Source organism: Aegilops tauschii, chromosome 3, assembly GCF_002575655.3.
Source record: "Aegilops tauschii subsp. strangulata cultivar AL8/78 chromosome 3, Aet v6.0, whole genome shotgun sequence".
Classification (NCBI taxonomy): domain Eukaryota; kingdom Viridiplantae; phylum Streptophyta; class Magnoliopsida; order Poales; family Poaceae; genus Aegilops; species Aegilops tauschii.
In genome coordinates, this window is record NC_053037.3 from 282803360 (window position 1) to 283091717 (window position 288358).

A 288358-nucleotide genomic window follows, 5' to 3' on the forward strand; every position below is an offset into this window, starting at 1 on the left:
ATCACACACGGTTCGCTGTAGCAAATCATCGCCCCCAAAATTCTTCGTGGGACAGAAAACCCGCACCACCCAATTCAAAAAAGAAAAAAGAAAACCCTCACCATCCCCACGTCACAAAAACCCTCACCCCGCCCGCCACCCCCTCTGGTACGTTCCCCATTCACACCTGCACAAGATCCTCCGCGTCTATGCCATGGCACCGCCTATCGCGGCGGTAAACACTTAGCTCGATGCCTGCCGCCGCCGACAGGATGCCGGAAAAGCCCGCCGCATTTCGCCACTTCTGCTTGTCGCCGCCTATTGCCATCAACTTTCTTGACGCTGCTTACGGTCGGCCCAGCTCCACTCGGTTAGGGAATCTGCCGTACTGAGGGTTCTTTCTCATGGACGACAAGGTAACTAATTTAATGAGATATTATCTCATCTCTTATTCCAGTTCACCTGCCTCCTTTAATCACCCGGCGGAAATCATCGTGAATTCATTTTTATTCGAGCTAATTTGAGGGTTTTCTTTCATTCATAGAATGTACAGTGCACCGACACTTCAGGACTTTGCGACCTCCGCCAGAGATTCCATCTCACCGTACCAGATAACTTGAGGACGCACGCGGTATGTTCAATCTCACCCAAAATCGGTTGGCATGGCCTACTTTCCTGAACATATTCTAAATATTTCTACATTTGGATAAAAGGTGCCACATGCAGCATATACGTCAAAGGGGATTTTCCCCCTCTTCTTTCTATATTAGGCAAATTAATGATGTAGTGTTCTTTTGATTACTCTCATATTTCCATGACATCATGTTTACCCTATCTGTTTAACTATAGATTTTTGTCCTGATTTCAACTGTTGTACAGTTCTTTCAATTTGGGCCCATATTTGCATGTTACCATATTTCTTTAACAATCCTACCATTTTCTGCAGAACATCCCTTGCTATGCAACAGATTATGTAGTGCACAATTTTTCCCTTTACATAGATCAAGGCTCCACGGATGTCATACTACACACAAACCATGGATTTACAATCGTTGCTACTGTAAGACTTGATGAACGTGGTGACTCCTATTTTGGCACTGGCTTTTGGAAAGAAATTTCTAAGTTTTATGTACTGAAAGCTGGCACTAAAATTGCACTGCACATAAAAGGGCCTGGTCATGAGATGTATGCTAACTTCCCCGACAAAATCATCCGCTCAGACTTTGTTCGAAGTAAGTTTTCTTTTCAGCTATCTGCATGTTGACTTACCCAGCAATGTCAAATGAATTGTGTAGTATTTAAGCAACCAATTGTTATTCCCTTTTCTTACTATATTCCTACCTAATATTTCTAGTTACCAATACACTTTTCTATTGCCTTGTTTTAACTAAATATTCTCTGTCCTCCCATTTCTATCAGAAAGCGCCGCTGACAAGGAGACTCCGGAGGTGGAGAACGGGGCTGCCAACAAGCGGATTGTGACACCCAAGTTTTTATTTGGATTTTTCAAAAGATTTTATTTGACTTGAGAGAGGTGATTTAAATTTTCCTTCAAAAGAACTCTCCCTTTCAAAATATTTTCTTTATGGCAAGAGTTTTACTTGGATTCACCCAAGAATTGTTTTTAGTCTTGGAGGTCCTTGCTTTTTATTTGGACTCAAACCAAATTGCTTTTCACTTGAGAAAAATGACTTTGAAAATCTCTTTGAAAATGCACTATGGCTTTTGGAAAACTCCCTTACCACTTTCAAAAATTCCCCTTGCCATGGCCTTAGTACAAATCCACTCCCCTAAACCTTCCCTCATCTTTGGATCATGTTTTGCATCTAATCCAGCAAGTTGAACCTCTCCATATAACTCTTTTTCCATTTAATCTTATCAAATCAATTTCTGTCTTATATTCTAGCCCTTGGAGATTTACAAAGGAGCTACCTTTTCTGTCTTGATTTTTGCCCCCAAACCTTTTTCCCTTCCTAGTCCTTTGAACCCTCAACCAAGATCCATGAAGATCCACTGGTCTTCAGTTCAAATTTTTCAAACTACACTTGCTGCAAGTTTGGACCAGATCTGTCAAATTTGGTGAAATTCATTCAAACCTTTCTCCAAAAATTCTGAGAAAAATCAGGCAGCCCCTGGGTACATTGAGTGGTCACCTCACCAAGCCCCAGTTCCAGGAAAAAATTTCTCAATGCCAAATCATTCTGTCGAACACCTGCAGTGCATTGTCAAAATCAGGTTCAGTAAAGTTTAGAGAACATTTCAGTGCTACTGTCGTTTTCTTCAGAACTTGTTGTCGATCTCGACAGTGCCCCGATGTCGCCTTACTCCCCGTCCCCTCCCCCTTGTCCCTGCACCGCACGAGCGCCTGGAGCCTTGCGGACGTCGGCGACGAGCAAGAAGAGGTGCGCCGCCCCGTGACCGACGCCAGCGGCGGCTTTGCGGCCGCCAGAGAGAGGCGCGGCGCAGACGGTGCCACCCAGCGCTGCCCAAGCCACCGGAGCTCGCCGCGTGGCCTTCCACTGCCCAGAACACGCTGCCACTCCCGTCGTGAACCGCAGGGCGCGGAGCGCGCTCTCTGCCGCCGTCGTGCCCGTGCGGCCACCCCACCGTGGACCGGCGCCATTACGCCAAGACCAATCGAGATTTGCGAGGGAACGGCACCAGTAAACCTCACTGATGCTGCCAGGCCACTCAAACCCCCTGCTCAACCACTGCCTCGCCGTAATCACTCGCCGGAGCAACCCCGTTCACGGCCACCCCCTCGATCCGCCTACAAATAGAGGCCCCAAGCTTCAACTCGAACTCACACCACCTCTGCACTCCCCCAAGACCCTGCCTAGCCACTGATAGAGCCCCGAGGAGGTCTCCTTCCTCAACTCCGGCCGCCGCGACCCGCCACGGGATCCAGCTTGATTCGCTCCCGTGCGTGCACCTCTGCCTCCCATTTCTTGCCAGTAGCCCTCTAGTGCACCCCTCCTTCTGACCCGCGCTTCAATTCGAAGTTTGCAGCTCACCACCGGAGTTCCCCACCATCACCCGAACCGCCGTCCGCCGGAGAAAGTGTCGCCGTCGACGTGGTGCTCTCCGACGGTCGAGTCCACCACCCACCGACGTGGAAGGACACGCTGAAGCTCTTGGTACCCTCCGATCCCCCTAACTCGCCGTGGTTCGACGCCGGCGTCCACCGCAGTCTTCGGGCGCCGGCGAGCTTTTTAAACCTGACATGTGGACCCCCATGTCAGCCTCTGTTCTATTCTCCCTCGAACCATTTTCTGTTGGCGCCTTCGGGCAAAATACGTTTTCCCTTTTGAGCTGGCGCATTTCTTTCCGAAGCATTTTCTGTTTTCTCGGTTTAAACCCTGGAACTTTTCTGTTTCATTACAGATGAGTCCCTGGACAGAAACCTTTATAACTTTTTAATAAAAAGTGATTTTTGAGTGATTCTTTTTCTGACAGTCTTAAAATTTTGTCTAGTTTTTTATGGGATTTATTTGGAAAAATGTTGGAGAAGTTTTTATGCACGCGTTGGTTTTCACGTTAGTGCCCGTTTTCGTTATGCCCTAGGTTCCGGAAGAGGTGACGGAACCGCGAACTTCGCCGAGCTAGACTCCGACTTCTCCGAACCAGGCAAGCATGTTTGGACCTTTGATATGATAGGTGTTTGCATGTTTGCATATAAGTTTGTGCATGGCATATGAGTGTCGGTGAATACCTCGTTGCTTGTGAGGCAACTACCCGCATGTTCCGTAGTTGCGATGATCTCTGGTGAGAGATGGCCTAATCATGTGGTGACATGAAGGGCAGCAAGGTGGTACTGTTGTAGCATACCAGCCTTGCGTCATCCGACAAATTCCGACATTAACGTGGACGGAGTCACGTTGTCGTTCTTTTCCCTTCCGTGCTACCACATGTTTCTTTGCCAAGATGCGGTTTAGTAAGTTGGTAACCTCTTTCCGTGTACACACCAAACAGAGGGGCCGGGATGATGGTTCCATGGCCCTGGATTAAAGCCAGTCATCCGGTCAGGGGGCATGGGTGTTTCCGGTTGGGACCGAGAGGGGGGGCACCCCCTTAGAGCGCGCGTATAGAAATTTGATCCCATGCTACGCGAGGTTGTAGCCTCCCCGTCTCAAGGTTTTTCTTGAACGTTGCCGAGGGTGATCCCTGGCTTCGGAATGTTGAATGGGTGTGTACTGGTTAGACGTGTTTCTTCCAAAACACCGTGAACCGAACTAGTCCCCGTGACTACTGAAATCCGTTGGCTGTGGTTAAGTACAAACTCTGCAGAGTCAATTCCTTCCAAGTCATCGTATCCATGATCAAGTAGGGTGATCAGTATATCCATATCTATCCTCGTGGAAATTTACCCCCCCCCCTGAACAAGCTCAAGTGGTAACCCAGTTTAATTGTTATTCCTGCGGATGGACTAACCTCATTTGGTTTCGTACTTGTAATAATTTATGTTCTCGAGCTACTGAATTATTGAGCTACAATATAAGCCCTTTATGTGATGTCGCTCAGACGTCCGACTGTGGCATGTTTGTCTTTTATTTCTGTTACAAGCCCTTTATGTGGTGTCGCCCCGACGCCCGACTGCGGCATTATTATTCTTGCAGTTTCCTCTCGAGGAGTCATTTAGACCCTCGTTTGGCACCAGTATTATTATCCTTGCAGTTTCCTCTCGAGGAGTCATTCAGACCCTCGTTTGGCACCAGTATTATTATCCTTGAAGTTTCCTCTCGAGGAGTCATTCAGACCCTCGTTTGGCACCCAGTATTTAATATCTCTATGACTGAACGCACTGGTTAATTTGTTCATATGCTTCATGTTTACATTTGTTATATCTTATGTCCGAGCTGTCTTGCGAGTACTTTCATAGTACTCACCTGGCTTGTTGATTTGGCCAGATGTTGACGAAGGCGATCTCTTGGATGAAGAGTTTGATAGCGCGTCCGACGCCTAGAGGAGTCCCAGTCAGTCCTGTGCGATCCCGGATATTGGTCACTTGTATTATATACGCTTCCGCCACCCGCAATAAGTCTCCTCGAGCCTCACCCCGACGCTCGAAGAGCTGTAGTCTTCAGGAGTCATATCATCCGCTTCGCGGTGATATTTCCACCACCGTTATTATCGTGAGTTAGTAGTTATGCCACCCTATCCGCCGTCTTGTTTTATCGGCGTGCATGTAATAAATTGTTGAGCAGTCCCCGCTCAACCTTGTATTATATTCAGTACTCCTGGTATTTTTCTTCTGTGACCAAGATATTGTCTACCAGTGAGAAGGAATTCTTCTTTACTGGTCTGTAAAAGAGATCGGTCTCTCAATAATTATTTTATTGAAAAACCGGTCGTGACAAGCTTGGTATCAGAGCCAGGCTGACTGTAGGAAGCCACTAGGTGCGATCGCTAATCGGTTATTAGCGTCTTTTGTGCTTTTTCAGCATTTTGCAATGGTAGCTACTTTCTGTTGGTCATCATAAATTTATGACATGACTACTCAGAATTTTTGCCTACTTTTATAGATGGCTGGCAGCAGCTGTGAGAACCGAGTGTTCACGAACGTGCCCGAGGGGTTTGTCAAGCTCCTCGTCTCCATCACCAAGCTCGCGATCGGGCCAGCGACCCGCCCGGAGTTCACGCTTTACCAGCACAAGCTCAGCGACGACGTGTCTATGCACCAAGCTGTGGTGCAATTCAAGGGAGGACGCTCTGCAGCTCGCCACTTCCGTTTTGTGGGAAGGGACATGCCTACGGAGAGGCATGCCATGCAGATGGCTGCCCGTGAAGCGATAGCTCGCCTTCGGGACATCCTTCCTACGATGAAGACTCGTCGCTACCGCTACCTCCCATGCCATGTGCCATACACCAGTCACTATGCATTTGCCTGCCATCGGGGAGAGCAAGATGGAGCTATCGAGATGGTTGTGGAGTATCTCAAGGCTCTGGAGGAGTCTTTCGACAACCTCGTGGACGATCTTATGGCTGCCCGCATGGACTTAGTCCGGGGCGCTCCTGCCTGCAGGAAGGAGCTTCTTCACACAGCACCGCCTCTGACATTCGTCTCGTCCTCAGCATCTTATGCACCGGCCGTTTTGGCCACTGCTCTCCGTCTGCCTACCACTGAGGAGTTCGACCGAGTCATCGCTCCTACTCCAGTCAGAGCTGCACCGCCTGCCACTCCCACACTACCGCCTGTCGCCCCCGCACCATCACCGCAGCGCAGTGTTACGCGGCAGGAGCCAGCTAGAGAGGAGGTGGAGGTTGATTCTCCTGGACCGCTGAGTCTTGCCCTCGGCAAGGGGAAGGAAATCTTCACCATCTCCGACTGAGAGCGTCGAGTAGCCGCGCGTTATGTCTGCTTGTATGATGTGTTTTCTCTGTACGCTAGTTTGTATTGGTGTGTTTGCTGCTTTCCGGAGGAGTACGCTAGTCTAAATAACATGTCAGGAATGTGTACGCGCATCCTGAGTGCTGTATCGTGTGTTTGCTTTTCGCGTGTAAGATGTATGCTAAGCGGTTCTTCTCCGTGCAAAATCGTTTATGTTTTCTTAAAAACCATGAGGTCTTTTAAATTGTTGCCTTTGTAAGATTTTCCTTGTGTTACACCGTTCTTCTCATGAGTTTTTGCTAAATAATACCCCCAGACTGGAAAAATGTCTCGTCCGTGGACTCGCTCCATGCCCAATCAGCCAGAAGAGGTTTATGGGACACAGACCAGCAACAATTTCACTCAGGGTCATTCCAGTCAACAGGACAGCGAAGCAGCCCTGTCTCAAGTATGCCGTCTCTTCGAACAAAGCCAGCAACAGCACCAAGAGATGATGAATCATGTCATCAATATGGGAAACCACGGTGAACCCTATCAACCACATTCCAAGTTATCTGAGTTACAGAAGACTCGCCCTTCAACTTTTGCTCACACCGATAGGCCACTGGAAGCCGATGATTGGCTCCGTGACATTGAAAGGAAGCTGATCATTGCTCAGTGTTCAGATCATGAGAAGGTACTTTATGCACCACACTACCTTACTGGAGCAGCTGCAGCATGGTGGGAAAACTTCCTACACATGCATCCCAGTGAGCACAACATCACCTGGGAAGAGTTCAAGGAAGGCTTTCGTGGGGCACACATCCCCAGGAGCATCATAAAAATCAAGAAGAGAGAATTTGACGATCTCAAGCAAAGAGGCATGTCAGTGACAGAATACAACGGTCAGTTTACCCAGCTATCTCGTTATGCCTACGACAAGCACATGACAGAAAACAAGAAGATGGAAAAATTCCTGGACGGTCTGGCACCAGCACTAAGATGCCAACTGATTGTACACACCTTTCCGGATTTTAAGACTCTGGTGGACAAGGCCATTACCTTGGAGAATGAGCATCGTAGTCTGGAAGATATCCGTAAGCGAAAGAGGGACAAGACGACTCTTGCCCGCAGCAACCGAAGCAAGACTGAGGTCCCAAAGGACAGAAGCAAGGAGATCCACGACTACTGATCCAAGGCCCATCAGACAGTTTCATGCCAGAGACAAGGAGTACACGTACCGTCCAGGGGTCACCTGCTATGCTTGTGGTGAAGAAGGGCACTATGCTAAACAGTGCCCAAAACCAAGGAACTCGGCCCCCAAGCCGAACAATGGTGGAAACAATCCAGCCCCCAAGCGCAACAATTTCAATCCCAACAACAACCACAGGAAGGGTCACCTGAACCATGTGACCAGGGAAGAAGCGCAGAATGCCCCAGACATCGTGCTCGGTATGTTCCCTGTCAACACAGTACCTGCCACGATTTTGTTTGATTCTGGAGCTTCCCATTCGTTCGTTTCGAAGAGTTTTGTTTTGCAACATGGTTTTCCGATACTCCCCTTGGAAAAATCTATGATCATCAAGTCCCCCGGAAATAAGCAAATCGCTCAGAGCTACTGCCAAGGAGTAATCATTGAGTTCGAAGGACTACAGTTCCAAGCAAATCTCATCGTGTTAGAAAATAAAGGACTGGATGTCATTTTAGGGATGGACTGGTTAACCACCAACAAAGGATTCATTGACTGTTTCAATCGGACCGTGATTCTCACTCACCATCACGGCAAGACAATAAAGGTTACAGCTCAAGAAAGGCCACGGTCACGGCAACCAAAACTGAACAAAATGGACATTTCAGAACTGAGAAAAGTTCCAGTGGTATGCGAGTTTCTTGACGTATTTCCTGAAGAACTGCCAGGCATGCCACCAGACCGAGAGATAGAATTCAGCATCGAACTAGCACCTGGCACCGCTCCCATCTATAAGAAACCTTATAGAATGGCACCCTCAGAATTGGTGGAGTTGAAGAAGCAGATAAAGGAGTTATTGGACAAAGGATTTATTCGAGCCAGCTCCTCACCTTGGGGTTCGCCACTGTTGTTCGCCAAGAAAAAGGATGGGACACTGAGACTGTGTATAGACTATCGAGCCCTCAATATGGTCACCATCAAAAACAAATATCCGATGCCACGGATAAATGATTTGGTTGACCAGCTCGCACAAGCCAAGGTGTTCTCAAAGATTGATTTGAGGTCGGGATATCATCAACTGAAAGTACGGATAGAAGATATCCCCAAAACAGCATTCACTTCCAGAGACGGATTATATGAATTCACAGTGATGCCTTTTGGTCTAACAAACGCCCCCGCATATTTCGTCCACCTCATGAACAAAGTGTTCATGAAATTCATGGACAAATTTGTTGTGGTGTTCATCGACGATATTCTGGTATACTCAAGGACACCGGAAGAGCATGCTGAGCATCTCAGAATTGTTTTGGGAGAATTGAGGAAACATCAGTTGTATGCCAAATTTAGCAAGTGTGAATTTTGGCTAAGACAAGTTGGTTTCCTAGGCCATATATTGAACCAAGAAGGCGTGGCCGTAGACCCAGAGAAAGTCAAAGCCATACTTGACTGGAAGCCGCCCGCCAACGTTACAGATGTGCGGAGTTTCCTGGGAATGGCCGGATATTACAGAAGATTTATTGAAGGATTCTCCACTGTGGCAAAACCTATAACCCAGTTGCTCAAGAAGGACAAGAAATTTGTATGGACGGAAGCATGCGAGAAAAGCTTCCAAGAACTCAAGAAGAAGCTGACAACCGCACCGGTCTTAACTGTACCAGACATACACCAGAGTTTTGAAGTGTATTGTGACGCGTCCCGAAAAGGTCTCGGATGTGTGCTAATGCAGGATGGCAAAGTTGTCGCGTATGCCTCCAGGCAGCTGCGAAAACATGAGGAAAATTACCCAACACATGACTTGGAGCTAGCAGCCGTCATTCATGCACTCAAGGAGTGGAGGCACTTTCTGTTGGGAAATCGCTGTGAAATATATACGGACCATAAGAGCCTCAAATATATTTTCACACAGCCAGAGCTAAATTTACGCCAACGACGCTGGTTGGAATTGGTCAAGGACTATGATGTCGGCATTCACTACCATCCAGGGAAAGCAAATGTAGTGGCCGATGCCCTTAGTCGAAACCCCAGCCCGGACAACGGCAGTCTGCAAAACTTGAGGCCTGATTTTCAGCAAGAGTTCGCTAGGCTCAACATGATGTTAGTCTCTGAGGGCACCGTATCAAATCTGGAGATACAACCCACCCTAGTGGAACAAATTAAGAAGGCTCAACAGGGACATCCCAGCATCGAAGGTATAAAGAAGAAAATGAACCTTGGTAAGGCTTCAGAGTTCGTCACCGACAGTGAAGGAATATTATGGTACGGAGACAGACTTTGCGTACCTAACATTGAGGAACTCAAGCAACAAATCTTAACGGAAAGCCACACCGCTCCATACTCGATCCATCCTGGAGGTACCAAAATGTACAAGGACATTCAGGAAAGATTTTGGTGGCACGGTATGAAGAGGGATATAGCCGCTTTTATTGCTTGTTGCGATTCATGTCAACGCATCAAGGCCGAGCATCAAAAGCCAGCAGGGCTACTCCAACCAAAAAGGATACCGGATTGGAAATGGGATGAAATAGGAATGGATTTCATCGTCAGACTACCCCGATCACAACGCGGAAATGACGCCATATGGGTCATCACAGACCGACTAACCAAGGTTGCTCATTTCATTCCCGTGAAGACTACCTACTCCACACAAAGACTAGCCAAACTTTATCTCTCCTGTGTAGTTTGCTTGCATGGAGTCCCAAAGACTATAATATCCGACCGAGGCACACAATTTGTCTCCAAATTTTGGGATCACCAGCAACAAGCGTTGGGCACGCAACAAGCTTTCAGTACAGCGTACCACCCTCAGACTGATGGACAAACGGAACATGTGAACCAAATCCTAGAGGATATGCTGAGAGCCTGTGTGCTCACCTATGGATCCAGTTGGGAAGAGAGTTTGCCGTATGCCGAATTTGCTTACAACAACAGTTACCAAGCCAGCTTGCAAATGGCACCCTTTGAGGCATTGTACGGACGGAGGTGTCGTACCCTACTGAATTGGTCAGAAACAGGTGACAGCCGTATCTTCGGCCCAGACATGCTTAAAGAGGCCGAGGAGAAAGTTAAACAGATTAGGGACAGACTCAAGACAGCACAGAGCCGACAAAAGAGCTACTATGATCAGAAGCATCGTGAGGTCAGCTTTGAACCCGGTGATTCCGTATACCTCCGAGTATCTCCTATGAGGGGTCTGCAACGGTTCAAAATTAAGGGGAAGCTAGCCCCAAGATTTATTGGACCATTTTGTATAAAGGCACGAAGAGGCACGGTAGCCTACCAACTAGACCTACCCAAGGAACTGTCAGACGTCCATGACGTATTCCACGTCTCACAATTGAGAAAATGTGTGAGTAACCCGGAGAAGCATGTATCTCATGAGAGCATTGATGTACAACCAGATCTCACCTACAGAGAGCGGCCGGTAAATATATTGGAGGAGTCTGAACGGAGGACCCGACAGAAAACGACAAAAATTTTCAGAGTTCAGTGGAGGAACCACACCGAGGATGAAGCTACATGGGAAAGGGAAGATTTTCTCCAGGCAGAGTATCCATATCTATTTGAGGATCAGCAGAAATCTCGAGGACGAGATTTTTCCTAAGGGGGTAGGTGTTGTGACACCCAAGTTTTTATTTGGATTTTTCAAAAGATTTTATTTGACTTGAGAGAGGTGATTTAAATTTTTCTTCAAAAGAACTCTCCCTTTCAAAATATTTTCTTTATGGCAAGAGTTTTACTTGGATTCACCCAAGAATTGTTTTTAGTCTTGGAGGTCCTTGCTTTTTATTTGGACTCAAACCAAATTGCTTTTCACTTGAGAAAAATGACTTTGAAAATCTCTTTGAAAATGCACTATGGCTTTTGGAAAACTCCCTTACCACTTTCAAAAATTCCCCTTGCCATGGCCTTAGTACAAATCCACTCCCCTAAACCTTCCCTCATCTTTGGATCATGTTTTGCATATAATCCAGCAAGTTGAACCTCTCCATATAACTCTTTTTCCATTTAATCTTATCAAATCAATTTCTGTCTTATATTCTAGCCCTTGGAGATTTACAAAGGAGCTACCTTTTCTGTCTTGATTTTCGCCCCCAAACCTTTTTCCCTTCCTAGTCCTTTGAACCCTCAACCAAGATCCATGAAGATCCACTGGTCTTCAGTTCAAATTTTTCAAACTACACTTGCTGCAAGTTTGGACCAGATTTGTCAAATTTGGTGAAATTCATTCAAACCTTTCTCCAAAAATTCTGAGAAAAATCAGTCAGCCCCTGGGTACATTGAGTGGTCACCTCACCAAGCCCCAGCTCCAGGAAAAAATTTCTCATTGCCACATCATTCTGTTGAACACCTGCAGTGCATTGTCAAAATCAGGTTCAGTAAAGTTCAGAGAACATTTCAGTGCTACTGTCGTTTTCTTCAGAACTTGTTGTCGATCTCGACAGTGCCCCGATGTCGCCTTGCTCCCCGTTCCCTCCCCCTTGTCGGACGTCGGCGACGAGCAGGAAGAGGTGCGCCGCCCCGTGACCGATGCCAGCGGCGGCTTTGCGGCCGCCAGAGAGAGGCGCGGCGCAGACGGCGCCACTCAGCACCGCCGAAGCCACCGGAGCTCGCCGCATGGCCTTCCACTCCCCAGAACGCGCTGCCACTCCCGTCGTGAACCGCAGGGCGCGGAGCGCGCTCTCTGCCGCCGTCGTGCCCGTGCGGCCACCCCACCGTGGACCGGTGCCATTACGCCAAGACCAACCGAGATTTGCGAGGGAACGGCACCAGTAAACCTCACTGATGCTGCCAGGCCACTCAAACCCCCTGCTCAACCACTGCCTCGCCGTAATCGCTCGCCGGAGCAACCCCGTTCACGGCCACCTCCTCGATCCGCCTATAAATAGAGGCCCCGAGCTTCAACTCCAACTCACACCACCTCTACACTCCCCCAAGACCCTGCCTAGCCACTGATAGAGCCCCGAGGAGGTCTCCTTCCTCAACTCCGGCCGCCGCGACCCGCCACGGGATCCAGCTCGATTCGCTCCCGTGCGTGCACCTCTGCCTCCCATTTCTTGCCAGTAGCCCTCTAGTGCACCCCTCCTTCTGACCCGCGCTTCAATTCGAAGTTTGCAGCTCACCACCGGAGTTCCCTACCATCACCCGAACCGCCGTCCGCCAGAGAAAGTGTCGCCGTCGACGTGGTGCTCTCCGACGGTCGAGTCCACCACCCACAAACGCGGAAGGACACGCTGAAGCTCTTGGTACCCTCCGATCCCCCTAACTCGCCGTGGTTCGACGCCGGCGTCCACCGCAGTCTTCGGGCGCCGGCGAGCTTTTTAAACCTGACATGTGGACCCCCATGTCAGCCTCTGTTCTATTCTCCCTCGAACCGTTTTCTGTTGGCGCCTTCGGGCAAAATACGTTTTCCCTTTTGAGCTGGCGCATTTCTTTCCGAAGCGTTTTCTGTTTTCTCAGTTTAAACCCTGGAACTTTTCTGTTTCATTACAGATGAGTCCCTGGACAGAAACCTTTATAACTTTTTAATAAAAAAGTGATTTTTGAGTGATTCTTTTTCTGACAGTCTTAAAATTTTGTCTAGTTTTTTATGGGATTTATTTGGAAAAAATTTGGAGAAGTTTTTATGCACGCGTTGGTTTTCACGTTAGTGCCCGTTTTCGTTATGCCGTAGGTTCCGGAAGAGGTGACGGAGCCGCGAACTTCGCCGAGCTAGACTCCGACTTCTCCAAACCAGGCAAGCATGTTTGGACCTTTGATATGATAGGTGTTTGCATGTTTGCGTATAAGTTTGTGCATGGCATATGAGTGTCGGTGAATACCTCGTTGCTTGTGAGGTAACGACCCGCATGTTCCGTAGTTGCGATGATCTCTGGTGAGAGATGGCCTAATCATGTGGTGACATGAAGGGCAGCAAGGTGGTACTGTTGTAGCATACCAGCCTTGCGTCATCCGACAAATTCCGACATTAACGTGGACGGAGTCACGTTGTCGTTCTTTTCCCTTCCGTGCTACCACATGTTTCTTTGCCAAGATGCGGTTTAGTAAGTTGGTAACCTCTTTCCGTGTACACACCAAACAGAGGGGCCGGGATGATGGTTCCATGGCCCTGGATTAAAGCCAGTCATCCGGTCAGTGGGTGTTTCCGGTTGGGACCGAGAGGGGGGGCACCCCCTTAGAGCGCGCGTATAGAAATTTGATCCCATGCTACGCGAGGTTGTAGCCTCCCCGTCTCAAGGTTTTTATTGAACGTTGCCGAGGGTGATCCCTGGCTTCGGAATGTTGAATGGGTGTGTACTGGTTAGACGTGTTTCTTCCAAAACACCGTGAACCGAACTAGTCCCCGTGACTACTGAAATCCGTTGGCTGTGGTTAAGTACAAACTCTGCAGAGTCAATTCCTTCCAAGTCACCGTATCCATGATCAAGTAGGGTGATCAGTATATCCATATCTATCCTCGTGGAAAGTTACCCCCCCCCCCCCGGTGAACAAGCTCAAGTGGTAACCCAGTTTAATTGTTATTCCTGCGGATGGACTAACCTCATTTGGTTTCGTACTTGTAATAATTTATGTTCTCGAGCTACTGAATTATTGAGCTACAATATAAGCCCTTTATGTGATGTCGCTCAGACGTCCGACTGTGGCATGTTTGTCTTTTATTTCTGTTACAAGCCCTTTATGTGGTGTCGCCCCGACGCCCGACTGCGGCATTATTATTCTTGCAGTTTCCTCTCGAGGAGTCATTTAGACCCTCGTTTGGCACCAGTATTATTATCCTTGCAGTTTCCTCTCGAGGAGTCATTCAGACCCTCGTTTGGCACCAGTATTATTATCCTTGCAGTTTCCTCTCGAGGAGTCATTCAGACCCTCGTTTGGCACCCAGTATTTAATATCTCTATGACTGAACGCACTGGTTAATTTGTTCATATGCTTCATGTTTACATTTGTTATATCTTATGTCCGAGCTGTCTTGCGAGTACTTTCATAGTACTCACCTGGCTTGTTGATTTGGCCAGATGTTGACGAAGGCGATCTCTTGGATGAAGAGTTTGATAGCGCGTCCGACGCCTAGAGGAGTCCTAGTCAGTCCTGTGCGATCCCGGATATTGGTCACTTGTATTATATACGCTTCCGCCACCCGCAATAAGTCTCCTCGAGCCTCACCCCGACGCTCGAAGAGCTGTAGTCTTCAGGAGTCATATCATCCGCTTCGCGGTGATATTTCCACCACCGTTATTATCGTGAGTTAGTAGTTATGCCACCCTATCCGCCGTCTTGTTTTATCGGCGTGCATGTAATAAATTGTTGAGCAGTCCCCGCTCAACCTTGTATTATATTCAGTACTCCTGGTATTTTTCTTCTGTGACCAAGATATTGTCTACCAGTGAGAAGGAATTCTTCTTTACTGGTCCGTAAAAGAGATCGGTCTCTCAATAATTATTTTATTGAAAAACCGGTCGTGACACGGATGCGGGGAGAGCTAGAACCGCGAGCGACTCCAGCAGGCCTAGACTTCATCAGCAGCCTCCCCGATGATATGTTGAGAGTCATCATCTCCCTCCTCCCAATCAAATATGGGGCGCGGACAACCGTCCTTTCCCGGCGGTGGCGCCCCCTATGGAACTCCAGCCCTCTCGACCTCATCGACACCCACGAGCTCTGCCATGGCTATCGCAAAAGCTTGGATGCGTTCTCCAAGATCCTCGGCAGTCACCTTGGCCCAACCAAAGGCCTTAGAATGGGCAAGTTCCGTTCCAACAGCAAGGACCGAGCCAAGCTTGACGACTGGTTCCGATCCCCCGCCCTACATCAGCTCGAGGAGCTCATTTTTTATGATGGGCATATGCGGTCGCTGCCAATGTCCGCACTCCGCCTCGCGCCCACGCTGCGCGTCGCCAAGTTCAGGAACTGCCATTCCCCCTCCCCCTTAATGACGCATTCGCTCTTATTCTACCACAACTGAAGCACCTCGAGCTCATCGTCGTCTGCCTCTCAAATGGTGACATGGAGCGCCTACTCCGTGGATGTACTGCACTCGAGTACCTTCGTCTTCAGGCGATCAATGGGTTGAGTACCTTCCACATCACCTCCATGACTCTCCGGACTATTTATGTGTGTTGCTGGTGCGGCAGGAAGACATCACAAGATGTGTACCACGGTATGGTCATTGAGGACACACCTGCACTTGAGAGACTACTTGTAGTTGATCAAGAAGGTCCAACAAGAGTCAATGTCATTTCTGCGCCGAAATTGAGAGTGGTGGGCTACTCGTCTCACAAATACTCCGAACTTGTTATTGGATCCACACCCGTTCAGGTACAATAGCCGCCTTCTACCTCTCCTTCTACAAATTAACAGTATTTCTAATTTTGAAGATGTTTGTTCGTCTGTCATTCAGAAAATGATTCCGACAAGCTTGACCCTGAAACTGCGCACAGTGAAGGTCTTGGCACTAGAATCTATCGGCCCCAACCTGGAGCAAGTTGTCAGTTTCCTGAGATGCTTTCCGTGCCTGGAGAAGCTATATATTGAGGTGATGTTCCTTTCCTGTTAAATGTTAACCATAAGGGAGATCAATTTGTGACACCTTTTTCCAAGTTTACAACGACAATGTACTACGATTTCTGAAGGTTCTTTTGGAGGATTTCAGTACATACATGTCCCCCCCCTATTGGTTGCTTGATCCATATGGTTACAATCAATAAGCATTTCTCCTTTGGATTCATCTGTACTAGTTTTCTTAGGGAACTTTTCATCCACTCCAACCTCTTGTGAAGAAGGCTACATTTTTCTAGAATGTAATGAAATGCCCATGTTAATCATGTCAGATCGAAGATGGCATGTTAGTGCATTTTACAAATCTTGCAAACCAAATAGGCATGTAGTAATGTTCAAAACTGCATGTGGTGGATAAGATTAGGCCCAGTGGTGGATAATGTGATACAATATAACAATCATGTCGAATGCCTAGATCTGCATCTCTCAGAAATTACTTTGAACTCCTACCAAGGGACCTTACTAGAGATTATATTCGCCAGGTTCTTTGTTCTCAGAGCAAGGGTGCTGAAGGAAATGAGGTTCTACTCTGAATGGTTTGTTGATCAGCGCCTGCGGCAGAATGGAGTAAGCTCCAAAAATGGTGAATTTCATTTTGGAACTTTAGATGACAGAGTAATCGGAAGTCATCATGTCAACCCCATACATGACTTCTCAGTGGCTGGCCCCTTTGCAAAAATTGTGAGGATTCAAAACCAGACTTAGAAGCGGTGACATTAGTTTGAACCTCTCTGATATCCATGTTCAGCGGATCAGCGCGAGCGTTTGCAGCTGATGAGTTGAATTTCATTTCTAATATCAGTTTGAACCTTGTAATCTTCGAATTTGAGCCATATAACTCTGGAATTTGAACCTTGTAACATTTGGAGCTTTTGTGGTACAATCGTTGAAATGACATCGTATGAGACTCGTATATTGCTAGCACTATTTTGACCTTAATATGCAATGGTCTTAGATTTTATTAACCATTCTCGAATCAGTTTACCTTGTCGATCTCACAACACACGATCTGTATAGCTAACTCGACTGCGATCTTCGACATTATTGCACACAGTTGGTTTCTTCCACCGTGTGGACTATAGAGCGCAGAATTAATTATCGCACTTGAGTGTCCATCATCACCCTTCTGTGTAACTTTGACCTCATCACCCACGGGTAAACTTATGATCGAAGTCATTCCACAAACTTCGTTTTTACAAAGTTTTTTGCCAATAAACGCCCACGATTTGTCCCTCTTCTAGCCGATGCGTGGCCAAACTAGCCGGGTGGGAAGCTTGCGTGGTAAACAGCGTGGTAGCACAGGAATAGGCTCACCGACGATACATTTGGCGCCTCTTCGAGCCCACGTGTGCGGTGCAGTGTTGTCAAGCATGCACTGGAATCCTCCGCTATGAACGTCGTGACAAGACGTGACAATTATAGGCCGGCCGGCCCCCATTTATTACAGCGGCCATTTAACCCTTGTGTCTCTTCAACCTTTCGATCACGCCCCACCATTGCAAGAAGCAGACCCACCACGAGAAATTCTTAGAGGGTATCCTGCGCGGCTCCAATGGCGCTCCGAGCGGCTGCCGACGATGAGCAGTAGTTCACCATGCGTGCCGTGGTGGACACCCACAGAAGGTTCATGGACCTCTCGGTGGTGTACACCAATGACCCGGTCTGGGTGGAGCACTCCATCCACATCATGGAGCTGTTGCTTGCCACGGAGAAGTACAAGGTGGTCGGGTTCGACCTCGAGTACACCCGCGCTCGTGCCGGGTCTTCCCAAGGTCGCCGTCGCCCAGATGTGCGTGTGCCACCACGTCCTCGTCTACCACTACTGCCTGGCCACAAGGCCTTGCGAGAGTTTCACCAAGTTTGTCAACAGCCCCCACTACATGTTCGCTACGGTGGACATCACCAACGATGTAAAGGCGCTCGAGAATTTGGGCATCGCCTGCCAGAATCTTGTCGACATCCAGGGCCAATACAAGATCTGGGGCAGCAAGGAGCATGAGAAGGACTCATTGTTTCACCTCGCTGAGGCCATCATCGACCCCTACTACAGATACATGAAGGATTCGTGCAACAAGGACAAGCATGCCTGGCACTCGGCTTGGATGGAGAAACTCGACAAAGCTCATGTCGTGTACGCGGCCAAGGAGGCGTACACGAGCTACGGCAAGTACAGGCGGACCGTTGACATGAGGAAGTGCCTCCTTCCCCAAAACGGCCAGGGATCCAGCCGGAAGCAGAGCAATGTCAAGCGTCGTTGCAACAATAAGTAGATGATTAGATCCTCGTTTCTCCTACTTTAGTATGCATGTAATTGCTTACTTTGGTGTGTGGAAATGTTATGTGTGTAGTCACTTGTGTAATTGTATGATTAATTTGGTTATGCAATGCTGTCTTTTTAAGTATATATGTTGATGCTCTGTAGATAGAGCGTAGATGTTGTGCGGACAATGAAAACCACATCGCACACGGACTAAACAATGGAACCCATGGGTGATGTTTTCATCAATCACTCACAATTGTATACCAGCAATTGTTTGCTCACAACACACACGGCTTGTTAGCAGTAATCGTCTGTGTTGTTATTGTCTGTGTTGTTATCGTCTTCACACACGTTTCCGATTATAGGCCTGTTTGCCTCGTATCACACACATCTTGTTCATTTGAACCATTTCTGTTCTCATGTCTCAACGCAAACAGTTCATCCGAGTGAACCGCATGCCGTATATCGCACACACCATTGATCTGGCTGACCGTTTCTTTTGTGTTGCCTAATCACAAACAGTTCATCCGAGTGAACCATATGATGTACATCGCACACACCTGCCTCTGGCTGCCCGTTTCTTTTGTTCCTCCTCATCGCAAACAGTTAATTGAGCTGAACTGTATGCCCTGCATCGCACACTCAACTAAAATCTGAACCGTGTTTGATGCATCCTCCATCGCAAACGTTTTGCACCTTTTTGACGGTTTTTACACCACTGTTTGCGATTATGGCATTGCACACAGTTTCGTCGAAGGGTCTCTGATCGTAGTGTCGCGTTAGCAGCATCCTGCAGTAGTGGGTATCATGCATGCCAACTAGACTTTTTGGATGATGTAGTGGCACATAGTTAAATGAGGAAAGATATGGTGTGGTATCATATCATGATACCGTATCATATTAACTGGTGTACTACTTTGTGTCATGCATGGCAATTAATAAGGCAACCTAAGATACTAACTTATGATACTATGCGCGTATTACGGAGGTAGTATCATATACTATAGTATCATATGCATGATACTAGTATATGATAAGGCTGATTGTAAGGCCCCTCCCAATGCTCCACCATGTACAGGTGCTAAGGCTGCCATGTAGGTAAAAAACCTGATGTTGTAAGGTAATTAAGAGGAGAGAGATGAGTGTGGTGACCCCAGGAAGAAACAATGCCAAGCGCGAGAACCTAGGCAAAACACTTAAATGGAAGAATCCCACCAATGCATGAAGAACTTTAGTTGCAAAATCATTAAATGAAGGATACTTAGCACAAACAAGTTAAGCACCTATGCATTGGGGTCTTTAGTTGCTAAAGTATTTAATATGCTTAGCACCTCATGTAAGCACCAATGCATTGGAAGCAGCCTAATGGGGAGTATCATATACTAGTATCATGCATATGATACTAGTATATGATACTACCTCTGTCATGTGCGCATAGTATCATAAGTTAATATCATGTAGTATTTTATTTATTGTCATGCATGACACATGGTAGCATAGCATTTATTATGATACAGTATCATGATATGATACTTAACCCTCTCTTTCTTCATTTAATTCTATGACAGCTCATCAAAATTGCCTAGTTGGCATGCATGATACTAGCTATGATACTCCCATTACGATCAGCCTAGCAAAGAAGGTGTACAAATCATTTGTGCGTCGCTTTGTGAGTTTTCATCCGTTTGTTCGAGAAGCGGGGAGAAGTTTCAAACATTTCGACCGCGAGGTGCGGCCACTGGCGTAGGCCTAGTTGGTATTTTAATCACAGGAAATTTAGATGTAGTCCAAACATCATCAAAATCGATGTGTGCCCATGGCGTGCTCTCACGGCCCCGTGGAAAAAAATTGGTAAAGTTTGGCAGAAGTTTTGATGATCGCTCCTTCCAAACCGGAGCATCTCACATGAAGGATAATGGTTTCCAAAAGGAGACATGTCAATTCAAACTCTAATGGCCGGTGACTTCATCGTTTGGCCTCATAAAAATTTCCACGGTACGCAATCACCATTATACCAAAGGTTTGATTTTCTGGCGCATTTCAGGTATCATTAGCTACTTAAGACATTTTTTGAGTTTAACGTGCATTTTGTGCATAAAAATAAAATTACAACCGGAACTGCATGTGCTGTCGAAAGGGATGAGGATCGCCATTCGATCTGGGAGCATCAAACGCTGCAGACGTATGATCCATGGGGTTTGGGTTTTGGCCAATCAGAAAGCACAACTCAGATCGCGGGCGGGGTTTGGTTGGCACATGGCTTTCATCAATGAACCGTGAGCTATTCACAAACCAGATTGCATATTTTTGTTCACACATACTGTACTGATATCAATTGAGTGTGCTACCTCTATGATATAATAATAATAACAAAAAACAGTTCATATTCATTGCCTTAGCTGACAGCATATCAAGGTCAACATATTAACGGTTCTTAAATCAACATTCACACAAGTGTGTATCTGGGCAAACAATTGTCTTTGCTTCATTCGTGCTTCTGGGGAGCACATTATCTTCTGGAAGAATTTCTTTGAAAAGACCTAACATCTCTGTGAAGCCCTTGTTTGATAGACCGTTTGCTGCTTTAAATTTGAGAAGCACCAGGGTGGCACTCAACCTAGAATATTTCTTTTTGCAACCTGGATACAATTCTTTCTTGGAGTCTACACCAATGGTTGGCAGATCCTTGTACCCAATCATATCCTTTTTTGGTCCCTCGAAATCTGCAATCATAGCAGCAAAATTTGGCATATCAAGATCATCATCATCTGCGTCGACGTCTTGGTTTTGCAGTGGGCGTTTCGGCTTTCCGGTGTTCCATTGGTAGCTTGACGCCTCTGCCCTGATGTTAGATGCAACATCCATGTGACACTGATCAGGGTTTGGCATCTCGCGGCCCTGGGTATCTCCATGCATGACCTCCTCTTCACCATGTCTGGTCCAACGTGTATATCCATCCATGAATCCCCGAGAGACTAAGTGCCACTGGACATCTCCAACTTCATGTGACTCTGTATTGGCACAATCAATACATGGACACAGGATGTAATCCACATCACCAATTCCCCTCTTTGTATTTTCAGCCAACTTCATGAACTCTGTCACACCACTAATAAATTCTATAGTTTTCCGATTCTTCATCCATCGAGATCGTTCCATCTGCACCACACGAATGGTAATTAAAAACAAAACAACAACATTCATACATAGATTAACTGTTGCCCAAAGATGCATGCGTAAATCACAAGGTTTTATTTTCATAATTATGAGGGCGCTCCATATTGTTATCCAGACGTGCAATGACAAAAATTAATGGCCAGTCAATTTACATGCAGAGTACTAGTAGAACACTACCCTTAGGAATTCAATACCTTAATTAAGACTCTCACAAAAAGAATACCTTAACTAATTAGCCGCGCGGCGACCTCCACCCGGCAGACAGAGAAGCGCGATGCGGCGGCACGCCGAGACAGCAGGGTCGAGGAGCAAAGCTTAGTGCGGCTGCCGCCTGAAGTTCGACCTCCACTATCCCGCCATCGACCGCGATGGATGTGCTTGAATCACGCCGCCCGCCAACCTTGATGGTTGAGCTCCTCCTATCTCCTGCCGCAGACCGAGGATTGACCTCCTATGATGCCGCCACCGCCCACCGACCGAGGATTGACCTCTTCTCCGGTAGCCACTGCCTAGGCTGCCGCCGCCATCTCTATATGCAGAGTGGTTGTTTATACGGTACCACTATAACTCAACTATATACAGGGTAGTACATCGCATACGATTATGTAACGGCAACCGTGTCTCACCTACGTTGTCTTCTCACACGATTTGGTGCGGAAATCGTGTGTGACGTTGTAATACCTAACACAAACGGCATGTATAAACAGTGTGCCGTATACAACATATAGTGCCATAAGTAGTTCCCGACCGTTAGCTTATCCCCACAGTTTGCCCATTTCCCCCAAATCCGTAGATAGCCTCCAAATTTCCTCGCGTGGCACTGGCATTGGGGGAATGCGGACAAGTGGTGCTGATGGTTTCAATGCGGCTGCTCCTGCGCGTATCGCCGCCACGACGGCGGTCACCGCTGAGCACTTGCCTAAGGTCATCAGAAGGCAGGTGTACTATGGATCCGAATCGTGGTGTCAGGTTCCAATCTATCCAGATCTTTTTTAGCATGTCCAAAGTAGCTCCTTGTTGAATCCGTCCTGAATAACCCCCCCCCCCCAGGAAAGCGATCTGCCACCGGATCCGGAGCATGACTCCAGACTCCCGCAACACGAGTTCGACTCCGAGTTTTGCGCCACCAAGAAGTACCAAAAGCTGAGTTGCGTGCATGGGCACACTCCCGCTCGACGTGTGTGCATGGAGGGATTCAACATTGGCAGGCGGTTTCTCAGTTGCCCCTTAGAGGTTAGTGCTAAGTTCATCATTATACTTGAGTTAATGCCACCGCTCATCCTGAATACTATTTAACATTGGCAGGGATATGAGGCTTGTGCCTTTGTTAACTGGCTGGATGAAGAATGGCATGGCAGGGCTCGGAGTGTTATCACCAAGATCGTAGAAGATAACGTAAAGCTGAAGAAAAAACTGGCTGATCTGGAATGTACAATCAGTACGATGAGGCAAGAAAGAATCAATCACAGGCAATAGATGAAAGTAAGAGACAAGAAGGAACTAGCATGTGTAGTTGTGGTTGTTGCATTACCCATGTTCTATGCGTTGTTTGCAATGATGATTAAGGGTTTTGTTTGACAGTATTGCTAAAGCACATCTAGATGTGCTCTAAGTAATGCACATCTAGGTCCTATGCCATTGATGTTACGCGAAAATTCGTGCAGATATTTTCCTTTGTCTTTTTTCTTTTCCTCTGTAGCTTGATTATTACGGGATTTATCAATAAGAAGAGCTCAATGTATTGCTTGCCAATTGTCCTACTCCGTTCGTACCGGCACCGGTGCATAATCCCAAAACTCATTCCTTGTTTTTGTCCTGAAAAAAGAGACAAGCCAAATAGCAAATAGGAGTCATGCGCAACCCCGGGAATTTGGAGCGACTGGGTACAAATAATTGTGGTTGATTATATCAGAGGTTAGATAATACGTCAATCCCCGCTTTAATTGGCATTTCCTCTTCTCTGCATACCCCACTTAAGTGTCCACCATCTTCATCGTCCCCGGCAGGCTGCGCTACACACTGGCACACACGCTGCAGCCATGTCGAGCGATAGCGAGGACGACAGTTTGGCCAGCAGTCTGGCGCCCGATGATAGGTCAACATCGAAATCATCCCGCTCGTCTTCCATGAGTCCGGCGTTGAGCCCAGACCTTGATTATATCCGGATCGTGGAATGGATGCCGCCTCCGGAGTCCTCAGACGACAACCAGACGGACGAGGAGCCGTCAGAGGACGAAGAAGAGGACAACGATGATGAGGAGGAGGAATGGTCAAACGAGGAGGAGGACGACGACGACAGCAACGACGATGATGACAGCGGCGGCGATGAAAAGACAACAGTTAGAGGCAAGAAGCGTCCTCACCAAGACAATGTCGCATGCCATCCAACAACAACAAGAAAAAGGACTAAATTAAGCAGACTGTATATATCTCTGTTTCCGTTCGCTCATATTAATTTGTTATCTCTGTTTTTCCCGTCAATCTCATTGCTCACGGTTAGTAATACATATTCGAGAGAGATCTTCTACATTATCGCCCATAGGTTCGTTTGTTGAACTGTGTGCCCTGACGAGCACACAATTCACAAAAAAGACCGTGTGGGCTGTCTATAATGATCGCACACAATTATGATTACCGACCTGTTTGTCGGGTATCACACACATCTTGTTACGCCGAATCATTTGTGTTCACCTCGATCATCGCAAACGGTTCATCGGAGCGAACTGTATGCCGTATATCGCACACACCTTGATCTGGCTGCCTGTTTCTTTTGTTCTATCTCATCGCAAACGGTTCGTATGGATCAACCGTATGCCCAGCATCGCACACACAACTAAAATCTGAACCGTGTTTGATGTATCATTCGGTATGTGACTCCTCCAATGGTCCAATTAGTTTTTGTTCTAGTGCTTTATTCATTGCAATTTTTTGTTGCTTAGGTGACCCTGTTCTTGAGCTTTCATGTCAAATTTATTTGGTCCCAAGTAGTTCTAATGCATGATATAGTCTCTAGGCACATGTGGGAGCAGTTGCTATCAATTTTGTTGAGTTTGGTTCACTTTTATTTGAAGTTACTACAATTTTCAGAAATTTTTCAGAGGAAGAATTATGTTTAGGAAAATGTACCAAGGTGGTCCTTCAAGGAAGCAAGGACCCAGGCTCGCAATACGCGATGCGGACGATGAACCACCGAGGGAAGCTCAAGTGCGGGCTTGTGAATGGCCGTCAGAGGACTTTATGGTTCGAGCAGGCATCAAGGAGGAATTTGACGCATATGTGTGTAACACTGATCTTGGGAGCTTCGAGGCAGATAAGTGCCGCCAGTACCACTATCTCATTGATTCCTTTGTGAGAAGGTTTGAATTTTCATCATCACGCAATTCTCAAACTGTCCTATTTGATCTTTATGAAAATTCTTATACTATGGACTTAGAGGATTTTAATACTGCTTGCAAACTTCCACAATGGGGTAGCACTAGTGAGCCTCGCAAATCCGAGTTTAGAGATTTTCTTGCTAGTATAACTGTGGGGGATCTAGAGATATAACACAAGCTACCATAGGGAGCATTCATTTTCCTGCTATACATTACTTTGCTCTCTTCATAGGTAGGTGCATAAATGGTAAGGATGAAGCATGTCACATGTGTGTCCCTGACCTCAGTGTTCTCAGGAGTGCTGTATTAGGAGATAAACATTATAATTTGGGAGCCATTGTTGCACGTAGGTTGCATAATAATAGAATTAATGGAGATTTCTTTGGTGGAATTTATGCAACCCGTTTAGCTAATTTTCTTGACATACCCATACGTGAGTATGATATTGAGTTGCCTCCTGTTTATTTAGATTATGACGCTATGGTTCGTCATCAGTTCCTCCAGTACCGACTAATCTTTGACAGACGACGCACCTATCACGTCGCTCTCCCTGCTCCTACTTTCTTTGACTTTCAGGCAAAAGGGAGACATGTTATAACCAGGGAGGAGGCGAACGAGTACGAGAGGAGGACTGAGACAGCTCGCCTCCAAGCTGCAGCCCACGATGCGGTAGCCGCTGCATCTCAGTACGACCCCAACTACAACTTTGGATATCCGCCAGGCCAGCCGTGGCAATAGACCAACTTAGGCCAAAAGCCTAAGCTTGGGGGAGTACATATTTCTCACCGACATTAAATTCATGTTCACACACTCATGCTAGTTGTCGGTGCTCATACTTTTTCACTGTACTATCCATGCTAGTTTATTTCCCTTTTTATGGTTTCTTCTTGTGTGTTTGAAAAACCTTAAGAAAAACAAAAAAAATTAGTTGTAGCTTTTAGCTAGTTTACTTTCCATGCTTGTAGTAGTAATTAAAAAGAAAACCCAAAAAGATTTCCTATTCTTCTTTTGCTTGTTGGGAGTTTTCCCGTGTAAATAGTTTTATTTATTTTCTTTTCTTTGGGGGTCGAGAGGAGAAGACCATAATGAAAATGTTTAAGTGGCTCACATATGCATTATTGTTGATTTAACCAAGAGCCCATATTATCTTGTCTTCTCCTATATGCCAGACGCTTGCAGATTCCAGCTTAGTCCAATGCACGTGCACTACTATTATTATACACATCGTTCGGTCGTGCAAGTGAAAGGCAATAATGATCATATATGATGAACTGATTGAGATGAGAGAAGCTGGTATGAACTCGACCTCTCTTGTTTTTGTAAATATGATAGTTCATCGTTCCTGACTCAGCCTATTATGAATGAACATGTTTGCAACGACAATTAGAGATTATAGTTGCTTATGCCATGCTTAATTATCTAGGAGTTTATAATGGTTTACCTTGCGTGCCAACATGCTATTAAAATGGTTGTGATGTGGTATGATAGGGTGGTATCCTCCTTTGAACGATTCGAGTGACTTGACTTGGCACATGTTCACGCATGCAGTTGAAACAAAATCAACATAGCCTTCACGATACTTATGTTCATGGTGGATTATATCCTACTCATGCTTGCACTCAATGTTTATTAATTTTAATGCATGTTCATGATTGTTGTCGCTCTCTAGTTGGTCGCTTCCCAGTCTTTTTCTAGCCTTCACTTGTACTAAGCGGGAATACTGCTTGTGCATCCAATCCCTTAAACCCCAAAGTTATTCCATATGAGTCCACTATACCTTCCTATAGATGCGGTATCTACCTGCCGTTCCAAGTAAATTTGAACTCTAAACCTTCAAATGAAATTCTGTTTTGCATGCTCGAATAGCTCATGTATCAACTAGGGATGTCTGTATCTTCCATGCTAGGCGGGTTTTTCTCAAGAGAAGTGGACTCCGCTCCTCACTCACGAGAAAATGGCTGGTCACCGGGATGCCCAGTCCCATGCTTTATGCAAATCAAATCAAAATAATTGCAAACAAAACTCCCCCGGGACTCTTGTTAGTTGGAGGCACTCGTTGTTTCGAGCCAGCCATGGATTGATTCTTGTTGGTGGAGGGGGGATACAAACTTTACCATTCTGCTTGGGAACCGCCTATAATGTGTGTGGCATGGAAGATATCGAGATCTCTCGGTTGTTCTGTTGACAATGAAAGTATGCCGCTCAAACTATTATTTCTCTGCTTTAAAATCGAGCTCTGGCACCTCTACAAATCCCTGCTTCCCTCTGCGAAGGGCCTATCTATTTACTTTTATGTTGAGTCATCACCCTCTTATTAAAAAGCACCAGCTGGAGAGCACCGCTGTCATTTGCATCCATTACTATTAATTTATATTGGGTATGACTATGACTGGATCTCTTTTACCATGAATTACAATGTTTAGTCAGTCCTTGATCTTTAAAGGTGCTCTACATTTATGTTTTGCGGTCTCGGAAAGGGCTAGCGAGATACCATCTTGTTATATCATATTATGATTGTTTTGAGAAAGTGTTGTCATCCGAGATTTATTATTATAGCTCACTAGTTGATTATGCCATTGATATGAGTAAACATGATACCTAAATGTTACTGTGAATATGGTTAGTTCATAATCTTTGCTGAAAACTTGAATGTTGGCTTTACATATTTACAACAACAAGAGCAGACAGAGTTTGTAAAAGTTTTTCTTTATCACTTTCATTTTATCAACTAAATTGCTTGAGGACAAGCAAAGGTTTAAGCTTGGGGGAGTTGATACCTCTCCGTCGTATCTACTTTTCCAAACACTTTTGCCCTTGTTTTGGACTCTAATTTGCATGATTTGAATGGAACTAACCTGGACTGACGCTGTTTTCAGCAGAATTGCCATGGTGTTATTTTTGTGCAGAAATAGAAGTTCTCGGAATGACCTGAAAATCAACGAAGAATTATTTTGGAATTAATAAAAAAATACTGGCGAAAGAATCAAGGTCAGGGGGCCCACACCCTGTCCACGAGGGTGGGGGCGCGCCTACCCCCCTGGGCGCGCCTCCCTGCCTCGTGGGCCCCCTAAACCTCCACCGACCTCAACTCCAACTCTATATATTCACGTTCGGGGAGAAAAAATCAGAGAGAAGGATTCATCGCGTTTTACGATATGGAGCCGCCGCCAAGCCCTAATCTCTCTCGGGAGGGCTGATCTGGAGTCCGTTCGGGGCTCCGGAGAGGGGAATCCGTCGCCGTCATCATCATCAACCATCCTCCATCACCAATTTCATGATGCTCACCGCCGTGCGTGAGTAATTCCATCGTAGGCTTGCTGGACGGTGATGGGTTGGATGAGATTTATCATGTAATCGAGTTAGTTTTGTTAGGGTTTGATCCCTAGTATCCACTATGTTCTGAGATTGATGTTGCTATGACTTTGCTATGCTTAATGCTTGTCACTAGGGCCCGAGTGCCATGATTTCGAATCTGAACCTATTATGTTTTCATGAATATATGTGAGTTCTTGATCCTATCTTGCAAGTCTATAGTCACCTACTATGTGTTATGATCTGGCAACCCCGAAGTGACAATAATCGGGACCACTTCCGGTGATGACCGTAGTCTGAGGAGTTCATGTATTCACTATGTGTTAATGCTTTGGTCCGGTACTCTATTAAAAGGAGGCCTTAATATCCCTTAGTTTCCATTAGGACCCCACTGCCACGGGAGGGTAGGACAAAAGATGTCATGCAAGTTCTTTTCCATAAGCACGGATGACTATATTCGGAATACATGCCTACATTACATTGATGAATTGGAGCTAGTTCTGTGTCACCCTATGTTATAACTGTTGCATGAATAATCGCATCCGGCATAATTCTCCATCACCGATCCAATGCCTACGAGCTTTTCATATATTGTTCTTCGCTTATTTACTTTTCCGTTGCCACCGTTACCGTTACTTCCATATTACTTTGCTACTAAATACTTTGCTGCAGATACTAAGTTATCCAGGTGTGGTTGAATTGACAACTCAACTGCTAATACTTGAGAATATTTTGTGGCTCCCCTTGTGTCAAATCAATAAATTTGGGTTGAATACTCTACCCTCGAAAACTGTTGCGATCCCCTATATTTGTGGGTTATCAAGACTATTTTCTGGCGCCGTTGCCGGGGAGCATAGCTCGATTCTTTGAGTCACTTGGGATTTATATATGCTGGTCACTATGAAGAACTTGAAAGACGAAAAAACCAAGATTTATCCCTCAACTACGAGGTGAGGTAAGGAACTGCCATCTAGCTCTGCACTTGATTCACCTTCTGTTTTGAGTAAGCTTGCGACACCTAAACCTGCTTCTGCTACTAATTCTGATATGTCACATGTTATTGATGATGCCACTTCTGCTATGCATGATACTTATGATGAAACTACTTCTATGCTTGATACTACTGTGCCACTTGGTGAATTTCTTGATGAACAACTGGCTAGGGCTAGAGAGAATGAAATTATTGAAACTGATAATATTGATGAAAGTGATGATGAAGATTCTCCCCCTAGATATGAATTGCCTGTTGTGCCTGAGGGTTATGTTATGGATGAAGAAACTGCTAGAGATTTTCTTGCTTGCAATGATAGAAGTGATCTTAAGAAATTATTAGCTAAGCTGAAAGAAAAAACTCTAAATGCTAGAATGAAATATGATCCTGCTTATGGTACTTTACCTATCTTTATTACTGATAAGGATTATGATTTCTCTGTTGATACTGATATAATTACCTTGGTTGAGTCTGATCCTTTTTATGGCTATGAATCTGAAACTGTTGTGGCACATCTTACTAAATTAAATGATATAGCAACCCTGTTCACTAATGATGAGAAAACTCGCTACTATTATATCCTTCAATTATTTCTGTTCTCATTAAAGGGTGATGCTAAGATATGGTTTAATTCTCTTGATCCTGGTTGTGTGCGTAGTCCCCGGGATATGATTTATTACTTCTCTACTAAATATTTCCCCGCTCATAAGAAACAAGCTGCTTTGAGGGAAATATATAATTTTGTGCAAATTGAAGAAGAGAGTCTCCCACAAGCTTGGGGGATGCTTCTCCAATTACTTAATGCTTTGCCTGATCATCCTCTCAAGAAAAATGAAATACTTGATATCTTTTACAATGGACTAACCGATGCTTCCAGAGACCACATGGATAGTTGTGCTGGTTGTGTTTTCAGGGAAAGAACAGTTGATCAAGCTGAAATTCTATTGAATAATATGTTGACCAATGAAAATAATTGGAGACTTCCTGAACCAACTCCTAAGCCAACTCCGAAGAAAAGGGGTATTCTATTTCTCAGTCCTGAAGATATGGAAGAGGCAAAGAAATCTATGAAGGAAAAGGGTATTAAAGCTGAAGATGTTAAGAATTTACCTCCTATTGAAGAAATACATGGTCTTAATTCATCACCTATTGAAGAAACACATGGTCTTGATAACCCGACACAGGTAGTAAAGGTAAATTCTCTCTATAGATATGATAAAGCTGAAATCCCTCCTACTAAGTTTGTTAGCCAATGTTTGGATGATTTTGATAACTTTATGGTTAAGCAAGAAAAATTCAATGCTTATTTTGGCAGAGAATTAAAACGCAATGCTTATATGATTGAACACTTGGGTGATTATATGTCTAGAGTTAAGGGTGAACTTAAACTCATTAGTAAACATGCTTCTATGGTTACCACCCAAGTAGAACAAGTACTTAAAGCTTAGAATGATTTGCTCAGTGAATTGAATAGTAAGAATAATGACTTTGCTGTTAGAGTTGCAACTAGAGGGGGTAAAGTGACTCAGGAACCTTTGTATCCTGAAGGTCACCCTAAGAGAATTGAGAAGGATTCTCAGAGAACTAATGTAGATACACCTAGTCCTTCTAAGAGGAAGAGAAAGAAAAATGATAGGACTTTGCATGCTTCTAGGGAACCTGTTGTAGACACACCTGAGAATCCCAATGATATTTCTATCTCTGATGCTAAAACACAATCTGGAAATGAACATGAACCTAGTGATAATGTTAATGATGATGTTCATGTTGATGCTCAACCTAGTAATAACCATGATGTAGAAATTGAACCTGTTGTTGATCTTGATAACCCACAATCAAAGAATCAACGTTATGATAAGAGAGACTTTGTTGCTAGGAAGCACGGTAAAGAAAGAGAACCATGGGTTCAGAAACCCATGCCTTTTCCTCCCAAACCATGCAAGAAAAAGGATGATGAGGATTTTGAGCACTTTGCTGAAATTATTAGACCTATCTTTTTGTGTATGCGTTTAACTGATATGCTCAAAATGAATCCTTATGCTAAGTATATGAAAGATATTGTTACTAACAAGAGAAAGATACCGGAAGCTGAAATTTCCACCATGCTTGCTAATTACACTTTTAAGGGTGGAATACCTAAGAAACTTGGAGATCCAGGAGTACCAACTATACCATGCTCCATTAAAAGAAACTATGTTAGAACTGCATTATGTGATCTTGGAGCCGGTGTTCGTGTTATGTCTCTCTCTTTATATCATAGACTTCATTTGAATAAGTTGACACCTACTGAAATATCTTTGCAAATGGCCGATAAATCAACTGCTATACCTGTCGGTATTTGTGAGGATGTGCCTGTTGTAGTTGCAAACGTTACTATTTTAACGGACTTTGTTATTCTTGATATTCCCAAGGACGATAGTATGTCTATTATTCTTGGAAGACCCTTTTTGAATACTGCAGGGGCTGTTATTGATTGCAATAAAGGCAATGCCACTTTTCATGTTAATGGTAATGAGCATACGGCACACTTTCCGAGGAAACAACCGCAAGTCCACAGCATCAATTCTATTGGAAAAATTCCATCGATTACTATTGGAGGTTTTGAATTTCCTCTTCCTACTGTCAAAAAGAGATATGATATTCTTATTATTGGGGACGTGCATATCCCCGTTGAGGTAACCTAGTGCTATTCGAGAATTCTCTGGTTCCATGTTATTCAGAATGAGTTTGTTAACAAGACTTGATCAACCTTGTTAGTGGATTCCTTTTGATGAGCATGAGATGGATGAAGTTAGAAAGCACAACCTTCTGTACCCTCCTTTTACTTTCTGTTATTTAGATTAAATAAAGCAAAAATAGTATTTTCTGTCAGTTTTCTGAATTATCCGTGCAATAAAAAATACCCTGAAAATAAAAGTTCTCCAAATGCCCCGAAAATGAAATATGATTTTTTTCTAGAATATTTGAGAATATCTGGCACTGAGAACACAGCAGGGGGAGCAAGCACCTGGCCATGAGGGTCCACAGTGCGCCCACCCCCTGGGCGCGCCCCCTGCCTCGTGGGCCCATGGTGGCTCCCCTCCACTTATTCCAGCCACCACACACTCCTTCTTCCTCCCAAAAAAATCACCAACCAGCTCAAGCATGAGTTCTAGCTCATTTTGCTGCGATTTTCGATCTCCTTGCTCAAAGCTCCACTCACAAAACTGCTTTGGGGGATTGATCTTCGGTATGTCACTCCTCCAATGGTCCAATTAGTTTTTGTTCTAGTGCTTTATTCATTGCAATTTTTTGTTGCTTAGGTGACCCTGTTCTTGAGCTTTCATGTCAAATTTATTTGGTCCCAAGTAGTTCTAATGCATGATATAGTCTCTAGGCACATGTGGGAGCAGTTGCTATCAATTTTGTTGAGTTTGGTTCACTTTTATTTGAAGTTACTACAATTTTCAGAAATTTTTCAGAGGAAGAATTATGTTTAGGAAAATGTACCAAGGTGGTCCTTCATGGAAGCAAGGACCCAGGCTCGCAATACGCGATGCGGACGATGAACCACCGAGGGAAGCTCAAGTGCGGGCTTGTGAATGGCCGTTGAGGGAGTCCTGGACTAAGGGTCCTTGGGCGTCCGGTCTGTTATCCATGGGCCGGACCGATGGGCTGTGAAGATACGAAGGCCGAAGACAATACCCGTGTCCGGATTGGACTCTACTTGGCGTGGAAGGCAAGCTAGGCGACCTATTATGAAGATTTCCTCCTATGTAACCGACCTCATGTAACCCTAGATCTCTCCGGTGTCTATATAACCCGGAGAGCATAGTCCGGATAGGACAGATTCATTACCATATTCATATAGGCTAGACTTCTAGGGTTTAGCCATTACGATCTCGTGGTAGATCAACTCTTGTAACACTCATATTCATCAAGATCAATCAAGCAGGAAGTAGGGTATTACCTCCATAGAGAGGGCCTGAACCTGGGTAAACATTGTGTCCCCTGTCTCCTGTTACCATCGATCCTAGACGCACAGTTCGGGACCCCCTGCCCAAGATCCGCCGGTTTTGACACCGACATTGGTGCTTTCATTGAGAGTTCCACTGTGCCGTCGACATAAGGCTCGATGGCCCCTTTAATCGTCGGTGGTGGCGCTGTTCAGGGAGAAACCTTTCTCCCCGGATAAATCTTTGTGTTCGGCGGCTTCGTACTACGGGCCAACTCGCTCGGCCATTTGGAGCAGATCGATAGCTACGCCCCTGGCCATCAGGTCAGATTCGGAAGTTTGAACTACGTGAGGGACATCCGTGGGTACTTGATCTTTGACGGATTTGAGACCGCGGCAATCGCTCCCCTTCGCCCGTTGAACATGGTTTAAACATGTCATCGGGCCGCATCCAGGAGATAGCTCCTGTAACAACTCCGGCCTTAGATCCGGAGCAGATCAAGACGTCCGAAGATGGGAGACTCAACCCCATCACGGGGGCTACCGAGACTGCGGCGTTGGAGCCGCGCGCAGATCCCACTTCATATGATACCTGCATCAACGGAACCCCGGACTCGTCTCCGATATCGAGTTCCGAACCCTGCGAGCTCGTGGATACGGAACTCGATCATTTATCGATATTCAAGTTCAGCGCTGCAGATGTCTTTCAGCACTCGCCTATGGGCGATCTACTAAGCTCACTAAAAAACCTATCCCTGGCAGATGGCTCGTCGCCGAACTATGTCCGGTTCGACCTTACGGCGGATGACGGAGAATTTTGCTTTCCACCCGCCACCCACTTCATAGCCACTGTCGAAGACCCAACCAACATGCTTGACCTCTGCCCCGAAGACATCGACGGTATGGACGACGATGAGGGGCAAGGCCAGAGCTTACTATCCGCTAGACGCAGGACGACCACTTCCTGGTATGACGTGTGTATGGTAGACACACCCAAAAACGATATCGACGATGACAAGGAGGATCCAGTTGAGGATAAACCTCCTGCTACACAATCCGAACACCGGCGCCCCCGGCGCCGCTCTAGGTCACGTCGCCCAAGAGAAAACAATACTAGCAACGGAGGTGATACTACTCCGGACAACAAAGACCCTGTTGAGGCAGGATCCGAACAGGAGGACCAGGAAAGCGGGCAAGATAGACCCGATGAATAGGTCATGTACGGAGACTCGGAGGATAGCAATTATCTTCCCCTCTCTGAGGAAGAGGAGAGCCTCGACAACGAAGAATTCATCATGCCGGAGGAACCTCTCGAGCAGGAGCGCTTTAAACACCGGCTAATAGCCACAGCAAGAAATCTAAGAATAAAGCAGCTGCAGCTTCAAGCAAGCCAAGATCTGCTCAATGATAAATGGACCGAGGTCCTAGCCGCAATAGAATACGGCCCTAGTGGCCCGGACAAAAGCCACCCCAAATGCAGGTGGCTCCCTCCACATGATGGCAAGGCGCTGGAGCCCGTCCCACCATCGAATAATGCGGCAGGTCGACCACAGTTCTGTCCGGATAAGGCAGCAGCCCAAGCAGAATACCATACAAACCAATCCGGCCGTAAGAACAAGAAGGTTCGGGAAAACAATGGCGACATCCGCCAAAGTTTAGTGGGCGGAGCAGGACAGACAAGATCGACGTACAGATCGCGGGGATATGCCCCGACCGGTTATGATGGTCAATCAGCCGGACTCAACCAAGCCAACCACGCCCGAAGCCGCCAACGGCATCCAAAGGAGGTGCTTCACAGTGTGGCCCAACATAGAGGAGCCACGCACCCGCTTTGCTTCACCAACGAGGTAATGGAGCACGAATTTCCAGATGGGTTCAAACCCATCAACATCGAATCATACGATGGAACAACAGATCCCGCAGTATGGATTGAGGACTATCTCCTCCATATCCACCTGGCTCGCGGAGACGACCTTCATGCCATTAAATACCTGCCTCTCAAGCTTAAGAGGCTAGCACGGTACTGGCTAAACAGTTTGTCAGAAAATTCTATTGGCAGCTGGGAAGATTTGGAAGACGCCTTTCGTGACAACTTCCAAGGAATATATGTCCGGCCGCCAGATGCCGACGACTTAAGTCATATTGTCCAACAGCCCGGCGAGTCAGCCAGGGAGCTCTGGACCAGGTTCTTAGTAAAAAAGAACCAAATTGTCGACTGTCCGGATGCGGAAGCCCTCGCGGCCTTCAAACATAGCGTCCGGGATGAATGGCTAGCACGCCACCTCGGCCAGGAAGGACCTAAATCCATTACCGCCCTTACCGCTCTAATGACTCGCTTTTGTGCGGGAGAAGACAACTGGCTCGCTCGTAAAAGCAACAACGCTAGTGACCCGGGCACTTCCGAAATCCGAGACGGCAACGGCAAGCCACGACTAACCAAACACAACAGTCACAACAATAATGAAAGATTACGCGACATAGCGGTCAACGCCGGATTTCACAATCCGAAGCCCGGTCAATGGAAGAAGCCATTTAAGGCCAGCCAGGATGGACCATCCGCCCTCGACAGGATACTGAACCGACCTTGTCAGATTCACGGTCAACCTGATAAGCTAGCCAATCACACCCACAGAAACTGTTGGGTCTTTAAGCAGGCAGGCAAACTTAACGCCAAATACAAGGGGAGGAGGCCACCAAGCGATAAAGACGATGGAGCAGCTCGCCAACCGAACACCAGGGGCCAGAAACAGTTTCCCTCCGACGTTCGACCACTACCAGAGCAGAAATAGCAGTTCGGCTTCCGCCACCCACCCACTATGCTGGCAAGATCTACACCACGCGTACATCACTACGCGCTCAAGATACCATGGGCATCGGCGGCGGCACAATACGGGCACCCCTGCAAACATTCCCGTAATGTTTTTATCTGTTTTCTTCACTTTTCTTTATTATAAACAAGTGACCAACAGGACAGCACCTACAACGGACTCTATCGAAGTTCGGATCTGTACACTCACCTAAGGGGCTACTTCCGTTAAGAATTCCCCTCCCAGAGGACGGGCGGCACAGACGTGCGACAGGAGGTCCAAAATAGCTTTTTGTAGACCGCACTCGTTATTTTGAGCCTGTACTATGCCCTTTTTCCTCCGTTCCCGACCCCGAGCATGTCAAATAGCCGGGTTGTGGTTTTTCTTTTTTATATATGAATTTATCATTGGCATATTGCTCCACTCCCAGTAAACTTTATCCGAGCTAATCTTAAAATACTCTTGCTACAATGAGTACGGCCGCAATGGCTGTGTCACAAGACGCGTCTCGGCATAACATGCCAGAGGCCCGGTATGGGAGCAAATGAGTCGCCAATAAAAGTCTGAACAGCTCTATAGCATACTTCGGCGTTGCAAGTTTGGCCTTATATGCATCAGCTCCGAATCATTGTCTTTGGTCAATAGTTGGGTTGCTCGGCTCCTGTGCTTGCTACCCTACGTTCCGCTCTATCGGCTAGGGTAGTAAAGGGAGAACTACTGCGATTGTGCCCTGGCTTTGACCGGATGAGCACCTCAGTAGAGAAAGCCGAAAACTGACTGGCATGATGCGGCGAGAGCTGGTCAACCACTTGACAACTTATTCGAATCTTTAGTGATTCTCCGTGTTACACGAAGGATCTTTTTCAGATCAAAACATGTAAGGCACAATATTATGATACGCCGCATACATACTAGGGGCTATGTCGTAGCCCCACCATAAAACTCCTATGGCTAAGTGAAAGTGTTAACACCCTATAGTCTGATTGCCTGGTTCGTCGCATTATCACCTCCTTTATGGACCAAGACGTTGGATAAAGAGTGATTCAATGCTTTTCTGAACACCCCCGTATTTCCTACGAGGGGGCTGAAGCCGGCGACTGGAAAACTTTCAAATTACATTAAAACGACCGCACAGGAGGAATACAAGCTTTCGAGCAAAAAATAGATTAATTATAAAGTTGTCCGTTACAACCCTTGTACACATCACTCGAATATTATGTCTTTCGAGCATTGACCCTCTATCAAGCGGGCGGCCTCTAGGACGTCTCCAAAATGATGCTCCGGTTCCGGACAGTCCTTGCCTTTGGGTAGACTCTTCGTCGCAACATCGATGGCCTTCATCTTCCCCCAGAATGTCTTGACTCGGGCGAAGGCCATCCATGCACCTTCAATGCACGCCGACCGCTTCACAGTGTCGATACACGGCACCGCGTCAGCAAGCCGTTGCACCAGGCCGAAGTAACTACTCGGAACAGGTTCGGTCAGCCACAAACGGACTAAGACGTTCTTCATGGCAGCGCCGGATATCCTATGCAGCTCGGCCCACTGGGACATCTGTTCATTCAGCAACAGAGGGCGCTTCGACGCGCCAAATTGCGACCAGAAAAGCTTCTCCGTTGCATACCCCTCTTACGCCTGATAAAACTGCGCCGCATCAGAAGAACTCTTCGGCAAGTCTAAAAAATTGTCCGGAGAACTCCATACTTGGTTAAGCTGAGCATAGTTCGGGTCGCCGAACTTAGCCTGTAGCAAAAAGGGCTTGCCAGCCACAATCTCCCCAGCTTGCCGGATCTCCTCACGGGCTGCTTTGGATTCAGATCGCGCTTCCCTCGCCTCTCATAAGGCCTTGTCAAGTTCAGCCGTTTTGGCTTCATTTTCCTTCACAAGAAGTTTACAGCGGCCAGCCGCATTCTCTAACTCGCGCGCCATGGTGGACATTGCCTCCTTGTCCTGGCGCCGCGCGGCTTGTTCGGCCTTCAATTCAGCCGATGCCTTTTCGGCAGCCGCATTACTAAACCGGGCCTGCTCCTTGGCCCGGGCTAGCTCCGCCCGAAGGGCTTCCATGGCGGCAGCACCATCTGCATTGATGCACATTTCATATCAAACTCTCTTCAGAGTCAGGCTTACATTACAAGCATATTGGTGGAAGGAATGCTCGAAATATATACCTTGCGAGTCGTCAAGACGCCTGTTGATTAAAGCAATGTCATCCTCCGCAATATCCAGCTTTCGCTGCAGTTCGGTTACCTCCGAATTTCGGGCAGTGGCAGGAGGGGAGACAGCCTGCATTCCAAATTAAACCAAGGTTAGTACCTGAAAATATCTTTTCGATCCTCCGATCACTTCCCTTGGCGATCCGAGTCTCAGGGGCTACTGCATACACAACAGGTGCATTCTGTCAATATTATTCAATTGGCAACATTACATCACAAACCTCAAAACCTCTCAGAAGGCTCGTAAAGGCCTCGTTCAACCCGCTCTTCGCGGATACAACTTTTTCGACCATCGTAACTATTAAGGCATGGTGCTCCTCTGAAACGGACGCTCGTCGCAGCATGTCCGTCAGCGTCTCTGGCACTCCTGGGTCTTCGGACACCGCTGCCGGAGCATGACATTCCTTTGAAGGAATCCGCTTACCCGCCTCCAGCATTGTCTCCGGCTGTAAACCGGACAGTTCGGGGCCGTCATTCTTGGTCCCCGGACCCTGAGTGACAGAGGCACCACCTTCGGGTAGCTCCTTCCTCGTTTCCTGCGCTACTTGCCGGTTGGGAGGAGCCCTCCGGGACGACACCCCGAGATCATCCGCCCTGTTAGGCGAGGAGGCCGGAGAAGGCGTGTCACTCTCCATCATCTCCGGAAGAAGCTCTCCCGAGGAGGAGGATGATTGAGAAACACCAGGCGTTAACCTGCGAGGACGCACATATGTCGGAGGGTTATTTCGGTAATAAGAATGAGGTATGGTTAAAGTGCCCTGCTCCACTTACGGTCTGGCCGGAGGTTCGTCCTCATCATCAATCTCAATGACAACATCGCTTGCCCGGCCCAAGCCGCCCGACGATGGCATTTTCCCTTTCTTGGAAGGCTTCCCCTCCTGACCTCCAGAGGCGGCCCTCTTCTTGCCATAAAGTGCCCCCTCCACGCCTTTTCCCCTGGGCAAAAGGGTTTCGGTTTCCCCGAACACAGCGCCTAAATCGCCCGTAGGATGGACATCTCCTCTGGGCTCCCCGCTCTCGCCCCCCTCTGTAGACACCAGGTACGGTGTCGGGATCAACATCCGCGTCAGTAGGGCGGACGCAGGGTCTTCGGGAAGGGGCGCCGGACACCAGATTAACACCGCTTTCTTTATCCAGTCCTGTATAAGGGCAGGTTGTTTAGTGTCTTGTCAAGAGATGCTTGAATGAAAGGTGTGAGGAGATTGAATACTTACCGGAGTGTCCGGATGATTGCAGTCGAGGCCGACGTCTTCGGTGGTGTCCGGCCATTGCTCTTGCTCCCCGAAATATAACTTCCACGTTCCTTCGTCCGTAGTACCGAAGAAGTGCTGAAGAGTCCACCGCCCTTCTGGATTGAACTCCCACATACGGAGAGGCCGCCGTTGACACGGCAGGATCCGGCGGACCAGCATTACCTGAACGACGTTCACAAGATCGATGCCCTTCTCCATAAGGCTTCGGATGCGACCTTGCAGAGTCTGCACCTCATTAGCGGATCCCCAGTCCAACCCCTTGTTGATCCATGAAGCAAGCTGAGTCGGAGGGCCGGGTCGGAACGCAGGCGTAGCCACCCACTTGGAGCCCCACGGCTCGTTGACATAAAACCACCCCTGCTGCCATAGTTCGGAAGACTCGGTGAAGGATCCTTCAAACCAAACCGCGCTGGCAAGCTTGTTTATTACAACGCTGCCGCACTCTGCCTGCTCCCCCTCTATCACCCGCGGGCTCACATCAAAGGTCTTGAGCCACAAATCAAAGTGCGGAGGAGTCCGGAGGAAGGCCTCACACATGACGATGAATGCCGAGATGAGAAGAATAGAGTCCGGGGCCAGATCGTGAAAATCTAGCCCATAGTAGAACATGAGCCCCCGGACGAAGGGGTTAAGCGCGAACCCTAACCCATGGAGGAAGTGGGACACAAATACTACCCTGTCGCTGGATTTGGGGGTGCGAATAATCTGCTCCTCGGCAGGAAGCCGATGAAGGATTTCTGGGGTCAGGTACCTTGCTACGCGGAGCTTCGCAATATCCTCCTCTGTGACGGAAGAGGCCACCCACTGGCCTGAACGGCTGGACCCGGACATGATTGGGGCTGGTGGTGATTGGAACTCGAGGGCTAGAACTCGAGGTGGCTGGGGTTGAGGAAGAAGCAAGCACGGAAGAAGAAGACAAGTCTGGGTCCCTATATGAAGGCCCAGAATATCGAGCGTCCCCTCCTGGGTCTTGAAACTTACCTGTCCCCAAAGAGTTGTACCCAGGGGACGGTTGGGTTACCCATACCTGCATTGTTGAAAATCCCGCGATCTCTGCTTTGACAAGACATGCCAATAAAACCGCTTCCCGAGACGTGGGGCGACGGGCTAGCCAACGGTTGGAAATAATAACCGGGCAGGCGTGATACAATGTCATAAAAAGTTGTCCGCGGATTGGACTCGTGGAGTATTGTATTTTCTGCAAATTATATACACAGGTTCGGATACAATCGTCACATCCGAAGACTACCTTGGGGTTCGGAAGAAGGGGAACCCGCCTTGCAATGCCGAAGACAATCTGCGCGCCAGACTCCTCGTCATTGAAGCCAGGTTCAGGGGCTACCGAGGGAGTCCTGGACTAAGGGGTCCTCGGGCGTCCGGCCTGTTATCCATGGGCCGGACCGATGGGCTGTGAAGATACGAAGGCCGAAGACAATACCCGTGTCCGGATTGGACTCTGCTTGGCGTGGAAGGCAAGCTAGGCGACCTATTATGAAGATTTCCTCCTATGTAACCGACCTCATGTAACCCTAGATCTCTCCGGTGTCTATATAAACCGGAGAGCATAGTCCGGATAGGACAGATTCATTACCATATTCACATAGGCTGGACTTCTAGGGTTTAGCCATTACGATCTCGTGGTAGATCAACTCTTGTAACACTCATATTCATCAAGATCAATCAAGCAGGAAGTAGGGTATTACCTCCATAGAGAGGGCCTGAACCTGGGTAAACATTGTGTCCCCCGTCTCCTGTTACCATCGATCCTAGACGCACAGTTCGGGACCCCCTACCCGAGATCCGCCGGTTTTGACACAGACAGCCGTCAGAGGACTTTATGGTTCGAGCAGGAATCAAGGAGGAATTTGACGCATATGTGCGTAATGCTGATCTTGGGAGCTTCGAGGCAGATAAGTGCCGCCAGTACCACTATCTCACTGATTCCTTTGTGAGAAGGTTTGAATTTTCATCATCACGCAATTCTCAAACTGTCCTGTTTGTTCTTTATGAAAATTCTTATACTATGGACCTAGAGGATTTTAATACTGCTTGCAAACTTCCACAATGGGGTAGCACTAGTGAGCCTCGCAAATCTGAGTTTAGAGATTTTCTTGCTAGTATAACTGTGGGGGAGTCTAGAGATATAACACAAGCTACCATAGGGAGCATTCATTTTCCTGCTATACATTATTTTGCTCTCTTCATAGGTAGGTGCATAAATGGTAAGGATGAAGCATGTCACATGTGTGTCCCTGACCTCAGTGTTCTCAGGAGTGCTGTATTAGGAGATAAACATTATAATTTGGGAGCCATTGTTGCACGCAGGTTGCATAATAATAGAATTAATGGAGATTTCTTTGGTGGAATTTATGCAACCCGTTTAGCTAATTTTCTTGATATACCCATACGTGAGTATGATATTAAGTTGCCTCCTGTTTATTTAGATTATGAGGCTATGGTCCATCATCAGTTTATCTTGAGGAACGATCAGTTCCTCCAGTACCGACTAATCTTTGACAGACGACGCACCTATCACGTCGCTCTCCTTGCTCCTACTTTCTTTGACTTTCAGGCAAAAGGGAGACATGTTATAACCAGGGAGGAGGCAAACGAGTACGAGAGGAGGACTGAGACAGCTCGCCTCCAAGCTGCAGCCCATGATGCGATAGCCGCTGCATCTCAGTACGACCCCAACTACAACTTTGGATATCCGCCAGGCCTGCCGTGGCAATGGACCAACTTAGGCCACAAGCCTAAGCTTGGGGGAGTACATATTTCTCACCGACATTACATTCATGTTCACACACTCATGCTATTTGTCAGTGCTCATACTTTTTCATTGTACTATCCATGCTAGTTTATTTCCCTTTTTTATGCTTTCTTCTTGTGTGTTTGAAAAAACTTAAGAAAAACAAAAAAAATAGTTGTAGCTTTTAGCTAGTTTACTTTCCATGCTTGTAGTAGTAATTAAAAAGAAAACCCAAAAAGATTTCATGTTCTTATTTTGCTTGTTGGAGCTTTCCCGTGTAAATAGTTTTATTTCTTTTCTTTTTTGGGGGGGTCGAGAGGAGAAGACCATAATGAAAATGTTAAAGTGGCTCTCATATGCATAATTTTTGATTTAACCAAGAGCCCATATTATCTTGTCTTCTCCTATATGTCAGACGCTTGCAGATTCCAGCTTAGTCCAATGCACGTGCACTATTATTATTATTATACACATCGTTCGGTCGTGCAAGTGAAAGGCAATAATGACGATATATGATGAACTGATTGAGATGAGAGAAGCTGGTATGAACTCGACCTCTCTTGTTTTTGTAAATATGATTAGTTCATCGTTCCTGACTCAGCCTATTATGAATGAACATGTTTGCAACGACAATTAGAGATTATAGTTGCTTATGCCATGCTTAATTAGCTAGGAGTTTATAATGGTTTACCTTGCGTGCCAACATGCTATTAAAATGGTTGTGATGTGGTATGATAGGGTGGTATCCTCCTTTGAACGATTCGAGTGACTTGACTTGGCACATGTTCACGCATGTAGTTGAAACAAATCAACATAGCCTTCACGATATTTATGTTCATGGTGGATTATATCCTACTCATGCTTGCACTCCATGTTTATTAATTTTAATGCATGTTCATGACTGTTGTCGCTCTCTAGTTGGTCGCTTCCCAGTCTTTTTCTAGCCTTCACTTGTACTAAGCGGGAATACTGCTTGTGCATCCAATCCCTTAAACCCCAAAGTTATTCCATATGAGTCCACTATACATTCCTATATATGCGGTATCTACCTGCCGTTCCAAGTAAATTTGTATGTGCCAAACTCTAAACCTTCAAATGAAATTCTGTTTTGCATGCTCGAATAGCTCATGTATCAACTAGGGCTGTCTGTATCTTCCATGCTAGGCGGGTTATTCTCAAGAGGAGTGGACTCCGCTCCTCACTCACGAGAAAATGGCTGGTCACCGGGATGAAGGAAATATGCCCTAGAGGCAATAATAAAGTATTATATATTTCCTTATATCATGATAAATGTTTATTATTCATGCTAGAATTGTATTAACCAGAAACATAATACATGTGTGAATACATAGACAAACAGAGTGTCACTAGTATGCCTCTGCTTAACTAGCTCGTTAATCAAAGATGGTTATGTTTCCTAGCCATAGACATGAGTTGTCATTTGATTAACGGGATCACCTCATTAGGAGAATGACGTGATTGACATGACCCATTACGTTAGCTTAGCACCCGATCATTTAGTATGTTGCTATTGCTTTCTTCATGACTTATACATGTTCCTATGACTATGAGATTATGCAACTCCCGTTTACCGGAGGAACACTTTGTGTGCTACCAAACGTCACAACGTAACTGGGTGATTATAAAGGTACTCTACAGGTGTCTCCAAAGGTACTTGTTGGGTTGGCGTATTTCGAGACTAGGATTTGTCACTCCGATTGTCGGAGAGGTATCTCTGGGCCCACTCGGTAATGCACATCACTATAAGCCTTGCAAGCATTGTGACTAATGAGTTAGTTGCGGGATGATGTATTACGAAACGAGTAAAGAGACTTGCCGGTAACGAGATTGAACTAGGTATCGAGATACCGACGATCGAATCTCGGGCAAGTAACATACCGATGACAAAGGGAACAACGTATGTTGTTATGCGGTCTGACCGATAAAGATCTTCGTAGAATATGTGGGAGCCAATATGGGCATCCAGGTCCCGCTATTGGTTATTGACCAGAGAGGTGTCTCGGTCATGTCTACATAGTTCTCGAACCCAAAGGGTCCGCACGCTTAAAGTTACGATGACAGTTTTATTATGAGTTTATATGTATTGATGTACCGAAGGTTGTTCGGAGTCCCGGATGTGATCACGGACATGATGAGGAGTCTCGAAATGGTCGAGACGTAAAGATTGATATATTGGACGACTATATTCGGACACCGGAAATGTTCCGGAGAAGTTTCGGATTAAACCGGAGTGCCGGAGGGTTACCGGAACCCCCCGGGGGAAGTATTGGGCCTTAGTGGGCCTTGAGGGGAGAGAGAGGGCAGCAACCAGGAGGTGGTGCGCCCCCTCCCAGGAGGAGTCCTAGTTGGACTAGGAGAGGGGGGCGCAGCCCCCTTTCCCTCTCCCTCTCCCTCTCTTTCCTTCCCCCCTTCTTTTCCTAGTAGGACTAGGAAAGGGGAGTCCTACTCCTACTAGGAGGAGGACTCCCCCCCTCTCCTTGGCGCGCCCATAGGCAGCAGGCCTCCCCCTTGCTCCTTTATATACGGGGGCAGGGGGGCACCTCTAAACACACTTGATATACGATATTTTAGCCGTGTGCGGTGCCCCCCTCCACCAGATTACACCTCGATAATACCGTTGCGGAGCTTAGGCGAAGCCCTGCGTCGGTGGAACATCATCATCGTCACCACGCCGTCGCGCTGACCCAACTCTCCCTCAACACTCGGCTGGATCGGAGTTCGAGGGACGTCATCGAGCTGAACGTGTGTAGAACTTCGGAGGTGCCGTGCGTTCGGTACTTGATCGGTCGGATCGTGAAGACGTACGACTACATCAACCGCGTTGTGATAACGCTTCCGCTGTCGGTCTACGAGGGTACGTGGACAACACTCTCCCCTCCCGTTGCTATGCATCACCATGATCTTGCGTGTGCGTAGGAATTTTTTTTGAAATTACTACGTTCCCCAACAGTGGCATCCGAGCCTGGTTTTATGCGTTGATGCTATGCATGAGTAGAACACAAGTGAGTTGTGGGCGATATAAGTCATACTGCTTACCAGCATGTCATACTTTGGTTCAGCGGTATTGTGAGATGAAGCGGCCCGGACCGACATTACGCGTACGCTTACGCGAGACTGGTTTCACCGTTCGGAGCACTCGTTGCTTAAAGGTGACTGGCGGGTGTCTGTCTCTCTCACTTTAGTTGAACCGAGTGTGGCTACGCCCGGTCCTTGCGAAGGTTAAAACAGCACCAACTTGACAAACTATCGTTGTGGTTTTGATGCGTAGGTAAGAACGGTTCTTGCTAAGCCCGTAGCAGCCACGTAAAATATGCAACAACAAAGTAGAGGTCGTCTAACTTGTTTTTGCAGGGCATGTTGTGATGTGATATGGTCAAGACATGATGTGATATAATGTGTTGTATGAGATGATCATGTTTTGTAACTGAGTTATCGGCAACTGGCAGGAGCCATATGGTTGTCGCTTTATTGTATGAGATGCAATTGCCATGTAATAGTTTTACTTTATCACTAAGCGGTAGCGATAGTCGTAAAAGCAATAAGTTGGCGAGACGACAACGATACTACGATGGAGATCAAGGTGTCGAGCCAGTGACGATGGTGATCATGATGGTGCTTCGGAGATGGAGATCACAAGCACGGTGCTTCAGAGATGGAGATCACAAGCACAAGATGATGATGGCCATATCATATCACTTATATTGATTGCATGTGATGTTAATCCTTTATGCATCTTATCTTGCTTTGATTGACGGTAGCATTATAAGATGATCTCTCACAAAAATTTCAAGATAAAAGTGTTCTCCCTGAGTATGCACCGTTGCAAAAGTTCTTCGTGCTGAGACACCACGTGTTAATCGGGTGTGATAGGCTCTACGTTCAAATACAACAGGTGCAAAACAGTTGCACACGCGGAATACTCAGGTTAAACTAGACGAGCCTAGCATATGTACAGATATGGCCTCGGAACACAGAGACCGAAAGGTCGAGCGTGAATCATATAGTAGATATGATCAACATAGTGATGTTCACCATTGAAACTACTCCATCTCACGTGTTAATCGGACATGGTTTAGTTGCTTTGGATCACGTAATCACTTAGATGATTAGAGAGATGTCTATCTAAGTGGGAGTTCTTAAGTAATATGATTAATTGAACTTAAATTTATCATGAACTTAGTACCTGATAGTATCTTGCTTGTCTATGTTAATTGTAGATATATGGCCCGTGTTGTTGTTCCGTTGAATTTTAATGCGTTCCTTGAGAAAGCTAAGTTGAAAGATGATGGTAGCAATTACACGGACTGGGTCCATAACTTGAGGATTATCCTCATTGCTGCACAGAAGAATTACGTCCTGGAAGCACCACTAGGTGCCAGGCCTCCTGCAAGAGCTACGCCAGAAGTTATGAACGTCTGGCAAAGCAAAGCTGATGACTACTCAATAGTTCAGTGTGCCATGCTTTACGGCTTAGAACCGGGACTTCAACGACGTTTTGAACGTCATGGAGCATATGAGATGTTCCAGGAGTTGAAGTTAATATTTCAAGCAAATGCCCGGATTGAGAGATATGAAGTCTCCAATAAGTTCTATAGCTGCAAGATGGAAGAGAATAGTTCTGTCAGTGAGCATATACTCAGAATGTCTGGGTATAATAATCACTTAATTCAACTGGGAGTTCAACTTCCGGATGATTGCGTCATTGACAGAATTCTTCAATCACTGCCACCAAGCTACAAGAGCTTCGTGATGAACTATAACATGCAAGGGATGAATAAGACGATTCCCGAGCTCTTCGCAATGCTTAAGGCAGCGGAGGTAGAAATCAAAAAGGAGCATCAAGTGTTGATGGTCAGTAAAACCACTAGTTTCAAGAAAAAGGGCAAAGGGAAGAAGAAAGGGAACTTCAAGAAGAATAGCAAGCAAGTTGCTGTTCAGGAGAAGAAACCCAAGTCTGGACCTAAGCCTGAAACTGAGTGCTTCTACTGTAAGCAGACTGGCCACTGGAAGCGGAACTGCCCCAAGTATTTGGCGGATAAGAAGGATGGCAAGGTTAACAAAGGTATATGTGATATACATGTTATTGATGTGTACCTTACTAATACTCGCAGTAGCACCTGGGTAGTTGATACTGGTTCTGTTGCTAATATTTGCAACTCGAAACAGGGGCTACGGATTAAGCGAAGTTTGGCTAAGGACGAGGTGACGATGCGCGTGGGAAATGGTTCCAAACTCGATGTGATCGCCGTCGGCACGCTACCTCTACATCTACCTTCGGGATTAGTTTTAGACCTAAATAATTGTTATTTGGTGCCAGCGTTGAGCATGAACATTATATCTGGATCTTGTTTAATGCGAGACGGTTATTCATTTAAATCAGAGAATAATGGTTGTTCTATTTATATGAATAATATCTTTTATGGTCATGCACCCTTGAAGAGTGGTCTATTTTTAATGAATCTCGATAGTAGTGATACACATATTCATAATGTTGAAGCCAAAAGATGCAGAGTTAATAACGACAGTGCAACTTATTTGTGGCACTGCCGTTTGGGTCATATCGGTGTAAAGCGCATGAAGAAACTCCATACTGATGGAATTTTGGAATCACTTGATTTTGAATCACTTGGTACTTGCGAACCGTGCCTTATGGGCAAGATGACAAAAACACCGTTCTCCGGAACTATGGAGAGAGCAACAGATTTGTTGGAAATCATACATACAGATGTATGTGGCCCGATGAATATTGAAGCTCGTGGCGGATATCGTTATTTTCTCACCTTCACAGATGATTTGAGCAGATATGGGTATATCTACTTAATGAAACATAAATCTGAAACATTTGAAAAGTTCAAAGAATTTCAGAGTGAAGTTGAAAATCATCGTAACAACAAAATAAAATTCCTACGATCTGATCATGGAGGGGAATATTTGAGTTACGAGTTTGGTCTACATTTGAAACAATCCGGAATAGTTTCGCAACTCACGCCACCCGGAACACCACAGCGTAATGGTGTGTCTGAACGTCGTAATCGTACTTTATTAGATATGGTGCGAACTATGATGTCTCTTACTGAATTACCGCTATCATTTTGGGGTTATGCTTTAGAGACAGCTGCATTCACTCTAAATAGGACACCATCAAAATCCGTTGAGACAACGCCTTTTGAACTATGGTTTGGCAAGAAACCAAAGTTGTCGTATCTTAAAGTTTGGGGTTGCGATGCTTATGTGAAGAAACTTCAACCTGATAAGCTCGAGCCTAAATCGGAGAAATGTGTCTTCATAGGATACCCAAAGGAGACCGTTGGGTACACCTTCTATCACAGATCCGAAGGCAAGATATTTGTTGCTAGAAATGGATCCTTTCTAGAGAAGGAGTTTCTCTCAAAAGATGTGAGTGGGAGGAAAGTAGAACTTGATGAGGTAACCGTACCTGCTCCCTTATTGGAAAGTAGATCATCGCAGAGATCAGTTTCCGCGACATCTGCACCAAGTAGTGAGGAAGTTAATGATAATGATCATGAAACTTCAGATCAAGTTATTACTGAACTTCGTAGGTCAACTAGATCAAGATCCGCACCAGAGTGGTACGGTAATCCTGTTCTGGAGGTCATGTTACTAGACCATGGCGAACCTACGAACTATGAAGAAGCGATGGTGAGCCCAGATTCCGCAAAATGGCTTGAAGCCATGAAATCCGAGATGGGATCCATGTATGAGAACAAAGTATGGACTTTGGTTGACTTGCCCGATGGTCGGCAAGCCATTGAAAATAAATGGATCTTCAAGAAGAAGACTGACGCTGATGGTAATGTTACTGTCTATAAAGCTCGACTTGTTGCGAAAGGTTTTCGACAAGTTCAAGGAATTGACTACGATGAGACCTCACCCGTAGCGATGCTTAAGTCTGTCCGAATCATGTTAGCAATTGCCGCATTTTATGATTATGAAATTTGGCAAATGGATGTCAAAACTGCGTTCCTGAATGGATTTCTGGAAGAAGAGTTGTATATGATGCAACCGGAAGGTTTTGTCAATCCAAAGGGAGCTAACAAAGTGTGCAAGCTCCAGCGATCCATTTATGGACTGGTGCAAGCCTCTCGGAGTTGGAATAAATGCTTTGATAGTGTGATCAAAGCATTTGGTTTTATACAGACTTTTGGAGAAGCCTGTATTTACAAGAAAGTGAGTGGGAGCTCGATAGCATTTCTGATATTATATGTGGATGACATATTACTGATTGGAAATGATATAGAATTTCTGGATAGCATAAAGGGATACTTGAATAAGAGTTTTTCAATGAAAGACCTCGGTGAAGTTGCATATATATTAGGCATTAAGATCTATAGAGATAGATCAAAACGCTTAATTGGACTTTCACAAAGCACATACCTTGACAAAGTTTTGAAGAAGTTCAAAATGGATCAAGCAAAGAAAGGGTTCTTGCCTGTACTACAAGGTGTGAGATTGAGTAAGACTCAATGCCCGGCCACTGCAGAAGATAGAGAGAAAATGAAAGATGTTCCCTATGCTTCAGCCATAGGCTCTATCATGTATGCAATGCTGTGTACCAGACCTGATGTGTCCCTAGCTATAAGTTTAGCAGGGAGGTACCAAAGTAATCCAGGAGTGGATCACTGGACAGCGGTCAAGAACATCCTGAAATACCTGAAAAGGACTAAGGATATGTTTCTCGTATATGGAGGTGACAAAGAGCTCATCGTAAGGGGTTACGTTGATGCAAGCTTTGACACTGATCCGGACGATTCGAAATCGCAAACCGGATACGTATTTACATTGAACGGTGGAGCTGTTAGTTGGTGCAGTTCCAAGCAAAGTGTCGTGGCGAGATCTACGTGTGAAGCGGAATACATAGCTGCTTCGGAAGCAGCGGATGAAGGAGTCTGGATGAAGGAGTTCATATCCGATCTAGGTGTCATACCTAGTACATCGGGACCAATGAAAATCTTTTGTGATAATACTGGTGCAATTGCCTTAGCAAAGGAATCCAGATTTCACAAGAGAACCAAGCACATCAGAAGACGCTTCAATTCCATCCGGGATTTAGTCCAGGTGGGAGACATAGAAATTTGCAAGATACATACGATCTGAATGTAGCAGATCCGTTAACTAAGCCTCTTCCACGAGCAAAACATGATCAGCACCAAGACTCCATGGGTGTAAGAATCATTACTATGTAATCTAGATTATTGACTCTAGTGCAAGTGGGAGACTGAAGGAAATATGCCCAAGAGGCAATAATAAAGTATTATATATTTCCTTATATCATGATAAATGTTTATTATTCATGCTAGAATTGTATTAACCGGAAACATAATACATGTGTGAATACATAGACAAACAGAGTGTCACTAGTATGCCTCTGCTTAACTAGCTCGTTAATCAAAGATGGTTATGTTTCCTAGCCATAGACATGAGTTGTCATTTGATTAACGGGATCACCTCATTAGGAGAATGACGTGATTGACATGACCCATTACGTTAGCTTAGCACCCGATCATTTAGTATGTTGCTATTGCTTTCTTCATGACTTATACATGTTCCTATGACTATGAGATTATGCAACTCCCGTTTACCGGAGGAACACTTTGTGTGCTACCAAACGTCACAACGTAACTGGGTGATTATAAAGGTACTCTACAGGTGTCTCCAAAGGTACTTGTTGGGTTGGCGTATTTCGAGACTAGGATTTGTCACTCCGATTGTCGGAGAGGTATCTCTGGGCCCACTCGGTAATGCACATCACTATAAGCCTTGCAAGCATTGTGACTAATGAGTTAGTTGCGGGATGATGTATTACGAAACGAGTAAAGAGACTTGCCGGTAACGAGATTGAACTAGGTATCGAGATACCGACGATCGAATCTCGGGCAAGTAACATACCGATGACAAAGGGAACAACGTATGTTGTTATGCGGTCTGACCGATAAAGATCTTCGTAGAATATGTGGGAGCCAATATGGGCATCCAGGTCCCGCTATTGGTTATTGACCAGAGAGGTGTCTCGGTCATGTCTACATAGTTCTCGAACCCAAAGGGTCCGCACGCTTAAAGTTACGATGACAGTTTTATTATGAGTTTATATGTATTGATGTACCGAAGGTTGTTCGGAGTCCCGGATGTGATCACGGACATGATGAGGAGTCTCGAAATGGTCGAGACGTAAAGATTGATATATTGGACGACTATATTCGGACACCGGAAATGTTCCGGAGAAGTTTCGGATTAAACCGGAGTGCCGGAGGGTTACCGGAACCCCCCGGGGGAAGTATTGGGCCTTAGTGGGCCTTGAGGGGAGAGAGAGGGCAGCAACCAGGAGGTGGTGCGCCCCCTCCCAGGAGGAGTCCTAGTTGGACTAGGAGAGGGGGGCGCAGCCCCCTTTCCCTCTCCCTCTCCCTCTCTTTCCTTCCCCCCTTCTTTTCCTAGTAGGACTAGGAAAGGGGAGTCCTACTCCTACTAGGAGGAGGACTCCCCCCCTCTCCTTGGCGCGCCCATAGGCAGCAGGCCTCCCCCTTGCTCCTTTATATACGGGGGCAGGGGGGCACCTCTAAACACACTTGATATACGATATTTTAGCCGTGTGCGGTGCCCCCTCCACCAGATTACACCTCGATAATACCGTCGCGGAGCTTAGGCGAAGCCCTGCGTCGGTGGAACATCATCATCGTCACCACGCCGTCGCGCTGACGAAACTCTCCCTCAACACTCGGCTGGATCGGAGTTTGAGGGACGTCATCGAGCTGAACGTGTGTAGAACTTCGGAGGTGCCGTGCGTTCGGTACTTGATCGGTCGGAACGTGAAGACGTACGACTACATCAACCGCGTTGTGATAACGCTTCCGCTGTCGGTCTACGAGGGTACGTGGACAACACTCTCCCCTCCCGTTGCTATGCATCACCATGATCTTGCGTGTGCGTAGGATTTTTTTTTGAAATTACTACGTTCCCCAACACGGGATGCCTAGTTGTACCGACCCAACCTCAAACGGTCAAGTCTCTGTGCTTCAGTGTCATCCCTGGATCGGTAATGCTGACACACACAGTACTCGAAGGATTTATAACAGAGTAGCAATCACACACTTATTACATCGAATGTCTCAAAATAGAACTTATTACAATAAATATGGCTTAAGGCCATCTAACACGATAACAGCGGAAGGCTTGGAAGATAAAGTGAGTCCATCAACTCCAACGGCATAGCTGAGCTGCACGGCAATGACCTAACGAACCTTTCTCCTCGTCTGAAAAGTCTGCAACATAATACGTTGCCGCCCGAAAACGGGTCAGCACATGGAATATGCTGGCAATATAACACAGTAGAGCAAGAACAGAATAATGCTATCACTACATGCATATTTGGCTGGTGGAAAGCTCTATGGTTATAGTTTTGCGAAAAGCCAAATTTTCCCTACAACAAAGGAATAGATTTTATTTAACTATCATGGTAGTTGAAACATCATTGAGAAGGTTCCTCCAATTCAATCCCAATTAAAGTAATTATCAACCCAACAATATTAAATTAGAGTGATGAGATACATATGATAATCCAAGTACTAGATACTCAAGATGTCCATAACCGGGGACACGGCTAACCATGATTAGATTGTACACTCTGCAGAGGTTTGCGCACTTTTCCCCACAAGACTCGATCGCCTCCATTGGATTTCTCGCACTACATGGTGTTTGAGAAATGGATGACCGAGACACAGTCTTTCAGAAGCATTAACTCTAACCCCGGGTAGACAGTACCAACCTACATCCCTCTACATCTGCTAGCCTACCACTGGAGGAGGTCATGCAACTTACTCAACTATGCTAGAGCCCATAATAGCTTGTGGCTGCACATGGAAGTTTCTAGCATGAAATATCTCAGTTCCCTTTGAGCCTGGGTGGCGGACCTTAGCATTATCACACGGGTACTCCGGGATATCCTAGGACAACACTGGATTCTCCAGGTGCCCGACAAGCAATCCACCCAGATGTGTATTGAAGTTGCCACCTTAAGTTGAACCATTAATTAACAATCTCACATCTGTCATGGATTCACTCACCCAAACCACGTCTACGAGCATAGCATAGCAATATAAGCAATACGTAGAAGTAACTCCCAAGGGTTTGATAATAACAGGGCAATAGGTTCTACCTCATCAACTACTTCCCAATACCCACAAGTTAATCACATCCTAATCATGCAGTGCTTGAGGCTTGTAGCTAATGCATAAAAACTGGGTATGAAAAGAGTATGATCAAGGTGTTACTTGCCTTGCTGATGATCCGCAAAACCTAGAGACTCGTAGTAGCATGCTTCGCACTCCGGGAATTCTATCGCAAACAAACAATAGCATACATAAGCAATCAATCACGGATGCATGGGTAAAACTAAATAAGAAGATCTAACCAGAAAGTTCAACTTAAGAACTCCGGTTTGCAAAAAGAAACAAATCAAACGGAGCAACGAAACTCAAACTGCGAAAGAAACAAGATCCAATTACTAATCTGAACTAAAGTCAAATTTTACAATAAAAAAATCTTGTTCAAGTTGGCTAAACAGAAAGAGGGTTTCTAGACGAAGATCTAGGCGCTTGAATCGCCTGATTCCGATAAACGAGCGAAAAGAAAAACTAAAACGAAAATCGGATCAGAATCACGATCGAAAATAATCGCGAAAAACCCGAGAAAAAGAAAAACTAACGAACAGGCTAACGAACGAACGTTCGTTGTCTGTGACTAACGGGCGAAAACCGTTCGTTAAAATGAACGTACGGATGAACATCCGCTAAATAAACTAAACCGAGTAAACCGGTGAACCGAAGAAAAAACGTAACTAGGGTTTTAAAAAAAACGACGAATTTTACCTAAACCGAAAAAAAACGAATGGCTCCGGATCGGATCGGATCGGCGGCGGCGGCTCCGGCGGCTTCCGCGGCGGCGCGGCGAGGCGGGGGCAGCACGGGGCGGCGGAGGGCAGCGCGGGGCGGCTTGGCAGCGACGCAGCGGCAGGCGGCGGCGGCAGCAGCGGCGCAAGGCCGTGGGGCGGGCGGCTTGCGGGCGGCGGCGGCTGTGGCTTGGGGCTCCAGGGGGAGGGGAGGTGGCTTGCGGGAGGGGGCGGGGAGGCGTGGCCGACTCGGCCACGGCGAGCGGCGACGTGGCGGTCGCGGTCTCCGCGAGGGAGGCGGCGGCGCGAGGAGGCTGGGCCAACTGGGCCTCGGCCCAGTTCGGTCCAGCGTGCTTTTTTTAAAAAGATTCCGCCGAAAAGAAATCCTAGAAAAATAAACAAAAATCTAAAAATGCCAAAATAAATTTTCGCCGTCTAAATGAAACATTTAGAACACGATGAACATTTTCTTGGCCCTAAAATGCAATTTTGAAAACGTGCAATTTTTCTAGTGCAAATAAAATAGCAATAAAATCCGAATAAAATCAAATACTTGATTTTAATATTTTTCTCCAATATTTCATTTATTTTGGAGAAGTCATATTATCCCCTCTCATATATTTTAATATGAAATATTTTCAGAGAGAAAAATAGTAAAACAAATAATCCTCGTTTCAATATTTGATAAAATTCAAATATGAAAACAGTGAAATCCCCAACTCTCTCCGAGGGTCCTTGAGTTTCTTAGAATTTCGAGGATCGCGAAATGAATATGCAATAAAAATATGATATGCATGAAAGATCTATGTATAACATTCAGTGTCATCCCTGGATCGGTAATGCTGACACACACAGTACTCGAAGGATTTATAACAGAGTAGCAATCACACACTTATTACATCGAATGTCTCAAAAGAGAATTTATTACAAAAAATATGGCTTAAGGCCATCTAACACGATAACAGAGGAAGGCTTGGAAGATAAAGTGAGTCCATCAACTCCAACGGCATAGCTGAGCTGCACGGCAACGACCTAACGAACCTTACTCCTCGTCTGAAAAGTCTGCAACATAATACGTTGCAGCCCGAAAATGGGTCAGCACATGGAATATGCTGGCAATATAACACAGTAGAGCAAGAACAGAATAATGCTATCACTACATGCATATTTGGCTGGTGGAAAGCTCTATGGTTATAGTTTTGCGAAAAGCCAATTTTTTCCTACAACAAAGGAATATATTTTATTTAACTATCATGGTAGTTGAAACATCATTGAGAAGGTTCCTCCAACTCAATCCCAATTAAAGTAATTATCAACCCAACAATATTAAATTAGAGTGATGAGATACATATGATAATCCAGGTACTAGATACTCAAGATGTCCATAACCGGGGACACGGCTAACCATGATTAGATTGTACACTCTGCAGAGGTTTGCGCACTTTTCCCCACAAGACTCGACCGCCTCCGTTGGATTTCTCGCACTACATGGTGTTTGAGAACTGGATGACCGAGACACAGTCTTTCAGAAGCATTAACTCTAACCCCGGGTAGACAGTACCAACCTACATCCCTCTACATCTGCTAGCCTACCATTGGAAGAGGTCATGCAACTTACTCAACTATGCTAGAGCCCATAATAGCTTGTGGCTGCACACGGAAGTTTCTAGCATGAAATATCTTAGTTCCGTTTGAGCCTGGGTGGCGGACTTTAGGATTATCACACGGGTACTCCGGGATATCCTAGGACAACACTGGATTCTCCAGGTGCCCGACAAGCAATCCACCCAGATGTATTAAAGTTGCCACCTTAAGTTGAACCATTAATTAACAACCTCACATCTGTCATGGATTCACTCACCCAAACCACGTCTATGAGCATTGCATAGCAATATAAGCAATACGTAGAAGTAACTCCCAAGGGTTTGATAATAACAGGGCAATAGGTTCTACCTCATCAACTACTTCCCAATACCCACAAGTTAATCACATCCTAATCATGCAGTGTTTGAGGCTTGGAGCTAATGCATAAAAACTGGGTATGAAAAGAGTATGATCAATGTGTTACTTGCCTTGCTGATGATCCGCAAAACCTAGAGACTCGTAGTAGCACGCTTCGCACTCCGAGAATTCTATCGCAAACAAACAATAGCATACATAAGCAATCAATCACGGATGCACGGGTAAAACTCAAATAAGAAGATCTAACCAGAAAGTTCAACTTAAGAACTCCGGTTTGCAAAAAGAATCAAATCAAACGGAGCAACGAAACTCAAACTGCGAAAGAAACAAGATCCGATTACTAATCTAAACTAAAGTCAAATTTTATAGTACAAAAATTGGCTAAACAGAAAGAGGGTTTCGAGACGAAGATCTAGGCGCTTGAATCGCCTGATTCTGATAAACGAGCGAAAAGAAACACTAAAAAAAAAATCGGATCAGAAATCACGATCGAAAATAATCGCGAAAACCCGAGAAAAAGAAAAACTGACGAACAGGCTAACGAACGAACGTTCGTTGTCTGTGACTAACGGGCGAAAACCGTTCGTTAAAACGAACATACGGACGAACGTCCGCTAAATAAACTAAACCGAGTAAACCGGTGAACCGAAGAAAAAACGTAACTAGGGTTTTTAAAAAACCGACGATTTTTACCTAAACCGAAAAAAACCGAACGGCTTCGGATTGAATCGGACCGGCGGCGGCTTCCGCGGCGGCGCGGCGAGGCGGCGCAGCGCGGGGCGGCAGAGGGCGGCGCGGCGCGGCTTGGTGGCGATGGTAGCAGCGGCGCAAGGCGGCGGGGCGGGCGGCGGCTGCGGCTTGGGGCTCCAGGGGGCCCCGGGTCGGATTTTAAGGAGGGAGGGAGGTGGCTTGCGGGAGGGGGCGGGGAGGCGTGGCCGACTCGGCCACGGAGAGCGGCGGCGTGGCGGTCGCGGTATCCGCGAGGGAGACGGCGGCGCGGGGAGGCTGGGCCAACTAAGCCTCGGCCCAGTTCGGTCCGGCGGGCTTTAAAAAAAACAGATTCCGCCGAAAAGAAATCCTAGAAAAATAAATAAAAAACTAAAAATGCCAAAACAAATTTTCACCGTCTAAATGAAATATTTAGAACAAGATGAACATTTTCTTGGCCCTAAAATGCAATTTTGAAAACGTGCAATTTTCTAGTGCAAATAAAATAGCAATAAAATCCGAATAAAATCAAATATTTGATTTTAATATTTTTTTCCTCCAATATTTCATTTATTTTGGAGAAGTCATATTATCCCCTCTCATATATTTTAATATGAAATATTTTCGGAGAGAAAAATAGTAAAACAAATAATCCTCGTTTCAATATTTGGTAAAATTCAAATATGAAAGCAGTGAAATCCCCAACTCTCTCCGAGGGTCCTTGAGTTGCTTAGAATTTCGAGGATCGCGAAACGAATATGCAATAAAAATATGATATGCATGAATGATCTATGTATAACATTCCAAATTGAAAATTTGGGATGTTACACCAGTCCCATGCTTTATGCAAATCAAATCAAAATAATTGCAAACAAAACTCCCCCGGGACTCTTGTTAGTTGGAGGCACTTGTTGTTTCGAGCCAGCCATGGATTGATGCTTGTTGGTGGAGGGGGAGTATAAACTTTACCATTCTGTTTGGGAACCTCCTATAATGTGTGTAGCATGGTAGATATCGAGATCTCTCGGTTGTATGTTGACAATGAAAGTATGCCGCTCAAAATATTATTTATCTCTGCTTTAAAATCAAGCTCTGGCACCTCTACAAATCCCTGCTCCCCTCTGCGAAGGGCCTATCTATTTACTTTTATGTTGAGTCATCACTGAGGGAGTCCTGGACTAAGGGGTCCTCGGGCGTCCCGCCTGTTATCCATGGGCCGGACTAATGGGCTGTGAAGATACGAAGGCCGAAGACAATACCTGTGTCCGGATTGGACTCTACTTGGCGTGGAAGGCCAGCTAGGCGACCTATTGTGAAGATTTCCTCCTATGTAACCGACCTCATGTAACCCTAGATCTCTCCGGTATCTATATAAACCGGAGAGCATAGTCCGGAGAGGACAGATTCATTACCATGTTCACATAGGCTAGACTTCTAGGGTTTAGCCATTACGATCTCGTGGTAGATCAACTCTTGTAACACTCATATTCATCAAGATCAATCAAGCAGGAAGTAGGGTATTACCTCCATAGAGAGGGCCCGAACCTGGCTAAACATCGTCCCCCGTCTCCTGTTACCATCGATCCTAGACGCATAGTTCGGGACCCCCTACCCGAGATCCGCCGGTTTTGACACCGACATTGGTGCTTTCATTGAGAGTTCCACTATGCCGTCAACATAAGGCTCGATGCCCCTTCAATCGTCGGTGGTAGCATTGTTCAGGGAGAAACCTTTCTCCCCGGACAAATCTTTGTTTTTGGCGGCTTCGTACTGCGGGCCAACTCGCTTGGCCTCCTGGAGCAGGTCGGTAGCTATGCCCCTGGCCATCAGGTCAGATTCAGAAGCTTGAATTACGTCGCGGATATCCGTGGAGACTTGATCTTCGATGGATTTGAGACTGCGGCGATCACTCCCCCTCTCTCCGACAAGCTTGACTTAAATCTGTCGTCGGATCACATCCAGGAGATGGATCATGTTGCTACAACGGCCTTAGAGCCAAAGCAGATCGCGCCCTCCGAGGCCATAAAGTCCGCGGTGTTGGAGCCGCACACGAACTCGACATCCTGCAATGCTTGCGTCAACGGAACCCCGGACTCGTCTCTGGCTGCATGTTCCGGACCGAATACACCTGCGGACACCGAGCTGGATCGGTTGTCGATTTTCGAATTTAGCGCCGCAGACATCTTCCAACATTCGCCTTTAGGTGACGTACTAAATTCTTTGAAGAACTTGACCCTGGAGGAAGACTCACAGCCGAACTATATTCGGTTTGAGCTAGAGGCGGACGACGAGAAATTTTGCTTCCCACCCGCCACCCACTTCATAGCCACCGTCGACGACTTAACCGACGTGCTTGACTACGGCTCCGAAGACATCACCTGTATGGATGATGATGCCGACAATGAGCAAGGCCAAGAACCGCCATTCACTGGACGTTGGACGGCCACCTCCTCGTACAACGTGTACATGGTCGATACACCCAAAGGATCTGGCGACGACAAAGAAGAGCCGGATAAGAACAAACCCTCTGAGACGCAGTCCAAGCGTCGACGCCCCAAACGCCGTTCTAAGCCTCGTCGCTCAAAGGATGGCAACACCGGTACCGGAGAAAATAGCACTCCGAGTGACGCCGAAAACAATGAAGACCCCGTCGGTGCGGCATCCGAACAGGAGGAACATGACAACAGGCAAGACAACCCTGATGAACAGGCCACAGAAGATAACTCGGAGGACGATAGTTACCATCCACCCTCCGAGGAAGAGACAAGCCTCGGCAATGAAGACTTCATCATGCCGGAGGACCCTGTGGAGCAGGAGCGCTTTAAGCTTAAGCTCATAGCCACGGCAAGGAGCCTGAAAAAGAAACAGCAGCAGCTTCAAGCCGAACAAGATCTGCTCGTAGACAGATGGACTGATGTCCTGACTGCCGAAGAATACGGCCTCAAGCGCCCAGCTAAGAGCTACCTGAAACGCAGACTGCTACCTCAACTCGATGAGGAAGCACCGGAGCACACATCTCCCTCGCGTAATGTGGAACGACCACCGCGTGGTCGAGACAGGGTGGCCGACCGGCCACCCCGCGGTCGGGATAAAGCGGCAACTCAGGCCGAACAGCAGACTGCCCCACCACCCCGAAAAAATAAAGACGAAAGAGTTCGGGGTCACACATACGACCTTCGGCAGACCCTGGACAATAAAGCAGGACATACAAGATCGATCTATGGATCGCGCGGACGTGCCTCAAGGCACGACGATGGCTACCTATTTGGACGTGACAAACCTAACCACGCCCGGGCCGAATGCCGCAGACGGACTCCATCAGAGCTACGCCGCGATGCGGCCCGATACAGAGGTGCCGCACACCCTCTCTGCTTCACGGACGAGGTACTAGATCACGAATTCCCCGAGGGATTCAAGCCCGTCAATATCGAATCATATGACGACACAACCGATCCCGCAGTATGGATCGAGGATTTCATCCTCCACATCAACATGGCTCGAGGAGATGACCTCCACGCCATTAAATACCTCCCACTCAAGCTAAAAGGGCCAGCTCGGCACTGGCTTAATAGCCTGCCTGTAAATTCTATCGGCAGCTAGGAGGACTTGGAAGAAGCTTTCCTAGACAACTTCCAAGGAACATATGTCCAGCCACCAGACGCCGATGATCTAAGCCACATAGTTCAACAACCTGGAGAATCAGCCAGAAAATTCTGGACTAGGTTCCTAACCAAAAAGAACCAGATCGTTGACTGTCCGGATGCCGAGGCCTTCGTAGCCTTCAAACACAGCATCCGGGATGAATGGCTAGCACGCCACCTCGGCGAAGAAAAGCCGAAGTCCATGGCAGCCCTCACGGCACTCATGACCCGCTTTTGCGTGGGAGAGGACAGTTGGCTGGCCCATAGTAACAACACGGCCAACGAAACAAGCCCCTCCAAGGCCAAAAATAGCACCGGCAAGCTCCGGCGCAACAGAAACAAACGCCAAAGCAATGGCGATAACATCGATGACACAACAGTTCATGCCAGATTCAGTGGCTCCAAGTCCGGCCAGCGAAAGAAGCCCTATAAAAGGAGCAGTGGAAAACCATCCAGCTTGGACCGCATACTCGATCATCGTTGCCAAATACATGTCACCCCAGACAAACCGGCCAACCATACTAACAGAGATTGCCGGGTCTTTAAACAAGCCAGCAAGGTAAATAGCAGAAACAAAGAAGGGGAATCACAGAGCGAGGACGATGACGAAGAGCCCCAGCAGCCAGACACCGGGGGGCAAAAGAAATTTCCCCCTCAAGTCAAAATAGTAAACATGATATACGCTACACATATTCCCAAAAGGGAGGGCAAGCACGCACTCAGGGACGTCTATGCGGTAGAGCCCGTCGCCCAGAAATTTAATCCATGGTCATCATTCCCGATCACGTTCGACCACCGAGACCATCCAATTAGCATCCGGCATGGCGTTTCAGCCGCACTGGTCCTCGACCCAATCATCGACGGGTTCCACCTGACTCGAGTCCTAATGGACGGCGGTAGCAGCCTCAACCTGCTCTATCAGGATACAGTACGAAAAATGAGCATTGACCCCTCATGAGTCAAGCCCGCGAAGACTACCTTTAAAGGAGTCATACCAGGCGTAGAGGCCTGCTGTACGGCCTCAATAACGCTGGAGGTAGTATTCGGTTCCCCGGATAACTTCCGAAGTGAAGAACTAATCTTCGATATCGTCCCATTTCACAGCGGCTATCACGCGCTACTCGGACGAACCGCATTCACTAGATTCAACGCGGTGCTACATTATGCTTATCTCAAGCTGAAAATGCCCGGTCCACGTGGAGTCATCATAGTAAAGGGAAACACGGAATGCTCCCTCCGTACAGAGGAACGCACCACCGCCCTAGCAGCAGAAGTACAGAGTGGTCTTCTCAAGCAACACTATAATCCGATTGCCGAGCCCCTGGACATCATTAAGAGGGTCCGGACTACACTGCAGCAGGATAGCTCGGCTCGTCACGAGCCAGTCTAGCAAATTCGGCCTCCGTCCCAGCCCCGACAAGGCAACGGTATTCGTACCGCGTGCATTTAAACTACGCACTCATGGGGTACTGACGGAGGCACAACTCGCTCGCAATCCACAGTACGGCTTGATAGACCCTGGGATTCGCACGTTTCTGCTTTTTCTTTGTACAGGTCTTCCTCTCTTTTCAAGGGCTATACGGACAACCTGCTGGCAGAACACACCAAGGAGGCAAGGAGCTCTGGCGTACAAGGGAACCCCCAGGTGGTTTCTAATAAACGATTACTATACTTGTTTTACATACCCGCACGCAGCTCGCCCTTGGTTACAACATTTTCAATAGCCTTACTTGCTTATCGCCTTACTTGTACAAAGTACGCCTTGACGTACTGATTACACCACAACGGTGAATAAATGGTGGCGTCAGCCCATTACTTCATTTTTTCCGTTTCCTCACCTCAGTATTTATTACTCATTGCACACGTACACCATGGTACGTACTAATACGGCAGGGGCTTAATAACACCCCGCATCATGGCAATAAAAGTCCAAACACTTTTACAGTATAGTTCGGCACCCTGAACTTATAGCATTATATGCATTGGCTCCGAATCATGTCTTTGATCAATAGTTGGGTTGCCTGGCTCCTGTGCTTACTACCTTACGTTCTGCTATATCGGCAAGGGTAGTAAAGGGAGAACTACTGCGATTGTGTCCCGGTTCTTCCGGACAAGCACCTCAGTAGAGAAAGCCGAAAACTGACTGTCATGATGCGGCGAGAGCCAGTCAGCTGTTCGTGAGGTTCTAAATCGTTGGAGATTTTTCCCGCTTCTTGCGAAGAATTGGTTCTTCCAATTAGGCGTGTATAGCGCCCCTAATTCGGCCTTCCGAACACATGGGGCATCGCCAACTTTATTAATTGTCAAACTCCTATGGCTAAGTGGGGGCGGTAAAGGCCGCATAGTCTGATTGCCTCGTTCGTTGCGCTAAACACCTCCTTTAAGGACCAGAATGTGGAGTAAAGAGTGTTTAGATTTATCCCGAACACCCCCGTACTATCTACGTGGGACCAGAAGCCGACGACTGGTCACCCCTCAGATTTAATAAACGGCCGCACAGGGGGTAAAATTTAAAATCATAAACATTATACTACATAACATCTTCGTTCCATATTACAGGGCAAGATAGTACACAATTACACATGTTCTTATGGGAATACAATATCCTTTGAACATTGCTCCGCCGCAAGACGGGACCCCTCCAGGACACCATCAAAATAGTGTTCGGGTCGACGATGCTCCTTGCCCTCCGGCGGTCCCTCGGTCCTCAGCTTCTTGGCATCCAGCTTTGCCCAATGCGTCTTGACGCGGGCAAAGGCCATACGCGCACCTTCAATACAGACCGACCGCTTCACGGCTTCGAGCCGCGGATAGGCACTCATAAGCCGCTGCACAAGTCCGAAGTAGCTGCTCGGTATAAGATCGGCAGGCCACAGCCGGACTATAAAGTCCTTCATGGCTAACTCTGCTAACCTGTGCAGCTCGACCAACTGCTTCAGCTGGTCGCTGAAGGGCACCGGATGTTCGGATCCCAGATATTGGGACCAGAACAGCTTCTCTGTAGACATCCCTTCCTCGGCTCTATAATGCTCGGCCGCATCCGACACACTGTGCGTCAGACCTGTAAATGCCCCTAAAAAACCAAAATTCAGGATAAGTACAAGGGACGTTGCCTCTACATGCTTGCTCTGCATGGTGAAGAACTTACCTGCCGCAATCTTCTTGGCCATCTCGATTTCCTGGAGGACGCTCTGGGCTTCGGCTCGCGCATCCTGAGCGCTCTAGCGAGCCTTCACCAATTCGGACTCTTGCGCCTTACAATCGCGCTCCAGGGCCTCAAATCTCTCTATCGCGCCCTGGAGCTGTTGCTGTGCCTCGCCAACCCGGGCTTCGTGTTTCTCGCGTGAGACACGCTCTTTGGCCGCTTTATCCTCGGCCTCGGCTAGCGCCTTCTTCAGGGCTGCCACCTCGGCCGTGGCCCCTAATAAAGTTTATGACACTTTAGTCCAGTCAGACTATTCATTTCTTTTCTAAATGTACACGCAGGTTATTGCATACCTCGGCTATCCTCCAACTGCTTCTTCACGCGGCCGAGCTCCTCCTCGGCCCGCTCCAATTTCTGCTTTAGTCCGAAAACCTCCGCAACATGAGCAGTGGTAGCCTGCAGCGATACCTGCTTATTCACATAGACAACTCATGTTAGACTCCTGCGATTTCTTGATCCTCTGTTCAGCTTTTCTTCCCGAACACCAAACAGAGCATCAGGGGCTACTGTCTATACTATGATATTTTTCCCATAATCACATTACTTACCTCAAAGCCCGTTAGAAGGCTAGTGCAGGCTTCGGTCAGTCCGCTTTTAACGGACTGAACCTTCTCTATTACCGTGTCCATAAGGACACGATGTTCATCCATGATAGAGGCGCCTCGTAGCGCCTCCAGCAGATTATCCGGTGCCTCTGGTTGGACAGAGGTCACCGGTGGAACAGGCACACCCCCTCCTGGTGGGGAACGCCATTCGCTGGACCCCGGAGCTGTATAGATTTCCGGAATGGTATCCGGCTGAGGGCCGAAGGGAATTCGGGCCCCATCACCAGTCCCCATGGGGGCTCTTTCCCCCATGTGTCTGGCGTCCGAGGGGTCATCCTGGGGCGTCACCCTGATGATCTCCGAAACATCCCCCCGGCCCAGGAAGGCCTTTTTGGACACCACCTCGTCATCACCCCTGGGTGAGATGGAATGAGCAGGTGGCGGAGATATGCTAGCCATCTCCTCTATGTCCAGCGAATCCTCTGTCGAGGATCGCGGGGAGTTATCGCGCGCCGGACTGCAAGGACAAGGTTTACAATATGTCAATATTACAAACCGGAAAAGCCAGACATTTGCGAATTCTGGTACTTACGAAGCGGCCTGAGGCTTGGTCCGGCGAAGTCGTTCCGGACTGCTGTCAACATCCCACGCGGAGTTATCCGTGAGGGAGCCTTTAAACCTCTTAGGCGCTTTCGCCTCCGAGCTTGTGGGGGCCGCTCTCTTCTTCCTCCCCGCTTCGGGTGGGGAGTCGTTTTCCTCTTCCTCTTCATCATCATCGTCAGCGGACGAAGAAGAAGTCTCGCTTCCGGACGTCGCGTCCGGAGTGCGTCTTCGGCGAAGGCTCTTCTTGGCCCCTTGGGCCGCCTTCTTAGCCGTCTTCTCCGGCACCTCATAAGGTGCAGGGAACAGCATCTTCTCCAATAATGGAAATTCTTGGTCCTCGGGCAGCGGAGCCGGACTGTTAATCTCCTCGGCCAACTTAATCCAGGCCTGAAAATAGGGGAAGGAAGCTTAAAATTCCTCTCAAAATATGCTAATAGGGGATACTCCTTGAAAACTTTAAAGGAGCTTACCGGGTTGGGCTGGCGCTTCAAGCTAAGCCCGCGGTCTTCGGTCGTAGGCGGTGGCGCCTCGCCGGCCTTGAAGAGCACCTTCCAGATTTCTTCGCACGTCGTGCCGAAGAGCTCTAGTAGCGTCTGGTGCTTGGCCGGCTCGAACTCCCACAAATTACAAGTTCGGTGTTGGCACGGAAGGACCCGACGAACAAGCATGACCTGGACCACGTTGACGAGCTTGATTTTCCTTTCTATCATGTTTTGGACGCATGTCTGGAGCCCAGTCAGCTCGTCCGAGGGACCACGGGTTAGGCCCCTCTCTTGCCAGGACATGAGCCGCGTCGGGATTCCGGATCGGAATTCGGGGGCCGCCAACCAGTCAGCATCGCGCGGCTCGGTGATGTAGAACCACCCCGATTGCCACCCCTTTACCGTCTCCGCAAATGAACCTTCGGGCCAGGTGACGTTGGGCATCTTGCCCACCATAGCGCCTCCGCATTCTGCTTGTTGGCCGTGCACTACTTTCGGCCTCACATTGAAGGTCTTCAGCCACAGGGCGAAGTGAGGCGGGATGCAGAGAAAAGCCTCACAAACGACGATAAACGCCAAAATGTTGAGGATGAAGTTGGGGGCTAGGTCATGGAAATCCAGCCCGTAGTAAAACATTAACCCGCGGACGAATGGGTGAAGAGGGAACCCAAGCCCGCGGACGTAGTGTGTGAGAAACACAACCCTCTCGTGGGGATCGGGAGTGGGGACGACCTGTCCCTTGGCCGGAAGTCGATGAGCGATCTCTTTGGCCAGATATCCGGCCTCCCGGAGCTCCCTGATATCCTTCTTCTTAACGGAAGAGGCCATCCACTTACCTCCAGCTCCGGATCCAGACATCTTTGGAGTACTTTCTTGAACGAGGGAAAAGCTAAAGCTTGGGCGCTGGAGCTCGAGGACGGAAGGGCTGAGAAAGAAAAGGGGCGTGAGTAAAAGAGGGGAATCCTTACCCCCTTATAGAGGCCGCGAATGTCAAGCGCCTCCCTGCTCGCCTTAAACTCGCCTATTCCCAAGGGCCGTGCAAATGGCGTGGTTGGGTTACCCATGCCCGCATGATGAGAATCCCGCGATTGGGGGACACGATCTCTGCTTCGACAAGACATGCCAATGGCAACCGCGTTTTGAAACGTGGGATGGCAGATAAAAAAATGGTTCGATTATGGCCGGACAGGCATACGTCGTGTTGTAAAAAGCTGTCAGCAGATCAGACTCGTACAAATATTATATTCTCTCTGCGGTTGTGTGTGGAGTGCGTTACAGTCCGGATACAATAATCACATCTGAAGACTATCGTGGAGTTCGGAAGAAGGGAACCCGCCTTGCAATGCCGAAGACAATCTGCGTGTCGGACTCCTCGTCATTGAAGCCAGGTTCAGGGGCTACTGAGGGAGTCCTGGACTAAGGGGTCCTCAGGCGTCCAGCCTGTTATCCATGGACCGGACTGATGGGTTGTGAAGATACGAAGGCCGAAGACAATACCTGTGTCCGGATTGGACTCTACTTGGCATGGAAGGCAAGCTAGGCGACCTATTGTGAAAATTTCCTCCTATGTAACCGACCTCATGTAACCCTAGATCTCTCCGGTATCTATATAAACCGGAGAGCATTGTCCGGAGAGGACAGATTCATTACCATGTTCACATAGGCTAGACTTCTAGGGTTTAGCCATTACGATCTCGTGGTAGATCAACTCTTGTAACACTCATATTCATCAAGATCAATCAAGCAGGAAGTAGGGTATTACCTCCATAGAGAGGGCCCGAACCTGGGTAAACATCGTGTGCCCCGTCTCCTGTTACCATCGATCCTAGACGCACAGTTCGGGACCCCCTACCCGAGATCCGCCGGTTTTGACACCGACAATCACCCTCTTATTAAAAAGCACCAGCTGGAGAGCACCGCTGTCATTTGCATCCATTACTATTAATTTATATTGGGTATGACTATGACTGGATCTCTTTTACCATGAATTATAATGTTTAGTTAGTCCTTGATCTTTAAAGGTGCTCTGCATTTATGTTTTGCGGTCTCAGAAAGGGCTAGCGAGATACCATCTTGTTATATCATATTATGATTGTTTTGAGAAAGTGTTGTCATCTGAGATTTATTATTATTGCTCGCTAGTTGATTATGCCATTGATATGAGTAAACATGAGACCTAAATGTTATTTTGAATATGGTTAGTTCATAATATTTGCTGAAAACTTGAATGCTGGCTTTACATATTTACAACAACAAGAGCAAACAGAGTTTGTAAAAGTTTTTCTTTATCACTTTTAGTTTATCAACTGAATTGCTTGAGGGCAAGCAAAGGTTTAAGCTTGGGGGAGTTGATACGTCTCCGTCGTATCTACTTTTCCAAACACTTTTGCTCTTGTTTTGGACTCTAACTTGCATGATTTGAATGGAACTAACCCGGACTGACGCTCTTTTCAGCAGAATTGCCATGGTGTTATTTTGTGCAGAAATAAAAGTTCTCGGAATGACCTGAAAATCAACAGAGAATTATTTTGGAATTAATAAAAAATACTGGCGAAAGAATCAAGGCTAGGGGTCCCACACCCTGTCCACGAGGGTGGGGGCGCGCCTACCCACCTGGGCGCGCCCCTTGCCTCGTGGGCCCCCTGGAGCTCCACCGACCTCAACTCCAACTCTATATATTCACGTTCGGGGAGAAAAAAATCAGAGAGAAGGATTCATCGCGTTTTACGATACGGAGCCGCCGCCAAGCCCTAATCTCTCCCGGGAGGGCTGATCTGGAGTCCATTCGGGGCTCCGGAGAGGGGAATCCGTCGCCATAGTCATCATCAACCATCCTCCATCACCAATTTCATGATGCTCACCGCCGTGCGTGAGTAATTCCATCGTAGGCTTGCTGGACGGTGATGGGTTGGATGAGATTTATCATGTAATCGAGTTAGTTTTGTTAGGGTTTGATCCCTAGTATCCACTATGTTCTGAGATTGATGTTGCTATGTGATGTCTACTACGCAACCTTCTTCTTGTAGACGTTGTTGGGCCTCCAAGTGCAGAGGTTTGTAGGACAGTAGCAAAATTCCCTCAAGTGGATGACCTAAGGTTTATCAATCCGTGGGAGGCGTAGGATGAAGATGGTCTCTCTCAAACAACCCTGCAACCAAATAACAAAGAGTCTCTTGTGTCCCCAACTCACCCAATACAATGGTAAATTGTATAGGTGCACTAGTTCGGCGAAGAGATGGTGGTACAAGTGCAATATGGATGGTAGATATAGGTTTTTGTAATCTGAAAATATAAAAACAGCAAGGTGGCAAGCGATAAAAGTGAGCGTAAACGGTATTGCAATGCTAGGAAACAAGGCCTAGGGTTCATACTTTCACTAGTGCAAGTTCTCTCAACAATAATAACATAATTGGATCATATAACTATCCCTCAACATGCAACAAAGAGTCACTCCAAAGTCACTAATAGCGGAAAACAAACGAAGAGATTATGGTAGGGTACGAAACCACCTCAAAGTTATTCTTTCCAATCAATCCGTTGGGCTATTCCTATAAGTGTCACAAACAGCCCTAGAGTTCGTACTAGAATAACACCTTAAGACACAAATCAACCAAAACCCTAATGTCACCTAGATACTCCAATGTCACCTCAAGTATCCGTGGGAATGATTATACGATATGCATCACACAATCTCAGATTCATCTATTCAACCAACACATAGAACCTCAAAGAGTGCCCCAAAGTTTCTACCGGAGAATCAAGACGAAAACGTGTGCCAACCCCTATGCATAGGTTCATGGGCAGAACCCGCAAGTTGATCACCAAAACATACATCAAGTGAGTCACGTGATATCCCATTGTCACCACAGATACGCACGGCAAGACATACATCAAGTGTTCTCAAATCATTAAAGACTCAATCCGATAAGATTACTTCAAAGGGAAAACTCAATCCATTACAAGAGAGTAGAGGGGGAGAAGAAACATAAGATCCAACTATAATAGCAAAGCTCGCGATACATCAAGATCGTGCCAAATCAAGAACACGAGAGAGAGAGAGATCAAACACATAGCTACTGGTACATACCCACAGCCCCGAGGGTGAACTACTCCCTCCTCGTCATGGAGATCGCTGGGATGATGAAGATGGCCACTAGTGAGGGTTCCCCCCTCCGGCAGGGTGCCAGAACAGGATCCCGATTGGTTTTTGGTGGCTACAGAGGCTTGCGGCGGCGGAACTCCCAATCTATTCTGTTCTCCGATCGTTTTAGGGTATATGGGTATATATAGGAGGAAGAAATACGTCAGGGGAGCCACGAGGGGCCCACGAGAGTGGACGGCGCGCCCAGGGGGTGGGCGCGCCCCTGCCTCGTGCCTCCCTCGTTTCTTTCCTGACGTGCACTCCAAGTCTATCGGGTTGCTTTCTTTCCAAAAATAACTTCTCCAGAAGGTTTCATTCCGTTTCGACTCCGTTTGATATTCCTTTTCTTCGAAACACTGAAACAAGGGAAAAAACAGGAACTGGCACTGGGCTCTGGGTCAATAGGTTAGTCCCAAAAATAATATAAAAGTGTTTAATAAAGCCCATAAACATCCAAAACAGATAATATAATAGCATGGAACAATCAAAAATTATAGATACGTTGGAGACGTATCAGCATCCCCAAGCTTAATTCCTGCTCGTCCTCGAGTAGGTAAATGATAAAAACAGAATTTTTGATGTGGAATGCTACCTAACATATTTATCAATATAATCTTCTTTATTATGGCAAGAATATTCAGATCCATAAGATTCAAGGTAAAAGTTCAATATTGACATGAAAACAATAATACTTCAAGCATACTAACAAAGCAATCATGTCTTCTCAAAATAACATGGCCAAAGAAAGCTATCCCTACAAAATCATATAGTTTGGCTATGCTCTATCTTCATCACACAAAATATTTAAATCATGCACAACCCCGATGACAAGCCAAGCAATTGTTTCATACTTTTGATGTTCTCAAACTTTTTCAATCTTCATGCAATACATGAGCGTGAGCCATGGACATAGCACTATATGTGGAATAGAATGGTGGTTGTGGAGAAGACAAAAAAGGAGAAGATAGTCTCACATCAACTAGGCGTATCAACGGGCTATGGAGATGCCCATCAATAGATATCAATGTGAGTGAGTAGGGATTGCCATGCAACGGATGCACTAGAGCTATAAGTATATGAAAGCTCAACAAAAGAAACTAAGTGGGTGTGCATCCAACTCGCTTGCTCACGAAGACCTAGGGCATTTTGAGGAAGCCCATCATTGGAATATATAAGCCAAGTTCTATAATGAAAAATTCCCACTAGTATATGAAAGTGACAACATAGGAGACTCTCTATCATGAAGATCATGGTGCTACTTTGAAGCACAAGTGTGGTAAAAGGATAGTAGCATTGCCCCTTCTCTCTTTTTCTCTCATTCATTTTTTTATTTGGGCCTTTTCTCTCTTTTTTTATGGCCTCTTTTTTCTTTTTTTTATTTGGGCTTATTTGGCCTCTTTTATTTATTTATTTTTCGTCCGGAGTCTCATCCCGACTTGTGGGGGAATCATAGTCTCCATCATCCTTTCCTCACTGGGACAATGCTCTAACAATGATGATCATCACACTTTTATTTACTTACAACTCAAGAATTACAACTCGATACTTAGAACAAAATATGACTCTATATGAATGCCTCCGGCGGTGTACCGAGATGTGCAATGACTCATGAGTGACATGTATGAAAGAATTATGAACGATGGCTTTGCCACAAATACGATGTCAACTACATGATCATGCAAAGCAATATGACAATGATGGAGCGTGTCATAACAAACGGAACAGTGGAAAGTTGCATGGCAATATATCTCGGAATGGCTATGGAAATGCCATAATAGGTAGGTATGGTGGCTGTTTTGAGGAAAGTATATGGTGGGTGTATGATACCGGCGAAAGGTGCGCGGTATTAGAGAGGCTAGCAATGGTGGAAGGGTGAGAGTGCGTATAATCCATGGACTCAACATTAGTCATAAATAACTCATATACTTATTGCAAAAATATATTAGTTATCAAAACAAAGTACTACGCGCATGCTCCTAGGGGGATAGATTGGTAGGAAAAGACCATCACTCGTCCCCGACCGCCGCTCATAAGGAAGACAATCAATAAATAAATCATGCTCCGACTTCATCACATAACGGTTCACCATACGTGCATGCTACGGGAATCACAAACTTTAACACAAGTATTTCTCAAAATCACAACTAGTCCACTAGCATGACGCTAATATCACCATCTTCATATCTCAAAACAATCATCAAGTATCAAACTTCTCATAGTATTCAATGCACTTTATATGAAAGTTTTTATTATACCCATCTTGAAGGCCCATCATATCAGGACTAAATTCATAACCCAAGCAAATTACCATGCTGTTCTAAAGACTCTCAAAATAATATAAGTGAAGCATGAGAGTTCATCTATTTCTTCAAAATAAAGCCACCGCCGTGCTCTAAAAGGATATAAGTGAAGCACTAGAGCAAACAACAAACTACTCTGAAAGATATAAGTGAAGATCAATGAGTAATCGAATAATTATGCAACTATGTGAAGACTCTCCCATTTTAAGAATTTCAGATCTTGATACTTTATTCAAACAGCAAGCAAAACAAAATAAAATGACATGACGCTCCAAGCAAAACACATATCATGTGGTGAATAAAAATATAGCTCCAAGTAAAGTTACCGATGAACGAAGACGAAAGAGGGGATGCCTTCCGGGGCATCCCCAAGCTTAGACGCTTGTTTATCCTTGAATATTACCTTGGGGTGCCTTGGGCATCCCCAAGCTTAGGCTCTTGCCACTCCTTATTCCATAGTCCATCGAATCTTTACCCAAAACTTGAAAACTCCACAACACAAAACTCAACAGAAAACTCGTAAGCTCCGTTAGCGAAAGAAAACAAAACACCACTTCAAGGTACTGTAATGAACTCATTCTTTATTTATATTGGTGTTAAACCTACTGTATTCAAACTTCTATATGGTTTATAAACTGTTTTACTAGCCATAGAGTCATCAAAATAAGCAAACAACACACGAAAAACAAAGTCTGTCAAAAACAGAACAGTCTGTAGTAATCTGTATCAAACGTATACTTCTGGAACTCCAAAAATTCTAAATTAATTGGTGGACCTGAGGAATTTGCCTAGTAATAATCTGCAAAAAGAATCAACTAAATAGCACTCTCCAGTAAAAAGTTTAAGCAAATCTCGTGAGCGCTAAAGTTTCTGTTTTTTACAGCATGATCATAAAGACTTCACCCAAGTCTTCCCAAAGGTTCTACTTGGCAAAAACACTAATTAAAACACAAAACAACATCTAAACAGAAGCTAGATGGATTATTTATTACTAAACAGAACCAAAAAGCAAGAAACTAAAATAAAATTGGGTTGCCTCCCAACAAGCGCTAACGTTTAACGCCCCTAGCTAGGCATGATGATTTCAATGATGCTCACATAAAAGATAAGAATTGAAACATAAAGAGAGCATCATGAAGAACATGACTAGCACATTTAAGTCTAACCCACTTCCTATGCATAGGGATTTTGTGAGCAAACAACTTATGGGAACAAGAATCAACTTGCATAGGAAGGTAAAACAAGCATAACTTTAAGATTTTAAGCACATAGAGAGGAAACTTGATATTATTGCAATTCCTACAAGCATATATTCCTCCCTCATAATAATTTTCAGTAGCATCATGAATGAATTCAACAATATAACCAGCACCTAAATCATTCTTTTCATGATCTACTTGCATAGAGATTTTACTACTCTCCACATAAGCAAAATTCTTCTTATTCGGAATAGTGGGAGTATCATAAGAGACTTGAATACTATAAATTGTTTCCACATTAAAAGAGTAATGTTCAGAAAAAGGGTAATCATAATCATGACAAGTTTTATAAATATAATCATCACTACTTTTTATAGCATAAGTTTCATCACAATAATCATCATAAGTAGCAACTTTGTTCTCATCATAATCAATTGGAACCTCTTCCGAAATAGTGGACTCATCACTAAATAAAGTCATGACCTCACCAAATCCACTTTCATAAATATTATAAGATTCAACATCCTCCAAAATAGTGGGATCATTACTTCCTAAAGTTGACACTCTTCCAAACCCACTTTCATCAATATAATCATCATAAGTAGGAGGCATGCTATCATCATAACAACTTTGCATATCAAAACTTGGGAGGCTAAAAATATTATCTTCATTAAACGTAGCATCCCTAAGCTTGGGACAAACATTAATTGCAGCAAATATATTCTCAAAAACATCATCTTCTTCAAACATAGCATCCCCAAGCTTGGGCCTTTTCATATCACAAGCATAATCACTCTCATCATTAATAGTATGGATAGCACCAATAGTATAGCAATTATCATATTCTTCCAAGCAAGTGCCAAAAAGATTTTCAAGATCATAAGAAGTATCATTATCTTCCCAATCATAATCATCACAACAAGCAATAGGCATAACTAGATCATCATCAAGTGTATCATATTCATTTTCATGAGGCACAACAATAATAGGAGCAACATTATTTGGGGGAGATATCTTTTTACCTCTCTTCCTTTTTCTTTTCTTCTTCTTCACCTCATGTGTGGGTTCAATCCTCTTTTTGGAGCTCCTTATTAATGAAATTGGTTGAATAGAAGGCTCCTCCTCGTTACCTGATTCATCATAAGAAATAATAGGAGAATATTGGGAAGTCTCTTCCCTTTCATTAGTATTCTCTTCATCCTCTATTTGTTTTTCTTTTCTTTATGTAATTGGTAATATAAGGATTTTCAATGCAATTCACCGCACAATACATATAAATTTCTTATAGATCAAAACCAAGAAGTTTATAACGGGCAAATTCTGGAAGATGCCTAGTTATATGTTTCATTTCTTCGCAACCCATAAGCAAGCTAAGTTCATTATAATGTGCAAAGGAAATCAACTCATCACAATTTTTGGACACGATTAGATCATGAAACAATTTGCATCGGATAGCTAAATGACCACTTTCATTGCAAAGTTCACAAGTACGGCCAAGAAAATTTAAATTTTCAGCACAAACATCTAGCCTTTCTTGCAACAATTTAGTTTCTAAATGCTTATGCCTCTTGCAATATCTATCTTCCCTATTTGGTGTGTACTTGCAAACCCAATGCACTCCACAAAAATTGACTTGTTTATAGGAGACATTTTCATCATAACTAGTGCAATCATCATTAGTACCATGGATATTCAAGGAGTTCATACTAACAACATTGCAATCATGCTCATCATTCAAAGATTTAGAGCCAAACATTTTAATACATTCTTCTTCTAACACTTTGGCACAATTTTCCTTTCCATCATACTCACGAAAGATATTAAAAAGATGAAGCGTATGAGACAAACTCAATTCCATTTTTTTGGTAGTTTTCTTTTATAAACTAAACTAGTGATAAAACAAGAAACAAAAAAGATTCTATTGCAAGATCTAAAGATATACCTTCAAGCACTCACCTCCCCGGCAACGGCGCCAGAAACTGCTTGATGTCTACTACGCAACCTTCTTCTTGTAGACGTTGTTGGGCCTCCAAGTGCAGAGGTTTGTAGGACAGCAGCAAATTTCCCTCAAGTGGATGACCTAAGGTTTATCAATCCGTGGGAGGCGTAGGATGAAGATGGTCTCTCTCAAACAACCCTGCAACCAAATAACAAAGAGTCTCTTGTGTCCCCAACACACCCAATACAATGGTAAATTGTATAGGTGCACTAGTTCGGCGAAGAGATGGTGGTACAAGTGCAATATGGATGGTAGATATAGGTTTTTGTAATCTGAAAATATAAAAACAGCAAGGTAGCAAGCGATAAAAGTGAGTGTAAACGGTATTGCAATGCTAGGAAACAAGGCTTAGGGTTCATACTTTCACTAGTGCAAGTTCTCTCAACAATAATAACATAATTGGATCATATAACTATCCCTCAACATGCAACAAGGAGTCACTCCAAAGTCACTAATAGCGGAAAACAAACGAAGAGATTATGGTAGGGTACGAAACCACCTCAAAGTTATTCTTTCCAATCAATCCGTTGGGCTATTCCTATAAGTGTCACAAACAGCCCTAGAGTTCGTACTAGAATAACACCTTAAGAAACAAATCAACCAAAACCCTAATGTCACCTAGATACTCCAATGTCACCTCAAGTATCCGTGGGAATGATTATACGATATGCATCACACAATCTCAGATTCATCTATTCAACCAACACATAGAACCTCAAAGAGTGCCCCAAAGTTTCTACTGGAGAATCAAAACGAAAACGTGTGCCAACCCCTATGCATAGGTTCATGGAAAGAACCCGCAAGTTGATCACCAAAACATACATCAAGTGAATCATGTGATATCCCATTGTCACCACAGATACGCACGGCAAGACATACATCAAGTGTTCTCAAATCATTAAAGACTCAATCCGATAAGATTACTTCAAAGGGAAAACTCAGTCCATTACAAGAGAGTAGAGGGGGAGAAGAAACATAAGATCCAACTATAATAGCAAAGCTCGCGATACATCAAGATCATGCCAAATCAAGAACACGAGAGAGAGAGAGAGATCAAACACATAGCTACTGGTACATACCCTCAGCCCCGAGGGTGAACTACTCCCTCCTCGTCATGGAGATCGCTGGGATGATGAAGATGGCCACCGGTGAGGGTTCCCATCCTCCGGCAGGGTGCCGGAACAGGGTCCCGATTGGTTTTTGGTGGCTACAGAGGCTTGCGGCGGCGGAACTCCCGATCTATTTTGTTCTCCGATCGTTTTAGGGTATATGGGTATATATAGGAGGAAGAAATACGTCAGGGGAGCCACGAGGGGCCCACAAGGGTGGAGGGCGCGCCCAGGGGGGTGAGCGCGCCCCCTGCCTCGTGCCTCCCTTGTTTCTTTCCTGACGTGCACTCCAAGTCTATCGGATTGCTTTCTTTCCAAAAATAACTTCTCCAGAAGGTTTCATTCCATTTCGACTCCGTTTGCTATTCCTTTTCTTCGAAACACTGAAACAAGGAAAAAAAACAGGAACTGGCACTGGGCTCTGGGTCAATAGGTTAGTCCCAAAAATAATATAAAAGTGTTTAATAAAGCCCATAAACATCCAAAACAGATAATATAATAGCATGGAACAATCAAAAATTATAGATACGTTGGAGACGTATCACTATGACTTTGCTATGCTTAATGCTTGTCACTAGGGCCCGAGTGCCATGATTTTAGATCTGAACCTATTATGTTTTCATGAATATATGTGAGTTCTTGATCCTATCTTGCAAGTCTATAGTCACCTACTATGTGTTATGATCCGGCAACCCGAAGTGACAATAATCGGGACCACTCCCGGTGATGACCGTAGTCTGAGGAGTTCATGTATTCACTATGTGTTAATGCTTTGGTCCAGTACTCTATTAAAAGGAGGCCTTAATATCCCTTAGTTTCCATTAGGACCCCGCTGCCACGGGAGGGTAGGACAAAAGATGTCATGCAAGTTCTTTTCCATAAGCACGTATGACTATATTCGGAATACATGCCTACATTACATTGATGAATTGGAGCTAGTTCTGTGTCACCCTATGTTATAACTGTTGCATGAATAATCGCATCCGGCATAATTCTCCATCACCGATCCAATGCCTACGAGCTTTGCATATATTGTTCTTCGCTTATTTACTTTTTCGTTGCCACCATTACCGTTACTTCCATATTACTTTGCTACTAAATACTTTGCTGCAGATACTAAGTTATCCAGGTGTGGTTGAATTGACAACTCAACTGCTAATACTTGATAATATTCTTTGGCTCCCCTTGTGTCGAATCAATAAATTTGGGTTGAATACTCTACCCTCGAAAACTGTTGCGATCCCCTATGCTTGTGGGTTATCATCTCCCGCCTCTCCGCCTCCGTGGAGGCCAAGGACCAGAGGGGGAAACCCTCCTCCCATCTAGGGGGTAGGTCAGGGAATAAGAAGAAGGAGGGGGGCTCTCTCCCCCTGTAGCGACCCGACCTCAGACGGTTAAGTCTCTGTGCTTAAGTGTCATCCCTGGATCGGTATGCTGACACACACAGTACTCGAGGATTTATAACAGAGGTAAATCACATGTATAAAGTAACGTAAATACTATTACCTCAATCCAAATAGCGGAAGTAACAACAAGGTTGTGGATTCCCATCAACACCAATGACAAAGTTGAGTGTAGAAATCGTAACCCTAACGTATCACTTACTCGTCGTAAGATGTCCTGCAACATGAGACGTTGCAGCCACAAAGGGTCAGTACATTGAACGTACTGGCAAATTCACACCATAGAGCAATGCTGAATAATAGCTATCACTACATGCATATATGGCTGGTGGAGGCTCTATGGTTAATATGTTTTTGCGAAAAGCCAATTTTTCCCTACTGCAAAGGAATATATTTTATTTAACTACAAAGTTGGTTGAAAAATATTGAGAAGGTTCCTCCAACTCAATCCCAAAATAATAATCATTAACCCAATCAAATTAAGTAAATAGTGTTGAGATCAACATGATAATCCAAGAACCAGATACTCAAGATGTCCATAACCGGGGACACGGCTAATCATGATTAGTTTGTACACTCTGCAAAGGTTTGCGCACTTTTCCCCACAAGACTCGATCTCCTCCGTTGGATTTCTCGCACTACATGGTGTTTGAGAAACGGATGACCGAGACACAGTCTTTCAGAAGCATTAACTCTAACCCTGGGTAGACAGTACCAACCTACACCCCCTACATCTGCTAGCCTACCACTGGAAGAGGTCATGCAACATACTCAACTATGCTAGAGCCCATAATAGCTTGTGGCTGCACAGGGAAGTTTCTAGCATGAATAATCTTATGATCCCTTTGAGCCTGGGTGGCATTCCATAGGGTGATCACACGGGTCCTCCGGGATCCCCTTGGGCAAGCACTGGGTTCTCCAGGTGCCCGGGCAAACCACTCGGTGCTCCAGGGTGCCCCAACCAATCCACCCAGATGTGTATTAAAGTAACCACCTTAAGTTATCCATTAAATAATAATCTCACATCTGTCATGGATACGCTCAAACCCAATCCACGTCTACGAGCATAGCATAGCAGTATAAGCATAACGTAGAAGTAACTCCCAAGGTTTGAATGCAGGACAATAGGTTCCTACCTCATCAACTACTTCCCAATACCCACATGTTATCAATTCCTAACCATGCAATGTTTGAGGGTTGAAACTAATGCATAAAAACTGGGTATGAAAGGGATATGATCAAAGTGTGAACTTGCCTTGTACTGTTGATGAAGACGATTCGCACTCATAACTCCTGATAGTTCTACTCGTCACACTCCGGTCAATCTATCGTAAGCAAGCAATAGTAACCATACATAAGCAATCACTCAAAAGATCGGAAAGAACGAAGAAAACAATTCAGAAAACATCAAAACCAAGCAAATAACTCTTGCAACAGAAAACAATTTCTAACAGTACCAAAATTATGTGAATTTGGCCTTATCAGAAAGTTTAGGTCAAGAGCTTCGATTTGCAAAAAGAATCAACTCAAACGGAGTTATAAAACTCGAGTTATGCACAAAAGAAGTTTGAATTCAAATCTGTTTGAAACCAATTTTTTAAATTTTCAAAAACAAGTTCAAGTTGATTATCTAGATAGAGGAGATCATAACGAAGAAGTGGGCGTTGGTTTCGTCGGATTTGGATAAGCGATCAAAAAGTAGTGACCGATTGAAGTACAGGGACTAATCCGTGAAGAAAATTTATCACGAATAGTCCCTGACCGAAAAAAGAAAAAAAAAGAAAAATCCTATCGAACGCACGTTCGCTGCAGAACGCTAACGAACGAATCCGTTCGCAGTGAAGACCTAACCAACGCACGTTCTCTAAATAAATAAACCTAAACAAAAACCGGTTTTATAAAAAAACCGATCTAGGTTTTTTTTTTGAAAAGAAAACCTAACTAACCGGAAAAAACGGCGATTACCGGCGACGGCGGCAAGACGAACGGCGGCGACGGCTTCATCCTCGGCGGCGGGGCAAGGCGCGGGTGGCTCCGGCGGCGGCGCGGCTACGCGGGGCGGCGGCGAGTGCAGCGCAGCGAGCAGCCGCTAGCGGCAGCGTTGGGCAGATCGATGCGGCGCGGGCGGCGGCAGGAGACCTCCGGCGGCGGCGCGGCAAGGCGAGAGGCGACGGTGGCTCGGCTGCGAGTTTGGGAGGAGGAGAGACGGGGCTTCGGCTCCGTATTTAAAGGAGGGGGTCGGCGAGGCTTGCGGGAGGGGCAAGGCGAGGCGGTGGAGGAGTCCGCGGCGGCTACAGCGGCGTCCGACGACGTGCGGGAGTCGAACTCCGGCTCGGGAAGGGAGACGACCGCGAGGTGGGCTGGGCCGTGGCCTGCTGCGGGCGCGCGCGCGGGGAAGTGGGCTGCGAGGAGGCGCGGCTGGCTGGGCTTCGGCCCAGTTGGCCCGGTCCGGAGAAGAATTCTTTTTTTTTAAACAATTTTGGCAAAAATAAAAATAAAACCAAATAAACTAAAAATATACTTTAAGCGTGTTAAGTATCCGTGAACACCGACCAGGGCCAGGCCCGCCTCTCTCCTAGGTGGTCTGAACCTGCCCTGTCGCTCCGCCATAAAGTAACAGTCGGGGGCCGTCAGGAACTCAGGCCCACCTCTACCGGGATGGAGCCACCTGTCCTTTCAGCCCCCTCATCAGAATCACTTGCGGGTACTCAACGAGCTGACCCGACTTTAGTCACCACATGTGTCATGTATATAAAGTATATAGTATATACCCGTGATCACCTCCCGAAGTGATCACGGCCCAGTAGTATAGCATGGCAGACGGACAAGAGTGTAGGGCCACTGATGGAACACTAGCATCCTATACTAAGCAGTAGGATAGCAGGTAAGGGTAACAACTGTAGCAACAATGACAGGCTATGCATCAGTATAGGATTAACCGAAAGCAGTAACATGCTACACTACTCTAATGCAAGCAGTATAGAGAAGGAATAGGCGATATCTGGTGATCAAGGGGGGGGCTTGCCTGGTTGCTCTGGCAAGAAGGGTTCGTCGTCGATGTAGTCGATCACAGGGGTACCGGCAGCGGTCTCGGGGTCTACCGGAAAGAAGTAACGGATGGGAACACAATAAATAACAGAGCAATCAAAGCATCACAAAGCATAACATGTCAATACGCGGTGCTAGGTGTGCCCTAACGCAGTGCGAGGTGATACCGGCGAAGGGGGGAATATCCGGGAAAGTATTCCCGGTGTTTCGCGTTTTCGGACAGATGAACCGGAGGGGGAAAGTTGCGTGTTTGCTATGCTAGGGATGTGTGGCGGACGAACAAGTTGCGTATCCGGATTCGTCTCATTGTTTTGAGCAACTTTCATGTACAAAGTATTTTCATCCGACTTACGGTTTAATTTATATGATTTTCTAAAGTTTAACTGAATTTTTGGAATTACTGGAATTACCTTAATTCGAAAATCATTTTTAATATCTAAATGCTACGGCCTACGGGTACCAGAAAGTGTACCCACACTTTTGCACGTGAGGCTGACAGTGGGCCTAGAGTCAAAGTCAACGGCTGACTGTGCGAGCCTTATCCAAATGAACAGTTCACAGGGGCCCCACATGTCATTGTCTAGGGTTAAGTTCAAGAGTTTTGTTTAACTAGGGGGTTCCACTGTCATATTCTGTTAGGCTAGCTAAACCAATTAATTAGGTTAATTGTCCAAATAATTAATTAACTATTTATCATATTTTATTTATTTATTTTGGTTATTCATTTTTTTGGGTTGGCCCCAGTGGCGGTGGCACAAGCAGCCATGGCTTGGCAACGCGCGGCCGCTCACAGAGGAGCGCCGGCGACGAGCGCACAACGCGGCGGGGGAGCAGGGCATGGCCCCGGATAGGAGCAACGCCGACGAGGCGCAGGCACGCCGGGGCAGGCTGGGGCACGGCAGATGCGGAACTAGGCGAGGCCAGCCGTGAGCAACGACAGGTGAGCAGCAGCAGAGGGAGGCGAGGCCATGCGTGGGCGAGAGGTTCGGCGACGATGGCTTAGGCGTCTAGGGGCAATTAGGAGGGGAGGAGCGCAACCGGCGCGTCGGCTCACAGTGGGGGTCGAGGAGCAGCTCGGGGAGGCCGGGGAGGTCGCGGTGGCGCGGATCAACGGTGACGCAGGGGAGGAGTGGCGATGTCGTCTGGCATGGTCGTCCCGGTCGGCGGCGACGGTCGATCCGGGCGGCGTGGCTTGACGTAGGCCGACGAGGGAGAGGCGGGGACGGAGGAGCGCGGCGTCGGGGGCGGCGGCCAATGACGGGGCTCGAGGTAGCTCCGGGCGGGGTCCAGCGACGGCGCGGTCGTGGACGGGGCGACGAGGTGGCAGGGCACCGGCGTCGAGCGATGGGGGCGCCGACTGCCGTTGTGGGCAGAGGCAAGGTCGAGGGGTCACGGCGGGGCGGCGGGCTTGGTGCCCCCGATCCCGATTTGGATCGGGGAGGGAGGCAGAGGGAGTAGTGGGACGTGGGGGAGTGGGGATCGGGTGAGGGTTAGGGTTAGTCGGGGGGAGGCCGGCCTAAGTAGGCCAGAGGCGCGCTGGTGGGCCGGCCTGACGGCTTGGTGGCCTGCTGGGCCACGGCCCAGCAGGGAGGGGTTTTCTCCTTTTCTGTTTTTTGTTTGCTTTCCTTTTATATTTTGTTTATTTTCTTTTACTGTTTTCTTTTATTTCTTGGCACTAATTTTGTTTTATTTCCACAAAGTGAATTCCTAATTTAGTGTCTCATGATCACCCACCACCACAAAAAGTTTACTATTTCAAATAGATTAGTATTTTGTAAAATATCAAAAGCAATTATTTAATTGTTTCAACTAATGTTTTATTCATCTTATAGTACCTAAACATTTTATAAATGTGTGGTTTCTCCACCATAATTATCTATGCAATATTTGGTTCACTCCGAACATTTTTAGTTTTAATATTTGAAAACTTTTATTGTTTGCTTGATTTTGAATTTGAATTTGAATCGGTTTCGAACTAACGCGATATTAGCAACGGTAATCGAAGTGACGTGACATCATTAGCAGAGGGTTGCTGTAGCTTAATTATCCGGGCGTCACAATTCTCCTTCACTACAAGAAATCTCGTCCCGAGATTTAGGAGCGGGAGTAAGGGGAAAGGGATTTGGTTATGAAATTCTAACGGGTCTTCTCGGTGTTGGTTGCTCTTCTCGAAGAGGTCGATCCATTACATTGAAGTCTTCATTTGTCTGCTTCAGGTTATCCTGATGAAGTCGTCATTCTTCCTTCAGGATCTCCATCGTACTTACGGGAAGCTAAGGGGGAAAACTCGGGAAGGACGGAGCTCAACATATGTTAGGTACCTGGGGGCTATCTCAGTGAACGTGGCATAGAGGAATCTCTCAAGTTGAAATTCAAGAAAGTTATCGAGAGCAAGGTGAGGATGGGCAACAAGAAGCTCCAAGCGGGTAGGCATCCGTCCGTTGCCTGAAACAGAGGGTGAAAGGGGTTCAGAACAATGGGAATAAGTATTGCGCCTGGTACCAGAATAGATCACTAGGAAGGTGGCTCGTGATCTTTCATACGAAACCAAGCGTGAGGGATAACTTTAGAAACAGGGGTGTACAGGAGAGTCAGGTTTCGATCCTGTGGAACTGTGGGTTATGGGCCCACCATACGGGATAAAGGTAGAAGGAGTGGTGACATCTTGCACGGTCATGATAGCAAGGCATGTCAGAGGGTAGCCCGTCAGTTATGTCGGCAACAACGTCGGTACCAAGGGCGAGGGACGAAGAGAACCATTCTCCTGCTCGTTGAACGAGGCGGACCAATAGGCAAAGTTCTCGTCCATCGGTGGTTACCGGAATGTCATCAACAATAGTAGCAGGGTCTTACAGACAGAGGTACAACAAGGTGCTTACCTAAGCAGGGAATTATCTCTGCTCAGTTAAGTCTGGTTACAGGAAAGGCTAAACAAAAGAATGGAAAGGAAAACGTGATTATCAGATTAAACAGAACAATGGAAACGAAAATTGTGATTACACACAATTATTAGGAGTATATCCCTCCCATGGACAAGCAGAACATGGCATACAGGGTAGGAGAGCCAGTACCCAACCATTCAGATAAAGAGGCAAGGATATATCAAGATGTTACCCATACAATGGTGTTTGGATAACTGACCAAGAAACTTTTAGCATCGCGCCTCCAATGTTCTTGTTGATGAGCGGGGTATCATAGTCATGCTTCGAGGTAGCAATGATATGGTGTTTCAATCAAGGGCAAGACTTTGGATACACAAATGATCCATTAGGAGCAACTTATAAAATAAGTCCTACAATTTCCTCCAGGAAGAATGGTTATCCTTGCAAAAGAAATTATAATGATAGGTCCTCCAGCCAGGGGGGGTGCTAGGCATGACATCATATTACTGGGTCATCTAAGAACCAACATCATAACTCCTGGAAAGTTGTCCCAACCATCATATCTGACCGAGATTCAGATCCGATTGGTGTCATGATACCTCAGACTCAGGATGTCCGAGAAGAAAAGGTGCAACACAAACAGACGAAATGACATTGTAAGATTCTCGGGAAATGAACTTATGGGAGCGGGTTCCTGAAACAATAGTTCATCATTAAACCAATGAGAGGATGAGGAAGTGGTTGATGGACTCAGCGATAATTCAACGAGGTATCCAAAAAGATGCATCTCCACAATTATGTGGATAAGGAGATAGCATTTGTCAGATCAAATGATATAATGAAGTATGCTCGAGGAAAACATACACAATTAAACATTGGTTGAAAGGTGCGCCCAAAATATGGGTTGGGTTGCACGATCAATGTTAGAATGGTGACTTAATCAACAAAAGAATTAGAAGGAAACTATCGACCATTCACTTCAAAGCAATAGGGTTGCTAGAAGTTTTGAACTCACACATCAAAGTTCAATTGCCGGTATTCCAATTAGAAACAACACGGGGACCAAGAAATGAACGGAGATGACGAGAAGTATTACTATATCAAGTATTCTTAAGAGGTGGTGAAATTCCCATGACATTCTTGACATAAAAGATGGTAATACTCCAAGGTAAAGAAGAACAGATGCTGGGTAGCAAGGAACTCAAGGTATAACACAAAACACGAACAAGTTTGTGTTGGAGGGAAGTCAATAAGTGGTCGATGACAACACAAATCATCGAGGGCAAGGATGGTATTTCTCATCATGAACTCAATTGATATACAGGAAGAGCTCTGAATGCCGATGATGATCACGACACATTTGTCGAGAGATTTCATGAAGATGTAATCGATTGGCGATGACATCAAGTCAAAGGAATGATGAAGCGAAAGGATATTGGAACCACGGGTATGACACAAATTCGAAATCAAGCTTGCTGCTCAAGGTGAAATGGTATTACGGGGAAGATCGACGTAAGCTTTGCTCACCATCGAAAGTTGTGCTCCGGGAAGAAGGACCGGGTGGCACGGTTTAAAATTTAGCACGATAATGATATAGCCAATCAGGCTAGGAATGACGTGTTTGGGTACAAACTCGTAAGTAAATAAGATTACTAAAGTTGTTGAACCGTAGTGCGGACTCGGTTCAGTTATCGGTGTCTTTGAGTGTTTAATAACTGAGAGCTCGTGAAAAATTGGAATCAGTGAGAATGTAGTACTTGATGAAGAACTCATAAGAAGTTATGATGTTTTGTGTTTATCTCGAGATACCAGGGGGTAATACTCGACGATAGATCAAAGTAAAGGTTGGACAGGTGCAATGATCTGCAGAGGACAAGTGGTTTAACTTGTCTGAGAAATTGAATCAAGGGGAACCGTATGGTCAGAACCACATTTGTAAATGATCAAACCACGGATACAAGAACTTATAACAAGGGGGTAACTATTTTACGAGAAGCTTCCATGATAAGATTTACATCGTGTCCATGGGCATGAACACAAAGTTCAAGGTCGACTCCCACTTCTTTAATGCATAACCTTTCATTCACTTCTCGCCTTCAACAAATTTGTGTGTTGAAATTTTATCTGACATAACACCAGTGGAGTATGACCCGTAGTAGTTTCCGGGTTCACACAGATTAGAGAAAGCATATGTCCAACCCATCGGGGCCTCTTAGGAACATATACCACAAACTTCGAGAGTAATATAACTCAAGCTTGAATGCAGAGCATGGTTAACAAAAACAGAGGATACAATTTACAAAAAGCATTATATATCAGGGGAAGAACTGACAAGGTTATTGGATATGAAGGACACCGTCGGATAATAACCAAGCAATTGGTCTCGCGGACCACAAGGAATCTGATGTGAGTATCAGTACTCAATCAGAAGGAATTAACAATGCAAAGGCATTGGATTATAGAAACAACTGACTAATCCATAGCTCAAATGCAAAGGAATTATGATTTTCAAATCAAGGGATCAGAAGCAATGTTCTGATTAGGGATGGATAAGTTGAATAGTCTTAGGGGTACAATCGACGGCAATTGGATTGGTTGAGAACCAGCTCATGTTCAAAATGACATCTGAGCCGGATAGATAATTTAAAAGGATCAACCGACGATTGCGTGCATTCGCACTCATGTTGAATCAACAGGATCAAAATGACTATGTCAAAGGAGACTAATGAATATTGCCAGATATATGGGAAGCATCCATAATGCAAGTAGACAAGTATTTGCAGAGCAATAAAGCTGCTAAGGATTTTCGGAGGATTGAATAGTATTTCAAAGACTTTTGTGAAACACCTGAACAACTGGGGATGAGCGGATACTCGGAAGTGCGAGAAATTATTCTTAGGGGTATTCAGGTGGCAAAAACTGCAAGGCAATAGGCACAAAATATTCTCGGGGTATCTTGTAATAACAAGATCGACTGGGAATAAAAGTAAGCACGACAGGTGTAAGTATTTATCCATAGGGATATTTCGGTGGAAGGGAATTGCAAAAGCAACGGGCACAAGGTCTCGAGAGAATATCAGAGAGTATCTTCGAAATCTTCTGGTGCGGCCGGCGATCATCTGGACTGAAGGGGCTCTCCGGGAGAAAGTATTTTCGAGAACCTAAAGTTAGATTTTAGTAAAAATTGTTTAACCCGAATAGAAGAGAGTTCAGAATGCCGGAGTAAAGATCGAGGAGTAAAAGATCCTAATACCACCCAATGGCGACGTGGGCCCATGGGCCGCACAGCCATGTTAGTAAAAGTTTTGCAATGTTTAGACTCGACTTCGGCCAAGGAGTATGGAAGGGGGATTCCTACAGGCAGTCGGCTCTGATACCAACTTGTGACGCCCCCGATTCAATCATACACTAATCATGCACACAAACGTGTACGATCAAGATCAGGGACTCACGGGAAGATATCACAACACAACTCTAAAACATAAATAAGTCATACAAGCATCATAATACAAGCCAGGGGCCTCGAGGGCTCGAATACAAGTGCTCGATCATAGACGAGTCAGCGGAAGCAACAATATCTGAGTACAGACATAAGTTAAACAAGTTTGCCTTAAGAAGGCTAGCACAAACTGGGATACAGATCGAAAGAGGCGCAGACCTCCTGCCTGGGATCCTCCCAGCTACTCCTGGTCGTCGTCAGCGGCCTGCACGTAGTAGTAGGCACCTCCAGTGTAGTAAGAGTCGTCGTCGATGGTGGCGTCTGGCTCCTGGGCTCCAGCATCTGGTTGCGACAACCAGGTAGAAGGGAAAGGGGGAAAAGAGGGAGAAAAGCAACCGTGAGTACTCATCCAAAGTACTCGCAAGCAAGGAGCTACACTACATATGCATGGGTATATGTGTAAAGGGCCATATCGGTGGACTGAACTACAGAATGCCAGAATAAGAGGGGGATAGCTAATCCTGCCGAAGACTACGCTTCAGGCCACCTCCATCTTGCAGCATGTAGAAAAAAGTAGATGGTAAGTTCACCAAGTAGCATAGCATAATCCTACCCGGCGATCCCCTCCTCGTCGCCCTATTAGAGAGCGATCACTGGGTTACATCTGGCACTTGGAAGGGTGTGTTTTATTAAGTATCCAGTTCTAGTTGTCATAAGGTCAAGGTACAACTCCGGGTCATCCTTTTACCGAGGGACACGGCTATTCGAATAGATAAACTTCCCTGCAGGGGTGCACCACATAACCCAACACGCTTGATCCCCTTTGGCCGGACACACTTTCCTGGGTCATGCCCGGCCTCGGAAGATCAACACGTCGCAGCCCCACCTAGGCTCAACAGAGAGGTGAGCACGCCGGTCTAAATCCTATGCGCGCAGGGGTCTGGGCCCATCGCCCATTGCACACCTGCACGTTGCGTACGCGGCCGGAAGCAGACCTAGCCCCCTTAATGCAAGCGCGAGCTTACGGTCCAATGCGACGCGCGCCACTCAGTCGCTGACGTCAAAAAGAGCTTCGGCTGATACCACGACGCCGAGTGCCCATAACTGTTCCCGCGTAGTTGGTTAGTGCGTATAGACCAAATGGCCAGACTCAGATCAAATACCAAGATCTCATTAAGCGTGTTAAGTATCCGCGAACGCCGACCAGGGCCAGGCCCACCTCTCTCCTAGGTGGTCTCAACCTGCCCTGTCGCTCCGCCACAAAGTAACAGTCGGGGGCCGTCAGGAACCCAGGCCCACCTCTACCGGGATGGAGCCACCTGTCCTTTCAGCCCCCTCATCAGAATCACTTACGGGTAGTCAACGAGCTGACCCGACTTTAGTCACCACATGTGTCATGTATATAAAGTATATAGTATATACCCGTGATCACCTCCCGAAGTGATCACGGCCCAGTAGTATAGCATGGCAGACGGACAAGAGTGTAGGGCCACTGATGGAACACTAGCATCCTATACTAAGCAGTAGGATAGCAGGTAAGGGTAACAACTATAGCAACAATGACAGGCTATGCATCAGTATAGGATTAACCGAAAGCAGTAACATGCTACACTACTCTAATGCAAGCAGTATAGAGAAGGAATAGGCGATATCTGGTGATCAAGGGGGGGGGCTTGCCTGGTTGCTCTGGCAAGAAGGGTTCGTCGTCGATGTAGTCGATCACAGGGGTACCGGCAGCGGTCTCGGGGTCTAACGGAAAGAAGTAACAGATGGGAACACAATAAATAACAGAGCAATCAAAGCATAACATGTCAATACGTTGTGCTAGGTGTGCCCTAACGCAGTGCGAGGTGATACCGGCGAAGGGGGGAAATATCCGGGAAAGTATTCCCGGTGTTTCGCGTTTTCGGACAGATGAACCGGAGGGGGAAAGTTGCGTGTTTGCTATGCTAGGGATGTGTGGCGGACGAACAAGCTGCGTATCCGGATTCGTCTCGTCGTTCTGAGCAACTTTCATGTACAAAGTATTTTCATCCGACTTACGGTTTAATTTATATGATTTTCTAAAGTTTAATTGAATTTTTGGAATTACTGGAATTACCTTAATTCGAAAACCATTTTTAATATCTAAATGCTACGGCCTACAGGTACCAGAAAGTGTACCCACACTTTTGCACGTGAGGCTGACAATGGGCCTAGAGTCAAAGTCAACGGCTGACTGTGTGAGCCTTATCCAAATGAACAGTTCACGGGGGCCCCACATGTCATTGTCTAGGGTTAAGTTCAAGAGTTTAGTTTAACTAGGGGGTTCCACTGTCATGTTCTGTTAGGCTAGCTAAACCAATTAATTAGGTTAATTGTCCAAATAATTAATTAACTATTTATCCTATTTTATTTATTTATTTTGGTTATTCATTTTTTTGGGGGTTGGCCCCAGTGGCGGTGGCATAAGCAGCCATGGCTTGGCAACGCGCGGCCGCTCACAGAGGAGCGCCTGCGACGAGCGCACAGCGCGACGGGGGAGCAGGGCATGGCCCCGGATAGGAGCAACGCCGACGAGGCGCAGGCACGCCGGGGCAGGCTGGGGCACGGCAGATGCGGAACTAGGCGAGGCCAGCCGCGAGCAACGACGGGTGAGCAGCAGCAGAGGGAGGCGAGGCCATGCGTGGGCGAGAGGTTCGGCTACGATGGCTTGGGCGTCTAGGGGCGATTAGGAGGGGAGGAGCGCAACCGGCGCGGCGACTCACAGTGGGGGTCGAGGAGCAGCTCGGGGAGGCCGGGGAGGTCGCGGTGGCGCGGATCGACGGCGACGCAGGGGAGGAACGGCGATGGCATCCGGCGTGGTCGTCCCGGTCGGCAGCGACGGTCGATCCGAGCGGTGTGGCTTGACGTAGGCCGACAAGGGAGAGGCGGGGGCGGAGGAGCGCGGCGTCGGGGGCGGCGGCCGATGATGGGGCTCGAGGTAGCTCCGGGCGGGGTCCAGCGACGGCGCGGTCGTGGACGGGGCGACGAGGTGGCAGGGCGCCGGCGGGGCGATGGGCGCCGGCGTCGAGCGACGGGGGCGCCGACTGCTGTTGTGGGCAGAGGCAAGGTCGAGGGGTCGCGGCGGGCTTGGTGCCCCCGATCCCGATTTGGATCGGGGAGGGAGGCAGAGGGAGTAGTGGGACGTGGGGGAGTGGGGATCGGGTGAGGGTTAGGGTTAGTCGGGGGGAGGCCGGCCTAAGTAGGCCAGAGGCGCGCGGGTGGGCCGGCCTGACGGCTTGGTGGCCTGCTGGGCCACGGCCCAGCAGGGAGGGGTTTTCTCCTTTTTCTGTTTTTTGTTTGCTTTCCTTTTATATTTTGTTTATTTTCTTTTACTGTTTTCTTTTATTTCTTGGCACTAATTTTGTTTTATTTCCACAAAGTGAATTCCTAATTTAGTGTCTCATGATCACCCACTACCACAAAAAGTTTACTATTTCAAATAGATTAGTATTTTGTAAAATATCAAAAGCAATTATTTAATTGTTTCAACTACTGTTTTATTCATCTTATAGTACCTAAACATTTTATAAATGTGTGGTTTCTCCACCATAATTATCTATGCAATATTTGGTTCACTCCGAACATTTTTAGTTTTAATATTTGAAAACTTTTATTGTTTGCTTGATTTTGAATTTGAATTTGAATCGGTTTCGAACTAACGCAAGATTAGCAACGGTAATCGAAGTGACGTGACATCATTAGCAGAGGGTTGCTGTAGCTTAATTATCCGGACGTCACATCTTCTCTAAGATGGAACATACATACCTTGGGTTTGTTGTTGAACTTGGTCATGTAGTTGAGCTTGCGGTGGATGCTCAACGTTGATGTGGTCCATCAAGAGTTGGGAGCATCCTTTTTGATTTTGAAGCTCATCTTCCTACACGGGTTAGCTTGCAAGGAATAACTCTTGTGTATCCAAATTGACAAGAGTGAAATTCATCATATAAATATTCTCAAAGGATATGTTGAGTGTAGTCTTGTTCCTTGATCTCAACAACCATAGTATAGATACTTGGTGATGTAGAAATCGCTCATGTTGTGAGTGATTTGCAATCTCGTAGATTGAGGCACATCCAAGTACCTACAAGGGCTAGATAACATACAAGGGTGCAAATATATCCAAGACAAATGATCATCATCATAAGAGAAATATCAAGGATTAGTCACATAGGCTCATGCCTTGCATGTATCCAAATGGAATTTCTATTCCAAATTTGAGGCATCAATGACGTTCAACTCACTCCTCAAACAACAAAATATATTTTCATCAAGCGGTTTAGTGAATATATCCACCAATTGCTTATCAGTACAAACATGCTTAAGATTAATATCTCCTTTAGCAACATGATCACGAATGAAATGGTGACGAACTTCTATATGCTTAGTTCGAGAATATTGCACGGGATTGTGTGCAATCTTAATAGCACTCTCATTGTCACATAGCAATGGAACATGTCTCACATCTATCCCATAATCTTTAAGAGTTTGGGTCATCCAAAGTAATTGAGCACAACATGATCCCGCGACAATGTATTCCGCTTCGGCGGTAGATAGAGATACTGAATTGTGTTTCTTAGAGGACCAAGAGACAAGGGATCTACCAAGAAATCGACATGTACCCAAAGTGGACTTCCTATCAACCTTGTCACCGGCATAGTCCGAGTCGGAATAGCCAACAAGATCAAAAGATGACCTCTTAGGGTACCAAATGCCAAAGTTTGGTGCATGGATCAAATATCTCACTATTCTTTTCACGGCCTTAAGACGACATTCTTTAGGAGCAACTTGATATCGTGCACCATGCACACACTTAGCATAATATCGGGATAGGAGGCACAAAGATAGAATAATGAACCAATCATAGATCGGTAAACCTTTTGGTCAACCGGGTCGCCATCCTTAGTCAAGTCAAGATGTCCACTAGTAGGCATGGGTGTTTTCATACCTTTGCTTTCTTGCATGTTGAACTTCTTGAAGAGATCCTCTTTGTTTGTGAAACAAAGGTTCATTCCTTTGTTTGATTGATTTGCCAAGGAAAAATTTGAGTTCACTCATCATAGACATCTCGAACTTTTCCGACATTAGCCTTCCAAACTTTTCACTAAAGTGAGGGTTGTATAACCAAATATGATATCATCAACATTGATTTGGCACACAAAAAATTCTCCATTAACCCTTTTAGTAAAAAGAGTATAATCAATTTTCCCGATCAAAGTCTTTTTCAATAAGAAACTTGGCCAAGCATTTATACCAAGCTCTAGGGGCTTGTTTAAGACCATAAAGAGCTTTGTGAAGTTTGTAGACATGATTAGGCTTCTTGGGATTAACAAAGTTGGGAGGTTGTTTAACATAAACTTCCTCCTCAATTTCACCATTTAGAAAAGCACTTTTAATATCCATTTTGTATAAGGTGATATCATGATGATTGGCATAAACAAGTAAAATGCGAATGGACTCAAGTCTAGCAACGGGGGCATATGTCTCACTGTAGTCCATACCTTTGACTTGAGTGTAGCCTTGAGCAACAAGACGGGCCTTATTGCGCACAACTTGTCCATCCTTATCTTGCTTATTCCGGAACACCCACTTGGTTCCAATGACATTTTGATCATCGTTGGGCTTCTCAACCAATGTCCACACTTGGTTTCGTTCAAAGTTGTGTAGCTCTTCGTGCATAGCATTTATCCAATCCGGGTCCTCAAGGGCTTCTTCTACCTTCATAGGTTCAATGCTACAAATGAATGAGTAATGTTCACAAAAGTTAGCCAAACAAGTTTTAGAGCGAGTGATTCTCCCGTTGTTGATGTCATCGAGGATTTGTTCAACGGGATGATTCTTTGAGACTCTTGCTGTAACTCGTGAGAGCTTTTGCTTGGGTTGTGGCGGAACATCCTCATCATCATCTTCTTCATTGTTGTTGGCGTTGTCGTTCGCTTGTGGAGGTGGAGAAGGAGGTCCAGGTGGGTCATCTTGTTGTACTTCCTCATTCCCTTCGTTTTGACATGTTCCACTTGTGGATGCCTCCATGTCACCTTGTGGTTCACCTTTATGTGAAGTTGAGGCTTCCACTTGAATGGACGAAGTACTCTCCTTCACCTCTGTTGGATGAATATTGCCGATAGATAAATCCTAAATTGCTTCCGAGGGGTCTTTGTCTCCTACATCAATTGGCAGTTGCTCTAGCTGCGAGCCGTTAGATTCATCAAACTTCACATCTACCGTCTCTTCAACCTTTCGGGTGAAATTGTAGTAGATACGGTAAGTGTGAGAGTTTGAGCCGTAACCGAGTAGAAAACCTTCATGAGATTTAGGAGCAAATTTTGAACGACGATGCTTATCAAGAATGTAGCACTTTGAGACAAAAACTTGAAAGTATCCAACTTGGGGTTTGTTACCAGTGAGTAGCTCGTATGCCGTTGCCGAGAATCTTGTGAAGATATAGTCGATTCGTAGCATGACAAGCTGTCTCAACCGCTTCCGCCCAAAAGTGTCTTGGCGTCTTGTATTCATCAAGCATCGTTCTCGCCATCTCAGTAATAGTCTGGTTCTTCCTCTCAACAACTCTATTTTGTTGAGGTGTGTACATAGCCGAGAACTCATGTGAAATGCCTTGTTTGTCAAGAAAGGTATCCACATTGCGTTCTTGAACTCTGTTCCATTATCGCTTTGAACCTTCTTGATGTTCACTTCAAATTGATTTTGGGCCTTCTTAGCGAAGTTCTAGAAGATCTTTTGGACCTGTGATTTGTCATCAAGAAAGAACACCCACATAAATCTAGAAAAATCATCAACAATGACCAAACCCGAAGAGTTACCACCAAGACTCTTGTAAGCATTGGGACTGAAGAGGTCCATGTGAAGTAGCTCAAGTGGTCTTCTCGTGGTCATGATGTTCTTCACGGGATGACTTCCTCCACCCCGTTTTCCTGCTTGGCAAGCACTACAAAGTCTATCCTTGTCAAATATAACATCTTTAACACCAAGGATATGATCACTTTTGATAAGTTTATCAAGATTTCGCATGCCAACATGTCCTAACTTTCCATGCCATAACCAACCTTTAGAAGATTTAGCAACTAATCAAGTACGAGGTTGGGCTCTCTTAGTGAAATCAACAATGTATATATCACATTTACAAATACCGGTAAAGACCATATTATGATTATCTCGACGAAACACTTGGCAATTACTTCAGTGAATAGAACATTGAAACCAACATCGGCTAGTCTAGATACGGAAAGAAGATTGTAACCAAGCGATTCAACGAGCATAACATTTTGAATAGAGCTACCATTGGATATGGCCACCTTACCAGGGCCAAGTACCTTACCCTTGGAGTTGTCTCCAAAAGTCACATACTTGCGTGGACCATCATTTTTGGCAAGCTCACGGAACATGTCTTTATCTCCGGTCATGTGATCGGTACATCCACTATCAAGAATCCCTCTTTTCCTCCTGATATGTAACTTCGAAGATTCGCCATGAGACTAAGATTCCTCATAGTCTTCTCACATTCAATGTCAAATTCTTCATCCTCATCATAACAGCCATGCTCGATATCATCATCATCGTCATGCGTGTAGTCATCACCTAGTTCAAGTGATTCGTTAGGTTTATGACCATGACAATGTGCAAGTTTATGAATTCTAATGGTTTCCGTGATGATGCTACTAATATTTCCAACATCACTCTTAACACGCATAAGATCACGAAGCTCAAATAGACATTCATCAAACTTGGGATGACTAGGCTTCATTTTATGGAAATCAATGGACTTTTGAAGAATTTCATCCAGATTTTCCAAAGTATAATTTGAAAAGCGTTCCTCAAGATAATTCCATATAGTATATGCACATTCAAAGTTTTGCAAGCAAACAAGCACATTTCTAGGCAATCATCTAATGATAAGATCGACAGTCCTAAGATTACGAACCATGTCAAGACACTCATCGGGGGTAGGATGTAACGAATCAATGGGAGCCACATAAGGGCTAAGAATATACTTGCTCAAATTATATTAATTGAAAATCTCAAGCATCTCATTTTCCCAAGAACCATAAAACTCCCCATCAAGAATAAGCACTCTATGTCTAATACTCCCGAACGTAGACTCATCCATCTTCCTCCAACGGTGGTTTAACCGAGGCAATGGAGACCAAAGCTCTAATACCAATTGAAGGAAACAAGAAGAGGGGTCGGGGGGGGGGGGTGATTAGACCCTTAACAAGTAAAAGTAGCAGTTTTTAATTTCTTCAAGTTAAGGTTGACTTTAGCACATGTTAATAGGCACACAATACATTTTACACATGCATGGCAAGAGTATGAGCAGCAGAAAGAGTAAAGCATGCAAGTGCAAGAATGTAAAGGGATGGGATTGGAGTGTGCAAACGCAATGGAGACATGTATAATTTTTGGCGTGGTTCCGATAGGTGGTGCTATCGTACATCCACGTTGATGGAGACTCCAACCCACAAAGGGTAACGGCTGCGCGAGTCCACGAGGGGCTCCACCCATGAAGGGTCCACGGAAAGCAACCTTGTCTATCCCACCATGGCCATCACCCATGAAGGACTTGCCTCACCCGAGTAGATCTTCACGAAGTAGGCAATCTCCTTGCCCTTACAAACTTCTTGGTTCAACTCCACATCTTGTCGGAGGCTCCCAAGCGACACCTAACCAATCTAGGAGACACCACTCTCCAAAAGGTAATATACGGTGTGTTGATGATGAACTCCTTGCTCTTATTCTTCAAATGATAGTCTCCCCAACACTCAACTCTCTCTCATAGACTTGGCTATGGTGGAATAAGGATTTGAGTGGAAAGCAACTTGAGGATGACTCACTACTGGAATCAGAAGATTTACTATCAGCCACTTCTTTGTCGTCTGCTAGCAGACGACAAAGGATGGTTTTGCCGTCAGCTTCCAAAAAACAGACGGCAAAGAGCTGGCTGATGGCAAAGATCATATTTGCCATCAGCCACTTCTTTGCCGTCTACTAGCGGACGACAAATCGTCCGCTAGCAGACAACAAAGAGGGAGGTTGGCCCACTAACTAGCAAACCCTAACGGCCCCCCTCTTTGTCGTCTGCTAGCAGACGACAAAGAGCAAAACGGTAGACGGCAAAGGCGTGCAGACGACAAACGTTTAATTTAACTAACTAGAGGACGACAAAGAAGTTTGCCGTCTGCCAGCGGACGGCAAAGCTGCCACGTGGCAGCTACCTGTGCAACCTAGGGGCACCTGGGCTGGCCTATTTGGACACATTAACGTCTGCTGGCAGACGACAAAGAAGCAAAGGTCTTTGCCGTCTGCCAACAGACGGCACAACACGCGCACCTGGGCTGGCCTATTTGGACACTTTGCCGTTTGCTGGCAGACGGCAAAGACCTTTGCTTCTTTGTCGTCTGCCAGCAGATGACACAACACACCATTAGCCACCTAACGGACCTAACCCTATCCCTCTGCCGTCCAGGTCCTTTGCCGTCTGCTTGCTTAGGATGGCTGACGACAAACTTCTTTGTGGTCCGCTTTATTAAAGCAGCCCTTTGCCGTAGTTCATTCAGCCGGACATGGGGCCGTCTGCTGGCTGACGACAAAGGAGTTTGCCGTCTGCTGGTTGACGACAAAGGAGTTTGCCGTCTGCCAGGCATGCCTTTACCATCAGCCATGGAAGACGACAAAGTGCCTAATTCCTGTAGTGACTAGAAATCAAGGTTCAAATGGTAGGAATGGAATCTCTTGATCTCAACACATGAGTAGGTGGTTCTCTCTCAGAAATGAATGGTGGAAGTGTAGGCATGTTCTGATGGCTCTCTCCTATGAGGAAGAGGGGGTGGAGGGGTATATATAGCCTCCACACAAAATCCAACCGTTACACACTTTTGACACATCTCGGTGGCACCGATTAGAAAACTCGGTGGCACCGATCTATGCAAAAATATGAACGTTAGGAATCTCGGTGGGACCGACGGGAACAGCTCGGTGGGACTGATGTGCTAGGGCTTAGGGCAAACCTCATCTCGGTGGCACCGACTGCATCATCTCGCGGTGGGATCGAAGTGAAGCAATAAGGCAACAGAGAATCAGTCAAGTCATCTCGGTGGGACCGGTTGCAACATCTCGGTGAGACCGAAGTGATTGCAACAAGTCATAGAGAGCTAGCAAGGCCATCTCGATGGGACCAAGATCCGTATCGGTGGAACCGAATTGTTAGGGTTTTGGCAGTGGCTATGTCAAGATGAACTCAGTGGCTCCGGATGGGAAATTTCGGTGGGGCCGAGTTGGAACGCAGGGTTTGGACATATTTGGGTAGAGAAAGTGGCTGAGAGTTTTGGAGCAATATCACCAAGCACTTGAGCAAATAGATCATTAAACAACACCTCATCCACTTTTAATAGTATTGGCTTTCCTATGGACTCAATGTGATCTTGGATCACTTAAACAAAAATGTAGAGTCTTAATCTTTTGCCAATCCCTGTCCTTTGCATTTTGAAGGGGTTCCACATCCTCTTGTCCTTGCTACTGCACTATTGAACTTATCTGAAATATACTAGATAAAACTATTAGTCAAACAAGAGATATCTTGACATTAATTATCAAAATCACCCAGGGAGCACTTGTGCTTTCAAACTCCAATGCCCTTTTTATTGAACCCTTGAAGTTTAGAATATGCTCCTCTCACTTCTCTATTTCTTCCTGGATCATCATCATCATCATTCTTGCGTCTTCGTCGTCCGAACCCGACTAATTGATGAATTGAATTTGTCAAGGTCCTTGCTCCCATAGTCCTCATCTCCATTGTTTGCCTACAAATGAGCAAAGAATTGAAAAACTACCCAAACATTTCATCGAACACAAGCGGGCGAGTGTATGTATAGAGAAGTTGGACGTACTGGGGTGGCGCTGCCCGGTGGTGGCACAGACAACGGTGTTGTGGGTTGGGCCCTTCGGTGGCGGCGTCTGGGTTGGGACGACAACAGAGTTAGGGTGAAGGTGGAGCTAGAGTGGTGGCGGTGCGGACAATGCCAAAGAGAGGTGAGGAAGAATGCATGCTGAGATAGGTTGATGATGGGGAGATTTGGGATGGCCCGCCCATCGGATCTGATGTGACGGACGTATCTAGATGTCTATTATCCATCCTACATATAGGCTAGGTTTGAGGGGTGCCGGATAACCCGACTATTTATACTGGCTACGGAGAAACCGGTTCCGTGGTGTTTTCGGCCAAGCGGTGACCGGACTGTTTGGGCGAAGCATTTGAGAAGGTTTGAGGGGTCCGGTGGTAGATGCTTAGAGAAAAAGTGATCCGACGTCACCGCACGGTGTACGGCCGGTCTGCCACGTATCTCATTGCACGCACATCCCTAGCCCGACCCCGACGTACCCGTCCCATCCGATCCCTGCTCCCTCTCTCGCTCTCGCCGCGCAGTACCAGCAGCAGCCATGGATCTACTACCGCCGGCGTCGGAGGCGCCGGCCGGTGGCGGCGCAGTTGGGGGCCGAGGGATGCGACGCGGGGTCGGGTTCCGGTCGCTCAAGCTGGTGAACGTGTCCATGGAAGAGGCCCTCCCAGCCGAGCCCGTCGGCGTCGCCTACGGCCGCCTCGCCAACGGACTCACCTACTACGTCCGCTCCAATCCCAAACCCCGCATGCGCGCAGCCCTCTCCCTCGCCGTCAAGGTCGGGTCAGTACTCACTCTCTAGCGTGCCTCCCTTTCGCTCGACCTGCTCCTCCGTTCCCTTAGTTCGTTTGTTTTGGGCGTATATCTGTATGTGGCTGGATTTGATTCGCGCGCGCAGGTCGGTGGTGGAGGAGGAGGACGAGCGCGGGGTGGCGCATATCGTCGAGCACCTCGCCTTCAGCGCAACGTCACGCTACACCAATCACGACATCGTTAGGTTCCTCGAGAGCATTGGCGCAGAGTTTGGCGCCTGCCAGAACGCTCTCACTTCCTCTGACGAAACCATCTATGAGCTGCTCGTGCCTGTGGACAAGCCCGGACTGCTCTCCCAGGCAATCTCCGTCCTCGCTGAGTTCAGCTCCGAGGTAATAATGGGGTTTCGGCCTTCCATCCACTGCCATTAACTAGTGTGCTGTTGGCTGATGCTCGTAAATGTTGGCGAGAAGGTTCGGGTTTCAGCGGAGGATCTGGAGAAAGAAAGGGGTGCTGTGCTGGAGGAATACAGGGGCGGGCGCAACGCCACTGGGCGGATGCAGGACTCCCACTGGACATTGTTGTTTGAGGGTTCTAAGGTATTGCTCTCTGTCCTGCTATAAACGGGAAATCTACAATAATCACTTGTTCCATCACATCGACGTGCAAGAGCCGTTTGTGGGTTTCAGTTTAAGTAGTGAACCTCTTCTATGAAGGGTAGGGTCTGTGCTCTGTGGGGCATTGTGTTTTCCTAATCGGATTCAATGGTGTTGTATTTATAACTATAGACCTTTGTAAATGGTATGATTTGTTAATGTCCTTCTGTTCAGTATGCAGAACGTTTGCCGATAGGTACAGAGAAGGTGATACGGACTGTTACACATGAGACAGTTAGAAATTTTTATCATAAGTGGTACAATCTAAGCAATATGGCTGTCTTTGCAGTGGGAGACTTCCCAGATACACAGGTCTGTATTTGCTCCCGTTGGCATACTTGAAATCCATTTATCCATAATATTACTGCCATTTTGTGTGTAACTCTTGACTAACTGCAGGCTGTTGTTGAGTTAATAAAGGAGCATTTTGGCCAGAAAGCCTCAATTTCCTGCCCTCCACCGGTTATACCGGAGTTTCCAGTTCCATCGCATATTGAACCTCGATTTTCATGCTTTGTGGAATCCGAAGCTGCAGGGGTCAGTACTTTATAATCTGGGATATATTTTGTATCTAACTGTGATGTTTCTAATAAGGCACCTTATCTGTTTTCTTGTACCAAAAACAGTCAGCTGTTGTTATTAGCTGCAAGATGCCTGCCGGTGAAATTAAAACAGTCAAGGATTATAGGGACTCATTGGCAGAATCAATTTTCCATTGTGCTCTGAACCAGAGGCTCTTCAAACTATCTCGTAGGAGGGATCCTCCATACTTCTCTTGCTCTTCAGCTGCAGATGCTCTTGTCCGTCCGGTGAAGGCATATATTATGACATCCAGTTGTCGCGAAAAAGGCACGGTTGAGGCTCTTGAGTCTATGCTAGTTGAGGTATTAAACGGAGATAGATTTCTTGCCATGGCACCCTGCATTAACAAAAATCTAATGGTCAACCAACTGGTTAGAATAACAAAACATCATGGGAAGTTCCAGTGAGCCAATGGCAACAATTAGTACGCAAATACCACCCTTACTTTATTGTTTGATTGTTTCCTCACTGCGGAGCCAATCGTTGGCACACTGGCAATGATTTCTTAATATAGAGAATTACACTTTATGGTTGAAAGAATGTGGTTTATCTAATCTTGAGATGTTTGACTTCAAAGTGATCCCTTTTACAATATCTTTTCTGAAGGTTGCTAGGGCACGGCTCTATGGGTTTTCTGAACGTGAGATATCCATTGTGCGTGCTTTAATGATGTCAGAGATCGAGTCTGCATATCTGGAGCGTGATCAAATGCAATCAACCAGCTTACGTGATGAGTATCTGCAGGTTCTCATAATTCTGTCTCTTAACATTTCTCCAGTTTAGGTTTTGTAGAATTTATTTCATTGCATGTTTAGGAACCGAACTATTAACTAGGTTCGGTCAAGTGCCATGTGTTTTATGAATTTATTCTTCAGATCTTAATGTAGTTAATATTATCTCAGCTCCTGTATTTTTTCCCTGGTACTTCTGCGATCAATTGTTCTAGTACTATGATTACAAACTACAGGTTTGCTTAATATATCAGTTGAGTCACATGATCCCCATCATCAATTTGCTAAGCATACTAGTGGCATTTCCTTCACCCATTGCAGCATTTTCTTCGCGAGGAGCCTGTTGTCGGGATTGACTATGAAGCACGGTTGCAGAAGACTCTTCTTCCATGTAAGTACACTCGCGTGCTACCTAGTGTAAGAGTTCATTTTTAGGCTTTGTTATGCTATTCAATTTTCTTTTCAATGAATTCATTGCTTTTCAGTTTACAGTGTTATTCTGACAATTTTTTTCTTCAAAATTGTCTCTGTACCTATCTTTACTTCAACCAGACATTTCTTCTGCTGAAGTGGTGAAGTTTGCGGAAAACTTTTCAACAACCAGTAGCTGTGTTATCAAGATAGTTGAGCCCCGGGCCCATGCTTCTTTGGAGGATCTGAAAGCTGTTGTATTGAAAGTTAACACTCTAGAAGAAAAGAGGAGTATTCCTCCCTGGGAGGAAGAGCAAATCCCTGAAGAAATTGTTAGCCAAAGTCCAGTGCCAGGGTATTATGGCATTATCATTTTCTTATTATACAAATGGAATTGATCTTTTGCTCATGATGAACCGTCTTTTTAAATGATTATTTGAAAATTTTGTGTGCATTTATCTTCCCACATAAGCATCATAGTATTCCGCACATTCTTACTGTTGTACTTGCCAAATTTCATCACAGAATTATTGTTGATAAAGTGGAGCACCCAGGCATAGGTGCCACTGAGATGATACTATCTAATGGGATGCGAGTTTGCTACAAGTGTACTGACTTTCTTGATGATCAGGTTAGTACTATTACGGTGCTAATACCATTCGGCAACATCCAGGCCTTTTTACCTTATTATTTGTTGAATCGGGAGATGGGTACCTCCAGACAGCGCCTCCCTTCCTGTCTGGTTGCCTGCGTGAGTGTGTGTCTCAGATGTGGCGGCTTGCACGGGACAGGGGAAGAGGGGCTCCTCTTCTAGGTCAGCACCTCTCATGGGCTTGGGCCCAAGAGACAGATCTTGATGGGCTAGGGCCCATACCGGTTCAGCATTCCCCCTCAAGATGGGTGGTAGATATCTATCATCCCCATTTTGTCACACGCCAAGTTACAGTCATTTGTTCCCAGTCCCTTTGGCAAGCAATCTGCAAACTGCTGCCCAGAGCTGACATGAGTAAGGTTGATGATCCCAGCATCAAGTTTCTCCTTAGTGAAGAAGCGATCAATTTCCACATGCTTCGTCCTATCATGTTGAACTGGGTTATTAGCAATGGCTATAGCTGACTGATTGTCACACCACACCCTTAAGGGTCCCTTCCTCAAAAGTTTCAACTCGCATAGTAGGTGCTTCACCCAGAGCATATCACACAATCCTTGAGATAATGCTCTATATTCAGCTTCTGCTGTTGTGTCTGCTGTTGATCTAGACACAACAGTCTGTTTCTTGCTTCTCTATGACACCAAATTTCCTCCCACAAACACACAGTAGCCTGAAGTTGATGGTCTATCATCTTGACAGCTAGCCCAATCAGAGTCACTATAGCCATCCACCTCAAGATGTTCACTCTTCGCAAACCACAAACCTTTACCCGGAGTCCCCTTCAAGTATCTCAAGATTCTGTGAACAATATCAAGATGCCCACTCCTTGGTTCATGCATGTATCTACTCACCACCCCCACGGCATACGTAATGTCAGGCCTGGTATGACACAAGTACAATAACCTCCCAACCAGCTTCTGATAATCTTCCTTATTCACTAGCTCACCTGATTGTGCCGTTACTTGATGATTTTGTTCAATCGGAGTAGGGGCTGCACGACATCCCATCATGCCCATGTCACTCAAAAGATCCAAGGTGTATTTTTGTTGGCACAAAGATATTCACTTCTCTGTCCGAGCCACTTCTATGCCTAGGAAGTACTTCAGATTTCCCAAGTCTTTTACCTCAAACTCCTTGCTCAGACACCCCTTCACTCTCTTTATTTCCTCCTCATCATCTCCGGTGATGATGATATCATCAACATACACTGCAACAATTGTGATCTTCTTATCAGTGTGTCTATAGAACACCGTGTGATCACCATTACATTGGCCATACCCCATATTCCAAACAGCTCGTCTGAACCTATCAAACCATGCCCTCGGCGATTGCTTCAGCCCATACAAGGATTTCTTCAGCCTGCATACCTTCCCTGTAGTCTGTTTTGTGCCAAAACCTGGTGGTATCTCCATGTATACCTCTTCTTGCTACCTCACCCTTCCTTGCCGCTTCACGTGTAGGTTTTCGCAACGCAATGGGCAGCTCCACTGTGTCTGATGTGCTTGCCTCACTGCCTTGCTGCTCCCCCTGCACTCTTGCCTCCCTGCCTTGCTGCTCCCCCTGCACTTGTGGTTGCCGTCGAGAGTACACCAGGGTATTTGTCTGCCATCGATCCCGAACAGGAACCTGGAGAGCACCAATCTTAAGTGTATCGACAATTGGCTCGACATGAGCTTGCACATCATCATCAGTGATGGTACTAACCGGAATTGTACCCACTATTGGTTGTTCCTGAGCCCGCACATCATTATTAGTGTTAATGTCCATGGAATCACCGCGAGTATGAGACACATCCTTCTCCCCCTCTTGACCATCATGCACAGGGTGTAGGTGGTCAAGCTCTGCAAATAGCAGACTAAGATCAGTCGGCTAACCATAGAATGGCTCAGACTTCCTGAAGGTAACGTCCATACTTACAAACCTGCGTTTTTCAGAGGGACACCAACATTTATACCCCTGCTGACTAGACGAGTGTCCCAGAGAGACACACTTCACTGCCCGAGGATCAAGCTTTCCAACAAATGGTCGGTGATCACGAACAAAGCAGGTACTGCCAAACAACTTTGGGGGAACAACAAACTTATTATCTCCAACGAGCAACTCAGACGGAGATTTCATGCCAAGTATCCTAGAAGGTGTCTGGTTGATCAAGTATGTGGCTGTCATAACTGCATCATCCCACAAGAACTTAGGCACATTCATGGTAAACATCAACGACCGAGCAACCTCTCCGTTCGACCACTCCATTCTGAGGGGGGGTGTCCGGACATGAAGTTTGATGAAGAATCCCATGTCAGCCATGAGAGCCCCAAAAGTGTTGTTCACATACTCCGTTCCATTGTCCGTCCTGAGCACCTTGACCTGCACCTGAAACTGGTTCTTTACAAGAGCATGGAAGTTTTTGAAAACAGCTAAACACCTCATCCTTGTGACGCATCAAGTAAATCCAAGTCATGCGAGAATAACAGACTAACAGTCAATAAAGGTAGCAAAATACTTCTTCCCATTCATTGACACCACTGGGCTAGTCCATACATCCGAATGAATAAGCATAAAAGGAGATATGCTCCTGAGCCCCTTACTCACATATGAGGCTCGTGTGTGTTTTGCATATTCGCAAGCATCACATGTCAACTTGCCTTTGCCTATTCCACACATAACATCCGGAAATATTCTACTCATCTTGTCAAAAGATACATGCCCCATCCTACAGTGATGGATCATCGCCTGCTTCTCCTTATCCTCCATGGTCGCAGCACACACCAAGTCCGGCTGCACCTCCTGGTCCATGTACCAGAGCCCCCGACGCCTGGTGCCAGTCCCAACCGTCTGGCTTGTCTGTCGCACCAGAATCAAGCAAGCGAACTTGTCAAGGATCACGCGCCAGTCCATTTGATCAATGAGTGCGTTGAATGAGACCAAATTGACACGAAAGGCTGGCACATGTAAAACTGACGATAGGGAAATGGTCGAAGTACACTTTACTGTACCAACCCCTATGACTGGCTGTTTTGTGCCATCAGCCGTTTGTATAGTGCCTGTGTGAGAGGGAGGATGCTTATTGTAAGACTCGAACACGCAGGAGTTACTAGCAACATGCTTAGATGCTCCAGAGTCAAGAACCCACTCTGGGGCACTCTCATTAGTAGCAAGAGATGCTCTTTCCGGATTGCCTAGTGGAGGCCCAGTGAGCAAAGTCTCCATAGACAACATCATCTACATCTTTGCCTTTGGACGTCCCATTGTCTCCTGCAACGGCCATGTGAGCCCTCTGACCCCCTGAGTGTCCTGAGTAGCCACCTCTGCCTCTAGAAGCCTGGCCCCATGAGGTTTCTAAGTATCCACCTCTACCTCTAGCACTTATGCTTCTGCCTGTTCCCCCTCTGTTATATCCCCTGCCTCTGCCATGAGTTGGACATTCTCTCTTCCAGTGACCTACCTCCCCACAGATATGATATTTGGTGGGATCTCCCCACTCCATGCGCTCAGTGACGGCAAATGTCGAAGCTGGCACAACCTTCACATCTGCATGCCCAAGGGATAGGCGCACCTCCTCTTGAGTCATCGCTGCAATAACCTCGGGAATGGTAGGCAGACTAGGTTGGTGCAACAGGGAAGCCTTCCTGCCATCAAAGCAACCTTTGAGGCCAGCCAAAAATTTTAGCACACGCCTGCGTGCCATCCACTTGTGCCCTGACTCGATTGAAGCCGCGTCATAGAGTTCCAGGGGATCACAGTTATCCTGGTCAGCCCACAGAGCCTGCAGTTCTGCCACGTATTTCATCACTGACATGCCATCATCTTGGCGCAACAACCTAATCTTGTCCTCAATCTGAGCAATGAGCATGACATTGCCCTTGCCAGAGTATTGGGTGGACAGAATCTTACATATCTCAGCAGGTGTGGATAGCCCCTCCACAGAGCGTCCAATGGAGGGCACCACGGAGTTCAACAACCACACCATAAGTACAGAGTGGATGACCTTCCACCTCTTGCCCTCTGCACTACTCTTGTCTCCTGGTTCTACAACGGTGCCCAACAAATATCCATCAAGCTCCTTCTGCTCCACAGCCCACAAAGCCCTCCTAGATCAGCTCAAATAATTTGTGGCCCCCTCTAGCTTCATGTCGAGGGGCGACATTTCAAGCTTTTGAGCCACTTCCTGTCGAGGAATGATGGCCCCAGACTTGGACTCCGCGAGGATCTTAGCGAGCTTCTCGAAAGCCTCGGCAAGAGCATTTGGTTCAGCCATCGTTTGGCGGGATAAGCAGCAGCAGCACCACCACCAAGCTCACAACAGCAAGTCCACAGAAAAAAAAATCTCTGTAAAGCACACAAACGGTCCGGCCCAGGCTCTTCCTGTTCCAGAACGAGCAGTCCAGCAGGCTGCTCCTCTTTCTTCCTCTGCCGCAGCAGCAAGAAGCAGCCGCACAAGCAGCAGCAGCTCAGCAAGCTTCCAGGAACAACACAAGGCAGCAACAGCTGCAGTTCCTCCTCTGTTCAGCAGCACAAACAGCAGCAGCTCCCCGCCGCAGCCTGACTCGCACGCAGCCCAAATCCGCCGCCGCCTTCTTCCTCCTGCTCTTCTTCCCGCTGCAGCCGCCTGCACAGCCAGCAGCAGCCCTCCTCGGACGCCTCCTGCGCCGCTAGCCACCCCAGGGATGCGAAGCAGGAAAAGAGGAAGCAGTTCCCTCCCGGCCGCGTCGCAGCTCCTCGAGCCCAGCCGTGCCACCGCCACACGCACCAGCCTCCTCTCTCGCCTGACCCCGCCGGGCCCCGCCGCCGCCTCTCCGGCGAGGGACTACGCCGCCTCCGTCGTCGTCTGGCTCGATACCATGTTGAATCGGGAGATGGGTACCTCCAGACAGCGCCTCCCTTCCCGTCTGGTTGCCTGCGTGAGTGTGTGTCTCAGATGTGGCGGCTTGCACGGGACAGGGGAAGAGGGGCTCCTCTTCTAGGTCAGCACCTCTCATGGGCTTGGGCCCAAGAGACAGATCTTGATGGGCTAGGGCCCATACCGGTTCAACATTATTCTTGATGAAAGTCACACATCTGCAATTTATGTTGTAACCTTTCCTCCATCTTTTTAGAACATTTTTTTGAAAGAAAACTCTTGCATTTACTATGAAGTTCTTGTGGAGCAGACGAAGGATCCGAAACCTGGTCAATGTGGGTTGTGGCGGCGCTGTTGTCCAGACAGCGTCGTGCTCCTCCTCCTATGGGTCAGCACCCACATGGGCCTGAGCCTTATGGGCCAGCAGTACTTGGGCTCTTATACAACACTCCCCCTCAAGAGGGGTGATATCTATCTACCATTCCTATCTTGTCACACACTAAGTTGCATTCTCTGGTTCCAGTCCTTTAGTCAAGCAAGCAATCTGCAATTTGTTGCCTTGAACTCACATACTCTATCTTGATAATCCCAACGTCCAGCTGTTCTTTGATAAAGAATCTGTCTATCCCCACATGTTTGGTCTGTCATGTTGAACTGGGTTGTTTGCTATATTAATTGCCGACTTGTTGTCACACCATACATTCATGCAACTAGTCTTCAATATCTTCTGCTCTTCTAGTAGATTCCTTGTCCATAACAACTCACTCAGTCCCTGAGACATGGCTCTATTCAGCCTCTGCAGTTGATTTGGAAATAACAGGTTGTTTTTTGCTTCTCCAAGACACTAGATTTCCTCCTACAAAAACACAATGGCCTGAAGTTGATCTCCTGCCATCCAGGTAGCTAGCCCAATCAACGTCACAATAACCATCTACAACAAGGTGTCCATGACTCTTGAACAACAGTCCTTTCCCAGGAGCACCTTTCAAGTATCTCAACAGTCCTCAAGATGTTCACTTCTAGGCTCATGCATGTATCTGCTCACAACACTTACTGCAAATGCAATGCATGGTGTGTACTCGTGTATGACACAAGTACAACAATCGTCGCACCAATTGTTGATATTTTTCTTTATCCACCAGATCACCTTTATGGTTTTGTTCAATTGGGGTTGAAACAGCTTGACAACCCAACATCCGAAGTTGCCAACATCACAGAGAAGGTCCAAGGTATACTTTCTATGAGAAAGAGCTGGCTACTTCTATGCCAACGAAGTACTTGAGTCGACCAAGATCCTTAACTTCAAAGGCCTTACTCAAGCACCTCTTTAACCTTGCTATCTCTACGCCATCATCTCAGATTATAATGATATCATCTGCATAAACTGCAAGAATGGTTTTTTCCCTTCAGACTGTATAAAATAGTGTATGGTCACCATTGCATTGTTCATACCACATGTCACACACCGCCCGTCTGAACTTGTCAAACCAAGCTCTTGGAGACTGCTTCAGTCCGTAAAGTGCTTTCTTTAACCTGCATACCTTGCCAGCAGTCTCAGAAGTCAAGAAACCAGGTGGGATCTCCATGTAGACCTCCTCTTGCAAGTCCCCGAAAGCATTCTTCACATCAAGTTGATGTAAAGACCACTCGAAATTTTCTGCACAGGAGATCAGAATCCATACAGTATTCGCTACTGGGGCAAAGGTCTCATCATAGTCAATGCCGTAGGTCTGGTTGTACCCCCTCACCACAAGCCTTGCTTTGTACTCCCTTTGTAAGCTTTTATAAGATCTTTTAGATCACTACTCCCTAACTTCTATAAGATCTTTTAGATCAAGACCTTTCAATCTTCCCTTCTGCATTTTGTTTCACAATGTATACCCAATAACACCTGTCCTGGTCTGCCAACCAATGGAAGAACTTCACCCGTGGTGGCGCCCAATTCTTCCAGATGAGCTTCCGAGAGAAGGAAGTTGTGGATCCATGGAAGGTGGCTAGGTAGCAGGAGCTAGCAGTGTAAGTACCGAAGGCCGTCCATCTCCAAACTAGCTGGTCAGGGGCGTCCGAGAGCGTGATATGCTCGATCGCCATCCAAACATGAAGGTATTGTGCAATCTCATGTATACTAGGTACTATAGTAGAAACAAGACATTAGTGACCTTTTGTTTTTCTGTCTCACTTTAATCATCCGGCCTTGATGAACTAACCATGCACTGAGAAAGTTACTTTAGTGATTGCTATCAATTGGAAGCTTGAGTCATAGTTTTTTTCATGGTGCATGGGGACCGGATTATTCTGGTCAAGCTGGTAGTTTGGGACTTAGTTCTCAATGTTATTAGCGCGTATGCCCCGCAAGTAGGCCATAATGAGAACACCAAGAGGGAGTTCTGGGAAGGTCTGGAGGACATGGTTAAGAGTGTACTATTGGCGAGAAGCTCTTCATAGGAGGAGACCTCAATGGCCACATGGGTACATCTAATACAGGTTTTGAAGGGGTGCATGGGGGCTTTGGCTATGGCTATATGGCATCAGGAATCAAGGAGAAGATGTCTTGAGCTTCACTCTAGCCCAGGACATAATCATAGCTAACACCCTCTTTAAAAAGAGAGAATCACATCTAGTGACTTTTAGTAGTGGTCAATACTCTAGCCAGATTGATTTCGTCCTCTCGAGAAGAGAAGACAGCCGTGCTTGCCTAGATTGTTAGGTGATACCTGGAGAGAGTGTCGTCCCTCTCAATATAAGCTTGTGGTGGCTGACTTCCGCATTTAGATTTGTGTCCAGCGGGAGAAGCACGCCAAAGTCGCTAGAACGAAGTGGTGGAAGCTCAAGAGGGAGGCAACTCATACTTCCAAGGAGAGGGTCATTAAGGAGGGCCCTTGGGACGAAGGAGGTGATGCAGACAATATGTGGATGAAGATGGCGACTTGCATTCATAAGGTGGCTTCAGAGGAGTTTGGAATGACCAGGGAAAGTAGAAGTGAAGCTAAAGATACCTGGTGGAACGATGATGTCCAGAAGGCTATTAAGGAGAAGAAAGATTGTTTCAGACACTTGCATCTCGGTAGGAGTGCAAACAACATAGAGAAGTACAAGGTGGCAAAGTAGGCCGCAAAGCGAGCTTTGAGTGAAGCAAGGGGCTGGGCGTATGAGGACCTCTACTGGCGCTTAGACAAGAAGGAAGGCGAAAGGAACATCTATGAGATGGCCAAGATCCAAGCGAGGAAGACAAGAGATGTCGACCAAGTCAAATGCATCAAGGACGAGGAGATTAAGCATAGATGACGGGAGTACTTTGACAAGCTGTTCAATGGTGAGAATGAGAGCTCTACCATTGAACTGGACGACTCCTTTTGATGATACCGGCAGACGTTTTGTGCGGCGAATCTAGGAGTCCGAGGTTAGGAGGCTTTAAAAAGGATGAATGGTGGCAAGGCCACAAAGCGAGCTTTGAGTGAAGCAAGGGGTCGGGCGTATGAGGACCTCTACTGGTGCTTAGACACGAAGGAAGGCGAAAGGATCATCTATAAGATGGCAAAGAACCAAGAAAGGAAGACAAGAGATGTCGACCAAGTCAAATGCATCAAGGACGAAGCAAATTAGCTTCTGGGGAAGGACGAGGAGATTAAGCATATATGACGGGAGTACTTTGACAAGCTGTTCAATGGTGAGAATGAGAGCTCTACCATTGAACTGGACGACTCCTTTGATGATACCAACAGTTGTTTTGTGCGGTGAATCTAGGAGTCCGAGGTCAGTGAGGCTTTAAAAAGGATGAAAGGCGGCAAGGCGTTGGGCCCTGATTGTATCCCCATTGAGGTGTGGAGAGGCCTCGGAGACATAATGATAGTATGGCTAACTAAGCTTTTCAACCTCATTTTTAAGGCAAACAAGACGCCAGAAGAATGGATGGAGGCGGAGTATATTAGTACCGATCTTCAAGAACAAGGGGGATGTTCAAAGTTGTACTAATCACTGTGGAATTAAGCTAATGAGCCATACAATGAAGTTATGGGAGAGAGTATTTGAGCACCGCTTAAGAAGAATGACAAGCGTGGCCAAAAATCAGTTTGGTTTCATGCCTGGGAGGTCGACCATGGAGGCCATTTTCTTGGTACGACAACTTATGGAGAGATATAGGAGCAAAAGAAGGACCTGCATATGGTGTTCATTGACTTAGAGAAGGCCTACGATAAGATACCGCAGAATGTCATTTGGTGGGCCTTGGAGAAACAAAGTCCCAACAAAGTACATTACCCTCATCAAGGACATGGGACATCTCCTTATACATCCCTTGTGACCTCATCCATCACCAAAGCAAAAAAAATAAGTGCTCAAGGCTGACCCTTGGTGCAGTCCTATTTTAAATGAGAAGTCATCAGTGTCGCCATCCCTTGTTTGAACACTTGTCACAACATTATCATACATGGTGTATGCTCTTTGCAGATGATGTGATGCTAGTCGATGATAGTCAGACGGGGGTTAATAGAAAGTTAGGAGACAAACCTTGGAATCAAAAGGTTTTAGGCTTAGTAGAACTAAAGTCTAAAACTGATTACATGAGGTGCGATTTCAGTACTACTAGGCATGGGGAGGAGGTTAGCCTTGTTGGTCAGGTGGTACCTCGAATGACGCCTTTCGATATTTGGGGTCAATGTTGTAGAAGGATAGTGATATCAATGAAGATGTGAGCAAGCCGGATGGATGAAGTGGCGCCAAGCTTCTGGCAGTCTTTGTGACAAGAGAGTGCCACAAAAGCTAAAAGGCAGGTTCTATAGGATGGCGATTCGACCCGCAATGTTATAAGGCGTTGAGTGTTGGCCGACTAAAAGGTGACATGTTCAACAGTTGGGTGTAGCGGAGATGCGCATGTTGAGATGGATGTGTGGCCACACAAGAAAGGATCGGGTCCTGAATGATGATATACGGGATAGAGTTGGGGCAACACCGATTAAAGAGAAGCTGGTTCAACATCGTCTGAGATGGTTTGGGCATATTCAGCGCAGGCCTCCAGAAGTGCACAGCAGACGGCTAAAGCGTGCTGATAATGTCAAGAAAGGTCGGGGTGGACCAAACTTGACATGGGAGGAGTCCGTAAACAGAGATCTGAAGGACTGAAATATCACCAAAGAACTAGCCATGGACAGGGGTGTGTGGAAGTTAGCTATCTACATTCCAGAACCATGAGTTGGTTTTGAGACCGTATGGGTTTCAGCTCTATAGCTTACCCCAACTTGTCTGGGACTAAAGGCTTTGTTGTTGTTGTTGTTGTTGTTGTTGTTGCAGTTATCATTTACCTTTGGTTACTTTGTGATAAGGACGTGTTTCATTCTTTTTATATGTTGAACTATATGAAGGTTGTTTTTACTGGGTTTGCCTATGGTGGTCTGTCCGAATTATCTGAAGATGAATATACTTCATGCACAATGGGCTCGACAATAGCAGGAGAAATTGGTATTTTTGGCTACAGACCTTCTGTCTTGATGGACATGCTTGCTGGCAAGAGAGCTGAAGTTGGTACAAAAGTTGGGGCGTACATCAGATCATTTTCTGGCGATTGTTCACCTTCAGATCTTGAGACTGGTTTACAGGTTTGCCTATCTTCAAGCATTCTTAATTGAGCATAAAGTGTGTTCTAATTTACAGGAACATGCTGACGGCACTATACACATAGCAATCGTATCACTTATATCTGTGAAAAGTGGGTCTATGCTTATCCTTGACTGCCTTCTGAAATACAGCTTGTCTACCAACTATTTACAACAAAGGTGGAGCCAAGGGAGGAAGAAGTAAAAATAGTCATGCAAATGGCGGAGGAAGCTATCTATGCTCAGGAAAGAGATCCTTACACTGCATTTGCAAATCGTTCACGGGAAATAAATTATGGGAACTCCTACTTCTTTAAGGTACACCTTAATAAGCTGAACACTGATAAGTTCCCAATGCTTTCTTCCTATTATTTCCTTATTTAAATTTAAATTTACAAGCTCCATTATGCAGCCAATTAGAATAAGTGATTTGAAGAAAGTGAATCCAATCAGAGCATGTGAATATTTCAACAGTTGCTTCAAGGATCCATCAGCTTTTACCGTTGTAGTAGTTGGAAACATAGACCCAGCCATCTCAATCCCACTGATTTTGGAGTACCTGGTATGTTTCTGTTCCTCCGTCTTCTGATTGTTACAAAGTAGATGCCAAACCCTTGTAATGCTGATGGACTCTTCTTTTTTTGTAGGGTGGGATACCGAAGGTACAGGATACAGTTCAGCCACTTAGTCGTGAGGATCTAAAGGGATTGCCCTTCAAGTTTCCGGAAACCATAATTAGGTTTGCTGCTGTTTTTTTCTTGCACTAATTATATCAGTTGCACACGTGCAGGGTGTAGCAACCACACAGTTTCTTTTTTCCTTTTCCAGAAATTATCCTGCCAAACACTAGTAATCTTACCCTGAACTGTGTTCTTTTTTTTTGCAGAGAAGTTGTCCGCAGCCCTATGGTTGAAGCTCAGTGCTTCGTCCAACTAGGGTTTCCAGTGGTTCTAAAGAGCACAATGATGGTATGCAGCCCTTGAAATAATATAATACTATAATAGTTTGTTTCAAAACCTAACCTCGATCTTACGCTATATTCTGCTCTATGCGAAGACGGAGGATATTCACTATGTCGGATTTCTAAGTAAACTTCTCGAAACAAAAATCATGCAAGTACTCCGCTTCAAATATGGACAGGTAAAATATCCTGGGCAAGCAAAGGCCCATCTGGATTGATTGTTCCCTTCCAACATGGACTGCAGCATTTAGAGTTTAGTACGTGTAATATATTTTTCGTTTTGCAGGTCTACTCAGTTAATGTAGGTGTCTTCTTAGGTGGCAACAAACCTTCTAGAAGTGGAGATGTTCGTGGAGACATAAGTGTGAATTTCTCATGCGATCCAGACATGTCATCTAGGCTCGTATGATTTATTGACTTTCTGGTTAAAATTATGTAGTCTTGTTATAAGAGGCTTCAGTTCGGAGTTGACACTCAGAATTTTTTCAGGTTGATTTTGTTCTGGAAGAGATATCATATCTACAGACAGAAGGCCCTTCTGAAGAAGATGTATGGACCATCCTAGAAATTGAACAAAGAGCACATGAAAACGGATTGCAGGTTTAGTTGAAGTTTTCTTTATGTACTTATAATCCTGATATGGTTTGGCATTTTAATATTTACGACCATCCTAGAAATTGAACAAAGAGTGCATGAAAACGGATTGCAGGTTTAGTGGGAGTTATCTTTATGTAAATATTAATGCTGATATGGTTTGGCACTTTATATTTACAGTTTTTTTTTCTTGTGAAACTGCAGGAAAATTATTACTGGTTGGATCGAATTCTGCGGAGCTATCAATCAAGGATTTATTCAGGAAATGTTGGATCCACCTTCATGGTAGTGTGAAGCTTTCTACTCCCTCCGTTCCTAAATATTTGTCTTTCTAGAGATTTTAATAAGTGACTACATACGGAGCAAAATGAGTGAATCTACACTCTAAAATATGTCTATATACATCCGTATGTGGTAGTCCATTTGATATCTCTAAAAAGACAAATATTTAGGAACGGAGGGAGTATCTGTTATTGAGTTCATGTTTCTCCTGTTATTTGCTGGCTTACAAAACATATTATCAGCAGAGGGACATGCCTTCATGTTTTACAGACATTACCGATCATCACCAGAACATATATTTTTCAGCCTTATTTTCTTCTAGTTTAAATTATATATTTGAAATGACGTGTTGTTGAGTGCTTACTTTCTTTTTTGCGCAGGTTCAAGATGAGGGACGTGTAAAAGTTAGAGAAGCTTTGACACCACAGGCCATGCAAATGGCCTTGCGAAGGGTGATATCTTTCCCATGTAAAAAGCAATTCACGGTAGTAATTCTTATGCCTAAGTCATCTCGTTGGAATTCGTTGATATCGGTGGTTAGTTGGAGTTCTGGTGGATTTAGCAGAGATGCCAAGGTTAGATATTGTATTTACCATGGCATGCAATTCTCAGTTAAATTTTTCACCCAAAATGCGATCATTTTGATAATTCTCGCCCACTGTGCAGATCTTGGCTGGCATGGCTGGTGCACTGGTCTTAGCAGCCAGTTTGTGGAGATACTCACGGGGTGCATTGAGATCGTAGTGCACAGCACATCTAAGTTAAGAGCCAAATTGGTAGATGTTTGTTACCATCTCACCATCAGCCAACAAATCTGGTTGTTGGTGCGGTGATTCTTCATCACGGAAGAAGGTATACAGAAATCGCTAGCTAACTGATTCGTTGCTGCGTGTGTGTAAGATTGTAAAAACATTGGTTTACTGCCGCATGCGTGCGTGTAACAGCCGTTGATTACTACTGGCACCTCCCAGTTGATTCAAATGGTAGAATGCTTATACCAGATTCAGTTTTGTCGAGATTGATTGCATGTGCTTTGTGTACCCAGGATGACAAAATAATAGATGTACCGTTTCATATGTGCTTTGCCATTTTGTATTTTTTTTTACATCAACACCATTTGCATCCTTTTCTTCTTCTCATGGTCATGGTTTTTCCTATTAACAAGACTAAAATTGTGCTTGCAAACTTCTGGGCAAAAGCCTCATAACGCATTGCTGCATTGTCCCTTCGGCCTTTGCCTCATGCACACGATTTATCAGGAGTCGGCAGAAGAGAATCAAGAGATGAATCGGCACATAGGTGGCCGTCCGGCTGATACCACTAGCTGCACCGACCAAAGCGGTGATTTGGCATTTTGTAAAGTAAAAGAAAAAGAGGTAATAGCATCTGGGATTCAGAAATTTGGCAAACGTGGTCCGCAAACTAAAGATGTCACTCCGTTGTTAACAAACTTGTCGGGTGTGGCAAATAGAGCAGCCCATAATCTGGCTAGATCTAGTGAGGGGAACCATTCTTGGGAGCCAGATTTTATTTGTGCTCTTCTAACTGATGATGTAACTGTGATTCCAGATCAATAAAAATTGCCATGGTGGCTTTCTAAAAAAAAATCTTGGTCGGCTGTGGCAAACAAGCCTTTGGCCAATCACACTGCGCTGTTTGGCTGCCATCGTGGGATCTTTCGGCCAAGCTGCCTCGGCAATTATCGGCCCGTGCACCCCTATCCCAGGTCTTTGTGAAACATACACGCACAATAGTGAACACATATAGTACAGAGGCCCTCCTTTCGCTGTGTTGCCGTTCTCGCTTGTAGGGAAGATGTGCCGCCGCGGCAACCATGGTGTTCTGAAATGATGGAGAAATGTCCTTCGCCCCCGACTCCAATGATTCGATGACCAGCAAGGTGCGTCCTGACGGCTCGGGTTAAGGTTTGACCGATTTGGAGATATCATATTTGAGGTGTATTGAATCGATTCGATTGATGCTTTAAATGTTATACACGATTTCTATCAAGGATGGGACATGCCGTGCAAAAGAGGCTGTGCAAAAGATTTCCCTACACGACACCTATCATGGCTTTTCAATCAGTTGACATCGAGAGAAAATTACTGGGATGTGAGTGACTTGTAACTTACTTTCAGTTGTTTCAACAACTCAGTTTTATGTTGTTTTAGTAATTGCAAGTTAGTTGTTTAGTAAACGCAAGATTAAGTTGTTTGATTAGCAAAATATGTCAACGAGATCCATCCCTCTACCCTTTTGATGAAATACAGCCTTGCTGATTTCATTCATTAAGAGAAAAGCAGAACACCAGAGTACAGGTCTTACGTGTACAAGAATTACCGGAATCTAATGGGGAGACGGTACACAGAGTTTACAAGGTTAACAGTCTACAGTGGGGTCAACCCTCTCCAGTCCACTGCACCCCTTTGACACCAGCATATCTCCAAGTTCTCAACTCATCAAGAATGCCATCACAGATTTGCATGAAGTTCTGCACCTTGCCATTGAAAATCCTATTGTTCCTCTCTTTCCGAGTCAATTGCAAGAAACCACCACACTTGTGGCTAGGTTTGCAGAAAACCACCAACTCGTTAATCCGTTGCAAAAAACTCCGCAAAATCACTTAAGTCGTTGCAAAAAGCACTGATCGGGTGGTTTAGCCCGTTTGATCGCTTTCTGACAAGTGGGGCCTGGCTGTCAAGAGCTGACATGGCAAAGCATTGACACACACACCCCCTAGATCTTTTAAAAAGTGCAATCAGCCCCCTCGGTGTGGACAACCTCGGCGCACTGGCCCTGCCGTCCTGTAGGCACGGCGGCGCCCTCATCGGCGTCGGAGACGGGCACGGCCGCGGTAGAGGATGAGGAGGCGGCCGGGGTGTGCGCATTTTCGAGGCGTTGGCATGCCGGTGCTGCGGCGATGTGGAGCACGCGTCGAGAGCCAGCGGCGGCGACAAGTGCCAGTGGGGGCGGCGCGGCGACGGGAGCCTTCCCGGCCGGCTCAGTCGCCGACCTCCTGCCCTCCCTCCCCGGGCTCTCGGGCCTTTACCCGGCGCCCGCCAACTCCACCGCGCACCTCTCCTGGCGCCTCCTCCGCCCCATCCTGTCCCGCTCCGATGCGATCCCAGGCACCGCCACCGGTGTCCTCGAGGCGGCCGCCGCCTGGCGCAACCTCACCGCCGCCGTCGCGGCGGCGGCAGCAGCCGGCAACAACCAAGAGACCGGCGACGCGAGCTGCCGGGCGTCCGTGGGCGGGGATCTGCGCGCCCGTGGGGTAAAGATCCCGTGCGGGCTCGCGGAGGGCGCCGCGGTGACGGTGGTCGGGGTGCCCAAGCAAGGAGCGGCCAGGTTCCAGGCGGAGTTGGTGGGGGGAGGCGGCGAGGTGGTGGCCTGCTTCAATGTGGGCGGCGCAGCGATGGGAGCTGGCGGCGGCGACGGGAGCCGGTGGGAGCAGGCACGGGGATTGGAACGGGGTTTGATTGCTTTTTATTTTTAGATAAGGGGGGTGTATGACATTTGATTGCCAAGTCAGCACCTTACAACTCGGTCCTACCTGTCAGAACGTGATTAAATGACACCCGATCAGTGTTTTTTGCAACAAGTTTGCTGCTAATCCGGTGTTTTTTGCAATGGATTAACGAGTTGGTGGTTTTCTGCAAACCTAGCCACAAATGTGGTGGTTTTTTGCAATTGACTCTCTCTTTCCAAATATGCCAACAAATGATCATGATTAAAGCTGAGAGCTGATTGCGTTTGCTTGTAGTGGTCTGTTGAAGAGAGGAAAGCCACCATTCCAGAAAACTTTGAGTGGAGTTGGCTGGCATGATTTGAAATGGGAAATTGAACTTGGTTAAGCAGAAGCCCCACACCCCAGCAGCAAAAGGGCAAGAGGTGAACAGGTGAGAGGCAGACTCCCCTCCTAATATGCAAAGGGGACACAGAGGATTATGAGGCCAGCCCCTTTTGGCGAGATTATCGGTTGTCAGGCACTTCCCTTGTACAGCCAACCAGGCAAAGAATTGCACTTTCGGGGGGATTTTAATTTTCCATATGAGCTCCTGGAAAGGGAACTCAATCCTTCCCCAGAACTGATACAGATAAGCAGAGTTAGCATAGTACTTCCCATCCGGAGTCCATTTCCAGTTTAGGACATCCTCCCTTTCAGACAGCAAAACTACCTGAGTGCGATGCCAAAGGTTGATAAATTCAGAGAGAACATCCACGTCCGGGTTGTGCTTTATCAAAGAAATACATTTCTGTTGGTGAGGCCCTCATTAACAGTGATCTTCCTCTTCTTGCTGTGCTTATAAAGATTTGGGAAGACCAGAGCTGGAACCTCCCCATTCAACCAGTGGTCGTGCCAAAAGGAAACCGATTTGCCATCCCCCAGGATGAAACAAGTGCTAGCAATAAACAGAGCCTTGACTTCCTTATCGACGGGGATCGGAAGATCATGCCATGGCTTGTCAGTTTCTCTATGATTGAGCCACAACCACCTTACTTTTAGAGCAAGACCTTGCTTGTGAAGATCAGGGATACCGAGCCCACCAAACTGCACCGGCGAGCAAACGTGCGACCATCGCACCAAGCACTTACCACCAGTGATAGCATCAGCTCCTGCCCAAAGGAAAGCACGTCGTAGTTTGTCAATCTGCTTGATAATCCACTTTGGCTGCTCCACGGCAAGAAGCAAAAAGATGGGCATGGCAGATGATACGAAGCGAACAAGAACCAACCGCCCAGAGGAGGAGATCCAACGTGCCTTCCATGCAGCAATTTTCTTGATGAGCTTATCCAGAAGCTCTTGGAAATCAGTCAATTTCAGACGCTTATCCGAGAGGGGCATCCCCAAATAAGTACAAGGGAAGCTAGCAATTTGACAACCAATAGTAGCTTGCAAAGGAGTGACATCAATACCATCACATCTTATTGGAAGAATTTTACTTTTGGCCATATTGGTGCATAGGCCTGTAGCTTTTACCAAAGAGATCCATGATCTGTGAAACAACATTGAAGTCCAGCAATAAAGGTTTGATGAAGATGATAACATCGTCTGCGTAAATGGAGGCCCTATGCTTGATGGTCATCTTGCCGAGGGGTGAGAGGACGTTCTGCTGCTGAGCGAGGTCCATCAGGCGACTAAGACAATCAACGACCAAGACAAAAAGCAACGGCGAGAGCGGGTCACCCTGCCTCAGGCCTTTCCTATGTAGAATTTGATCAGTGGCCTGAGAATTAACAAGAACCTTGGTGGAGGCCGACAGAAACATAGCAGAGACCCACGCCACATAGGCCCAAAGCCTCTGAACTGTAGTAGCTTGAGTAAGAATTCCCATGCAACGGAATCAAAAACTTTGGAGAGATCTAGCTTAAGCATAACAGCTAGAATCTTTTTCTGTCTCAATGATTTCGCCATTGCTTGTACATAAACGAAGTTATCATGAATGCTTCGCCCTTTAATAAATGCATTTTGGCAATGAGAAGTCAGACGATGCATGAAAGGCTGCAGTCTAGAAGCTAAGATTTTGGCAATTATCTTGGCAAAGCAATGGAGGAGACTAATCGGGCGAAACTCATTGGGTTTATTGCCCCCCTGATGCTTAGGGAGGAGGGCTATGAAAGCACTATTCAGCAGGAAAAGATTTTGGGTGTTGAGGTTCTGGAAGTGTAAGACAGCACCAACAAGGTCATTCTTTATGAGATCCCAACACTTGCGAAAGAAAAGGCCCGTGTAGCCATCCGGGCCAGGAGCTTTTTCAGGATGCAAGTCGAAGATGGCTTTTTAATTTCCTCCACTGAAATATTATTGTCTAGGCATGAGAGGTTGGTCTCAGGAAAGCCAAGGGAAGCAAGGTTGAGAGAGACCTCTCTATGTTGATAAGATCCCAAAAAGCCATTGAAATGTTCCCAAATACATTGCTCTTTGTTTTGCTGATCAGTCACTTCTACCCCATTGCAAATCCGGGAGGGGATGAAATTCTTTCTTCTTCTAGCAGAGGCTTTTATATGGAAGAACTTAGAGTTGCAATCCCCCTCCTTCAGCCATAAGAATCTGGATCTCTGCCTCCATATGCAACAATCCAGAGCAGCAAAACCCAGGCTCATCACCTTAAGCTTGTTCCTAAATGTATGTTCTTCCCACGTGAGGTCCCTGCAGTCCCTTGCACAGTCAAGCTGATAGATCAACTCATGGACAATAAGCGTGCACAACCCGATGTCGCTGAATAAGGATGAGGCCCAAGACTGCAGTTTTTTAGCCGTGTGAGTAAGTTTGTTGTGCAGGTTAATGAAAGGATCGGCCGATGGAACAACCCCATGCCAAGCTGAGGTGATGGTTTCAGAAAACCCCTCCAAGCGAACCCAAACATTCTCAAATCTGAATCTCCTCTGGGGCTTGAATAAATGGTTGAGTGTGAGAAGCAGAGGACAGTGGTCAGAGTCAGCAGTAGAAAGCCCTTGAAGCAAGGCATTAGGAAAAGCATCATTCCATGGATGGTTATATAAGATTCTGTCCAAACGAACAATACCCTCATCCTTGGCTTTCGGTTTTCTTCGGCAAGGGAGGACTATTGTGGTTGGTCGGCTTTATTCTGAGCTGGCCGCCCGGGTACGCCCCCTTTTGTAGGTGGGCCTGTTCCTTTCGTCTGTGCCTAGCTGTTCCTTGAGGTCGCTTTGCTTCCTTATTACCTATATCTGGCTCGTGCCTGAGTGGAGTTGTGGTCGTCCCGTTTTCCCCAGCTCGGCAAGCACGATATTCAATGCCACTTGGTTAAGCATGAACGGGTCCTTGACCAACCACAATGAATCGTATAGCAAGGGGTTGCCTTTCGCCAGTAAATTTTTGATGTCAACTTTGTGAATGGTGCATAGATTTTCGTATCGAGACTAAACATGGCAGACATTTGTCCATGCATATGGCCGTCCGCCTGCCACATGATATTATAGTTGCTATGCATTGAAAATGCGGGCAGGGTTGAATTCTTTGGCCTACCAACCCCTCTCGTTTGTTGCTTGTTGACCCCTTGCTCCGCATGTTTTGACTCGCTTGTTTGAAGGGCACTTGCCAAAGCTCAGTAACAACCCGCCTGTTGCACCCTGCCCGGTATCCTATGTGTCTACATCTTTGTTCGATGTCGCAAGGTAGGACTTTGTTTGGGCCAACCGCCTGGGTGCGCCTCCTTTCGTATGTGGGTTCACATGCTATTGTTGGAACTCATCTGCTTCTCCGACACGTTCCTCTTGTTTCGGCGTTGCCAGGTACTTCAATGTTCAGAGTCGGCCGCCAGGGCACGCCACCTTCTTTAGGTGGGTTCGTGTTCTGTTGTTGGAGGTCGATTTGCTTCCTTCCTGCCTATCCGGCTCGTGCCCGAGTGGAGTTGTGGTCGTTCCGTCTTTCTCTACTCGACAAGCACGTCATTCGTTGTCACCTGGTTAAGCATGGACGATTCCTTCACCAACAATAATGAATCATATGGCGGGGGGCCGCCTTTCGTTGAGCTGGTTTCAGTGTCAATGCCACAAACATCGCATATGTTTTCATACTTGGGCTGAACTATCGTGAGGCATGAGCCTATGACAGTCATTCTTGCATGCACATACTCGACCGATTGCCACATGATATTATGGTTGCCTTGCATTGAAAATCCAAGCGGGGTTGAATTCCTTTGCTTTACAGTCCCTCCCCGTGTGTCGCCCGTTGACCCCCTCACTCCGTGTGTTTTGCCTCATATGTTTGAAGGGCGCTTGCTCGGGCTTAGTAATGGGTCGACTATTTGGCTGCCCTGCCTGGTGCCCCCTATGGATGCATGTTTGTTTGGTGCCAACGGGTAAGCTTATTCATAGTCACCCAAGGGACGAGACACCCTTTGCAGAACATTCATAAAACATGTTGTTTGTATGTTACTTGGCTTCTTGGCTGCTATTGGCCTTTGTGCCCGTGGTGCAATGGGTCATCTATATATGTAAATAACCTAAGATTTGTGATGCTTTATGTAAACTAGATAATTCCCTCTGCGTTGCTGCAGAAATTTATAGCAATGAAATATCGAAATTGAATTTATAATATATACAAATAATACTGCACCACATTCAACCTAAAGGTAAATGGAGAATAGGTGCATATTATATTGCCTGACATTTAAGTTCAATTAGTTGTTGTTAGAAAATGATGTGGATGGCTTGCTTGTGGCTGAAAGTGTAATGGTTGCGTATGCACCTGATGATTAGGCGGTTGGATGAACAGGACCCTGGCTGTGTGTAGGCGGTTGTCGCTGGATGAACAGGACCCGTGGTATATACTACACGGTTGCCGTTGGATGAACAAGAGCCCAAGGAGGCCGCCACCCCAGCCGGTTGGGGGTGGATGAATAGGACCATGTGGAGGCTGGTTGAACTGAAGCCGGTGGAGGCTGGTTGAACTGAAGCCGGTGGAGGCTGGATGAACAGTAGCCCGTGGTGTCCCGTTTTGCAGTACGCCACACCCCTCCCGATGAACGGGACCCCGTTTCGACTGTAGGTGGTCGAAGAGAAGTCCGTTCCTTCATTTTGCGGCACGCCACACCCCTCCCGATCAACAGGACCCTGTTTCGACCGTAGGATCTTGAACAGAAGACTGTTTCCACCGTTTTGGGGTACGCCAGACCCTTCTTGATGAACAGGACCCTGTTTCGACCGTACGCGGTCGAACATAAGGCCCATTTCCTCCGTTCTGCGGTATGCCAGACCGCGTTCCGGCTGTTCCGTCCAAGCCGGTTGGCTCCCGATGAACAAGACGTGTTCTGACCCAGTGGCTTCGCTCCCGATGAACATGACGCGTTCCGACCCAGTCACTTGGCTCTCGGTGAAAACGATGTTGTTTCCTCCGTTGCGACCCAGCCGGTTAGCTGCCGATGAACAGGACGACGTGGCTGCCGTCCGTTGCCTCTCCATGTACACGAGCCCTGACCGTACGTATGCGCGAGTAGGCGTTCGAGACCCCGCCCTTATGTACGTATGTAGCCATATTTAATTTCTTGCAGCGTGGCTGTACGTACGTGTACACGATATATATAGACGGGACTGCGTGACATGCTACGTCCGCGCCTCTACTACGACACGTGCATCTCCTTACTCGGACACGGTTCATCGCTGCAGAGAGACTGATCGACCAGTATGTACGTAGACGTTCGCGACCAGATAGACAACCCGACGTACGGTTCGACCCGGTGGGTCCCAGCTGTCAAGGAGGATAAGGAGGCACTTCCTTTCGTGCAAAGATATAGCTGGTGGGTCCCAGCTGTCAGGGGGAAGAATCATTTTTTGCCCGTAATATGGACGCACTTCATTGCGTACGAAGATGTAGCTGGTGGGTCCCAACTGTCAGGGTGGAACATTTTTTTGAGGCCCTTTCGGTAGGTCCTGCTGTCAAGTGGAGGAATCATTATTTTGCGCAACGTCCGCACGACAAGACACCTGTCGATCAGGTTCAAGATCTTCAGGCGCCACCTCCGCCATGCCAATCTGTTGTCGCACCCGCTTACGACGATAAGATCGCAACCACGCTCCTGTTGGCTCTGTCAGGAGTCGAACGACGTCGCGTTCTTCGCTCTCAAACATGCCTTGGACGACAACGGAGGCAATGGCGCGGGCCCAAATGTTGTTGAATTTCCCTCCAACGGTAGATAAGATGGATGAGTGGAGGGTCACCATCCAAAGTTTGATTGGGTTTGAAAAAGCAGATAAATCACAGCTGGCGGAGCCTTCACAACACTCGCAAACAACACCATTAGCTCAAACTGATGGCCATGTTGTGTGTGGTACACTACTACTTCTTGAGCTTGTGTTGATATTTCCATTGAAGAGGAAAGGGTGATGCAGAAAAGTAGAGATAAGTATTTCCCTCAGTTAAGAACCAAGGTATTAATCTAGCAGGAGTCACAAGCAAGTCCCCAATACATGCACTTGCATAAACTAACAAACACTTGCACTCAACGCGAAAAAGGGGTTGTCAATCCCTTCACGGTCACTTGCAAGAGTGAGATCTAATAGAGATAGATATAAAATATAAGTAAAAGGCAAAATAAAGTAAATATAAATAAATTGCAACAAGGTATTTTTTGGTTTTTGGTTTTATAGATCTGAAAATATATGATGGAAAATAGATCCGGGGGGCATAGGTTTCACTAGAGGCTTCTCTCTTGAAGAAAACATACGGTGGGTAAACAATTTACTGTTGAGAAATTGATAGAAGCGCAAAGTTATGACAATATCTAAGGCCATGATCACGAATATAGGCATCACGTCTGTGACAAGTAGACCGAAATGATTCTTCATCTACTACTATTACTTCACACATCGACCGACTCCTGCGTGCATCTAGAGTATTAAGTGCATAAGAACAGAGTAAGGCCTTAAGCAAGATGACATGATGTAGAGGGATAAACTCAAGCAATATGATATAAACCCCATCTTTTTATCCTTAATGGCAACAATACAATACATGCCTCGCTACCCCTACTGTCACTGGGTGAGGACACCACAAGATTGAACCCATCACAAAGCACCCCTCCCATTGCAAGAAAAACCAATCTAGTAGGCCAAACCAAATTGATAGATCAGAGAGAAATACAAAGCTATCTTAATCATGCATAAAAGAGTTCAGAAAAGACTCAAATAATATTCATAGATAATCTGATCATAAATCCACAATTCATTGGATCTCAATAAACGCACCGCAAAAGAAGATTACATTGAATAGATCTCCAAGAACATCGACGAGAACATTGTATTGAAGATCAAAGAGAGAGAAGAAGCCATCTAGCTACTAGCTATGGACCCTTAGGTCATTGGTAAACTACTCATGCATCATCAGAAGGGCAACAAGGTTGATGTAGTGGCCCTCCTTGATCGAATCCCCCTTAGGCAGAGTACCGGAAAAGGCCCCAAGATGGGATCTCACGAGAACAGAAGCTTGCGGCAGCGGAAACATATTTTTCGTGTGCCTTCTGACGTAAGGGGAATATTTGGGAATTTATAGTGTTGGAGTTAGGGTTGGAAGGTCTCCGAGGGGCCCACGAGCCTAGGGGCGCGCCCCTAGGGCTTGTGGCCTCCTCGTGGGTCTTCTGGCATCCTCCCGAAGCTTCCTAGGTTTCTTCTGGTCCAAGAAAAATCATCGTAAAGTTTTATTCCATTTGGACTCCGTTTGGTATTGATTTTCTGTAAAAGCCAAAAACAAGGAAAAAACAGCAACTGGCACTGGGCACTAGGTTAATAAGTTAGTCCCAAAAATAATATAAAATAGCATATTAATGCATATAAACATCCAAATCACATAATATAATAGCATGGAACAGTCAAAAATTATAGATACGTTTGAGACGTATCAAACATCCCCAAGCTTAATTCCTACTCGTCCTCGAGTAGGTAAATGATAAAAACAGAATTTTTGATGTGGAATGCTACCTAACATATTTATCAATGTAATTCTTCTTATTGTGGCATGAATATTCAGATCCATAAGATTCAAAACAAAAGTTTAATATTGACATAAAAACAATAATACTTCAAGCATACTAATAAAGCAATCATGTCTTCTCAAAATATCATGGCTAAAGAAAGTTATCCCTACAAATTCATAAAGTCTTGTCATGCTCTATCTTCATCACACAAAGTATTTATCATGCATAGCCCCGATGACAAGCCAAGCAATTGTTTCATACTTTTAATGTTCTCAAGCTTTTTCAACTTTCACGCAATACATAAGCGTGAGCCATGGATATAGCACTATAGGTGGATGATACGTCTCCATCCTATCTACTTTTCCAAACACTTTTGCCCTTGTTTTGGACTCTAACTTGCATGATTTGAATGGAACTAACCCATACTGACGCTGTTTTCAGCAGAATTGCCATGGTGTTATTTTTGTGCAGAAATAAAAGTTCTCTGAATGACCTGAAACTTCACGGAGAATATTTTTGGAATATATAAAAATACTAGCGGAAGAATTAAGACCAGGGGGCCCACACCCTGTCCATGAGGGTGGGGCGCGCCTACCCCCCTGGGCGCGCCCCCTGCATCGTGGGCCCCCTGGAACTCCACCGACCTCAACTCCAACTCTATATATTCACGTTCGGGGAGAAAAAAAAATCAGAGAGAAGGATTCATCACGTTTTACGATACAGAGCCGCCGCCAAGCCCTAATCTCTCTCGGGAGGGCTGATCTGGAGTCCGTTCGGGGCTCCGGAGAGGGGAATCCGTCGCCGTCGTCATCATCAACCTTCCTCCATCACCAATTTCATGATGCTCACCGCCGTGCGTGAGTAATTCCATCGTAGCTTGCTGGACGGTGATGGGTTGGATGAGATTTACCATGTAATCGAGTTAGTTTTGTTATGGTTTGATCCCTAGTATCCACTATGTTCTGAGATTGATGTTGCTATGACTTTGCTATGCTTAATGCTTGTCACTGGGGCCCGAGTGCCATGATTTCAGATTTGAACCTATTATGTTTTCATGAATATATGTGAGTTCTTGATCCTATCTTGCAAGTCAATAGTCACCTATTATGTGTTATGATCCGTTAACCCCGAAGTGACAATAATCGGGATACTTACCGGTGATGACCGTAGTTTGAGGAGTTCATGTATTCACTAAGTGTTAATGCTTTGGTCCGGTACTCTATTAAAAGGAGGCCTTGATATCCCTTAGTTTCCAATAGGACCCCGCTGCCACGGGAGGGTAGGACAAAAGATGTCATGCAAGTTCTTTTCCATAAGCACGTATGACTGTTCGGAATACATGCCTACATTACATTGATGAATTGGAGCTAGTTCTGTGTCACCCTATGTTATAACTGTTGCATGAGGAATCGCATCCGACATAATTCTCCATCACCGATCCAATGCCTACGAGCTTTTCACATATTGATCTTTGCTTAGTTACTTTTCTATTGCCACTATTACAATTACTACAAAACTGCTACTGTTACTCTTGCCACCGTTACCGTTACTTCCATACTACTTTGCTACTAAATACTTTGCTGCAGATATTAAGTTATCCAGGTGTGGTTGAATTGACATCTCAACTGCTAATACTTGAGAATATTATTTGGCTCCCCCTGTGTCGAATCAATAAATTTGGGTTGAATACTCTACCCTCGAAAACTGTTGCGATCCCCTATACTTGTGGGTTATCAAGACTATTTTCTGGCGCCGTTGCCGGGGAGCATAGCTCTATTCTTTGAGTCACTTGGGATTTATATCTGTTGATCACTATGAGGAACTTGAAAGATGAAAGAACTAAGATTTTTCCCTCAACTACGAGGGGAGGTAAGGAACCGCCATCTAGCTCTGCACTTGATTCTCCTTCTGTTTTGAGTAAACTTGCGACACCTAAACCTGCTTCTGCTATTAATTCTGATATGTCGCATGTTATTGATGATGCCACTTCTGCTATGCATGATGCTTATGATGAAACTACTTCTATGCTTGATACTACTGTGCCATTAGGTGAATTTCTTGATGAACAACTTGCTAGGGCTAGAGAGAATGAAATTATTGAAACTGATAATATTGATGAAAGTGATGATGAAGATTCTCCCCCTAGATATGAATTGCCTGTTGTGCCTGAGGGTTATGTTATGGATGAAGAAACTGCTAGAGATTTTCTTGCTTGCAATGATAGATATGATCTTAAGAAATTATTAGCTAAGGTGAAAGAAAAATCTTTGAATGCTAGAATGAAATATGACCCTGTTTTTGCTACTTCACCTATCTGTATTTCTGATAAGGATTATGATTTCTCTGTCGACCCTGAGATAATTACTTTGGTTGAATCTGATTCTTTTTATGGCTATGAATCTGAAACCGTTGTGGCACATCTTACTAAATTAAATGATATAGCCACCCTATTCACTAATGATGAGAAAACTCGCTACTACTATATCCTTAAATTATTTCTGTTCTCATTAAAGGGTGATGCTAAAACTTGGTTTAATTCTCTTGATCCTGGTTGTGTGCGTAGTCCCCAGGATATGATTTATTACTTCTCTGCTAAATATTTCCTCGCTCATAAGAAACAAGCTGCCTTAAGGGAAATATATAATTTTGTGCAAATTGAAGAAGAGAGTCTCCCACAAGCTTGGGGGAGGCTTCTCCAATTACTTAATGCTTTGCCTGATCATCCTCTCAAGAAAAATGAAATACTTGATATCTTTTATAATGGACTAACCGATGCTTCCAGAGACCACCTGGATAGTTGTGCTAGTTGTGTTTTCAGGGAAAGAACAGTTGATCAAGCTGAATTGCTATTGAATAATATGTTGACGAATGAAAATAATTGGACACTTCCTGAACCAACTCCGAAGCCAACTCCGAAGAAAAGGGGTATTCTATTTCTCAGTCCTGAAGATATGCAAGAGGCAAAGAAATCTATGAAAGAAAAAGGTATTAAAGCTGAAGATGTTAAGAATTTACCACCTATTGAAGAAATACATGGTCTTGATAACCCGACACAGGTAGTAAAGGTAATTTCTCTCTATAGATTTGATGAAGGTGATGTTCCTCATTATAAGTCTGCTAGCCAATGCTTAGATGAGTTTGATAATTTTATTGTTAAACAAGAAAACTTCAATGCTTATGTTGGTAGACAATTGAAACGTAATGTTTATATGATTGAACACTTGAGTGATTATATGTCTAGAGTTAAATGTGAACTTAAACTTATTAGTAAACATGCTTCTATGGTTACCACTCAAGTAGAGCAAGTGCTTAAAGCTCAAAATGATTTGCTCGATGAATTAAATAACAAGAAAAATGATAATGCTGTTAGAGTTATGACTAGAGGGGGTAAAATGACTCAGGAACCTTTGTATCCTGAGGGCCACCCTAAGAGAATTGAGCAAGATTCTCAGAGAACTAATGTTGATGAACCTAGTCCTTCTAAGAGGAAGAAAAAGAAAAATGATAGGACTTTGCATGCTTCTAGTGAACTTGTTGTTGACACACCTGAGAATCCCAATGATATTTCTATTTCTGATGCTGAAACAGAATCTGGTAATGAACATGAACCGAGTGATAATATTAATGATGATGTTCATGTTGATGCTCAACCTAGCAATAACAATGATGTAGAAATTGAACCTGCTATTGATCTTGATAACCCACAATCAAAGAATCAACGTTATGATTGTCGGATCACGGGTTCCGGCAAAACCCTCAAGGTTAGAACAATGGGGTGCGCGCGAAGATTTCCTTCCTACCGATCTATGCCCTAGCTCGCTAAGATCTCGCGGACGAACTCGACAAAATCGCAACACAAAGACACAAGATTTATACTGGTTCGGGCCACCGTTGTGGTGTAATACCCTACTCTAGTGTGGTGGTGGTGGATTGCCTCTTGGGCTGATGATGAACAGTACAAGGGGAAGAACAGCCTCATGAGGTTGAGGTGTTCTTGTGCTCTGCGGACTTGTGGGTGTGTGGATCCAGTCCAAGATGAGTTGCCCCACTATGGTGGCTAGTTCTACTTATATAGGCCCTGGTCCTCTCCCCAAATATTGAGCGGGAAGGGAGCCAACAACGGCGGCCAATTTGAAAGGGGACAACTAGTACAGCTTATCCTGACAAAAGCGGTCTTCGCCTGCAAAAGGCTCTGGTGATGACGCCGTCTTGGGCTCCACGGTGACCTCCGTCCTGCCGTCCAGCTGGTCTTGGTCTCGTTGCACTGATATGAAAACCTTTGCTTGATGCCTCGGTACTCTGCGCCCGCGCTTGCCTCCTTAGCACCAAAGAGGAAACAAGGACACTGCGCGTGCTGGCGCCCGCCTGATCTTGATCGTCATGGCTCACATCACGAGAGCCTTGCGAGGTTTTCCCTGCCATGATTTCTCCGCTCCTCGCAAGGCAGCCTGGTGAGGCCGCTCCTGAGGAGGTCTTGTGTCGTCCGCCTCGCGAGGCTTGGCCCCTCGCGAGGGTATTGAATGTCTCGCTGATGAAGATGGGCCGTACTGGCCTGCTAGCACAGCCACACCGTGGGCCGCAGGCAGGCAAGTCTGGGGACCCCCGTTCCCAGAACGACGACAGTAGCCCCCGGGCCCAAGGTGCGCTCGGGCTTGGCTTCGCGGCGAAGCCAAAGGTCAAGCGCAGAGCGCCGTGGGCCCCAAAAGCCTGTGGCCTTGGTCGACGCGTGGCGGTTGATTGGACGTGGGCTTCTCCGCTTCCCCACGCTGCCTCGGCAACTGCCCGACTTGACAAGTCCATGCGACATGCAAGGAAAACCATCATTACTTGTGATCGTGGGAGGCGCCGGTTGGCCTTCTTCCGCTATAAATGGGGAGGGGGGCAGAGCCCCGTCGCCCATCTCTCCGCGGTTTGCCTGCTTCTCCCTCCTTGCTCCTCTGCTAGCAACAATGGCGCCCATCCGAAGGTTTTCCGCTGAAGAGAATTGAAAGGCTCCCCGCGATGATCCAGGGCCGCTTTCGCCGAAGAAGAGGCCGGTCCACCGTCGTGACGAAGCGGCAATGCAGGTGGTGACGAGGCCTTGGTGCGAGCGGCCTCCTCCGGGGTATCCGCTACCCTTGTACGCCCAAGCCGGGGGCGCAGGAGGAGGGAGCGACGAGCGGCGCCGCCCGTGCCGCGCCCGTGGTCGCCGCGCGATGCTGATGCGTGCCGTTGCTCCTGGAATCCACGCCGCGGATTCCTCGCGCGAGCTTGTGCTATGGGCGCCGATGCCTCCAAGCTCTTGGATCCGCTTCCCGCGGTTCTTCACTGATGTGATGCCACCGAGGGGGCCTCTCGAGCTCTGGCTACAGCATGCTGACTGCGACGCTCCGGCAACCGGAGCAGAGGTCGAAGCGGTCCCCTCCGGCAAGATCTTCATGACCCGCGGCTGGGGCGAGGTTGCGCGGGTTTGCTGTGCGAAGGGCGCCCTCGCGATCCACTTCGAGTATGATGGCGCCTCCACGCTTTTCTTCAAGGTCTTCGACGCGGAGGGCCGCCGTCTGGAGTGTTGCCCTGGAGGGGAGCGCCAGGTTGATGCGCGCTCCGCTCGTGGCTACTCCAGCAACAGCAGCCCCGGGGAGTCCAGCGGTTCTCCCGAGCTCTACGAGACTCCGGAGACGAGCGACGATAGCTACGTGCCCCCGAGCTCTCGTCGCGCCCGGAGCAGGGTTGCGTCGTCCAGCCGTTGCCGGCGCTGATCTGGATGGGGTTGCGCCGGCCTCCCACGGCCCACTATTGATGATGGCGTCCGCAACGGGAGGGTGTAGGTAGGATTCCTCTAAGTTCTCGTCTTTTGTTCCCTGCGAAGAATCATGGAGTACCCCGCGGGGGTGTGTAAAGGGTCTGTATTGTCTTTTGTGTATATCTTCCTTGTTATGAAAATTTGCGAACGCATGTCCTGTTAAGGCTCGGTCTCCCCTTTCCAACCTCGCAATAGCTTGTTGCTCTACGCTGACAGGTCCCGGTCCCCAGGCAGGCTGCAGCCGTCGCTGGTATGCCAGGTCGCGTGCCGTGGTCAAGGCCAGGAGGTGAGCGGCCCGAGGTGCAGTAAGAGCCCCTGAGGTGCGATGCTCAGGAGGTCCCCTTTAGCGCTCAAGCAGCCATGGTAAGGTAAGAAAGGGGGGCGACGTGGCTGCGACAGGTATGCGGCGAGCGTAGCACCTAGGCTCCAACGATTAGTTGGTATGAGCGCGGGACTTATCTTGCTAGCTTGGGGCCGAGTCCTTGTGATGTGCCAGGCTCGTGCGCAAGCTTTCGCAGCATAGCTAGGTCGGGCCCATACGAGTCTCCCTTCTCCCATGTTCTCCTTAGTGCTCTACGTCCTCAGGTCCCGGCCCTTGAGCGAGCTCAGCTGCCGTTGGTATGCCAGGTCGTGATGCCGTGGTCAAGGCCAGGGGGTGAGGGATGGAGAGCCAGTAAGAGCTCCTGAGTCGCGATGCTCAGGAGCCTCCTTTTAACGCGCAAGCGGATTGCACGGGAGAAAAGGAAGCTCGCGGTGCCGCCTGCCATCCTCCTCATGAGATCCCTGCGAACCAGCACAAGGAGAAACACTATTTTGCCGTTATGGTTGCCAGCCTGCCACTGGTTGCTCCGCGAGGAAATGAAGGCACTGAGGGCCTGGTGAGGTGACGTGCATGGAGCGTGCCGCGAGCCAGAGCTCGACCGCTCAGGTTTGTCGATGTGGCAGGGATGGACCCATGCGCCAGCGCCGTGCCAGTGTGAGTAGCCCCCGTGGGAGGTGATAGTCGAGTAGGTGATAATCACAGGCAGATTAGGCATGGGGAGCAGATCAGCTTGGGTAATGCAGCAAGATACATGCCACTGGGTCAGGCCCGAGCGGCTTGGGGATGATGCAGCCCGAGGGGCGCCCCCAACAGGGTAAGCTAAAGACATGCGCAAAAGTGATACATGCCACAGGGACGGACCCACGCGGCATGGGAATGATGCAGCCCCAGGGGCGCTCCCAGCTGAATGAACTTGGAAAATGTCACCTGGTACTGTTGATGAAGGGTTGTTGGGGCAGCTGAAGGTACGCAGTGAAGGGATTGCTCCTCACGAGCCACCGGGGCCCTGATCATCGGGAGGCTCTGGGGGCTCAGGTGGTTCCTTGGGGACCGTCTCCATCTCTGTTAGCACGGCGCGGTGCCTGGCCTTCTGAGTCGCCAGGGTGCACCGCAGGTTGCGCTGATAGACGAACGACACGCTCGGCAAGCCAAAAGGCATGCGAACGTAGCTGTGTGGTGGACCCTCGCAACGGCCCACGCGCGAAGGCCAGAAAAGCCCCTGAGAAGCGGCCCTGTTGAGCCCTGGAACGTCAACGCAGACACGCAGCCCGACATCCTCGCCTGGATGGGGAGCTGCGCCTCGTAAGCGGCAGTTGCCGCGCATGGCCCTTGCATCCTGCAGTTCCTGAGTGGTCTTGGTCATGAACTCCTGAGCGGTGGGAGCTCCTTGCCCTGTGTCCTCCTGAGGGAAACGTGCCTTGAAGCACGCCTCCAAGTGGTGCCCGAGCGCCTCCCTCGTGATGTTGGCAAGGTCTGAGGCCCTCCAGAAGAGAGCCCCCGAGCCCTGCCCGAGGAGGGCACTGGGCGCGCCTTCCTATGCGACGGAGGGAGGCACCCCTGGAGCGGGCGCTGATCCTGACGAGGTTCCAGCCACGACGCCACCCTCCTGAGGTCCGGCACGGCGCAACTGCTTCTTCTTCTTGGGGATGGCCTCCGGAGGGCCATCGCCCTGGCTGTCGGGGTCGTCAATTGCTGCAGCCTGAAAGGCACGCTCGAGGGAGCACACCGCGTCTCTTTCTTCGCATGGGACCATGATGATTCCGCCGCTTCCCGACATCTTGAGGACGTTGTAGCCGTGGTGGGTCACTGCCATGAACTTGGCCAGGGCTGGATACCCAAGGATGGCGTTGTATGGCAGGCGAATGTGCGCGACGTCGAAGTTGATGAGCTCGATGCGGTAGTTCTTGCGTTCCCCGAAGGTGACAGGGAGGCGGACCTGCCCTATCGGTGTGGTGGAGCCGTCGTTCACTCCTGAGAAAGGCTTGGTAGGCTGAAGCTGGTCATATGGCACTTGGAGGGTGTCAAACGTATCGACGGATAGGACGTTGAGTCCTGCGCCGCCGTCGATGAGGGTCTTGGTAACTTGGACGTTGCTGATGACTAGTGAACAAAGCATCGTGAGGGCGCCAGCAGTAGCTGCACACTTGAGCTGATCTGCCGAGTTGAAGGTGATGGCGCATTGGGACCACCTGAGCGGGCACGTGGCGTCCAGCTTGGGGAGGACTGCATTCACTTCACGAGCAAACTGTTTGAAGATGCGCTGCGAGGCTGGGGCCTGGGCTCCGCCCAAGATGCAGGCGATAGCGTGCGGTTCCTGGAGGCCCCCAGCCCCCTCGTCTTGATGGTGGTCGTCGTTCCTTCTTGGCGGTGGCGGCAGCGGGGGAAGACCGGCGTTGCCCTGAGGTCGATCCTCACGAGGCTGGTCCCTCCAGGCGCCCTCGCGAGGATGATCCTGCCAGTGGTCCTCACGAGGCCTGTCGCGCCACTCCTGGTGCGAGCCACGATCGTCCCAGCGCCCGCCACCACGTCCTCCTCCTCGGCCGTAGCCTCGGTCGCTACGCTCGGGGCGTCGACCGAAGCGTCCTTCTCGAATGGCTCTGAGTTCTTGACAGTCGCTGGTGTTGTGGGTGTTCAGTTTGTGGAAGGCGCAGAACGGTCGGCTACTCTTGGACGACTCGGGCTGATCTCTGCGTCGCTTGGTGTCCGGCTCCGCTGCGAGCGCGGCTGCTTTCTTGCGCTTCACGTCCTTTGCCTTGGCCTTCTTCTCCTCCGGGCCTGTAGCTGGCAGCTCAAGGAGGGAGAGGCGCCCTTCCTCAGCTCTTGTGCACTTGGTCGCCAGGTTGAACAGCTCCTGAGATGTGCACAACTCCTCGTGGATAGCGAGCTCTTCCTTCATCTTGATGTCGCGGACGCCATCAGAGAACGCGGAGATGATGGCCTCATCCGTCACCTTGGGGATCTTGAGGCGAGTGTTGTTGAAGCGCTGGATGTACTTCTGGAGGGTCTCTCCTGGTTGTTGCTTGATGCGGCGCAGGTCACCCGCGACCGGCGGGCGGTCGCGAGTGCCCTGGAAGTTGGCGACGAAGCGGTCGCGCATCTCGTCCCAGGAGGAGATCGAGCCTGGTGGCAGGTTCAGGAGCCACGAACGGGCGCTGTCTTTGAGTGCCATAGGGAACAAGTTCGCCATGACTTTCTCGTCGCCGTTGGCCGCCTTGATGCTCAGCTCGTAGAGCTGTAGGAACTCTGCGGGGTCGAGGGTGCCGTCGTAGCGTGGAGGCAGATCTGGCTTGAACTTGCCCGGCCAGGCGATGCTACGCAGCTCGGGGGTGAAGGCGCGTTAGCCGGCCGTGGTCGCTGGGGCCCGTCTTGGAGGCGGAGCTTGGACCTGGCGCTCATGCGCCGCCACGGCAAGTGGCGCGGGGGCCTGCCGCGGCAGACGATCCTGGTGCGACGGGGCGAGGAGTGGCGGAGCGTTCTCTTGCGGTCGAGGGACTTCTTGGCAGCTTCCTTCTTCACGCGCGGGCACCGGACGCGGCGGATCGCATCGCGGAGCCGCACGCCTTGGCGCCAAGGCGCCATCTTGGGGCAGAGGTGGTGGAGGCGCTCCATGAGCTGCGTCGCCTGAAGCTGGCGGCGGGCCCGGCGGAGAGAGGGACGGCACAGGGGAGCCCCCCTGCGGCGCGGACATGCTCGGCGTTGTGGTTGAGCCAGTCCTTGTAGAGGTCGTTGACCGGGTGGTAGCGCAGGAGCTCATGCGCCATGAGAAGCGCGGCCCATGCGTCCATGGGAGCGCGACAAGCGTGAGACGACGAACCAGCGGGAGTTAGCGATGGAGTGGCGGTGCGGCCGTCCTGCCGCACCGAGGGGTGTAGCGAGGGCGCTTGCCGCTCGTTCCCCGCCGGTCCGGTGGCGGCGTTGGCGGCAGGAGACGGAGAACGACGAGGTGGCCCACCGGCGGGAGCCGTCCGAGCGACGCGGGTGGCCAGGCAGCCCGGCGCTCGGCACGAGCACGGCGAGCATCCGCCATGGAGACGATGGAGCAACTGGACGCGAACAACGGAAGGGAAGCTCCGGTGCACCCCTACCTGGCGCGCCAAATGTCGGATCACGGGTTCCGGCAAAACCCTCAAGGTTCGAACACTGGGTTGTGCGCGAAGATTTCCTTCCTACCGATCTACGCCCTAGCTCGCTAAGATCTCGCGGACGAACTCGACGAACTCGCAACACAAAGACACAAGATTTATACTGGTTCGGGCCACCGTTGTGGTGTAATACCCTACTCCAGTGTGGTGGTGGTGGATTGCCTCTTGGACTGATGATGAACAGTACAAGGGGAAGAACGGCCTCCTGAGGTTGAGGTGTTCTTGTGCTCTGCGGACTTGTGGGTGTGTGGATCCAGTCCAAGATGAGTTGCCCCACTATGGTGGCTAGTTCTACTTATATAGGCCCTGGTCCTCTCCCCAAATATTGAGCGGGAAGGGAGCCAACAACGGCGGCCAATTTGAAAGGGGACAACTAGTACAGCTTATCCTGACAAAAGCGGTCTTCGCCTGCAAAAGGCTCTGGTGATGACGCCGTCTTGGGCTCCACGGTGACCTCCGTCCTGCCGTCCGGCTGGTCTTGGTCTCGTTGCACTGATATGGAAACCTTTGCTTGACGCCTCGGTACTCCGCGCCTGCGCTTGCCTCCTTAGCACCAAAGAGGAAACAAGGACACTGCGCGTGCTGGCGCCCGCCTGATCTTGATCGTCATGGCTCATGTCACGAGAGCCTCGCGAGGTTTGCCCTGCCTTGATTTCTCCGCTCCTCGTGAGGCAGCCTGGTGAGGCCGCTCCCGATGAGGTCTTGTGTCGTCCGCCTCGCGAGGGTATTGAATGTCTCGCTGATGAAGATGGGCCGTACTGGCCTGCTAGCACAGCCACACCGTGGGCCGCAGGCAGGCAAGTCTGGGGACCCCCGTTCCCAGAACGCCGACAATGATAAGATAGACTTCATTGCTAGGAAGCACGGTAAAGAAAGAGAACCATGGGTTCTGAAACCCAAGCCATTTCCTCCTAAACCATCCAAGAAAAAGGATGATGAGGATTTTGAGCACTTTGCGGAAATGATTAGACCTATCTTTTTGCATATGCGCTTGACTGATATGCTTAAAATGAATCCTTATGCTAAGTATATGAAAGATATTGTTACTAATAAAAGAAAGATACTGGAAGCTGAAATTTCCACCATGCTTGCTAATTATACTTTTAAAGGTGGAATACGTAAGAAACTTGGAGATCCAGGAGTACCAACTATACCATGCTCCATTAAAAGAAACTATGTTAAGACTGCTTTATGTGATCTTGGAGCTGGTGTTAGTGTTATGCCTCTCTCTTTATATCGTAGACTTGATTTGAATAAGTTGACACCTACTGAAATATCTTTGCAAATGGCCGATAAATCAATCGCTATACCTGTCGGTATTTGTGAGGATGTGCCTGTTGTGGTTGCAAACGTTACTATCTTAACGGACGAGGACGATAGTATGTCGATTATCCTTGGTAGACCCTTTTTGAATATTGCAGGGGCTGTTATTGATTGCAACAAAGGCAATGTCACTTTTCATGTTAATGGTAATGAGCATACGGTACACTTTCCAAGGAAACAACCTCAAGTCCATAGTATCAATTCTATCAGAAAATTCCAACGATTACTATTGGAGGTTTTGAATTTCCTCTTCCTACTGTCAAGAAGAAATATGATATTCTTATTGTTGGGGATGTGCATATCCCCTAGTGCTATTCGAAAATTCTTCGGTTTCATGCGATTCAGAATGAGTTTATTAACAAGACTTGATCAACCTTGTTAGTGGATTCCTTTTGATGAGCATGAGATGGATGAAGTTAGAAAGCACAACTCTCTGTACCCTCCTTTTACTTTCTGTTATTTAGATTAAATAAAGAAAAAATAGTATTTTTTGTCTGTTTTCTGATTTACCCTTGCAATAAAAAATACCCCAAAAATAGAAGTTCTCCAAATGTCCCGAAAATGAAATATGATTTTTTCTAGAATATTTAAGAATTATTGGCACTGAGAACACACCAGAAGGGGCAACCACCTGGCGACGAGGGTGCAGGGCGCGCCCTACCCCCTGGGCGCGCCCCCTGCCTCGTGTGCCCCTCGTGGCCCCCCTCCACTTATTCTTGCACCCACACACTTCGTCTTCCTCCAGAAAAAATCACCAACCAGCTCAAGCACGAGTTCTAGCTCATCTTGCTGCCATTTTCGATCTCCTTGCTCAAAGCTCCACTCACAAAACTGCTTTGGGGGATTGTTCTTTGGTATGTGACTCCTCCAATGGTCCAATTAGTTTTTGTTCTAGTGCTTTATTCATTGCAAATTTTTGCTGCTTAGGTGACCCTGTTCTTGAGCTTGCATGTCAAATTTATTTGGTCCCAAGTAGTTCTAATGCATGATATGGTCTCTAGGCACTTGTGGTAGTAGTAGCTATCAATATTGTTGAGTTTGGTTCACTTTTATTTTGAGTTACTAAAAATTTCAGAAAATTTCAGAAAATGATGAAGAGATTATTGAGGGGCTCTTCGAGCCGAAGCTCGAAGGATAAGCAAAGTGAAGAGGATAAGAAGCCCAAATATAATCTCCCTCGCACCGCGGAGGTTCGACCGTGTGAATGGCCTTGCGATGAGTTCTTGAGAGCAGCCGGGATTCATGATGATTTTTATTACTTGGCTGAGAATGCGGGCCTCACCGGCTTCCTCCACGACCAGCTCGAACAATATCTCTTACTCACTAATATTTTTGTGCAAAATTTTCATTTCCATGCTAGGAGGTCACCACCTTCGGTGGATTTTTATTTATATGATGAGTATAGGGAGATGTCGCTTTATGATTTTTGTGCGGTTTACAAGATACCCTTTGAGGGCAGCATAGAGGAACCACACCGTAATGATGTGGAGGGATTTATTAATGAAATTGCTGTAGGGGAAACGAGGAAAGTTTCCGGTGCAAGAATTACTAGCATACATTTTCCTTTTCTACGTTACTTTGCAATATTTGCTAGTAGATGCTTGATTGGTCGCGGGAACAGTGGAAATCTTAGTGCTCCTGATATTGTTATTTTGTGCCATGCTTTGTTTCATGATACAACTTTCAGTTTAGGCGCTATTATTGCCAAACGATTAAGTCTGAACCGTACAAAGGGCCCCATCCTCGGTGGCATATTTGCCTCGCGCCTTGCTGCACACTTTAATATATCTATTAGGCATTATGAGAAAGAAGAAAAGTTGCTGCCCCCTGTCTTTCTGGATTATAAGAGTATGGTAGCACATGACTTTATTGTTAAAAATAAGAAGAAACTGCTCAAATATAATTTGATATTCGATAAAAATTATTGTGAGTTTATTACCTTGCCTGCGCCCTCTTTGTTTAACATGTTTTCAGGCACGTACTCATTTTGCCGGAGGCCATTCATGCATATTTGAGCGCGACACCTGCTCCAAAGGCTGAGCCGGAGCCACAACTTGACCCTTATCGGCAGTCTGTTTATCAGTGGGATCCGGAGGAGATCACCAACCAGTGGCACCCCGAGGATCCTCCTCAGTACACTGGAGAGGACCACTTTGATCCATAGGCATAGACCAACTTAGGCCAAAAGCCTAAGCTTGGGGGAGTACGTATTTCTCACCGACATTACATTCATGTTCACACACTCATGCCAGTTGTCGGTGCTCATACCTTTTTCATTGTACTATCCATGCTAGTTTATTTTCCTTTTCTTGCTTTCTTCTTGTGTGTTTGAAAAACCTTAAGAAAAAACAAAAAAATAGTTGAAGCTTTTAGCTAGTTTACTTTCCATGCTTGTAGTAGTAATAATTAAAAGAAAACCCAAAAAGATTTCTTGTTCTTCTTTTTACTTGTTGGGAGCTTTCCCGTGTAAATAGTTTTATTTCTTTCCTTTTCTTTGGGGGTCGAGAGGAGAAGACCATAATGAAAATGTTGAAGTGGCTCTTATATGCATTATTGTTGACTTAACCAGGAGCCCATATTACTTTGTCTTCTCCCTTGTATTAAAATGCTTGCAGATTCCAGCTTAGTCCAATGCACGTGCACTATTATTATTATCCACACCGTTCGGTCGTGCAAATGAAAGGCAATAATGATGATATATGATGGACTGATTGAGATGAGAGAAGCTGGTATGAACTCGACCTCTCTTGTTTTTGTAAATATGATTAGTTCATCGTTCCTGATTTAGCCTATTATGAATGAAACATGTTTGCAATGACAATTAGATATTATAGTTGCTTATGCCATGCGTAATTAGCTAGGAGTTTATAATGGTTTACCTTGCGTGCCAACATGCTATGAAAATGGTTGTGATGTGGTATGATGGGGTGGTATCCTCCTTTGAATGATTCAAGTGGCTTGACTTGGCACATGTTCACGCATGTAGTTGAAACAAAATCAACATAGCCTCCACGATATTTATGTTCATAGTGGATTATATCCTACTCATGCTTGCACTCAATGTTTATTAATTTTAATGCATGTTCATGACTGTTGTCGCTCTCTAGTTGGTCGCTTCCCAGTCTTTTTCTAGCCTTCACTTGTACTAAGCGGGAATACTGCTTGTGCATCCACTTCCATAAACCCCAAAGTTATTCCGGATGAGTCCACCATACCTTCCTATATGCGGTATCTACCTGTCGTTCCAAGTAAATTTGTATGTGCCAAACTCTAAACCTTCAAATGAAATTCTGTTTTGTATGCTCGAATAGCTCATTTATCAACTAGGGCTGTCTGTATCACCCATGCTAGGTGGGTTATTCTCAAGAGGAGTGGACTCCGCTCCTCACTCACGAGAAAATGGCTGGTCACCGGGATGCCCAGTCCCATGCTCAAATCAAAATAGTTGCAAACAAAACTCCCCCAGGACTGTTGTTAGTTGGAGGCACCCGTTGTTTCGGGCAAGCCATGGATTGATGCTTGTTGGTGGTGGGGGAGTATAATCTTTACCATTCTGCTTGGGAACCGCCTATAATGTGTGTAGCATGGAAGATATCGAGGTCTCTCAGTTGTTATGTTGACAATGAAAGTATGCTGCTCAAAATATTATTTACCTCTATTTCAAAAATCGAGCTCTGGCACCTCTACAAATCTCTGCTTCCCTCCGCGAAGGGCCTAGCTATTTACTTTTATGTTGAGTCATCCTCCTCTTATTAAAAAGTACCAGTTGGAGAGCACCGCTGTCATTTGCATCCATTACTATTAATTTATATTGAGTATGACTATGACTGGATCTCTTTTACCATGAATTACAATGTTTAGTCAGCCCTTGATCTTCAGAGGTGCTCTACATTTATGTTTTGCGGTCTCAGAAAGGGCTAGCGAGATACCATCTCGTTATATCATATTATGATTGTTTGAGAAAGTGTTTTCATCCGAGATTTATTATTATTGCTCGCTAGTTGATTATGCCATTGATATGAGTAAACATAAGACCTAAATGCAATTGTGAATATGGTTAGTTCATAATCTTTGCTGAAAACTTGAATGCTAGCCTTACATATTTATAGCAACAAGAGCAAACAGAGTTTGTAAAAGTTTTTCTTTATCACTTTCAGTTTGTCAACTGAATTGCTTGAGGACAAGCAAAGGTTTAAGCTTGGGGGAGTTGATACGTCTCCATCGTATCTACTTTTCCAAACACTTTTTCCCTTGTTTTGGACTCTAACTTGCATGATTTGAATGGAACTAACCCGGACTGACGCTGTTTTCAGCAGAATTGCCATGGTGTTATTTTTGTGCAGAAATAAAAGTTCTCTGAATGACCTGAAACTTCACGGAGAATATTTTTGGAATATATAAAAAACACTGGCGAAAGAATCAAGACCAGGGGTCCACACCCTCTCCACGAGGGTGGGGGGCGCGCCTACCCGCCTGGGCGCGCCCCCTGCCTCGTGGCCCCGCTGGAACTCCACCGACCTCAACTCCAACTCTATATATTCACGTTCGGGGAGAAAAAAATCAGAGAGAAGGATTCATCGCGTTTTACGATACGGAGCTGCCACCAAGCCCTAATCTCTCTCTGGAGGGCTGATCTGGAGTCTGTTCGAGGCTCCAGAGAGGGGAATCCATCGCCGTCGTCATCATCAACCTTCCTCCATCACCAATTTCATGATGCTCACCGCCATGCATGAGTAATTCCATCGTAGGCTTGCTGGACGGTGATGGGTTGGATGAGATTTACCATGTAATCGAGTTAGTTTTGTTAGGGTTTGATCCCTAGTATCCACTATGTTCTGAGATTGATGTTGCTATGACTTTGCTATGCTTAACGCTTGTCACTAGGGTCCGAGTGCCATGATTTCAGATCTGAACCTAATATGTTTTCATGAATATATGTGAGTTCTTGATCCTATCTTGCAAGTCAAATAGTCACCTATTATGTGTTATGATCCGTTAACCCCGAAGTGACAATAATCGGGATACTTACCGGTGATGACCGTAGTTTGAGGAGTTCATGTATTCACTAAGTGTTAATGCTTTGGTCCGGTACTCTATTAAAAGGAGGCCTTAATATCCCTTAGTTTCCAATAGGACCCCGCTGCCACGGGAGGGTAGGACAAAAGATGTCATGCAAGTTCTTTTCCATAAGCACGTATGACTATGTTCGGAATACATGCCTACATTACATTGATGAATTGGAGCTAGTTCTGTGTCACCCTATGTTATAACTGTTGCATGAGGAATCGCATCCGACATAATTCTCCATCACTGATCCAATGCCTACGAGCTTTTCACATATTGATCTTTGCTTAGTTACTTTTCCGTTGCCACTGTTACAATTACTACAAAACTGCTACTGTTACTCTTGCCACCATTACTGTTACTTCCATACTACTTTGCTACTAAATACTTTGCTGCAGATATTAAGTTATCCAGGTGTGGTTGAATTGACAACTCAACTGCTAATACCTGAGAATATTCTTTGGCTCCCCTTGTGTCGAATCAATAAATTTGGGTTGAATACTCTACCCTCGAAAACTATTGCGATCCCCTATACTTGTGGGTTATCAGTGGAATAGAATATGGTGGAAGTTGTGAGGTGAAGACAAAAAAAGGAGAAAGTCTCACATCAACTAGGCAAATTAATGGTCTATGGAGATGCTCATCATGATATTGATGCAAGTGAGTAGGGATTGCCATCCAACGGATGCACTAGAGCTATAAGTGTATGAAATCTCAGAAGAAAACTAAGTGGGTGTGCATCCAACTTGTTTGCTCATGAAGACCTAGGGCAATTTGAGGAATCCCATCATTGGAATATACAATCCAAGTTCTATAATAAAAAATTCCCACTAGTATATAAGGGTGATAAAATAGGAGACTCTCTGTCATGAAGAACATGGTGCTATTTTTGAAGCACAAGTGTGGAAAAGGATAGTAACATTGTCCCTTCTCTCCTTTTCTCTCATTTTTTGGGCTATTTGGCCTCTTTTTTTTATTGGGCTCTTTGGCATCTCTTTTTTATTTTAAGTCCGGAGCCTCATCCCGACTTGTGGGAGAATCATAGCCTCCATCATCCTTTCCTCACATGGGACAATGCTCTAATAATGTTGATCACCACACTTTTATTTACTCACAACTCAATACTAGAACAAAGATATGACTTTATATGAATGCCTCCAGCAGTGTACCGGGATGTGCAATGGTCTAGCATAGCAATGATATCAAAAAATGGACAAGCCATGAAAACATCATGCTAGCTATCTTACGATCATGCAAAGCAATATGACAATGATGGTGCGTGTCATAATAAACAGAACAGTGGAAGTTGCATGGCAATATATCTTGGAATGGACATGGAAATGCCATAATAGGTAGGTATGGTGGCTGTTTTGAGGAAGGGTATATGGTGGTTTAATGCACCAACAAAAGTTGTGCGACACTAGAGAGGCTAACAATGGTGGAAGGGTGAGAGTGTGTATAATCGATGGACTCAACATTAGTCATAAAGAACTCACATACTTATTGCAAAATATTATTAGCCATCAAAGCAAAGTACTAATATGCATAGGAAAAGACCACCGCTCATCCCCGGCCGCCACTCATAAGGAAGACAATAAAAAATAAATCATGCTCTAGCTTCATCGCATAACGATAGACCATACGTGCATGCTTCGGGAATCACAAACTTTAACACAAGTATTTCTACCAATCAACAATTACTCTCTAGAATGACTCTAATATCACCATCTTTATATCTTAAAACAAATGCAAGGAATCAAACTTCTCATATATTCAATGCTCTTTATGAAAGTTTTTATTATATCCCTCTTGGATGCCCATTATATTAGGACTAAATTCATAACCTAAGCAAATTTCCATAGTGTCTTAAGACTCCCAAAATAATATAAGTGAAGCATGAGAGTTCATCAATTTCTACAAAATAAAACCACCGCTGTGCTCTAAAAAGATATAAGTGAAGTACTAGAGCAACTGGCTAGCTCAAAAGATATAAGTGAAGCACATAGAGTATTCTAATAAATTCACGATTAATGCGTGTCCCTCTCAAAAAGTGTGTACAGCAAGGATGATTGTGGAAAAATAAAAATAAAATACTGATATAATACAAGACGCTCCAAGCAAAACATATATCATGTGGTGAATAAAAATAGCCTCAAGTAAATTTACCGATGGATTGGAGACGAAAGAGGGGATGCCATCCGGGGCATCCCCAAGCTTAGATGCTTGGTTGTCCTTGAATATTACCGTGGGGTGACTTGGGCATCCCCAAGCTTAGGCTCTTGCCACTCCTTATTCCATAGTCCATCAAATCTTTACCCAAAACTTGAAAACTTCACAACACAAAACTCAACAAAAACTCGTGAGATCCGTTAGTATGATAAAACAAATCTCCACTTTAGGTACTATTGTGAACTCATTCTAAATTTATAATGGTGTTATATCCACTGTATTCCAACTTCTCCATGGTTCATACCCCCCGATACTACCAATAGATTCACCAAAATAAGCAAACAACACATCGAAAACAGAATCTGCAAAAACAGAACACTCTGTAAAGACCCGAATATTAGTCATACTTCTGTAACTCCAAAAATTCTGAAACATTAGTACAACAGAGGCAATTCCTATATCAATCTTGTGTAAAAATTCAGAATTTTTTCACGCTCCAGCGAATTTTAACAATTCTATTACTGGATGCAAAAGTTTCTGTTTTTCAGCAAAATCAAATCAACGATCTACCAAAGCATCCCAAAGGTCTTGCTTGGCTCAAACACTAATTAAAACTCCAAAACACAATTATCATAGAACTAATATTGTGTATTTATTGAAAAACAGAAGCAAAAACAAAAAACACAAAATAAAATTGGGTTGCCTCCCAACAAGCGCTATTGTTTTACGCCCCTAGCTAGGCATATTGCATAGATCTAGGTATTGTCATCTTTGGTATTAAATCCATAAGTAGCCTCATAATAGATTCATATGGTAACTTAATTTTCTTTCTTGGAAAGTGTTCCATGCCCTTCCTTAACAGAAATTCAAATCTAATGTTTCCTTCTTTCATATCAATAATTGCACCAATCGTTCTTAGGAAAGGTCTACCAAGTATAATAGGGCATGTAGGATTGCAATCTATATCAAGCACAATAAAATCTACGGGCACATAATTCCTATTTTCAACAACAAGAACATCATTAATCCTTCCCATAGGTTTCTTAATAGTGGAAGCTGCTAGATGCAAATTCAAAGAACAATCATCAAATTTTTGGAAACCTAGCACAACACATACAACTTTGGGAATAGTGGAAACGCTAGCACCCAAATCAGACAAAGCATTACACTCATAATATTTAATATTAATCTTAATAGTAGGTTCCCATTCATCATAAAGCTTTCTAGGGATTGAAACTTCCAACTCAAGTTTTGCTTCAAACGATTTCATCATAGCATCCACGATATGTTTAGTAAAAGCCTTATTTTGATTATAAGCATGGGGTGAATTTAGTATGGATTGCAACAAGCAAATACAATCTATTAAAGAACAATTATCATAATTAAAGTCCTTGAAATCCAAAAGAGTGGGTTCATCACTACTTAAATTTTTGACCTCGCCAATCCCACTTTTATCAATTTTTTCATTAAGATCTTCACCCTCCAAATTATTGGGACGCCTTCTAGCTAAAGTTGACTCATCTCCAGTCCCATCTTTATCAAGTTTTATATTAGCAAACAAAGATTCAATAGGAGTCAAACCAATCACTTTAAGATCTTCATCATTGTTAAGAGCTTCAGGTTTAGCAGCCATCTTATTTACTAAAGTGGTTTGCTTATCAGAAATTTAGATTTTCAATATGAGCAAATTGAGATTTAAGATCAAATATTTCCTTAGTAACATCATCACTCTCTTTATTGATATATTCCATCATAGTTTTTTGTTCTTTAAGTTCGTTCCTAAAGAAATTATTATGCTCAAACTATAAAGACATAAAGCTTTTTGTATTATTTTCAACTTCTTCCAACCTTCTAAAGTAAAGAACGAGATTCTTGGGTTGAGACATGATGGCAAGCAACCAATCTAGCACACAAGTAAACGAAAAGACAAACGGAAAGAAGGCGAATAAAAAAGGCAAATATTTTTGTGTTTTTCTGAAAAACATTTTAGAAGAGGGGGAGAGGAAAACGAGAGGCATATGGCAAATAATGTAAATGCAAGAGATGAGAGTTTATGATAGGTACTTGGTAGGCTTGATGTAGAACCTCCCCGGCAACGACACCAGAAATTCTTCCTGCTACTTCTTGAGCTTGCGTTGATTTTTCCCTTGAAGAGGAAAGGGTGATGCAGCAAAGTAGAGATAAGTATTTCCGCCAGTTAAGAACCAAGGTATCAATCCAGTGGGAGGCACAAGCAAGTCCCCAATATATGCACCTGCACAAACTAACAAACACTTGCACTCAACGCGAAAAAGGGGTTGTCAATCCCTTCACGGTCACTTGAAAGAGTGATATCTAATACAGATAGATGTAAAAGATAAGTAAAAGGCAAAATAAAGTAAATATAAATAAATTGCAGCAAGGTATTTTTGGGTTTTTGGTTTTATAGATCTGAAAATATTTGATGGAAAATAGACCCGGGGGGCATAGATTTCACTAGAGGCTTCTCTCTTGAAGGAAACATATGGTGGGTAAACAATTTACTGTTGAGCAATTGATACAAAAGCGCAAAGTTATGACGATATCTAAGGCAATGATCGTGAATATAGGCATCACGTTCATGACAAGTAGACCGAATCGATTCTGCATCTACTACTATTACTCCACACATCGATCGACTCCTGCCTGCATCTAGAGTATTAAGTTCATAAGAACAGAGTAACGCCTTAAGCAAGACGACATGATGTCGAGGGATAAACTCAAGCAATATGATATAAACACCATCTTTTTATCCTTAATGTCAACAATACAATACGTGCCTCGCTACCCCTACTGTCACTGGGTGAGGACACCGCAAGATTGAACCCATCACAAAGCACCTCTCCCATTGCTAGAAAACCAAATCTAGTAGGCCAAACCAAATCGATAGATCGGAGAGAAATACAAAGCTATCTTAATGATGCATAAAAGAGTTCAGAATAGACTCAAATAATATTCATAGATAATCTGATCATAAATTGACAATTCATCGGATCTCAACAAATGCACCGCAAAAGAAGATTACATCGAATAGATCTCCAAGAACATCGAGGAGAACATTGTATTGAAGATCAAAGAGAGAGAAGAAGCCATCTACCTACTAGCTATGGACCCTTAGGTCCGTGGTAAACTACTCACGCATCATTGGAAGGGCATCAAGGTCGGTGTAGAGGCCCTCCGTGAACGAATTCCCCTCTGATGGAGTGCCGAAAAAGGCCCCAAGATGGGATCTCACGAGAACAGAAGCTTGTGACGGTGAAAAAGTATTTTTTTTTGTGCCCTCTGACATAAGAGGGATATTTGGGAATTTATAGTGCTGGAGTTAGGGTTGGAAGGTCTCCGAGGGGCCCACAAGCCTAGGGGTGCGCCCCTAGGGCTTGTGGCCTCCTTGTAGGTCTTTTGGCCTCTTCCCGAAGCTTCCTAGGTTTCTTCTAGTCCAAGAAAAATCATTGTAAAATTTTATTCCATTTGGACTCCGTTTGGTATTGATTTTCTGTAAAAGCCAAAAACAAGGAAAAAACAGCAACTGGCACTTGGCACTAGGTTAATAAGTTAGTCCCAAAAATAATATAAAATAGCATATTAATACATATAAAACATCCAAAACAGATAATATAATAGCATGGAACAATAAAAATTATAGATATGTTGGAGACGTATCATGCACCAACGGTGCAATCGCCTCCATGGCAACAACCCCAGAAGCAGCGTCAGCCGCCGCAACGAACCCAATGAACTGTTGAGCCCGACGAAGCATCGATGGCTTCTTCAGATCCGTGGATGCGGTAGGATCAATTACATGTGATCCTGGATAGGCAACCAGAAGATGCCCGTACCACCATTGAACGACGCTGGGAGGTGCGCAGTCAATCCGACAAGCACAACGGCCCGGGTCTTGATGAGCCTGCACCCGTTGTTGGCGATTACCTACCTTACGAGGTTGGGTGCCCTGCTTTAACACATGAGCTGTGGCAAGTCCGCTGGCCATCTATCCGGGCGTTCAAGCCAAAAGTACTAGAGAAGTACGATGGCAAGCTGAACCCAACGGAATTCCTAGGCATTTACACAATTGTCGTGCAAGCTACTGGAGGAAGGGATGAAAAGATCCTTGCCAACTATTTCCCATTAGTACTCAAACCCAATGTGAGATCCTAGTTAATGAACTTGCAAGAGAACTCCATTTCTTCGTGGTCAGATCTATGCAACGAGTTCTTTGGTGCCTTCAACGGAGGCCAGAAAGGCCCTGGATAGCCCAGTGACTTGCAAGTGATCCCGCAAAGAGAAGGAGAAGACCCGCGCAGATATATACAAAGATTCAGCCGTGTACACCGCAGCATACCGGATGTGCATCCTACAGCTGTGATTGCCGCGTTCCATTCGAACGTGCGCAATCGCAAAATGTGGGAGAAGATGAACATACAGCTGCTGAAGACCGTCAGTGAGCTTTACACGTTGGCGGACAAGTGTGCACGTGCTGAGGAGGGGAGAAGGCTTCCCGGGGAAGATGTTGGCGCCGAAGTTGATTCTGAGGGGGATGATGCCGCCACCCTGAAGAAGAAAGGCCGCAGGCGCAATAGAAAGCGCAAAGGCAAGGTGGTTATGGCCGTGGAAGGGTTTGGTAACTCTAGTTCTGCCAAGAAAACCAAAATAGAAAGCTCCGACAAGGAAGTTGCTACATGCGCTGATTGCCAGGTAGCTGCAGCGGGCGAGAAAGCCGGCAAGTCTGACGGGACATACTGCAAGATTCACCGTACCAATGGTCACAACCTCCAGTAGTGCTGACAAGTTGAACTGCTGGTTGAAAAGAAAAAGGCTGACTATGAGAAGCGCGATAAGGAGAAGGGCCAAGATGGTACCGGTGGATCCGACAAGAAGGGTGCACGGTGGCTGAGGAGGGCGCATCAGCAAGGCCAATCAACAAAAAGAAAAGCCTGCCAGGGGCAGGGCAAAGAAAGAAGATGATGAGAGTGAAGAGGAAGATTACGATGAGTCCAGTGAACATGAATTCTAGAAGGCAACATAAGCCATGTGCATTGACGGGGGTGTATCTTTGCGTTCCTCTCACCACCAGCTTAAAGAGTGGGCGCATGAGGTCAATGCAGCGGAGCCGGCGTCAGATGCTCAGAAGCCTGTCAAGTGGTCACACACGCCTATCATTTTCGATGCTGGGGACCACCCCGGTCGCACAACTGCAGTCGGGTGCTTGCATTTGTTGGTTTCACCAACAATACGCAACCTCAAGGTCACAAAAGTGCTAGTTGCGGTGGGGCGGGCTTGAATTTGATTTCTCCAGAAGTAATCGAGAGGCTACAAATCCCTGACGAAGAGCTCGAGAAAACTGGGATGTTCCAAGGAATTAACCCAGGAAGGAGCCATCCCAAGGGAAAGATCACATTGCCAATAACGTCTGGCGGGGATCTGGACTACATGAGAGAAAAAATAGTGTTTGATGTTGTTAATATCCCTTTTCCATTTAATGGAATTCTTGGTCGCCCGGCCCTGGCTAAATTTATGGCGGCATCCCATTATGCCTACAACACATTGAAGATGCCAGGGCCAATGGGTGTCATTTCCATCAATTCAGACAAGAAGGATGCAGTCATATGTGTCGACAAACTTCATAGAGATGTGGTTGCGGCAGAGGCCATCAAGGCAGCAGCTCCCGCAAAGAAAAAGAAGAGAAAGAAGCCCGACAAGACATTTAGTGAGAATTCCAGGAAGCACGCCTCCTCGGAGTGTTGCGCGCCTGTTGAAGACTTGCCAGAGGGCTCTGCCGGCAAGAGATCTAAGGCCACTCCACCTGCGATGAAGAAGGTGCCAGCAAAGGAGGACGGTACTTTCACCATCAGTGCCACCCTTGAGAGTAAATAGGAAAGCGCGCTCATTGCCTTCCTGCGGGCGAATGTAGATCTGTTTGCATGGCGACCATCGGACATTCCCGGTGTTCCCTGCTACCTCTTGAGCTTGCGTTGGTTTTTACCTTGAAGAGGAAAGGGTGATGCAGCAAAGGAGCGTAAGTATTTCCCTCAGTTTTGACAACCAATGTATCAATCCAGTAGGAGACTATGCAAAAAGCCACCGAATACCTGCACAAACAAACACCAACTTGCAACCAACGCGACAAAGGAGTTGTCAATCCCTTCACGGTTATTCGCAAAGTGAGATCTGATAGAGATGGATAAACGGTAAAATAATATTTTTGGTATTTTTGGTTTATGGAACGGAAAGTAAAGATTGCAAAAGAAAGTAAATAGGAAACTAGAGTTGTAGATCGGAAACTTATATGATGGAAAATAGACCCAGGGGCCATAGGTTTCACTAGAGGCTTCTCTCGAGATAGAAATTATTACGGTGGGTGAACAAATTACCGCTGAGCAATTGATAGAAAAGTGCAAAGTTATAACGATATCTAAGGCAATGATCATGAATATAGGCATCACGTCCGTGTCAAGTAGGCCGAAACGATTCTGCATCTACTACTGTTACTCCACACATCGACCGACTCCTACCTGCATCTAGAGTATTAAGTTCATAACAACAGAGTAACGCATTCAGCAAGATTACATGGTGTAGAGGAATTAACTCAAGCAATATGATGGAAACCCCATCTTTTTATCCTTGATGGCAACAATACAATACGTGCCTTGCTGCCCCTGCTGCCACTGGGAAAGGACACCGCAAGATTGAACCCAAAGCTAAGCACTTCTCCCATTGCAAGAAAAACCAATCTAGTTGGCCAAACCAAATCGATAGTTCGAAGAGACTTGCAAAGATATCAAATCATGCATATAAGAATTCAGAGGAGATTCGAATAATATTAATAGATAATCTGATCATAAATCCACAATTCACCGGGTCTCGGATAACACACCGCAAAAGAGTATTACATTGAATAGATCTCCAAGAACATCGAGGAGAAATTTGTATTGAGAATCAAAGAGAGAGAAGAAGCCATCTAGCTACTAGCTATGGACCCGTAGGTCTGAAGTAAACTACTCACGCTTCATCGAAGAGGCAATGGTGTTGATGTAGAAGCCCTCCGTGATCGATTCCCCCTACGGCAGAATGCCGGAAAAGGCCCCAAGATGGGATCTCACAGGTACAGAAGGTAGCGGCGGTGGAAAAGTGGTTTCATGGCTCCCCTGGATGTTTTGGGGGTATAAGAGTATATATAGGAGGAAGATCTAGGTCAGAAGGTTGCCGAGGGGCCCACAAGGTTGGGGGGCACGCCCCACCCATTGGGCGCGCTCTCCACCCTTGTGGCCGCCTCGCGGCTCTTGTGACTTGCACTCCAAGTCTCCTGAGTGTCTTCTGGTCCAAGAAAAATCATCGCGAAAGTTTTATTCCATTTGGACTCCGTTTGGTATTCCTTTTCTGCGAAACTCTAAAACAAGGAAAAAACATAAACTGGCACTGGGCTCTAGGTTAATAGGTTAGTCCCAAAAATCATATAAAATAGCATATTAATGCATATAAAACATCCAAAATAGATAATATAATAGCATGGAACAATCAAAAATTATAGATACGTTGGAGACGTATCAAGCATCCCCAAGCTTAATTCCTGCTCGTCCTCGAGTAGGTAAATGATAAAAACAGAATTTTTGATGTGGAATGCTACCTATCATATTTATCCATGTAATTCTCTTTATTGTGGCATGAATGTTCAGATCCGTAAGATTCAAAACAAAAGTTTAATATTGACATAAAAACAATAATACTTCAAGCATACTAACAAAATAATTATGTCTTCTCAAAATAACATGGCCAAAGAAAGCTTATCCCTACAAAATCATATAGTCTGGCTATGCTCCATCTTCATCACACAAAATATTTAAATCATGCACAACCTCGATGACAAGCCAAGCAATTGTTTCATACTTTTGATGTTCTCAAACATTTTCAACTTTCACGCAATAAACGAGCATGAGCCATGGACATAGCACTATAGGTGGAATAGACGGTGGTTGTGGAGAGGACAAAAGAGGGAGATAGTCTCACATCAACTAGGCGTATCAATGGGCTATGGAGATGCCCATTAATAGATATCAATGTGAGTGAGTAGGGATTGCCATGCAACGGATGCACTCGAGCTATAAGTTTATGAAAGCTCAAAAAGAAACTAAGTGGGTGTGCATCCAACTCGCTTGCTCACAAAGACGTAGGGCAATTTGAGGAAGCCCATCATTGGAATATACGAGCCAAGTTCTAAAATGAAAAATTCCCACTAGTATATGAAAGTGATATCATAGGAGACTCTCTATCATGAAGATCATGGTGCTACTTTGAAGCACAAGTGTGGCAAAAAGGATAATAACATTGTCCCTTCTATCTTTTTCTCTCTTTTTTTATTTGGGCCTTCTCTCTTTTTTTTGGCCTCTTTTTATATATTTTTTATCCGGAGTCTCATCTCGACTTGTGGGGGAATCATAGTCTCCATCATCCTCTCCTCACATGGGACAATGCTCTAATAATGAAGATCATCACACTTTTATTTACTTACAACTCAAGAATTACAACTCGATACTTCGAACAAAATATGACTCTATGTGAATGCCTCCGACGGTGTACCAGGATGTGCAATGAATCAAGAGCGACATTTATAAAAAATGATGAATGGTGGCTTTGCCACAAATACGATGTCAACTACATGATCATGCAAAGCAATATGACAATGATGGAGCGTGTCATAATAAACGGAACAGTGGAAAGTTGCATGGCAATATATCTCGGAAGGCTATGGAAATGCCATAATAGGTAGGTATGGTGGATGTTTTGAGGAAGGATATGTGGTGGGTTTATGGTACCGGCGAAAGTTGCACAGTACTAGAGAGGCTAGCAATGGCGGAAAGGTGAGAGTGCGTATAATCCATGGACTCAACATTAGTTGTAAAGAACTGGCATACTTATTGCAAAAAGCTATTAGTCATCAAAACAAAGTACTACATGCATGCTCCTAGGGGGATAGATTGGTAGGAAAAGACCATCGCTCGTCCTTGGCCGCCACTCATAAGGAAGACAATAGAAAAATAAATCATGCTCCGACTTCATCACATAATGGTTCACCATACGTGCATGCTACGGGACTCACAAACTTTAACACAAGTATTTCTCAAATTCACAACTACTTACTAGCATGACTCTAATATCACCATCTTCATATATCAAAACAATCCTAAGGAATCAAACTTCTCATAGTATTCAATGCACTTTATATGGAAGTTTTTATTATATCCCTCTTGGATGCCTATCATATTAGGACTAATTTTATAACCAAAGCAAATTACCATGCTGTTTAGAGACTCTCAAAATAATATAAGTGAAGTACGAGAGTTCATAAATTCCTATAAAATAAAACCACCACCGTGCTCTAAAAAGATATAAGTGAAGCACTAGAGCAAAATTTTGCCTAGCTCAAAAGATATAAGTGAAGCACTTAGAGCATTCTAATAAATCACGATTCATGCGTGTTTCTCTCAAAAGGTGTGTACAGCAAGGATGATTGTGGCAAACTAAAAAGCAAAGACTCAAATCATACAAGACGCTCCAAGCAAAACACATATCAAGTGGTGAACAAAAATATAGCCTCAAGTAAAGTTACCGATAGATGAAGACGAAAGAGGGGATGCCTTCCCGGGGCATCCCCCAGATTAGGATTTTTGACATCCTTGAATATTACCTTGGGGTGCTTGCGAATACCCAAGCTTAGGCTCTTGCCACTCCTTATTCCATAGTCCATCAAATCCTTACCCAAAATTTGAAAACTTCACAACACAAAACTCCAACAGAAAATCTCGTAAGCTCTGTTAGTATAAGAAAACAAATCACCACTTTTGGTACTCTTTATTTATATTGGTGTGATATCTACTGTATTCCAACTTTTCCATGGTTCATACCCCCGATACTAGCCATAGATGCATCAAAATAAGCAAACAACACACGAAAAATAGAATCTGTCGAAAACAGAACAGTCTGTAGTAATCTGAATATTTCGAATACTTTTGTAACTTAAAAAATCCTGAGAAAATAGGGAATCCTAGATATATTTTTATTAATATTCTGCAAAAATAATCAACTAAAAAGCACTCTCCAGTAAAAAATGATAACTATTTTCGTGAGCGCAAAAGTTTCTGTTTTTCAGCAAGATCAAATCAACTATCAGCGTAGGTTATCCCATAGGTCTTACTTGGCACAAAAACTAATTAAAACACAAAAACAAATCTAAACAGATGCTAGATGATATATTTATTGCTAAACAGGACCTGAAAAGCAAGAACAAAAATAAAATTGGGTTGCCTCCCAACAAGCGCTATTGTTTAACGCCCCTAGCTAGGCATAAAAACACGAATAGATCTAAGTATTATCATCTTTGGCATGCAATCCACAAGTGGCTCTCATAATAGATTCATAAGGAAAATTATTTTTCTTTCTTGGAAAGTGTTCAGGCCTTCCCTTAACAGGAATTGAAATCTAATGTTTCCTTCTTTCATATCAATAATTGCACCAATCGTTCTAAGGAAAGGTCTACCAAGAATAATAGGACAGGTAGGATTGCAATCTATATCAAGAACAATGAAATCTACGGGCACATAATTCCTATTTGCAACAATAATAACATCATTAATTCTTCCCATAGGTTTCTTAATAGTGGAATCCGCAAGATGCAAATTTAAGGAACAATCATCAAATTCACGGAAACCTAACACATCACATAAAGTTTTCGGAATTGTGGAAACACTAGCACCCAAATCACACAAAGCATAGCATTCATAATCTTTAATATTAATCTTAATAGTAGGTTCCCACTCATCATAAAGTTTTCTAGGAATAGAAACTTCCAAATTAAGCTTTTCTTCATAAGATTGCATCATAGCATCAACGATATGTTTAGTAAAAGCTTTGTTTTGGTTATAAGCATGAGGAGAATTCAACATAGATTGCAACAAGGAAATACAATCAATTAAATAGCAATTATCATAATTAAAGTCCTTGAAATCCAAAATAGTGGTTTCATTGCTATGTAAAGTGTTGACCTCTTCAATCCCACTTTTATCAATTTTTGCATCAAGATCTAAAAACTCCGAATCATTGGGACGCCTTTTAACTAAAGTTGACTCATCTCCAGTCCCATATTTATCAAGATTTACATTGGAAAACAAAGATTCAATAGGAGTCACATCAGTCACTTTTAGATCTTCATCATTATTTCCACGGAAACTAGAAGAACACGCTTTTATAAACCAATATCTCTTAGCACGCATCTTAGCGGTTCTTTCTTTGCATTCATCAATGGAAATTCTCATGGATTTGAGAGACTCATTGATATCATGCTTTGGTGGAATAGTTCTAAGTTTCAAAGAATCAACATAAAGACAAATTCTATCCACGTTCCTAGCCAAATCATCAACCATAAGCAAATTTTCTTCAATCAAAGCATTGAAATTCTTTTGCGAACTAATAAATTCTTTAACACTATTCTAAAATTTAGAGGGAATCTTATTATAATTTCCATAGGAATTGTTGTAGGAATTACCATAATTATTAGAGGAATTACTAGGAAACGACCTAGGATTAAAATTACGTCTGTACGCGTTATTACCAAAATTGTTCGTACCAACAAAATTCACATCCATAGATTCATTACTGTTTTCAATCAAAGTAGACAAAGGCATATCATTAGGATCAATAGGAGCACTCTTACTAGCAAACAATTTCAGAAGCCCATCCATCTTTCCACTCAAAACATTTATTTCCTCAATTGCATGCACCTTTTTACTAGTGGAAGATCTTTCGGTATGCCATTGAGAATAATTAACCGTAATATTATCTAGGAGTTTAGTAGCTTCTCCTAAAGTAATTTCCATAAAAGTGCCTCCCGCGACCAAATCTAAAAGAGTTCTAGAAGCAAAATTCAATGTGGCATATTTTTTTATATAATCATCCATAAATTCAAACCATGATTAGGGCAATTTCTAATCATCAATTTCATCCTCTCCCAAGATTGTGCAACATGTTCATGATCAAGTTGCTTAAAATTCATAATATCGTTCCTAAGGGAGATGATCTTAGCGGGAGGAAAATACTTGCAAATAAAAGCATCTTTACACTTATTCCAGGAATCAATACTATTTTTAGGCAAAGATGAAAACCAACTTTTAGCGTGATCCCTAAGCGAGAACAGAAATAACTTCAACTTAACAATATCATTATCCACATCTTCTTTCTTTTGCATATCGCACAAATCAACGAAATTATTAAGATGGGATGCGACATCTTCATTGGGAAGGCCGGAAAATTGATCTTTCATAACAAGATTCAACAAAGCATTATTAATTTCACAAGATTCCGCATTAGCATCTGGAGCAATCGGAGTACTAATAAAATCATTGTTGTTGGTATTGGAAAATTCAGAAAATTTGGTATTATCTTGAGCCATCGTGACACAGCAAGCAATCCAACACATGAGCACACAAAAAGCAATCAAAGAAAATGAATGGAAGAGGGGCGAAGAAAAGGAAAATCTTTTCGAAAATCGTTTTAGAAGTGTGGGAGAGGAAAACGAGAGGCGAATGGTGAATAATGTAATGCGAGAGATGAGAGTTATTGACGGGTACTTGGTATGTCTTGACTTGGCGTAGATCTCCCCGGCAACGGTGCTAGAAATCCTTCTTGCTACCTCTTGAGCTTGCGTTGGGTTTTCCCTTGAAGAGGAAAGGGTGATGCAGCAAAGGAGCGTAAGTATTTCCCTCAGTTTTGAGAACCATGGTATCAATCCAGTAGGAGACTACGCAACAAGCCACCGAATACCTGCACAAACAAACACCAACGCGACAAAGGGGTTGTCAATCCCTTCACGGTTATTCGCAAAGTGAGATCTGATAGAGATGGATAAACGGTAAAATAATATTTTTGGTATTTTTGGTTTATGGAACGGAAAGGAAAGATTGCAAAAGAAAGTAAATAGGAAACTAGAGTTGTAGATCGGAAACTTATATGATGGAAAATAGACCCGGGGACCATAGGTTTCACTAGAGGCTTCTCTCGAGATAGAAATTATTACGGTGGGTGAACAAATTACCGCCGAGCAATTGATAGAAAAGTGCAAAGTTATGACGATATCTAAGGCAATGATCATGAATATAGGCATCACGTCCATGTCAAGTAGACCGAAATGATTCTGCATCTACTACTATTACTCCACACATCGACCGACTCCTCCCTGCATCTAGAGTATTAAGTTCATAAGAACAGAGTAACGCATTAAGCAAGATGACATGATGTAGAGGAATTAACTCAAGCAATATGATGAAAACCCCATCTTTTTATCCTCGATGGCAACAATACAATACCTGCCTTGTTGCCCCTGCTGTCACTGGGAAAGGACACCGCAAGATTGAACCCAAAGCTAAGCACTTCTCCCATTGCAAGAAAAACCAATCTAGTTGGCCAAACCAAATCGATAGTTCGAAGAGACTTGCAAAGATATCAAATCATGCATATAAGAATTCAGAGGAGATTCAAATAATATTCATAGATAAGCTGATCATAAATCCATAATTCATCGGATCTCGGCAAACACACCGCAAAAGAGTATTACATCGAATAGATCTCCAAGAACATCGAGGAGAAATTTGTATTGAGAATCAAAGAGAGAGAAGAAGCCATCTAGCTACTAGCTATGGACCCGTAGGTCTGAAGTAAACTACTCACGCTTCATCGAAGAGGCAATGGTGTTGATGTAGAAGCCCTCCGTGATCGATTCCCCCTCAGGCAGGATGCTGGAAAAGGCCCCAAGATGGGATCTCATGGGTACAGAAGGTTGTGGCGGTGGAAAAGTGGTTTCATGGCTCCCCTGGATGTTTTTTGGGTATAAGAGTATATATAGGAGGAAGATCTAGGTTAGAAGGTCGCCGAGGGGCCCACAAGGTTGGGGGGCGCCCCACCCCCCTGGGCGCGCCCTCCACCCTTGTTGCCGCCTCGCTGCTCTTCTGACTTGCACTCCAAGTCTCATGGGTGTCTTCTGGTCCAAGAAAAATCATCGCGAAAGTTTTATTCCGTTTGGACTCCGTTTGGTATTCCTTTTCTGTGAAACTCTAAAACAAGGAAAAAACAGAAACTGGCACTGGGCTCTATGTTAATAGGTTAGTCCCAAAAATCATATAAAATAGCATATTAATGCATATAAAACATCCAAAACAGATAATATAATAGCATGGAACAATCAAAAATTATAGATACGTTGGGGACATATCATTCCCACGGAGGTAATTGAGCGCCACCTTGTTGTATGTCCCCACGTTCAGCCCATCAAGCAGAGGGTCAGGAAGCAAGCTTTGGAACGGCAACAGTTCATCGCAGAAGATATCAAGAAACTTGAAGTAGCGGGTCTGGTTAGAGGAGTGCTACATCCAACTTGGTTAGCAAACCCAGTTGTAGTGCGCAAGGCAAATGGAAAGTGGAGGCTTTGTATTGACTACACTGATCTCAATAAAGCATGCCCAAAGGCCCCTTTCCCCTTGCCATGTATTGATCAGATTGTAGACTCCACTACTAGCTGTGAGTTGCTCTCATTCCTTGATGCATATTCTAGATACCATCAAATATTCATGGCCAAAGTAGATGAGGAGAAAACTGCGTTCATTACTCCATGTGGCACGTACTGTTTCATACGTATGCCTTTCAGACTAAAGAGCGTTGGTTCAGCGTTTACAAGAGCAGTCCAGATTGGTTTTGAGCCATAGTTGCACAGGAATATAGAGGCTTATTGGATAATATAGTGGTCAAGACCAAGGACAAATCAACCATCATACAAGACTTGGAAGAAACATTTGCAAACTTGCGCAAAATCAACATGAAGCTTAACCCTGGAAAGTGTGTGTTTGGTGTCCCATCTGGCAAACTCCTCGGTTTCTTTGTATCTCAGCATGGAATAGAAGTGAATCCCGACAAGATCAAGGCTATTGAATAGATTCAAGCACCCAAAACCATCAAGGATGTGCGGTGTCTTGCCGACTGTGTTACTGCTTTGAGTAGGTTCATTTCAAGATCCGCTGAGCGGCTCTGCCATTTTTCAAAATATTGAAAAAGGCAGGTCCAATAAAATGGACTCCGGAAGCAGAGACTATGTTGTAGGATCTAAAAAAGTACTTAACTTTCTTCTTAGTGTTTTTGGTCGACCAAGGACTTGAGATGTCTTTAGTCCATCAAGGACAAAAGGCAGGTCCAATAAAATGGACTCCGGAAGCAGCGGCTTCACGCAAAATCTCAGATTCTTGCTTTTGAGGCCAGCGCTCCCGCAGCCGTTGAGAGGCCTTTAGTCCTTGTCGTCGAGCCACAAGCTCCAGCATGGGCGCAACACATAGTCCAATTTATCCAAACTGGAGAACTTCCCGATGAGCAAGAAAAAGCTGAGAGAGTAACCCATCAATCGAGTATGTATCAGTTTGTGGATAACATTCTATGTATAAAGAGACCAAATGGAGTGAAATTGAAGTGCATTTGTCGAGAAGATGGACTCAAGTTGTTGGCGGAGATACACGGAGGCATGTGTGGCTCCCACATAGGATCAAGAGCCCTTGTCGGCAAAGCTTTCCGGTAAGGATTTTATTGGCCCACTGCCCTCCAGGATGCAACTGAGCTAGTAACAAGATGTGAAGCATGCCAATTCCATTCAAAGAATATACATCAACCAGCACAAGCTCTTCCGACAATCCCTCTTTCCTGGCCTTTTTGGTATGGGGGCTCGATATTTTGGGCCCATTCCCCCGTGCTACTGGGGGCTTTGAGTTCTTGTACGTTGTTGCCGACAAGTTCACAAAGTGGCCTGAGGTAGAGCCAGTGAGAAAGGTGACCGCACACTTAGTTGTCAAGTTGTTCAAGGGACTAGTTTGCCATTTTGGGGTTCCAAACAGAATTATCATCGACAACGGCACCCAGTTCATGATCCACACCTTGAAGTACATCTAGAGCCTTTGGATCAAGGTTTGCTTTGCCTCTGTTGCTCATCCTAGATGCAATGGGAAAGCAGAACAGACAAATGCTGAAGTGATACGTGGTCTCAAGACAAGAACCTTTGACAGGCTGCACAAATATGGAACACATTGGATTGATGATTTGCCGGCAGTTCTTTGGTCACTGAGGACGACACCAAATCGAGCTACTGGCCAAACACCCTTCTCCCTAGTTTATGGTGCAGAAGTGTTGCTCCCCACAGAACTCACATACGGGTCACCTCGAGTGCTTGCCTACGACAAGGTAGAGCAAGAGCAACTATGGCAAGATGATGTCGTGCTCCTCGAGGAAGATCATCTTTGGGCAGTTGTGCGAGTCGCACGCTACCATCAAGCTTTGCGACGCTATCATAGCCACAAAGTTCATGCACGAGTCCTTCAACGTGTCGAATCCTTCAAGGGGTCAACAAGTTGACGCCAAAGTGGGAAGGCCATTATCGGGTAGCACAAGTCACCAGACCTGGCGCAGTCCGTCTAGAGATCGAAGATGGCATCTGTGTGCAAAACTCTTGGAATATCAAGCATCTTCACAAGTTCTACCCATGAGGCGTGGTTGCCAGGCCTTGTTCCCGATAACCCCTTTTGTACAAGCTTTGTCTTCAAGACTTGTAACCCTTTGTACAAAGCCAGGTGCAGACCCTATGCATATGTGAATAAAGCTAAGTGTTTCAGAACTTTTATGCATACTTACTTATGTATCAATACACATAACGTTGTGGTTACATCTTTGCAATGAAATGACTAACGAACCGCCAAGGTCTCTGTACCACTCCTTTCTATTTTCTTTCTCTCAAAGACAGAAGGATTCCTCGTGTACAAGTTTCCCAGTGGGAGTAATGGTGGAGTACCATTTTCAAAATGGAGCTGACACACATTCCATACGACAAGAAGTACAACAAAGAAAACTAAGTTGGAAGAATTTTCAGCTAATTTTTTTGTTACATTCATAGTTTCCCTTGCACGATACTGTGTTTGTATGAGAAAACTGCACGCGGAGGAATTTTGTCGTGTTTATTTGCGCTCTGATTTTGCCTCGCCCACTCAGCATGGTCTTTACAGCCGCGTTGAGACCGGCAAGTTGCTTTGCCGCTGACAGCACTTCCAACACGCTTCTAAGGACCAGTTCCTTGAAGTGCTCGAGGCATGTATGCGTGTCGGCAAGCTCCCAAATTATGTAGGCTGTCGGATTGAAATCATACAAGAATGAAAACAAACAAGAGGAATAGTACACGTTCATCTAAGCATGACAAATATCATATATTTATTGAAAAGTGCTCGATAACGTTTTTCTTAGCCCTTTCTTCCCAGGGTTTACATCAAGTGCAACTCAAGGACAAAGGGGCGCCTAGGTGAAGCCCAGCTAGCTCCCGGCAAGCTAGATGATGGTGCTACCGGCGCTCAGCTGGAGATGATGGTGCTGCCGGTGCTCAGCTGGAGTCGGAGCAGTCGTCCTCGATCTTGACGCCCAGAGACCCGCCATCGTTCTCTTCACCATCGTCCTCCTCGTCGCTTTCGCTCGAGGAGGAGGTTTCGCTGTTGCTCGAGCTCTCCGCGCAGCGCTCCATGTGTGCTCCTGAAGCCCCGAAGAACTTCACGGAGAGTGTGTCAGATTCAACTAGCTTGAAGTGGAGAAGATGCCCCTGCGCCATATAACAAGCACGGAAGAAGGATTTCCACCGCGCGTGAAGTACATGGCGCCATAGCGGAGAACTCGACGTTCACCCAAACGGAGTCGTTGCAGCACCCATCCACGCGCAGCCACAGGCCGAGCGGTTGTTCGACCTCCATCACCCTAGCAAAGGGATGATGGAGCCACAGCTGGGTTCGCGGTTGGTCGCACAACTCCAGGACAAACTCGGGTGTCGTGTCCACCGTGTGGCCTTTTGCCGGAGGAGGAGCGGCTAGGGGTGAAACGACGAGCACCATACTCTAGCCGCCCGGCCCCGAGCGCCACGTCTTCCACGACCCTGACCTGTAGCCCCGCCCGAGCACTAGAGCTAGCTTCCATAGCCACAGCCGAAGCGGGGGTATGCTGCCGGGGAGAAGCTCTCACTGCAGCCACGGAGGCACGAGCTCGACCTTTCCCTCTTGCCATGGTGGTGGCAGATGCTGGAAGAATGGAGTAGGGAGAGGTGGATGAGCATCGCCTTCTGCAGCCCTCCCCACTCTTTATAGGGGAGGCACAGGGGCTAGCTCTCCACCATTTTAGGCAACCGCCCCGTTCCACCAGTCCCGTGTCCTGCATTCCTGGCCAGTGGATTACTTCAGCAACCGCCCAATCTCGCCAATCTGACGCCCTGCCTACCCTGCTCAGTGCACTACTCCCACGACCGCCTCTTGATGCGGCTTGAACTACGTCGGTATTTCCCCAAAGAGGAAGGTATGATGCAGCACAACGATAGTAGGTATTTCCCTCAGTGATGAGACCAAGGTTATCAAACCAGTAGGAGAATCACGCAACACTATGTAAACAGTACCTGCACACAAAGAACAAATACTTGCAACCCGACATGTTAAAGGGGTTGTCAATCCCTTTTGGGTAACGGTACCAGAAATTGTTGAGTTGACGGGATAAAAATATGATAGATTGGATAAATAGATCGCGAATAAAATCAAAATAAAATAAAGTGCAATAAGGTATTTTCGGGTTTTTGTAAATATAGATCTGAAAATAAAAGCGAATAAGAATAGATCTCGAAGGCAAATATGATAAAGAAGATACCCCCGGGGGCCGTAGATTTCACTAGTGGCTTCTCTCAAGAAAAATAGCATACAGTGGGTAAACAAATTACTATTGGGCAATTGATAGAACTTCAAATAATCATGACGATATACAGGCAATGATCATTATATAAGCATCACGTCCAAGATTAGTAGACCGACTCCTGACTGCATCTACTACTATTACTCCACACATCGACCGCTATCCAGCATGCATCTAGTGTATTAAGTTCATGGAGAAACGGAGTAATGCAATAAGAACGATGACATGATGTAGACAAGATCTATTTATGTAGAAATAGACCCCATCTTGTTATCCTTAATAGCAACGATACATACGTGTCGGTTCCCCTTCTGTCACTGGGATCAAGCACCATAAGATCAAACTCATCACAAAGCACCTCTTCCCATGGCAAGAAAAATCGATCTAGTTGGCCTAACTAAACCAAAGATTCGAAGAAGAAATAAGAGGCTATAAGTAATCATGCATATAAGAGATCAAAAGACTCAAATAACTTTTATGGATAAAAACATAGATCTGATCATAAACTCAAAGTTCATCGGATCCCAACAAACACACCGCAAAAAGAGTTACATCAAATAGATCTCCAAGAGACCATTGTATTGAGAATAAAAAGAGAGAGAGGAAACCATCTAGCTACTAACTACGGATCCGTAGGTCTACAACGAACTACTCACGCATCATTGGGCACCAATGAGGATGATGAACCCCTCCGTGATGGTGCCTAGATTGGATCTGGTAGTTCTGGAACTTGCAACAGCTGGAATTAATTTTCGTCGACTCCCCTAGGGTTTCTGGAATATTGGGGTATTTATAGAGCAAAGAGGCGGTGCGGGAGGCCACCGAGGTGGGCATAACCCACCAGGGTGCGCCTGGGCCCCCAGGCACGCCCAGGTGCATTGTGCCCCCCTCGGGGCACCCCTCTGGTACTTCTGCAGTCCATCTTGTGTCTTCTGGTCCAGAAAAATTCTCCAAAAAGTTTCGCTGCGTCTGGACTCCGTTTGGTATTGATTTTCTATGAAGTAAAAAACAAGCAAAAAACAGAACTGACACTGGGCACTATGTCAATAGGTTAGTCCCAAAAAATGATATAAAGTTGCTATAAAATGATTTTAAAACATCCAAGAATGATAAAAACAGTAATGACTCGTCTCCGGCTATACGTTCCGGATTAGGTGCACCTGCGGACACCGAGCTGGATCGGTTATCGATTTTCGAATTTAGCGCCGCAGACATCTTCCAGAACTCACCTTTGGGTGACGTACTAAAATCTTTAAAGAACTTGTCCTTGGAGGAAGACCCACAGCCGAACTATGTTCGGTTCGAGCTAGAGGCGGACGATGAGGAATTTTGCTTCCCACCCGCCACCCACTTTATAGCCACCATCGATGACTTAACCGACGTGCTTGACTATGGCTCCGAAGACATCGGCGATATGGACGACGACACCAACAAGGAACAAGGCCAAGACCCGCCATTTACTGGACGCTGGACGGCCACATCCTCGTACGACGTGTACATGGTTGATACACCTAAAGGATCTAGCGACGACAAAGAAGAGCCAGACACGAATAAACCCTCTGAGAAGCAGTCCAAGCGCTGGCACCCCAAACGCCGCTCTAAGCCTCGTCGCTCAAAAGATAGAAATACTGGCACCGGAGAAAATAGTACTCCGGGCGACGCTGAAAACAACGAAGACCCCGTCGGAGCTACATCCGAACAGGAGGAACATGACAACAGGCAAGACAACCCTGATGAATAGGCCATAGAAGATGACTCGGAGGACGATAGTCACTGTCCACCCTCCAAGGAGGAGACAAGCCTCGGCAACGAAGACTTCATCATGCCCGAGGATCCTCTGGAGCAGGAGCGCTTTAATCTTCAGCTCATAGCCACTGCAAGGAGCCTGAAAAAGAAACAGCAGAAGCTTCAAGCTGAACAAGACCTTCTCGTCGACAGATGGACTGACGTCCTCACAGCCAAAGAATACGGCCTCAAGCGCCTAGCCAAGAGCTACCCGAAACGCAGACTGCTACCTCAATTCGATGAGGAAGCACCGGAGCACACATCTCCCTCGCGTAATGCGGAATCACCACCACGTGGTCGAGACAGGGCGGCCGACCGGCTACCCCGCGGTCGGGATAAAGCGGCAACTCAGGCCGAACAGCAGCCTGCCCCACCGCCCCGTAAAAATAGAGACGAAAGAGTTCGAGGTCACACGTACGACCTCCGGCAGACACTGGACAGTAGAGCAGGACATACAAGATCGATCTACAGATCGCGAGGATGTGCTTCGAGGCACGACGACGGCTACCTATTCGGACGCGACAAACCTAACCACGCCCGAGCCGAATGCCGCAGACAGACTCCATCAGAGCTCCGCCGTGATGCGACCCGCTACAGAGGTGCCGCACACCCTCTCTGCTTCACAGACGAGGTGCTAGATCACGAATTCCCCGAGGGGTTGAAGCCTGTCAACATTGAAGCATACGACGGCACAACCGATCCTGCAGTATGGATCGAGGATTTTATTCTCCATATCCATATGGCTTGAGGAGATGACCTCCACGCCATCAAATACCTCCCATTAAAGCTCAAAGGACCAGCTCGATACTGGTTAAATAGCCTGCCCGAGAATTCCATCGGCAGCTGGGAGGACTTGGAAGAGGCTTTCCTTGATAACTTCCAAGGAACTTATGTCCGGCCACCAGATGCCGACGACTTAAGCCACATAGTTCAACAACCTGGAGAATCAGCCAGAAAATTCTGGACTAGGTTCCTAACTAAAAAGAACCAGATCATTGACTGTCCGGATACCGAGGCCCTAGCAGCCTTCAAACATAGGATCCGTGACGAATGGCTAGCACGCCACCTCGGCCAAGAAAAGCCGAAGTCTATGGCAGCCCTTACGGCACTCATGACCCGCTTTTGTGTGGGTGAGGACAACTGGCTGGCTCGTAGTAAAAACACGGCCAGTGAGGCAGGCCCCACTGAGGCCAAGAACAGCACCGGCAAGCTCCGGCGCAATAAACACAAACGCCAAAGCAATGGCGACAACACCGATGACACCACAGTCAACGCCGGATTCAATGGCTCCAAGTCCGACCAACGGAAGAAGCCCTACAAAAGAAACAATGAAGGACCTTCCAGCCTGGACCGCATACTCGACCGTCCGTGCCAAATTCACGACACCTCGGATAAGCAAGCCAATCATACCAACAGGGATTGTTGGGTCTTCAAGCAGGCTGGCAAGTTAAATGCCGAAAACAAAGAAAAGGGATCACAAAGTGAGGACGAGGACGAAGAGCCCCGGCAGCCGAACACCGGAGGGTAGAAGAAATTTCCCTCTCAAGTCAAAACGGTGAACATGATATACGCTACGCACATCCCCAAAAGGGAGCGTAAGCGAACACTTAGGGACGTCTACGCGGTAGAGCCAGTCGCCCCAAAATTCAATCCGTGGTCATCATTCCCGATCACCTTCGATCTTCGAGATCACCCAACCAGTATCCGCCATGGCGGTTCAGCCGCACTAGTCCTTGACCCAATTATTGACGGGTTTCACCTAACACGAGTCCTGATGGACGGTGGTAGCAGCCTCAACCTGCTTTATCAGGACACAGTGCGGAAGATGGGCATTAACCCCTCGCGAACCAAACCAACAAAGACTACCTTTAAAGGAGTCATACCAGGTGTAGAGGCCCGCTGTACGGGCTCAATCACGCTGGAGGTGGTCTTCGGTTCTCCGGACAACTTCCGAAGCGAAGAGTTAATCTTCGATATCGTCCCCTTCCGCAGCGGCTATCACGCGCTGCTCGGACGAACCGCGTTTGCTAGATTCAACGCAGTGCCACACTATGCTTATCTCAAGCTCAAGATGCCCGGTCCATGCGGCGTCATAACAGTCAATGGCAATACGGAATGCTCCCTCTGAACAGAGGAGCACACCACTGCCCTAGCAGCAGAAGTATAGAGCGGCCTTCTCAAGCAGCACCATAGTACGGCTGTCGAGCCCTTGGACATCATTAAGAGGTTCCGGACTACACTGCAACAGGACGGCGCGGCTCGTCAAGAGCTCGACTAGCAACTCGGCCTCCGTCCCAGTCCCAATGAGGTAGTGGCATTGGTACCACGCGTACACAATTACGCACTCAAAATTCCATGGACATCGACGAAGGCACAAGATAACCCGGGGGTCTACAGTTCGGCCAAACCGATCCCGGACACACATACTTTAACTTTTTTCTTGTTTCAGGCTCCTTTTTTCGCGGGCCTGATCGCAAGTCCTTTAGAAGGATTGGCATATGACGGAGGCAAGCAACACAGGTGTGTAGGGTAACCTCTATACGTTCTTCTTAACGGTATTCATACTTATTTCTCAGGACCCGCACGCTGCGCCCTATTGATTCCGGCATGTTAAAGAGCCCGGATACATCTCGCCAGGGGCGGAGCTGGGCCCCGGGCACCCAGGGGCCAGGCCCGGGGCGTGGAGAATTTAATAGGCTATAATCATATAGGTTTTTCTGCAGGCCCGGGTTGATCCCAACGAAAAGAAGAAGGCCCAAAGCCTTGATGGGCTGTTGCACCAGAAACGCACGCACGCAGACTCCACTCATGCACGAGGCAACTCCACCCCCACGATCTAGCACGCACGAGGGACGAGGCACAGGAGACTCAACGCTGTTGGTAAAAAATAAGATGAAACGCTCGCGCAGCCGCCGCCAGTCGCACGGACGCAGGACGGCAAGATCGATCTCCACTTCTCCAGGAGGGACTCCAACGCCCGCGCCGCCGTCCACCGTGGCTCCGCGCCTCCGCCCCCGGCCCACCCATTTCCCCCTTGCTCTCGGGCTCCTATCCTGTATACTCCTGCTCGTCGTTCGCCCGCGTGGCGCTGCTTCACTGCCGTCTGCCGCGGCTTGTAATTTTCTTTGATGCTTTCCTTGTTTCCCCCTTGATGGTTTCTACTTATATATCATGTTCTACTTGTATCAGTGTATAAACTGCTGTGAACTGTAATTTAATCGAAAGTGTGTGTGTGTTTGTATCCACTCATATATCTAGGGTATTGTTGAATTTAAATTGATGTAATTGCCAATTTCATTTCATATTGTAGAAAAAGAAGATGAAGAGATTTTTCACTAGTGTCCGCGATGGATGTATTAGCAAGTATTGATGACGATGATATTGTATATCGCTTCCAATCATATAGGATGCGCAACTGGCTTTTACCTCATCGAAGTAGCAAGTTTTTAGATTTGTACCAATGCTAATTATTTCACTTGATGTATATGCCTTCTCCTACTAAATTTTGCTTTTGATGTCTTGAAGGTGTTGGCTCTTCTTCCACCATTGATGAGGTTATGTGAGGCATTGATGAAGCAAACCATTCTTTTGGTACTCTTTTTTATCACGTATTCTTGTTTGTAGTTTTTGTCATGTTTTTATCCATTTTGTTGTATCGTTAAGCATTGAGTTTAAACTCTGAAATTTCATGCAATTGAGCCATATTTTGTATGGCATATCTTTTGTGGTAGCTACAAGCTTTATGGACGATAAGTTTTTCACTTGAGGCAAAAATAAAAAAAATTGGGCCCGAGGCTTGCTCCAATCCTGGCTCCGCCACTGCATCTCGCACCATCTGTACAAGATACACCTTGACGTATCCATCCAGTTATAATAAAAATGGTTCGTGGCCCAGTTTCTGTGGTTTTTGCTTTTTACTTTGTTTTATCTCGATATGCTTATTGGCTACATCGTTACTCTTTTGTACGTTTCATATTCGCCAGGGGCTACTTATCGCCCCACAATACGGCAGCAAAGTCCGAACACTTCTTATACATAAGTTCGGCACCCCGAATTTAGCATTATATGCATTGGCTCCGAATCATGTCTTTGGTCAATAGTTGGGTTGCCCGGCTCCTGTGCTTGCTACCCTACGTTCCGCTCCATCGGCTAGGGTAGTAAAGGGAGAACTACTGCGATTGTGCCCTGGCCTCGACCGGATGAGCACCTCAGTAGAAAAAGCCGAAAACTGACTGCATGATACGACGAGAGCCGGTTAGCTGTTCGAGGGTTACAAAATCGTTGGAGATTTTTTCCGCGTCATGCGAAGGATCGGCACTTCCCGATCAGATGCTGACAACACCCTGGCTTGGACCAGGGGCTGCGCACTTGCTTAATTATAAAACTCCTATGGCTAAGTGAGGGCGTTTAAGCCGTATAGTCTGATTGCCTTGTTCGTTGCGCTAAACAACTCCTCCAAAGGACCATATAATTGGATCAAGATTGTTTAGATGCCATCCCGAACACCGCCGTACTACCTACGCGAGGGCAGAAGCCGACGACTGGCCAACCCTCAGATTACAAATAACACGGCCGCACAGGAGGAGACAATTAAAGCATAACAAAATTTCATTAGAGGCTTTGTTTCCATAATACAATGCGGGGGCAACATGAATACATTTGTTCAAACACAATGTCCTGCGAACATTGAGCTGCCACAAGTCGAGACCCTTCTACGACATCCGCAAAATATCTCTCGGGTGTGCGGTGCTCCTTGCCCTCCGACGGCCCGCTGGCAACTTCAATGGCGTTCATCTTTGCCCACCACATCTTGCAACGAGCGAAGTCCATATGGGCACCTTCAATACAGGCAGAGCGCTTGACGACGTCCAGCCGCGGACAGGCCTCCACTAGACGCCTCATGAGTCCGAAGTAGCTGCCGGGCATAGCTTCGGCTGGCCATAGCCGGATCATCACATCCTTCATGGCTAGTTGGGCCACCCGGTGCAGCTTCACCAGCTGCTTCAGCTGATCGGTAAAGGACACGGGATGCTCTGGCGTCGCATACTGCGACCAGAATAGCCTCTCAGTAGAACCTCCTCCTTCGGCTCGGTAGAACTCCGTAGCGTCTTATACGCTGCGTGGTAGATCCGCAAAAGCCCCTGGGGAACTCCGAACCCGGGTTAGTAAAAGGTACTGCTTCGCCGCATACTTGCTTTGCATCTTAAAAGCCTTACCCGCCGTGACCTTCTTGGCCTCCTGGATCTTCTGGAGGGCGGCCTGGGCCTCATTCCGTGTGGTCTCCGCGCTCTGATGAGCCTTGGTGAGTTCGGCCCCTTGAGCCGACGCGTCATGCTCCAAGGTCTCACATTTTTTCACTACATCCTGGAGCTCCTGCTGGATTTCTTTGACCCGGGCCTTGAGCTTCTTACGGGCGGCTTGCTGTTGGACAGCCTTCTCCTCAGCCTTGCCCAGGGCCTTCCTCAGGGCCTCGACCTCGGTCGCGGCTCTTGCACATATTACGACACTACAGTCAATATACAGCGCCTACGCTTTCCGAACATACAGCAAGTCGTTACTCACCTTGCTTCTCCTGGAGCCGAACCCTAACCTCGCCGAGCTCGTTATCGGTCCGCTCTAGCCTCTGCCTCAATTCAGAGACTTCGGCAGCATGCGAGGTTGTGGCCAACAGCGACGCCTGCTTATGCATACATATTACGTTAGTCTCCTGCAACAGAAGATTGATCCTCTGTCCGGTCCTCCTCGCCGAACACCGGACAGTGTCTCAGGGGCTATTGACTACATGGGGTTTTTTCTTTTTATGTCACTTACCTCGAAACCTGTCAACAGGTTGCTGTAGGCTTCATTCAGTCCACTCTTGGCGGACTGAACCTTCTCGATCACCGCGCCCATAAGAACACGGTGCTCGTCCATAACGGAGGCACCTCGCAGTGCCTCCATCAGGATATCCGGCGCCCCCGGATGGATGGGAGCCATCGGCGGAAGCAGCACACCCCCCTCCTTCAAAGGGGGCTGCTCGCCCTACTCCGGAGCCATATGGGTCTCCATAATCATATTCGGCTGAGGGCCGAACTGGATACGGCCCTCTTCGCCAGTCTCCATAAGGATTGGCTCCCCCATGTGTCCGGCAGTGGAGGTCTCGCCTTGTGGCGCCTCCCGGACAGCGTCCTGGGCTCCTCCCTTCGGAGCGGTCCTCCGAGACAACACTTCGGTGTCGTCCCTAGCCCCGGGGGAGTAAGCAGCCGGTGGCGACATGCTCGCCATCTCCGACGGAGCCAACGAACCTCCAGATGAGGATCGCTGGATAAGGTCACGGGCCGGACTGCAATAGTGTAGTTAACCATGTTAAAATAATAAAGAGAAAGGGCTGGACGTGCGCATGAATAAGCCATGTCACTTACGATGCGGCCTGGGGCTTAGTACAGGGGCGTCGTTCCGGACTACTGTCGATGTCCCACGCGGTATTGACCGCTGGGGCGCCCTTCCCCTTTTTGGGCGCTTTCGCCTCCGGTTGCGCCGAGGCCGCCCTCTTTTTCTTCTTCTCCTCGGGAGGAGGGTTGTTTTTCTTCTCCTCCTCCTCCTCTTACTCGTCATTGTCCTCAGGGACAGAGGAATGGGCTTCATCGTCTTCGAACGTCGCGTCCGAAGCGCCCTTGGCCTTCTTCTTGGCCTTCTTCTCCGGCGCCTTGTATGGCGCCGGCACCAGCATCTTCGCTAGGCGTGGGATGACCGGTTCTTCGGGCAGCGGAGCCGGACACTGGATCCGCTTCGACCTCTCCATCCAGTCCTGAGGGAGCAATAATAAAATCTCAGACATCATCCTTGAAATATTTAAGTTGGGGGTACGTCAAAAGTAACATACCTCGCTGGCGGGGTGTTTATAGTCGTGACCATGGTCTAAATCCGTGGCCGGCGGTTTCTCGTTGCCCTTAAAGAGCAACTTCCAGGCATCTTCGTGGGTGATCTCGAAGAGCCTCACCAGGGTCCCATGCGTCTTCGGGTTGAAATCCCACAGAGGCCGTCCTCTGCGCTGGCATGGAAGAATCCGGTGAATTAGCATCACCTGGATCACATCGACGAGCTTGATGTTCTTGGCTATCATGCTCTGGACGCGCGTTTGCAACGCTATCAGCTCATCAGACAAACACCAGTCCGGACTCTTCTTGACCCAAGAGGTGAGCCGCATGGGAGCACCGGAGCGGAATTCGGCAGCCGCGGCCCAGGTGGTGCTGCGGGGTTCTGTGATGTAGAACCATTCTCTCTGCCACTCCTTCACTGTCTCCACAAAAATACCTTTCGGCCAGGAGACGTTGGTTAGCTTGCTCACCATGGCTCCTCCGCACTCCACGTGCTGGCCGTCCACCACCTTCGGCTTCACGTTGAAGACTTTGAGCCACAACCCGAAGTGGGGTTGGATGCGGAGGAAGGCCTCGCACACGACGATAAACGCCGAGATGTTGAGGAAGGAATTCGGGGACAGATCATGGAAATCTATCCTGTAATAATACATCAGCCCGCGGACGAAGGGTGGATTGGAAACCCTAGCCCGCGGAAGAAATGGGGGATGAATACTACCCTCTCTGTGGGCTTCGGCATGGGGACGACTTGTCCCTCGGCCGGAAGACGGTGGGCGATCTCCTTCGCCAAATATCCGGCCGCCCGAAGCTCAATAATGTCCTCCTCCTTGACGGAGGAGACCATCCACTTTCCCTGACCGCCGGATCCGGACATGGTTGCTTGAGTGGAAAGGAGATGAGAACTTGGGCGCTGGAGCTCGAGATCGTAAAGGCGGAGACAGAGAGAGCGTGAGAGGAGGAAGAGGGAATCCTTATCCCTTAATAAAGGCAGCAAATATGAAACGCCTCCCCACTCGCCTTAGGATTCGCCTATTCCCAAGGGCTGTATAAACGGCGCGGTTGAGTTACCCATGCCCGCATTGATGAGAATCCCGCAATAAGGGGACACGATCTTTGCTTCGACAAGACGTGCCAATAGCAACCGCGTCTCGAAACGTGGGATGGCAGATGAAAAACGGTTCGAAATTATGACCGGACAGACGCGATGTCGTGTTGTAAAGAAGCTGTCAACAGATTAGATTCGTGCAAATATTATATTCTCTCTGCGGTTGTGTATGGTGTATAACAGGTCCGAATACAATCATCGCGTCTAAAGACTATCTTGGAGTTCGGAAAAAGGGGAACCCACCTTGCAATGCCGAAGACAATCTGTGCACCGGACTCCTCGTCATTGAAGCCATGTTCAGGGGCTACTGAGGGAGTCCTGGACTAAGGGATCCTCGGGCGTCTGACCTGTTATTCATTGGGACGGACTGATGGGCTGTGAAGATACGAAGGCCAAAGACTAACCCGTGTTCGGATTGGACCTTCCTTGGCGTGGAAGGCAAGCTAGGCAGCCAACTGTGAAGATTCCTTCTTATGTAACCAACCCCATGTAACCCTAGATCTCTCTGGTGTCTATATAAACCGGAGAGCATAGTCCGGATAGGCGACATTCATTACCATATTCACATAGGCTAGGCTCCTAGGGTTTAGCCATTACGATCTCGTGGTAGATCAACTCTTGTAACACTCTATTCATCAAGATCAATCAAGCAGGAAGTAGGGGATTACCTCCATAGAGAGGGCCCGAACATGGGTAAACATCGTGTCCCCCATCTCGTGTTACCATCGATCCTAGACACACAGTTTGGGACCCCCTACCCGAGATCCGCCGGTTTTGACACCGACAGCGTGCCCCCCCCCACTCGTTGTGGGCGCTGGACACCAACGGGCACACCTTATCCAACCCCTACTTGTTGAGGATGGCGGATGCATAAGCGTCGACTCCAGCGGCGGCACCGCTGGCGCCTTGACCTTTGCGGTGGCGGCGGCTTTCTTCTTGGGTGCCATTGCAAGCAGAGGAAGATTAGGAGCAGCAGGAAGAGAAGACAGAGGAGCAGTGCGCAAGGGAGGCTAGGTGTGCGAATAGACAATGATGGCATTCACGCCCCGTGCGGGTAGTTTTATGGCAGATCATATGGCTACCAAGACGTCATGGGGAAGTGGGGGCATCCCCGTCCCATCGTGTTGCCACGCGTCCCTGCCTTGCCCCGACAGTCTTAGGCCCCGCGTTGTTTCATTCCTCAACGGGCGGAACATGTGCGTCATGGGCCCAGGGGCTACTGTCGGCCCAGTGGGAACCGGGGTACCTTGGGCCATCTTCCTGCAGCCCAGGAAGGGCACCATGCTCCAACTCAAGAGGTAGCCCAGCAGCGGGTGCTACGAAGCCAGCAGCCTTGCGAGGGCCTTGCCCCGCGAGGGGCTTCGCGACGATGGACTTCACCAAATACTACCTCCACAGCAAGTGACCTCGCGAGGGCCCCCTCACGAGGTGACCTCCCGCGAGGCCTCCCAAGGAGTCCGCGCGGCGTGGACCGCGTGCCCGCCACATGGGTGATGTCACCGCGACAGGTGATGGCAGCAGGGCTGTGCTAGCCTATGCGGCTGTGCAAGTTTCCTCTTCGGTGATAAGGGAGAATCTGAGCTTGCCTGCTGAGGGAGTCCTGGACTAAGGGGTCCTCGGGCGTCCGGCCTGTTTGACATGGGCCGGACTGATGGGCTGTGAAGATACAAGACCGAAGACTCTTGCCCGTGTCCGGATGGGACTCTCCTTGGCGTGGAAGGCAAGCTTCGCGTCCAGATATGAAGATTCCTTTCTCTGTAACCGACTTCGTACAACCCTAGTCCCCTCCGGTGTTTATATAAACCGGAGGGTTTAGTCCATAGGGACAAGGATCATAATCATACAGGCTAGACTTCTAGGGTTTTAGCCATGATGATCTCGTGGTAGATCAACTCTTGTAATACTCATATTCATCAAGATCAATCAAGCAGGAAGTAGGGTATTACCTCCATAGAGAGGGCCCGAACCTGGGTAAACATTGTGTCCCTTGTCTCCTGTTACCATCAACCTTAGACGCACGGTTCGGGACCCCCTACCCGAGATTCGCGGGTTTTGACACCGACATTGGTGCTTTTATTGAGAGTTCCACTGCGTCGTCTTCAAGAGGTTCGATGGCCCCATCAATCATCTACAACAATGCTGCCCAGGGGGAAGTTTTTCTCCCTAGACAGATCTTCGTATTCGACGGCTTCGCATTGCGGGCCAACTCGCTTGGCCATCAGAGTAGATCGACAGCTACGCCCCTGGCCATCAAGGCAGGTTTGGAAGCTTGAACTACGTTGCTGATACCCGCGGAGACTTGATCATCAACGGATTCGAGCCCACGGCAGCCGCTCCCTACCACCACGATGAGCATGACCTCAATCTGTCATCGGACCATACCCAGGAGATAGCACCTGTAAGTGCTCCGGCCCTAGATCCGGAGCAGATTGCGCCATCCGAGGACGGGAAGCTCAACCCCGTCGCGGGAGCCGCAGACTCAACGGCGCTGGAGCCGCACACAGACTCAACCTCGGGTGTGACCTGCGTTATCGGAACCTCGGATTCGTCTCCGGCCTCAAGTTCCGAACTATGCGCGTCTGCGTCCGTCAAGCCCGATCAGGCGTCAGTCATCAAATTCAGTGCCACGGACATCTTCCGGCACTCACCTTTAGGCGATGTGCTGAACTCATTAAAAACCCTCTCCTTAGCAGGGGACTCACAACCGAATTATATCCGGTTCGAACTAGCGGTTGATGACGGGGAATTTCGCTTCCCACCCACCTCCCACTTCATAGCCACTGTCGAGGACTTAACCGACATGCTCGATTATGGCTCCGAAGACATCGACGGTATGGACGACGATGCCGGAGAAGAGGAAGCCCAAAACCCACTGTTTATCGGACGCTGGACGGCCACCTCCTCGTATGACATGTACATGGTGGATACACCCAAAGGGAATGGCGGCGATGACAAGGAAGACCCAGTCGAGGATAAACCTCCTGAGATACAACCAAAGCGCCAACGTCAGTGGCGCCGCTCCAAGTCACGCCGTTGAAAAGAGAGCAATACCGGCACAGGAGAAAACAATACTCCGGACGATGCCGAAGACAACGAAGACCCCGTTGAGCCAACTTCCGAACAAGACGAACGGGAAGACGGGGAAGTTAGCCCTGATGAATAGGCCATAAACGAAGACTCGGAGGACAGTCATTATCTTCCGCTCTCCCAGGATGAGGTGAGCCTCGGAAACGAGGATTTTATCGTGCCTGAGGAACCTCTCGAGTAGGAGCGCTTCAAGCGCCAGCTAATAGCCACTGCAAGGAGCCTGAAAAAGAAATAGCAGCAACTTCAAGCTGACCAAGATTTTCTCAATGATAGATGGACTAATGTCCTGGCAGCCGAGGAATACGACCTCGAGCTCCCATCCAAAAGTTATCCGAAGCGCAAATTGCTACCTCAGTTCGATGACGAGGCGCTGGAGCCCGTTCCATCATCGCGCAATGCAGCTGACCGACCACCACGTGGCCAGGACAAAGCGGCAATTCAAGCCGAACACTAGCCCGTACTACCTCACCTTAAAGGCAGAGATAAACAGCTCGGGGACATACATATGACCTGCAGCAGGACTTGGACAGTAGAGCAGGTCAGAACAGATCGATCTATGGATCGCGGGGTCGTGCCCCAACACGCGACAATGGCTATCTAGCCGGACGCAACAATCATAATCACGCCCGGGCCGAGAACCGCAGACGAACTCCGTCCGAGCTACATCGCGACGTGGCCCGATATAGAGGCGCCGCACACCCCCTTTGCTTCACTGACGAGGTAATGGAGCACGAATTCCTAGAAGGGTTTAAACCCGTAAACATCGAATCATATGATGGGACAACAGACCCCGCGGTATGGATCGAGGATTTTCTTCTCCATATTCATATGGTCTGCGGTGATGATCTTTATGCCATCAAATACCTCCCACTAAAACTCAAAGGACCAGCTCGGCACTGGTTGAACAGTCTGCCCGAAAACTCCATTGGCAGTTGGGAGGATTTGGAAGAAGCCTTCCTTGACAACTTCCAAGGTACATACGTTCGACCTCCGGATGCCGACGACTTAAGTCACATAATTCAACAGCCCAGAGAGTCAGCCAGGAAATTCTGGACTAGGTTCTTAACCAAAAAGAACCAGATCGTCAACTGTCCGGATGCCGAAGACCTAGGGGCCTTTAAACATAGCATCCGGGATGAATGGCTCGCCCGACACCTCGGCCAAGAAAATCCGAAGTCCGTGGCAGCCCTCATGGTGCTTATGACCCGCTTTTGCGTAGGCGAAGATAGCTGGCTAGCCCGTAGCAATAACAATGCAAGCGAACCTGGCACTTTGGAAGCCAGAAATAGCAACGACAAGCCCCGACGCAACAGACACAAGCATCGAAGCAACGGTGATAATACCAACGACACGGCGGTAAATGTCGGATTCAGTGGCTCCAAGTCTGGCCAGTGGAAGAAGTCGTTCAAAAGGAACAATCCGGGCTCATCCAGCTTGGACCGCATACTCAATCGTCCATGCCAGATACGCGGCACCCCCGATAAACCAGCCAATCACACCAACAAAAGCTGCTGGGTTTTTAAACAGGCCGGCAAGATAAACGTCGAGAACAAGCAGAAAGGGTCGCAAAGTGAGGACGATGACGAGGAGCCCCGTCCACCGAACACAGGGGGACCGAAGAAGTTTCCCCCTTAGGTCAAAACGGTGAACATGATATACGCTACTCATATCCCCAAGAGGGAGCGCAAGCGCGCGCTCAGGGACATCTACGCGATAGAGCCAGTCGCCCCAAAATTCAATCCATGGTCGTCATGCCCAATCACCTTCGATCGCAGGGATCATCCGACCAGTATTCGTCATGGTGGTTCAGCCGCAATGGTCCTCGACCCGATAATTGATGGATTCCACCTAACGCGAGTCCTCATGGATGGCGGCAGCAGCCTCAACCTGCTCTATCAGGATACAGTGCGCAAAATTGGCATCGATACATCAAGGATCAAACCCACAAAAACTACCTTTAAAGGAGTTATACCATGTGTAGAGGCCCGTTGCATGGGCTCAATCACATTAGAGGTCATGTTCGGATCCCCGGACAACTTCATAAGCGAAGAGTTGTTCTTCTATATATTCCCCTCCCGCAGTGGCTATCACGCACTGCTCGGACGAACCGCATTTGCTCGATTCAATGCGGTGCCGCATTATGCTTATCTCAAGCTCAAGATGCCCGGACCACGCGGCGTCATAATAGTCAATGGAAACACGGAGTGCTCCCTCCGTATTGAAGAGCACACCGCGGCCCTGGCAGTGGAAGTACAGAGCGGCCTTCTAAGATAGAATTTTAATTCAACAGCCAAGCTCACGGACCCCGTCAAGCGAGTCCGGACTACTCCGCAGCATGACAATCTGGCTCATCAGGAGCTAGACTAGCAATTCAACCTCCGTCTCAGTCCCGGCCAAGTGGCGGCATACGTACCACGCGTACATAATTATGCACTGAAAATACCATGGGCAGAGACGGAGGCATAACCAGATTGTGGTCCACAATACGGCTCGACCTTCTCCGGACACACATACTTTCACTTATCTTTTTATCCTTTTCAGGTTTCTCTTCCACAGGCCCCTCGTGGTGGCTTGCTCAGCGGTGCTTTCAAAGGACGGATACACCAAGGCGGTAAGTAGCACAAACGCGTGGGGGGATTTCTGGATGTCGCCCTCGATGGTCATTCTACCTGTTTTCAGGACCCACACAAAAGCTCCCCCCTTGATCTTGGCATGTTAAATAGCCTGGATGCTTCTCGCACTATTCGTACAAATACGCTTTAACGTACTTATTTAATTATAATGAAAACTATTTGCGGCCCAACTTATCTGGCACTTGCTTACAAATTCATTTTATGTTGTTATTTTTATCGATCGCACACGTACACTCTGGTACGCTTTAATTTGCCAGGGGCTTCACTACGCTCCACACTATGGCAACAAAGTCCGAACACTTTTACAATACAGTTCGGCGCCCCGAATTTCAGCATTATATGCATTGGCTCCGAATCATGTCTTTGGTCGATAGTTGGGTTGCCCGGCTCCTGTGTTTACTACCTTACGTTCCGCTCTATCGGCTAGGGTAGTAAAGGGAGAACTACTGCGATTGTGTCCTGGTTTATCCAAATGAACACCTCAGTAGAGAAAGCCGAAAACTAACTGTCATGATGCGGCGTGAGCCGGTCAGCTGTTCGGAGGTTACAAATCTTTTGTGATTTTTTCCGCATTATGCGACGGATCGGCCTCAGTCCGATCAGGTGTTTATAACACCCCAGTCCGGATTAAATGCTAACTAGGGGCCGCGCCTACATTTTTATTGTCAAACTCCTATGGCTAAGTGAGGGTGATAAAGCCACATAGCCCGATTGCCTGGTTCGTTGCGCTAAACACCTCCTTCAAGGACCAAAATTTTGGATCAAGAGTGTTTAGATTCTATCCCGAACACCCCCGTACTACCTACGTGGGGGTTGAAGCCAACGACTGGCCAACTCTCAGCTTTAATAAAAATGGCCGCACAGGAGGTAAAATTTTAAAAATAACAAGCATTATATTAAATAACGGCTTTGTTCCACCATACAGGACAGGATAACATGAAAGTATTTCATTCAAAATAATTTCCTTAGAACACTGCTCCGCTACAGTGCGGGATCCCTCCAAGACATCTTCAAAATACCGCTCGGGCGTGCGGTGCTCCTTGCCAGCGGGCGGCCCCTCGGTCGCGAGCTTGACGGTGTTCATCTTCGCCCACTGCATCTTGATGCGGGTGAAGGCCATCCGCGCACCCTCGATGCAGACCGGCCGCTTGATGACGTCAAGCCGGGGGCAGGCATTGACCAGCCGCTTCACGAGCCCGAAGTAGCTGCTCGGTATAGCTTCGGCATGCCACAGCCGGATTATTATATCCTTCATGGCAAGTTCGGCACCCTATGCAGTTCGACCAGCTGTTTTAGCTGGTCGCTAAGGGGCACCGGATGTTCTGGCGCAAGGTACTATGCTACCTCTTGAGCACTGCGTTGGTTTTCCCTTGAAGAGGAAAGGGTGATGCAGTAAAGCAACATAAGTATTTCCCTCAGTTTTTGAGAACCAAGGTATCAATCCAGTAGGAGACCACGCACGAGTCCCTTGCACCTACACAAACAAATAAATCCTCGCAACCAACGCGATAAGGGGTTGTCAATCCCTACACGCTCACTTACGAGAGTGAGATCTGATAGATATGATGGGATAATATTTTTGGTATTTTTATGATAAAGATGCAAAGTAAAGAAAGCAAAATAAAAACAGCGCCAGAAATAACTTGTTGTCGGGAGATTAATATGATGGCAAATAGACCCGGGGCCATAGGTTTCACTAGTGGCTTCTCTCAAGAGTATAAGTATTGCGGTGGGTGAACAAATTACTGTTGAGCAATTGACAGAGTTGAGCATAGTTATGAGAATATCTAGGTATGATCATGTATATAGGCATCACGTCCGATACAAGTAGACCGACTCCTGCCTGCATCTACTACTATTACTCCACACATCGACCGCTATCCAGCATGCATCTAGAGTATTAAGTTCATAAGAACAGAGTAACGCTTTAAGCAAGATGACATGATGTAGAGGGATAAACTCATGCAATATGATATAAACCCCATCTTGTTATCCTCGATGGCAACAATACAATACGTGCCTTGCTGCCCCTACTGTCACTGGGAAAGGACACCGCAAGATTGAACCCAAAGCTAAGCACTTCTCCCATTGCAAGAAAGATCAATCTAGTAGGCCAAACCAAACTGATAATTCGAAGAGACTTGCAAAGATAACCAATCATACATAAAAGAATTCAGAGAAGATTCAAATATTGTTCATAGATAAACTTGATCATAAACCCACAATTCATCGGTCTCAACAAACACACCGCAAAAGAAGATTACATCGAATAGATCTCCACAAGAGAGGGGCAGAACATTGTATTGAGATCCAAAAAGAGAGAAGAAGCCATCTAGCTAATAACTATGGACCCGAATGTCTGAGGTAAACTACTCACACGTCATCAGAGAGGCTATGGTGTTGATGTAGAAGCCCTCCATGATCGATGCCCCCTCCGGCGGAGCTCCAGAAAAGGCCCCAAGATGGGATCTCACGGGTACAGAAGGTTGCGGCGGTGGAATTAGGTTTTTGGCTCCGTATCTGGTAGTTTGGGGGTACGTAGGTATATATATAGGAGGAAGAAGTACGTCGGTGGAGCAACATGGGGCCCACGAGGGTTGAGGGCGCGCCCAGGAGGGGTAGGCGCGCCCCCCTACCTCGTGCCCTCCTGGTAGCTTTCTTGACTTACGGTCCAAGTCCTCTGGATCATGTTCGTTCCGAAAATTACGTTCCCAAAGGTTTCATTCCGTTTGGACTCCGTTTGATATTCTTTTTCTGCGAAACTCTTAAATAGGCAAAAAAACAGCAATTCTGGGCTGGGCCTCCGGTTAATAGGTTAGTCCCAAAAATAATATAAAAGTGTATAATAAAGCCCAATAATGTCCAAACCAGAATATAATATAGCATGGAACAATCAAAAATTATAGATACATTGGAGACGTATCATACTGCGACCAGAACAACTTCTTCGTCGAGCTCCCCTCTTCGGCTCGGAAGCACTCTGCAGCGTCGGCTACACTGCGCGGCAAATTCGCAAACGCTCCTGGAGAACTCCAAATCCGGGTTAGTAAGAGATACCTCTTCTTCACATATTTGCTCTGCATAATGAAGGCCTTACCCGTCGCGATCCTCTTGGCCTCTCGGATCTCCTGGAGAGCGCCCTGGCTTCAACCCGGGCATCTTGTGCACTTTGGCGAGCCTTGTCGAGTTCAGTCTTATGGTCCGCAATGTTGCGCTCCATGGACTCGCATTTCTTGACGGCCTCCTGGAGCTCCAGCTGGACCTCATCAACCCTGGCCTCGTGTTTCTCACGGGCGGCTTGCTCCTTGGCCGCTCTTTCCTCGGCCTCGGCCAGTGCCTTCTTGAGGGTCTCTACCTCGGTCACCGCTCCTACAAATACCATGACACCATAGTCAAACATAAACCATCAATCCTTTCTGATGTACAGCAGGTCATCACATACTTTGCTTCTCCTCCAGTTGTTTCCTTGCTTGGCCGAGCTCCTCCTCGGCCCGCTCTAGCCTCTGCTTCAGTCCGGAGACTTCGGCAGCATGAGAGGTCGCGGCCAGCAGCGATGCCTGCTTATTCAGATAGACATATATGGTTAGTCTCCTGCGAAAAACTATTTGATCCTTTGTTCGGCTATTCTTTCCGAACACCGGACAGAGTCTCAGGGGCTACTGTCTATACTGTGACCTTCTTTTTACATAATTACGTCGCTTACCTCAAAGCCTGTCAGAAGGTGGGTGCAGGCTTCGGTTAGTCTGCTTTTAATGGACTGAACCCTTTCAATCACCGTACCCATTGGGGTGCGGTGTTCTTCCATGATAGAAGCGCCTCGCAGCGCTTCCATTGGAGTATCCGGTGCCTCTGGATGGACAGAGGTCACCGGTGGGATAGGTGCACCTCCTTCTTTCAAAGGAAGTTGCCTACTTGATTCCGGAACCGTATGGGTCTCCGGAACTATATTCGGCTGGGGGCCGCACTGGATATGGCCCCCAACACCAGTCTCCAGGGGGGACCTACTCCCCCAGGTGTCCGGCAGTCGAGGTCTCACCCTCCGGCGCCATCCTAATGGCCCTCTGCGCCTCTCCCTGGCCCGTGAAGGTCCTTCGGGACACCGCCTCGGCATCATCCGCGGCCTTGGGAGAGGTGGCTGTCGGCAGCGAATCTGTCGGATGTGGGGTTCCGGCAAACCCTTAAGGTTCGAACACTGGGGTGCGCGTGAAGCCTTTCCCACCTATCGATCTACACCCTAGCTCACTAAGATCTCGAGGACGAACTCGACGAACTCGCAACACAGAAAGACACGAGGTTTATACTGGTTCGGGCCACCGTTGTGGTGTAATACCCTACTCCAGTGTGGTGGTGGTGGATTGCCTCTAGGGCTGATGATGAACAGTACAAGGGAAGAACAGCCTCCTGAGGTTGAGGTGTTCTTGTGAGTAGGCTCTCGACCGGGTTGGATCAAGCTAAGATGATATGCCCCTACTATGGTGGCTAGCTCTACTTATATAGGCCCTGGTCCTCTTCCCAAATATCGAGCGGGAAGGGAGAAAACAATGGCGGGCAAATTTGAAGGGGGGACAGCTAGTACAAGCTCTCCTGACAAAAGTGGTCTTCGCCTGCGAAAAGCTCTGGTGGTGACGCTGCCTTGGGCTCCACGATGACCTCCGTCTCGCTGTCCTCCTGGTCTTGGTCTCGTTGCACCAATATAGTAACCTTTGCCTGATGCCTCGGTACTCCTCGCCTGCGCTGGCCTCCATAGCACCAAAGAGGATATAAGGACGCTGCGCGCGCTGGCGCCCGCCTGGTGCCATTCTTCATGGCTCACGTCACGAGAGCCTCGTGAGGTTTGCCCGGCCTTGATATCTCCGCTCCTCGTGAGCCTTCCTAGCTAGGTTACTCCAGAGGAGGTCCTGCGTCGTCTGCCTCGCGAGGCTTGGACCCTCGCGAGGGTCTTGGATGCCTTGTTGATGAAGATGGGTCGTACGGACTACTGGCTTAGCCACGCTGTGGGCCGCAGGCAGGCAAGTCTGGGGACCCCCATTCCTAGAACGCCGACAGTAGCCCCCGGGCCCAAGGTGCGCTCGGGCTTGGCTTCGCGGCGAAGCCAAGGGTCAAGTTCGGAGCACCGCGGGCCCCAAAAGCCAGCGGCCTCGGTTGACGCGTGGCGGTTGATTGGACGTGGGTGTCTCCGCTTCCCCACACTGCCTTTGAATCCGCCTGGCTATGCGGCCCCTGCGGCCTACACAGTTATTCCTCCGTCTCCTGCGCCTTGCTTCCCAAGTTCCCCTGCTTCCTTGTGGCTCTACTTCCCTTCTCCGATCTGACTTGCGCTCCGCCTGCTCCATCGCCATGGTGCCGAAACGAGCTGAAAAGGGGAAGAGACCTCTGTCTCTGCCAACCGCGCCTTCGCCCTTTGCGCCGGCGCTCGGCCGGTCTCGGGTGCTCAACGACGAGGCCATGGACAAGGTGTGTCCGATGCTTGCTTCCAGCTTCAATGAGTGGGGGAGACGGTGGCTTGGCCTGCGTCTCGCACTCGCACGGCTCAGGCGGCCACCAAGGTCCCAATCTTCATAGATGCCCTCTGGGCTGGCCTGATTCCTCCCTTCTCCGCCTTCTTCAATGCGGTGCTTGCGCATTATCAGATCCACATGCTGCATCTCGACACTCAGTCTGTGACAATTCTTGTCGTCTTCGCCTTCGTGTGCGAAGCCATGGCTGGCATAGCCCCTTCTGTTGCCCTCCTTCGCCATTTCTTCTCATTGCATCTGATTGACCCTCAACAAAGCTCAGGATACATGAGCTTACATGCCATGGCTGCGACGGTGGGCAAGGGGATCGACTTCGAGCTTCCTCCATCCACGAGCGAATTCCGGACATGATGGGTGTTCGTCGATGCCGGCGTGCTCAGTCCTCTGCTCCAGGCTCCGTCGGGGCCCGCTGTTCCTAACTCCGGCTAGAGCCATCAGCGGCTCACGAGCCCCCACCTTGCCAATGTCTGGTTCTGGTTGAGGTTGTTGAAAGATCGCGGTGTAACTGTGCCGATGGTGGTGAAGGAATTTGTCAAATGCCAGGTCGCTCCGCTTCAGCGCCATTCTCGCCCAATGTGGACCTTGCTAAGCAGCTAGGACCACATGAGGTTTCAGGAGTCTGGGCTCCTCCTCGGGAAGCGGCAAATAGTGCTCAAGGTCCTGACGGGTGTCCTCTTGCCGGCCGAACTGCCTGGGAAGAACTGTTTGCTGTACCGCTGCAAGAACAAGGATGAATTTGTAGAGAACATGCCTCCCTTCGATGAATGGGGGCCGCGGCTGGTCGGCCTGGAGGGGCCTCTTGAGAACCCCGTCGTCGTGGTTCCCTTCCTTGCCGCTGGTGCCGAGCTCGCCCCAAGCGACGGTGCAGGTGGGCGAGCTCTGGCGGGGGCCGGTGGCTTGAGTGCTGAGGAGCACATGTCGAGTGGTGATCCTGGGGCATCGTCTTCAGGAGCCTGCCACCCCCCTCCTGAGGTGTCGGTTGCTGAGGAGACTCAGCATGCGACTCCCGAGGCCAAGGCTTCGAGGGCCTCGGGAGGTTGTGGTGAAACGGTGCCTGGCTGTTCACCGCAACCGGGCACCCTTGAAGACATCCTTCCACGCTCTTCTTCGTCTCCGTCATGCACCGTGCGTCACGTCCAGCGCTTTGGTCGTCTTTGTGTGGACTTTGGTGAGCTCCGCAAGAGGAAAGGATCCCCTAGCGGTAGCAGCATCTTCGGGCCATTGAAGCGACGAAAGTACAACGCCATTGACGCGTAAGTACCTTGTTGTCATGGCTTCCTACGTGTTGCCTTCTTGTCCCGACGTCGGTTCTCCAGGGCTCCTTCCGCTGAAGCTGTGGCGTTTCCCGAGAAGCGGCCTCCTCCTTCATCAATTCTTCCGCCGGCCTTGAGCGCTCCGAGTCCGCTGGTCGCCCCGGAGCAGGGTTGGTTGAAGGGGCACTCCTGCCTTCTTGGCGTGCTGAACCTGCGGCCCTGTCGCTCCTTCCCCCCGGTTTGTTGTGGAGCTTGGCAGGCGTGCCCAAGACTCCTCCGCTAGTCATGGACGGCAATCTGTTGGCTTCGATCTTCGGCTCCTCTTCAAGCAGCGGGCCCCGGTCAGCTTGGGCTCCTCGCGAGGACTGGTTGACGTCAGGCTCGGCGTCAGCCCCCAGCCCCCTGCCTGGAGGGGGCGCACCACTTGGCGCCACGCCCGCAGCCCCCGAGGCGGAGGATGAGGTGGGCCGAGCGTTCGAGCTCGAGCGCGGGCGGAGCGTGGTTCGTCACGAGCTCTTCCAGGAGGCGATGGGCGTGATGTGTCGACTTGGTGAAGAGCTCGCGAGTGTCGATTCACGTCTTGAGGCTAAAGGTCTCCGGCTGGCGGAGGAGCGGCGCAAGCTGAAGGTGGCCATCAACCTCGGCCGCTATCAGCGCGACCTTGAGAACGTGAAGGCCGAGGCATCTCTCAAGGTTTCCCATGAAGCCTGCTCACGAGCTTTGGACGAGGCTCGCGAGGCTGACCGCCGCCGCGAGGCTGCGGAGGAGCGCGCGTGGGAGCTCCAGGCCTGGAGCGCGTCTCTTGAGCAGCAGGTGGAGGCGCGCAGGGCCGCTCTTGCATCGCTGAGGGGGACGCCCGCGCAGGAAGAGGAGGTCCAGAAGCGTGAGGAGGCGCTGGCCCTGGAGGCCATGGAGCGCAGCCTCGAGCTCGAGCAACTGGAGACGAGGGAGCGTCAAGTTGCCCAAGCAGAAGATGCCGTTGGGGCTCGCGAGGCTAGAGTCAAGGAGGAGGTTGATCACCGGGTGGCCGAGGTTCACGCAGATCCGGAGGGTAGGTACAACTTGAAGCTGAAGCTCGCAGGCGCGGAGGATGAGGGCAGGGCCGCTGCCCTCAGGCCCAGGTTGGACGAGGCTGAGAGGCGTGCGGAAGCCATGGCCGCCGCTCTGGTTACGGCGCAGGCGGACTTGGCCTCCGCCCGCGCCGAGCTGTGTTCCCTCCGGAGGCGGGTCGATGACGCAGAGGCCGTCACGAGGCAAAACATGGAGGAAGTGCTCCAGCGACGAACGCTGGAGCGCGAGCATGCCCCTATGCTTCAGGATCTCCGGAACAGGGCCAATATCGCCCTGGGCCATATTTGCGACGTGGAGGCGCCGACCCCTCACTCGAATGATTATGTCAGCCACCTGACCTTCTTCACCGAGGTGGTGACGCACCTGGAGGCTCGATCTACTAGAGCTCGCCAGCTTGTGGAGGAAAGGGGGCGCGGCCTGCTCGAGCGCGCTTTCTCTCGTGTCTTCAGCCACCTCCTGAATGCCGACCCCAACTTTGATTTCGACACCGCCATCGCCCCCGTACCCACGGCTGTCCGAGGCGACCTAGCGTGTTGGGTTGAGGACAATGTGGACGCGTTGGTTAGGGCCTTCACTTCGGAGGATGATGCGGTGCTGGTCGTCGCAGATGAAGGCGACGTGGTTGACGACGGCGTCGGGGGCGTCGCCGGAGGTGGCGACGTTGCCGATGAAGATGATGATGACGCGAGCGACGCATCCAAGGGTGACGTAGCGAGCGACATTTCTGGCTGATCCCATGTCCTCCTGTCGTTTCATCCTGCACATGAAGCTCGGGCAGGGCCCTTGGAAAACTTGTAAGAGCATTTTGGGAGGGGGAGCCCCTCATGTAAGCAAATTGCAGTTTTTACTTTCCCATGCGATGTGAGTTTGTGTCCTCGTGAACTTGTGAATCCGGATGCGAGTTCTCTGCCTTGGTTTACCTTAGTCCGCGCTAGCTTTGAGCTGGGCTGCGACGTGTCGAGTTCCTGAGAACCCTGCGGAGTTCGTCGCCCCGTCAGAAGGGGCCCCACTAGAGCTGAGCACCGGTTGTAGTGCTTGCGCGCACTTGGCGTGCGCGCTTCGCGCTGTCCCACTCGCGAGGAGCTCGTGAGGGGAAGGCGATGGACATGAGTCCCAGTCAAAACGAGATCCGGAAGGCAAGAAATTGCTCGAACAAGAAAAGGCTCCCCCCGCGCGCATCAATAAAAACTCAGCTTCAACTCAAATCCAGATCCAGAAAGCAAAGCTACAGAGAGAGAGAGAGAGAGATTCAAAGCAAAAGGCCGCGTCCGGCACCTAGTCTAGTCTTCTGGTCTTCAAGTCTTCTCACCAGCGCAGAGCTAAGTGCTTCCACTAGGCGTGGGAGGGAGCCCCAGGGCCTGAGGCCGGCGCTCCTGAGACTCCGGGGCGTGTACAGCCCCAACTCATTATTACGTGAGAGTGTCACGGGCGGCGAGCTTCACAGGCACCGGGCCTTCTTCACAGGTACCGGTCTTGCTTCATATCGACAGACAAGGGCCCCGCCTTGCGCCACCCTTGACCTCCTCTGAGCCGACCGGTCACCAGGATGACACAAAGGAGGGAAAGAGGACGCCAGCGGTTCCCTCGGCGACCACAGGTCCTCTGCCGGGGGAAGGGTCGCCGAAGCCTCCCCGGCAGAGGGCCTACCTCCGGGTGTCCCCTGGTTTCGCGCGCCGTGGGGAGGGGCCTGGCTCCCGACCCCTCTCTTGCAGCCGCCAACGCGATTCCCCTGGCGTCAGGGAGGCCGTCGAGCTGGGACTGCCGGCTGTTGCGGTGATCTGTTCCTCCTGTGACTAATGGTTAGCGTAAGCTTGCTCTTGAGGGATTAGGGGTACCCTGTAGTTGCTGTTGCCGGCGTGACCGTCGTGGTTCTCCGTTGGTTCTTGGAAGGCTTCGACTCCTAGCGCCCCCTCTCCCCAATCTTCTCCAATGAACGAGCTAGGATCATCCTCTGGTGCATACCCTTGGTCCATCATGCGGGGCACGTAGGCTTCCAGGGCCGTCACCCCGAACACCTCGCCGTGGTGCCCCACGCTCCATGTCGCTCGGCCCATGGTGGCGTCCTCGGGATGACAGCACGGCATCCGGCTGGGACCGTGGAGGGCGACGCTTGCGCCCGTGCCCGTCGCGGGTGGCATGGGGGAGTCGGAGCCCCCTGCGCCGCTGGCCGTGTTGATGTTCATGAAGCCCCCGAGCGTAGTTGATAGCGCATGGATGTGGTGAGGTACGCCGCGCGGCCCTGCAGTGGCCTGGGGAGGAAGTCAATAGTAGAAGGGTGGTGCTCCCGACGCCGCTGCATCCTGCAGCTCGGCAACACGCTCCAGCAATGTGTCCCGGCCACTCTCCATCAGTCTGCACCGCAGCAGTTCCCTTGCCACGGTGAGCGCTGCCCGCATGTTTGCTTGCTCCTGCCGTGAGTGCGGCGCCGTTGCTGCGGCATGGCTCGCTGCTCTTGCGGCGGCCCGTACCTGCCGTGGGGTGAGGGTGGACGACGCCTGGCCGCGCTGCCCGCGCTCGGCAGAGTTTGGCGGCGCCTGTGCCGCCTGGAGTGCGGGGTCGAGACCTTCATGGGCAGGCGGCGCTGCCCGGGCAGGCCAGGCTGTCCAGCGGTCGGAGCCGGCCCTTGAGTCGCCGGACATCGTGAGCATCGACGAGCTGGCCGGTGGAGGAGGAGCTCCGGCGCACCCCTACCTGGCGCGCCAAATGTCGGATGTGGGGTTTCGGCAAACCCTTAAGGTTCGAACACTGGGGTGCGCGCGAAGTCTTTCCCTCCTACCGATCTACGCCCTAGCTCACTAAGATCTCGCGGACGAACTCGACGAACTTGCAACACAGAAAGACACGAGGTTTATACTGGTTCGGGCCACGGTTATGGTGTAATACCCTACTCCAGTGTGGTGGTGGTGGATTGCCTCTAAGGCTGATGATGAACAGTACAAGGGAAGAACAGCCTCCTGAGGTTGACGTGTTCTTGTGAGTAGGCTCTCGATTGGGTTGGATCAAGCTAAGATGATATGCCCCTACTATGGTGGCTAGCTCTACTTATATAGGCCCTGGTCCTCTTCCCAAATATCGACCGGGAAGGGAGCCAACAACGGCGGGCAAATTTGAAGGGGGACAGCTAGTACAAGCTATCCTGACAAAAGTGGTCTTCGCCTGCGAAAAGCTCTGGCGGTGACGCTGCCTTGGGCTCCACGATCACCTCCATCTCGCCGTCCTCCTGGTCTTGGACTCATCGCACCAATATAGTAACCTTTGCCTGATGCCTCGGTACTCCTCGCCTGCGCTGGCCTCCTTAGCACCAAAGAGGAAATAAGGACGCTGCGCGCGCTGGCGCCCGCCTGGTGTTGTTCGTCATGGATCACGTCACGAGAGCCTCGTGAAGTTTGCCTGGCCTTGATATCTCCGCTCCTCGTGAGCCTGCCTGGCTAGGCTACTCCAGAGGAGGTCCTGCGTCGTCTGCCTCGTGAGGCTTGGACCCTCGCGAGGGTCTTGGATGCCTTGTTGATGAAGATGGGCCGTACGGCCTGCTGTCTTAGCCACACTGTGGGCCGCAGGCAGGCAAGTCTGGGGACCCCCATTCCCAGAACGCCGACAGAATCACTGTCCATAGCCTTTGGATCCAGCGAACCCCTCGATGAGGATCGCTGGGAGCTGTTGAGGGACGGACTGCAGCGCGTGATTCGATGCATTAGAATTACGAGATAGAGGAGTCGGACATATAAGTACGATAGAGCCCTCGAATACTTATGATCCGGCCGGGGGCTCATCCCTGGGGCGCCACTCCAAGCTGCTGTCGGTGTCCGGCGCGGTGTCGTCCGTAAGGGAGGCTCTCCCCCTCTTGGACGCTTTGGCCTCCAGAGGCGTGGAGGCCACCCTTTTCTTCCTTCCCCCCTCAGGGGAGGAGTCGCTTTCTTCCTCCTCCTCCTCCTCCTCGTCGGTGGCGGGTGAGGACCGGGTCTCGGCATCTTCGGACGTCACGTCCGAAGTGCCCTTGTGACGGAGGCCGCCTCTAGCCCCCTTGGCCTTCTTCTTGGCCTTCTTCTTCGGCGCCTGGTAGGGCACCGGAACCAGCATTTTCGTCAGAAGTGGAATCGCTGGGTCTTCGGGCAGCGGAACCAGACTCTGGATCAGCTCCGCCTTCTTCGTCCAGCCCTGAAAAGGTAAAGACGGGGAAGCTTATACATGCCCCCGAGTATGTAAGTAAATGATACACCTTGAAAACATGGAAAAACTTACCGGACTGGTGGGGTGGGTCAGGTTGTACCCACGGTCTTCGGTCTCCTTCGGCTAGGTCTTGTCGGCCTTGAAGAGCACCTTCCAAATACCTTCGTGTGTCATGCCAAAGAAGTGTTGCAGGGTCTGGTGCTTGGCCGGATCGAACTCCCACAAATTGCAGGTCCAGCTTTGGCATGGAAGGATCCGGCGAAAGAGCATCACCTGGATCACATTGACAAGCTTGATGTTCTTGTCAACCATGCTCCTGATGCGCGTCTGCAGCGCTGTCAGCTCGTACGACGAGGCCCAGTCTAGGCCCTTCTCTAGCCAGGAGGTGAGCCGCATCGGGGGCCCGGACCTGAACTCGGGAGCCTCGGACCAGGTGGTGTCACGGGGCTCTATGACGTAGAACCACTATTTTTTCTACCCTTTGACAGTCTCCATGAAAGTGCCTTTTGGCCATACGACGTTGGGCATCTTGCTCACCATGGCGCCTCTGCACTCTGCGTGTTGGCTGTCCACCACCTTCGGCTTCACATTGAAGATCTTCAGCCGCAATCCGAAGTGGGGTGGGATGCGGAGGAAGGCCTCGCACACGATAATAAATGCCGAGATATTGAGGAAGGAGTTGGGGGCCAGATCATGGAAATCCACCCCATAGTAAAACATAAGTCCGCGGACGAATGGGTGGAGTGGAAATCCCAGCCCGCGGACGAAGTCGGGAATGAACACTACCCTCTCATGGGGCTCCGGGGTAGGGACGACTGTCCCTCGGTCGAAAGCCGGTGGGCGACCTCCTTGACCAAATATCTGGCCTCCCGGAGCTGGGTGATGTCCTTCTCCTTGACGGAGGAGACCATCCACTTGCCCTGCGCTCCGGATCCGGACATGATCGGAGTGCTTTCTTGAGGCGGAAGAGGTGAGGACTTGGGCGCTGGAGCTCGAGAATGGGTGGGCAGAGACAGAGAAGGCGTGGGTGAAAGGGGGGTAAATCCTTATCCCTTTATAAAGGCAGCGAATATCAAGCGCCTCACTCGCCTTAAAACTCGCCTGTTTCCCAAGGGCCGCGCAAACGGCGCGGTTGGATTACCCACGCCCGTATTAATTAGAATCCCGCAATAAGGGGACACGGCCTCTGCTTTGACAAGACGTGCCAGTAAAACCGCATCTTGAAATATGAAGCGGCAGGCCAAAAAACGGTTCAATATAATGACCGGATGGTGATGTGATGTCATGCTACAAAAAGTTGTTAGTAGATTGGACTCGTGAAATATTATACTCTCTGCGGTTGTGTGTGGTACTTGTTTTGCAGAGCCGGACACGTTCTTTGTGTTCAAAAGCTGTTTTGGAGTATTCATAGGAGGAACCCGTCTTGCAATGCCGAAGATAATCTGCACGCCGGACACCTCGACATTGAAGCCTGGACTAAGGGGTCCTCGGGCGTCCGGCCTGTTTGACATGGGCCGGACTGATGGGCTGTGAAGATACAAGACCAAAGACTCTTGCCCGTGTCCGGATGGGACTCTCCTTGGCGTCTGGATATGAAGATTCCTTTCTCTGTAACCGACTTTGTACAACCCTAGCCCCCTCCGGTGTCTATATAAACCGGAGGGTTTAGTCCATAGGGACAAGGATCATAATCATACAGGCTAGACTTCTAGGGTTTTAGCAATCATGATCTCGTGGTAGATCAACTCTTGTAATACTCATATTCATCAAGATCAATCAAGCAGGAAGTAGGGTATTACCTCCATAGAGAGGGCCCGAACCTGGGTAAACATTGTGTCCCCCGTCTCCTGTTACCATCGACCTTAGACGCACAGTTCGGAACCCCCTACCCGAGATCCGCCGGTTTTGACACCGACACCTGCCCCCAAAGCCTTCTGCTTTGGTGAGAGAATACCATGACAGCCACGCGGCGGGATGGAGTTCATCAAGGAGCCCCCTGCGCATCATGGGTAACAACTTTAGCAGGCTAAGACCGCCTTTTGTCAGGATAAGCACCGGCGCCTGTCCCCTTTCAAATTGTCACCCTGTGGTTGCCCTTTCCCGCTCATATTTTTGGGGAAGAGGTCCAAGGCACCTATAAAAGTGGTAGTGCTGCCACCGTAGCAAGGGATCGGTCCATTGCGCCATTCTTGACCCCCAAGAGCTCCGGCTCATCTTGTAGCTCCAAGAGCACTGTCCACAAGCAATTCCATCAAGCAGGAGTAGGGTTTTACACCGCACGGTAGCCCAAACCTGGGTAGCTCGCTATGTCTCTATCGTGCCTCACGTCTAGCTCATAGTCTCGTGGTCGTGAGCCAAGTCCACAGAGTTTGAACCAGGGTTTCGGAGGATTTGCTGTAGCTCAGAATCAATCCCCCGACAGTGTGTGGTGTCAGACAATATCACAAATAGTGCTACCAAACTAAATGTTTGTGATAGTCGCCTTATCGTACACACTTTACAATCATGAACTGTTTGTGGTGTCGTACACATCATAAACGTTGCACCACAAAATAGCGTGTGCGATAGTTATCCCATCTGACATTGGTACGACAATCGAATGTTTCTAAACCTATCTGACACTCGTACGATGATTAACTTATCTTCTTAATTATATATCGCATACGGTTCGGGAGAAGTGAATGTGTGTGATAGTCTCCTTATCATACACGCTTTACAATTGTGAACTGTTTGTGATGGGGTGTGCATCGTAAACATTGCACCACAGAATAGCGTGTGCGATGGTAATGCCTGCACACAAGAGTAGCAAGGATGGAGCATTTGGGATATATATCACAAACAGCTGTGTGACGAATCTTGTTTGGATAGATGCACGCATCGCATATGCTTAGTTCTGCAAAATGTATGCACTCCAACTCCCTATCCCCGACGGTTTCTGGGTCATGTGGGAAGGACCCCCCTATCACACACACAAACAAGGCAACATCTTAAAACTACGTCACGGGAAGGGGGTAAAACCCATTTGTATAGCAGGTCACTGCACCAGTGCGAGGTAGGGGTACATAATGAGCTGGTATGAATGCTATTCATGGCCTCAGGTGTGGCCGGTTGTTTCAGGGAATTTACAACTAGTAACTGTCATATTTAACTAGATCATACCACCGTTGGATAATTGTTGTCATTAAGACGTCGTGGTCGAGAGGTGTCCTAGGTAGCCGCTGACCGATGGCCTAGCCAACTGCTCCCTTCGTCTCCGGTCGAGTGCTGGTATTCAATAGTTGGGTGGCTTGACATCCGACTGTTTGCACTTAGTGCGGTCTCATGCCACCATCCTTGTCTGTGGTGGGCTGATGGTGGAGCCCCTTGGCCCATTGCCTTCCAGGCCGTACTTTATATGAGTCATGGGCCTTTGATGGGCCATTTGTATACTTGGGCCTACCCCGTATTTGTAACCCTGACACCGGGTATGCGGTGTGGGCGGTGCCCTTGACCAGCGAGCCTCTTCCATGCCAACGCCAATGAAAGGTCACGTCCGCTCTGGGCTGACGTCAATGCAGTTGCAACTGCTCTAGAGCAGCATGGATGCGGGCAGCTAGCAACGGGGGGAGGGAGCGCGTGAGCTAGGACGGGATTTTGGGGTGGGCCAGGGCAGTCAGAAGTTGGCGTGGCAGTGGTTCGAACATTGGCAAAGCCCCTAGTTTGTTTCCAGTTTGAGGGAAAAAGTACGTCCGGACCAATCGGCGGACCGATGCAGGCCCGCATTGGTTGGCAAAACACGTTCGGACCGCATGATCCAGATGGTTGCGGACGGTTTAAGGGTCGGCTTTGGAGATGCCCTTATTTGCTTTGTATGTTTATTTGCTTGCTAATAAGCTTGTAGCTTTGCGTACTTAGTTTTAGCTTGCTTGTCATATAGGTTATTCTCACTTAGGTTCATATCTAGAGAACCTATTTTATCCACCCATTCCCTAAAATTGGCAATTAAGTTAAACTTCGTAGTCACTTATTCTCCCCTTTCCCCTCTAACCGACTGATTTGATACTTTCAGGTTGTTCAATTGTGTTTGCTCCAACCGACATGCATGCTGCGCACTAGATTCTAGGGAGAGAGGGTGATGTAGGGTGGCTACCTGTTGCCCACAAGGCAAATGGGTGCGCCAAGGGGGGTGGCCACTCCCTGTTGCCTTGTGGGCAATAGGTGGTGATGCGGAGCATCCCAAGGTCATCCCCATGGACCTATCATCGTCTCACAAGTGCCTAATGGACCCATGACACAAGCACATGCAAGAGCTCTCAAAGCCGAGGTGACATCTCTCCTCTCACAATTCCACTTTGATGCACACGAGACATGGCTACTACCTCAAACGGAGACATTATACATACTCAGGTACCAAGGAGTTAGCCATGAAGAAGCTAAGGAGCAAGGAGGGTCGAAGAAGGAAGACATGTGTGAAGACGGAGCAGAAATTAGCCAAGTCCCAGGCTGGCCAGACGATTCAGATGAGGTCCCGGACGATCCGGACAGAGCCCGAACGATCCGGACCCCGTCCCGGACGATCCGGCTAATCCACCCGAGAGCACCCAAAACTGCACCCCGAAGCCAGACCATCCGGACATGTCCCGGATCATCCGGACCCCAGCCAAACGTCCGGACCCCCTCCGGACATCCGGGCCGCCGATGGCGTCGCCTGCCTCTTCGCCTCATCCGGACCACCCCCCGGACCATCGGGGTCCCTGAAGCCTGGTTTATTCCGCTACCCATCCGGATCATCCAGACCACCACATGCGTGTGTGTTTCGAGCCGAAGCCCGTGTACCCCTTCGCCCCCTTTGCCTATATAAATGACTCCTCCTTCACTTTTCTAGGGTTAGCAAAGGTTTAGCTCATTTAGGTGATAGAGCTTTGCTCATCCACTTGGTTACTTCTCCATTGGAGTCCACGGCCTCTTCGGAGAAGATCCCCCAAGCGGATTCAAGACCCCTCACAGGAAGACCCTCAAGACCTCCTCACAAAGAAGAACTCACTACTTGTATCATCCTTAGTTGATCGTGGATTGTGTATCTCTTCGTGTCTCGAGGATCTAGCACATGTGTAATCGTATCATGTTGGTTTGAGTGATTCTCTCATGTTTCCCCTCATGTTTCCCCCTCGTGTTCTTCGTGTTCTTCGTGGGATTCGCTCCAATCGTGAAAGATCGGCCACCTAGGGTTCTACCCTACATCATCTTGGTATCAAAGCAAGGTTGATCACGAATTTGGAGCCGTACCCCTTGTTTTCTAGCCTAGTTTTGTTGATTTTGTCCCAATTTCAAAAATTCCCCACCAAAAATAGCCCCAATTGTTTTTGTGATTTGTTGGTATGATGAAGTTTTGTTGATTTCTTACTTTTCCCCACCATCTCCACCTCGAAATCCATCCAAAATCCATGGAATCCTCAAATTTGTCCATGTTTTCGAGTTCATCCTGAGCAATCCCCGTGCGCAGTTGACCTGCCCGGATCATCCGGACCTTTACCTGGATCATCCGGCTATCTCTGCCGAAACTGCATTTTCTGCAACTTTTGACCACCGCCACCTACGCCTCCGCATACCCACTTCGACCACCACCTAACTTCCGCAAACCCTTTCGATACACCAACCCCTACCACCACTTGACCGCTACAAATCCCGACAAATTTTGACACATTTGGTTTTGAGAATTTGAGTTGTGGTTCATTGTTTCCTAGGGTGTTTCGGCTAACTAGGAACGGTTCGACATCGACATCACCTCTGCTCATCTTCGCCACAGACTCGTGATCGACAACAACCGCTCAAAATTTTTGACACCATCAACTGAAGCAAGGACAGTAACCTCGATGACACCTCGTGTACTCCTTGCCTTTGCATTGATAACCACATAGCCCATTTTGCGTACCTTTCCTATCGAGACTACCCATTTGAGTATTGCCGGCAACGTTACTTGTGCACATTAGTGATCATTGCATATATCATAATCTTGGTATCATCTCTCGTGTCACAAGGTTGTCATAGCATATACACAATTGCTAGCTTGGTTCGTGAAGTTTTGCTTAAGTGGCCAAAGAAAGAGCTCAAAAGAGAAAGAGCCAAACAAGCTTTTCAGCAAAAAGAGGAAGATAAGCAAAGAGCTTTTAAGCAAGAACCATAGCATCATACTACATTAAGATTGTCATACTCGATCATATTGGATCATATCACCGAAACACCATACATATAGCATACTTGGGATAGAAGTCGTTGCATTTTTGCTTGGTAGGTTGTGCACAAGTTTCGTATCCGCCTATTGTGCAATCGTGCTAGCGTCTCTCTAGTGTTGTGCAACAAGAGAAATTTTCCGTGGAGTCCACATTTTGAGCTCACTTTTGGTTTGCACAATCCCATTTATCTATTCGCGTGTGTGTATCTGTGTACCCCTACTTGCTATAGGTCTACTTGTTGCATTTGCGAATTTGCGAATCTTTTTCAACATTACTTAGTCTTACTAACAATTGCATCAAATTTTGTGCCATCATCCTCACTAAGCTCCACCATAATCTTTTACTTGTGTAGGTGTGAGAACCAACAAGAATTGGTACCAATTGTGCTATTTCCTTGCGACAATATTGAGTTATTATTGATCCATATTCAACTTTGGTCAAGGTACATTTGGTATAGTTCTTCCCTTTCTCCCACTCACATATTTGCTTGGAATGATGGATAGGCCAAGTTCTTCTACCAACCCACTCTTCATCGAGCAAGACGATGACATGACCTCCTATGTCACAAAGAGCCACCTCTTTGGTGCACAACGAGCTTTGCATCAAGAACAACAAGCATTGAGCGACCGCATCGACCATCTCGCCACCGACTTGCAACTCTCCGAGCAACGTACAAGAGACTACTTCGACAACAAGCTCGACGAACAAAAACAAGAGAGCAATGCAAGAATGGATGAGATTCGTGCCTTGTTGGTCAACCACTCTTCTACCACTTTGCCCTAATCAAGACACAGCTGCTCAAGTCGACACTCTGATGAGACCATCTCCAGCTCAAGTACTCCAACATTAAACACTCATCGACGAGCCGCACGGCAAGACCGTCAAGCAAACTACAATCCTATACACGGCAATCCTACACAAGAGCAATTCGATGAGCAAGCACATCGGCATCGCCTAAACTAAGCTACCCTTGCACAAGCACAAGAACGACAATGTCTACCTCAACAAGAAGTAGAGTGAGCGCGCCAACATCAATAGGAGCAAGATGCCGAGGCGCACCGCCAAGAACAACTACGGCGAGAAGCTCAAGCACTTGAGGCATGACGTGTCCTCTGTTGGGGAACGTAGTAATTTCAAAAAAAATCCTACGCACACGCAAGATCATGGTGATGCATAGTAACGAGAGGGGAGAGTGTGTCCACATACCCTCGTAGACCGAAAGCGGAAGCGGAAGCACAACACGGTTGATGTAGTCGTACGTCTTCACGATCCGACCGATCAAGTACCGAACGCACGGCACCTCCGAGTTCTACACACGTTCAACTCGATGACGTCCCTCGAACTCCGATCCAGCCGAGTGTTGAGGGAGAGTTTCGTCAGTACGACGGCGTGGTGACGGTGATGATGTTCTACCGATGCAGGACTTCGCCTAAGCACCACTATGATATTATCGAGGTGGATTATGGTGGAGGGGGGCACTGCACACGGCTAAGAGATCAAGAGATCAATTGTTGTGTCTATGGGGTGCCCCCCTCCTCTGTATATAAAGGGGGAGGAGGAGAGGGCCGGCCAAGGGGAGGAGGCGCATCCAAGGGGGGCAATCCTACTCCAAGTATGATTCCCCCCTCTTTCCTAGTCCAAGTAGGAAAGGGGAAGGAAGGGAAGGAGAAGGAGAAGGAAGGAGAGGGAGGAAAAGGAGGAAAGGGGGCCGGCCCCCTAGTCCAATTCGGTTTGGGCTAGGGGGGCCGCGCGCCCTGCCTCCTCTCTTCCACCACTTGGCCCATGAGGCCCATTGCTTCTTCCTCGTATTCCCGTAACTCCCTGGTACCCCCAAAAATACCTGAATCACTCGGAACCTTTGCGATGTTCGAATATAGTCGTCCAATATATCGATCTTTACGTCTCGACCATTTCGAGACTCCTCGTCATGTCCCCGATCTCATCCGGGACTCCGAACTACCTTCGGTACATCAAATCACATAAACTCATAATATAACCGTCATCGAACTTTAAGCGTGCGGACCCTACGGGTTCGAGAACAATGTAGACATGACCGAGACACGTCTCTGGTCAATAACCAATAGCGGAACCTGGATGCTCATATTGGCTCCCACATATTCTACGAAGATCTTTATCGGTCAAACCGCATAACAATATACGTTGTTCCCTTTATCATCGGAATGTTACTTGCCCGAGATTCGATCATCGGTATCTCAATACCTAGTTCAATCTCGTTACCGGCAAGTCTATTTACTTGTTCTGTAATACATCATCCCACAACTAACTCATTAGTTGCAATGCTTGCAAGGCTTATAGTGATGTGCATTACCGAGTGGGCCCAGAGATACCTCTCCGACAATCGGAGTGACAAATCCTAATCTCGAAATACGCCAACCCAACAAGTACCTTTGGAGACACCTATAGAGCACCTTTATAATCACCCAGTTACGTTGTGACGTTTGGTAGCACACAAAGTGTTCCTCCGGTAAACGGGAGTTGCATAATCTCATAGTCATAGGAACATGTATAAGTCATGAAGAAAGCAATAGCAGAATACTAAACGATCGAGTGCTAAGCTAACGGAATGGGTCAAGTCAATCACATCATTCTCCTAATGATGTGATCCCGTTAATCAACTGACAACTCATGTCAATGGCTAGGAAACATAACCATCTTTGATCAACGAGCTAGTCAAGTAGAGGCATACTAGTGACACTCTGTTTGTCTATGTACTCACACAGGTATTATGTTTCCGATTAATACAATTCTAGCATGAATAATAAACATTTATCATGATATAAGGAAATAAATAATAACTTTATTATTGCCTCTAGGGCATATTTCCTTCAGTCTCCCACTTGCACTAGAGTCAATAATCTAGTTCACATCACCATGTGATTTAACACCAATAGTTCACATCACCATGTGATTAACACCCATAGTTCACATCGTCATGTGACCAACACCCTAAAGGGTTTACTAGAGTCAATAATCTAGTTCACATAGCTATGTGATTAACACCCAAAGTACTAAGGTGTGATCATGTTTTGCTTGTGAGAGAAGTTTAGTCAACGGGTCTGCCACATTCAGATCCGTACGTATTTTGCAAATTTCTATGTCAACAATGCTCTGCACGGAGCTACTCTAGCTAATTGCTCCCACTTTCAATATATATCCAGATTGAGACTTAGAGTCATCTTGATCAGTGTCAAAATTTGCATCGACGTAACCCTTTATGACGAACCTTTTTGTCACCTCCATAATCGAGAAACATATCCTTATTCCACTAAGGATAATTTTGAACGCTGTCCAGTGATCTACTCCTAGATCACTATTGTACTCCCTTGCCAAAATCAGTGTAGGGTATACAATAGATCTGGTACACAACATGGCATACTTTATAGAACCTATGGCCAAGGCATAGGGAATGACTTTCATTCTCTTTCTATCTTCTGTTGTGGTCGGGCTTTGAGTCTTACTCAATTTCACACCTTGTAACACAAGCAAGAACTCTTTCTTTGACTGTTCCATTTTGAACTAATTCAAAATCTTGTCAAGGTACATACTCATTGAAAATCTTATCAAGCGACTTGATCTATATCTATAGATCTTGATGCTCAACATGTAAGCTGCTTCACCGAGGTCTTTCTTTGAAAAACTCCTTTCAAATACTCCTTTATACTTTACAGAGAATTCTACATTATTTCCGATCAACAATATGTCATCCACATATACTTATCAGAAATGCTGTAGTGCTCCCACTCACTTTCTTGTAAATACAGGCTTCATCGTAAGTCTGTATAAAACTATATACTTTGATCGTCTCATCAAAGCGCATATTCCAACTCCGAGATGCTTGCACCAGTCCACAGATGGATCGCTGGAGCTTGCACATTTTGTTAGCACCTTTAGGATTGACAAAACCTTCTGGTTGCATCATATACAACTCTTCTTTAATAAGTCCATCAAGGATTGCAGTTTTGTTATCCATTTGCCAGATTTCATAAAATGTGGCAATTGCTAACATGATTCAGACAGACTTTAAGCATCAATACGAGTGAGAAAATCTCATCGTAGTCAACACCTTGAACTTTGTCAAAAAAACTTTTTCGACAAGTCTAGCTTTGTAGATAGTAACACTTCTATCAGCGTCCGTCTTCCTCTTGAAGATCCATTTATTTTCTATGGCTTGCCGATCATCGGGCAAGTCAACCAAAGTCCATACTTTGTCTCATACATGGACCCTATCTCAGATTTCATGGCCTCAAACCATTTCGCGGAATCTGGGCTCATCATCGCTTCCTCATAGTTCGTAGGTTCGTCATGGTCTAGTAACATGACCTCCAAAACAGGATTACTGTACCACCCTGGTGCGGATCTTACTCTGGTTGACCTACGAGGTTCAGTAGTAACTTGATCTGAAGTTTCATGATCATCATCATTAACTTCCTCACTAATTCGTGTAGGCATCAGTGGAACTGATTTTTAGTGATGAGCTACTTTTCAATTCGAGAGAAGGTACAATTACCTCATCAAGTTCTACTATCCTCCCACTCACTTCTTTCGAGAGAAACTCCTTCTCTAGAAAGGATCCATTCTCAGCAACGAATTTGCCTTCGGATCTGTGATAGAAGGTGTACCCAACAATTTCGTTTGGGTATCCTATGAAGATGCACTTCTCCGATTTGGGTTCGAGCTTATCAGTTTGAAACTTTTTCACATAAGCATCGCCGCCCCAAACTTTAAGAAATGACAGCTTAGGTTTCTTGCTAAACCACAGTTCATACGGTGTCGTCTCAACGGATTTATATGGTGCCCTTTTTTAACGTGAATGCAGCTGTCTCTAATGCATAACCCCAAAACGATAGCGGTAAATCAGTAAGAGACATCATAGATCGCGCCATATGTCACGCCCACGATGCGGCTATATCTCCCATGTGTCGAGGCACGACTTAGAGGCATAACCGCATTGTGGTTTTGTCGCAAGAAGGGTCATCTTCACACAATCCCATGTAATGAACAAGAATGGGATAACGAGAGTTGGCTTACAATCGCCACTTCACACAATACATAAATATAATTCATACATCATCCAAAATCCACACACAGACCGACTACGGTCAAATCCAAATGAAAATAAGATAACCCCAAATGCTAGATCCCCGATCATCCCAACTGGGCTCCACTACTGATCATCAGGAAACCAAACATAGTAACGACCACGTTCCTCATCGAACTCCCACTTGAGTTCGGTTGCGTCATCTGCACTGGCATCGTCGGCACCTGCAACTGTTTTGGTAGAATCTGTGAGTCACGAGGACTCAGCAATCTCACACCCGCGAGATCAAGACTATTTAAGCTTATAGGAAAGGATGGTGTAATGAGGTGGAGCTGCAGCAGGCACTAAGCATATATGGTAGCTAACATACGCAAGTGAGAGCGAGAAGAGAAGCAACACAATGGTCGCGAAGCTAGAAATGATCAAGAAGTGATCCTGTAACTACTTACGTTCATGCATAACTCCAACCGTGTTCACTTCCCGGACTCCGCCGAGAAGAGACCATCACGGCTACACACACGGTTGATGTATTTTAAATAAGTCAAGTGACAAGTTCTCTACAACCGAACATTAACAAATTCCCATCTGCCTCATAACCGCGGGCACGGCTTTCGAAAGATAATACCCTACAGGGGTGTCCCAACTTAGCCCATTATAAGCTCTCACAGTCAACGAAGGATAAACCTTCTCCCGAGAAGACCCGATCAGTCTCGGAATCCCGGTTTACAAGACATTTCGACAATGGTAAAACAAGACCAGCAAAGCCACCCGAATGTGCCGACAAATCCCGATAGGATCTGCACATATCTCGTTCTCAGGGCACACCGGATTGTCCAAGCTTCCGATAGGCGAGCCCAGAGTTGCCCCTGGTGGCCACCGGTGACTGACAGGTTGGACCAATACTCAGAGGAGCACTGGCCCGGGGGTTTAAATAAAGATGACCCTCGGGCTCGCGAAAACCCAAGGGAAAAGGCTTAGGTGGCAAATGGTAAAACCAAGGTTGGGCCTTGCTGGAGGAGTTTTATTCAAGGCGAACTGTCAAGGGGGTCCCATAAATCACCCAACCGCGTAAGGAACGCAAACTCAAGGAACATAATACCGGTATGACGGAAACTAGGGCGGCAAGAGTGGAACAAAACACCAGGTATAAGGCCGAGACTTCCACCCTTTACCAAATATATAGATGCCTTAATTAAATAAGAGATATTGTGATATCCCAAGATAAATATCCAAGTTCCAACATGGGACCAACTTCAACTTCACCTGCAACTAGCAACGCTATAAGAAGGGCTGAGCAAAAGCGGTAACTTAGCCAAACAACGGTTTGCTAGGAAAGGATGGTTAGAGGCTTGACATGGCAAATATGGGAGGCATGATATAGCAAGTGGTAGGTAGCGCAGCATGGCAAAAGAACGAACAACTAGCAAAGCAAAGATAGAAGTGATTTCGAGGGTATGGTCATCTTGCCTGCAAGGTTCTCAGAGTTGTCGAAAGCTTGATCCTCGTAAGCGTACCCAACAGGTCCCTCATACACGAACTCGTCTCCCGGCTCTACCCAAAACAAGAACACAAGCAACGGAACCACAATCAATCACGGGAAAAGCACAAACAACATGATGCAAAACATGCATGATATGCGGGATATGATATGCGATGCATATGCGTGCTCAGGAAGAAAAATGATGAACAAGGCAGTAACTTGGCAAACCAAGCATGGCACTGGAAAGATGAGATGATTTCGGTCGAAATCGATATAAAGATCACCGGAAACGGATGCACGGTTTGCAAATGGCAAGCAAAACAAGAATGACACGAATCTGCGATTAACGGCATGATAGCACTTAGAATGCAACAAGTAACTATGCTACAGCACTCCAACATAGCAACAAAGCATATGTCAGTAATCTACAGAAGATGCTTGACAAAAGATGAACACTGAGCTATGGCTAGATCACACCACAACAGGTTCAAACAAGCATGGCAAAAGTGCAAAAGATAACAGGTTCACAGACTTGGTGAAATTACTGGATATGGTAGAAACAACATCAGGTAGCAATGTTCAGAGCAAGCAATCAACATGCTACAGGAACTTAACATAGCAAAACAAGGCATGGCATGAATCTACTAAATGCATATGACAAAAGTCCCTTACTGACCATAAGCCAAAAAGGACCAGAAGATATGATAGCACCCATGTAAACATAGCAAGTTTCGTTAACAGGTTTCAGACTGTCATCGGTATGTTACTTGCCCGAGATTCGATCGTCGGTATCTCAATACCTAGTTCAATCTCGTTACCGGCAAGTCTCTTTACTCGTTCTGTAATACATCATCCCGCAACTAACTCATTAGTTGCAATGCTTGCAAGGCTTATAGTGATGTGCATTACCGAGTGGGCCTAGAGATACCTCTCCGACAATCGGAGTGACAAATCCTAATCTCGAAATACGCCAACCCAACAAGTACCTTTGGAGACACTTGTAGAGCACCTTTATAATCACCCAGTTACATTGTGACGTTTGGTAGCACACAAAGTGTTCCTCCGGTAAATGGGAGTTGCATAATCTCATAGTCATAGGAACATGTATAAGTCATGAAGAAAGCAATAGCAGAATACTAAACGATCGAGTGCTAAGCTAACGGAATGGGTCAAGTCAATCACATCCTCCACAACACAAGTCGCGCTGTTGCCGCATGCAACCGCCATAGACGCGACCAAGAAGAAGCGCTTCACGAAGAAGTTCAAGAGAGGAACTATCAAGCTCGAGTGCATCGTCAAGTTCCTCAAGCTCCTCGACAAGAACCCCGAGTTCACCAAGAGTACAATGAGGTTGACAACCCTCCATGCCAATAGCAACATGAGGTTGACAATCCTCCACGTCAAGGGCGTCATCATCCCCGACCCTAACACAATGAAGAACAACGCTATGGCAAGCTAAAGTTTACCATGCCCAAGTTTTCCGGAAGCAATGACCCCGAAGAGTACCTTTCATGGGCATTGAAGGTTGACAAAATCTTCTGTTTGCACAAATATGAGGAAGAGAAGAAGATCGCCATGGCATCCCTTGAGTTCCAAGATTATGTCCTCATTTGGTGGGAACAAGTCAGCGCCGAGAGGCAAGAGGTGAACCACCCATCACAACTTGGGCGCAAATGAAGGATGTCATGAGAGCATTCTATGTGCCAACCTACTACAACCGCGACCTCTTCAAGAAACTCCAACTCCTCATGCAAGGAACAAAGAGCGTTGAAGAGTACTACAAGGAAATGGAGATTACAATGATACGAGCCAATGTCACGGAACATGATGAGCAAACTATGGCACGTTTCTTGAATGGACTCAATCATCCTATCAAGAAGATTACCGACTTCCAACCTTACTCCAACCTCATCGAGCTAGTGCATCAAGCTACCAAGGCGGGACGTCAGGTGCAAGATGACTTCAAGTATGTCAAGTACTCTTCCAAGAGCTACGGCTTCTCCAACACCCAAGCTTCAACGACTCCAACACCTTCTACCTCAACCAAGCCATCTACAAGCAACAGCGACAAGTCAAGTTACAAGAAAACTTCGACAACCTCAAGTCGTCCCCCTACTACAAGCAACTTCAAGCCGAGAGCTTCATCATCATCTACTCCTACCGATGAGACCATCAAGACAAGTTCCTTCAAATGCTTCACATGCGGCGGCCGAGGCCACAAGTCCTTTGAGTGTACCAACAAGCGCACCATGATCATCAACGACGACGGAACCTATGACTCCATGAGTGAAGAGGAAATGGATGCCCTTGAGCAAGTGGCCATGCACCGACAAGTGAATGAAGATGAAGATAATCAAGTCTTTTGTGACAAAGATTCGAGCCCCGCTCTTGTTGTCTCCAAGGTCTTGACACTTCAACATCAACAAGACGAAGACCAAAGATGCCATATCTTCCACACCAAGGCCGGCATCAATGGAAGGTCCGTGAAGGTCATCATCGATGGAGGGAGTTGCCATAACTTAGCAAGTGAAGAGCTATGCTCCAAGCTCCAATTGGTCAAGATGAAGCACCCACATCCCTACAAGGTTCAATGGCTAAGCGACTCCGGCACTATCCAAGTCAAGCATATGGTGCAAGTATCCTTCAAGATCGGAGCTTACGAAGACACTTTGGAGTGTGATGTCGTTCTGATGTCCGTTTGCCACCTCCTTCTTGGACGACCATGGAAATTTGACCGAGGTGTCATCCACAATGGGCGAACAAATCACTATAGCTTCAAGATGAAGGGAAAGGAGTACGTGCTACGCCCTATGTCTCCTAGTCAAGTGATTGCCGGCAAGCAAGCCACCCATCATGGAGAGAAAAGTGAGAGAGCGAACCACCCAAAAGAGAGTGAGCGCCACAAGCCCAAATTGAGTGCCTCCACGATGAGCGACAAGAAGAACTTAGTCCTATTTGCCACCAAAAGTGAGATACGAGAAGTGTGTGAGAACCCATCAAGTGTCATGCACTATGTCCTTTTGTGCAAGGACGAGTCACCAAAAGCTAACACCTCTCACAATATACCTTTAGTGTTATCTTCTCTATTGCAGGAATTCGAAGATGTATTCCCCGACGAGCTACCTCCGGGTCTACCTCCACTATGAGGCATCGAACACCGAATCGACCTCATCCCCGAAGCACCCCTTCCTAACAAGGCTCCCTACCGCGCAACCCCGAGGAAACAAAGGAGATCCAACGGCAAGTACAACAACTCATCGACAACGGCCATGTACGAGAAAGCTTGAGCCCTTGTGCTGTCCTGGTAATCCTTGTTCCCAAGAAAGATGGTACATTTCACATGTGTTCCGATTGTCGCCCTAGCAATGCTATTAAAACTTGGCCCCAACCAACCAACTTGCAACAAGTGTGAAGTTTTCTTGGTCTAGCCGGTTTCTATCATAGATTCATGAAGGATTTTAGCACCATTGCTTCACCTTTGCATGCTTTGAGTAAGAAAAATGCGCCATTTGTTTGGGGACCATCCCAAGATACCACATTTAATGAACTTAAGAATTTGCTTACTCATGCTCCCGTGCTTGCATTACCCAACTTTGACAAACCCTTTGAAATTCATTGCGATGCTAGCAGTAATGGCATACGAGGTGTGTTAACGCAAGAGAAGAGCCCAATTGCTTACTTTAGCGAAAAACTATCCGGAGCGCAACTCAATTATCCCATCTATGATAAAGAGCTATATTAGTGTGAATTTTGCGTGAATGGGAACATTATCTTCGCCCTCATAAATTTGTCATTCATACCGACCATGAAACGCTTAAATACCTTAAGGGTCAAACTAAGTTGAACAAGCGTCATGCTAAATGGAGTGAGTTCATAGAGTCATTTCCTTATGTCATCAAGTACATCAAAGGTAAGGACAATGTTGTGGCGGATGCGCTTTTCACGCATATGCATGCTTGTTACTAAACTTGAATTGAATGTCATTGGCTTTGAGCACATAAAATACTTGTATGCGCATGATCCTACTTTTGCTATTCCTTATGCCAAGTGTTTTACGCATACATCTTGGGAACGCTATTACATCAAAGATGATTATCTTATGAGAGCTAACAAACTTTGCATCCCCGAGTCTTCTCTTCGTTTGTTACTTTTGCAAGAATCTCATGGAGCAGGACTAATGGGACACTTTGGACGTGACAAGACATTTGTTACGCTCTCCAAGAACTACTTTTGGTCCAAGATGTTCCGCGACGTCTCATGCTTCACCAACCGATGCTCTACATGTCGCAAAGCTAAGTCGAAAGCTCAATCTCATGGACTTTATATGCCACTTCCTATTCCATATCACCCATGGGAAGATATTAGTATGGACTTTGTGCTTGGTTTGCCTAGAACTAGAAATGGCAAAGATTCCGTGTTTGTTGTTGTGGAGACTGATTCTCTAAAATGGCACATTTCATACCATGCAACAAGATAGACGATGCTTCACATGTTGCAAATCTTTTTTGTAGGGAAATCTTGCGCCTACATGGAGTGCCAAAGACTATTGTTTCGGACCGCGACGTCAAGTTCTTAAGCTACTTTTGGAAGACCTTATGCGCCAAGCTCGGAATCAAGCTCTTGTTCTCTTCGGCATACCACCCACAAACCGACGGCCAAACGGAGGTGATGAACCAAACACTATCTACCCTCCTACACGTGTTGATCAACAAGAACATCAAGGAGTGGGAAGAGTGCCTACCCATCGCCGAGTACGCCTACAACCGTGCAAGACATTCGACTACTGGCAAGTCCCCATTCGAGGTCGTCTACGGCTTCAACCCGTTGTCCCCATTGGATATTATACCTCTTCCACTACAAGAGAGCATCAACATGGACGCGAGTGCACGAGTGAACTATCTCAAGAAGGTGCATGAAGATACAAGGAACACCATCGAGCACCAAGTACAATGCCTCGCGACCAAGCTCAACATCAACAAGCAACCCATGATATTCAACATTGGAGATCTTGTGTGGCTACACCTTCGAAAGGACCGCTTCCCCAACAAACGCAAGCCTAAGCTCCTACCACGAGCCGATGGACCATTCAAGGTGCTCGAACGCTACAACAACAACAACGCCTACAAGATAGACATCCCACGTGACAAGTACAATGTGAGCGGTATCTTCAATGTCAAGGATCTTTCGCCCTACCATGGTGATGAAGATCTCGATCCGAGGTCGGATCTTTCCCAAGGGGGGAGATGATGCAGAGCATCCCAAGGTCATCCCCATGGACCTATCATCATCTCACCAAGTGCCTAACGAACCCATGACACGAGCATGTGCAAGAGCTCTCGAAGCTGAGGTGACATCTCTCCTCTCACAATTCCACTTCGATGCACATGAGACATGGCTACTACCTCAAACGAAGACATTATGCATACTCAGGTACCAAGGAGTTAGCCATGAAGAAGCTAAGGAGCAAGGAGGATCGATGGAGGAAGACATGCGTGAAGATGGAGAAGAAATCAACCAAGTCCCAGGCTGGTCGGACAATCCGTACGATGTCCCGTATGATTCGGACAGAGCCTGGACGATCCGGACCCCGTCCCGGACGATCCCGCTAATCCACCCGAGAGCACCCGGAGCTGCACCCCGAAACCGGACCATCCGGACATGCCTCAAATCATCCGGACCCCAGCCGGACGTCCGGACCCCCCACCGAACATCTGGGCCGCCGACGGTGCCGCCTGCCTCTTCGCCTCGTCTGGACCACCTCTCGGACCATCCGGGTCCCTGAAGCCCGGATCATCCGGACCACCACCTGCGTGTGCGTTTCGGACCGAAGCCCATGTACCCCTTCGCCCCCTTTGCCTATATAAACGACTCCTCCTTCACTTTTCTAGGGTTAGCAAAGGTTTAGCTCATTTAGGTGATAGAGCTTTGCTCATCCACTTGGTTACTGATACGTCTCCGTCGTATCTACTTTTCCAAACACTTTTGCCCTTGTTTTGGACTCTAACTTGCATGATTTGAATGGAACTAACCCGGACTGATGTTTTTTTCAGCAGACTTTCCATGGTGTTACTTATGTGCAGAAACAAAAGTTCTCGGAATGACCTGAAACTCCACGGAACATCTATTTGGAAAATAAGAAAAATACTAGAAGAAAAATCCACGTCAGGGGGCCCACACCCTGCCCACGAGGGTGGGGGCGCGCCTGCCCCCCTAGGGCGCGCCCCCCTACCTCGTGGCCCCCCTGACGCTCCACCGACCTCAACTCCAACTCCATACATTCACTTTCGGGGAGAAAAAAACAGAGAGAAGGATTCATCGCGTTTTACGATACGGAACCGCCGCCAAGCCCTAAAACCTCTCGGGAGGGCTGATCTGGAGTCCGTTTGGGGCTCCGGAGAGGGGGATTCGTCGCCATCGTCATCATCAACCATCTTCCATCACCAATTTCATGATGCTCACCGCCGTGCGTGAGTAGTTCCATCGTAGGCTTGCTGGACGGTGATGGGTTGGATGAGATCTATCATGTAATCGAGTTAGTTTTGTTAGGGTTTGATCCCTAGTATCCACTATGTTCTGAGATTGATGTTGCTATGACTTTGCTATGCTTAATGCTTGTCACTAGGGCCCGAGTGCCATGATTTCAGATCTGAACCTATTATGTTTTCATGAATATATGTGAGTTCTTGATCCTATCTTGCAAGTCTATAGTCACCTACTATGTGTTATGATCCGGCAACCCCGAAGTGACAATAATCGGGACCACTCCCGGTGATGACCATAGTTTGAGGAGTTCATGTATTCACTATGTGCTAATGCTTTGTTCCGGTACTCTATTAAAAGGAGGCCTTAATATCCCTTAGTTTCCATTAGGACCCCGCTGCCACGAGAGGGTAGGACAAAAGATGTCATGCAAGTTCTTTACCATAAGCACGTATGACTATATTCGGAATACATGCCTACATTACATTGATGAATTGGAGCTAGTTCTGTGTCACCCTATGTTATGATTGTTACATGATGAACCGCATCCGGCATAATTCTCCATCACCGATCCAATGCCTACGAGCTTTTCACATATTGTTCTTTGCTTATTTACTTTTTCGTTGCTACTGTTACAATCACTACAAAACACCAAAAATATTACTTTTGCTGCCGTTACTTTTGTTACCGTTACCACTACTATCATATTACTTTGCTACTGAACACTTTGCTGCAGATACTAAGTTATCCAGGTGTGGTTGAATTGACAACTCAACTGCTAATACTTGAGAATATTCTTTGGCTCCCCTTGTGTCGAATCAATAAATTTGGGTTGCATACTCTACCCTCGAAAACTGTTGCGATCCCCTATACTTGTGGGTTATCAGTTACTTCTCCATTGGAGTCCACGGCCTCTTCGGAGAAGATCCCCCAAGCAGATTCAAGACCCCTCACGGGAAGACCCTCAAGACCTCCTCACGGAGAAGAACACGCTACTTGTATTGTCCTTAGTTGATCGTGGATCGTGTATCTCTTCGTGTCTCGAGGATCTAGCACATGTGTAATCGAATCTTGTTGGTTTCAGTGATTCTCTCATATTTCCCCTCGTGTTCTTCGTGGGATTCGCTCCAATCATGATATGATATTTCCCCTCACCGGTGCATCCAAACCCCGTGATATGATATGCTCTGTCACACATAAGCCTCCTTATATCTGCCTCAAAACAGCCACCATACCTACCTATCATGGCATTTCCATAGCCATTCCGAGATATATTGCCATGCAACTTCCATCATCATCATATACATGACTTGAGCATTTATTGTCATATTGCCTTGCATGATCATAAGATAGCTAGCATGATATTTTCATGGCTTGTCCATTTTTTTATATCTTTGCTACGCTAGATCATTGCACATCTCGGTACATCGCCGGAGGCATTCATATAGAGTCATATTTTGTTCAAGTATCGAGTTGTAATCATTGAGTTGTAAGTAAATAAAAGTGTGATGATCATCATTATTAGAACATTGTCCCATGTGAGGTTATCAAAAAAGAGAGAGGCCAAAGAAGCCTACAAAAAAATAAAAAATAAAGAAGAAAAAAACAAAAAAAGAGAGAAGGGACAATGTTACTATCCTTTTACCACACTTGTGCTTCAGAGTAGCACCATGTTCTTCATATAGAGAGTCTCTTGAGTTATCACTTTCATATACTAGTGGGAATTTTCATTATAGAACTTGGCTTGTATATTCAGATGATGGGCTTCCTCAAATGCCCGAGGTCTTCTTGAGCAAGCAAGTTGGATGCACACCCACTTAGTTTCAGTTTGAGCTTTCATACACTTATAGCTCTAGTGCATCCGTTGCATGGAAATCCCTACTCCTCGCATTGACATCAATTGATGGGCATCTCCATAGCCTGTTGATTAGCCGTGCCGATGTGAGACTTTCCTCCTTTTTGTCTTCTCCACACAACCTCCACCATCATATTCTATTCCACCTATAGTGAAAGTATGAAACAATTGCTTGGCTTGTCATCGGGGTTGTGCATGATTTGAATGCTTTGTGTGGTGAAGATGGAGCATAGCGAGACTATATGATTTTGTAGGGATAACTTTCTTTGGACATGTTATTTTGAAAAGACATGATTGCTTTATTAGTATGCTTGAAGTATTATTGTCTTAATGTCAAATGATAGACTATTGCTTTGAATCACTTGTGTCTTAATATTCATGCCATGATTAGATTACATGCTCAAGATTATGCTAGGTAGCATTCCACATCAAAAATTATCTTTTTTATCATTTACCTACTCGAGGACGGGCAGGAATTAAGCTTGGGGATCCTGATACGTCTCCGTTGTATCTATAATTTTTGATTGTTCCATGCCAATATTATACAACTTTCATATACTTTTGGCAACTTTTTATACTATTTTTGGGACTAACATATTGATCCAGTGCCCAGTGCCAGTTCCTGTTTGTTGCATGTTTTTTGTTTCGTAGAAAATCCATATCAAACGGAGTCCAAACGGGATAAAAACTGACGCATATTGTTTTTGGAATATTTATGAATTTTGGGAAGTGGAATCACCGCGAGACGATGCCCGAGGGGGCCACGAGGCAGGGGGCGCGCCCCTGACCCTCGTGGACACCCCGTAAGGTGGTTGGAGCCCTTCTTTCGCCGCAAGAAACCTAATATCCGGATAAAAATTATGTTCAAATTTCAATCCAATCGGAGTTACGGATCTCCGGTTATAAAAGAAACGATGAAAGGCCAGATCTGGGAACGCAGAAACAGAGAGAGACAGAGAGACAGATCCAATCTCGGAGGGGCTCTCGCCCCTCCCATGCCATGGAGACCAAGGAACAGAGGGAGAACCCTTCTCCCACCTAGGGAGAAGGCCAAGGAAGAAGGAGAAGGAAGGGGGCTCTCCCCCCTCGCTTCCGATGGCGCCAGAACGCCGCCGGGGCCATCATCATCACCGCGATCTACACCAACACCTCCGTCATCTTCACCAACATCTCCATCACCTTCCCCCATCTATCTATAGCGGTCCACTCTCCCGCAACCCGCTGTACCCTCTACTTGAACATGGTGCTTTATGCTTCATATTATTATCCAATGATGTGTTGCCATCCTATGATGTCTGAGTAGATTTTCGTTGTCCTATTGGTAATTGGTGAATTGCTATGATTGGTTTAATTTGCTTGTGGTTATGTTGCTGTCCTTTGGTGCCCATAATATGAGCGCGCGCGTGGATCACACCATAGGGTTAGTTGTATGTTGATAGGACTATGTATTGGAGGGCAAGAGTGACAGAAGCTTCAACCTAGCAAAGAAATTGATGCATACGGGATTGAAGGGGGACCAATATATCTTAATGCTACGGTTGGGTTTTACCTTAATGAACGTTAGTAGTTGCCGATGCTTGCTGATAGTTCCAATCATAAGTGCATAGAATTCCAAGTCAGGGATGACATGCTAGCAGTGGCCTCTCCCACATAAAACTTGCTATCGGTCTAGTAAAGTAGTCAATTGCTTAGGGGCAATTTCGCAACTCCTACCACCACTTTTCCACACTCGCTATACTAACTTTAATGTGTCTTTATCTAAACAGCCCCTAGTTTTTATTTACGTGCTCTTTATATTCTTACAAACCTATCCAACAACACCTATAAAGTACTTCTAGTTTCATACTTGTTCTGGGTAAAGCGAACGTTAAGCGTGCGTAGAGTTGTATCGGTGGTCGATAGAACTTGAGGGAATATTTGTTCTACCTTTAGCTCCTTGTTGGGTTCAACACTCTTACTTATCGAAAGAGGCTACAATTGATCCCCTATACTTGTGGGTTATCAGTAATACTATTACTCCAATAACAAGAACAAGCTATCCAACTAAGATCCACATGCAAGCATCATCTCCGAAATCATTCTCCAAAACAAAATATCAACTAGCATCATGATGAAAATAATTCTAGCCACTAATAATCCAAAGGCAGCATGATATTCAAAGTAAAACTCCAAAATATCATACCAGATACCATCACGAAAGTAAGCATAATATGAGCCACTAAAAATCCAAAGGCAACATGACATCCAAATAATCTGCAAAAGATTATTCCTAGAACTCCAAGCAATATCATGGCAATAGCAAGATCAAAATAATACTCCGATAAATGCCATGAACAAGATCACATGTAGCTAAAGAAATAGTTTAAACAAGTTTAAATAACTTAAACCATGTCACCGCATTGCAATCATGCAAATGGAGGGTGTGGCTTGCCTGGGGTAGATGAAATCACCGGGAAGAAGTGCGAGAAGCTCGCGGAAAGAATCGCTGGAAAACGTTCTCTCTCGGAGGGGGCTGATTAAGCGTAAGGGTAAAATGGTCATTTTTAGAATGCTAACCCATGGTGAAAATGATACCAACAAAACGGTCTCGACGAGATGAAGAAGTGGTCTTTGGAATCACCTCATTTGGAGTTGTGAGCAAAAAGTTGTGAAGTGTTTTCTGCCAGGGACCTACCTGTAACAAAAATCCTCTCAAACAGGCCCCTGACTGAAAAACTGAAAGCGCACACCTGGAAATACGCTTTCACTGAAGTGAAAACGCATTCTGGTCTGAAGTAGAAGAGGAATATGGTTTCGATAAGCGAAGACGTAATCCATTGGATTACGCCTCCACTTTTCCAGCATGGCAAAGCCGGGGCCGGTGGCTGGCTCAATGACGCACGGGGCCCGCGGGGCCCACGACCAGCTGGCAGGGAGGGGGCATCGTCTCCTTCTCCTCGCGCTTGGCTGACGGAGTAGAGCAGGAGCTCGTAGCCGACGCTCGTCCGGTCGACTCCGACCACCTCCGGTGGAGCTCGGACCACCGGAGTGGCCAGCACAAGGAGCCGCACCCGCCTGAGGGATCTGCCCACGCCGGAGAGCAGCAGAGCAGACGGAACAAGGATCCGCGGCGGAGGAGAGCTTCGGCCGCCGGGGAGTTTGTGGCAAACAACCACGGGAGGAGGACAAGAGGTGTTGGCAAGGTTGTCAGAATCGCGATTTTGTTATACGATTCTACGACTTTACGATCCAAGATTACCCCTCTGATTCTACGATTTTAGTTCTTAGAATCTACGTTTCTATGATACTGATAGTGAAGATTCTATGATTTGCGATCCTACCATTGAAGCTCCGATCCGATTCAAAATTGCGATTCTGACAACCTTGTGTTGGGGTGGCTCCGGGGTGAGGATGGAGGTCTCTGGTGGTGGTGGAAGTGAGGGGCTCGGCTCCGGGCGAATTTAGGAGGGAGGCCGCGGCGGCCAACCGAGGTGATGAGAGGCTCTGGAGTCGAACGGATGGGCTGGCGAGGAGTAGTGGTGTGAGGGGGAGCGGTTGGTGAGCTCAGGAGCAATCGGGGACGACTATATATAGCCGGACGAGGGAGGCCGTGGCCGAGTGCTGCCGCTCGAGCTCGGCCAAAGCTCTGGCGAGGCTCACCGAGCACGGGCGGGCACGGGAACACGACGAGGGGGAGCGGACGAAGGTCACGAAGCAGCAGGCGCCAAGGGGGAGAGCAGAGGAAGAAGTGCCAAGCGCCGTTAATGCCCTGTCGGGCACTGTGCTCCCGTGGGCGTGCGTCAGCGAGCATCGGTGAGGAAGCGGACGGAGGGGAGAGGGGTCCAGGGGAACGGCGACGATGAGGTGAAGCCACTGGACATGCTCACGCGCGCGAAGCCGACGAGAGGAGAAGAGGCCAAAGCGCAAACGACGTCCTGGACGCGCCGCGGCGCACAAAGCGCGTGAGTTGGCATGCTAGCCGCGCGGTCACCACAAGACAATAAACAAGGAGGTCACGAGAGGCAGGTAAATGGTGTCTATCGTTATGTCCTTCCAAGATGGAGCATTTATGATGCCATGGCTTGATCTGGGTGCTATGGTTAAATGGTAACTAAGCAATGAAGTTTACTGCATCAAACTTGGCAGAGCACTGCTGATCAACAGGAAACTGATTGGGTCAAATGGTGTTGTTTAGGATGATTAACTACGGAAGGACTATGATCCTGGAGGTTTTGGAGCATAATGGAGCACAAACTAATATAGTTGCTTTGTAACTCACATTAGGGTCCAGAAACTTGATCAGGAAGGTGCTCACATGGAGAAGACACTTGAGCTTAAATTTGGCAAGGCTTAGTGATTTGGCCATAAGAAGATGTTGTCGAAAGTTGGTACCAAATGGATTCACCAAAATGGTGTAGCGACCAGACCTCAAACAGTCTGATCTCTATGCATCAGTGTCATCCCTGGATCGGTAATGCTGACACGCACAGTACTTGAAGGATTTATAACAGAGTAGCAATCACACACTTATTACATCGAATGTCTCAAAAGAGAACTTATTACAAAATAATATGGCTTAAGGCCATCTAAATACGATAACAGCGGAAGGCTTGGAAGATAAAGTGAGTCCATCAACTCCAACGACATCACTGAGTGAAAGACCACGACCTAAGGCACCTTACTCGTCGTCTGAAAAATCTGCAACATGATACGTTGCAGCCCGAACACGGATCAGCACATGGAATATGCTGGCAATATAACACCAAAGAGTAATACACAGAATAAGTCTATCACTACATGCATATATGGCTGATGGAGGCTGTATGGTTAATATGTTTTGCGGAAAGCCAATTTTTCCCTACAGCAAAGGAATAAATTTTTATTTAACTATCATGGTGGTTGTTAAACATTGAGAATGGTAAACCCCATCTCAATCCCAATTAAAAGTAACTAAAAACCCAATCAAATTTTATAATTAAGAGTGATGAGATCCACATGATAATCCAAGAACCTGATACTCAAGATGTCCATAACCGGGGACACGGCTAACCATGATTAGTTTGTACACTCTGCAGAGGTTTGCGCACTTTTCCCCACAAGACTCGATCTCCTCCGTTGGATTTCTCGCACTACATGGTGTTTGAGAAACGGATGACCGAGACACAGTCTTTCAGAAGCATTAACTCTTTCGACGGGTAGACCGTACCACCTACATCCCCTACATCTGCTAGCCTACCACTGAAAGAGGTCACACAACATACTCAACTATGCCAGAGCCCATAATGGCTTGTGGCTGCACACGGAAGTTTCTAGCAAGAATAATCTCATGATCCCTTTGAGCCTGGGTGGCAGTCCAGAGGAGAATCACACGGTACCCCGGGATTTCCAAAAAAAATACACGCAATCACTGGGTTCCCCAGGTGCCTCAATCCACCCAGATGTGTATTAAAGTTGCCACCTTAAGTTGAACCATTAATTAAAAAACTCACATCTGTCATGGATACACTCAAATCCAATCCACGTCTACGAGCATAGCATAGCAATATAAGCAACGTAGAAGTAACTCCCATAGGTTTGATAATAAACAGGTGAATAGGTACTACCTCATCTACTTCCCAAACCCACAAGTTAAATTAGACCCTAACCATGCAATTGTTTGCGGATTGATCTAATGCAATAAAACTTGGTAGTAAAGAGGTATGATCAAAGTATTACTTGCCTTGCTGATGATCCGCGAAACCTAGAGACTCGTAGCACACTTCGCACTCCGGGTACTCTATCGCAAACAAACAAACATACAATAAGCAATCAAGCAAAACAGCACGGTTAAAACTCAAATAAGAGATCGAACCACGAAGTTCAACTTAAGAACTCCGGTTTGCAAAAAGAATCAAATCAAACGAAACAACGAAACTCAAACTGCGAAAGAAACAAGCTTCGTTTACTAATCTGGACTAAAGTCAAATTTTACAGTAGCAAAAACTTGTTTAAGTTGATTAAACAGAAAGAGGGTTTCGAGACGAAACTCTAGGCGCTTGAATCGCCTGATTCCGATAAACGAGCGAAAAGTTAAACTAAAACGAAAATCGGATCAGAAATCGCGATCGAAAATAACCGCGGAAAAATCCGAGAAAAAGAAAAACTGACGAACAGACTAACGAACGAACGTTCGTTATCTGCGGCTAACGGGCGAAAACCGTTCGTTAAAACGAACGTACGGACGAACGTCCGCTAAATAACTAAACCGAAAAAAACGAACCGAAACTAAGAAGAAAACGGATCTAGGGTTTCGGAAAAAACGATCGGTTTTCTCGCGAAAACCGAGGAGGCGGCGGCGACTACCTCCGGCGAGGTCCGGCGAACGGCGGCGGGGCGACGTCCGGCGGCGGCGGCGGCGCGGGTGGCGGCGGGTTAGGGTTTGGGCGTCGGGCGCGGGTGGGCTGGCGGCGGCTAGGCCTTGGGGCGGCTCGGGGCGGTAGCGGCTTATAAAGCCCCCCCGGGCGGAGTCCCGCTCGGGTACGGCCCGGAGTCGGTTTCGTTTTTTTAATTTATTGCGCGCAGAAAAACGAATAAAAGAAATTCTAAACGGATTCCAAAAAACCTGAAATAAATTTACCCCGTCCTCTAAAAATAAGCCGGACCAGGTGAACATTTATTTGGGACTCTAATGCAATTTTGAAAAACGCATATTTTTCCTAATTCAAATAAAATAGCGATAGAACTCCGAATAAAATTCTTATTTGATTTTAATATTAAATCTCCAATATTTCTTTATTTTGAGGAAGTCATTTTATGCTCTCTCTTTTATTTTTATAAAAGAAATATTCGAAGAGAAAAAAATTAAAATCAAATGATCCTCTTTTCAAAATTTGAGAAAACTCAAATATGAAAATAACGAAATTCCCAACTCTCTCCGTGGGTCCTTGAGTTGCGTAGAATTTCTAGGATCAAGCCAAAATGCACTAAAATATGATATGCAATGATGATCTAATGTATAACATTCCAAATTGAAAATTTGGGATGTTACAAACACTACAAAAAAAAATACACTTCCGTGATGATACGTGTTTGTCACAGTAGGTCGCGTTTTCTGTCATGCATGTACATCCATGAGAAATTTATGACAGAATCAAGATAGTCATACCTGTGCTGTCGTAGAAGTGTTCCATGACATTGCCAAAATTATCATCACGGAAGTGTCCACTTCCATGACGATAAATCGCGCGTCACGGAAGTGCTTTCGTCAAGGGTGACCGACACGTGGCATCCACCGTAACGGAACACCGTTAAGCTATCGGGCCGGATTTTGGATCCGATAACCCGTTAATAGCCATGACCAATGCCGATTTTCCACATGTAAAATTCTCATTGGCTGACAGATCCACGCGTCAGCTCCGCGTTGGCACAGGTGTCACTCATCCAATGGTCGAGATGGGCCTATGATATGTTGACACGTGGACCGGCCCAAAAGTGGCCCACAAAGTTTAAATGGACCGGCCCAACCGAAGGTCCATAAGATTTAGCGGACCATAATGGGTCGGCCCAGCTAAAGGCCCACAAAATTTAGCGGACCATAATGGGCCGGCCCAGCTAAAGGCCCACACAATTTTGCAGACCATAATGGGCCGGCCTAGCTAAAGGCCCACAAGATTTTGCGGACCACAATGGGTCGGCCCAGCTAAAGGCCCACAAGATTCTGCAGACCATAATGGGCCAGCCCAGCTAAAGGCCCAACATTCTCTGTCAAATCGGCCCGTCAACGGCCTGTCCTAAACTTGTCATCAACGCGGCCCATGGTCACTTCTGGCCCGTTAACAGTCCGCTAAGTAACTGGGCCGAATTACGGCCCGGTGTATTTCCGGCCTGTTAAAGGTCCGGCTTCATTTGGGCCCATTTACAGGCCATCAAAACTTTCGGCCTATAAACGACCGTGAAGGATTTGGGTCATATTCGGCCATGTCTGACATTCGGCCTGTTAGAGGCCCACTATAGCTTTGGGCCACTTTCGACCTGTTGTCATTTTCGGCCTGTTAACGTCGGACGTAAACCATGGGCCATATGTGGCCCAACGTCATATCGGGCCCATTAACGGCCCATATAAAAATGACGATAATCTAGCCCGACCGAAGTTCCGGCCTGTTAAAGGCCCGTGTATTAGGTCGGCGCATTTACGGCCCGTCCGAATTTCGGCCTGTCAAAGATCCGCATCGTAAATGGGCCACCATTTCGGCCTGCTAAGTCCAGTGGGTTATTTGGCACAATCAGGGCCCAATCTCACTTTCGCTCTATTAAAGGCCCATGTTTTTATGGGCTCGAGATATTTACACCTGTAAACAGCCTATTTTTACTGAGGGCCCAAATTATGTTTAGGCATGTTAAAGGCCCACTATGGGCACAGGCCTACCAGAAAAATATGAAAGCTTATGTTGATTTAGGCCCAGATATTTTTAGTGGGCTACATGCCAATTTCGGCCCGTTATCGTTTTTAGCCCAATTGGAATGGGCCCGACGAATGTTGGCATGTTGGGCTCCTATGAAGCTTTCGGCCGAATACATTACTAAGATAAACCTACACTATACAAAAATAGCGTCGTAATTACTGCAGCCTGAGGCAACATCATAAATGTTGTATCACAACAAAATAAATTCCAACCATACAACAAAAGGCCTGTTGGCATAAAGTTTACAGTCCTTACAGATAAAAGCACCATCAGATGTATAGAAGCACAGATCATTTGACCTGAGTGCTAATGTTTCAGGCTGTAGAATCTGATGGAGAAGTACGATCTCCACCTTTTTTCCGCCATTGCTCTTGAACAACGAAGCGAATGTCTGATAGTCTGGTTTCAAAACCATTCATATCTTGACGACATTTCTCAACCACTATTCTTGTTTCCGAAACAATGTCCATTAGGGATTGGACTTGTGTCTGGAGCACAGATATATCACTCTGTCTAGCAGGAAGATTTTATTTAGTAGGCGATTTGGACGAGGTTACCTTGATAACCAACCCAGAATTACGCAGGAAGGTGCTTTTTGCACTGTTAGTGGAGAGATACTGACGCACTGCAGCAAGAGGTGACATTGTGCCTGTAGTAGCCTCGTCACCTTCAGGTGGTTGTGGCTGTTCAATCATTTGTTACATAGCTTCCTGAAAGTTTGAACTTGTAGATTAGTGTACCAGATAAGTTACTAATGAGACAAAAACAAACAAAGTAGGTTAAACATTTATACATAACTTATTTTGGTGAACTACTGTAATACATTAGCATGTATTGTAGTGCCAACTACATAATAAAATCACTTTCGGAACATATGTCCATGTAGCATGCCTACTATATTGTCTATTTCCTCACATTCGTTGACATCTACGGATAAAGAGACATGGTTTAAAGTAGGATGAACATAGTATGACATCATTCATATCATGGGCAAACAGATATAAAACAAACAGGCTATTTTATCATTGTGTGCGCACGTGAACATAACAACTAGATTATAGATCAAGACCAAAAGAATATCCTTCATCTCTTTTAAACCATGTAAGGTGAAATGATACGTTGAGACAACTGTGAATAAAAGTGAACAAAGTAACTCACATTGGCTGCAAACCAAGTAGTTAAATGAACACATCACAGTACCAATCAGTTCAAGGAAGGAGGAGTAAGGACTTACAACAGCGGCTTGAACTGGTGTGCTCATGCCCTTCATCTTGCTGGTGTGGCAATCCTTGAAGATTTGCACTGCATTCGGTTCAGGTTCTTTTTGGTCCGCACGGGCTTTCCTCTGTATTTGGAACAAGTCAATATAGATACGATAATATGGCACAAAAAAAGAAGGAAGTAGAAGCTATTTACAAGAGCCTCGCAGTGTGCAATATAGCTACGAGATCCTGTTGTCTGTTGGAATTTCACTTTAGAACGGTTGGTTTTGTTCTTCAAACAGTTAGCCTAGAAGAAGATACACTTGTAAGGCACATACATAAATACAAGTTCAATATGTGGTCTGATCAAATACATATAGCCTACCTGATACTTTGGATCAGACCAGTGTTTAACGAGGGCTGTCCAGTCTTCATCTGTAATATATTCCACTGGAGATGTTTGGGCGATTTCATTGTTAGCCTTGCCTTCAAAGTGAGATTTTCTAAGGTGGTACCGATACTGTCGCAGAGCAGACTGAAAAACATGAGTGCATGCTTGTTTAGTTGCATCATCTTTCGGATCCAACTTGAACCTCATCTATTGAAAAAAGAATGTGAGTCTTATTAGGAGGAAGCTAGAATGTATGGGATAGAGCAAGACAATATTACTAATTGCGATGAATAACATTACTTACAGATAAATGGTCAAGGAAGATGTTAAACTGGGTATTGTCTTTCTCATTCCTGTACTGGATCCACGTTGGGAGGATACGTGCATGACACCTAACGGCAACGGCTGTCTCTGATACTAACTTGGCTGACTCTGTAGCATCACGTGGCCTTTTTAAACCTGCCTCAAAATGGATCTTCATTCTTCCTCCTTTAGATTTTGTTAATCTGTCAAGCATTATCCCTAATGTCTGTTTCCGCTTGCACCGTGGTGCTAGTTCAACAACGAATATGGAAAGTGTTAGTGTACATCAAACTGTGAGAGTACATATAAAGGAGCATGCAACTGCAACTTGACTCGGTCAGGTACCGTCTTGGTGTTGATGCTCATGAGGTTCATCTGATCTTGCCAAGTCCTGTTGTGTCAGCAGTGCTTCAGAAGTAGTGTTAGGTGTGAAGGCAGCTTGGGAACTGGCCAGTTCCGGAGCAAACGAACGAGTAACTGGTTGAGATGCTGGTAAAGTTGAAGCGGATGTTACAGCTGGTGGAGCAGGTGATACTGTGTTTGTAGATTTAGCCGGTGGACTTGGACCTTCTACTGCACTATAAGTACCAGCAGAATCTCGATGGCAGAACCTTTTCCGTTTCACCCGACGAGTAACAGCACTCCCTACTATATTATTTTCCTTGCTCTTTTTTGACTTTGCCATGTCAAGTTGTACCCACAACACAAAAGAATAAAATCACTCTTCAGAACTCATTGATGCATGATACAGACAAGCAATACTTTGATGTAAGACAACCGTATGAGGATGGAATATGTAAGAAAAACAGGACGACATGACATATTCACAGCTACGATGTGCAAACTAAGCAGAAGGATTTTCAAGAAAATAGAAGTAATGCAAGCTAGACACCATATGAAAGATGCAACCAATATTACTCTGCCAAGTTAAAAGTGTCTTGTCATAAGTGGCAATTCGAAAAATTAGAAGCAGTACAACGTAGAAATCAATGCAAGATGCAACCACTATCAAACTGCCATGTTAAAAGCATCCAATCATGAGTGACTGATGCGGGATACACAACAGCAGTACTTTGATGTAAGAACATGGTAATAGATGCAGTGTATTCTAGACACAGAAAGCCATGTCATATGCACATGTATAACGTATAAACTCAGCAGGTGCAATTTAATCAGAATAGAAGAAATACAGGCTAGACAACATATGCAACATGAAACTAATTATCACACTGTCAACTTAGAGCAAGCACCTGCGATGGTGGAGTACGGGAGATGAACTCATCATGTAGACTTGGGACTTCAACTTCATTAGCAGTAGTAGTGGCAAATCTAGAGAGTCTCTGTTTGCGTCGGTGCGGAGGACCACCAACATCCCCTAACTTACTCTTTTCCTTCCTATTTTCTGATATTGCCTTATGAAGTCAAAACCACAAGAAGATGAATAAAATTAGCTCTGCATAACTGGTTGATGCATGATACAGACGAACACTACTTTGATGTAAGGCAAGCGCAGGATAGGAGGATGGAATATATACAAAAAAGACAGCGTTTCATATTCACATGTACGATAGGAGGATGGAATATGTATGAAAAAACAGTAAGCGGAAGGCATTTCAACAAAATTAGAAAAAATGAAAGCTAGGCACCATATGAACATGCAACCAATATCACTCTATCAGGTAAAAAGTGTCTCGTCGTAAGTGCCATTTCAAGAAATTAGAAGCAGTACAAGCTAGAAGACAATGCAAGATGCAACCTACATCACAGTCCCAAGTTAAATGTGTCTTATGGGTAAGTGATCATTGCAGGTATAAGTTGTAAGCTACGCAGATGCAATTCAACATAATCAGAAGCGATACAAACTAGACATCATACGAAAAACACAACCACGTATAATAGTTCCAAGTAAGAGCAAGCACCTGTGATGGTGGAGTAGGGGAGATGTGCTCATCATGTACACGTATGTTCTAGAAACAGGAACACGTGTCATATTCACAGGCATTATGTGTAAAGTAAGCAGATGCAATTCAAGTTAGAAGCAATACAAGCTAGACATCATACGCAACATGCAACCACATATAATGGTGTCAAGTTAGAGCAAGCACCTGTGATGGTGGAGTAGGGGAGATGTGCTCATCATCTACACAGTTACGTTGACTATCCAGCCTTGTGTTGTCTTGCGAATCTTGTTGGGAGGATGGCGGAGTAGAATCTGTAGAGACCCCCTGTTTGAGTTGCTCCGAAGGACCACCATCATCCACTGACGGACTAATTTCCTTCAGCTGTAATGATTTTGCATTGTGAAGTCAAACCGATAAGAAAAAGGAATAAAATTCGCTCTTTAGAACTCATTCATGCATGATACTGACGAACACTACTCGGATGAAAGGCAAACACATGATGCGAGGATGGGATATGTATGAAAAACAGGATGGTGTGACATATTCACACCTATGATGTGGTAACTAAGCAGAAGGCATTTCAACAAATTAGAAGCACTGCAAGCTAGACACCATATGAAAGATGCAACCAATATCACTCTGCCAAGTTCAAACTGTATGGCGTTTCAACAAATTAGAAGCAGTACATGCTAGAAATCATATGCAAGACACAACCAATATCACAGTGGCGACTTAAAGGTGCCTTATCATAAGTGACTGATGTGGGATATGCAAGAATAGTAGTCTGATGTAGAAACAGGAACACATGTCATATTCACAGGCATTATGTGTAAAGTAAGCAGATGCAATTCAACAAAGTTAGAAGCAATACAAGCTAGACATCATACGCAACATGCAAGCACATATAATAGTGCCAAGTTAGAGCAAGCACCTGTGATGGTGGAGTAGGGGAGATGTGCTCATCATCTACACAGCTACGTTGACTGTCTAGCCTTGCGTTGTCTTGCGAATCTTGTTGGGAGGATGGAGGAGTAGAATCTGTAGAGAACCTCCGTTTTAGTTGCTCGGAAGGACCACCATCATCCAATGCCTTGCCAATTTCCTTCAGCTTTATTGATTTTGCATTGTGAGGTCATACCGACAAGAAAAAGGAATATCATTCGCTCTTCAGAACTCATTCATGCATGATACTGTCAAACACTACTCTGATGAAAGGCAAAGTCATGATACGAGGATGGAATATGTACGAAAAAATGGACGGCTTGACATATTCACACCTATGATGTGGTAACTAAGCAGAAGGCACTTCAACAAATTAGAAACACTGCAAGACACCATATGGAAGGTGCAATCAATATCACTCTGCCAAGTTAAAACTGTCTCGTCATAGGTGGCATTCATCAAACTAGAAGCAATACATGCTAGAAATCATATTCAAGACGCAAACCAATATCACACTGCCAACTTAAAGGTGTCCCATCATAAGTGACTGATGCAGGATACACAAGAAGAGTAGTTTCATGTAAGAACATGGTGTGATAGACAGATATAGTATGTATCAAAAATAGGAAAGCATGTCATATTCACATGTATCATGTGTAAGCTAAGCAGATGCAGTTTACACTAATTAGGAGCAATACGAGCTAGACATCATATGCAACATGCAACCAGATATCACACTGCCAAGTTAGAGCAAGCACCTTGGATGGTGGAGTAGGGGAGCGGAGACTTGGACCTTGTAATGCACTATCAGTACAAGGAGAATCGGTACAGATGCTCCGTTTACGTTGCTGCAGAGGACCACCATCATCGCCTTCCTTACTCTTTTCCTTCCTCTTTCTTAATTTTGCCTTGTCAAGTCAAACCCACAAGAAAAAGGAATAAAATTTGCTCTTCAGAACTCATTGATGCATGATACTGACGAACACTACTTTCATGTAAGGCAGCCGCATGATAGGAGGATGGAATATGTATGAAAAATAGGACGGCGTGACATATTGACATGTATGATGTATAAAGTGTAAACTAAGCACAAGGTGCTTGAACTTGTTAGAATCGATGCAAGCTAGAAACCATATGAAAGATGAAACCAATATCACTTTGCCAAATTAAAAGGGTGCCCTAACAAATGTATTTGACCAAATTAGAAGCAATACATGGCAACAGGCTAGAAATAATATGCAATATGCAACGAATAAAGGTGACTCATCGTAAGTGATTGATGCAGGATACAGAAGAGAGGTAGTTTCATGTAAGAACAAGGTTAACACATAGATGTAGTGTGTACCAAAAATAGGAAGGCATGTCATATTCACAGGTATAGTGTGTAAACTAAGCAGATGCAATTTACCCTAATTAGAAGCATTACAAGCTAGACACCGTATGCAACATGCAACCACACATCACACTGCGAAGTTAGAGCAAGCACCTGTGATGGTGGTGTAGGGGAAGTGCGGTCTTCAGGTACAGAGCTACGTCCAATATCTTCATTTAGGCTTGCTGTTTCTAGAGAATCATGTGGAGAGGATTAAATTGCATTCTTTATAAGAGTATTGCATCTCATATTAACCCACGCGCGTGACTGTCTCATCATAAGCGATAGACGCAGGATACACAAGAACAGTAGTTTGATGTAAGAACATGGTGTGATAGGCAGATGTAGTATGTACCAAAAACAGGAAGGCGTGTCATATTCACATGTATAATGTGTAAGCTAAGGAGATGCAATTTAACAAATTAGGAGCATTGATGAGGGATACACAAGAAAAGTAGTTTGATGTAAGAACATGGTTAATAGAAAGACGTAGTATGTACCAAAAACAGGAAGGCATGTCATATTCACAGGTATAATGTGTTAACTAAGCAGATGCAATTTACCCTAATTAGAAGCATTACAGGGTAGACACCATATGCAACATGCAACCACATATCACACTGCCAAGTAAGAGCAAGCACCTGCGATGGTGGTGTGGGGGAATTGCGGTGATCAACTAGAGAGCTACATTGACTATCTTCATTTAGCCTTGTTGTTTCTTGAGAATCATGTGAGGAGGATGACACTGCACTCTTTAAACGAGTAGGGCGTCTCACAGTAACCCACTCGGGTGACTGTCTCATCATAAGTGGTTGACGAGGGATACAAAAGAGCATTAGTTTGATGTACGAACATGGTTAATAGACATATGTAGTATGTATCAAAAACAGGAAGGCATGTCATTGTCAAAGGTATAATGTGTAAAGTAAGCAGATGCAATTTAACCAAATTGGAAGGAATACAAGCTAGACACCATATGCAACATGCAACCACATTTGACAGTGCGAAGTTAAAGCAAGCACCTGGGATGGTTGTGTGTGGCAATTGAGATCATCAACTGCAAAGCTACGTTTACTGTCTCCAACTGCTGACACTGCACCCATTAGAGCGCTGAAACGCTTAGTGCTTATCTTCGAATTACACTGGAGCGACTTCTGTCTTTTCTTTTCTGCATTCATCAACACTGCGTCAGAGTCTGAAATACCCATGCATAAAAAAAACAATAGTGTGAGTATGGGTGAAGTGTGTGCACAATTAGTACAGTGTAAAGGTAGCAGATAGCAGGTCGGTGAGAAATAAATGACGGGAGACATATGATAGCTCTACAACATGCATGGCACACTAAATTACTACAGGATTCTATGAAAATAATAGTCGACTGAAAGCAAATAGGTCAGTCCATTTTTTCTGCACCGTCCGATGTACAAAGAACGGGCATATCGCCTTCATCTACCTCCAGCCAATCAGTGTTGACGATCTTCCTCGAAACGCCAGCGACCACCGGCCCAGTATTCCTCCCCTGCCTGCGCTCTCCCCTCGACCTCACCGCACCGCCGTGCTTGGCACCGCCCCGGGGCCATCCATTCAAGCCCCGCCGACCTCCAGATCGGGTGCAAGCAGCTCCTGCGCCCCACACCCCTATGATAGACACCGATGCGCCGCTTCCCCTGGGAACAGGCGGACTAGGTGCTCCACGCGCCTAAGCGGGTGCTGCTTCTTTTAATTGCGGTTCGACTGACCCTGAATTGAAATCCAGGCGGGCTACTGACCTCTAGCAAAGGTGAAATAGTAAAAGGGAGGAAACCTTGTGCATTTATTATCACGAAGAAGATGCAGTAAGAAGCGCTCAACTAGTTTCTTTCGTGGGATGAATACGGTGTGAGCGGAGATGTAAGATTTGCACGAATAAGGGAAGAGGAGTACCTCTTTCTGCTGGCAGTGCTGTGTCCTCCTTCTGTTTTTCCGACGATCTTCTTGTTGTTCGCCGGAAACCAGAAGTTGTGGAGGATGGTGCAGCCTTGGACGAACCCATGGCCAAGTTGTTGAGTGTGGTGCGGTGGCCGTCTGTCGGCGGCGGGGAAGCAGATCCGAGGCGGCGAACGACGGGGTAGCGGGAACAGCTCCGGTGCGGTGGACGGTTGCGACAGTGGAGCCGCAGCAGTGAGGCGCAGGACGGCATGGTCGGAGTGGTTCTGGTACGGCGCACGTCGGCGTCGGCGTCCTGGAGGCAGCTCTGCCTCGGCTTCAGCTGCTAAGTCCTTGAGGGCGTTGCAGTTGCGGTTGTGTTGGACGACGATGTCGGGGTACCGGCTCCGGCGTGATGGAGGACGGCGGCGGTGGATTGGCCGCTATGGGGTGGAGGACGGAGGTGGCTGGGGTTTCGCGGCTGGTGGAGAGGGCGTTTTCGCGCCCACGGAGTATGAATGGGGAAACGGAGGGAGGCGGGGAACTAAGGGGGAACAATGTTTCGGTTTGAGACGCGCTTGTTTGAAATTTGGGGAAAGTTACAAACTTCGCCCCCATCTAAAATTTCGGACATATTGCGGGTTGGGGGTAGGACAGTCATGTCAGGTGTCCCAAATTTGGGGGGGGATAGATTTCGGCCGAGCGCATGGGTAGGCGCCCACGGCGTATGAATGCTTCTCGGAGGCGGTTGAGACTGGCGTCTTGGTGAAGTTACAAACCTACCCCGGTTTAGACCTTTGGACATCGGGCCGATAGGCTACACGGGCCAGAGTCAGGACAGTAATTTCCTACCACCAAAACATTAGTCTCGTGCGGTTTCGGGTGACCAGAGGCCTATTTGGCGCTTCGTTCAATATTTGGGAGCAGAAGCATTAACGTTTTCAGTTCTCTTGAATTGAACTTTCAGGATTTGTCAAACTTCACAAATCTTTACTCTTGAAAATCCTAAAGCTACGATATTTTGGAATGGAGGGGGTACATTTGAATATACTTTGTACATGAGTATATATTAAAAAATATGCAACTTACCTAAGTTCATGCATGGTTCTAGATATAATCTCCTTGGTTGCAAAAAAAAGTTAGATATGCATATGAATATATATAGCATGTTCAAACTCACAACAAAGATTGATGCCCCCTTTTTACATCTAATTTACAAATGCCATTATCTCAGGTTCAAATAGATGAATGCGCTTCCTATGAATTCGAATCTTCGAAACCCCCTTTATGTTGAATTCGACATGTATTCTATTTCGTAGCTAGCAATTTGGAATGTATCCATGCAAGTGACAAATGTATAAAGTGCTTCACACTAACAACATGGAGTGCACTAATTAATGTTTATATATGAATTGCAAAAGCATCCATTGCCTGTATTTCAAACCGCTCTCACTCTATGGATCGATAATATGAAATAAACACATGCACATGCTAGAATTCAATAGAGTATGGGTGTATGATAGACCGATTTTCGTCCATACGCAATTTGCAAAATTCATGATCTCATCCAAAAATAATAATGCCATTTATATTTTAATTTAATGTGTAGAACCGCCTTTTACACGTAGATGCACTATGCCTCGCCCCGTGCTCACAAACGCGTTATATATCTCTCTATCTAACGCATAAGTGCACACACTTTATATGCATCGGCATTTCTCTTTCACACATGCTCACAATCTCTCTCAGGGTGTCAGGGTGTCTCACGCACATGCTCTCTATGTTTCTCTCTCTCTTTCTGACTACTATGTACCATCTTTTCACTAATCTCAGTTGGAAAACACTATTTCTCTCACATGCATATATACACATGCATATATACACATGCACGGTCTCTACTAGCCCTCTATACGCACATATATGTGCCTACGTGTCTCCCGCACGCACATTATCTTTAGGCCTCTCTCGCACACATTGCCCCCCCCCCCTGACACACCTCTCTCTTAGTAGTTGGCAGATATGATTTCATCATATCATTCGGTAGGATATCCCTGGCTGTTAGTCTGGATGGTAATACGAGGCAAAGTTTTACCCTAGTTCGGATCGGACCCTTGCAGTTGAAGAAAGAGCCTACTCCTGGTACTGTATATTAGTGATAGGGGTGTGTACAAAGTACACGTGAATACCAGGCATTGTGCGTGTGTGTATACTATCGACGAACTAGCCCCCAAGCTTGTATAACATACTAAGGGCCTAGGGTTACAAATCATATATAGTCGGCTTATCACCAGTGGGGATAGAGTCCTCCGCAACTCTGGTAGCTTCGTGTTGTACGCCGAGTCCTCCACATGGGTCTTCGTATAACACGTCTCGGTCCAACCTATATGTGGCGCAGGATGGAACCGACCCATGAGTCTTCATGTTGACCCACCACAACTAGAAATGATGTGCCCACCACACCACACACGCAATCGGCCACTAAGAAAATAAGCATATACAATAGTACAACGGTATGTAGCTCACGATACGTCTCCATATTTTGTTGATGACACTGACGGACTTTGCATTTGATGCGTGCTCCGTATTTTGTTGACGACACTTACGGTCATTGTATTTGAAGCGAAAGCACGATATGGTCACTGGACTTCAGAATAAGCTCATCACGGTCACCACATACATTTTGTCGTGCTAACCAACATGTGGTTGGATGGTTAGAGGACAGTGGTTTCTCGAGCCCACCAAGGTTAAAGTCCCAGTGCTCAAATTTATCTTGTGTTAATTTCAGTATTTTCCGGTGATGTACATTCAGTGGGAGGAGACGTTCCACTCGACTACGAGGCACCTATGGTGACTTCGTAAAATCTCAAGATCATATATGCTGGCCCACTCTCTCGAAGGTGCTCATAGGGGTAGGGTTCGCGTGTGTGCGCTTATAGCGGTGAGTGCTTGCGCGTATATATGAGCCCTTGCGTCTGTACCGTGTTAAACAAATACATATCATGATTATACGGTCACTGGCTCACCCGTACAACTCCGCATTTTGTTGATGACACAATCAATTGACAGTCAAACGTTCCACGCGGCGCAACTAGTGCTGCACCATCGGGGCGCGTAACCATGGGGCCCACCTGTCAGCCCGTATATGAAAGAAAGAAATGGTAGTTTGAGTCTGTACTGTGTTAATAAAATAGGAGTACATTTTAGGGTGATCATATGGTCACTGGCTCACCATACAGCTCCGTAATTTGTTGATAACACGATCAATTGACCAGTCAAACAGTCCACATTCAGCAGCGCACATTACCATAGGGCCCACCCGTCAGCGCGTATATGAAGGACAGAAATGGTAATAAATTAGTGGTCGGTGGGTATTCGAAGTTGTGAGACCTCTGGTTGGCAGTCACCGGCGGTTGGGGGGCGTTCATTGGGCGGTGGGGTGGGGATCCCCGGAGAAAAAGCTCGGCGGGGGGGGGGGGCTAGAGGGATGGCCGGTGCGGCGGTGGACCGGCGGTGGGGAGTGGTTTCGGGGAGGGCGGGCCGGCCGCGGGCGGCGGGGGCTGGCGGTTCGGCCGGTGGTGGCTGACGGCTCAGGGGGTGGAGTTTGATGATAAACTGGAGGCCCTTGATTTCGTATCCAACGGCTGGAAAATCTAATGACCAGAGATGAAAAAGTTAGTCGACTGACGTGTAGCCTCACCCCGCACGTACGCATGCACGCACGCAAGACACGCATGCATGTAGGCATGCAACACTGACACGTACACACGCACGCATACTGGCTTGCAACACTGACATGTACACATGCACTCACGAACACACGCACGTACGCACCCATGCATGCAACACTGAAACGTACCCTTGCACGCACGCAACACTCGCACGCCTGCATGCACACAGCACACGGCGCAAGACACACGCTCAACCTATACGTGCATGCACCCTTTGTTAAGGACATGGATTGTTACGGGTATTAATCAATCTTATCTGTGATAAGCAGAACATTGATGTTTGCAGCGGTCTTTATGAATCACAACGTATCGAACGGGCTATCAACATAGTAGACTTATCTACATGAAAAAGATGACGTCACACTCAATTAACAATCATCGGTTTATGAAATGCCCGCTTCTGACCGCCCTGGCCCACCAAAGGTTCCTCTGCTGTGCGCTGCCTGCGTTGGGTCACTGACATGCAGGCCATGCACCCAAAGAGCCCACGTGGAAGAACGGCGCGGTGTCCCAGGTCAGAGTCGAGGGCGCCACTCGCGGCACGCCCGGCTGAACACGCCTCCGTGCCGCATTCAAACGCCTCCATGAAACCCGCCCGTGTGGAAGCCGAGAAACCCACTCTGGACACACGTCCGTTCATGACCGGGCCGGCGTTAAATGCAACGCCGGCCGAGCTCCTCCCGTCTGCCGTCTATTTAATCTCCTATTTAAACGAGGCCAAACTCCAGCCAAGAATCGCACACCTCCTCTGCTCCCCTATCTCCTCCACCATTTTGTCCACTCTTACAATGGCTTACGAAGAGTAGTTATTCCGCATCCAAGCCGGCTGGGTAGCCCGCCGGATACGAGCTATGCAGCTCGCTGATCCACCTCCCTCCCCTCGCCCGACGGAGCCAGTTGCCGCCCCAAGCCGGCGCGCGGTTCAGCAACTCGCCGCTCCAGGCCAGCTCGACGAGGAGCGGCGCACGGGCGTCGTTGCTGCCGTCCACGCTGCCGCCTCGTACCGCATCTCCCGTTTCTGTGGCCGAGACTCCCATGCCGGCGGCCGCGCCATGCAAGCAGCGACAGAAGCCGGGTGCGAAGAGCGACGAGTCGGTGGCCAGCGCCTCCGCGTCCGCCGCCATCATCGAGGAGAAGTAGAACACGGGAGGCCGCCGCCGCTTGGGTCCCATGAAGGCCACCGCGGAGGCGATGCCAGCGTACACAGCAGGTGTCTTGCCGGATCCTTTTGTTGCGAGGACCTTCGTCGACCCCGCATGGGCTCCACGGAAGAGGGGAATGTTAGGATGAACTCGAGCCGGTGCCGGCCATGGCGAAGTAGTGGCCGGTGATGAACTCGAACCGGTGCCGGCCACCATCATCTTCGGCACCAGCCAATGATATCAGTTGGGCAGTGGGGAAGCGAGCCGTCCTTTGCGCTGAAGCATATACCTCCGGGGCTCCCGGCAGTCCGGTGATCGTGTTCCCGGACATGAGGAACACAAATCGATCGGCGGGCGACCATTTAGGCCAGGTATTATATACCTGTGCTGTCCAGAACTAGCACCGCGTAGTTCATTTGAATGTAATGAAATCCGTCATGTTTGTATGAAAATCTGGTATTTTATATGATTTTCGTCGTTGTTTATATGAAATATCAGTTTGTCTACGTGTTTGCGTGAATTTTGTCCGGTTGGTTGAGTTGATGTCATAATGTGTGCGGCTACGGTTGGATGGCGTAATTTGCGGGTCGCCGGTCGGTCTGCGGGCGGCTCGGGCGGCATTGTGGGACAAAAAAACACAGCTCGTGCGAGCTCGTCTCCAACGTGCGCGCTGGAGGATGCATGACAGCATGAGCACCCGAGCCATTCCTCGTTCATCGGTGGAAAAGGCACCGGTGGACAAAAGGGTCGCCAATATTTTGGCTACCCCGGGCAAGATCCAAACAGCCCCTCCCAACAGATTCAAATCCCTCATTCGCCGTGGAATTTTGCCATGTGTTGTTTTCATGGACTAGCAAGATGCCCGTGCATTGCACGGAACATCAAGATGCATTTTTTTACAAACTCCCGCATGCATGCAAGGGATAATTAATGTCCTCCTTTGCTAGTACCACGAGGCAAACACCATTAATATTGCATCGATAAGTGTTAGTGGCCTTGTATATCTACAAATTGTAATTTTGATAGTGGCCCCTTGTATATAAAAATTGAGGGAGAAAGATGAGAGATAAGGTGAGGAGGAATGGGGCGTGGTGGTGACTGGTGGTCGGACTGGGCGGAGGCATGGGGATGGACGGCGCATTATGTCTAGGTTTGTATCTCTCTCACACACACCCACGTAGGTGGGGGACGTGCACGAAGAGAAGAGGTGCACACACGGCGCACGTACTCCCGTCTCTTTCCCAACCACACCCGCGCGGGTACACGGTGGAGCTCATTTCTGTACGAAAAAGGCAGCCCACGTGGTAATTTGGCACATGTACTGGTTGTCCACTTGGTGGAGGGAGGATCGTCTACCACGGGTGAACAAACAAATTGCGACTTGACGCGTTATGTTAAATTAAAAAAAAGAGGCAAACCATGTGGGGCCTACCTTAGAGGCAAGGCTCTATACACTGGAGTACTTTTGATGTGTCCCGTCAACTCGCAGAACGAGGAGAAGCTTGCTTAGTACGCCATCTCCCCCGCCCACGGGCGCGGTGGCTCGCAGGATGAGGTGAAGCTTGCTTACGAGTAGTAGTAGTAGTAGTAGTAGTAGTAGTAGTAGTAGTAGTAGTAGTAGTAGTAGTAGTAGTAGTAGTAGTAGTACTGTACGCCTTTACGCCGCTCCCTCGCCCACGCGCGCGGTGGCTCGCAGCACGAGGAGAAAATTTTACTACTCCCTTCGTTTACTCCTCGTCCCTACTACGTACTTTGGTTAGTACTCCCTCCATTTACTTATACAAGGCCACTATAAAAAAATACATTTTGCATCTATACAAGGCCACAAATAGTAATCGAGACAAAAGTTACTACTCCCTCCTTTCCAGTTGATGTCTCAATTTCAAAATCTCTCCAACCAAGGTAGACGGTGAGTGGTCGAATTAATTTCGTAGTTTGCACAAGTAATTAGTACGCTCGTTTTTCTCAAGAAGTTATGTTTACCGAGGCATTAATTAGAACAAATGCATGAATGACCACTAAATTTCCATGAACTTGTACATGCATTAGTTAGTTTCCTCTTGACACTGCTTGCGTCGGGTGATCTAACGCACCTCGAAATCCAACATGTAATGGTACTACTACTAGTATAGTAGAATTGAGACTTATCAAACGGAAAAACGAATGTTTTTTAGATGAGCCCTATAAACCCTAGTGGGTACGTACTCTGTAAAAACAGATTTTTCCAAAACTAAGTCACTCCCTTTCATGAATTCTGTAGTATACTCCTCCGTCGACGCTCCCTTTCATGAATTCTGTACTTCCTCTCGCCGACATGTGGGACATATAGCAACTGGGTCGACGTGTCAAGCACCAAATAACAGTGCAGAATAGCAGGGGGGACGCACCCCACTCATACCAACCCAATAGTAGTAATGAGCAATGAGACGTCAAATCACATTGCCGCACCTTCCCAGACGGACGAAGAAACCATTATTTCACACTTCGGTTCGCCATCATCTCAAACCACGTAGTATTGCTTCTGCCTCAAGAGGGACACGCGCATCGCCTTGGTACATCATGACACGTGGGACCGCATGACAGGCCATGCTCCCCCGCCGATCGCTCGGTAAAATCACCTCATTTTTACTATACTTCCTCCGTATCGGTTTACTACATGGCATGCACGTCGTTCTAGGTTGAGAATTTAACTGGCTATATATGTGATGAACAGTACTCTAGCCTTTTAAAAAATGTATACTTTTGCACAGTAGTACTATCGATGGATTGCGCCATGGAGCATAAATTGAAATTAAAAAAAAAGGTGGTACATATAGAGAGCGCTCGTCGCCAAATTATGCATATAGTACTATTAAAAAAGCTAGTACGTGCTTAATTGGGGTGCTAAATTCTATTAAAGAAATACTAGTAGTATGTACATACTGAAGAGTTAAAGTAACGAGAAGAAACATAACATAGTTCTGCTGGGGGCTCAGCACAACACACCCCTCAAATTAAACTAAGCACACCTGAAATTAAACTATGCAACTAATCTGGTAGACACTGCATTAGAAGTTTAGAACCACCATGAGCAACGACACTGCCACCTTACTCGAAGTCTTCATCCACGTCCTCGACTTCGTCCTTGTCCCTCTTCCTCTTGGCCGATACTTCTTTGCTTGAACCACACACTTGGCTGTTGCTCTTCATCCAACCCTTGTAGATATTGAAACAAAGGTAGCCAACCATTGCAGCGTAGTGGATGTGGTCTATATCTAGTACATTCCGCTGCCATGCATGACGATGAAACGTGTAATGAGGTTTCTCCAGTTTATGGTACGAAGGATGAACCATGGCTCCTGTCAGGGTCAGCATTGAAGGCTGACGAGAGGGCACCAGCCGATTCTTCTGGAGGTCTAAGGGGTTGCCTACAACGAGGCCTATCTGACCCAGGACTTGTTTGTCGTTCTTAAAGTCTACAGTAACAAATTTCACTGTTTTGTCCTTGAGGAAGTTCTTAAAATCCTGGCACTCAACGTCGGCATGGCATATGTGGTAGACCAAGCAAACATTATGTACGCAAACCTGGATCACGGCGGGCTTCTTCCTCTCTTCTTCCTTTAGATCCTTCTCTCGTCCCAGGACTGTGGTGTACTCAACATCTAGCCCAGCGACCCACTCATCATCTGAGTTTTCGAACATGCGTCTGAAGCGAGAAAGGCATCCTTTCACCGTCGCGGAAGAACGGGTGTAGATGACGTCGAACTCATCGCCGGTGATGGTTCTAACCTTGTACTCACCGCCGATCGTGGAGATTTGGGACGCCATGGATTTGGGAGGAGGGTTAGGATTAGTGGAACTGCCGTAATGTGAATGGACGGGACGACTAGGAGCGAACCACCATACTATTGAAGGACGTGCGGGGACGAGTAGGAGCGAACTGCCAGCGTGCGAACGGCAGGGTAGTGGCTTTCCATTCTCCCATGATACGGGCTTCCGAGAGCCCTTGGATCTGAGATCGAACGGTTGCATGGCGTGATTCTAGACCTATGGGTGAATATCCTATCCTGGAGGGTTATTCTGCAAATTTTCAGCAACTTAGCATGCGACCGTTTGATCTCAGATCCAAGGGCTGCCAGCAGCCCGTATCATGGTCGCGCCTACCACGACCGTCGCGTCGCTCGCGCGGTCGCACCCTTGGAGATTTAACACGGTGCGTTAGGCTATCTGATGTTGGCATGTCATACATAGTCATCACTTAGTCACTCATACTACAACAAGGTTGGCTATAAGGTTGGCTATAAGTTTATTTTTTTACTCCTCTCTATCTCTTTCTTCGTACTCCCTCCGTCCCATAATATAAGAACGTTTTTTACACTAGTGTAGTGCCAAAAATGTTCTTATATTATGGGACACAGGGAGTACTAGTATTTATTGCATTTGCCAAGGAGTGACCTCTTCCAATGAAATGGTGTTGCTAAGTTTGCTTCATTTAATTAGCTATAGACTCAAAATTGTCTTTTCACCTAGGTACACGCGCTTAGCACCGTTTCTTCCTTGGGTCACCAAACTAGTCTCTCTCTTCTTGATTAACTTGCCACATCAGACTTTATGCCTATGTGGCAAGCTTAAGCACCTGTAGGAGCAAGTAAAAGTAAGTACAATAGTGCGCTTTACATGGCATTTTTGCATATGTGGAGGAAAGAGAGGCAAGGAAAAAGTGGAGAAGTGGGCTCTCATGCAAGAGCCAGCCTCTACTACATGGTGGAGCATTGGGAGAGGCACCTGTATGGAGGTGGTCAGGAATCGGGAGACTCACGCCGGTCGTAGCGCCGCAGTTAAAATGATAATGGCAAGTCAAATCACGGGGCCCCACCTGTCCAGCAGTAACTCGCTGTCAAATCACACAGCCCTACGTTTGCAGCAGCCTACTCCCTCGTCTTCTCGCGTCTCTGTCGAACCGACTAGGCGGAACTGCCCCGCCTACCGCGCAGGAAAAGCCCCGCCCTCGACTTTTAAATACAACTACATCCGCTTAAGAATCCAATGATATACTTTTTGTGACATAGTAACTCATATTTAGTTAGTCAAATGGATGACCTAGAACTACTGCAGGCCCTATAAACCGAGACGCCTAAAAATAAAAAAACCAAGACGGAGAGGGTAGTTCAGCACGTATCTTTTTAGATCAATATAGTCGGGATTCACCAAGGAGCAAAACCAAGTGGTAGGCTGCTCCTGTCGTGTTGGCGTAGCAACTCAAGCAGGGTCAGTCTGCACACGAAATGGCGACACACTTAACAGGACCCCTTTGGCCGACATGTGGCTCATCCACCGTCTTGTTCCACGTGCGATGCACCAAATTACAGTTCGGAGCAGAGGTTGGAATTGGAGGCACCCCGGTCGTAGCGCCGCAGTAGTAGAAAATGAGCGATGAGGGGTCAAATCACAAAGCCCCACCTTTCCCGCATTAAGCTGGACGGACGAAGCAACCATCATTTCACTCTAGGGCACAAGAGCATAAAGAAAAGAGAAAACAATGATGCGTGCGGCAGCTACCTAGGGCACCCTAGGGTAGGGGTCTCCACTACAGATCCTTTTTTTAAAGCGCCTCCACTACAAATCGGCTTCTCCCTCGTCCTCTTGAAGAAAACCGATGATGAGTGCGGCGGTAGGGTTTGTAGGAGTACTACGGCGTGCGGGGCCACATCGTAGTAAACGGGTTCGAGTCGACGCCTTAAATATGTGTGGGCCGCTTGGTTTTACGGGAACGAGGCAGCATTTTGGGTTCGGGGACCAGTGGAGATATAGTACGTACAAAAAATTGTGGACGTAGGTTCGACCGAAAGGCAATGATGCATGGGCCCTGCATTTTGATATACCCGGGGCCGCGTGAAATTTGCTACTCTACTCAAAACTAGTAAGGTACACATGTATTGAACGCATGAGATTTTGAAACCAAATTATGAATAAATACACACTATAGCATGTAAAGCTTTGAGTCATATATGCATGATGTAGATGTTCGTTTTGTTCTTATAGTTCATCTCATTCAAAATCAATTAGTTTTATAAAAATGTTAAGATTCATGGGGTTGTGCATTGTAAATCATAAAGTAAAAAACAAATAATGGCAATTCATTTAGAAAAAAATAATCAATTATGATACAGAAGATTCTAGAACAAAGGAGAAGTGCTTGTGTTTTGAGGTTTGTGCATTATGCTTAAGTTCAACCATGGAGTCTTCTTAATTGTACATGTGGCAGATCTGGTGGAATGTTGATGATATCCAACGGCCAGTAGTGCTCGGATTTGCCTATCTCTGCACTGTCGGGTTAGCTTCATCGAGCGACCATCTTTCAAAGTTATCGGCACACTATATAGTTCTTGTGCCATAGTTGCATGTTTTGGAAAAAAAACTACTAGTGGGTTGTACTATCTATTTAGGAATAGAAGATGTTTACATGGAAGTTGTAGGGAAAGAGATGATATGGAGCATCTCAATTCCTATGAGTAGGGATTGGAAAAGAGATGTCATTTGGTTCACATCATAGGAACTTTTCTATTGAATCTAGAGATGACATGTATCTCAATTCCTATGAGGAGGGATTAGAAAAGAGATGTAATTTGGTTCATATCATAGGAACTTTTCTATTGAATATACGCTAATGTTTATTTTCCTTTGAAATTAAGGGAGTATAGGAATCCATTCATATGAACCAAGTGGCTCTAAATATATAGAAATGATATCATGTTTATTTCCTTTGAAATGTGGAGTATATGAATCTATTCCTATGAACCAATTGGCTCTAAAGGAAAAAATCCTATAAAAATCATATCATATAGAGTTCCTATGATATTCCTCGACACTAAAGGATGCTTGAAATTGTTGCGGGTGATACGATGGTCTTTCTTTGTAGACTCCTCACCCATCTTTATAGTTACCTCTCGAAGATGAATGAAATGATATATACATGGTATTCTACATGTGCAATTTGGTACACGAAAACTCGGTAAAAGTTTGCGAGGTTCGAATTTTCAATAAAGCTATATGCACTGCATTTCAGAATGGAGGGAGCATACGGCAGTTGCTAACACTCACATGGAAGATTTGTGTGTAGGAGGAGTGGCTGTTCTGTTAAATGACATGGCAAAACTGACACTATCGGATGCCGATCTAACGGTTCTTACGGCGTTCGTCAGGAAAAGGCTTGTGGCAAACGTTTGTCGGATAATGATTTACGGACACATGCATTGCATTGATACGTGCCCCCCTCTCTCTCACGCACACGCACCCTCACGAGTCACGACTCTCCCGAGTCCTCTCGCAGACTCGCATGTCGCACCCACCGTCTATCTGCAGGTAGACGTCACGCACATATGTGCTCTTCACACCCTACCCTCAGAACTTCTAAAAAACAAAAGACGGCGCGCACATTTTATTTTAGCTCACACGTCACACACTTATACTATTACTCTTGCGGCGAACGTTCTTTGGGCATAGTATATTTTACTCTCATGAAAAGAAGCGGTGCACGCACGCACTAGTTCTCTCACACCCACTCGCGGGTACACGTAGGAGCGCATTTTTTTGAAGCTGGTACAACAAAATCACTCCACTATATATAAAAGCAGGAGCCTTAGCGCTTGCTTTACTAGGGTTCCTCTCGTTCACTCTCTCATGCTCTCCAGATGTAAGCAACACATAGGTGGCCACACTCTCTCTCAGCTCACGGCTGGTCACAAATCCAGCCGGACAACCTCGACCGGGGCACGGGTGTAGGTGCATCGTTCACGCTGTCGTCGGTGGCGAGGGAGGAGACCAACGGCTGCCCGCGCGTCCCGATCGGCGGCCGTGTCGTTCTCTCCGAGAGAGCGCCGGCTCGGGAGGGCCTCCGACCCCTTCTTCCTCCCTGCGGTATTGTGGCCAAGATGCGGCCTCCCGACGCCGTCTTTGCCACATGCCGACGACCCTCAGGTATATATTCCTTCGAAACCTGCCTTGCTCTACTGCCCCAGCTCCCTTCGTGTGGATCCTTTTCTACTTCCGTTCGCTGTTCCAAAGCCACCTAGAATTCTACTATTATTAGAAGTAAAGCTAGTTCATACAGTCGACTCCAAGCGTTGGTTCAAACAGGGAAGAAAGTGGGAAAGCTGTAGCATGAATCTAGGACTTGGTTCTAAGAGGAAATGGGGGAAAGTAGTAATATTTGTCACTATTTAAATAACCGTATTTCATATTTGCGCAAACAGGGATGTTTGTCTCCATATCATTTCGGGATGTCTGTCTCCGTATCGTTTCTATCCCCGCAATCAAAAGCACACACCTCAGTTTTAGTACAACTGCGCAAAATGAGATGGCTATCCCTCGTTGCCGTTGTCTAACCTCCCGTCTTCAAGGTATCCCTAAATTGGTAGTAACTAAGGTAGAATGACCAACGCAATCTAAAAGAAGCTGATTCGTACATTTTACTTCCTAATTGCAGTGCAGGGACGAGCGAAAACAGCTGCATCCTAGTCCGGAATGCACTTTCTACCAGTTCATCCATGGACCGAGGACTAGCTGGCACGGCTGCATGGCGGTTTTTTGGACAGGTGTGCGGACAAGAGGCATTGTGGCCTGCTTATTTCTGCAAATAGCGGTGCTTAAATTTAGTGGAATGCACAAGCATTTCAGCTGGTCAGTACACTGCATGGTTCAGTTCAGCATTCCAGCTGAGACCACAATTATAATTGGTTATTCTGGAATGAGAGAACCTAACCCTGGATGGTGGCAACAAGAAAAAACCAGAGTGAACTCCAGGAAATTTAAGCCTGCCGGGCGGCCCTTTGCTCAGAGAAGCCTTGCTTGTTTTTTCCTGATTTGTAAACCTTCTCACAACTTTGTCTTTTGCTGTGAACTAGTATATGTTTGTTATGTTCTATGAATCATTGAGATGTATAAAATTGCTTAACTTATGCTTTTCAAGTTTTTTATGAAGACGAGTTTAATGTGAGTGTTCGACATGAGCGCTGGACTACCGTGTGAACGTTTGGAATTTATTACATTGTGGCCTCAATTAACTGCATGAACCACTGTAACAAGATACATAGTTGCTTATATGTCAGACAGCAGATTGTTGATTGTTAGCTGGTCGATAGCCTAGTGTTGAAGTGAGCTGAGCCAATGTGCCGTGTTTTGCACAACTGCTTACAAGTGGGGTAGCACCAACAGTGTTTACAAGTACTTATGTATACGTCGGCGCACGGTTCTCGAACGAGTGCTCTATTTCATCAAAACACACACTGCTCGTATGATAAACCGTGACAACTTATGTCTTACCATGCCATATTCATGAAAAAACTAGTGAGGATGCATCTGTTTCGGCAACAATTATGATGGTTCTCACATGATTCACGGGCACATAAAAGTAGCAGCAGTTCCCATAGACGGATTCAAATAGAGTACTAGCCCCAGAGGGGTCGATAACAGGCAAGGTTCGGATAATTAGACACAATCCAAACTACTATTAAACACTAGCTGGTGCAACTATTTCATGCCTCGGTCTAATTTGGGCTGGACACAAGACGGACCTTGCCATGAACATCATCGAGGACGTCCCGCAGTAGCTCAATCCTGTGAACCTTCATGAAGACAACCTTGTGGCCTTGCCACTGATAAACTTGTTTGTGGAGGCATGCCATGTCATCTTCCTGCGTAAGCTTGACAAGAACAGTATGCCTCACAAATGAAGGAGTAGCTTTGAACTTCTTGTGCTTCAGTACACCCTGGACAACACGCCTGACAACAGTGAGGCTGGAATACAACTCTTCATTGGTATAACCGCAAATGGCTTCCAGGATCCAACAACCTAAGAACTCTATTTTCCCAGTGCGTATATTCAGGTCGTCCGCCTCATAGCGAGTGACATGTACAACCACACAATCCTTGTCTGCATCAGGGCTCTAATTGAAACAGAAACAAATTCTGAATTACTTTTCAGTATAAGAAACACAAGTTATTTAAACCACTATGTATAGCATGGCATCGAAGCTAATAAAATTTGCATTATTAATCACCACATACTTCCTTTTCTAAAAAAATCACCACATACTTAGATGAAAAACCACAATCGAGATCGGCAAAGAAGGAAATCACCTTGGGCAGCTCAGCGGGGGGGGGGGGGGGGACACATCCTCGAAGGGGGAAAACTGCTCCTGCAGTTCCACGGGGGCTATAACCTCAAACAGGGCATTGACCATCTCAGTAGTGGCCGTGAGCGTATCTGGGGTCGGCTCGGTGGTTGCCTCCATCTTCTTGGAGCTCTCTGTCTCGTGGGGATCAGCCTCCCGCGTCTGCTCCAATATCAGCAGATCTTTGCCTGGTTCTCCTTGGTCCATCATGAAACTGACGAATACTAGGAGACCACTGAAAGGAAAACACAATTGCAATGACAATGAAACAAAAAAGAGAGTGAGGATCGGTTACTGCTTTGCAAAAGTTCTTTTTTTCTCTGAACGAAAATATACCAACATCACGGATCCGCTTACCTTCCCTTCGTTCGGAGAGAAGAACAGTGGCAGATGCGAGTGTTGCCTTTCTTGAAGACGGTGAGGGAGAAGGGGATTCAGCAAAGAGTGAAATGATGGTTGCTTCATCCGTCAAACTTAGACTGCGGGGAGGTGGGGTTTTGTGATACGACGGCTCGTTACTGCCGCGCTACGACCGGGGTGACTCTCCGCCTGCATACTGGCTTCTAATTTGGTGGATGGCATTTGGGCCCGCGCGCTGCATGGCCTGCATGTCGGTGAACAAAAGTATAACGGCATTCAGTAGAGGGAGACGTTTCAATGACCTAGGAGGAGCCAGAAGCGGTAGAGTGTCTCCATTGTACTAGTAGTAATTGTTTTTCTGGGTAGCTGTAGAGTGTCTCCACTGTACTAGTAGTAATTGTTTCTCTGGGCCCAAGACAAAACAGCCCATCCACACTAGTAAATAGTAAAATCAATTCAAAAGCCCATATATTTACCGAATGAGAGGCGCTACCCACACCTAGCACACCGCCCCCCCCCCCCCCAAAACATGGGTGCTCTTCTTCCTCCTCGCTCCCACCCACCTCACGTCAGCTCGCTCCACTCGTACCCCCAAATTCCTCACCTCACTCCTACAGAAAACCCCAGCTCCCCTTCTTCCTCACTCCTACAGAAAACCCCCAGCTCCCTTCTTCTTCGCTCGCACTACAACTAGGCTCGTCATTCGTTACTCTGCTCAAATCCGTGAGCGCGACGCGACGCCCTCGAGGAAAATGGAGTCGGCTGACCCCAGCGCCAAGAAGATGAGGCTCCCGCCAGCGGCAACGCCTGTTGTAGATCCCGCACCCGGCAATGCGGGGAGAAGCGGCGACCCCGCCCCCACCGGATCCCAGGAACCCGTAGAATCTCGGGTGGACCGCATCAGCGATCTCCCGGACGCCGTCCTTGGGGAGATCATCTCGCTTCTCCCCACCGAGGATTGCTGTCGCACCCAAGTCCTCTCAATTCAGTGGCGCCCTCTATGGCGCGCCGTGCCCCTTAATCTCGACTGTCGTCAGCTATCTCTCTTCAATGATTTTGAAATCCCTAGAGCCATCATCTCCTCCCACCAGGGCTCCGTTCAAAGCCTCTGCATCCCGTCATGCTACCTGAGTAAGCATACCATGCCCTGCACGGTGGACGCCTGGCTGAAATCCCCTGAATTCACAGAACTACAGCTGCTTGAGTTCTACTATTCCCCTGGAAATCACATACCACATACCGAACGCCATGAACTTGTGCCCTCAGCACCGATGTCCATCTCGTGGTTTTCGTCCTCTCTCCACACAGCCACCTTTGCGCTGTGCTACCTACCAGACAATCTGGTACTAAACCTTCGACTCCCATTTCTCAAGAAACTTTCACTTGTGTGGGTTCGTATATCGGAGGCCTCATTGCACAGCATCATCCACTCCAGTTGCCCTGCGCTGGAGTGCTTGGTGCTTGTTTTCACAGTTAGAATCGGTTGTCTCCAAATAAAGTCGCCTAACCTTGTAAGAATTGGAATTTCTTTTGACAGAAGGAGGCTCATCATCCAAGATGCCCCTTCACTTCAAAGGTTGATCCTTGATTCTAGTTATTCACCGTTGCAAATAACCGTCCTCTCTGCGCCTAAACTGGAGACCTTGGGTGTAATACATGATCTCTGTGCTCATTTCAATATGGTGTTTGGCTCCACAGTTCTTCAGGTACTTTATATTATCATCTACACTTGTAACCATAAGCTGCATTTTAAATTTCTGTGCATAATTTATATATCATCTTGGAGTACACATTTTGTACTAATATTATGTTCTATGATCAATGAAGAGTTTCTCCATGGATGGCCTATCAATGGTGCTGGATTCTGTCAAGATCTTATATATCCAAATGAATAGTTTTGATCTGAACAAGATTATTGGCTTGCTGCAATGCTTTCCATGTCTGGAGAAGTTGTATATAAAGGTGATAATTTCACGCACATTGGAAGCCCGCATATAGTGTACTAGAATTAACCGTTCAGCTGTTGCTCTTTCGACACTCTTCTTTTAGACCTTAACTGTTTTCAATCTTCATGTCTATTTAGGCAACAGGACGGGGTAAGAAAGTTATAACCAATTGGTGGATTCGTAAGCATCGGGATTTTCTCACTTCTCATGAAATTCGATTGAAGACAATAACGCTAGAACGATATGTAGCCAACCGTGCAAACACAAGACTTGTCACATTCTTCCTGCTGAATGCGAGGTTACTATTGTCCATCAGGCTTAAGTTTATCAGCAGCATGGTTTTGACGGATGGGTATGTCGAAGAGCAAAAAAAGGAGTTTCAGGTGGGCAAAAGAGCTTCTGAACGTGCCGGGCTTCTATTTACAACATATTGTGGTCATAATCCAGTAAATTTTACGACCCAGGATGTTCATTCTATGGACCTGACCGATCCATTTGACTGTGACTTGCCGAAAACAGTGCTGGAGTTAGATGTTGTTGCCCTTTTCAATCTGGTTTTTTTTGTAAACCTGATGAATAATTAACCCTCGTGCTTTTGTACAGTTTGTGAGCTGGAGTTAGATGTTCCTGCCCTTTTCAACTCGGCTGTGACTGTCATATTTTCTTTGAAACAAGGCAAATGGCTTGCCATTCATTTAATTTAGAGTGAAATATTGTAACAAATCACAACTAAGGGAAATAACATCACTCTCGCCGGCTGCTTGAGCTCACTGTGCATTACAGAAGCCAAGTGATTAGCCCCCACCAGCACCCACAAACTTATTTCAAACTAGCACATCAAATGGGCTGTAAATTTTCATAGGAAAGGCTGCATGACCGTGACAGATTTGGATTCTGACATTTGGGACCTGCGGGGAAATAGCCTATCCAAGGTGGTGTCGACTTACTAGCCAGTCAACAAACGATTCTGCCTACCAGCCGTTGGATTGACATCCAACATCTGTCGTGTATCTTCTATCTCTTGTCTTCTTCTTCCTCCAGCCGCCCAAACCAAACCACCCCGTCGGCTCCGCCTGCTCCCGCCTCCCATGGCTGGCTGCGCCTCCGCCGCCCTACCGTACGTACCCTCCAACGTTGGCCAGTCCCTCCCTCTATTCCCCCACACGTCCTGTTATTCTCCGGCGACGTCAGCCCCAACACGCACCCGCGCCCGAACCAGTCAACCCTCGTGCTCCCCTCTGCCTGCGACTGGACCGGCGCATCTTCAACGGCTCCTGTTCCTTCCGTCCGAGGCCTCGCCGTCGTCCTTCGCCTTGCGGCCTTGGTTCGCTCGCCGTGCGCGGTGCGCCGCCCTCTTGCATTGTCAACGTCGTCAACAACCGAGAGGAACAAGGAGATGACTGTACGTGGAGAGGATGACAGTAGGGACCCACCAGCGTCATGGCAGTACGCAAGCAAGTGCCTCTATAGTACAAGCCCAAAAATATGGTTCCTCCTAATGGTTGGACATCTGGGGCTCATGCCATTGTCAACGTAGTCAATAAACGAGAGAATTACACTACGAGCGGCTGACACCAGGGACCCAGCAAGTCGCGCAGTTTTTTTTTTGAGGAACAAGCAGTTGTTATTTATACTAGTTTTGGCGACGGATCAGGGTAACAACGGGGCTGTGCGGGGGCTGTGGCCCGTCTAGCCAGGGTTTTATTTATGTTTACCACATCATGAGCCCAGTTGTGTTTTTTTCTTACTGAAAATGGCTAGCCCAGTTCTATTTTTTTTAAAGAAATACCCAAACAAGGCCTACTTACTTTATCGGCCCTGCTGGGCTGCAAATCTTTCAAGACGAGGAGAGTTTCATTCGGTTTGCCCAGAAATGGGTTGTACATTTTTAAAACACATCAAACCGGGAATTAGTTTCAATTTTTTTCATTACAAGATCTTAAATTCCATTGATTTTTATGCTTGGAAAATTATTTGGATTTATATTTATATAAATTATTTTTCAAAATAGTTTGAATGTGAATCGATATTTCTGGATTAAAAATAGTTGACCGCACCGAAATATGCAAAATTTCGTATTCTTTTTAACCGTGGCCACAATATGGGGTGTAATGCTAACAAAAAGAAGATGGGCTCCAAAAAAATTCTTAAGAATTAGCAAATGGGCTGTACATTATTAGAAATAATGGCAGATGGGTTGTATGCTGTTTTCCACAGATTTGAGGCTGACTTGTGCGCCTACTACAGGTTGACGCGTATGCTTTCATAAAAAAAGGTTGACGCACACGCAACGCCCTGTTAACTTAGTCAACACACGAGAGCAGTGACTGTTGGATGTCCATCCAACGGCTGTCGTGCTTCTTCAATCTCTGCTCTTCATGCTCCAGCCACTCAAACAAGCGCCGGTGGGACTGCCTGCTCCCTCCTCCCGCGGCCGGCTATGCTGCCGCGCAGGCCTCACGGCCCCACCGTACTCCCATCGCTGGCCTAGCCATCCCTCTACTCACCCACACATGCTGTTATTCTCCGGCGATGGCAGACGAACCAGTAAACCCTCGTACTCCTCCGCGTGGGAAACAACTGCCGAGTATTCCCTGGCTCCGTGTCATTCCCTTCCTAGGCCTCGCTGTCGTCCACCGCCCTGGTGCTCTCGGTGCGGCCTGGTCAACGTGGTCAATGAACGACAACCATCGGAAGTGGATTGTACGTGGAGAGGCTGACAGCTGGGTCCACGGCCGCACGCAAGGAAATGCCTCCTTATTACGCGCAAAATAATGATTCCTCCACCTGACAGCTAGGACCCACAGGAAGGGCCTCTGTATTTCATGAAAAAAACGTTCCCCCCGCTGACAGGTCGGACCTACCAGCTATATCTTCGCACGCAAGGAAGTGCCTCCTTATTACGCCCAAAAAATGAATACCCCCTGCTAGCTGGGACCCACCATATTGTTGGGCTGACTTGTGGGCCTACTAAGTTGACGGGGACGGAGGGCTTTGTCAACTTAGTCAATACTCCAGTGACCGTATGATGTCCATCCAACGGCCATAGTGCTTCTTCAACCTCTGGTCTTCTTGCTCCAGCCGCCCAAAGCAGCGCTGGTCGTGCCGCCTGCTCCTGCCTCCCGTGGCCGGCTGTGCTACCGCGGAGGCCTCACCGCCCCCATACTACTCCCACCACTGGCCAGGCCATCCCTCCACTCACCCACACCCCCTGTTATTCTGTGGCGACGGTAGCCTCACATCGCAGCCGAACCAGTGAACGCTCGTACTCCTCTCCGCGTGGGCATCCACTGCCGCGTCTTGCCCGGCTCCGCATCGTCCCCTTCCTAGGCCTCGCCATCGTCCACCGCCGTGGTGCTCTCGGCATGGCGTGGTCAATGTGGTCAACGACCGACTTCCATCGGAAGAGTACTGTACGTGGAGAGGCTGACAGCTGGGTCCACGGCAGCCGCAAGGAAGTGCCTCCTTATTACGCGGAAAATAATTATTCCTCCACCTGACAGCGGGGACCCATCGGACGGGCCACCAGTATTTTGTGAAAAAAATCGTTTCCCCCTGACTGCTAGGACCCACCGGACGGGCCACCGTATTTCACAAAAAAATGTTCTCCCCGCTGTCAGCTCGGACCCACCGGAAGTGCCTCCTTATTACGCACAAAAAAATGAATACTCCCCCGGCTAGCTGGGACCCACCTTGGTGAGAGGCTGACTTGTGGGCCTACTAAGTTGACGGGGATGAAGGGCTTTGTCAACTTAGTCAATATGAACGATTCTAGCTCCAGTGACCGTACGATGTCCATCCAACGGCCATAGTGCTTCTTCAACCTCTGGTCTTCTTGCTCCAGCCGCCCAAAGCAGCGCCGGTCGTGCTGCATGCTCCTGCCTCCCGTGGCCGGTTGTGCTGCCGCAGAGGCCTCACCGCCCCCTACTATTCCCACCACTGGCCAGGCCCTGCGGCGACGGCAGCCTCACACTGAAGCCGAACCAGTGAACCCTCGTCCACCTCTCCGCACGGGCTTCCACTGCCGCGTCTTCCCCGGCTCCGCGTCGTCCCCTTCCTAGGCCTCGCCGTCGTCCACCGCCGTGGAGCTCTCCGCGCGGCGTGGTCAACGTGGTCAAGGAACGACTTCCATCGGAAGAGTACTGTACGTGGAGAGGCTGACAGCTGGGTCCACGGCCACAGCCCAGTTTTTTTGTGATTTGCCAAGTAAGTCGCTTTGTCAGGCCTGTTGGGCTGCAAATCTTTCAAGACGAGGAGAGCTTTCATTCGGCTGGCCGAGAAAATGGCCCATCAGTAATGAGAAATGGGCTGTACATTTTTAAAGCACATCAAACTGGCAATTAGTTTCAGATATCTTTTTTTTCATTTCAAGATTTTAAATTACATTAATTTTTATGCGTGGAGAATTTGTTGGATTTTATATTGATATACATTTATTTTTAAAATCAGTTTGAATGTGAGTCGAAATTTCGGGATTAAAAACAGTTCGGACCGCACCGAAATATGCAAAATTTCGTATAATTTTTTAACTGTGGCCACAATATGGGCTGTAATGCTAACAAAAAGAATATGGGCTCCAGAAAAACCTTAAGATTTAGCAAATGGGCTGTAAATTATTAGAAATAATGGCAGATGGGTTGTATGCTGTTTTCCACAGATTTGAGGCTTTCCTAAAAAAAGGTTGACGCACAAGCACTGACTGTTGGATGTCCATCCAACGGCCGTCATGCTTCTTCAATCTCTGCTCTTCCTGCTCCAGCGGCTCAAATAAGCGCCGGCGGGACTACCTGCTCCCTCCTCCCCGCGGCAGGCTGTGCTGCCGCGCAAGCCTCACCGCCCCACCGTACTCCCATCGCTGGCCTAGCCATCCCTCTACTCACCCACACCTGCTGTTATTCTCTGGCGACGGCAGACGAACTAGTAAACCCTCGTACAGTCGTACTCCCCTCCGCGTGGGAAACAACTGCCGAGTCTTCCCTGCCTCCGTGTCGTCCTCTTCCTAGGCCTCGCCGTCGTCCACCGCCGTGGTGCTCTCGGCGCGGCGTGGTCAATGTGGTCAACAACCGACTTCCATCGGAAGAGTACTGTGCGTGGAGACGCTGACAGCTAGGTCCACGGCCACAGCAAGGAAGTGCCTCCTTATTACGCGCAAAATAATTATTCCTCCACCTGACAGCAGGGACCCACCGGACGGGCCACCGTATTTCGCAAAAAAAAATGTTTCCCCTTTGACTGCTGGGACCCACCAGCTACACCTTCGCACGCAAGGAAGTGCGTTCGGGCAAAAAAACAAAATGATTTGCCCCCCTGACTGCTGGGACCCACCAGCTACATCTTCGCACGCAAGGAAGTGCCTGATAGTCGGGACCCACCTGGTCGAAGCGTACGTAGCGTTGTCATTCTGGTCGCGAACGTGTACGTACATATATACTGGTGGATGTAGAGGCGCGCACGTGTCGTAGTAGAGGCGCGCACGTAGCATGTACACGTACGTACAGCGGCCAGGGTGCAAGAAAGAAAATACGGCCACGTATGTGTACATACGGGCGGGGTCTCGAACGCCTACTCGCGCATACGTATGGCGAGGGCTCGTTGACATGGCTGGGTCGGAACGGAGAAACAGCGTCGTCGTCGTGTTCATGGGGAGGCAACGGAATGCGTTGTGTTCATGGGGAGGCAACGGAATGTGTCGTGTTCATCGGGAGGCAACGGAATGCGTCGTGTTCATCGGGAGGCAACGGAACGCGTGGGAGCCAACCGGCTGGGTCGGAATGGAATGTGTGGTCGTGTTCATCGGGAGGGCTTGGACGGAACAGGCGATGGAAACGAGGCTTGGCGTACCGCAGAACGGAGGAAACGGCCTTGTGTTCGACCGGCCACGTTCGAAATGGGATCCTGTTCATCGGGAGGGGTCTGGCGTACCGCAAAACGGACGAAATGGACCTCCTACGGTCGAAACGAGGGTCCTGTTGATCGGGAGGGGTGTGGCGTACCGCAAAACGGACGAAACGGACCTCCTACGGTCGAAACGGGGGTCCTGTTGATCGGGAGGGGTGTGGCGTACCGTAAAACGGACGAACTAGACCTCCTACGGTCGAAACGGGGGTCCTGTTCATCGGGAGGGGTGTGGCGTACCGCAAAACGGGACTCCACGGGATACTGTTCATCTCCACCGTCGACCTCCTCCAGCCTCCACGGGCTACCGTCGACCTCCTCCAGCCTCCACGGGCTCCTGTTCATCCAGCCTCCACCGTGCGCTACTCCACTGGCTACTATTCAACCACCCCTCCACGGGCACCCCTCCACCGTCTACTGTTCATCCAGCCCTCCACATCACGGGGTCCTATTCAACCACCCCTCCACGGGCACCCCTCCACCGTCTACTGTTCATCCAGCCCTCCACACCACGGGGTCCTGTTTATCCAGAGGCAACGCCACCGCTCACTGTTCATCCACCCCCCCCCCCCCCCCCGCAACGCTCACTGTTCATCCCAGAGGCAGCATCGATCGGCTTCAGTTAGCAGCAGTAGCAAAGGAATCGCTCGATCGGGTTCAGTTAACAGCCATCGCTCGGGTTCAGTAACGCATAGCCTGCAGTGCAATCGCTCGGGTTTAGTTAGAGCCCAACGCCTCGCTCGGTTCAGTTAGAGCCAACGCCTCGCACACACGCGCTTACGTGTATGAGAGAAACGCGCATCGCTCGGCCCCCGACCTCCCACCATAACCGGGAACTCCCCAAAATTTTCCTCGCCCTCGCTTCTACCACGGTTTTTTCCGTCATGGACGGCCCAAAGAATGTCATGCAGCTGCGTCTCCGGCCCGCCCAGGACGAAAAGCCCATTTTCTGTCATGATTTTTTGTCATAGAAGTAGGAGCCCACCACATCTATGATGATACCGGGTTTTGTCACAATTATCGTCATAGAAGTGTCATATGTATGACAGAAAAAAAAATCGTTCAGCCCAAAATGTCACGGATGTGTCTTTTTTTTGTAGTGAAACCTACCCCCCTTAAGATGAATCTCGCCCTCGAGATTCGGGTTGGCTAGAAAATAGGTGAGGGTGATCCTTCCGTAAGTCTTCCTCTCGTTCCCAGGTGGCTTCATCTTCGGTATGGTGACTCCACTGAACTTTGCAGAACTTAATTACTTTACTGCGTGTAACTCGGCTGGCAAACTCGAGTATCTTGACTGGTTTCTCCTCATATGTCAAGTCACTATCCAACTGTATCGCTTCCAGTGGCACTGTATCTCTCAGAGGGATATCAGCCATCTCTGCGCGGCACTTCTTCAACTGAGAAACATGGAACACGTCATGAACTCCTGACAATCCTTCAGGCAATTCCAACTTGTAAGCAACTTCTCCCATACGTCCCAAAACTTGGTATGGTCCCACAAAACGTGGTGCTAACTTTTCCTTAACTCCAAAACGCTTCACTCCTCGGAGTGGTGATACACGAAGATACACTCTGTCTCCAACTTCGTAAACTGTCTCCTTGCAGTTAGAATCCGCATAACTCTTCTGCCTGGACTGGACTACCTTGAGTCTATCGCGAATCAGCTTAACCTTCTCTTCAGATTCTTTAATCAAATCTGGTCCAAACAACTGTCGGTCTCCAACTTCATCCCACAACAACGGTGTTCTACACCTCCTTCCGTACAGTGCTTCAAAAGGGGCCATCTTCAAACTGGCTTGATAGTTGTTGTTGTAAGAGAACTCTGCATATGGCAAATTTTCGTCCCAACTAGACCCATAGTCTAGCGCACAAGCTCTCAACATGTCCTCCAGAATCTGGTTGACTCTCTCAGTCTGTCCATCTGTCTGCGGGTGAAAAGCTGTACTGAACTCTAGCCTGGGTCCCAAAGTTTCATGCAACTGACTCCAAAACTTTGAGGTGAACTGGGTTCCTCTATCTGATACAATGGTCCTCGGAACTCCATGCAGACATACGATCCTGGTCATGTATATCTTTGCCAACTTTGCACTGGTGTAAGTGGTCTTCACTGGGATGAAATGAGCTACCTTCGTCAAACTATTGACTACAACCCATATCGAGTCACAGCCTGAACGAGTCCTGGGTAATCCTGTGATAAAGTCCATGCCTAGTTTATCCCACTTCCATTCGGGTATAGGCAATGGCTATAGCAATCCTGCTGGCTTCTGATGTTCTGCCTTCACTCTCTGACATACATCACAAACTGCTACATATTCCGCAATATCCTTCTTCATTCCGGTCCACCAGAAACTATCCTTCAAATCCAGGTACATCTTGGTATTTCCTGGGTGAATCGAATATGGCGAATCATGGGCCTCCTGCAAAATCAGCTTCCTGATCTCCTGATCATTTGGCACATATACGCGGTCCTCAAACCATAAGATATCGTGCTCATCCTCACGAAATCCTTTAGCCTTTCCTTTACTCATCCTTTCCTTTATTTCGGCTATCTCCTTGTCCGTCTTCTGAGCTTCTCTGATCTTATCCATAAAAGTAGATTGAATCTCTAAAGCTGCTACATAACCTCTCGGAACAATTTCCAAACATAGCTCGCGTAGGTCATCTGCTAACTCCTTGGGTAACTCTCCGGTCATGAGTGTATTGACATGACTTTTGCGGCTCGACGCATCGACTACTACGTTAGCCTTTCCGGGATGATAATGTAACCTCATATCATAATCCTTAATGAGTTCTAACCATCTCCTCTGCCTGAGATTCAACTCCTTCTACGTGAAAATATACTTCAAACTCTTGTGATCTGTGTATACCTCACAATGGTTTCCGATGAGAAAATGTCTCCAAGTCTTCAACGCATGCACTACAGCTGCTAACTCCAAATCATGGGTAGCATAATTTAACTCATGGGGTTTAAGCTATCGTGAGGCATATGAAACAACTCTTCCCTCCTGCATAAGTACGGCTCCAAGTCCTCGACGAGAAGCGTCGCAATACACTTCATAATCCTTGCGTTGATCTGGCAGAATCAACACTGGTGATGTAACCAAGCGTTTCTTCAACTTTTGAAAACTGGCCTCACATTCCTCAGTCCATTTGAACTTGGTGTCCTTCTTCAACAACTCCGTCATGGGCTTCACAATCTTTGAGAAATTTTCAGTGAACCTCCGGTAGTATCCTGCGATCCAAGAAAACTCCGAATCTCTCTGACTGACGTGGGTGACTCCCAATTTGTCACAGTGACAACTTTGGTGGGGTCTACTGCTATTCCTTCTCCGGATATAACATGTCCAAGGAATCCAACTTCCTTCAACCAAAACTCACACTTGCTGAACTTGGCGTATAGCTGATGTTCCCTGAGCTTCCCAAGTACCAAACGCAAATGCTCTTTATGTTCTTCTTCATTCTTCGAGTAGACCAGAATATCATCAATGAACACCACAACGAACTTATCCAAAAACTCCATAAATACCTTGTTCATCATGTTCATAAAATAGGCAGGTGCATTAGTCAGGCCAAACGACATAACGGTATACTCATATAGCCCGTACCTCGTGGTAAAAGCTGTCTTAGGTATATCCTGCTCTCGAATCTTCAGCTGGTGGTACCCTGATCGCAGATCGATCTTGGAAAACACTTTAGCTCCTTGCAGCTAGTCAAACAAATCACTGATCATCGGCAGTGGGTACTTGTTCTTGATCGTCACCTCATTCAATCCTCGATAATCAACAACCATCCTTAACGATCCATCCTTCTTCTCCACTAGAAGTACTGGGGATCCACAAGGTGACGAACTTGGGCGAATATAACCTTTATCCAGTAACTCCTTAATCTGCTTCTTAATTTCTTCCAAATCCTTTGCGGGCATTTTGTATGGTCTCTTAGATATTGGCCCTGTGCCTGGCAAAAGCTCAATCAAAAACACAATGTCTCTATCCGGTGGCATGCCTGGCAACTCTTCGGGAAATACATCCGGAAAATCCTTCACCACTGGTACTTCCTCCTGTACAACTCCTGATAAGGAATTTGCTTGAGTCCTATTCGGCACATGCCGGGATACATACTTGATCCTTCTTCCTTCTGGGGTGGTGAGCAAAATCAACTTACTGGCGTAGTCAATGTTCCCTCCATACTTCGATAACCAATCCATGCCTAATATCACATCCAGTCCTAGTGACTCCAATACTATTAGGTCTGAGGGAAACAGGTAGTTACCAATCCTTAATGGTAACCGATCACACCATAGGCTAGCCATATACTCTGCTCCTGGCGAGGTTACTAACATGGGTGACCTAAGGGCTTGGGTTGGCAGTTTAAACTTATCCACAAATCCCCTTGATATGTATGAATGCGATGCACCAGTATCAAAAAGTACGACTGCAGTAAATGACTTAACCAAAAACTTACCTATTACTGCATCGGGTTGGACTTCAACCTCCTCCATGTTAACGTGGTTCACTTGTCCCTTGGTGAAAGGGTTGGGCTTCTTCCCAGAGCTTCCATTGTCGTTTCCATTCTTAGCTTCAGGACATTCATTGGCGTAATGTCTGGTCTTCTGGCACTTGTAGCAAGTAACATGGCTTAGATCTTTCTTGGCGGGTGTTGCCGGGTTGGAACGGTTCTGTCCGTTGCTTCCTCCATTACCATTCCCGTTCTTGGCGCCACTATGGTTATGCGAACTCCCTCCAGAGTGATTGTGACTACCATGGTTATGGACAAGTCCTCCCGAGTTCGGGGTGAAGTGAGGCCTCTGATGAGCTCCAGAATTATACTTCCCTTGTCCATACTTCCTCTTGCGGTTATCAATCTGCTGTTGCTTCCCTTCAATCATGAGAGCTCTGTCTACCAACTCCTGGCAGTTATTGAAATTTGCCACCATCAACTACATGCTCAGCTCATCATTCAGCCCTTCTAGAAATTTCTCCTGCTTAACTGCATCTGTAGCGACATCATCTGGGGCATAACGTGCTAGCTTATTAAAGTCATCCACATATTGGCCAACGGTGCGTCCTCCTTGGCGTAAGTTGCGAAACTCGCGCTTCTTCATGGCCATAGCTCCTGTTGATACGTGGGCAGTGCGAAAAGCCTGCTGAAACTGATCCCATGTCACAGTGTCGATGGGGTAAGTGACTATGAAATTCTCCCACCATGATGCTGCGGGTCCATCAAGCTGATGTGCGGCAAAACGCACCCTCTCCGCATCTGTGCATCCTGCAGTAGTCAACTCCCTTTCAATCTTGCGGAGCCAATCATCTGCAACAATCGGCTTGGTGCTACTGGAGAACACCGGCGGATTCAGCCTAAGAAAACGGGCTAAGTGATCAACTGGTGGTGGTGGGGGTGGGTTGTTGTTGTTGTTCCCCTGGTTCTGATTCTGGACTAGTATCTGCATCAATGCATTCTGCTGCTGGATCAACTGAGTGAGCTCCGGTGGGAAAGCAAATCCATTGTCACGTCTCGGAGGCATCTGCTGGGTTTAGAAAAAGGTGAGAAAACAGAGTAGAATGAGGTCTAGGGGGGAAACACTACCCATATGCACATGAGATAAACACAATCATATCACTCAATCAATCAAGCAAGCGCATACAATCAGTCTAGAACTATCGTTACAAAAGTGCTCGGACTATACTATATACATGGTGGAATTATACTACGGATTTGGTGGTCAACTAGAAAAATTGATCGGTCGAAGACTCCATGATATCTGCTCCTGCTTCGTCAACATAGTCATCATCGCTATCGTCGGGATCTGAGTCGGTGTCGTCGATGATGATGTAGTTCTCCGGGAAAGTGGAACCGTCGTCTTCTCCTCCTGGCGCGGGGTCTCCCATGAATACTCCCAGCTTCCTGTCAGGTCGTCATTCTTCTCTACTAGTACAACGATTTCCTCCATATAATCCTCGCGAGTAGCCTTGAGTTCTTCCTCCAAATCCGTGATCCTTGTCATTGCCTTCTTCAAATCTGTCATGCTTGCGCACATCTGGTTCTCTTGGCATCGAATGTGTTGGTTTAACTCCTGGATGAAATCTGCAATCGATCTATCCTTCCTGGTGCTGATCATCTCCCATTGCTCATCTCGGTGCCCACAAATCTGGTAGATAGTATCCTTGAGATCATTGTGGTAAACTTCTCCAATGCGTCCCATGGTAATGTGGGCTGCCATACTCTTTCCTAGACTCCAGGTTGGTGCATCAAAGGAAAACTCGGTGGTCTCAATGATTGGCGTAAACGTCCTTCCTGGAACTAGAATTTGAATCATCCAGCGCTCCTCTTCTGGTAAAGTGGCATTATAAGTCCCTGTGAAGCTTGGTATTCCAATGTTCAGGTATCTAGTGACTTCCTTCAGGTGACGTCCAAAGGGGTGTCTTCATCTGGTTGCGTGAGATCCTTGCATCAGCCATCCTAAAGAGTAGAAAATGGAGAGGAGTCAGAAATGAGAAGAGAGTAGTGATGTAGGGCTTTAGCTTAGTGGTCGTGTCCTACAGTCAGCGTGTGCTCTGATACCATCTTGTAGCGACCAGACCTCAAACAGTCTGATCTCTGTGCATCAGTGTCATCCCTGGATCGGTAATGCTGACACGCACAGTACTTGAAGGATTTATATCAAAGTAGCAATCACACACTTATTACATCGAATGTCTCAAAAGAGAACTTATTACAAAATAATATGGCTTAAGGCCATCTAAATACGATAACTGCAGAAGGCTTGGAAGATAAAGTGAGTCCATCAACTCCAACGGCATCACTGAGTGAAAGACCACGACCTAAGGCACCTTACTCGTTGTCTGAAAAATCTGCAACATGATACGTTGCAGCCCGAACACGGGTCAGCACATGGAATATGCTGGCAATATAACACCAAAGAGTAATACACATAATAAGGCTATCACTACAAGCATATATGGCTGATGGAGGCTATATGGTTAATATGTTTTGCGGAAAGCCAATTTTTCCCTACAGCAAAGGAATAAATTTTTATTTAACTATCATGGTGGTTGGTAAACATTAAGAATGGTAAACCCCATCTCAATCCAAATTAAAAATAATTAAAAACCCAATCAAATTTTATAATTAAGAGTGATGAGATCCACTTGATAATCCAAGAACCAGATACTCAAGATGTCCATAACCGGGGACACGGCTAACCATGATTAGTTTGTACACTCTGCAGAGGTTTGCGCACTTTTCCCCACAAGTCTCGATCTCCTCCATTGGATTTCTCACACTACATGGTGTTTGAGAAATGGATGACTGAGACACAGTCTTTCGGAAGCATTAACTCTTTCGACGGGTAGACCGTACCACCTACATCCCCTACATCTTCTAGCCTACCATTGAAAGAGGTCACACAACATACTCAACCATGCCAGAGCCCATAATGGCTTGTGGCTGCACTCGGAAGTTTCTAGCATGAATAATCTCATGATCCCTTTGAGCCCGGGTGGCAGTCCAGAGGAGAATCACACGGTACCCCGGGATTTCCAAAAAAATACAGGCAATCATTGGGTTCCCCAGGTGCCTCAGTCCACCCAGATGTGTATTAAAGTTGCCACCTTAAGTTGAACCATTAATTAATAATATCACATCTGTCATGGATACACTCAAACCCAATCCACGTCTACGAGCATAGCATAGCAATATAAGCAACGTAGAAGTAACTCCCATAGGTTTGATAATAAACAGGTGAATAGGTACTACCTCATCTACTTGCCAAACCCACAAGTTAAATTAGACCCTAACCATGCAATTGTTTGTGGATTGATCTAATGCAATAAAACTGGGTAGTAAAGAGGTATGATCAAAGTGTTACTTGCCTTGCTGATGATCCGCGAAACCTAGAGACTCGTAGTAGCACACTCCGCACTCCGGGTACTCTATCGCAAACAAACACACATACAATAAGCAATCAAGCAAAACAGCACGGGTAAAACTCAAATAAGAGATTTAACCAGAAAGTTCAACTTAAGAACTCCGGTTTGCAAAAAGAATCAAATCAAACGAAACAACGAAACTCAAACTGCGAAAGAAACAAGCTTCGTTTACTAATCTGGACTAAAGTCAAATTTTACAGTAGCAAAAACTTGTTTAAGTTGATTAAACAGAAATAGGGTTTCGAGACGAAACTCTAGGCGCTTGAATCGCCTGATTTCGATAAACGAGCGAAAAGTTAAACTAAAACGAAAATCAGATCAGAAATCGCGATCGAAAATAATCGCAGAAAAATCCGAGAAAAAGAAAAACTGACGAACAGACTAACGAACGAACATTCGTTATCTGCGGCTAACGGGCGAAAACCATTCGTTAAAACGAATGTACGGACGAACGTCCGCGAAATAACTAAACCGAAAAAAACCAAACCGAAACTAAGAAAAAAACGAATCTAGGGTTTCGAAAAAAAACCGATCGGTTTTCTTGTGAAAACCGAGGCGGCGGCGACTACCTCCGGCGAGGTCCGGCGAACGGTGGTGGGGCGACGTCCGGCGGCGGGCGGCGGCAAGCGGCGGCGCACGGCAGCGGCGGGCGGCGGCAAGCGGCGGCGGCAGCGAGCGGCGGCGGCGGCGGCGGCAAGCGGTGGTGGGTTAGGGTTTGGGCATCGGGGGCGAGTGGGCTGGCAGCGGCTGGGCCTTGGGGCGCCTCGGGGCGGTGGCTTATAAAGCCCCCCCGGGCGGAGTCCCGCTCGGGTACGGCCCGGAGTCAGTTTCGTTTTTTTTTTAATTGTTTCACGCAGACAAATGAATAAAAGAAATACTAAACTGACTCCAAAAATCCTGAAATAAATTTTCCTCATCCTCTAAAAATAAGCCGGACCAGGTGAACATTTATTTGGGACTCTAATGCAATATTGAAAAACGCATATTTTTCCTAATTCAAATAAAATAGCGATAGAACTCCGAATAAAATTCTTATTTGATTTTAATATTAAATCTCCAATATTTCTTTATTTTGAGGAAGTCATTTTATCCTCTCTCTTTTATTTTTATAGAAGAAATATTCGAAGAGAAAATAATTAAAATCAAACGATCCTCTTTTCAAAATTTGAGAAAACTCAAATTTGAAAATAACGAAATTCCCAACTCTCTCCGTGGGTCCTTGAGTTGCGTAAAATTTCTAGGATCAAGCCAAAATGCAATAAAATATGATATGCAATGATGATCTAATGTATAACATTCCAAATTGAAAATTTGGGATGTTACAAATGGTACTTCCTTCACAGCTATTCTCTCTGTCCAGAAACTTGCAAAAATTCAAGAGAAATAATTGGCTTGAAGAATTGATCCCAAAATTGGTGGAGGGATGTTTTATGGTCAACAGAATGCTCTGGTAAATTTTCAGCCAAAATGAAGCAATATAAAATATACTTGCTTCACAACCTGAAAATATTGACAGAAGCAAAGATTATGTCCTGTGCTCACATAGATCAAGCGATGGAGCTGAAATTTTGAGGAGTGTAAATATATGATCACATGAAGGAGTGTGCAAAATTTCAACTCATTTGGATAACCTTAGCTAGTACTTCCTTCACAATGCCTTCTGTCTGACAGAAACTTCGAAAAATTGCCGAGGAAGATTAGCTAGGAACATAAAGTTGAATTTTGGCATGAAGCATTGATTTGGATGAAATAGCATGCCCAAAGAGTTTGGGAGCCAACAAGGAAAGATAGGTGGCACTTCCTTCACTGAAAGCCACACTGGACAGAAATGAAGAATAATTATTGGGGAATTATTCTTTAGCTAGGACAGGAAAGTTTGGGCATATTTGAGCAACATATGACCCAAAGAAATTATGAGAATTAATTGGGATTTTTGGGAGTGACAGAAATATAGGTTGCTTCACAACCTAGGGCAGACAGGGTTATTCCTTTAATAGAAAAAAGGAATATTCCTGAGAAAAGAATTTTAGGGTTGGGCTACAATGGAAATGACATGGTCTAGGGCTAGATTTGAGGATGATGAGTCACTTGGGAAAAGAAGAAATGATGATCTCCCAGGTTGCAAGGCCACATAACCACTCCAAAAAGAAAATCAGAGCAAAAACCAATAAATCAAAAAGAAAAATGAAAGGGCCAAAAACTAGGCTGTTAAACCTTCCCCCCTTAAAGAAATCTCGTCCTCGAGATTTGGTTGCTCACGGAACAAGTATGACTTGAGGACACCGTTTCCAACTCGGGTATCCATTTCCTTTATTTATTGTCCCCTCAAGAATTTTAGATGATTTTGCTTACCTTACTCTGGGGTGGTTTGCTTCACCTTTCCCAAATTCTGACGGGTTTTTGCTCACAAACCAAATCCTTTTGCTGGCGTTGATTCTTTCATATTTGCGGCGATATCCAATGGATCAGAGCATATATTTCCTTTTTGTCATGAAAACCTTTTTACTTCCGTCATGATGTTTGCTCAAACAAATGCATGTCTTTTGGGTTCCATAAATGATGTGAATCATGGCCATTTTCTGAGGGAATCTGACTGCTCTCATGTGGTACTGATTTATCTTGATTTATTCCTTTGGCTCGAGCATGGGGTATGTACCAAAAATTCGACTGCCTTCTATTGTGAGCAATATGCAAGGGTATGGACTTATAGCTGTGTCATACCTCAAATATTAACATCTTGGGACTTTCCTGACAGGAGTGCTAGCGGGAAAATACTTTTCATGACATGTTGTCCATGCACTTGGTTCCGCCAGTGAGTATACCTGGTCTGAACTGATTGTTCGGCTTTTGATTTACCCATGTTGTCAGACGTGGTAATAGGCTATGAGATGCTTTAATACTGCCATTAAAGTCAAACTGTTGAGGTTGCAAAGGAATCTTGGATTTGACAGAGCAGACTAGGATATTCCACACTAACCATTCCAATAGGGTCAGCGGGATATGAAATCCTTGTAGAGCAGAGTAGACCTCTGAGGGTATACCTTTGCAGATCAATATGTAAATTATGGCCTCCAACTAAATTGGATGTCCAGACCCTGATGGTCGTGCAAAAATCACCATACCTTTGTTGTCAGTCTCATCCTTTGATGGTCATGATTTTCCTTGTCAAGATACCTTACTAAAATAACTTGGCCACACATGTCCTTTATTCTTCGTATGACCATGACTGTGGCTAGTGCAATATTTTTGTCATTATTCCTTGTGCTTGTTTTCTGACCTGGGTCTTCACATATATGACATATACTCGGAGCTTGTAGCTGTATAGAGCTCATTGTTTAGGCCAACCATGCAAAAGGGTGACAAGAGCTCATGAGATTTCCTTGTCGGTGCGGGAATATTGGCCTTGGTGGCCACTGCCAAGACTGTGGATTCTGCGTTGTCATCTCCAGATCTTGTCGATCCTTGTATTATATGAGATGTATCTTTGTTTATCTTCATTTGCATGGCCCATGAGATTTGTTGGATCCGTACCTTTCTTAGGTATATCTGCTTGATCATCGCTGTATCCCGTATGAGTGACTAATCTGACCGGGGATACATGCTCGCCATATATATAAGAAGAATATGCCACTGAACACCCGATTCTTGCGGTAGACATGTGTTTTGACTGAATTGTACCTCTGACAAATTATTGTGAATCTGATTCTTGAGCTTCACTATCATATACTGCCTACTGATTGTGTCATACCTTGTAAAAATACTGAATACGACATGCGGTGTCGTACTGAAGATGGCAAGGTGTCGTGGGTTGAAAGCTATACGAGTAACTTGTATGTCCAGGGATACATCCTCACTATATATGTGGAAAGATGTGTAGCCGAACACTTGATTTCTGAAGCAGACATATGCCTTGACTGACTTGTACTTCTGACAAAATTATTGTGAATCTGATTCTTGAGAGGTACTGCCACATACTGCCAACTCACCGTATAATCTCCGAGGACGGTGCAATAGTGTGCTACTGACGCGGACTGAGTGACTTACGAGAGAAGTCATCCGAGTAGCTTGCTGAGGAAGACTCGTTAGCTTCTGCTCGAAGCTTTTGTCTGGGTAGCAGGCAGAAGAAAGCTCAATACTTACACATGAAGCTTGACCTGATTATTGTGCTGGAGAAGCCTGGGTTCCGTACTTGAGAAGCTTCTCCTCTGATTACTTACTGTGAAAGATTCATTTCCGTCTGTCGGAATCTTTTACTGAGGTATCTTGCTGAGAAAGACTGAGTATCTTGGACCGGAAACTATCCATATATTATACTGACAAAAATTTAGGAGCCTTGCATCATAAATTTCTTCCGATAATGTGTGGAGTAAGACTGAGTTTCTTATATCAAAAACTTCATACTGTGATATGCAGACTGAAAGCCATACACACACCCATAATATTCTGCGGCTGATGACTTGCATGAGAAAATTTATTTGACTGTCTTCCTTGATCATATCACATTCTAACTTTCCTTCGGAGTATAACATATTTCAAGCATCATTCATTGTTGAGCCAAAATTTGTATCTGATCCATACCTTTGACTGAAAATATATTCTGTTGGTCTTGCAACTGACTTGTCTTTCTGCTGGCTGGATCATAACTGTTGCTGATAATCAATCCGAGACGCCATTGGTATTCTGAGCAGATATTGATGCTATAATGCAGTTGACTAGGTAGACCATAATGTTTAGCTGAGCTTCTTCCAAATATTTTAAATCCTTATTGCTTCTTCAAGTCCGGTGTCGGTTAATGAGCAACTCTTTATAGGGAAAAATAATGTAACACCGGGGCCCAAAAAAAGAAGCAAAAGAAAACTCAACTAAACAAAAGCATACAACACAATCACTACACACACAAACAAGTTCACATATTACTACTAGTCACACAATATGCATGCCTACTTAAGCACACAAATCTCGCGGGATCTCCGGTTCTACGATCTAGCATGCTGTGACGGTGTGCACAAAGATGAATCAATGTGTGGAGGAATTGGTGCAAACATCACTACACCAAGCACTGCCTTAACCAGGTAGCAACCTGGACTAGCTCGGAGGCGAGGACGTAACTGGTAACCATGTAGCGGTACACGAATGTCGCGACCACATTATTATCAAGCGGACGGAAAAGATCCGTACTTATCCAAGAAATAGGATAGCGAGGCAAAACCGAGTCGGATGACATTGCCCTTTTTATGATGACTGAGACCATTAAGGGTTGCCAACATGACAAGATAAAAAGGACGATCCGGGATGGAAGCATTTCCATCACCGAAATGATAGGTGGGGCTGAAAGAAAGAAAACGGCGCGATACTTGAGCACCATTTCTGCAAACAGTGTCGGGATCACTTGGCATCACTCTGCTAGGACAGAAATAACACCAAACACCGAGAGGAAAAGGAAACTAGATAAATGCAAGGGTTGAGCTTTAGTGGATCCGAACCAATGCCATCTACACTCACCAGATAAACCGTCGGCAACAAATAATAAGGCTATATGCATGCTATGCAACAAACAAATGCAGCAACCAAATGCAATAAACAAGCCACACTATATACTACCGGTTTCTACCGCTCGCACTGACTAGGGCATCCTACAGCCAGACCTGCTCTGATACCAAGCGTTGTGGCACCCCAGCTCAGAGAAACCGGAACGCCCCGTATTCTAGCCCAGAGATCGAGGAGAAGTCTCTGGAATACGACACTGCTTGACATAGAACAAATCAGCTCTTATTAGAAGAATAATAATACAAGGGTCTGATGTTACAAAGAAGCACATCAGCACGGCGACACTACGCCTGCGATACTACACTTGCTCTATGCTAGCAGTGGAACAACTCGTAGCAGCGGAATACTTCTAGCAGCAGAACAACGACGAAGGTGGTGAACTCCACTCCGTAGGGACTCTGGCTGGGACACGATCTAGCTCACACGAACGGACACCTCGACAAATAATCAAGCAATCACGGCATCACCTGCAATCTGGCATGACACGCTAGGTTAGTACATTGAATGTACTTGCAAGCTCACAACAACCAAAAGCATCAAGGCAAGACAACAGCATAGCATTAGTAGGTTAATTAAATTAACAGCTACCATGATGAAACAACTAATAATCATGATATGAGCTACTAGAATACTGATAAACCATCATCTCAGATCTCAAGTACCACATGAACCATCTCACACTTGGCTATTCGGCCAAGTAATATACCATCATGATCCACCTGATCAACTCGTGATCAAAACATCCACATGATCACCTCGCGATCAAAACCTCCATGTGATCACCGCGTGACCACATCACAAACTGAATGATCATCCTCGAGATCATCCCAACATCATCATCAACATCCTGCCAAGCTGTTACTGCTCATAATATATATATATATATATATATATATATCAACATATCGATCACCTATAAGTCATTCCGTCATGTGAGTGTTGATCGAACGGTGTGACCTAGTACGAACTTATGCCCATGTCCGAGGACGCGGCTATCGATAGATTGAACACACACACTCTGCAGAGGTAGCGCACTTTACCCACACCACGGAATCCATGGCCTCGCACTCCCATTCGGGTGGACCAACGGCATTCCGGCAAAACCGATCTACTGCCATGACACTCTCCCAGCCACTCCGACCAACACCCCCTTTTGGGTTCGGTCCTAGGTGGCCCCGTGCCTACCAGAGGCATCAATGGCCACCATCGTGGCAAAACAAAAACGGTCCCAAACGGGGACAAAAAGGCGCCTAACAACAACTACGCGCACACAAGGCTTATGTTCGCCTACCTGATCAGGGTAGCGCGTGCCCTAACCTTTCCTCGTTGGAGGCACCGGCGAGAGACACAGCAATAGCATCGCATTAGGGCCTTCCCATAAAGGCAAATGTGGTTGCACTGGAAAAGCTCGGTTCAGTGGCACCTGACCAACTTAATGACGGAATTTAACCCCAAAAATATAACTGTGCTAACTGATACTCCGATACCATCTATCATCCTATAATCCAAGTCATAGCAATATCCAACAAATAATCCAAAGCATAATATCGTCATACCAAAATACTCCGAGGATAGCATAACACTACTATCATGATGAATCCAAGAACGATAATACTATTACTCCAATAACAAGAACAAGCTATCCAACTAATATCCACATGCAAGCATCATCTCCGAAATCATTCTCCAAAACAAAATATCAACTAGCATCATGATAAAAATAATTCTAGCCACTAATAATCCAAAGGCAGCATGATATTCAAAGTAAAAGTCCAAACTATCATACCAGATACCATCACGAAGGTAAGCATAATATGAGCCACTAAAAATCCAAAGGCAACATGACATCCAAATAATCTGCAAAAGATTATTCCTAGAACTCCAAGCAATATCATGGCAATAGCAAGATCAAAATAATACTCCTATAAATGCCATGAACAAGATCACATGTAGCTAAAGCAATATTTTAAACAAGTTTAAATAAGTTAAACCATGCCACTGCATTGCAATCATGCAAATGGAGGGTGTGGCTTGCCTGGGGTAGATGAAATCACCGGGAAGAAGTGCGAGAAGCTCGCGGAAAGAATCGCCAGAAAACGTTCTCTCTCGGAGGGGGCTGATTAAGCGTAAGGGAAAATGGTCATTTTCAGAATGTTAACCCATGGTGAAAATGATAGCAACAGAACGGGCTCGACGAGACGAAGAACTGGGCTTTGGAATCACCTCATTTGGAGTTGTGAGCAGAAAGTTGTGAAGCGTTTTCTGCCAGGGACCTATCTATAAGAAAAATCCTCTCAAACGGGCCCGTGACTGAAAAACTGAAAGCGCACTCCTGGAAATACGCTTTCACTGAAGTGAAAGAAGAGGAATACGCTTTCGATAAGCGAAGGCGTAATCCAGTGAATTACGCCTACACTTATCCAGCGTGGCAAAGGCGGGGCCGGCGGCTGGCTCACTGACGCGCGGGGCCTGCTGGGCCCACGGCCAGCTGGCAGGGAGGGGGCGTCGTCTCCTTCTTCTCCTCACGCTTGCCCGATGGAGCAGAGCAGGAGCTCATCATCGGCGCTCGTCCGGTCGACTCCGACCACCTCCGGTGGAGCTCGGACCACCGGAGTGTTCAGCGAGAGGAGCCGCACCCGCCTGAGGGATCTGCCCACGCCGGAGAGCAGCGGAGCAGGCGAAACAAGGAGCCGCGGCAGAGGAGAGCTTCATCCGCGGGGGAGTTCATGGAAAACAACCACGGGAGGAGGAGAAGAGGTGTTGGGGTGGATCCGGGGTGAGGATGGAGGTCTCTGGTGGTGGTGGAAGTGAGGGAGGGGCTCGGCTTCGGGCGAATTTAGGAGGGAGGCCGCGGCGGCCATGGCGGCCAACCGAGGCGATGAGAGGCTCTGGAGTCGAACGGATGGGCTGGGGAGGAGCAGTGGAGTGAGGGGAGCAGTTGGTGAGCTCGGGAGCTTTCGGGGACGGCTATATATAGCCGGACGAGGGAGGCCGTGGCCGAGTGCCGCCGCTCGAGCTCGGCCAAAGCTCTGGCGAGGCTCAGCGGGCACGGGCGGTCACGGGAACATGATGAGGGGGAGCGGACAAAGGTCACGGAGCAGCAGGCGCCAAGGAGGAGAGTAGAGGAAGAAGAGCCAAGCGCCATTAATGCCCTGTCGGGCACTGTGCTCCCGTGGGCGTGCGTCGGCGAGCGTCGGTGAGGAAGCGGACGAAGGGGGGAGAGGGGTCCAGGGGAATGGCAACGATGAGGTGAAGCCACTGGACATGCTCACGCGCGCGAAGCCGACGAGAGGAGAAGAGGCCGAAGCGCAAACGACGTCCTGGACGCGCCGCAGCGCACAGAGCGCGTGAGTTGGCATGCCAGCCGCGCGGTCACCACAAGACAATAAACATGGAGGTCACGAGAGGCAGGTAAATGGTGTCTATCGTTATGTCCTTCCGAGATGGAGCAGTTATGATGCCATGGCTTGATCTGGGGTGCTAAGGTTAAATGGTAACTAAGCTCTGAAGTTTACTGCATCAAACTTGGCAGAGCACTGCTGATCAACAGGAAACTGATTGGGTCAAATGGTGTTGTCTGGGATGATTAACTATCGAAGGACTATGATCCTGGAGGTTTTGGAGCATAATGGAGCACAAACTAATATAGTTGCTTTGTAACTCACATTATGGGTCCAGAAACTTGACCAGGAAGGTTCACTCACATGGAGAAGCCACTTGAGCTAAAATTGGCAAGGCTTAGTGATTTGGTCATAAGAAGATGCTGTAGAAAGTTTGTACCAAATGGATTCACCAAAATGGTACTTCCTTCATAGCTATTCTCTCTGTCCAGAAACTTGCAAAAATTCTAGAGAAATATTGGCTTGAAGAATTTGATCCCAAAATTTGTGGAGAGATGTTTTATGGTCAAGAGAATGCTATGGTAAATTTTCAGCCAAAATGAAGCAATATAAAATATACTTGCTCCACAACCTGAAAATATTGACAGAAGCAAAGATTCTGTCCTGTGCTCACATAGATCAAGCGATGGAGCTGAAATCTGGAGGTGTGTAAAGATATGAGCACATGAAGGAGTGTGCAAAATTTCAACTCATTTGGATAACCCTAGCTAGTACTTCCTTCACAATGCCTTCTGTCTGACAGAAACTTTGAAAAATTGTTGAGGAAGATTAGCTAGGCCAATAAAGTTGAATTTTGGCATGAGGCAATGATTTGGATGGAAGAGCATGCCCAAAGAGTTTGGGAGCCAACAAGGAAAGATGGGTGGCACTTCCTTCACAGAAAGCCACACTGGACAGAAATGAAGAATAATTATTGGGGAATTATTCTTGAGCTAGGACAGGAAAGTTTGGGCATATTTGAGCAACATATGACCCCAAAAAAATTATGAGAATTAATTGAGATTTTTGGGAGTGACAGAAATATAGGTTGCTTCACAACCTAGGGCAGACAGGGTTATTCCTTTAATAGAAAAAGGAATATTCCTGAGAAAAGAATTTTAGGGTTGGGCTAGAATGGAAATAACATGGTCTAGGGCTAGATTTGAGGATGACGAGTCACTTGGGAAAAGAAGAAATGATGATCTCCCAGATTGCAAGGCCACAGAACCACTCCAAAAAGAAAATCAGAGCAAAAACCAATAAATCAAAAAGAAAAAGAAAAGGGCCAAAAACCAGGCTGTTACATTTATGAATATTAATGGTGACTTTTCTAAACTTTATTATCCATGATTGTTATAGCTTTGTATTTCTCTCCGATCTATCTGTTTGATTTAGCCAACTAGATTGATTTCTCTTCAGTGGGAGAGGTGATTTGTGATGGGTTCAATCATGCGGTGCTCTATACCCAAGTGACAAAGTAGGGGACAAGACACGTATTTGTATTGTTGCCCTTACGGTTAAAACGACGGGGTTTATTCATATTGATTGGGTTTACTTTGTCCACATCATGTCATCCTGCTTAAGGCGTCACTCTGTTTCGTACTTAATAACCTAGATGCAAGCTGGATAGCGGTCGATGGGTGGAGTAATAGTAGTAGATGCAGGCAGGAGTTGGTCTACTTGTCTCGGACATGATGCCTATATACATGATCATTGACTTGAATATCGTCATGACTATGTGCTTTTCTACCAACCAAAAGTAATTTGTTCACCCACCGTATGCTGTGTGCTCGAGATAGAAGCCTCTGGTGAAAACTATGGCAACATGGCCTATTTTTATCATATATAAAAACATAAAAATACCTTGTAGCAATTTTTCTATTTTCTTTTATTTTATCTTTGCAGTTTATCTATCTACCACTACGATATTTAATCCTTGCAAGTAGCCGCCAAGGGGATTGACGACCCTCTTGTTTGTGTTTGGTGCAAGTATTTGCTTTTGTGTGTGCAAGTGTTCTTCACGAGGCTTTGTGTGATTCTCCTACTGGATTGATAACCTTGGTTCTTAACTGAGGGAAATACTTACCTCTATTTTACTACATCATCCTCTCCTCTTTGAGTAAATCCCAACGCAGCTCACAAGTAGCAAGAAGTTGCAAATTTCTTGAATAGATCTTGGCTATAGTATGTAGGCACAAAATGCACTCTCATGGCCTCCTTCATTTGGTTCCATGTTGTTATTTGTGGGTTATCCTTAGCTTGGCGCCACTCGATGACTTGCTCCCACCAAATGAGAATGTAGTGTTAGAACTCAAGTGATGCCATGGCAATATTCTTTTGCTCTTCATAGTTGTGAAGACGGAATATCTTGTCGACCTTCAATGCCCATGAGAGGTAGTCTTCGGGATCGTTACTTCCAGAGAACTCAGGCATGTTGAACTTGAGCTTGTCGTAGCATTGCTCTTCATTGTGTTGGGGGTGATGGCGATGACGCTCTTGTTGTGGTGGAGGGTCTTCAACCGCCTACTCCTCGTGCTCCACTTGATTAGCTTGATGTTGAGGGCGTGGAATTCTTGCATGATTCCTCGTTTCTTGGTGCTCCTCAAGGAGTGCGGCTTCTTCTTGTCGCTCTCGACGGAGGACCTCTTCTTGTTCACGCACACAACGGTTGCGTCGTTGATGGCATGGGTTGCTTCACGTTGGGCCTCAAGGGCTTTTTCCTGACGGCGGAGGGTGTCGCCTATTGGTTTTCTTCTTGTTGTTGGCGTCATGGAGTTTGCTCTTGTTCCATGGGATCATTTGCTTGACGATGATGTCGTTCACGTTCCAGAAGGCGGTCTTGTAAACCATTGCCATGAAATGGGTTTTGTGGAGCTTGATGATCTTCATGGTCTCGGAGACGATGCGAACAAGCTCAGGGAAGACTTGCATCCGAAGATGTTTCTGGAGAGTGTCAACTTGAGTGGCATTGTCTTGATGATGACGAAGTTGATGAGGCACGATTGACCATCATGGCTTGAAACTCTTCCATTTGTGATGATAGCTTGTCGTCAAGGTAGTCCCTTGTGTGTCATTCGGATTGTCGCAAGTCGGTGGCGAGTTAGTCGATGCGGTCGCCCAAAGCTTCATTCTCTTGATGCAAAGCTCTGTGTGCACCGAATTATTGATTCTTGGTGATGTAGTTGTTCAGTTCCTCTTCTTGCTTGTCGAAGAGTGGGTTGGTAGAAGTGCTCAGCCTATCCATCATCTCAAGCAAATATGTGAGTGGAAGAAAGGAAAGAACTGCACCAAATGTACCTTATGCAATGTTGAAGATGGATCAAAGATCACCCAATGCATTATTATGGAAGTAGCACAATTGGTACCGGATCTTGTCAATCTCACACCTACACAAGTAAAGCTTTTGGAGTAGCTTGGTGAGGATGGTGGCACAAAATTTATGCGATTGTTAGCAAGATTCAATAATGTTGAAAGAGATTCACAAATTCACAAGGGAAACAAGTAGACCAATAGCAATGAGTGGCACACGAAAACACACACATAGATAGATAATTGGGGTCGTGCAACCAAGGAAATGAGGACAAACTGTGGAATCTACGAAAAATGCTCGTGTTGCACAATACTAGAAAGACGTAGCACGATAGCTCAATGGGCGGATACGGAACTTGTGCACAACCTATAAGAGACAAAACGAATCGACTTCTATCCCATTTATACTATGTATGTATGTATGTATGTATGTATGTATGTATGTATGTATGTATGTATGTATGTATGTATGTATGTATGGTTCCCAGTGGTTCTCTCACAATGATCCGAGATGATCAAATATGAAAATATGGTATGCATTGTGTCAATGCTACGACTATTGCTTACAAGCTCTTTGTTTTCCCTTTGCTTAAAAGCTTTTCTCTCTTTTGATATTTTTCTTTCGCCACTTATGCAAAATGCTCGAACCAAGATAGCAATTATGTATATGCGGGAACAATTGATAACACAAGAGATGATACGATGATGTATGCATCTATGATAGCTATGTGGAACATGTATCACTAAAGTGCACAAGTAATGTTGCCCAACAATACTTAAATGGCTAGTCTCGATAGGAAAGTGACACAAAAATCTGGCTCGGGGTTCACAATGCAATGGCAAGGGAGATGTACAAGTGATGTTGTCAAGGTTACCATCCTTGCTTACGGTTGGTGGTGTCACAATGATGAAGTGGTCATTGTCGATGTCAAGTCCGTGGCGAATTTGAGCGGTGGTGATGTTGGTGTCAAACCGTTCCTAAGTAGCCAAAACACGTTAGGAAACGAAAAACCACAACTCAAAATTCAATGGCAAAAGTCAAATGGTGGTAGTGAAAAGCGGTGGTATGGCTATGGATGTCAAATGGGTTTGCGGAATTGCTATGGTGGGGCTCAAAGTTGTCGACGCGAGAGTGGGGCGGTGGTTGAAATTTTCAGTCAAAAATTTAGTTTTGACACGTGTAGTCGGATGATCTGGGCCAGGGTCCGGATGATCCGGGTGTGCATCCGGATGATCCGGGTAGGTCGTCTGCACTGGGAACAAGTGCAAATCATGGATAAAAAGAAAATTAGGGCGATTTCGGGGCGGATTTCATGGTGAAAATGGCAGGGAATGCTAGATCCACTTGCAACACAACGAATCCACAGATCAAATTCAAAAAAACATCATCAAACCAACAAATCACAAAAAATTGGTATGGCTCTTTTTGTGGGGATTTTCGAAATTGGAAAAACACACAAAATTAGGCTAGAAAATGGGGGTAGGGACTCCAAATTTGTGATCAACGTGGCTCATGGTACCAAGACGATGTAGGGTGGAACCCTAATGGTCGACCTTTCACGAATTGGAGGGGATCCTGTGAAGAACACGAAGATCACGAGAGGGAAAACACTCAATCAACAAGATCCAAATCACACATGTGCTAAATCCACGTACACAAAGAGGAGATACAAGGATCCAAATCCAACACAAGAGGGTACAAAGGGTCCCTAGTTCATCACAATACTTGAAGGAGAGAGGTGTTGAATCCTAGGAGGATCTTCCCATGAAGGGGTCTTGAATCCACTTAGGGGATCTTCTCACATGGAGGCCTAGAACTCCATGGGAGTGGTAAGTGGATGAGCAAAGCTCTGTCTCTATCTTGAGCTGACCCTTTGCTAATCCTAAAACGTAACTGGAGGAGGAGTATATATGGTCTAGGGGTAGATAAAGGTACATGCGCCTCGACCCAACTCATGCACGCAGGCACGGTCCGGATGATCCGGGTGATACGTCTCCGTCGTATATATAATTTTTGATTGTTTCATGCCAATGTTCTACAACTTTCACATACTTCTGTAAACAATTCATATGATTTTCTTAGACAAACATATTGATCTAGTGCCCAGTGCCAGTTCCTGTTTGTGCATGTTTTCTTGTCTCGCAGAAAATCAATATCAAACAAAGTCCAAACACGATAAAAATTTACAGAGATTTATTTTGGACTATATGTGATTTTTTGTCAGGACCCCGATCCTAAGTCACACCGATCTAGCATGTAACACATCATATCACTTTGCAGCCTCACGCACGGTATCCCCACGGGTGCCACCTTACCTGGCCTGGGACCGTTTGCGCCTTTTGGCTCACGTATATGATAGTGTCGCTAGCATCCATATGACAAAGAACCCGGGCTGACATGACTAGTCATAAACCCAAGGTGGCACAAACTTACAGGAACAGGCATACGTAACCCAGCAATGCACGTGTCGGTCATCAACGTATGAACCCAAGTCGTAGCAAGCTACAAGGACTTAAAGGACTAACGCGTGACATTTCCCCGAAGGGACAGACACAGGAACAAACAAGGATACATGATGGCCAACCTAAGTGTTTTGGAGTAGTAGCGAACTACCATGGCTCGGTGGAAGCACTAGGAGGCATTTCCCCATAAGGAAGGCTACCAAGAATAAACAACTAGGTGTCGGATCTCACACATACCAAGCATTTCAATAACATACACACAATATGCTCGATATGTGTAAATACAACATGGCATCACAACAAAACTCTATGACTCAAAGTATTTACTCAATAGGCTCCAAGGAGCCAGATATTACAAACATGGGTCTCATGACCCAACATTCAAGTCATACAAGCTACAAGCACATGCGGAAGCATAAACATGTCTGAGTACAGACATCGGAAAAGAAAGAAGGCTAGAAAGCCTGTCTATCTATAAGACCCTCCAAAGGAACCAAACCTCTGTCTGGGATTCCCAAGCTAACCATCGAAGCCCACGTGAAACTACTAGTGAGATCGAAGTCTCCTCTGCAAAAACATAAATTAAGAAAACGTGAGCACGATGTACTCAGCAAGACTTACATCAGAACTAGCTACATATGCATCAGTATCAACAAAGGGGTGGTGGAGTTTAACTGCAGCAAGCCAGCTTTGACTCGGTGGCTATCCTGTACCATGACTGTTGGTAACTCTTTTGAGGTGGCGCGCACGAGTCCACATATTCACCTTATCAATACACCACTATGGATCCGCTTATGTCTCCCTACGAGAAGGCCATTCATAGCACTCACACTTATCTTGTGCATTTTAGAGTATCCACTTCGAGTTATCTATGAACCATATAAGCGTTCCAAGTGGTCCATATCCGCGGACGCGGCTATTCGAATAGATCATATTACCCTGCAGGGGTGTACTTCTTCACACACGCTCTCGCCACTTACCGCCATGTACACATTATGTATCTCGGCAACCTTCAAGCAGAAGCCTGGCGAGGGTGTCGGCCACGACCTGACTAACCACACGAGACTCTAGTCCAGGTTTATCGCCTATCCGAGGCTGAACCCGCAAAGGAAGTCCGGCCGAAGTTTCCATCACGGTCCGAAACGATGTGAGCAGGGTTCCCAAGCCCACCATTCGGGTGCCACTTGGTACACCGTGCCACTGTGCCTAGTCTCTCCCAAGCCCACCTGGCCGGGTGCCACTTGGTAGAAAAATAGACGACCTACAAACACCAGAAACTAGTTGCAACTCCTGGACAGAGATCTAGTCGATTAATAAGTCAAGAGGGGTCGAGTTACCAGAACCCAATGTGTGGTAGTAACTGTCTTGGATCACAAACACATAACTCAGTTCCTGAGGATGGTTTCAATGAGACAACCCACCATGTACTCCTACATGGCCTCTCATCGCTACCTTTACCAAATCGTGTTCACACACTTAGCTCTCCAGAGTAGGACGTGTTCACCACCATTCCAATCCATCCCAGATGAATCAGACCTGACACAACTCTAGGCATAGCAGGCATAACAAGCAAACATGAATGAGTAGGCACATCATGGCTCAAACAACTCCTACTCATGCTAGTGGGTTTCAACTATTTACTGTGGCAAAGACAGGTCATGCAGAGGAATGGGTTCAACTACCGCAACATGTAGCAGGTGAATCGTTGTTGTCCTAATGTATTAAAAGAGAGCAGGAGCGAGAGAGTGGGATTGTATCAGAATGATCAAGGGGATGCTTGCCTGAAAGATCAACACGGTAGCACTGCTCCTCAGACAGGTACTCTGGAACACTCTTGAGAGCAGGACCTATGGAGAAGGACGGTGCCGGCAATCAATACACAAACAAATGCGACAATATGATGCATGATCATGGCATGGCAATATGCTAGTGTTTGAGCTAATCCAAAAGGCTACCATGTTAGTTTAAGTTCATTTGAATCAAAGATTCAAATTCAAACTCCAAAAGAAGCATTTAAAATTCCCTTTAATTGATTTCACCTGATCATCAGGTATAAGTTATTCAAACATGCATGAAAATGGTACAGATGGATAGATTGAATTTTCTTGATAATTTTTCATATATAAATTAATTCAATCTGAGCTACGGTTGGTTTTATATGAATTTTTGAAGTTCTGGCTATTTCTCGAATTTCCTGATTTATCTTAAACCCATAATATCATTTATTGCGTCAGCACTGCATCATGCCTGCGTCAGCAAGTCAACCGCGCTGATTGGAGTCAAACCTGACGTGTGGGGTCTGCACGTCAGTGACACAAGGATAACAAGGGGTTATTCCTAATCTAACTAAAAGATTAGGGGCGCCGGGTCCCATCTGTCATTGACCTAGAGGGTCATTAGGTTAGTGTTACCTGGGGGTTTGACCGACGCTAAGCCGCCAGCGAGGCCGAATGCAGCGGCGCGGCTCGAAAAACGGCCACGGGCGACCAAATGCGCAGCGGAGAGGCTCTACGCGTAGCCCACACTCTTGTGCATCCAACGGAGCAAGCAGGACATGTTGGGGTGGCCCCGAACGTCGCTGGCGAGCTTACCTACGAAGATCGGAGCTCAGGCGAGCTTGGGATTGGCACGGCGGGTCGAGTGGGTAAGTGCGTTCGTCTCCTGGGGCTGCAACGAACGCGGTGACGCGCGCACGCGCGAGCTGCGGTGGCTTTGGCCACGGCGGCATGACCGCTTGGGTCCGGTGGTTAGCGCGGCTAGGGGACGGGAAGGAGCTCGGGGAGGAGGGAAAAGGCGGCAGAGCTCACAGCAATCTCAAGGGCGTCGCAAGCGAGCTCGAGGCAGGTCTGGTGCATCCGGAACGACGACGGCGATCTCAGGCGGCCGACGATGAAGATGACGGCGAGGACAATGATACGGGGCTTTCGGCATTGCGTGCGTCGGCGGAGAGGACTAGGGCGTCAAGGCATAGCCCCTGGGCAGGTCAGGTGAGCGCAAGGTGCACGATGGCTACGTCAGTGAGGGGCGCCGCTGTTGTGGCTGCGTCGGTCATCACGGGAGAGAGCGAGGGAGAGGGCAAGGGGAAGAGTGAGGGGGTCGGACAGATCCGGACGACAATAGGGAGGTGAGCGGTGGCATCACACTGGCTAGGGCAGGCCAGGCAGGCTGCTGCGCGCCGCGCCGAACGGGCGCGCGCCACGTCCGACTAGCGGGAGGAGGGAGACGACTGGCACTAGGCCGGCATAGTGCAGGCCAGTAAGTGGCCTAGGTAAGGGTTTTCCCCTTTCCGTTTCTTTTTCTATTTTCTGTTTTTCTGTTCTGGTTTAAAATAAATACTATACCATTTCATAAAATCCTGGAAATAATTATGGGTGATTTCTGAATTATTCTAGTGACCCTTAACAATTTCCAACATTTTTGGAGCATCTAAAATATATATAGTATTTAAATAGCTCCAATTCAAATATGGTTGAATTAATTCAAAGTCCAAATATGTCCTGCAAAAATATGAACCATTTTTGGTAGATGCTTCCACCTTGATCCAGAAATGATGAACATTTTTAAAGGGCATATTGAAATCATTGAAAAATATTTTAGTTGAACCTATTTGAATTCCTTTTGATGCTAGGGTTTGAACATCCCCATTTCGATTTTCCATGAAAGTTGAACATGATGCAAGCAAGATGCAAACACTAGGCAGTACCAGAAGCTAGGGATGTGACATTTTTGGGAAAAAGAATCAACACGAGACGATGCTCGAGGGGCCCACAAGCTCAGACGTTGCGCCCCCTACCCAGGGCATGTCGGGCAGGCTTGTGGGGCCACTTTAAGGTGGTTGGTGCCCTTATTTTGCCACAAGAAAGATAATTTCCATATAAAAAATCCCCTCAAAAGTTCATCCCAATCAGAGTTATGGATCTTCGATAATTTAAGAAATGGTGGTGGGCCAGAAAAAAAGGAACGCTAAACAGGAGAGAACAGAGAGAGATCCAATCTCGGAGGGGCTCCTACCCTCCGGGAGCCATGACGACCAAGGACCATAGGCAAAACTCTCCTCCCATCAAGGGGCGGAGGCCAAGGAAGAAGAAAAAGGAGGGGGCTCTCTCCCCCTCTCACCCGGTGGCGCTAGAACGCTGTCGGGGCAATCATCGTGTGATGGCGATCTACACCAACAACTTCGCCGCCGTCATCACCAACTCTCTCCCCCTCTATGCAGCGGTGTAACACCTCTTCTCCCCGCTGTAATCTCTACTTAAACATGGTGCTTTATACCACATATTATTATCCCATGATGGGTTGCCATCCTATGATATTTGATTAGATTCATTTTATCCTATGGGTAGATTGATGATCGTGATTGGTTTGAGTTGTATGTTTTTTTTGGTGTTGTCCTATGGTGCCCTCCATGTCACGCAAGCGTGTGGGATTACCGATGTAGGGTGTTGCAATATGTTCATAATTCTCTTATAGTGGGTCGCGAGAGTGAAAGAAGTTAGATTCCATTGTTATGTGATATATGTTGCTTTGTTCTCACTACTAAATTACAAATCATTATTAAAATTGGCTTTGATATACGTTGGGATCCGAGTGGATCAATTACTTAAGCTCTTTATGCCTAGCTTAATGGCTTTAAAGAAAGCGCTTCCAGGGAGACAACCCGGAAGTTTTAGAGAGTCATTTTATTCTATTGTGTGCTTTCAAAAAGTTTAAAAACAAAAAATATTGAGGGGAACCTAAAACTTTTTCAAAAAGAAAAGTGAAAATGAGAAAGACGAGCACCGTTGAAGTGGGAGCATGCCTTGAACTGTTGTTCATGCTCATGGAAACTTTGTGAATCTTGATTATAGAGACTTTTCAACAAAAATAATTATCCCCTTGTACAAATCCATTTCATTATAAAAATAATGTGCCAAGATTTACCTTTAGGATGTTTAAATTGCTTGTTCAGTGTCGCAGTGCAAAAACAGAAACTTTGCTGTAGTGCGTGAATTTACATATTTTTTACCGGAATGTTAAAAGTTTCTGAAAGTTTTACACAGTACTGCTATGCAAATTGTTTATTTTGTCCTAATGTTTCAGAATTTTTTGAGTTACAGAAGCATATGTACCATCTGCATCTTTACAGACTGTCCTGTTTTCATAGATTGTTGTTATAGTTTTGTTATTTGCTTATGTCTGAAATCTTGTTGAGCCCCATTGACTCGGGAGCCATAAAATTGTGATAGCATACAGTTAGTAATGTTTGATTATAATTATACAATAATGTTACAACAGGACATGATGGGATTGGATGTTATATGTACTAACCCTTCTAATAAAAGGTTTGGTTAAGTTTTGTGTGGATGAAGTGTTCGAAGGTCGAGGAGGTATCAATATGAGAAGAATGAGGATAGTCGAGAGTTCAAGCTTGGTGATTCGCAAGGCACCCAAGTAAATATTCAAGGAGACTCAAGCGTATAAGCTTGGGGATACCCCGGAAGGCATCCCATCTTTCTTCTTCAACAATTATTGGCATGTTTCAGTTTTTGTTTTGTTCACATGATATGCGTAATTTTTTGGAACATTATGTGCCTTTTATTTTTCTTTTAGCAGTGCACCATGCTGGAGTGAGATGGTCCTTGGTTGATTTATAGAATGCTCTATGCACTTCGCTTATATCTTTTGAGTATGGCTTTATAGAATGCTTCATGTCCTTCACTTATATCATTTGAAGTTTGGATGCCTGTTTCTCTGCTTGTAGAAAACCCTTATTTGTAGAATGCTCTTTTGCTTCACTTATATTTATTAGAGTGTGGTATTTTGTAGAAAGAATTAAACTCTCATGCTTCACTTATATCTGTTTAGAGAGTCAACAGGAATTGGTCATTCACATGGTTAGTCATAAAATCCTACGTAAAACTTGTAGATCACTGAATATGATGTGTTTGATTCCTTGCAATAGTTTTGCAATATTAATATGGTGATATGTGGGGGGTACTAGTGAATGATTGTGGTTTAGTATGAATACTGGTGTTAAGGTTTGTGATTCCCGAAGCATGCACATATAGTCTCTAGTTATGCGATGAAATTATATCCTACTCATGCTAGTATCCAATGTTAGTTATTCGCAATGCATGATTATGAGCGTTGTCACTCTCTAGTTGGTCGCTTGTCAATCTATTTCCTACCCTTCGCCTGTACCAAGCGGGAATGCTGCTTGTGCATCCAAACCATTAAACCAAGGTTGTTATGAGTCCACCATATCTACCTATATGCGGTATTACTCTGTCGTTCCAAGTAAATTTGCATGTGCCACCTCTAACCATTCAAATAAGCATCTATTTTGTGTGCATGTACCGCTCATGGAGCGGCAGGGGGAAGTCAATATCTTCCATGCTAAGCGGGTTATTCTCACGATGGGTGTTTATTCACTTGTCATTGCACGAGACATGTTGGTAATTGGGATGCCTAGTCTAGTAATCAAAATGAAAAAAAATAATGAGAAGAACTCCCCCAGAAAGTTTATTGTATGGAGGGCACCCAAGGATCCGGCTAGCCATGGCTTGTGTTTGAATGGTTGAGGGGGAGTAAACTTTACCTTTCCGCTTGGGAACCGTTGATAATGTGTTTAACATGGAAGATATTGAGAATCCTTGGTCGTGACATTGACAGGAAAAGTACACCTCTCAAAATGTATTCATCTCTGATCAAAGCTTCGAGCTCTGGCGCCTCTGCAAATCCATGTTTCCCTCTGCGAAGGGCCTATATATTTACTTTTATTGTTGAGTCATCACCTTCTCAATTAAAGCACCAGTCCTGAGAGCACCATTGTCATTCTTATGCATTGAGTATAGTTAATGTTGTGTGCATCATGACTGGATCAAGGATTGAGCATGACATGCTAGGGATAGCATTCTTTAGCATTTTTATTTTGAAAGGCATGATTGTTTATTGGTATGTCCAAGTATTGATGTCTTTATATCAAATTACATACTATTGCTTTGAATCACTCACATCTTAATATTCATGCCACGATTAGATTATATGATCAAGATTATGCTAGGTAGCATTCCACATCAAAAATTATCTTTTTATCATTTACCTACTCGAGGACGAGCATGAATTAAGATTGGGGATGCTGACACGTCTTCGTCGTATCTATAATTTTTTATTGTTCCATGCCAATATTCTACAACTTTCACATACTTTTGGAAACAATTTCTATGATTTTCTTGGACTAACATATTGTTCCAGTGCCCAGTGTCAATTCATGTTTGTTGCATGTTTTTTGTTTCACAGAAAATCCATATCAAACAAAGTCCAAACAAGATAAAACTTTATGGAGATTTATTTTGGAATATATGTGATTTTCGAGAAAAGAAATCAACGCGAGACGATGCTCATGGGGCCCACAAGCTCAGACGATGCGCCCTCTACCCTAGGCGCGCCGGGCAGATTTATGGGGCCCTTGTAAGGCGGTTGGTGCCCTTCTTTCGCCACGGGAAATATAATTCCTAGATTAAAATCCCCTCATAATTTCAGCCCAATCGGATTTACGGATCTTCGGGAATTTAATAAACGGTGAAGGGCCAGAAAACAGGATCGCGAAACAGAAGAGAACACACACACACACAGCGAGAGAGAGAGAGAGAGAGATAGAGAGAGAGAGAGATCCACTCTCGGAGGGGCTCCTGCCGTCTGGGAGCCATGGAGACCAAGGACCAGAGGGTAAACTCTCCTCCCATCTAGGGGGGGGGGCAAGGAAGAAGAAGAAGAAGAAGAAGAAGGAGGGGGCTCTCCCCCCTCTCACCCGGTGGCGTTGGAACGCCTCCAGGGCAATCATCACATGACCATGATCTACACCAACAACTTCGTTGCCGTCACCACAACTCTCTCCCCCTCCATGTAACAGTGTAACACCTCTTCTCCCCGCTGTAATCTCTACTTAAACATGGTGCTTTATGCCACATATTATTATCCAATTATGTGTTGCTATCCTATGATGTTTGAGTAGATTCGTTTTGTCCTATGGGGTGATTGATGATCGTGATTGGTTTGACTTGTATGTTTTATTTTGGTGCTGCCCTATGGTGCCCTCCCTGTCGCGCAAGCGTGTGGGATTACCGCTTTGGGGTGTTGCAATACATTCATAATTCGCTTATAGTGGGTGGCGAGAGTGAAAAAAGCTTATACTCGAGTAAGGGGGTTGTTGCGTATGAGGGTAAAGAGGACTTGTTACTTAATGCTATGGTTGGGTTTTACCTTAATGATCTTTAGTAGTTGTGGATGCTTGCTAGAGTTCCAATCATAAGTGCATATGATCCAAGTATGGAAAGTATGTTAGCTCGTGCCTCTCCCTCGTATAAAATTGCAATAATGAATACTGGTCTAGTTATCGATTGCCTAGGGACAAAATCCTTCTCTTGTGTTACAAAAAACTTTCTATTAAATAACTAACTTTTATTACCTTGCAAAGTACTCCTAGTTTTATTCTTGCAAAGTAGTTCTAGCATTACACCTACAGAGTACTTATAGTTTCATACTTGTTCTAGGTAAAGGAAACGTTAAGTATGCGTACAGTTGTATCGATGGTCGATAGAACTCGAAGAGAATAAAATTCTACCTTTAGCTCCTCGTTGGGTTCGACACTCTTACTTATCGAGAAAGGCTACAATTGAACCCCTATATTTGTTGGTTATCATCGGGCCCGGGGGTCCGGATGATCCGGGCAGCCCTCCGGATCGTTTGGTCGTGTCGTCGCAGCCGTTGTGGGTCTGGATGTTTGGGTCGGCGTCCGAATGTCCGAGTGGGTTCGGATGATCCGGGAGTTGGTCCGGATGGTCTGGCTTTGTTCGGAGGCGTGCTTTGGTCTTCGGGCACGTTACTCGGATCGTCCGGAAGAAGGTTCGGATTGTCCGTGCTTGGTCCGGATCATCCGGGCAAGTCCTGTCTTGCTTCATATCTTCTCCGTCTTCGCGTTCTTCTCCCTCCATTGTTTGGCTTTGCTCCTCAGCTTCTCCATGACTGGTTCCTTGGCATGTGTATGCAAAGTGTCCCCGTTTGAGGTAGTAGCCATGTCTCACGTGATTCGAAAGGGAGTTGCCAGAGGAGAGATGTCACCTCGGTCTCGAGAGCTCTTGCACGTGCTCATGTCATCGGTCGACTTGGCACTTAGGAGACGAAGGTAGGTCCATGGGGATGATCGTGGGATGCTCCGCACTAGAGGGGTTTTGGGAGGGTTCGAGTTGTCGGAGTCCAACATCTTGGATGTCCAAACTCCCCAAACCTCCCTCGGTTGATGTCGATTTGTGAGATATCAGGGGCATGTTTGGTTGCCCGCATTAGGGCCAACCAGGCCAAGTTGAGCCACGAAACGTGTGTTTGGTTGCCTACGGGGTGGGTGGCTCGCATGAGCATGGAGCTTAAAGTAGCCTAGAGACTGGCTCGCTGGATACCCTCAAATCGGTAGTTTCTAGCGAGCCAGGCTCAGTGCGACGCAAGCTCGCACGCATGGGAGCAACTTGAAAATGAGGGGGTGATGGGAGATGGATCGCGCGGTGGCACGATGCTAAATCTAGCCTCATCCCCAATTACTCGGTCACCACTACCTCTAGGATACCCACTTCCTCTAGCCTCACCACCGGCGACGGCAACAACTCAGTTCTGCGCAAGCAGCGGCGGTGGACGCGACATCAGCATTATCCAGCTGCAGGAGCTAGTTCTCCCCTTCCCGCTGGCCACCGTCGGGTCGTCCTTGCCTCAGCCATGCCCCCCTTCGTCTTCCTCGTCTTCGACGCCGGTAAGCAACACCCCCTCTCACGTATGTTAGGTCTGTTGGTAGGATCGATTTCCCCATGCTCGATGTCGACTAGGTTATGGATGAATAGATGAGGCTGGTAGTTCAGACATCAATAGTGATTGCTGTGATTCAGGCATGGGTCATGTTCATGCACAGGAGAGTTGTTCGTCGTGGTGAGATGTGACGCCCCTGATTCAATCGTACACTAATCATGCACGCAAACGTGTACGATCAAGATCAGGGACTCACGGGAAGATATCACAACACAACTCTAAAAACATAAATAAGTCATACAAGCATCATAATACAAGCCAGAGGCCTCGAGGGCTCGAATACAAGTGCTCGATCATAGACGAGTCAGCGGAAGCAACAATATCTGAGTACATACATAAGTTAAACAAGTTTGCCTTAAGAAGGCTAGCACAAACTGGGATACAGATCGAAAGAGGCGCAGGCCTCCTGCCTGGGATCCTCCTAACTACTCTTGGTCGTCGTCAGCGGGCTACATGTAGTAGTAGGCACCTCCGGTGTAGTAGGAGTCGTCGTCGACGGTGGCGTCTGGCTCCTGGGCTCCAACATCTGGTTGCAACAACCAGGAAGAAAGGAAAGGGGGGAAAAGGGGGAGAAAGCAACCGTGAGTACTCATCCAAAGTACTCGCAAGCAAGGATCTACACTACATATGCATGGGTATATGTGTAAAGAGGCAATATCGGTGGACTGAACTGCAGAATGCCAGAATAAGAGGGGGAAAGCTAGTCCTATCAAAGACTACGCTTCTGGCAGCCTCCATCTTGCAGCATGTAGAAGAGAGTAGATGGTAAGTTCACCAAGTATCATCGCATAGCATAATCCTACCCGGCGATCCCCTCCTCGTCGCCCTATTACAGAGCGATCACTGGGTTATATCTGGCACTTGGAAGGGTGTGTTTTATTAAGTATCCGGTTCTAGTTGTCATAAGGTCAAGGTACAACTCCAAGTCGTCCTGTTACCGAAGATCACGGCTATTCGAATAGATAAACTTCCCTGCAGGGGTGCACCAAATTACCCGACACGCTCGATCCCTCTGGTCGGGCACACTTTCCTGGGTCATGTCCGGCCTCGGGAGATCAACACGTCGCAGCCCCACCTAGGCTCAACAGAGAGGTCAACACGCTGGTCTAAATCCTATGCGCACAGGGGTCTGGGCCCATCGCCCATTGCACACCTGCACGTTGCGTACGCGGCCGGTGAGCAGACCTAGCCTCCCTTATACAAGAGCAGGCGTTCCAGTCCAACCCGGCGCGCGCCTCTCAGTCGCTGACGTCAAAAAGAGCTTCGGCTGATACCACGACGCCGGTTGCCCATATCTTGTCCCACGTGGCGGTTAGTGCGTATAATGTCAACGACCCAACTCAGATCAAATACCAAGATCTCGTTAAGCGTGTTATTATGAAGTAACCGCAGACTCCGACCAGGGCCAGGCCCACCTCTCTCCTAGGTGGTCTCAACCTACCCTGTCGCTCCGCCACAAAGTAACAGTCGGGGGCCGTCGGGAACCCAGGCCCACCTCTACCGGGATGGAGCCACCTACCCCTTCAGCCCCCATCTCCGTATAGTATCATAAGTAATGTAACAGTATAAAGTATATAGCATATGCCCGTGATCACCTCCCGAAGTGATCACGGCCCAGTAGTATAGCATGGCAGACGGACAAGAGTGTAGGGCCACTGATGGAACACTAGCATCCTATACTAAGCATCACGATAGCAGGTAAAGGTAACAATTATAGCAACAATGACAGGCTATGCAGCAGAATAGGATTAACCAAAAGCAGTAACATGCTACACTACTCTAATGCAAGCAGTAGAGAGAAGGAATAGGCGATATCTGGTGATCAGGGGGGGCTTGCCTGGAAGCTCTGTTGCACAAGAAGGATCGTCGGTGACATAGTCGTACTCGGTGGCATCAGCGCCGGTCTCGGGGTCTACCGGGGAAGAAGAGGGGGGAAGAAACAGTAAATACGGAGCAAACAAAGCATCACAAAACATAACGAGGCAATACGCAGTGCTAGGTATGCCCTAACGCGGTAGGAGGTGATACCGGCGAAGGGGGGAAACACTCGGGAAAGTATCCCCGGTGTTCCGCGTTTTCGGACAGATGAACCGGAGGGGGAAAGTTGCGTGTTTGCTATGCTAGGGATGTGTGGTGGACGAACGGGCTGCGTATCCGGATTCGTCTCGTCGTTCTGAGCAACTTTCATGTAGAAATTATTTTCATCTGATCTACGGTTTATTTTATATGATTTTCTAAAGTTTTAAATCATTTTTAGAATTTATTTAATTAATTTAATTCAACATGATCCATAATAGTGCATGCTGACGTCATCATGATGTCAGCATGACGTCAGCATTCAACAGAGGTGTTGACTGGTCAAACTGACGTGTGGGTCCAGTGGGACCCACCTGTCATACTCTATTTAGGTAACTAGGGTTTAGTTAAACTAATTACTGTTTAATTAAACTAACAAGTCAATCAGATTAATTAAATAAGATTAATTAACTTAATTAATTCACTAATTAATTAATTAATTGTAAATTTTATTAATTCATTTTTACTTATTTTTATTTTTATTTTATAAAAACGTTCTGGGCCGGGCCCCACATGTCATTGGCCCTAGGGGCCTAATGGGCGAATGGGTTATGGGCATGGGGGTGCAGGGGCGCTGGCGAAACAGGGCGGAGCCCCAGGGTGTGGGTGTAACCCGCCGAGGTGACGCGGCAGAGCCGGGCGCGGGCGCCGGCGGCCAGGGGCCGCACGAGCGCCGGCCGAAACAGGGCGACGGGGCGGAGGGGACCGGAGCCGTGGGCGCGCGTGCGCCGGTGAGCGACATCGCCGCGCAGGCGGGCGGGGCGGATGGGCGAGGTGCTGTGGCCACACCTGCAGGCAGCGACGGGCGCAGCGGGACGGCGGGGGCAGGGCGAGGGGAGCGAGCGCGCACAGGGAGGTTGGCGGGCGCGGGTGCCGGCGTGCTCCGGCAGAGCGCGGGCGGAGCCGGCGCGGCCAGGTGGAGGCGGGTGCAGCGACGGGGGAGGCCACGGCGGAGTGAGCTCCGGGCGCGGGTGCGGGCGGCGCGGCAGGGGCTCACGCGCGGCCGTGCGTCGCAACGACGAAGCAGGGCGCCGAGCGCGCGGTGACGGCGACATGCACGCACAGAGGAGGAGAGGGAGGAGGAAGGTGGCGGCTCATAGGGGAGCGGGAGGGGCATGGCAGTGGGCTCGGGGGCGACCCGTGGGGAGGAGAACGGCGACGACGTGTGGCGGGGCGACGAGATCCGGCGGCGGGGTGGACGTAGGCGATGGCGTCCGGTGCGGTGGCTCCGACGACGGCGTTCGGGCGCCGTGGGCGCCCAGATCCAGAACGGGGAGGAGGCCGAGGACGGGGCGTCAGGGCATCGAGCGACGCCGGCGACGGCAAAGGGGCGACGAAGTCAGGGACAATGGGGTCGGCGAGGTCGAGTCGAGGACGGGCAGTCCGATGGGGAGGTCCGGCGAACGGCGGGGCGGCGCCGGGCGGCATCAGGCGGCGAGATCGGGTCGATCCCGATCTGGATCACGAGAGGGGAGGGGAACGAGCGACGTGGGGGAGTGGGGCGTCGATGGGTAGGGTTAGGAGTGGAGGGGGGTTATGGGGGAGTGGGGACGGGCCGGCCTAGTCGGCCTGGTGGCCAGCTGGGCCGGTTGGCCTAGTGGGGGGGCTCCTTTTCTTTTTTGTTAGTTTTTTGTTTTTGTTTTTTTTTCTTTTCTGTTTTAATTCATTTTAAAGTACTTAGTCATTCTGTAAAAGTGTGGTCTCTTCACCATAAATACCTAGGCATCAATTGGCACACTCCGAACATTTTAGTTTTAACATTTGAAAACTTTTATTGTTTGCCTTTGTTTTAAATTTGAAATTCGAACTAGGTTTCGAACTAACGCGAGTTTATCCAGAGTAACCGAGGTGACGTGGCATCATTAGCGGGGGATCACTATAGCTTAATTATCCGGGCGTCACAATTCTCCTCCACTACAAGAAATCTCGTCCTGAGATTTTAGAGGTATAGTAAGGGGGAAAGGTCTGGTTACGAAATTCTAACGAATCTTCTCGGTCTTGATTGCTCTTCCCGAAGTAGTCGATCCTTTTCGTTGATGTCTTTAGTTCTCTGTTTCAGGGCATCGTGACAATTTGTCATTTTTCCTTCAGGATCTTCATCGTACTTACGGAGAAATAAGAGGGGTATTCCGGGAGAACGGACCCTTGCATGGTTGACTATCTGGTAGATAATATCAGGGAAGGTGGCGGAAAGTAACTCTCGAATTGAAACCTTAGAAAATATCGAGAGTAACGTAAGAAGGTATGATGAGAAGTTTCAAGCGGGCAGGCAATCGTTCGGTGCCTGAAACAGGGCGTGAAAGGGGTTCGTAGCAAGGGGAATAAGTATTGTGTCTGATACCAGAGTTGATGATCTCTCGAAAGGTAGCTCGTGAATTACATACGAAGCCACATGTGAGGAATACCTATGGAAACAGGGTACAGGAGAGTCAGGTTTTGATCCTGTGGAACTGTGGGTTATGGGCCCACCATGTGAGTTAACGGTAGGAAGGGCGGTGACGTCTTGTATGACCATGTAGGCAAGACATGTCAGAGGGTGGCATGTCAGTTATGTCGGCAACAACGTCGGTACCAAGGGCGAGGGACGAAGAGAACCACTTTCCTGCTCGTTGAACGAGGCGGACCAATAGGCAAAGTTCTCGTCCATCGGTGGCTACCAGAATGTCATCAACAATAGTAACAGGGTCTTACTGACAGAATTGTACACCGGGGTGTTTACATAAGCAGGAGAATATTACTGCTTAGATCATATAGATCACAAGCAACGTTAAACCAATCAATGGAAAGGAAAATATGATCATCAGATTAAACAGAACAAAGGAAAGGGAAATGTGTTTAAACACACATTTCAAGGTATATCCTTCCCAAGGACAAGTAGAGCATGATATCCATGACAAGATATAATGTAGAAAACTCTTTAGGTA

General features: G+C 46.9%; 1 protein-coding gene and 1 pseudogene across 4 annotated transcripts; one reads left to right on the forward strand and one right to left on the reverse strand.

The window, feature by feature from the left end:
• The first annotated feature begins 97995 nt into the window (after positions 1-97995).
• On the forward strand, positions 97996-114732 carry LOC109777040 (zinc protease PQQL-like). Of its 4 annotated transcripts, none has more exons than XM_020335696.4 (21): positions 97996-98395; positions 98511-98757; positions 98839-98964; positions 99196-99333; positions 99421-99558; positions 99648-99905; positions 100210-100347; positions 100656-100725; positions 100887-101100; positions 101271-101376; positions 111589-111822; positions 111973-112137; positions 112232-112381; positions 112467-112558; positions 112706-112787; positions 112876-112959; positions 113067-113183; positions 113270-113380; positions 113579-113659; positions 114037-114231; positions 114323-114732. In XM_020335696.4, exons 1-21 carry the CDS (start codon positions 98154-98156, stop codon positions 114398-114400), a joined length of 3066 nt encoding a protein of 1021 aa, XP_020191285.1. In that variant the 5' UTR covers positions 97996-98153; the 3' UTR covers positions 114401-114732. The 4 variants fall into 4 exon arrangements, 1 of the variants encoding a protein (XP_020191285.1); XR_012204903.1 differs by having other exon boundaries at positions 98042-98395; positions 113270-113489; XR_012204905.1 differs by having other exon boundaries at positions 98067-98395; positions 113067-113179; positions 113270-113489.
• Positions 104304-105926, reverse strand: LOC141042379 (uncharacterized; annotated as a pseudogene).
• Positions 114733-288358: the final 173626 nt, after the last annotated feature.

Coding starts and splice junctions, on each gene's coding strand:
- LOC109777040 (XM_020335696.4), top strand. CDS start 98,154: ATGGATCTACTACCGCCGGCGTCGGAGGCGCCGGCCGGTGGCGGCGCA. Junction 112,788..112,875: donor TTCTAAAGAGCACAATGATG/GTATGCAGCCCT, acceptor CTCTATGCGAAG/ACGGAGGATATTCACTATGT. Junction 112,960..113,066: donor TCCGCTTCAAATATGGACAG/GTAAAATATCCT, acceptor TTCGTTTTGCAG/GTCTACTCAGTTAATGTAGG.